Below are 287,392 nucleotides of genomic sequence, written 5' to 3' on the forward strand. Positions count from 1 at the left end.
TTCAAAACCTCATTCACCAAATGTCTTTAACCAAGAGCTTAGAAGTAACAGTTTTATTACTTATTTGACAGAGTCACATTTTCAGTAATAAATCAGATTGTTTTAATCACTCTCTCCATCTCATTGAGTCACACTACAGAGCATGTTCTGTCAGAGTGACCTTAAGGCAAGCGTGTACACTCGAGGGCAAAATAGACAGAGGCAATCAGATCTGCTCTGGGGAAAGAACACTATGATATTAGACAGTGTAAAAAAAGTGTTGTTCAGTGTTGTTCCAAACACGTATTACTTTCTTTCTTCATTGGAACTCAAAACGAGATGTTTAGCAGAATGTTAATATCAGTCACCATTCACGTTCATATTTTTTCCATACAATGGAAGTTAATGGTGACAGAGGCTGTCAGTTTGTAACATCTTCTTTTATGGAAAATGATGAATACATTTTCATTTTTGGGTGAATTTCTGCCGTACTATTTTCTGGTCAATTCTTGTGGCAAATCCCTTAAAATCAGATGATAAATCCCGCCAGTTTTCAGTTGCTGTCTGAGACAGTTGTGCTTGTTGAATGATAATATCACTGACTGAATTTTGAACATTATCTAATGAAGACCCTCAATGAGGGTCAAAGATATGACGTTGCATACTCTGAGCTTCTGATGCCCTCTACAGGTAGAAGTTATCTCAGAAAAATGATGAACCTGGCATGATGACTTGCACTATTCACGCTAAACCCTTTGCTAATACTGTTGGTTGAGAGTTGGTTTCCTTTGAAGGGAAAACTGAATCTCGAACGGGGGCTTAGAGAGCTAAATTGAGACCCAATTCAACTTCAGCTACTTTTTTTCTTTGGCTCACGAGACATTTGTCTTTTAAAAAAAATCAAACTGTTAATACATGAATACATATAACCTAAACCCATCTACAATTCTAAAAAAGCAAATAGAAATCCACATAAGAGATTTAGAACATTTTAAAATGATAAAAAAATATCCTTTATTTTGCAACCAAGGGCGTACTCTTTACAACGGTGATTTTTGTCCCCCGCACTTTTCCAAGCTAAACCCATACCGAGTCCAAATGGTGGACAGTATTACAGTATTCTTTGCGTTTTGTTACTTTGGGCTGATTGAGTGACCATCCAGCCAATCACAGGTGAGTTTCATGAGTCGAAACAACCCTTACGTAACAGACACTTCAGTCTACAGTCTAATCAACACGGCTCTGTTCATTTCTACAAAGTTGCTTTCAACAATGCTCATTTATCCATGTTTTGTATTGGCACTGATGTTGATCTAAATTAATAATCTAGAGACGAGGAACATACAAATGAGAGTTATTTATCGGCATATCATTCTTGATTGGCAGCATTATGTGAAATGCACTGCAGAAAAAAATAAACAAAGGACAATCCTTCTTTTAAGCCCACATTGTAAGTGGAGTTTATATCAGCACATGAGTCTTCATTAAGTTATGCTTTTTACATTATGTTTGAGACGTAATAGTTTGATCGGTTGTTTTTGCCAATTTAAGCAGATTACTAGATCTGTGTTAAATATGTAAAGCTATTTTTAATATCAGCTCCTGTTTTTTACCTCTATGTTGGTGTGCAGTCGACAAACTGTAGGAAAAAAAGATAGATCTGCTGTGTTCTTAAAATACTTTTACTGAAGTAAAGAGATATGAAGAAACACTTTTTTCATACATGAATATGTACAGATATTATTGAAACTCATAATTATTATAAGACTATTATTGTTGTCTTTTGATAAAAATCATGCTCATCAGCTCACAAACTGTAGGGAAATGATAGATTTGTTTTGTTCTTATAATACTTTTAAACCTCTACTAAAGTCTCTTTGTTGGTCTGCAGACATACAAATTTTAAAGGATTAAAATTTTCTTTTGATTGTTGATTCAGTGACTAACTAATTTCACACAAGACACTCATTTGTCACCTTCCGGCATCACCAGAAATGGTCACTGAATTATTAAATGGATCTGAACAAATTTTGGTGAACGTAGTCAAAACACTCGAGCCACTTGAATACATTTAAATCCCACAATGCACAAGCACAGAGTAAAAATGAAATCACAATTGTCATTGTTATAATTGATTAAATAATTTATTCAGGACCAACTTGTGCTCCATATTTTATTGTCATGTGTGAAACAGAAGCAAGTGCTCCACAAGATGCCCTTTATTTTTGCAGCTAATTTAGCAATTTTTTGAAATTAATCTTTAAAATACTACAAATATTAAAAGTAAATAATACTTATATATTAATATAATATTTATATCATACTTCTATATTAATATACACCGATCAGCCAATACATTAAAACCACCTGCCTAATATCGTGTAGGTCCCCCTCGTGCCGCCAAAACAGCTCTGACCCATCGAGGCATGGACTCCACAAGACCTCTGAAGGTGTCCTGTGGTATCTGGCACCAAGACATTAGCAGCAGGTCCTTTAAATCCTGTAAGTTGCGAGGTGGGGCCTCCATGGATTGGACTTGTTGGTCCAGCACATCCCATAGATGCTCAATCGTATTGAGATCTGGGGAATTTGGAGGCCAAGTCAACGCCTTGAATTCTTTGTCATGATCCTCAAACCATTCCTGAACAATTTCTGCAGTGTGGCAGGGTGCATTATCCTGCTGAAAGAGGCCACTGCCATCAGGGAATACTGTTGCCATGAAGGGGTGTGTGTGGTCTGCAACAATCTTTAGGTAGGTGGTACTTGTCAAAGTAACATCCACATGAATGCCAGGACCCACACTGCCTCCGCTGGCCTGCCTTCTTCCCATAGTGCATCCTGCTGCCATCTCTTCCCCAGGTAAACGACGCACACGCACACAGTCGTCCACATGATCTAAAAGAAAACATGATTCATCAGACCAGGTCACCTTCTTCCATTGCTCCATGGTTCAGTTCTAACGGTCATGTGCCCATTGTAGGTGCTTTCGGCGATGGACAGGGGTCAGCATGGGCACTCTGACAGGTCTGCGGCTACACAGCCCCATACGCAGCAAGCTGCGATGCACTGTGTGTTCTGACACCTTTCTATCATGGCTGGCATTATGTTTTTCAGCAATTTATGCTACAGTAGCTCTTCTGTGGGATCGGACCAGACGGGCTAGCCTTTGCTCCTCACATGCATCAATGAGCCTTGGGCGCCCATGACCCTTTCGCCGGTTCACCGGTTGTCCTTCCTTGGACCACTTTTGGTAGGTACTAACCACTGCATACCGGGAACCCCCCATAAGATCTGCCATTTTGGAGATGCTCTAACTCAGTCGTCTAGCCATCAAAATTTGGCCCTTGTCAAAGTCGCTCAGATCCTTACGCTTGCCCATTTTTCCTGCTACTAATACATGAAATTCAAGAACTGACTGTTCATTTGCTGCCTAATATATCTCACCCCTTGACAGGTGCCATTGTAATGAGATAATAAATGTTATTCACTTCACCTGTCAGTGGTTTTAATGTTGTGGCTGATCAGTGTATACTGTAATATATTAATACTGCACTGTAAGAGTTGGGTCTGTGCGAGCCACCTACTGACAGCTGTGTCCCAACCCCCTCCCCCCCACACACACTTTTAAAATGACTGCTACGCCCCTGTTTGCAATCACAAACAATGTGACTAGTCTATACTTATCCATGCAAAGAGCAACAAATTATTCTATGCCTTATGCCTGGCCAAGTGTGCTAGATGATATAGACTTACAAAACGGCAGTGAGCAAACTATATTAAAATCAGTGAATTGAAAATACAAAGGGAGAATTTAAAATAGTTGAATACATATGTAGATTTTTTGCAAAGGAGCTTTAGACAGCTGAAGCTTGTAGTCTTATATTGCATTGTTAATATTTATGAAAGACAGGCTGACGGACAGATGGATGGACAGACAGACAGATAGATACATAGATAGACAGATAACCAGATAGCACTACCTATTTTCACCACAAGAGAGCACTCACACCTTAAACCTAACCCATCTCACATACATCTATGTGTTCTGCAGCACTTTCAGCTATTTCTATGTATCTAAGTGGCATAAAAGTACAGCTCCTTTCTACTTGAATGGGGAAAGACCGAAATTTCCAAAACAGTTGGTCAAGATTAGGATCAAAGAACATATTTCAAATCAGCAGTAAAATCTGACAATAATGTGTAAAAATAAAGTATCAATTATGTTTATTTCAGATCTTCCAAAAAAAAGAAAAAAAGAAAAAGAAAATGCTATTTTTAAGGCTGGTCCTGCTATTGCTTATACACATTCTCGAGCTGACTGTCAGGCAATGTCTGTATCTAAAATGTAATTGTATCTTTTACCTGTAAGGTGGGACTTCCTTTTCTACATCTGCCATATTGGGCGTTCCAATTTCTCCCATTTATTTAATACAAGTGCTCTGTCTTGAGCTAAATAGTCTCAATAGCTAAATAGCTAAAACTCAGTACTGTATGTGTGGGCATGTGTATAGAGGTCTGCTCAGTAAGGAATACTAAAATCTCAATATGATGTAGACTAGGTCATGCCTGAGTCTGAGCATGCTCACTAAACCACCTGCAGGCACTATATTTAGCACATATTAGACGCAAGCACTGAAAGAGGTAGACATGATTAACCAAGGACTTTTACCACATTGCTACAGGGACATAAAAAAACCATTGGCTTAAAATAAATCAGCTATCAAATCATGAATGATGTACCCTATATACTGTATTTCAAGAAGATGTTAACCAACATCCTATCATCCATTAACCGTTAGAATGCTTAATAATCAATGTAAATCCTCAGCCTGCTCTCATTAATATATGTAGCTATTTGTAAGTTAATATTTAAGTAACATTTAAACATACATGTTTTTACGTTTGAATAGACACTAAAACATGGATGTTTGAAAGCATCTAAAACGTACAATTTTTTACGTATTTACAGCTTTAGAAGTGTAAAATATTGACGGATCCATGACAACTATATTTTAATACACAAATCGATTATAAATTTGTACATTTTTACTGTTTTATAGATATTTTAGATCCCTTAACCCTACTCCAACCTCTATACATAATCACATTTCAACAATATAAAAACATTTAACAAGTAGACTAATGTACAGTAGGAATCATTTTTGTTACAATATATTAATTTATATATATTTTACAGCCGCTTATCCCACACATGCTCCTAAACCTAACCATAACCATTTATAAGCATATAAAACACGTAACAGGCAGATAAATTTAATCACAATAATTTATTCAGAAAAATGGAAACATTCAGTACAAAAGTAGCCCAAAGGGCGATGCTCTGCATCTGATGTGCTCCCTGACGGCATACAATAGCTTTGTGTGAGGTGGAGAGTAGAATTTATATTATCAATCACTGTAAATCTTCTCCTGATGCACTCCATAACGGCGCTGTCATTTCTCATTCAAACATATACATCGCAGCATATGGCATGTCGCAAATGGTCACTTGAGAGCCAATGAGCATTCAACATCACCGCCGTAAAACCACTGGTCATAATGTTTGTGGCGGCAATTTTTAAATTATGAAAACAAAACCAATACGGGTTGACAGTTACAGCGGGTGTGACGGCGCCGCTGCAGATGGAGATGGACATTGTTCAATAAAAGGCTTGAATTTGGGTCTGTTCTTCACAGAAAGCAGTCTGAAGATTGGGATTATAGCTAACAAATGTATGGATTAATTTTATTTTTGTTTTAAGGTGATTTTTGTGGATTATTTTGTTTTTTGGCATATTCTGAAAACTCCTTTTGTGTCTCATGGAAAACAAAAATAAAATAAAATGCTTAATAAATGATTAAACGGGGGCCTGGGTAGCTCAGTGAGTATTGACGCTGACTAACACCCCTGGAGTCGTGAGTTCGAATCCAGGGTGTGCCGAGTCCAGCCAGGTCTCCTAAGCAACCAAATTGGCCCGGTTGCTAGGGAGGGTAGAGTCATATGGGGTAACCTCCTCGTGGTCGCGATTAGGGGTTCTCGCTCTCAATGGGGCGCGTGGTAAATTGTGCGTGGATCGTGGAGAGTAGCATGAGCCTCCACATGCTGTGAGTCTCCGCGGTGTCATGCACAACGAGCCACGTGATAAAATGCGCGGATTGACTATCTCAGAAGCAGAGGCAACTGAGACTTGTAGTAACCGTGCCACCACAAGGACCAAGTGAGCAGTGGGAAATGGGCATGCCATATTGGGGAGAAAATTATTTTTTTTAAATGATTAAACGAATACAGAGTTTTTATTAATTTTAACATTTTAAAGGTTAATCTTGGTTAAAGTGATATAATCCTTTAAAACGTTGTATAGGGCAGCAGAAATCACACAGAACTGAATTAAACCATTTAAATGTCATATTATAATGTCAACTGCATTAAATAAATGTAATAGCATTTAACTAATCTCATTTATTATAAGTTAAATGTAATTAACTGATTAACTCTATGAATTATTCAATATTAATAAATTCAAATAGTACACATAAACATTTGTAAATTTCTATAGGTGTTAATACGTAAAATGATGTTTAGATGCTGTCAATACGGCAATATTGTACATTTATGCAAACGTAAGAGAATGTACGTTTGCTAGAACCAAACTTTACATAAGAGTACATAAGAATTCTCATGAGATCATGTTGGAATACTCCTGATATGCTTCCAAGGACAGTACAGGAAGATACAGAACATTAAATGTGCAGAGTAACTTTCCAAATAACAATGTACATAGCAAACAACTTCTCTGAAATTGATTTATTCCAAGCAAATAAAATCAGTCCATTCATCCACCTTATTCTCAGATTGTGTGAGCGCCACACACACACATACGTTGGTGCGGCTATCCTTATGATGACTCTCCATAGACATAATTATTTTATACTGTACGAACTATAGATTCTATCCCCTGACCCTACCCCTAAACCTAACCCTCACAAAAAATAGTGGGGACACTAGATATGTCCTCATAAATCACATTTATAGCATAATACCCTTGTAATTACCAGTTTGTAACCTAAAAAAACTTCCTCGTAAACAACCCAATCCCGCCCACACACACACACACATACTAAATTTCATCAAAGCACAGATTTAACATATTCATATCCTTCAGTATAATAAACTATTATACTATTTTTTTAAATAACATCTTTGATTTCAAAATATGAAGGTTGAACTTTATACCCCAAAATACATCACGCCACCTGTTAGCACTGTTAGCACAGGCAAACCTCTGATGATTTTTCCACTAATGAAATATTTGTAGGATAAAGCTCAGTCTTACCTGACAGTCAAAGTCTTGAAAATTCTGAGAGTTCTGTAGGAGAAAGAGATGACATTTTCTTATTATATATTTACTGATTTACAAAAAAGAAAGAAACAAAAGAAAAAAGTCTAACAATCTTAAATATATCAATGTTTCCTCTCCCCAGCTTCTGCTGCTCTTTATGTTGGTACCACTAGATGGAGTGCGAGGTCAATGAGTCTCTTTTCTTCAATCATTTATGTTCAGTATTCATGTACAGTAGAATCAAGTCCAAAGAAGCAGCTGATTTCTGCACAGCGCTAATGAATCTTATGACATTTATGAGTCTATTTGTAGTGTTTTTGCCTTGGATGCTGTGTGGCAAAGATGATGGGCTTTTTCTATTCCTACCCTTCCCATTTTCCTGCTTTCCTTTTTTTTTTTTTCTTGTTCAAACCATTTTAGCAATATTCCACCCCATTATCCCCTCTCCACTTGTTTTCTCTTGCGACAGTAACTCCTGCATGAATTATTCAGTTTGATGAAGTGAGGACTGGCAAAGTGGCAGAGAGGTGCCCTGCTTCAGATACAAGGAATCACAGATATCTCTTACACAAGAAAGCATGCAGGGAAACAGTGTGAGAGAGTATTTTCATGTGGAATGGATGTGTAATATGTCAGTAGTGTGACTTGGCATGTGCACGTGAGCAACACTGTGCATTATGCTGCCTTCATGTGCTATCGGAATTATTGTAAATACGAGTTTCCTACTCGGAAGTTGCACATTAAGACCCATCAAATTGCCTTGTTAGCACTTGCCGTTTCGGTCAAAAACATCTACTTATATCAGTAACCATTCGATGCATATTATACATTTTCACACAGAGAAATTAGCATGTATTTGACCAAAATTCCATTATCGTCAGCAAGCTGACAGACTAACATGTATTACAGTATCAAAATAAGAGCTCCCCAAGAAACATGCAAGAATGAACCCGGCATCCTCAATGTTTTCTACTCTTTCCAACAACAAAGCTCTTGACTAGTAATTACGACTTCAGAAGTGGGAAGTAGGATCGTTTTGATAGCATGTAAAGGCAGCATTACTTGTCTTAGATCTTGCTCCGGGTGCAGGTATACATATATGTAAAAAGAGGACTGCACATATGTGCGTGTTAGAGAAAAAGATTGTGTGCTTGTCATGCAAAGTTGACCCAAATGTTAGTAATAGCAGAAATTAGCAATGGTGTTTGTCATCTTGTTAGTAAGCTGCTTGTCTATTGTGTACAGTGGGGTCCAAAAGTCTGAGGAAACTAGTGAAAATTAGTGAAAAAACAAATATATATATATTTCAAAAAGAAAAATGGACATGAATTTTTGAGAATTTGTTAGTATTTGGTATGTCCCATTTATGACAGTAGGCACTCAAACTGGTTTTGCAAAACCTGATGATCCATGTAAAGGCCTTTTCACACCAAAGGCAACGTGATTATGAGAGGCGAATCGCCGATGAATGGCCCTTGCACATCGAAAGCGACGCGAATGACCGCCGTTATCTCATTCAAGCGTTTACAATAGGTGGCGCTAATCAACAAGCAATTTTACCCCGGTACGGTAGGTGGCGTTAAGCACCTTTCAGCTGGCAGTATTATCATGTTTATACAGAACGAGGGTTATTAAAAAAATAGAGTGTGAAAAATATTAACGGTTAAAACATGTTAGAATTTGAATTAAGAGTGATTATATGCCACTGCCACACATGTATGTTAAGTAAAAAATTTGAATCACTGTGTAATGCACACATATAATGACTGCTGTAACAGATGTTGTCAATTTGAACTATACTGACTGTATCTAATTGCATGTGTATCTAAATTTGCTCAGAACATTTTGCTAACTAAACGTGACTGCATTTAAATGCTCAAAGAGTCTGTACAATGCAAGAAATACAGCACCTCACCCAAACCATCATCAGTCTGACCCATTATTAGATACTTTAATACCTGCTAACTACAGCTGTTAACGACAATTAACAATTGCACAGAAATAACGATTTTGAGGAGACACTACCACAATTTTTATTATACAAAGGCATTTTAAAGTCATACAATGCACTGCAAGTCACAGCATTCATTTTATCAATATTTGGCGAATAAAAACACTTAATATCCGTACAGTTGTTTATTAATAAAGGTGATACAAAGGCCGCGATATATGTTATACAGTGTTGGGTGTAATGCATTACTAATTAATTACTGTAAATTACTTTTTCATTGAAAAAGTAAAGTAAGGGATTACTCTTAATTATTCAGTAATTTAATTACAGTTACTTCTGATGTAATTTTGTTAAATACTGTATAGACTATAGAACAATTCTATATAAAACAATAGTGAATTTAAAATCGAAATTTAACGTCTAATGTTAAAATTTATTTTTTCTAACTTAATGCAGCCCCCTTAAATTCTTTGGCCAGTTCATGAATAATTTAGTTGATTTTATATGATTTATTTGAAAGAATTAAAAGAACATTTTCATGTCTATCATTGTATTTTTCATCTGGTTGAGGTTGATAAGGATTTTAGAAAGTAATTAGTAATAAGTAATGCAATTACTTTTCAGACAGAGTAATTAGTACAGTAATCTAATTACACTGTAGATGATGTAATTAGTAGTTAGTAATTAATTACTTTTTTAGAGTAACTTACCCAAAACTGATGCTATACATTAAGATTAAATGCCAAGGAATACATTATGAAGACAATGCATGTAAGATCAGAGTTTTTTAAAGGGGATGCAAGGCAATGATGCTGCAATATAATTTACGTTAAGAGAACACATAGGAGATTTTTTTTTCTTCTGCTTTTAAGGCATTTGATGCAATTTAAATACACGTCCTCACAGCTGGTTCAGGATTTCCTCAGGAGTTCCTTTAGCGTTTAATGTTGGTGGTCAAAAATAGCTTTCTGTGCTTTAGCGCCACCTGTTCCCTGGTTTTGGGAACTGCAGCAGCTCCTGACGTGATTCACATCTCAAATTTTATTGGTCAGAGTGCTTCTTCGCCAGGCGAAGACATTTTTTTTTTACACACTCACCATAAAAAAAGCTTCGCTTTGTTGGCACGCGATTCGGTGCAAATGTCCGTTCCAGGTGTTAAGGGCTTGTTAGGAATCCATTGTTTCCGTAACAAATGTTAATCGTGGCGAGAAATCGCGGCGAAGGTTTGCGTTTGGTGTGAAAAGGCCTTTATCTAGCATGTTTTGAGAATGTTTCAAAGAGCATCTTGTGTGCTTCAGTGGAAGAAAGAAAATCTGACCTTTTGTACAAAGCAGTTAACACGGTCAATGTAACAAATTTGCTTACATTTGATTAATGACCTAGAAAATGTGCAGAATCTTAAGTCGTTCTTTTTCTTTTTACGTCAACTTTTATGTCAACATTCTTTCAAAATTCTAAAACTTTCTGTTTATTTCCGAGTTAAAATAATATATTTTTTTAAATGGTCTCAAAATTTTGGACCCCACTGTAGGATATCTGTATGCAAACTTGCAAGTGTGAATGTCTGTTTTTGTGTCTGTGTGTGTCCGAGTGGGATGTTTATGATAGTGTTTATCGCACTTTATAGGTCAGCAGAGGTTTGATCTCGGTCAGCTGAACGTCTTGAAGGTCATCCATCACTGTGATTGTCTGCACTGCAAAGAGGAACAGCGAAATAAGCACATTCATGAAACACACACCACATGATCAACACTATTTCAGTAATGTTTTACAATAAGGTTTTATTAGTTAACACAATAGTTAACATGAACTAACAATGAACAATACTTTTATAGCATTTACTAATCTTGGTCAAGTCAATTTTATTTCTATACTGCTTTTCACAATATATATTGTTTCAAAGGAGCTTTACAGAAAATCATGACTTGATGTTTTTTAGTCCCCAGTGAGCAAGCCAAGTTCTACATACTGGTATACTAATATTTAAATTTTTTCCATTATATGTTAACTGTTATAACTTGTATTTGTTAACATTATTTAATACATTATGAACTGACATGAACTAACAGTGAACATTAGTATTGGCCTTTTTATAATAAACATGAACCAAATTTTTTTTTGTTTTCATTGTTAGTTCATGATAACTAATGCATTAAAGGTGCTGTAAGCTATTTTTTTCATCGAAAAGTATGCAAAAAATGCTAATATATATATACATACATACATACATACATATATATATATATATATATATATATATCAGAATCAGAATGAGCTTTATTGCCAAGTATGCTTACACATACACGGAATTTGTCTTGGTGACAGGAGATTCCAGTGTACAACAATACAAAAACAGCAGCAAGACATAGATAATAATAAAAAATAAAAAATAATTATACACATACGTACATACACACACAGACACACTCATACATACATACATACACATATTATGTGCAAATCTAATACAAATCTGTTATCTGTTATGTACAGTGCAACATACAAATCTGTTATGTACAGTGCAAATTTTTTTTGTTTGTTTTTTTTTAGAGGAATGAAATGGCAGAAGAGGTTGGATGTGTTGGATAAATATAAAAAAGACTAAACTGTGTATTGCACATAATTATTGCTCAATGGGGCAATTTAACTGTTCATGAGATGGATAGCCTGAGGGAAAAAAACTGTTCCTGTGCCTGACAGTTCTGGTGCTCAGTGCTCTGAAGCGTCGGCCAGAAGGCAACAGTTCAAAAAGGTAATGGGCCAGTGAGTGGGGTCCAGAGTGATTTTTCCAGTTTTTTTCCTCACTCTGGAAGTGTATAGTTCTTGAAGGGGGTCAGGGGGCAACCAATAATCCTCTCAGCAGTCCGAACTGTCCTTTGGAGTCTTCTGATGTCTGATTTCATAGCTGAACCAAACCAGACAGTTATTGAAGTGCAGAGGACAGACTCAATGACTGCTGAGTAGAACCGTATCAGCAGCGCCTGTGGCAGGTTGAACTTCCTCAGCTGGCGAAGGAAGTACAACCTCTGCTGGGCCTTTTCCCACAATGGAGTCAATGTGTGTCTCCCACTTCAGGTCCTGTGAGATGGTAGTGCCCAGGAACCTGAATGACTCCACTGCTGCCACAGTGCTGTTTAGAATGGTGAGGGGGGACAGTGTTGGGGTGTTCCTCCTAAAGTCCACAGTCATCTCCACCGTTTTGAGCGTGTTCAGCTCTAGGTTGTTTTGACTGCACCAGACAGCCAGCTGTTCAACCTCCCTTCTGTATGCAGACTCATCGTCATCTCATCTCTGTAAAGACCAGCGAGTCTATCTGTGCGAGTCCACCGAGCAAGGACACCGACAAGGCGCCACTCACCATAGCACTTAAGTATCTTTTAATTTTATCTCTTGTCTTATTTTCTTTCTATATACTAACATGTCTACTTCACGAATAACACATGCCTTCAAGCACATCCCTGTTATCTGTTACAGACCGTTTACACGATATCGATGCAAGACCAAACGCAACCCACACAACCTACAACCACTTTGCACTTCAGCACCTGCTCCGTTCTCTGTCTCAGTGGAACTCTGGAACTGCCAGTCAGCTGTGAACAAAGCTTACTTCATTCCAGCCTTTGCCACACAGTCCACCCTCAGCATCCTCGCACTGACAGAAACATGGATACGTCCAGAGGATACAGCAAAACCTGCTGCTCTCTCCAACAACTTTTCCTTCTCTCACACCCCTCGACACACCGGTAGGGGTGGGGGAACAGGTTTGCTCATTCATAACAATTAGACTTTTTCACCACACTCTTCACTATGTAACAATACTAGTTTTGAATTCCATGCTATTACTACAATGCAACCCACAAAAATACATGTTGTTGTCATCTTTCGCCCTCCAGGTCAGCTGACAAACTTTCTTGAGGAGTTGGATGTCCTACTGTCCTCCTTGCCGGAGGATGGTAGGCCACTTGTGGTTCTTGGTGATTTCAACATACACCAAGACAAGCCCCAGGCCACAGAAATGAATACTCTTCTGGCCTCATTTGAATTGGAAAGACTACACACCACAGCAACTCATAGATCGGGCAACCAGCTGGACCTCATTTTTACACGTAACTGTACCAACTCAAATATTCTTGTTACTCCTCTACATGTGTCTGATCACTACTTTGTTCAATTCAACATGACTCTCCCATCTACATTAAAACAGACTCCACCTTTGGTTTCCTTTCGCTGTAACCTCTGTTCTCTTTCACCCTCACGCCTTTCCACTGTTGTCTCTACCTCTCTTCCCACACTAAATGTATTTTCCACGCTTGATGTAAACACTGCCACAGACACACTAAGCTCTACTTTAACAACCTTTCTAGACAACATCTTTCCTATCTCCTCTAGGCCAGCACGTACTACACCACCCAGCCCCTGGCTGTCTGATGTCCTTCGTGAACATCGGACTGACCTCAGGGCAGCTGAGAGGAAATGGTGGAAATCTAAAGATCCAGCAGATCTAGGTAAATATCAGTCTCTGCTTGCAACTTTTTCAGATAATAGGCAAAAACCTCCTATTGCCAGAACAAGATCAACAGCACCACAGACACTCGCAGCATTCAACACACTTCTCTGCCCTCTCCCTCCACCACCTGACACACCACCTGATACATTCTCGGCACCACACCCTGTCAAACACCTGTCCTCTGTATGCAACTCTTCTGTCTCTATGTTCTCTCCTCTGACTGATACTGAGGTCTCTAAACTCCTCCTCTCCAACCACCCCACCACCAGTTCCCTTGACCCCATTCCTTCTCACCTTCTCCAGGCCATCTCTCCGTCCATCCTACCTGCACTCACAAACATAATTAACACATCTCTACTTACAGGCACTTTTCCCACTACATTTAAGCAGGCTCAAGTAACCCCGGTGCTGAAGAAACCCGCACTTAACCCCACACAAATAGAACACTACAGACCAGTCTCTCTCATCCCATTCATGGCAAACACACTTGAAAGAGCAGTTTTCAATCAAATCTCTGCCTATCTCTCACAGAACAAGCTGCTAGATGACAATCAGTCAGGCTTCAAAAGTGGACACTCCACTGAGACTGCCCTGCTGTCTGTCACTGAGTCGCTGAGACAGGCGAAAGCTGAATCGAGATCATCCTTCCTGATTCTGCTGGACCTTTCTTCAGCCTTTGACACAGTCAACCATCAGATCTTACTCTCTACCCTCTCCTCGCTGGGCATCACAGGAACTGTGCTTGACTGGTTTAATTCCTATCTCTCAGGTAGGTCCTTCAAGGTAGCCTGGAGAGGTGAGGTATCCAAGCCACATCAGCTACTTACTGGGGTACCTCAGGGATCAGTGCTTGGGCCACTTCTCTTCTCTATATACACAACATCACTGGGGCCCATCATTCAGGCACATGGTTTCTCTTACCACTGCTATGCTGATGACATGCAACTCTACTTGTCTTTCCAGCCCAACGACACCACAGTGACTGCTCGAATCTCTGCCTGCCTGGCAGACATCTCGGCCTGGATGAAGGAACACCACCTGCAACTCAACCCAGCCAAGACTGAACTCCTTGTCTTTCCAGCCAACCCTGCTGTTGAACACAACATCACTGTGCAGCTGGGTGCAACTACAGTAACGCCTTCTAAAACGGTCAGAAATCTACCCATCGACAACAGACTAAATTTCACAGACCACATCTCAAAGACCGCAAGATCATGTAGATTTACACTCTACAATATCTGGAAGATAAGACCCTTCCTCTCTGAACATGCCACACATCTGCTTGTCCAGTCATAACTAGACTGGACTACTGTAACGCTCTCACTGCAGGCCTCCCTGCATGTGCAATTAGACCCCTGCAAATGATCCAGAATGCAGCTGCACATCTGGTCTTTAATGAACCAAAGAGTGCGCATGTTACACCACTCCTTGTCTCTCTCCACTGGCTGCCGGTTGATGCACGTATCAAATTCAAGGCTCTGATGCTGGCATACAGAACTGTCACTGGGTCTGCTCCAGCATAACTAGAATAATTTATGCAGAGCCCACTAGAAGCCTGCAGTCGGCTAAGGAATGTTGCCTTGTTGTACCAACACAAAGAGGCACCAAAACACTTTCCGGGACTTTCAGGTTCATCATACCACGATGGTGGAATGACCTTCCCAACTCCATCCATGAAGCTGACTCACTCTCTGTCTTCAAAAAACAACTAAAAACACATATTTTCCATGAGCACTTAACCAGTCATTAATAAAAATATTTAAAAAATAATAATACTATAAATACTATTCTGATGCTAGTGAAACTTTGTAGTATGGCACTTTTCATACCACTGTCTCCTTAAGATGATTCACTTTTGTTTTCCTCTTTTGTAAGTCGCTTTGGATAAAAGCGTCTGCCAAATGAATAAATGTAAACGTAAATGTACAGTCCTTACTACTGGCTTGGTCGATTTTAATTTCTGCCTGTAGGTTGGAAGAAGATGAACCAGACAGTGATCAGAGAGTCCCAAAGCTGATCTAGGGACAGAGCAATATGCATCCTTTATTGTTGTGTAACAATGATCCAGTAAGTTCCTGTCTCTGGTGGTGCATGTAATGTGCTGTTTGTATTTGGGCAGTTCACGTGTGAGATTTTCTTTGTTAAAATCCCCAAGAATAATAATAACTGAGTCCGGGTATTGTTGTTCTGTGTCTGTGATTTGATCAGTCAGCTGTTGCAGTGCTGCGTTCACACACGCGTTTCACGCAATATACACACTCACCAAAATAAATGAGGAAAACTCCCCAGTGGCGAGTAGAACGGCTTACAGTTAATAAAGAGCGCTTCCTAATTAGGACAGCACATCCTCTTTAATGTTGTTACATCTGTACACCAACTTTCATTGATGTAAAAGCATGTTCCACCGCCTCTCGTTTTCCCCGTTAACTCTGCGATGCGATCTGCTCTGAACAGCTGAAAGCCCGGCAGATGTAACGCGCTGTCCGGAATGGCTTCACTCAGCCAGGTTTCTGTGAAGCACAAGGCAGCAGAGTTTGAAAAGTCCTTGTTTGTACGGGTGAGGAGATGTAGTTCGTCCGTTTTGTTAGTAAGAGAGCGGAGATTTGCTAGATGAATGCTCGGCAGCATTGTTCGAAAGCCGCACCAACGGAGCTTGACCAGCGCACCTGCTTGTCTCTCTCGCCTGCATCTCATAGTGCGTTTAAACAACAAAGCTACGCCTCTGACTAAAATGTCCAGCAAAACGTCTGAATATTCAAAAACCGGGAAAAGGTTGTCTGGTATATGCTGCCGAATGTTCAGCAGTTCGTCCCTGGTAAAACTGACTGGAAAAATATTACTAAACACAGGACAAACAAACAAAAACAACAAAAGAACTGAAGAGCTACACACTGAGGCGCCATCTTGATGATCTATCTATCTATCTATCTATATATATATATATTATATATACACTATATGGCCAAAAGTTTGTGGACACCACATGTGCTTGATGAACATTTGATTTCAAAACCTTAGGCATCAATTTCCCCCTTTGCTGTAATAACAGCTTCCACTCTTTTGGGAAGGCTTTCCACTCTACTGTATGTAGTAACATTGCTGCAGGAATTTGCACTCATTCAGACACAAGGCTATCAGTGAGGTCAGGAACTGATGTTGGTCGATGGGGCCTGACTTACAGTTGCTGTTCCAGTTCACCCCAAAAGTGATCAGTGGGGTTCAGGTCTGGGCTTTGTGCTGGCCAGTCAATTTCTTCCACGCCAGACACAGTAAACCATTTCTTTATGGACCTCACTTTGTTCACAGGGGTATTGTCATGCTGGAACAGAAAAGGGCTATCCCCAAACAACTGGTGCAAATTTGGAAGCACACAAAGCCCAAGCCATTACATAAAGAAACATTAAGGTTTTTCTTTACTGGATTTAATGGAGTAACTAAATTCGTTAATTAGAAGGGGGTGTCCACAAACTTTTGGCCATATAGTGTATATATATTTATATATGAGATCAAACTTTTGACACTTAGGACACTTGAGGGATTTGTACACAACTATTACACAAGGTGGATACATTTATTGATGCTCAAGAAGACAACACACTACTATATGCATACTATATGTAATTATCTGTAATGTAGATTCTGAAGAGCAGTACTAAATAAAAAAAATAAAAATCTTTTATCTCTTATATTTGTATAAATTATGGAAGGGGTGTGAACATTTTTTAGACAACAGGGAATGCAAACTTATCTTCTCAACTATATATACTGTTTATTAAACCTTCGATTAATGGGTTATCAGCTGTATATTTTGTTTCTGAACAGCAATCTAAATCGAGCAATTCTGTGATTTGGTGACTAAAAACAGCCATTTGGCTCCTTAATGTTTCAGTTTAGGAGCCAATGGCACCTAAGTAATTTTTTTTGTCTGGAGCCCTGATAAATGTGTCATAATGTGTAATACATACAGAAAATATCTGTCATCACATTTAAGTCAATACAGAGCCCCTGTGTAGGAACATTTGCTAAAACGAGGCTTGTTTTAAGCTATTAAAGTCTATGGCCTATGATGACGTGCTTGAAAATGTTCTAATCATTTCCTGCCTCGTAATCAAGCATTAGTGCAGTCTTTGTTTTTAATTAACCTGGCAACCTGAGATTGGACATCAGCACAGAACAGCCTTTAGTTCAACACTCTCAGTAAACAGTAATAAAGGGAATGTCTCTACAATTGAATCTGCTGTTTTTCTGTTGCCTTGGGAACAGCAGTGTTTTGATGAAAGGGTTCAGTCTACTGGCTTATTCATAAATGTTGCATGTTTCTGGTCTCCTTTTGCTGACGGTATGGCGATTAACATTCTGAAGGTTGAGTGGTAAACAAACGTACAGAATGTGTTTAGAGGATCAGTTATTTTTTTAATTTTTCCAGTTAGATCACTTCCCTTTGGGCATTCCCTGTATTCATAGGAAAGGCTGAAGCAGGAATGATAATGCAAATTATACCTTGTTTGCCCAGACTGCTAATAAGAGACTATGCAAATTAAGCCCCGCCTTACGAATCCTTCAATGTCTACCCAAGGTGAGACTAACAGAAAACATTTATTTATTTAGTCAGATTATTGTCTTACAGGGATAGTTCACCCAAAAATGAAAATGATGATCATTTACTCAGCCTCATGTTGTTGTAAACCCATATGTCTTTCTCTAACATTAATTTTCATTGCATCTTTTTCCATACGGTGAAAATAAATAGTGACTGCGGCTAACATTCTGCCTAACATATTTTGTGTTCTACTAAGAACAGAAAGTAAGTACAGGTTTGGAACAACATGAGTGTGAGTAAATGATGACAGAAGTTTCATTTTTGGGTGAACTATCCCTTTAAAGCTTTAATGCATTGATCGAGTGTTTAGTGACCGGGGACCTCATTCCACCCCCTGTACTTCCATTTTTTGGAGTTATGCCCACACCTCTTTAGTATTCCTCAAGTTTTCTTGTCTGAATAGTGTAACAAAAAAATGACAAAATTGCAAACAATGTATTTTTATAACTGCTTGATTACCAAAAGTGTATAGGGTCATTAAAAGACCGAGATACGTCATAGTGTCATTTGTGAGTGTGTGTGTGTGTGTGTGTGTGTGTGTGCTTCCATAAATCATGTTTCTGATTATTTCATATCTATATAAGTTTACCATCACAGGATATTTATTTCTTTGTTTATTACAAGACAAACGAGTACTATAGTCATACAAAATGTCATGTTGATTTTCTGTGTGACAATGGTGAATTATCAATATTCCATATGCATGTACAAATACATATTATACATGCTATTTCTTACTCAAGGTGGCACTGTTGTATCAGTGGTTGGCTTGATTTATATTTGAAATTGCTATTTGATGAAGAAACAACATGGAAGTAAACTATAGCAAGTGTAACACGTGAACAGTATGACTTGGCTTTTGTCATTTGGGTGTACTACTGAAATTATGTAAGTTGTGCATCTATCTAGACTCAGAAAGTGCCTGGGAAAATACATATGTGTAGCTCAATATGTGTTTGACAGCTAGTTGCATCTCATGAAATTTTAGAAAGTAATGAATCCTGTTCTATATTTGTTGCATCATCACTTTGATATAAGAAAAATAAAACATCAAAATATATCAGAATATATTCTATTGTATTATTTTCTAATTGTCTTAAATTTGAAAAATTTGACACTATCTGGGCATTTTGTTGATCCATTTGTGATAGATATAAGTGCCGGGTCGCTAAAGAACCGAGTTTGTAATAATGTTTGGTGAAATACCCATGCATATAAGGGTTAAACAGGACTGGTCTCATTACTGATGTGTCAAAATGCAGAATACTGTGATTCTTTGATGTTCCCTATAAATGAGGGCTCTACAGAGATCTGCTGAGCTAATGCTGTAAAGTGGAATGACATGCTGACAAGGTTTAACCCAATCCCACCAGCCTCATCTGTCAACTGTCACAGTCATTCTAACCTGACCTTGGGATCATGGGCCCAAACGTGATTGGATGCTTTGATTGTGACATACATTCAATGAACCAATCTGTGAGAACCACCATCGCTAGAGCCAGATGTGACCTGATGACATGAAACTTACAAGGTTCCTAAACTTCCCACACGATTTGACTAATGAATTTTCATGATTTTTCCGTCATTCATGAATATTGAATTTCTAAGGATTTTAGTGAATACTAAGGATTAAAAAAAATATATTTTTATAGAAATTGCACTTAAAAAGAGCACTTAAACAATCTCTATCAGGTTAAATATTTTAGAGCACAGGAGAACTAGGGAAATGTATATTCACTATAGAAATTTACATGACTTTTTAAGATTTTTCTAATTTTTTTAGCCCTGGAAATCCGAATTTCATGATAATGGGAACCCTAAATTTAGGGTTCCCATGATTAAGGTCAATGAAATACAATGGCAGCAAAACAAATGTTCAAAGATGTTTAAAAAGGGCAAAGATCAAACTGTAATCATGGCCTCTGACTGTAATCCCAACACAAATCTGAAGGGGTCAGGCTAGAATTATCAAGCAGATTCACATGTTTTTGAACACGCTGCTCCGCCAAGATCAATCTCAAGATTTGATATTTGCACAATTAGACTTGCTTCACTAACCTAAGTTAACATCCTATCCAAGCTATCATTTGCAATCAATGTCATATTCAGTCTCTGCCCACTCTAGTTATACATTCAGTGGAGTGTGAAACTGTTGCCATGGAGACTAAAAGGGCTGATGTTTATTTTCAGAGAGGGATCCCAAAGGGACAAGCAGAAGTAATGTAGACTCAGAACAATCGTCTGAAAATAAAGCTGAGACAACATCTAACTTTCAGTCACCAGAGTTCTACATATATTCTATTCCTCACATTACATCAACACCTTCTCTGATGATAGATTTGAGATCTTGTTAAAATCCAGGGCAAAAGTCCTGATTCATCATCTTCCCATGTGTATTGTATAACTATGCTTTCAGAAGAAATGTGACTCACAAAAACACATCCTGGGGCTCCTTTATCCTATTTCACATTTTCGTGAAATGTCCATATACTCCACTACTTAGAGAGAAAAGCACACAACAGAAAAATTATAAGAGCTTGGATTGACCATGCTTTTTAAAAAATAATTGAATAAAGTGTATGGATAAATTGTTTACGGGAGAAAAGCTCAGAAAATCTAAGAGTAATCATGACATGGACTCTTGTTCATTGGTCTTCTAATCTTTACATATCCTGTAAATTATTCACATATGTAAAGGAGGTCCAATAGGATCCTTTAGCACACACACACACATTTGTTTATAAAAAAAAAAAATTATAAAATGTTGTCCATCAGGAATTGGTTAGAAAATGAACAGTGGTTGGGGAGGTCATCTAGGAGGTCGTGCTGTGAAAAGTCTTGCGAGATTCACGTGACATTCATGCACTGCTTATTTGGATTGCCGTAGCAACCTGACCCCTGACCCTACCCCTGGAAGCAGCAAATAATCTTGCAAGGGTTTAGCACACTGAAAACATAACCTAAACAATTTGCTTTATGTGGTAACATCTAAATTTACTGGTTTTAATCAAGTCAAAAAATATTATTTAACACCACTGATTAAACCTGAATATATAAGGTTACACCAACAAAACAAATTTTGAAGGTTATATCAGGTAGAAATAGCTCTTTAAGGTCACAAATATTATTGCAAATATTATATTGTTGTTTTATTATTGGTTAGGTTTAGGCTTAGTGGTAGGGTAAGGTGCAACATGACCATATGGAAAGTCAACAAGTTTTACATCTGTTCAAGTGTGTTTACCTTCCCCTGTGGTGCACCTAGACAACATGATCATACGGCAGGTCGGCATGTTGTTTCGATAGTTCCAGTACACTAGGATCGGCAACATTATGCTGACTCATGGACCGCCATCATCTTCTGTCAGATATATTTTAATCGGCTCAAGTTTGACTGCTTAACCTTGTGGCGCACCCAGAAGCAAGTTGCATCCAGAAGCATATTGCATCAGCAGCAGGAGAGACCAGGGTTTGGATCCCACGTGGAGACCAGAGAGTATTCACGATTGCATAATCAGTGATGAGCAGGATGGTTAGGGTTAGGCATAGGTTTGGGTTGGGTTGGGTAGTAGACTTTATAAAACAGGCATTTTTCTTCACTGTATTAATGTCTGTCCAGCTGAAAATAACTCTCTTCACGTCTTGCTTTCGGCACACCTACGTGGACATTACACCCGGAAAATGGAGCTCACACGTGCCCATACGCCAAACAACACTTACCTCTTTGGCCACGGGGTGGGGGGGGGCAATGCTAAAAATGTCGGCAAGTATTCACACCGATTTTAGCTAAAGAAAAGTCGACCTACTCTTTCTGATTTCACTGTGAGATCAGTCTGTACGAGAAGTGCATTGCGTCAGCAGCGTGGGAGAAATGGGTTTGAATTCTGGGCTGACACCAGGAAGTAATCACGTTTGCATAATCAGCGATGAACGCAATTTGGAGGTTGCATTTTTCTCTCTAACAGTACATTTTCACTCTACTGATGGTTTAGGTTTGGGGTTTGGTTTGGGGTATACAGTTTATAAAATATGCATTCCTCTTCACTGTATTACAGTCTGTACATCTGAAAATAACTCCCCCTATAACTCACTTTTGGCACCCCTCCGTGGACATTTCACATTGAAAATGGAGCTCACACATGCCCATACTCCCAACAACACTTACTGCTTTGGCCACTGGGGGCAGTGTTTTGCATTTCAGTAAGCACAGATTGTTTTTAGCTAAATAAAAGTCAACCTACTGTTTCCGATTTCACTGTGAGGTCAGTCTGTTAGCTGTTCAAAAATATCTTATAGTCAGGGTTTTTCCTGCATTGAAAATTTTTTGCCGGCTGCCGAAGCAAAATTTCGGGCTGCCAAAGCAAATATTATGATATTCATGTTGCTTTTGGTGCTTTATAAGTGCTAAATATGCTTCTCATGTGGTACCCAGATGTGCGCAGGGTGATTGTAGACTGGTATCAAGGATGTGTCGTGCGCGTGCTGAGTGATTCCAGCCAGGTCTCCTAAGCAACCAAATTGGCCCAGTTGCTAGGGAGGGTAGAGTCAAATGGGGTAACCTCCTCGTGGTCGCTATAATGTGGTTCTCGTTGGGGCGCGTGGTGAGTTGAGCACGGATGCCGCAGTGGATGGCGTGATGCCTCCACACGTGCTATGTCTCCGTGGCAACGCGCTCAACAAGCCACGTGATAAGATGCGCGGGTTGATGGTCTCAGACGCGGAGGCAACTGGGATTCATCCTCCGCCACCCGGATTGAGGCGAATCACTATGCGACCACAAGGACTTAAAAGTGCACTGGGAATTGGGCATTCCAAATTGGGGAGAAAAAAAAAAAAACTACCTACTACTGTATACTGGAGCACGCATGTACGCGCGCATCCGCGAGTCAACCGGGAAGTTTTTCACAGTACACTTTAATAGATTTTTTCATTACATATCTGTGGCAGATGTATTAAAAAAGTTATCATTTTAAATGTGTTTAGGCTATTATTTTTTTTAAAACAGTTTATTTTTTAAGAAAGACTACCTAACTAACCACTGAGGAGCCAACTATGGTAAACACAAGGGCAAGTAGGCTACAATGTAGAATAAAAGTCTGGACCTTTATAAATCAGAATCAGAATGAGCTTTATTGCCAATTATGCTTACACATACGAGGAACTGTCTTGGTGACAGGAGCTTCCAGTGTACAACAATATAAAAACAATACAAAAACAGCAGCAAGACGTAGATGATAATAAAACAATTATTATACACATACGTACATACACACACAGACACACACACATATATACATACATACACACACACATACACATACGTAGTGCAATATAATACAAATCTGTTATCTGTTATGTACAGTGCAAATACAAATCTGTTATGTAGAGTGCAAATGTTTATTTTATTTTTTTCAGAGGAATGAAATAGCAGAGGAGGTTGGATGTGTTGGATAAATATAAGAAAGACTAAATTGTGTATTGCACATAGTTATTGCTCAATGGGGCAATTTAACTGTTCATGAGATGGATAGCCTGAGGGAAAAAACTGTTCCTGTCCTTGACGGTTCTGGTGCTCAGAGCTCTGAAGCATTGGCCAGAAGGCAACAGTTCATAAAGGTAATGGGTGAGGTCCACTCAACTGTGATGTAAAATGTTTCCTGTTCTAATGATGTTTGATGTTAGGAAACAAACTGGCCTGGCTTGGCTTCAGATATTCCTAGAATCACAATGATTCCTAAATCATTAAGAGTCTGATAAAAGAAAAGCAATATCTGTTATGGAGAAGGAAACAAACATATTTACTATAGAAGCACAGTAAAATCAGTAAAGTGGTTAACTCATAAATATTATAACTAGCTAGTTAGTTTGATTTCCTACAGCACATTGAAGTACAAAAGACTGTTGAATTCAAAAGTTTCTAGATGCTCAGATGATCAAAAAGTAAATAATATTCATTACAAACACGAAATGCAACAACATATCTTAAAAATAAATTGCAATTATGTAAAAAAAAAAAAATGTATAGTGTAATGTAAATAAAATTATTGTGTTACATGTTTTATAATGTTATAAGTGATAGGTTTAGGAATGGGGTTGGGTTAGGGAATCTAAAATATCAATATGATAGTATAATGTAAATTAACTTATATTCATAAGTAGGATGAAACACATTGCGGTTAAACTTGTGCACTAAAAAGATTGCAGAGTCTGTAACGGAACTGTCTGAACTGAGGTGAGAGCAGCATGACAATGTTTCGACGATGCAGGCAAAAAGTCGCTATGGTGACATCTATGTCATGAGACTGCCCTGTGTGAGAACATTTTCAGATATTTGCCCCCACAAGTTCAGAAAATCACACAAACCCACAAACCCACAATGAGTGACATAAAAAAGGGAATCTGCCACTAATGCTGACAACAAACAGCTAAATGATCAGTGGCCATCACTAAACACCCACACTCATCTCCTCTGCTCTCTCCAACCATCTCTCTCTCACTCTTTCTCTCTCTCTCTCTCTCATCTTAAAGCTATAAACAGCACATGAGTCAACACACACAACAGTCAGGGGCAAGCACAGATGTGGACAGCTGGTCTGTGCTCTCTGCTCTGCAAAGTTGACTGGAGTTTGGTCCAGTTTGTGTCACACTACTGATTTTAATAGGCTTCCTCAATTCCTCAAAATGAAACTCTAGTGAAATATTTATGATTTAAGGTATGTATATTGAGGGACATCAAATATTTGGTAGAGACCCCCCCCCCCCAGTCCTTGCTTAAAGTCAATATTTCATTTCAGTAACATATTTCAAATCAGCAATAAAATCTGTCATTTTAAATATTGCTTCTGTAGCTCAAATCACACTTAAAAATTGCATTTTTCAGGTTGGTCCAGCTATTACATATGGACATTATTGAGTAAATAAACTACAGCTGCCTCTATCAAAAAGGTGATTGGCTCTTTTAACTGAAAGGGGGGACTTCCATTCCAACAGTCGCCGTATTGAGTGTTTTTCTTGTGTATTTATCCCATCAGCGCATGTGCACTTGTTCCAAAGAGCTAATCACAATAGTTTGATGTTCCAGTGGCAGCACCACTAAAATTAAATGTAAAAAATGTAAGTAATGTTTTACCTCATTAGCATATCGCTACATTTAGATTGTCTAGCTCCTGCTTGCTTCAATTCTGTTTAAGGCAGGGTTTCTCAACCACTGGGTCGTGACCCAAAAGTGGGTTGCGGATCATTGTCTGCTGGGTAGTGAGATCTTTTCTGTCATGAGTACAAATGACCAATTAGAAGGACAGAACTGTACATTTGCAATGTTTGGGACAACAGTGACCTCTATTGAAAATTGTGTGAATATCTCCAGGTTTACGTAAACCACCATAAGTAAGAGGCTGCATTTCTCTGATGTTAATTATTAGCTGTCCAATCACAATAATGCATCAATGCTACAAATCGATCTTTTTGGACAAGGTCTCTTTACGTAGCATTGCATGGCATGCACTAGCTCCACGCATTACTGTGCTAGTCTGAATGCAATCCAATCTCTAGACATCATCATTTCAGAGCGGCAGTCCCAAGTAGGGTTGCCACCCATCCCCTAATATACGGAATCATCCTGTATTTAAAGATGAAATGATTTGTCCCATGTTTAAGCTGGTCTGATGGCGTCACCACGAAATCGTACAAGATCATTCATTTAACCTTGATATACGTTGAAAATTGTGCTACGGTGGGTAAGGGACTGTCTGAAAAGTCCTACCATTGTGCTAAAACTCACTAAAACTGTGGAGGATGTGGTAAGGGACCATCTGAAAATGCACCAAAGTGGGTCCCCATGGGTCATGGATGACTGGCATTCAAAAAAAGTGGGTCGCAATGGGCAAAAGTTTGAGAAACCCTGGTTTAAGGCACTGTGACAGGCTCAGTTCCAGAGTATATTCCTTATGCTGTAAACCCTGGCAATTTGGTAAGACAATTACAGAGAAAATCTCTCCATTTTATGTTTTTCCTCCATTAACCCTCTGGGGTCGACGGACACGCCAGCGCAGCCTGCTGGATTTTTTCCTCATAGCAGCGGAAACAACTTAAAATATTCCTTCATTTTTGGGCATACAGAAAAGTGTAAGACATCATTAGAGACTATAAAGGGTCTACTTTTATTTGTGTACACTCACAATAACAACAAAACCTTGTGCTTTTGTAAAATAAAGAAAATAAACAGGGCGCATTTTCAGCCGTCTGTCTCCGCGAGCATCTTTCTGAAAATGAACTGAAACTCCATGAATACTTATCACACAAACATGAAACATATGTCTAAAGAAAGCTTAAAATGTCTACTTTTAAATAAAACAATTCAAATTTAAAACAAATATTCTCCTGCAATCTAATCTGTATGAAACAAAGCGATGTACAGTTTCTCCTGGCTCAGCTAATTATCACTAATTTGATCACACCCACCAGCAGAGCACATTATTCATACGGTAATGTGCAGAGGCGATCAATGCAAATGGTAAACGCCCCCAACAGTGCCTTAAAAAGCATCAAGTTCATTCACTTTCCTGCGCGTTTGGAAGATGGCATGCTACACAGGTGAGGAAGCACCTGGATAGTGACGAAGTGTTCACATTTTCCTCAGAAGAAGAGTGGAAATCCAACGATGAACCTTTGAAGAGCGAATTGATCCAGCCGAGGGTACAATTTCGGATGAGTAAGTCATTTTGTTTTACTTACATATTAGTTGACCTGCTATTTTATATAAACATGTACATATTTTACTAGTTGGACTATTTCCAGACTTGCCAGCCAGGATTCAGAGTATTGACATTTGAAATATGTCCTAATAGGCAAGTTTTAGTTACATTTAAATGTTGTTTAGACTAAAGCACATATTTAAATTGTATGCTGTATGATATAAATATGATATGTAATATAAAAATAATATGAATGTTTAGATTATATTTTAACTAGTGTTTATGCTGCCTCATTATCATCAATGAAGCTTGTGCTTGTAAATATCTGTTTGGGTGTAAATGTGTAAAATGTGCTGTAAATATGCCCATATTAGAAAATCAGCATATTAGAATGATTTCTGAAGGATCATGTGACACTGAAGACTGCAGTAATGATACTGAAAATTCAGCTTTGATCACAGGAATAAATTGCATTTTATAATATATTCAAATAGAAATCAGTATTTTAAATTGTAAAAATATTTCACAATATCACTGTTTTTGCTGTATTTTGGATCAAACAATTGCAGCCTTGGTGAGCAGAAGAGACTTCTTTTAAAAACATTTAAAAATCTTACAGATCTATAACTTTTAAGCAGTAGTGTAGGTCTAAAGTTTTTAAGTAAAGTCTTTATGTAAAGAAAATGTATAGTCAGATTACTTCTTTTAACTTAAACTTGATTTTGTGAATAAGCTACAAACAATACATTCAATCATTAAGTCTCCTCACATACATTCTCTCTCAGGGGAGGGGTCTTTGTCTCCTCAGGTGTGAATCACATCATTATTCATGATCATCCACGCCTCCTCGCATATGGCCTTTCTAACACTAAAAGTGTCTAACAAAAGTTAAATGACTATATTGTTTTGTATGAATGAGTGATCAGGATGGGTTTCACATCATTTCTGTAGCAAAAACTTTAGGCTACAAGATCCAGTTCTCAAAAGTCTTGTGAACAAATGTTTAGTATGTGTTATATGGCCTTATTTCAGTGACTTAAAATTTGTGTTTTTTCAAAAACCACGCATAAACGTTATTTTCTAAAAAAAATACAAACATGTACATACATGTTGTTCATATATTATTGTAGCACAGTTTGTGCTGAATACAGTGTTATCAGACTTTAGCCATTAATATGTTTTTAAGCAACTGAAAAAAGCACAAATGTCAAGGCATGTCAAAACTTCTCCAGGGCCCAAAACACCCTCAGACTCCAGAGGGTTAAAAGAAAGGGGAAAAAATATTGTTTAATACCTTAAACCAACCCCATACCTATGGACAGGCCAAGTAAGAGTGGCAGATCTTTCTGAGTGAGGATCAAATGGTGAGGCATGCTTATAATGGGAATGAGTTTTCTCGAAGATTAAACTGAAACTTTAATCCACCATAAATTCAAAGTAAAGGAGAGCTGTGTCCTCATTCTGGCATTTCAGCTTTATTAATAGTGGATTAATGCTTTATGTTGAGCTCCATACAAACACCTGCTGTTTATAACAGAGCTTTACTCATGCAGTAACATTAGTGGTTCACATGAAACATCAACATGCTCGGTAAATCAGTCACTATTCAACCTCTGTTTACGTGGAAGGTCATTCCTGTTCTCAGAGCACTTAACATGCATGCTCATGTGTTGAATATAAACCAGGCCAATCATTTTCTCTCAGTCCCCACCCCCTTTACAGGGAGAGTAGGAATGGCTGCCCAAGAAGCTGAGGGACATGACCTTAGTGCCTATGTCTGTGTTCAAATTGGAATATACTAGTGTACTGCTTACTGTACAATACATACTGTATACTGCTTTGTATTGCCTTTTTAATAATGTGAAACAGTTTGCAATATGCAATGATAAACATCATGTTGCATGTTTAATTCAGCTAGTGGCATTGCGTTATCATTTTGGTAATAAATTAAACCAATAAGCGACAAGAGACCCTGAGGGATTCTACCATGGGTAAGGGGTGTTCTAAAGCACGACATGAAGCATAAGTTTACAAAAATTATTTTACGTGGTTGATTACACGTATTGCGGCAGTTCTGAGATAAAATGTCCACTGTGTGGCGCTAAAAGCGAGTTAAATGTTCTCCCAAACAGACAAGGTTTTTAAAGTTAATGCTCTTTTGAGTTTTAAATCAACAAAACCAACCCACCAACACCAAACCTTAAACCTAAACCTAAAAGATTGTGGCATAAAAAAGCAAATGTTTTTTTTTTAGTCAAGTACTCCAACCCACAAAAAACTCGATTACAAGTATGACACATACGTGAAATTAATATTTTGTTTTATTCACAAACATTACCAAGAACGGTTTCAAAATAAGATAACTCCAACAAACTATGATTTTCTTTTGGGGAAAAAATTAGGGCATTAGGGTAGCGCACAGATATAATCTCTGAGTCTACATAAAGCTACCACATTTTTATCATTTCACATGTTATTATTCATAAAAACAAGTGGTGAAAGTTGGCTTATAAAATGCACTCTGTTGGTGTTTACAAATTTAATGCATACACACATAGTCTAATAAGCTTCAGAGTTCCTCATATCTTTCCTCCATTAAAGCAGATCCTTGTATGCTGGTTTGCATGATCCAACAAGAACCATCAACAAATAGAGTAGAATTCAATAAGAATCAAAATATTACAAGTATTGTGTATTGTCACCTTTTGCTTTGTTTTCAAAAGCACAGATGCCTCATCCATTTTCTCTCATCCAACACCACGACGACACACATCCGCAGCGTCCCCCAGTGGATTCCATTTTAACTGCATGATTTGGTGAGAGATTCAGAGGGAAACTACAGTGTAATTCAGCGCTGCTCATGGCAGGCAAACGAGGAAAGGAAAATTAGTTTGCGATACTCGAGTACTATTTTTAATACTAGAATATCTGGTGCAGAACGAGTACTTGATTACTCGATTACTCGTGCCCATCCCTACCTTAAACCTAAACAATAGTGTCACAAAAGCTAATGTGAAATTAAAAACGGTGTTGCTAAAGCAACCACACCATTTTGTGGTGCTTCTATGACGCTTTTGACTCATGTGTCAACTCGCATGTTCTTCTGAACACGTAACCGGTCCTTTACATTGCAAGTGCAAAGCTTAATCAGTTGAGCTCTGCACAATTTGACCGTGCATGAATAAGGTTGTAAATGTAGTTGGATATTAAATATAAACTTTAAAATGTACAACATAGTCTCAAGAGAATTCGTCACAATCAGTGGCTTATACATCAACCAATCATATACGCTTTACGAACACGCATTCGGAATCCAGGTGGGGCACTTTCTTTCATATTACACATCAGGGATTTTAACATTAATTTCATGGTTATGTTTAAGCTCTGAGTTGGGTAAGATGTTATACAATATGGTTAGGTTTAGGGATGGGGTTTTGGTTAGGGGTTAAAGTTACAAAAACACAGTTTTGGATAATCGCGGAACAAACGGCGCATCGGCAACTACAAGGACATGAGGGAGGGGCCTGGGTAGCTCAGTGGTAAAAGACGCTGGCTACTACCCCTGGAGTTCGCTAGTTCGAATCCCAGGGCTTGCTGAGTGACTCCAGCCAGGTCTCCTAAGCAACCAAATTGGCCCGGTTGCTAGGGAGGGTAGAGTCACATGGGGTAACCTCCTCGTGGTCACTATAATGTGGTTCGTTCTCAGTGGGGCGCGTGGTGAGTTGAGCGCAGATGCCGCAGTGGATGACGTGAAGCCTCCACATGTCTCCGTGTCTCCGTGGCAACGCGCTCAACAAGCCACGTGATAAGATGCGCGGGTTGATGGTCTCAGACATGGAGGCAACTGAGGCAAATCACTACGCGACCACGAGGACTTAAAAGCGCACTGGGAACTGGGCATTCCAAATTGGGTGAAAAAAAAAAGGACACGAGGGAAGCGTCTCTCATTGGAGGTTCTATAACTCTAATGAAAATGTATCACCAGGCTGAAATCTAAGCTCAGGTCAAGTCCATTGAATTGTGGAATACAATACTGCACTCAGTATATTCTGTAACATTCTGTACATTTTGGCACATGTTATAGGTCATCTAGATATTCCAAAAATATGCATACTGCAGAAATATTACAAGCAGAGTGGCAGCATGCTATTCCGAACATGTCTCTCTTTCTTTCTGCTTTTATCCAACTCTGTGGCTCCCTCCATCACTGAATGAATAAAGGGAAACCCCTTGTCGAAGCAGTTATATACATGACACAGCGATGCACACACTTCATTAGTAAAACACTTTGGTCACACGCTGCAGCCAATGCACTAAAAAGTGCCAAAACAGTACTCCCATCTCTCTCTCTGAATCTGTTTTCATACAGTAGGTCTGAAGGACATCCTGCATGCTGACGCAAACTCTCACAGTATCCTAGCATCAGATCCATCACACTGTGCCATTTGACTTTCCTTTCCACCATCTCTGAAGAGCTGAGGACTCACTTACTTACAAGAGTATATAGTGTATGAGAATTCTTGTTTGGCTGAGTCTTTTGAAAGTATTCTTACAAATTTCTCTCTCTTTCCCCCTCCTACAAGTAAATATTATTTATAAATAAATAGCATTAAAGCAGAGCAATAATCAGAAACTAGAAAAATAAATAGAAAAATAAGATCTCTCTCTTTCTCACACACACACACATACACATACATAAACTCAATTATTTTTGTATATTAAATTATATATAGAGCAGACTACGGCAAAACACTTCTTAGAATACCCATAATGTTTTCAATGGAGTGCATTACTCCTTATTTAACCTCATGAGATCCAGAAGCCACTCACTGTATTGATTCGAGGCTATTATTTGTTGGCATCATCAGTAAAAGCATCATTGCACCTGACATCCTTGCAAACACACACACACTTTAAGAAATCAAATCTTCTATGAAATGGAATCCATGATGTTTGCTGGCTAATTCTTACAGTATTTAAGCTGTATGACAGCATGTATGCCCAGAGCGCAACTTTTTCAGCCGTCTGGGATCCCGAAGTATTTTTCCCATTTAATTCTTCCACAGACTTTTCATAAAATCCTTCATAAAAGAGTTCTAAGCCATGAACCAAACCAACCAGCTCCGAGGTGAATCACAAAATTACAAAAAAAAATTCAAATGAAAAAGTATTTGAAAATCGGACAAAAAGACAAAAGTACAAGACTGTGTACTTACCGTCTTTCACAAGGGCATGAACTACAATCCCATGAAGCATTGCTAATGGCGTAATTGAATTTAAAACGATGGAAATATATACAACTATTGATTTTAGGTTGTTGATTTTAAGTATACTGTAAAAACGATATAGTTTAAGTTTACTGCACAGTATGTCATGGAAGTGCGCAGTTGCTTCCAGGCTTGTTTGGCGGGCTTTCTTGGCTGCAAGTCTCTGATTGGTGGATCTTTCTCTGTTGGACCATGGGTAGTGTAGTTTAACAGTAAATCCGCTATTAAACACGATTTTTAAACAATGAAGTTGAAATAATGTGGACTGATGGCTTCAATAGAAGCATTTATCATAGCTAAACAACCTTGGCATTCAAGGTAGGTCTGCCTTTAAATGTTTTTAAGTTATCGGTAAAAATCAATTTGTCCATGGAAAAAATGAATGGGATTTTTACTTTCGAAACCCGACTGTTACGCTCTATACTCTCGAACGGCAGTCCATTCACTGTCAGTCTAAAGCATATTGTGCACAAAACTGGAAAGTACTGACTAGTAGGGTTGCACGGTTTACCAGTACTAACGAAGTATTGCGATACCAAATAAATGTAAACGGTCTGATATCATGTTGTTGCTGACTTCAGTACAATATTACAGTATGCTGCCATTAGCAAAGTGATATAAGATGTGACAGTTTTACGAAGAAATCAATGACAATTTGAAAATAAAATAAAAAACGGCCAAGTGTGATCATTAAACAGCAGAAGGATGTCATTTTATTAAATAATATACAGTCGCATGCGCTGCACGCTACAGAATGAACAAGAGGTGCCGCTCTGCTCTGACATCTGCTTCACACACACACACACACACACACACACACACACACACACACAAAACACTACTGGTGCTTAATTTTCATGCAGTGTGCTTAGAGTATAAACGCTGTTAACACTTAAATGAACTCATCCGGTGCAGCTCGGAGATTTTAGCTCCAGAGTCGTAACGGAATTATCCCAGCATTAAAGGGAAGTTTGATATAACTAACCCGTCGAAAACAGGAAGAACTCAAAGGTCTGTCAAAATAAAAGTCCTGCTAAAATGAACGCTCTATTCAACTGGATGCATGAAATTGAAGACAGAAAAATATAACTACTGTATGAAAATGTAATATTCAAAAAGTAGCAATAATACTTATAATAATAATTATATATTAAATGGTTGTATTATTATTATTATTATTATCTGTAACAATATAACAAATACAAGTGTTTTATCAGCATGTTGTGATTCAGCCATAGCAGCCTTGTGCCACAGGTAATCAGATTTATTTTTCATTAATACTGTGAAGCTCTGTTGTGCAGTATTTTATTTTACCAAAAATAAAATACTTTTTTGGTAAAATAATGTTTTGTAAAAAACAAAATAAAAAATGATTATATTTGTATTTGATTAAAGCTGTATCAATTTGATTAAACACCATTTACATTTAATTAAAACATTTAACATGGAATCCAGAAAAAATGAAAATGAAAACGTATAATTTGTATCTGAGACTTTAAGCAGTTCTTTTAATCAAGTAATTGTCTGTGTAATTTCATCAAAAATCTGAGGCTTTTTATATGTTGATTATAGTATCGATTTAGTATCGATACCAAGGTACTAGGGCTGGTATAGTACCGAAGCAAACATTTTGGTATCAGAGCAAACCTACTGTCTAGGCCTGCAAGCTCTAATCTGATTGGCTGACTTTTCGCAACTTGCAGGAGTAACGGCACACAGTCTGCATGAAAACAAACGGTGCATTTCATCTCACTTCCAAGTTTCCTATGCTGTGAACATGAATTCAGGAACTAACAAAGGTACTGATCCAGTAAACCTTGAGACACTGGCGACTCAATTACCTGCGACACAATTACGATGTCACGCATTACAATGCAGCTGTATAAAAGACACTATCATGCATTGTCGTTGTAGATGATGCAAAACTCAGTGCTATTATGAAAGGGAACATACATAAATGAACAAATACAAATACAAACGGGTGTCTTTTTAATTTTCTTCTAACAACTGTAATCCTTTTTGCAGGATTATTTCCCTTTCATGCACATTATGGATGGAAGATAATTACAAACAAAATCACTTTTCAAGTTGATAGAGGCATCGCTTCAATTATTTTTTTACAAGGACATCATTAGTGACATCAAAAACAATTTAGAAACAATTCTATCACAGAATGGATCTGTTTCTGCAGATGTTCACATATACTGTTCGTCATGTAACAGGGCTGGCATGATGCTGCATATATTTACAGAGGCTTACAGAGTGATTGAATTCTTGCAAACAGTGGCTTCTGTGTCACACGGTTGTATGTTTTTGTTCATGTTTTCAGGTTTTGATTTCATATCTTTTATTTTGAAAGTTTAGATCCTCTTCCTTGTTCCTGTTCCTTGTATGTCATATGATTTTTCTGTTTGTCATGTGACCCTCATGTTCCACCATGTTTATTAGTCTTGTCTTTTGATTGCCCTCCGCCCTGGTCTTCGGGACCTCTGCGGACCCCGCCCTGGTCTCCTAGTCCACCCTGGTCTGCGGGCCCTCCACCCTGGTCTCCTGGTCCGCCCCGGTCTCCGGGCCCTCCGCCGGCTCTGCCCTGGTCCGCTCTGGTCTCCGGGCCCTCCGCCGGCTCTTCCCTGGTCCGCTCTGGTCTCCGGGCCCTCCGCCGGCTCTGCCCTGGTCTCCTGGTCCACCCTGGTCTCTGGGCCCTCCGCTGGCTCCGCCCTGGTCTCAGAGTCCTCCGCCGGCTCCGCCCTGGTCTCTGGGCCCTCCGCCGGCTCCGCCCTGGTCTCTGGGCCCTCCGCCGGCACCGCCCTGATCGCTGGGCCCTCCACTGGCTCCGCCCTGGTCTCAGAGTCCTCCGCCGGCTCCGCCCTGGTCTCTGGGCCCTCCGCCGGCTCCGCCCTGGTCTCTGGGCCCTCCGCCGGCACTGCCCTGATCTCTGGGCCCTCCGCCTGCTCCGCCCTGGTCTCCAGGTCCGCCACCAGCTCCACCCTGGTCGCTTAGACCGCCGCGGACACCAGCCCTTCTGATTCCCCCGTGGTCTCCCGTGCCTTCTAGTACCCCCCCCCCCCCCCCTTCCTTGTTCCTGTTCCTTGTTTGTCATGTGATTTTCCTGTTTGTCATGTGACCCTCATGTTCCACCATGTTTATTAGTTGTGTCTTTTGATTGGTTCTTGTTTATAGTCTTGTTATCTGTTCATTAGTTGTTTTGTCATTGTTATCTTGTTATCAGTTCAGTCTTGTCATTGGTGGTTTTATGTTGTTACCCCTTAGTCTGTGTATTTAAGCCTTCATGTTTCCCATTGTCCTTTGTAGAATATTGTTATTGTGATGCTGTAATCTAGTCCAGTCTGTATTATTTTCTAGTCTAGTCTTTTTGTTTTCACTTTGGATTCAATTAAATAACTGCACTTGGGTTCTCAAGCATCATCGTCTCGTCCTTGCTTGTTCCTGTCTGCCTGTCCTGTCTGCCTACACGTTACACTGTTTGTGTACTAAAAATATGTGGATTTAAAGTAGGTTAAACTACTGTGTGAGGCAACAGTGATTGTTTTTTTCTGGGGTTTTTTTTATTTTATTTTTTTATTTAAGGTAAAAAATAGAAATCTAGATACATAAATCTAAGGTATTAGCAATGTTTGCTTCTTGTGCAAGTACATACTTTACTTGGAGAGTATGAGTGGCTGCCTGGAAAGATGAGGGACTTAGTGTCTATGGCTGTGTTAATAATACCAGCGTAATGCTTAGTGGATATTGTGCAGTACATAATACTAACTTGAAAGGTACGCAATACTGCAACCACTGACACTTTAAAAAGTAGTATGCTTTATTGTTGTCACTTGACCTCATCATGTTGCAAGTTTAAGCGACTTCCAGTTATCATCTCGGAATGAATACGGCTATTTTGCGTTTTGTCTAAAAAAAATCTAAAATCTAGATACAGACATCTAAGGCATCAGCAATGATTGCTTCAAGCACATACTCGTTCATTTACATTCATCTGTCTCATTAATGCTCAAAGGCGATGAATTTTGATCATCGTGAAGTTCACACAACATGAACCGTGATGTGTATCAATAGATATTCAATAATCTACAACCTAATCGCACTGCACATCCTTTGTGCAATAAACTCGTACCTTGTTTATAAAAAAAAAAGAAAAGAAAAATCATGTTTACAGTATGGCACCTACAATGGAAGTAAATCGGGCCAGTCCACAAATGTTAAAATAGACCGTTTCAAAAGTATAGCCACAAGGCATAAACTTTAAGCTATTCGTGTTAAAGATCAGGGATTTACCACCATTACAGTGTTTCCCAGATTACGGGGTTTAACCGGCGTTATGTTGTCATAACAACAAAGTTGTAATATTGGATTTAACTTTATACAGTTAGATCAGTAAGCGATTTTATCACATCATAGTCATATTTACATGTATAATGTTTACATTTTATGGCTATTCTTTTGAAACGGTGTGTATGTTACTGTTTATGAACTGGCCCCTTCACCTCCATTGTAAGTGCCTTACTGAAGTGGTTTTCAACTTATTTTGGTCACGCACCCCTGTGAAACAAGAAAAACTCCCCCACTTCATAATCTGATCGAAAAAATGTGCACTTTTTTTTATAAAAAAAGATAAATGATTAAAAACAAAAAAAAATGTATTAAATTTTGAAAGATTAACTTAATGTCACAAATGTCACATTTTCAGTTTTCAAATTTTTTACCTGAATTGTTCATGTTTTATACCCAATGTAACATTTTTTTATGGAAGATGTTTGATGCATATTTATTTTTTATAATCAGTTCTTATAATAAGAATAGGAAAAGTCAAGAAGTATTATCTTAAGCGTAAATGGTAAGTATTGTTTTTTAGCTGTTAAAACAGCCTCAGGGTCTCTAAGACCCCCAACAAAACATAAGGGGTTAACCTAAACTAATGAAATGAAATCTTTCAATGAAGCAATCTGTGTATGTCTCATGCTACTAATAGACACATTAACAGTGTCTAAATACATCATCTTCAGTTTTAGAATATACTGTATATTTTATATTGTCAGAGTTTAATACTAAAAAATGTTTCAGGGAAAGAATGAAGAGCTAATAACACTAAACTGTATCATTAACATGTAAATAAAAGTTGTAAAAGCATTTTTTCTTTAAGTATTGTTTTTGTTTTAGTTTTCATTTTATAGTATTTTTCTAGCATAGTATTGTTCTGCTTATAAAAGGATTGTTATCCGTTTTGCTTAGGGATCCAGTACAAACTAACACTTGGGATTAAAATGAAAGAGGAACACTGAGTAAAGACTTAACCAATAAGTTAGAACATGTCATTTAAAACAAATAAGTACTGTAAATAAGAGCCTAATGTGATCTAAAAATGTGCCAGAGCAGTGTGAAATCTGATGATCTTTTTTGAGGGAATTGACTGAGACATCTCAGCAGGCCGGCCTGATATTGAGCCATCAGGCAGAACCACAGCTGTCAAGGTGAAAATGGGAGAGTGGAATGATAGGAGAAAAAAGCATGGCACAAAACCAAAGACACAGGTTTTGGTGTCCAAGTGGGTTGTCCAAGATAACCACATGAAACCCACATTGTGCGACAGGCTAGCACGAATGAACTTTAATACTAATAAGATGAAGTTCGACATGGTGGCATTGATTAAAGCAGTTCAGGGTTCCAGCATAGGGCTGACTCGTTTATTTTGGTCATATATTAGTTGGGTGTGGACTGATTAACCAACATAATCATATGTTGTCGGCATGTTGTTTTTGAGAGTTCCGGTACCCTAGGATCGGCCACATTATGCAGACTCACCGACAAGTGCCATCTCCTATTAGACATTTTTGCATTGGCTCCAGTGTGTTTACCTTCCCCTGTGGCACGACTGGAAGCACGGCGTGTAAGCAGCTTTGGAGATCCAGGATTAGATCCCGGGTTATGCAAGGAAGTAATCGTGCTGCATAATCAGTAAAGAGTGTAATTCAGAGGTTTAACATTACATTTTTACTTACTAATGGTTAGGTTTAGGTTTGGGGTTTGGGTCGGGGGGTTCAGTTTATAAAATATACATTCTTCTTCACTGTATTACAGCCGTAGCTGTACAGTACAGCTGAAAATAACTTGCTTCAAAACTCGCTTTTGGCGCCCCTCCGTGAACATTTCACCTGGAAAATGGAATTCACATGTGCCCATACGCCCAAAAACACTTACTGCTTTGGCCACTGTGGGCAGTGTTTCGCGTTTCGGTAAGAACAGGCGATTTTAGTTAAAGCAAAATCAACCTACTGTTTCTGATTTCACTGTGAGATCAGTCTGGATTAACAAGGTCCACATGTAAAAATCTAGTTATACCATGTTAATGAACATGATACCATGGTAGTACAATAGAGAACTATGTAAATACTACAGATACCCATCACAGTACTTTTTGTGAGGGTTTAGAGAGTTTTCCTAAAAAGGGGACTTTAATATGGGATATTTAAGAAATATGCTGTATGTTATAAAATAATAATAATAGAAAACTGCTATTACAATGTAAAACATACATTTAAAGTTTTGGTGAAGCCAGATTATGGTTTTATATTGTGAATTATATAATTATATATATATATATATATATATATATATATATATATATATATATATATATATATATACACAGTTGTGCTCAAAAGTTTGCATGCCCTGGCAGAAATTGTGAAATTTTGGCATTGATTTTAAAAATATGACTGATCATGCAAAAAAAAAAATTTATTTAAGGATAGTGATCATATGAAGCCATTTATTATAATGTAGTCCCAGGGCATGCTGAGTGACTCCAGCCAGGTCTCCTAAGCAACCAAATTGGCCCGGTTGCTAGGGAGGGTAGAGTCACATGGGGTAAACTCCTCGTGGTCGCTATAATGTGGTTCGTTCTCGGTGGGGCGCGTGGTGATTTGAGCGTGGTTGCCGCGGTGGATGCCGTGAAGCCTCCACACGTACTATGTCTCCGTGGCAATGCGCTCAACAAGCCACGTGATAAGATGCGCGGGTTGACGGTCTCAGGCGCGGAGGCAACTGGGATTCGTCCTCCGTCACCTGGACTGAGGCGAATCACTACGCGACCACGAGGACTTAAAAGCACATTGGGAATTGGGCATTCCAAATTGGGAGAAAAAAAAAAAAGGCGCTTGGCTCTGCATGTCATTATCATGTTCACAAAGAAGAGCCGATGCACAGATCACAGAGATGAAGCGGGCTCAATGTAAACAATGTTGGAGCGTTTCTCTATAAATTAACATTAATCTTTTCTGCACATACCATGATAGTGTGTTAAAGTACAACATGAAAACAAGCACTGTTGTTCTCCTTGTTTCATCCCAACTTACAATTATGTCAGCGGTCAGCGATCGCCGGCAAAGCACGAAGATACATTCAGCTGTTATGTACTGCGTTTACACAGCGTGTTATGGGTTGCCCTAATTTCTAATAAAAAATAAGTCCAAAGATCCGAAATATCCAACGATCCACAACGTGAATTTTTAATTAACTCAAATATGTATACAAATTATATATCATTAGTATCTTAAGATAGAAGTTATTTTAAATATTATTTAATATTTATTTAAATACACTGAGCTAAGAATATTTAAGAGGAAAATGCCAATACTTGCATTTCTTAAGTGTATTAATTTAAATTATATTTAAACAGTATGCTACATGCACATATTATTTAGAGTCCTCCACATGCGTTTTGCTATATTAACGATTAATCGATTAATTGATCGTTAATTTCCACGACGATCAATTATGAAAATGTCTAAAAATTGACATCCCTACTCCGGAGGCTGCTCAAATTTCTGTCGCGCCACTGAGTGCAACTCACATATTTTCCATTAAATTCGACCCAAATCATTATCAAAGGACATATATTATTTACTCTTCATTCTTGTAGTAGGGAAAACGCTAGGTAACTTTTGTGTATACTGTCTGCCACCTGAACCTCATCGACGTGCCCTGTGTTTGATACCTGTGTCGTGTCTTAGCCGCGATGCGGCATTGCGCTCCTCGTCAGGTGTGTGACTGCCTTAAGTCTCCGCAGTGACAAATCCTCTGGAAAACCATTTTGGAATCTGTCCACATCACACAATCAACAACCCGACACCTGTGCTTTTCTCCACCTGCTGCTGGCGCTCTTAAAGGAGGTGCTATAAGGACTGCAGAGGCAGGTTAGAGATGTACTGCTCAGTTCAATCATGCTACTGTTCACACTCACTAATACATGTCTCATCTCACTCTATCTAACACACACACACACACACTAAAATATGATAATTAAACACTCAAGATCTATGACACATTCAGAACGTTCAGTTTAACACGAAGTGTCTTCTCTTATCTCTGTATAACACTATGGGCTATACCCGCTGGCCCTTGCGCTGTTCCACAGTCCAGATAAGCAGAGTTATTGAGATTGCGAGCACACTCAATTGAACTGAAGCAGCTTAATTAAAGCTCACTACTCCCAAGCGTCACAGGATTCCCTGACATCTCCGCTCGGCAAACTGCTGGAGCAGACAATCTCTCCCTCTACATATAAGCGTGCATTTCACTTTAGGGATGTTTTAGAGATTTAGGGGCCAGAAAATAATTGAGACTGAAAGGAATAGTCACCCAAAAATGAAAATTCTCTCATCATTTACTCAACCTCATGCCATCCCAGATGTCCCTGTTGCTCACACCTATCATATCTCTTCTGAAGACAAGAGTTTAACCACTGGAGTCATATGGATTACTTTTATGCTGCCTTTATATGCTTTTTGGAGCTTCAAAGTTCAGGACACCATTTACTTGCATTGTATGGACCTACAGAGCGGAGATTTCCTTCTAAAAATCTTCATTTGTGCTCTGCAGAAGCAAGAAAGCATTACACATCTGAGATGGCATGAGGGTGAGTAAATGATGAGAGAATTTTCATTTTTGGGTGAACTATTCCTTTAAGTGTAAAATTATTATTAATAACAAAAGTAAACTGATTGAACGAATACAAATAAAAAAATAAAAATAAGATTTTGCCATTGCCAAACAATTCATTATAAAGTCAGACATTAGAATAATTAAAATATATATAAATATATTTCACTGATTCTCAAATTTGTTTGTGTGGTTGACTCAAAAAGTTTTTTATCTTTATTTTGTAACATGTTATCTTAACAAGGGGTTAGCTCATTAACTAACCTTCCATAGATAACAAAAAATATGTCTTATGCAAAGCAAAGTTTCATTGGGTTTCCTAGTCACACAACAACTGCTGATCTCAAACAATAACATACAAATCTGAGTATTTAACGTTTGAAACACTGAGTTTGTAAACAACCCGCGTAAATACACACAGAGTACTACAATAAAGTCACCTATAACAACAACGTTTTATTTGGGTAAGACAAACATATTTAAGCAAAAACACTCTGATGAAAGTCTTAGAGGCCCTGTGTTGATAAAACAACAGGTTAGAGTTTTTTGTTTGTTGTGTCAACAGTGTATGGTGAAGTGCCACATTGTCTAAGTATGCCAAACAGCACACCTGCGACCACATGGATATCACATCATCAGCAGTGCGACCTTCTCATGAGCAGGTGACCGAGGGCAATGTCATTTCTGTCATGCCGGAAGTTGTGACATTTATGATCGAAACTAACCAAAATTCCATACGTGCAAAGTATCGAATATACAGTACATATATATATATATATATATATATATATATATATATATATATATATATAAGCATATATTTGATATACGATACGTATGGAATTTGGTTAGTTTCGATCATATATAAATATATGAGATAAAGATTATATATATATATATATATATATATATATATATATATATATATATATATATATATATATATCACACACACACACACACATATATATATATATATATATATATATATATATATATATATATATATATATATATATATATATATATAATCTTTATCTCATATATTTATCTATATAAGATATTAGCCAGCTATGAAAACTATGAAATATCTGCAGTAAAGAATATGGGCTCACAATGCATTGAATCCAAACCCATCATGTCTAATGAGATACAAAGTTTCTATTTTTGGCGACAACATCCAACATCCTCAGTTGCCGATGTGTGAGGAAAAAAATCGATCTCTAACAAATCTTAGTACGTCTTTTTTTTTTTTTTTTTTTTTTTTATAGCGGCAGTCGTGGTTATTTTGGCTCCTGACAGCTTAAAAACACGAAGACATTTTAAATGGAAATAACACTAACCAGCATCTTTCATAATTATGTCACATTGTTTCCATCAGTTCTGTTCATCTTCCATAAAAAACTGTACAGGTGCAGTTGTATTATGATGGATTTAACTCACCAAGCAGTCTTGAGGTACAATATGTGGGTCCGAGCCGAGGAAAATCCCCGACGAAAAGGTTCAAATAAACGGAGACTGATGGAACGGATCGTCGTTGCACGTTTTCTCTGTTAGCAGTAGCGTCACTCTGTGGGCGGGGCTATTTAGACTAAACACACACTGAACGCGTTTGGAAGACCCCCATTAAGGGGCCGTTCACACCGTTTGTTTTTGTGTCCGAAAGTCTTTGACCGTTGCGACGCGTCCAGCTGTGTTTTCGACGTCTCGCGCAGGAGCGCCGCGTGTTTAGACGTCGTGTCAGATTAAAAATGAAGGTAGACTTTAAAAGCGCGTCTCGAGACACCTGCGTTTTGTTATCTGCGTTGCGATCTTTTTTTAAGCGCAAGAACGTTTTCGTCGTGATGGCCCCTTACACACAATTCATCGCCCCCGTGAGGTTATCTGACATAAAGTTCCGTCTCTAAATATGTTTTTATTGCTTCCCTCGTTTCTCAGTATTTTTGTGTCTCGTCACACTTCTCGAGAAACTAATCACAACAGACCTGGCATACTAATCTCAGCAAAAAAAGAAACGTCCTCTCAATTGCAACTGCTTTTATTTTCAGCAAATTTAACATGTGTAAATATTTGTATGAACATAAAAAGATTCAACAACTAAGACATAAACTGAACAAGTTTCACAGACATGTGATTAACAGAAATGGAATAATGTGTCCCTGAACAAAGGGGGGGGGGGGGGGGGCAAAATCAAAATTAACAGTCAGTATCTGGTGTGGCCACCAGCTGCATTAAGTACTGCAGTGCATCTCCTCCTCATGGACTGCACCAGATTAGCCAGTTCTTGCTGTGTGATGTTACCCCACACTTCCACCAAGGCACTTGCAAGTCCCCGGACATTTCTGGGGGGAATGGCCCTAACCCTCACCCTCCGATCCAATAGGTCCCAGACATACTTAATGGGATTGAGATCCGGGCTCTTCACTGGCCATGGCAGAACACTGACATTCCTGTCTTGCAGGAAATCACGCACAGAACGAGCAGTATGGCTGGTGGCATTGTCATGCTGGAGGGTCATGACAGGATGAACCTGCAGGAAGGGTACCACATGAGGAAGGAGGATGTCTTCCCTGGAACGCACAGCGTTGAGATTGCCTGCAATGACAGCAAGCTCAGTCCGATGATGCTGTGACACACCACCCCAGACCATGATGGACCCTCCACCTCCAAACCCATCCCGCTCCAGAGTACAGGCCTCGGTGTAACGCTCATTCCTTCGACGATAAACTCGAGTCCGACCATCACCCCTGGTGAGACAAAACCGTGACTCATCAGTGAAGAGCACTCTTTGCCAGTCCTGTCTGGTCCAGCGAAGGTGGGTTTGTGCCCATAGGTGAAGTTGTTGCTGGTGATGTCTGGTACGGACCTGCCTTACAACAGGCCTACAAGCCCTCAGTCCAGCCTCTCTCAGCCTATTGCGGACAGTCTGAGCACTGATGGAGGGATTGTGCGTTCCTGGTGTAACTCGGGCAGTTGTTGCTGCCATCCTGTACCTGTCCCGCAGGTGTGATATTCGGATGCGCAGATTCTGTGCAGGTGTTCTGCAAGGTAGCGAGGTCTGCCTGTAGCGCTGTCTTAGGCGTCTCACAGTACGGACATTGCAATTTATTGCCCTGGCCACATCTGCAGTCATCATGCCTCCATGAAGCATGCCTAAGGCACGTTCACGCAGATGAGCAGGGACCCTGGGCATGGTGTTTTTCAGAGTCAGTGGAAAGGTCTCTTTAGTGTCCTAAGTTTTTATAACTGTAACCTTAATCGCCTACCATCTGTAAGCTGTTAGTGTCTTAACGACCGTTCCACAGGTGCATGTTCATTAATTGTTTATGTTTCATTGAACAAGCATGGATAACATTGTTTAAACCCTTTACAATAAAGATCTGTAAAGTTATTTGGATTTGTACAAAATTATCTTTAGAATACAGTGTCCTGAAAAAGGGATGTTTCTTTTTTTGCAGAGTTTATGTGCTTTTATTGTCTGGTTTCTAATTTCAGTGGGTTGACAGCATGCTGAAAATTGTAGTCAAGTTTCATAATAATGTAATAAAAAAGGGAACTGTTTTCAAAAGCAATATATTTATCCATTTCAGCTTGAGCGCAGCAGTTATGGGAAATACTAAAAGTTAAGTAAATAACAATACAGTATATATGTCAGGAAAGGTGAAAGGGCAAAGAGATTGTACTCATCAAAATTATGCAAAGACTAGAGCCAATATGCAAATACTTTTTATTTAAGAACTGGAATTGATTCAAAATGCAGAGTTCTGTATCAGCCCTTTTTTAACAATCTCTACTTTAAAGGGATAGTTCACCCAAAAATTCTCTCATTATTTACTCACCCTCATGATTTTTAGAAGAATATCTCTGCTCTGTAGGTCCATACAATGCAAATGAATGGTGACCAAAACTTTGAAGCTCCAAAAAGCACATAAAGGCAGCGTAAAATAATCTATACGACTCCAGTGGTTAATCCATGTCTTCTTAAGTGATATGAATATTTAAGTAATTTTTTACTGTAAATATTCACTTTCACATTCAGGCACCTACTGGTTGGGGCTGGTCAAAGGTGGAGATTGATAGTAAAAAGGACTTATATATTGATCTGTTTCTCACCCACACCTATCATATTGCTTCTGAAGACATGGATTTAACCACTGGAGTCTTATGGATGAATTTTTATGTGCTTTTTGGACCTTCTGGAGGTCAGTTCACTTGTTTTGAATAGACCAACAGAGCTGATATATTCTTCTAAAAATCTTAATTTGTGTTCAGCAGAATAAAGAATGTCATACACATCTGAGATAGCAGGAGGGTGAGTAAATGATGAGAGAATTTTCATTTTTGGGTCAACTATCCCTTTAAGACAAAAAAGCCAGGTTTTCAGTCTTTGTTAATTCACAGACCAGTATGAAAAAGATTTGATGGTTAAACTATAATGGACTGCTGAAGTGAAAGAAATTGTAGACTACAGGAGGAGGATAATAGATATTGTATAAAACTGAATTCACAGTTGTTCATGAGTAAATAAGTAATAAATATGATAGTATTAAAAAAACAGCACTTGTACATTCTAAGCATAAGATCCTATAATTACAATGGCACACAGAATTAATAGCTTTAATGTGTACATTTTACAGTTCAATGCAGTTCAATGGAGGGCAAGGGTCAGTAGACTTTTAAAGAGACCGATCCTTATTAAAGTCATGGATTATACAATTGGAATCGTATGGATTACTTTTATGCTGCCTTTGTGATCTGTCTACCTTCAAAGTTTTGTGTCACAATTCACTTGCATTGTATGGACCTACAGAGCTGAGATATCCGTCTAAAAAATCTTTGTTTGTGTTCAGTAGATGAAAGTCATACACATCTGGGATGGTAAGAAGGTGAGTAAACGATGAGATAATTTTCATTTTTTTGTGAACTATTCCTTTAAACAAAAGGTCAAAAGGATTGGATCACATTTGTTATAAACAGGAAAGGTGAGGTGATCATGCCTCCTTAAAATTCAGAGACTTTATTCCACATTAATCAGAATCACATACCCTGAAACAAATAGCAAATTCAGTTTAACATGGTTTACACTGTTCTGTCTGCTCTTATTGGTCTTTGGTTTGTGACCTGGATTCGGAATGTCTCGAGTAGTCCTGTGATAATCATAAAAAGCTGTCTGGCGCCCTCATGTGGCACAAGCCAGAGCAATCTGCTGCACTTTGCCCAGTTTGATGCTGTGCTTGAGTTCAGGCAGATGGTCCAGCCAGTTTTCAAGCACTGAAACAGGAAAAAATGTTTCTGAATCGAAACAGTATTAATTTATTATCTTAAATGTACATAAAACCTATTAATCTACTGCAAGACATCAATCATGCCCCCTCGGTGTTTCTGAAACCATTTGCCACACCATCAAGCTCCCTTTCTCCATTATAGTGTTGTCTATTCTTCAACAGTCTCTCAGTGTTGTGCAAACTGTCTTCAAGCTCTGGGCCACCTCATGTCTTCAGTACCAGCTTTGGCTCAAGAACCTTGTGCAATGCAAGTGGCTTTTGGTAACAGTGCTCACTGCTTATGTAGTCCTGGAAGGATTTTGGTTTGGTCTGGTTTCGGAATGTCTCGAGTAGTCCTGTGATAATCATAAATAATCATGATAATGCTTTACGTAAAGGGCTCTTTACGTAAAGCAGCTTCTGAGGATAATAATGAAGAAAATGCGTTTGCGTCTAAGAGAGCAGTGCTTTTCATCCTGGATTTCTCAGCTAGTTTCCAAGGCTGGCGCCACAATCTGAGGTCTGTATGAGCCTCCCTCCTGTATAATATTAACCAAAAGTGTAAAAAAACAAAACAAAAAAAAACATTAACCAATTTTACCAAATTCACCAACAAACTGACCAAAAGGTGCTTTGGATAACATTCTGTGAAAAGCATAAATCAGGGTTCCCACCCTTTTTGACTGCTGAAATTCCATGATTTCTCCATGCGTTTGTGATAAGGCTAATGGATACAGATTTTTAATAATAATTTTGATTCAAATGATTCGCTAATATATCACTCAGATTGATTTGTGAGCCGTTTTGATCCATCATTGACCCAAAAATCATTTTATCACATTACTATGGACCTTAGGTTTTAAGGGCTGATCACACCGAATGTGTTTTTCTATTAGTCTGCAGCTCTTTTCAGTTATTTATCTATCTAAACATTAAACGTTATGCTGCATTTTTAGACACTGTAAAATGAGACCAATACAGTTAGTCCACTGTATGTGTGAAATGTGAGCTTTTAAACTTGGGAGTGAAAAACTGCAGGCAGCAGCCACAAAATGCATTTAGAGATACCTTCATTCTGCTTTATTCGTTGAACTGTGTCTACATTTTTAACACATTCAGTGTGAACGGCCCCTTACTCTTCACAAGAGCAGTATCTAGCTGATGAGATATTTTTAGAGCAAAGGAAAACTAGAAAAATCTACAATCTGTATAGAAATTGCCATGGCTTTTCCAGGTCTGAAAATCAGAATTTTTAAATTTCCTGAGATTTCCAGGTTTTCCATGATGGTGGGAACTCTGAGTGTACATTTTTAAGAAAGAGCAGACTTTTAGATGTCCTTCAGCAAACATAGACATTTCCACTTTTGTGTTGCTTTTCAAACAACATATTTAATGTGTCTTACAGAGTCAAACAGATATAAAGGCACATCACTCATTTAGGACACTGATTTTGAGCTGTAGTCCATTGAGCACTTCCACCACACGCTGAACGTCCCCTAATAGCTGATGAGTGACCGCGATCTTCTTGCCGTTCTGATGAGAGTAGTTCTTCAGGAAAGAGAGGTCATACATATGACCACTGCTGAGCCAGTCCCTGTCATACCAGTACCGCAGATTTGACCTCTGACCTCTGATCTATCCTGGATACACAGAAACGCACAAGTGAGCTGAAATTAACTGCATTAAAAGAATATTCCGGATTCAAAATAATTTAAGCTCAGTTAACATTTGTGGCACAATATTAATTACCACAAAATTTACTTTCGACTTGTCCCTCCTTTTCATTAAAAATAAGCAAAAATCTGGGTTACAGTGAGGCGCTTACAATGGAAGTGAATGGGGCCAATCCGTAACCGTTATAATACTCACTGTTCCAAAAGTATAGCCACAAGATGTAAACAATCTGTGTTAACATGATTTTAGTGTGATAAAATCGCTTACTAATCTTTTCTGTGTAAAGTTATAGCCAATATTACAACTTAGTTGCCATGACAATGTAGTCAAACCCTAAAACAACTGTAGAAATGAGATTTAAACAACTTTATATCTGAAATAATACATGAGTTTTGACAGAAGAATGAGTGTAAGTGCTTTTATAACAGTATAAGCTTCACATTTTTGCCTTTAAACCCTCCAAAAATTGGCCCCATTCATTTCCATTGTAAGTGCCTCACTGTAACCTACATTTTTGCTTTTTTAAAGAAAAGGAGGGGCAAGTCAAAATTAATTTTAGAGGTAATCAACATTATGCCACAAATGCTGTCAATTGAGCTTAACTTGTATTAAACCCGGAATATTCCTTTAACTGCAATTAACGTTCCTGAAGTAAAACTATTCAAAGTGCTAATCTCCAATAGGCATTCAATATAGCTTTGGGTTCCATAGAGAAATCAACATTGGAGCTAGTGTTCAAAACATGCATCATTTCCAACCTGGAGAATCGCGGCAAAGAAATCAAGCATATCTTTCTGGAATGTTCTCTTCAAGGAGGCCCATACAGTTTCCATGTTGCCAGTACTGACACTCTTCACACTGTGGTGCAAAAGAAATAGTTATTATACACCTGCTATTATACATGATTTTTTTTTGTGTGTAATTTCTTCAATGGTACAATTTTTTTTCTCCCATTCCAGCTTATTATGTAGAGTCAACAAGTAAGCTGTTTGTAAGCTGATTTCACCTAAAAGTGTAACACCGGTGCTATCAAAACATTTCTCTGTTTGTTTGAGCGCCAGCATTGGCTCAACCAATGGTGTGAGTTTTGGCCGGGGCTATGTGTTTGTACAACCAATGCAATACAGGGAGAGTTTTCTGAAATCTATTTGAAAACAGTCATGATTTTTCCAATTACATTTCCGAAATTTCAAGCTTCACCAATAAGATCCTCAACGGACAGACAGATGTTTCACGCTTGCTTATGAGTACATTTTACTCTACACAAGTACTCACAAAGAGCAATATCTAGGCCAGGGCTATTCAACTTCATCGACAAGTGGGCCAGATGAAAAAAAATCTTTGGGGCATGTGGGCCAAGCCAGAATATTTTATAAATGATAAACATCTATCTACCGATATCGTGTTATAGTAAGACTATAATATGTGTTCACTATATAAATAAAACATCTATGTTTATAGCTTTCTTTCTTTTTATCATGAGAAATATTTTCACCAAGCAGGAAATTAAAATAACACAGGTTATTTTCTTGAGACAAAAAAATAAAAAAATAAATCATTACAAAAATTGCAGACTACAAAGTGATTTCAAAATTGGTCCATAACAGAGAGAGTAAAAATTATATTGAACAATAACAATTATATTGAACAATTATAGATGAAACTTTTCTGTTTCTCCAAACTCACGCTTGTCAGTCATCCATGATTGCAGAACTCTTCCCATTCCATCAAAATGATGGACAATGATTATTTGTAGCACAACCTCTAAAAGCGCCTAAAAAAAGAGGCGCTTCTGCACAACACTGTAAATACACCGAGGCGTGACATGACGTCCGTCAAGCGCAAGTTTACATAGAAAAACAATTGACGAAAGTTTAAACAGACACAAAATGTGTTCAGTATGAACAGCCCCTTAGACATCTGACAACCTCATGCAGGCCACAGAAAATTTCAAACGGGCCTGATTTGGCCCACGGGCCGCCAGTTGAATAGGCCTGATCAAGGCAGTTAATATATTTTCTAGCAGAGTAAAAAAATAATTATAATAATAATTTTATTCACTATAGAAATTTCCATCACTTTTCCAAACCTTTGACAATTTTATAGTTCCCTATTTCCAGGTTTGTCATGACTATCTGTCTATAAATAGGTCTTTGTGAGCATTCATGTGATTTACAGAAGGGGGTAGAATCTCACCTGTTGGCTTGGAGGTTTCTGATTGGTGTTGAGCCTTGGGCATTATTGTGCCATTGGACGGTTGTGTCAGAAGTCACAGGCTCTGTTACTTTTCTTTGAGGTCTTTGATTAGTTAGTGCAGGCGTGGGCTTGGAATCATTATGAAAACCTTTATCTGGAGGAAAGAGATGAGCACATGTGTTGCGTACCACTATAGCACCTTTTCTGAATAAAAACAAAGAATATAGTCACACCTGAGTTTGAATCAGTTTTCTTCCTCCTTCATGCCATTGAAAGTCTTCTCTTCCCTAGAGAAGATAAAGTTATATTTTCCAGCTATCCTGCCAAACACTCATTGCATGTCCAAGTCATAACATTTATTTAAAACTTTCAGTAATTTTTCTGTAGATTACAGGTGCATCTCAATAAATTAGAATGTCGTGGAAAAGTTCATTTATTTCAGTAATTCAACTCAAATTGTGAAACTCATGTATTAAATAAATTCAGTGCACACAGACTGAAGTAGTTTAAGTCTTTGGTTCTTTTAATTGTGATGATTTTGGCTCACATTTAACAAAAACCCACCAATTCACTATCTCAAAAAATTAGAATACATCATAAGACCAATAAAAAAAACATTTTTAGTGAATTGTTGGCCTTCTGGAAAGTATGTTCATTTACTGTATATGTACTCAATACTTGGTAGGGGCTCCTTTTGCTTTAATTACTGCCTCAATTCGGCGTGGCATGGAGGTGATCAGTTTGTGGCACTGCTGAGGTGGTATGGAAGCCCAGGTTTCTTTGACAGTGGCCTTCAGCTCATCTGCATTTTTTGGTCTCTTGTTTCTCATTGTCCTCTTGACAATACCCCATAGATTCTCTATGGGGTTCAGGTCTGGTAAGTTTGCTGGCCAGTCAAGCACACCAACACCATGGTCATTTAACCAACTTTTGGTGCTTTTGGCAGTGTGGGCAGGTGCCAAATCCTGCTGGAAAATGAAATCAGCATCTTTAAAAAGCTGGTCAGCAGAAGGAAGCATGAAGTGCTCCAAAATTTCTTGGTAAACGAGTGCAGTGACTTTGGTTTTCAAAGAACACAATGGACCAACACCAGCAGATGATATTGCACCCCAAATCATCACAGACTGTGGAAACTTAACACTGGACTTCAAGCAACTTGGGCTATGAGCTTCTCCACCCTTCCTCCAGACTCTAGGACCTTGGTTTCCAAATGAAATACAAAACTTGCTCTCATCTGAAAAGAGGACTTTGGACCACTGGGCAACAGTCCAGTTCTTCTTCTCCTTAGCCCAGGTAAGACGCCTCTGACGTTGTCTGTGGTTCCTGAGTGGCTTAACAAGAGGAATACGACAACTGTAGCCAAATTCCTTGACATGTCTGTGTGTGGTGGCTCTTGATGCCTTGACCTCAGCCTCAGTCCATTCCTTGTGAAGTTCACCCAAATTCTTGAATCGATTTTGCTTGACAATCCTCATAAGGCTGCGGTTCTCTCGGTTGGTTGTGCATCTTTTTCTTCCACATTTTTTCCTTCCACTCAACTTTCTGTTAACATGCTTGGATACAGCACTCTGTGAACAGCCAGCTTCTTTGGCAATGAATGTTTGTGGCTTACCCTCCTTGTGAAGGGTGTCAATGATTGTCTTCTGGACAACTGTCAGATCAGCAGTCTTCCCCATGATTGTGTAGCCTAGTGAACCAAACTGAGAGACCATTTTGAAGGCTCAGGAAACCTTTGCAGGTGTTTTGAGTTGATTAGCTGATTGGCATGTCACCATATTCTAATTTTTTGAAATAGTGAATTGGTGGGTTTTTGTTAAATGTGAGCCAAAATCATCACAATTAAAAGAACAAAAGACTTAAACTACTTCAGTCTGTGTGCATTGAATTTATTTAATACACGAGTTTCACAATTTCAGTTGAATTACTGAAATAAATGAACTTTTCCACGACATTCTAATTTATTGAGATGCACTTGTATGTCTTGATCTTTAATTGGTTGGTGTTAGTATGTGCACAGAAATTAACCAAGTTAATATATATATATATATAGTATTTTTTAAACGTTGTATGTACCTCTTATCCGCTGCCTCTGTGACTTTCTGTCACGAGGAAAAACTTGTCCTTTGGTTTCCTCCACCTTTTGTTCTGCTTGAACCTCTGCTTCCTCTGTCTCATTTCCCTTTACCACCCCCTCATTATAATTCACGTGCGAATCAATCATCATAGAGCTGGCCTCCATCTTCACCATGGCCTCCTCATACCCTGAGTCCTTCCGAAATAACTCAACTGTAGTTGTGCTGCCCTAGTTGCTCTATCCCTCCTCATTTTCCTCCTTTACACTCACATTTTCCACTTCACTGAATAAACACGTGTTGATGTAATGCAAAACAGCAATTTTAGAAAGTAACTAAAGGAGCCGCAGTAAAACATCACAGTTGTTTTGTGATCTGTTATAATCAGAGCAATGACAACAGCACTGACGCAGCATCACTTTCACATCACAGTAGGGTCAGAAATGAATAGGCTTGGGGCAAACTGAAAGAGAAAAAAAGAATGTCCCCAAAATTCAAAATGAAGGGGCCAAAAATGCCCCCATTATGAATACCCTCTTTTTTATCTGATATATTCTCTAATATTTTATTCTTAGTCTGATAACTATTATCACAAAATATGAGCTTATGCTGATTTAGATTTATAGGTAACAGCCTTACTGAATTAATTTGGAATTTGTAGTAATTCATCAATTAAATTCAAGTATTTTATATAAAAGGGCAACACACAATGGTTTTTATACCCTTATAAATTGCAGATCCAGGGGGCAAATATTGTCGCATAATAAAAAAAAAGTTATAGGTTTATATGTACATACTGAGCCTGATCCTAGATTAGCTTTCATATGCTGGGATTTTTAAGGAGCACAATCCGTGACTCACAGGCCCTCTCCACTGGTCTCAGACAGGGACTGGTCCAGTCTAACCACTCATGATAGTGATGGCTCCACTGGTGATAGTGGATGAGAACCTTCTCATCCTCACAGTCAATCTTCACAATGTTGGCAGTGTACCTGGGAGCAAAAATCATACATCGATAGATACACTGGAAAAGAACAGCAAGTGATGGAAAGGCCAATAAATAGGAAAAACATTTAAAATAAAAAGGCACTTGCCAAGTCTTTAGACTGTCCTGTGCTTCAAGAGCAGCGCCCACCTCAAATGTAATCCCTCGTCTGTTAGGAGGTGTTTTGTTCATAATGTCAGCTACTACCTCCTACAAAAGAGGAATTTCAAAATTTCATTAACTGGCCAGTAGCAATTATATTTGTAATTATTTATCATTTTCAGTGCTGTTACCCACAGACAACAGGTTTAAAGGCATACATACTCGTCACCAAAAATGAGTGAAAGAGATATTAAAGGAATAGTTTACCCAAAAATGAAAATTCTCTCATCATTTACTCACCCTCATGCCATCCCAGAGGTGAATGACTTTCATTCTTCTGCAGAGCGCAAACAAAGATGTTTCGAAAAATATCTTAGCTCTGTTAGTCTTCACAATGCAATTGAATGGTGAACAAAACTTTGAAGCTTCAAAAAGCACATAAAAGTAGCATAAAAATAATCCATACAACTCCAGAGGTTGAATCCATGTCTTCTGAAGCAATCCCACCGGTTTTGGGTGAGAACAGACCAAAATGTAATTCCTTTTTCACTATAAATCTTGACATCTGCAGTTTACTTGTGGTGGTGGCGTAGTGGGCTAAAGCACATAACTGGTAATCAGAAGGTTGCTGGTTCAATCCCCACAGCCATCACCATTATGTCCTTGAGCAAGGCACTTAACTCCAGGTTGCTCCAGGGGGATTGTCCCTGTAATACGTGTACTGTAAGTCGCTTTGGATAAAAGCATCTGCCAAATGCGTAAATGTAATGTCTTCTTGGCGATCATTATTTCAAGCTCAATTACACTAGCACAATCTAGTGCTCTGCGTCAAGTGTCAAGCACTAGAAAGTGTAATCAAGCTTGAAATCATGATCGTGACTAGAGACTGCAATGGCAAGATGTAGAATGAACAGGGAGTGACATTTCGGTCTGTTCTCTCTTAAAATCGATAAGATTGCGTCAGAAGACATTGATTAAACCACTGGAGCCTTATGGGTTACTTTTATGCAGCCTTTATGTGCTTTTTGGAGCTTCAAGGTTTTACTCACCATTCACTTGTATTTGACCTACAGAGCTGAGATATTCTTCCAAAAGTCTTCATTTGTGTTCTGCAAAAGAAAGTCACACACATTTGAGATGGCATGAGGGTTAATGAGGAGAGAATTTACATTTTTGGGTGAACTATCCCTTTAATAGTATCTTGGTCTTTTAAAGATCTTTAACTTTCTAGCTTTGGTTAAAAATCATGACAGATTTTGTTTTAGATTCACTGTAAACCCACAGTAAACATTTCTATTTTACATGTTTTGGGCCTTTGGACATTTCACTTTAAGAAATGCAGTAGGTGCAAAGAATCCAGATCATGAATTTGGCATCATGCCACAAATGCACTGCGTTAAACAGACTGAACTCAATTAATAATAACCTACTTAACTAAGCCTCTTACTATAAGATAACCTTAATGTTTACGTTTAGATTTAACATTCAGTTTAGACTGATGACGTGTTTAAAACACCCCAGGAGGAATTAGAAACTATCTCAATAAAACACCGATTTCTTTACCAGCTTGTAGCAGCTTTTGCAATAACAGATTCAATGATATAGAATAGGAAAAATTCAGGCTACTTAGGTTTTTTATTTTTTTTACTACAAAGTAGTCTCTCTTAAAGTTATTCATATTAGTAAATTATAGATTAGCCAAGTTAATGATGGTCATTCAACCAACTGCTCTTTTTGTCATCACTATGAAGAAACAGTTGACCATCTGTTTTGGGATTGTGTCAATTGTAAAATGTTGTGGATTGACTTTTCAAACTTTGTAAAAAAAAAAAAAGAAAATGTACCCTACCTTCTGTATTAGTCAAAAGCTTTTTTTTTTTTTTTAATCTTTGAATTTAGACACTTTTTATGTTGATTTTACAGTTAATTAAGTTCCAAAAGCATGTCCGAGAAGACCTTGTTCATCTTAGGCCTGCCAATAATATCCCTAGGATATTTAAGCGGCTGCTTGCCTCGCACTGGTGACGATTCTTCCAACATCCCTCCACGTCCCCATCTCCAACTTTATTTTTTATAATACCTATACCAATTATTATTTCAAAATTATTTTTCTATTTCTTGCTTTAGTCAGATAGTCCAGGGGATATCAGAGCTCAAGCACAATCCTGTCCTCCATTACATCACAACAAATATACCTTAATTCGCTCCAGGACTCTATGAACCAGTGAACTTGTGAATTACGATCCTTTTAAAGTGAAAACCTGTTTTTTATTTTTATAAGATGTTGAGTCATGTTTAGATGGCCTACTCTTAAAGGGGTAGTTCATCCAAAAATGTTAATTCTTTCATCATTTACTCACCCTCATGCCATCCCAGACGTGAATGACTTTACTTCTTCTGCTGAACACAAACAAATAGTTTTAGCAGAATATTTCAGCTCTGTAGTTCCATTTAATGCAAGTGAATTGTGGCCGGAACTTTGCAGCTCCAAAAAGCATATAAAGACAGCATAAAAGTAATCCATATGACTCCAGTGGTTAAATCCAGATCTTCAGAAGCTATTTGATAGGTGTGGGTGAGAAACAGATCAATATTTAAGTTCTTTTTTACTATAAATTCTCCTCCCTGCCCAGTAGGTGGTGATATGCACAAAGAATGTGAATCACCAAAAACACAAGAAGAAGAATGTGAAAGTGGAGATTTACAGTAAAAAAAAAAAAAAAAAAAAGACTTAAATATTGATGTTTCTCACCCATAATATCACTTCTGAAGATAAGGATTTAACCACTGGAGTCATTTGGATTACTTTTATGCTACTTTTATATGCTTTTGGTGCTTCAAAGTTTGGCACTTCAAGGCCTCCATTCACTTGCATTGTATGGAGCTACAGAGCTGAGATATTCTTCTAAAAATCTTTGTTTGTGTTCTGCAGAATAAAGTAAGCCATACACATCTAGGATGGCAGGAGAGAATTTTCATTTTTGGGTGAACTATTCTTTTAAAATCTCCAAACATCTGATAGCAATATGCTCTTATGGTGTGCTGTCTATAAGATAGTATAAGGCATTTTATTCCTCTTGGAATGTGTAGTTATTTTATTTATTTTTTTTGTAAATTATTTGGATTGTTTTGTATTTTTGATTATAATTAATAAGGACACTACCTCTAGGTTCAATCTAGATTTATCAAAATAAATCTTTGAAATTACATTAAAGAAATATACATTACAAAACACTGTTTACCAATTTTATGACCTTTTATTAAAAGATAATAGTACCAATTACCTTTCATTAAACTCATTATGAGCAGTCACGGGAGTGATAAATGCGTGATATCAGAGACAACCAAGTTCCTGTCAATAACAATAGAAACAATGGATATATTTTCCAATATTACACTAAATGGCTTTGTATTACTCTTAGTTCACAGATTTGTTTTCTGTCTGAAAACTCTATAGCCAAACGCTGCCAGACTCAGACAATTTGAAATAGTACAGGATTATTATCCCAAAAACATGCATCGGTCTCATGTCATATAGACACTTAGATACTGCAAGCCACCATATTTATATCTGGCCCTTATTAGCTGTAATACAGCACTGAGATACTGAGATATATTAGTTAGGCACAGACTATAAAGAAACCCCTCATGTTTCACTTTAACTTCCTGATCCACACCCTCCAAGAGAATAATATCAAGGATAGTAGTAGTAAACAAGTAAATTGCCACTCCCACAAATACAATATATAAATCAAAAATTGCAAGCTACTAATGCATGATAAAACATTTAAAACCCATAAAAAAATAAAATAAAATAAAAATATGCAAATACAGGTTAAATGGGTTGTTTAGCATCTTTTTTTAAATCTATTTTTTAATCCCCTTTTCTCCCCAATTTGGAATGCCCAATTCCCACTACTTAGTAGGTCCTCGTGGTGGCGTGGTTACTCGCCTCAATCTGGGTGGTGGAGGTCAAAACTCAGTTGCCTCCGCTTCTGAGACCGTCAATCCACGCATCTGATCACGTGGTTCGTTGTGCGTGACACCGCGGAGACTCACAGCATGTGGAGGCTCATGCTACTCTCTGCAATCCATACGCAACTTACCACGCACTCCACTGAGAGCAAGCACCACTCATTGCGACCACGAGGAGGTTACCCCATGTAACTCTACCCTCCCTAGCAACCGGGCCAATTTGGTTGCTCAGGAGACCTGGCTGGAGTCACTCAACACACCCTGGATTTGAACTCGCAACTTCAGGGGTGGTAGTCAGTGTCAATACTCTCTGAGCTCTAACACAGCATCTTTAAACTTTCGGTCCTCAACAAAGTCTGACCAAACCAGTATTTTAAAATACTATAGATACCAGTTATCTTTCAAATGATTTCCTCCTCTTTAACTATAAAAGCACGTCATGCATGTTAAAACGTCTTTTATTGTAACCAAGTTGTGCACGAGATGCGTAAGACATACTTACTATATATTTGTGTTCAATATAGATAACGCCCGAACAACTCTGCAACTGCGCATGCGTCGCTGGGTTCACGTGTATATAAAGACATACATCTAGTTGTAGCTTCATTGTGAGGTACAGGCCTAAAGGGACAAAAACCATTTTGGTAAATATGAATAATAAATCTTAATAAAATGTAATAGGAATATATGATAAAGGTATAAAGTATAGTGCTCTCTCAAAGCTTATTTTGAATTTAAAAAAACAGATGAAACAAATAGCTGTTACACCAAATACATTTCTGTGAATTTTTATTATTTTACTTATTCCTCGATATCCATTTCACACAAAATACATACACAATCCAATGGTTGTATAGAATATTCTGATCATACATAATTAGCATATAGGACATGAATACTAAATACAAAATGTTTAGCATTTATCTATTTGTCAGTAAAATAAGCAGCACTATTTACAAGCTTTATTTACATACAAAAAGACACAATGAACTTTAGAATTAGAAATGATCATGAACAGACTAATTAAACAGTCTACATAGAAATGGGTACCTGTGTCTTTTTAGACAAAGGCAGTGATTGATTTTATTTATCTTTCCCCCACAGATTTTTAATTCTACTTCTATTTTACAGGCATCATCGAATGGCATATATTTTTATTATCATATATATTTGATTCAGTTACAAACTTAAAGTAGTATATCCAAATGTTAATGGATTTACTAAGCTCTCTAATTCCAACGGGAGCTGCAAATGTACCATATAATGTCTTTGGCCAAGTTAGCATAAATCACCTTCCTGATTATCAGGGTGTATTAGTTACTCATACCTTTTATCAATTTAAAGTTTTCAAGAAATTAATAAAATAATAAAATAGAAAACCTTCACTGCTTAAAATACTGTATATTACTTTATATTAAGAGTGCGCAATGTCAAGAAAGCAAATTTAGCAAATCTAATTTCTATGGTTAAAGCTTTCACATCATTAGTAATCAGATCATAACCAAACCAAGAAAAAAGACATCTTTTTTTATATTTGTCCTGTACATAACAGATCATCTTTTTTTTAAATTCTAGATACACACATAAACACTCTTTACTGACAGAACAAACAAACAATTAATGATTTCTTACAACTGTCACTGTTACTTACTATTACAAAACAGGCAAATTGTGTTTGTGTGCTCAAAAAGCAATGCATCCATGCAAGTTACATTTAACTGCATTGTAAACTATTACCATTTCATGTTTATCGTAACATTTCTCGAACATGCAAAGGACTTAACATGACTCACAGAATGAAGGGCTTAGAATTTGGCCATGTTCCTTTCAATACATTTTCACTTCAAAAGTCTTTATGTCACTGAGGTGGACAGAACACACAGTTAACTTTTTAATTAAACAACTGACACAAAAACAGATTTCCCACATAGAATCATTCTTAACAGGGTCCTTATGTCCTAGACTTTAATTAGTTTTCTTTTTTCCACGATGTCACATATACTGGTAACTCTCAGTTTTTCGGAAGGTTGGTTGAGTATCACTGATTCATGTACTGCCAGTGAGAAGAACTGAGAAGTTAAGAAACTTTAAACAATGCCCTCTACACAGCTTGTGTCCAGATGTACAATGAGCATGCGCAGGAAAGACATCTCCTTGCGGGTGTTCTCAAATATGACACGGGGGTCGTCCGACTGGCACCGAAGGCAGTTGGGAGCCATTACCATAGCAAGGTTGTTCACATCCATTTTTGTGACTGCAACATTTGTAGGCTGAGCAAATACCTGGGAATAGTTAGGATATACATCAGAGCATTGTAAGGAGTTTTAAAATCTGCTAGCACACTTTATAGCTGAAGTATGTAATTTCGGCAACACTAACACCACCGAACGGAATTGCAAAAATATATATATATTTATTTTTTCAAAACAGCTTTCCGAATATGCCCCTCGTCTGCTGTTGTTCGAACCATCAGATAGTCCCAGTGGGTTTCTCTAAACAAACACTGGAATTTTATAGTGCCACAGAGACAAAGCATTTACAGTTTTTGAGAAAATGAACCTCTGAATGACTTACTTGTAGTTGTCTCTGCATATTAAGATGGGACAGAAGGAAGTATTTTAACACTGAAAAAGTTCAGCTTTAAAAAAAGTATATGAGAGGCACAGGACATTTTGCATTTTGAAGCAGTTTTGTGTTATTGCCACTACCTGTAGGAAGTGGATGAAGTAGCACAGCACCAGTCGGTTGAGCTCAGGCAAAGACTGCACTACACTGATGGCGGCCACAGGGTCATCATAGTTGCTGACACACTGCATGTAGAAACTCATTGGGATAAGAGGCTCCTCTAGCTCACGGTACCAAAGCTTCATCAGAGAGGCTGTGGGAAACATTAGTACAGAGTAGTTAAAACTGATATTTTCTGGCATTATATTTGAGTGTCAGTCAATATTTGCTTTGGGTATGTAATATAAATGCACAAGTAGACATTAAAGAAATAGTTACTCACCAGGAACATTGGGATCTGACAAATTTTCAGGGATTCTCCACTGGTCCACCTGTAGCTTCAGGGCATTAACTTCATCAATATCACCAGGTACCCTGAATGAGGAAATTGTATTGTTACACTCAAGGACCACCAGAGGGAGACAGCACATTATAAGTATGCATGCACTGTGACTTGCAGCAACACAGGACGTCCCACAAGATCTCACAGCAGCTGCATCCGAAAGCTGGGAAATGCTGCCTAAGGAGGCTGTATACGGAGTTAGGAAGAAACCTGTTTCTTAAAACAGCCCCTTCATACAAAAACACTGTTAAGCCTTTAACTGATTAAGTAGCAAGTCAGCTGCCTTGAGCCGGATGGTGGAGGACAAGTCTCAGTTGCCGCGCATCTTATCACGTGGCTCGCTGTGCATGACACCGCGGAGACTCCGCATGTGGAGGCTCATGCTACTCTCCGCGATCCACACACAACTAACCACGCGCCCCTTTGAGGGCGAGAACCACTAATCGTGACCACGAGGAGGTTACCCCAAGTGACTCTACCCTCCCTAGCAACCGGGCCAATTTGGTTGCTCAGGAGACCTGGCTGGAGTCACTCAGCACACCCTGGATTCGAACTCGTGACTCTAGGGGTGGTAGTAAGCGTCAATACTCGCTGAGCTACCCATCCCTCCTTTTCTTTAAAAAAACTCAGGCACTTACAATGGAAGTGAATGTGGCCAATTTTTTGAGGGTTTAAAGGCAGAAATATGAAGCTTATAATTTTATAAAAGCACTTACATTCATTCTTCTGTTAAAAATCATGTATTATTTGTGCTGTAAAGTTGTTTAAATTGTCATTTTTACAGTCATTTTAGGGTTTGTTGACATTACATCATCATGGCAACGAAGTTGCGAAATTGGCTATAATACCTTTACACAGAAAGGGTTAGTAATTGATTTTATCACACAAAAATCATGTTTATACGCATTTTGTTTATGTCTTGTGGCTATACTTTTGAAAAAGTGAGAATTTTAACATTCAAAAATTGGCCCCCGTTCACTTCCATTGTAAGTGCCTCACTTTTACCCAGATTTTTGCTTTTTTTAAAGAAAAGGAGGGACAAGTCAAAAGTAATTTTTGTGGTAATCAATATTATGCCACAAATGCTGTCGATTGAACTTAACTTGTATTGAACATGGAATATTCCTTTAAAGGTTTTTAAAGTCTTTAAGGAATAGTTTACCCAAAAAGGAAAATTCTCTCAAATATCATTTAGTCACCCTCATGCCATCCCAGATGTGTGACTTTCTTTCATCTATTGAACTTAAATTAAGATTTTTAGAAGAATTTCTCAACTCTTTTAGTCCATCCAGTGCAAGTCAACAGGTGTCAAATTTTTAAGCTCCAAAAATCACATAAGTCAGCATAAAAGTAATCCATAAAACTCCAGAGGTTAAATCCATGTCTTCAGAAGCGATATGATAGGTGTGGGTGAGAAACAGATTATTTTCACATTCTTCTTCTGTTTTTGGTGATTCACATTCTTCATGCATATCGCCCCCTACTGGGCAGGGAGAAGAATTTCTAGCCAAAAAGGACTTAAATATTGATCTGTTTCTCACCCACACCTATCATATCACTTCTGAAGATATGGATTAAAGCACTGGATTACTTTTACGATGCCTTTATGTGCTTTTTGGAGCGTCAAAATTTTGTTACCCATTCACTCATGAGGACCTACAGAGTTGAAATATTGTTCTAAAAATCATAATTCATGTTCTGCAGAATAAAGAATGTCATACACATCTGGGATGGCATGAGGGTGAGTAAATGATGAGAAAATGTTCATTTTTGGGTGAACTACTCCTTTAAGTCTTCAAGATTAACTTTTGTTCCCTACAACCCATTTTGCATCCACAGTTTTTAACTTCCTTCCTAAGAGACAAATATAGTACAATATAGTCTACTCCTCTGTTCTACATAATCAGCAGGAAGCTGAGCTGGTCTCACCTGAATATCCCCTCAGTTTGTGCTCCACCCAAAGCTAGCACATACTGAGACAGCTGCACTTGCACCCACGGCAACTTCCTGTCTGGGAAGAGCTCATTTTGCCGCTCCATTACTTCCTCTAGAGAGCTGCCGAACAGAGACGGGGTAATGATAGCACGCCGACTGTGGTCTACCTCCTCCAAGGTGGGTTTACGGAGACCCTATATAGGAAACGGAGACAAATCTCTTACAGTCTTATCGCTTACCCCACGTCTCCTTTCCAAACTACAGTAAATGGGTTTTGTTCTCAGCAAGAGTTTTACACCCTTCCCAGCTTTAATCTTTATCCTTATCCATACAACCTTATTGAAACTCACCTTTTTCCCGCCAGTGACCGCCACTTTTTGGAGCTTTCGGTAGCAGTATTTAGCATATGTGCTGATGGGGACAGCTACAAACAAAAAGACGAGGCATGAGTGATTTTTATTAGATGTGGCAAATGCCAGACACATTCTTAGTTTCCTCAGACACAGGGCCTGCACAGCCTAATCAGTGACAGTTTTATGACTAAAGCATTAAAACCTGTTTTACAAGAACGGCTTTATATAGAGTAAGAACTTAGTCATTACTAATCAGTCAGTTCCAAAATTGTCTATTCTTCAGGAATGTGGGTAATTGGTTCCATGGTAGTTCAGCGGCATCGCTGATCATGACATCACAGTGTACAGTATAGCAATTAAAGAAGTGTAAGAATATGTCAATGATGCAGGAAGCATATAAGAATCAGTTCAGTCAAACAAAAGTGTGAGGAGGAAATGCAGCCAACACATTCAGCTGATAGTGACCCACCAGCTTAACATTTGAACTTAAACATGGAAAGGAAAAAGACAGAGGGTTTTTCTACAATGTTGCATTTTATGAATGCACTGTCCTATCCTTGTGTTATGTAGGAGCCATGGACATGTCTATGAAGCAGACATCCATGTACTTGGAATTAATTTCATATTAATGTCAGATTCTGAAACAAACTCCAGGCTTGTAGAGTCACTTCAATGTGTTTCACTGTACATTCAGCAAATTTAATTTACAGCACCCTTTGCTCAGTGTTGTAGAGAAAATCACACTCCTTCTCTACAGGATTCCTCTGCTTTCACTCAGAAAACTGAGCACAGGAGAGCTTCATAACTCTAAAGTTCAATCCATAATGGGGCATTTTCAATCCGCTCTGTGAAACTCTGTGAACCTTAATGTCAAAAACTTATGATGCCAAAAACAAAAAACAAAACTAAACAAAAAAGGAATCTTTTCTGGAATGCACCCCCAAACACGGCACCCTTCAGTTTCATGGCCAACAGGTGACACACACGCGTGTTGATACAGCCTCTTGTTAATCTAACAGACTGCAATTACGCCTAATTAGAGACATTGTAGCATACTTTAAATTAGCCCTTGACCCATGTTTTTTGAAGTTCCTCATCTTAAACAGCTAATTTACTGGGTAAACACACTAATTCTGCTGCATTCATACACAGATTTAATTCTGATATTTCAGATCTTCAAGTGCTGGTGGTCCAGCTCTGAAGCAACAGCTTGGTCCCATTTAAATTAAAGACAACATTAAAGGGAAAGGAAGCCAGAAGAACAACAATAGTTTCAGAGAAAAGGAAGACCACAAATGAGACCACACAAATCTTCTGGTGACTCCCTATGTCAGAGAAAAGAGTAAAATCCTGTTTTACAGCAGTCCCATCATCAGAGCATCCAATTTAACATCCCCATAAACTCTTTAGCAAAAGCTCCACAAAGCCTTTCCTATGTTCAGACCGGACCTAGCCCTGAGAATCCCTCACTGTGACTCACACCCCACTGCTTACAGCTGCAGCAGTATCTGTGAGGTCAAACCACACTTCTGGACATCTACCCTACTAATCTAACTTAACTGAATGACTCACAACTGATTCACAAAACAATGCAGGTCAGGCAGACATGTGAGCCATTTCCTTCTCCTTCAAGTGGCCAGTGCTTCTCTGTGAGTGCACAACGGTTGCGAGACGGTCTGCAGAAGTGAATGTTAGTCACTGGCATGCCATGCCTGCAGGCCCAATGCAAGATATCCTTATTGTGGTTATTGCTAGGGCAACATGTAGGCAGAAATCTGATGAGAGCATTGTGGTAACAGCTGCAAGGTCAAAGTACCACAACGTGGAGTCACTGTCATTTACTGATAAGGGAAACGTGATATGTATTGCCATAAGGGCTAATTAACACTGGGTTTATTGACTTTGGCAAGTTATCGAGCTCACTAATGCAGTGGGATGCACCCATTAATGAACAGCACTGAATACATTTTTCCATGGTCCTGCATACCAACATCTGATTTTCCTTCAAAACTGACCGTGTAATTCACACAGTGGTGAATTTTCAGGACCAGCAAAGCCTTTTCTGCTTTCCTAACATGCCAAATAAATAAATATTTTTCATCCTTTCATACTCAATCACCTTTTTGCTGTGTATTTTTAATCGCTTTCCACTCTTAATTAATCTACAAACAAATAGAGAAAAATGAAAAGTTTATCCAGTCAGAATTTACTCCTTAATGCTTACAAGCAAATTGTGACAACTGTTTCACAAATCGCATGCCCGAAGCAGCGCGTGAGTTTGAGCTCCATCCCGTCAGGCCTTCAGAATTTCCACAGAATCCCTCAACAGTGCAAATGAATGGGCAACTAAAGTCAGACTGTCAGATTCATCAGCCAATCAGACTGATTTATTTGTTCTTGGTGGGTGTGATCTTTAGGATATGTCTCGGTCGAGGCCTTCTAGCTGGCCTTGAGTGACGCAATCACGCTTTAAGTGATGTACGTAATTTGAAAGCAAAGAGCGCGAGATCTTGCTGACGAGTCGGCTGGCACTGCCACATCACCACTGAGAAAGAGATCCTTATGGATTTAAAAACACGAGATGTTCTGTATGACTGTGTGACTGTGAGAAAGGAGGACTGATTTTCACTTCAAGTAAATTGGTAAGTGCTTTCTGCATTGTTATTGCGACATCAGGAGTTTTCTAAATGTAAATTAGGCTGCTTGAGAATTCAGTGTCGGATCAAGTTTTGAAAATTACTGCTGCGTTCCATTCAACACGGAAAGTCGGATTTTCCAACTTCCTAATAGGAAAAGTGCAATGGAATGCATCTTGAAGTCAGAATTACAACTTGTAGGCTCGTGCAGAAATTCTCAACCTCTGTCACACAAACATGTTGACACTCAGGGAAATATACAAAGTAAGTGATAAACATTCACTTTATTAAGTAATATCGATAAATGAGTTCATTTCCACATTACATGATATTAAAGCTTAACAAATGCCTGCAGAAACAGGTGTATAAAACATTATAATCCCTTTTGATAATCGTACACCTGAAGCATAAATGCTAGCACTGCAGCACTGTTTATCAGTTGGGTTGCTAGGAGACATCTCTAATCAAACCCCTGCTAAGCTAACGGGAGCGTTGCAGTTTTGTTTCCTTAAACATCATCTTCCGAATATCGGGGAATGGAATGCATTTATGGTTGGAGGTTTCAAGTTGGAATATCCCACATCCAACTTGAATGGAACGCAGCATAACCGTGTACCCTGACGAAACTAAATGTAACGCAAGCAATATTTAAATCGCAAATATTATTAGACAGATTTTTCCAGGTATTATAAACCTCCTTGGTAGATTCATATGAAAATGAATGTATGTTCGGGAGATGTTCATTTCACAAAACAGTCATGCTGCAGTTAAAATTAGGCTTGCTTGAGCATTAAGTGTCGTTTCAAGTTCTGGCTTTCGTTCATGGACGTGTTTTTAAAATGTCAATTGGTATTATTAGTTAGCTGCGACATAATGTATGATGCCCAAAGGCATAGGGTGTCTCATTCATTGTGAAACTGTGTTTTCTTAATGGCATGAATCACACTGAAGGTCTAGACTTTAAATGCACGGCCCGCCACTGAATTCACAGCGGTAGAGTAAATCTCTGATGGATCCATAATACATGCCGGTTTATTTGTAGAAGTCTCTGTTTAATGTGTATGAAAGACATCTCCCAATGAATGAAGTGACTTTTTCTAACATCAAAGAGTTAAAACTGGAGATACATCAACATTTAAAGGAATATTCGGGGTTCAATACAAGTTAAGCTCAATCGACAGCATTTGTGGCATATGTTAATTACCACAAAAATGTATTTCGATTCGTCCCTCCATTTCTTAAAAAAAAAAACAATAAATAAATCGAGGTTACTGTGAGGCACTTACAATGGAAGTGAATGGGGCCAATGTTTGAAGGATTTAAAAACAGAAATTTGAAGCTTATAATTTTATAAAAGCACTTACATTAATTCTTCTGTTAAAACTTGTGTATTATTTGAGCTGTAAAGTTGTTTAAATTGTCATTTTTACAATCATTTGAGGGTTTTAAGGGTTGTTGATATTACACTGTCATGGCAACGAAGTTGTAAAATTGACTATAACTTTACACAGAAAAGGTGCACTTTGGCCCTCATTCACTTCCATTGTAAGTGCCTGAAATTTTGGAACCCAGAATGTTTGCTTTTTTTAAAGAAAAAAAACTAAATTAATTTTTGTGGTATTCGACAGCATTTGTGGCGTAATATTGATTACCACAAACATTTATTTTGACTTGCCCCTCTTTAAAAAAAGCAAAATGTTGTGAATGTTGGCCAATTGTGGAACGTTAAAATACAAGACAAACAATATCTCTGTAAACATGATTTTAGTGTGAAAAAATCACTTACTAACCTTTTCTGTGTAAAGTATAAAATACATATATTTGTACTGAACCCAGAATATTTCTTTAAACATGGGTTATAAAAGAAAGAAGAAGAGCAAATCTGGGGGCCTGGGTAGCTCAGCAGAGTAAAGACGCTGACTACCACCCCTGGAGTCACAAGTTTGAATCCAGGGCGTGCTGAGTGACTCCAGCCAGGTCTCCTAAGCAACCAATTTGGCCCAGTTGCTAGGGAGTGTAGAGTCACATGTGTTAACCTCCTCATGGTCACTATAATGTGGTTCTTGCTCTCGGTGGGGCACATGGTGAGTTGTGCGTGTATGCCGTGAAGAATAGCGTGAAGCCTCCACACATGCTAGGTCTCAGCGGTAACGCGCTCAACATGCCACGTGATAAGATGCACAGATTGACGGGTCTCAGACGCGGAGGCAACTGAGATTCGTCCTCCGCCACCCAGATTGAGGTGAGTCACTACACCACCACGAGGACTTAGAGCGCATTGGGAATTGGGCATTCCAAATTGGGGAGAAAAGGGAAGAAAAAAAAAAGAAGAGCAAAACTACCATCTGCCTCCTCTGTGTTCTGCTTCCTCTTCTTCCTGGACTTTGAGTTCTTTTTCTTAATATCCTGCTGATCTAGTATGAACTGGGTTACTGCAATAGAGACAAAAAACATGAATAAATCTATTTATGAATTATTTTATTATAAAATATTGTATAACATTCTAAATGTTAAAAGGGCTGTCAATTTAACATGTTAATTTTGTGCGATTATGAAAAATAACACATTAAAAAACACAATCATGCTCCAACCTGTACATACAAAATAAATTAGTGCAGATGAAAGTAGGCCAATAATAGGGTTATGTTCAATGATTAGGAAATAAAACAAAAAACATTTTGACTAAAAAAAGACACTTTTTTTATGTCTAAATGCATTACTTATCTGCTGCCGCAATATACTGTATGTATATGACGTAATATATTTGTCATATATTATCTGAGTTATAATATTTTTAATATATTTATAATTATTTAAATAATTATATACTAAAGTATCTTTATTTGGGGGTCTTTCCCAGTAAATATTGATATATGCGATTAATTTGATTAATTACTCAACACATCATGTAAAAAAATAATTAAAAATTTTAATCGATTGACAGCCCCATTCAAAAGATTAATGTATTCAAATATAGCATGTTGTATATTTAAAAAAAAACTTTATTTCTCACAATAAAGGTTTATTTGTTTTTATCAGTCAATATTGTTCTGCTTAAAAAGTTAGGGTGGAGTTAAAATGAATTGCGCCGGGTAAAAGCGGCAGCTATTTGAAAGCACTGTCTGCGCAGGTTTAGTGGCTGATTCACTAATGCAGATCAGGCAGTGGCACAATTTGCCCATGTAAATTCGATCTTGCGGGCCGATCTTGAGCACTATACAGTATAGCGGAAGACGCAGCAGACCACCGCAATTTGACACACTCTGTCGAGACTGAACAGCATTACTCCACTACTGAGATCTAGACAGTTGAATCATCTCTTTAACATGCTGAAAGTACGCTTGACTACACAGGCATCTGGATATATGGCAGGTTATGAGGCTCTCTCCATCATTTGATCATTATTTGATGAATTACTGCTGACATAATCAATAGAATTGTACACCAATATCTTTTTTAAATATGTTGTAAATGAAAATTGCATCTACAATTTTTGTGAATGAATCGCAATCTATAATGAGCCTAATTTACATAGAAAGGAGATGTGTTTGCTCGGTAAAGCAATTACAATGACTTAATTTACATACTGAAGACGCAGTGCAATTTCAGCACTGATTGCTTCTGCTCAAACTAGATTACAGGTGGTTAGTGAAAAAGATGCAGGTTTATGCACTAAAATACCATGCGCAAAAGTGGGGCAACTGTTTAGTGAATTCTTTCAACAGAGACTTTTTTTTGGAATAAGCTCAGTCAGTACAGAGAGAGAGAGAGAGAGAGAGAGAGAGCAGAGAGAGAGAGAAAGAGAGAGAGAGAGAGAGAGACAGGTCACCCACCCACCCAGCAATGTAATGTCAAACTCACTTTTCTTGTCATTAGTTGGCTCTATGTGGCGCTGAATGTAGCCTTCCAGGTAGCAGCAGAACTTGGGTGAAGGAGCGAAAAAGGCAAGGCACACCGCCATGAGCTCCCAGCCTGCTGCCAGGCTGCGTGGGCTGGTGTTGCCAGTGGTCTGCCTCACAAGCTGGACGTAGAGCTCATCTCTCAGGCCCTGCATGCCCCAGCACTTAGTAACAACGAGGAGAGCGGCATGGCGTGGGTCCAGCCGTGAAGGCCGGTCTCCCATGTATGCCTGGACGAGTTTAAAGATCTCGCAGGCTTCTTTGCGCACAGTGCGGTCGTTGGTCATCAGCATGGGCTTCTTGATAGAGCCGCGATTCCACGACAGCATGTTGGAGATGGAGACTCGCCGGCGGAACAGACCCTGAGTGTGCATGTTCAGGTGTTTGCTGGCCCAGTCTGCCATGCTGGTGTCTGGGGGTGGGGGTTGACGGAGAGTGGCGTAGGAAAGCTGGTAACCCCCACTGTCACCTCCTTGCAGATTGATATCGCTGACAGCGTGGCGATGAGGCCCAAGTGAGCCTGTTCGGCTATCTACCATACCTTTCTTCCTGCTATCCAACGGAATATTAGGTTCCGGCGTTCCCGTCTAGAGGAAAAACAATGTGCGAACAGACAGAGTGAAAAAGACAAATAACGAATGAATTCATAAAGCAGTTATTTCTCCACAGATGCAGAGTGTGCCTGACAGCCTTTGACCGAACTTGAATGTCTGTCCCTCTCCTTTTTTCTGCAGGGGAGAAATATTGCAGGATCAGCACACTGAAATTACAAAACCCTTGAAGAAATGCGTCTACTAGTCTTTCAAGCAACCCACCAACTTGTACATTTAAAAAATAATATGTAGTTTTGCACATCACTAACAATTGACCAATCTAAAAAGTCGTTCTACCAACATACAGCCAAGACTTTCTCCTTCCATCTCTCTAAAAAAAATCCAGCAATGGCCTCATTTTCATCCCTAGAGGAATATTGTCCTGTAAGAAGGTCCTTAATGCAGTCATTGCCTCTCTCGCTGTACTGAAAGCTGCATTCCTGCTACAAATGTTTTTGGGACACTTTGGGTCAAAATTACAAAATTCACAGAGGACATTCAACAAAACAGTTACAGTTCAGGTTTATAGGAACAATATTTATGAAACCATATGATCACATATGTTCATATATAAGTAAAAAAAATCCATCTTTATATCTGTTATCAATTGTTTTGGGGAAGTAGCGCTCTAAAATGCTACTGTGGTGAAATGGCTCATACACCAGGGAACGAGGTGACCTATGATGTCATCAGTTTACGGAACAATCCCCAGCAGGCTCCAAACCCCTTTCGGCTACACCGTAGACATACAATTGGCTGGTGCAGTGACCACACCAGTCCAGGAACCAACTGCCCCATCTGTGTCAGAGATGGTACCATATGGGCCACAGTAGCCATCCTTCCTGCTCAATAGGCGTCATGTTTTGCTGCTCTGCTAGTTTCTGGCATTTCACTCACTACCCTAGCAGACCACTGCTGGATGCATCTCAAAGGACTGCGGGAGGGGAAAGGTGGGTGAAACAGAAGCAGCTTAGATTTGAGTTTTTTTTTATTAGATATAATCCCCTCTTTTAATAAGAAAACATTTGCAATGATCAGCACCTGAAATTTTCAAAGCCAGAAAATAGTCCTTTTGTGTCTTAAGAGCTGATTCTGATCGAAAACCAAGTAGTGAATTCTTGTGCAATTTTCGAAGTATGGTTCTCTGTGCATCTGGCTGTTGAACAATGCAGATAGAATTCATCACCCAGGGAGGACAGATTACAGCTTTGTTATGGGTCAGAGCAGCAAAGCAGCAGTTAGTGTTCCTTTGAGTGAAATCATTGCCCTTAACAAGAATCATGTGCAGCCCGGGAATTGGCTTGAAGTAAAAAAATACCCAAGAGAAGGATGTTGTTACATTATACTGCCTGTTGCCTCATTCTGATTTAAATTTAAGACTGACGTAACAACAAGACTTTTGATATTTTACATCACTATTGGTGAGGTGTATTATGAGGTGCTGGGTATAAACAATAATCTGGTTCCACTCAAGACCATGGAAAAAAAAAATCAGGCAGACATGAAAAACCTCAAACAAAACAAATCACTCTCCCAACAGTCCCCCATGAAGATTAAACAAATACAATGTCTGGTTTTTAATGATGCTGAAACTCAAGATCTGTGGAAAACATTCTATGCCAGAAGTTCATACACATATTTTATATGAGACTGCAAATCTCTATAAAATAACAAGCTACTCCAATGGAGCACCAGTGAATGCTAAGCTCATTATAAGTCATGTAGTTTACCATTAAGTCAGAATACAATTGAAGACTTCTCTGCAGTACCTGTGAGGGGGGTCCAGTTGTCTCAGGAGAGGACAAAGCAACACTCTTCTCTAACGTGTCCACCTTTTCATATGTCCGCTTCTGCCGTCCTGGAATCTCCAGTGGTGTGAAGGCCTCATTTGTGTGGTTACCTGTCCTGCTTAGTGACCTGCTTGAAGATGCAAGATCTTCCCTGGATGAGCACTGTCCCACACTGAGTGTGCGCTGTGTGGAAAAGCCATCCGACATCTCAGAGTCCAGACTAGCTTTGGTCTCTCGCATGGTGTTTGAACGACTAACCACCTCCCTCATCTCTTCCATCAGACGCTCATTTAGGGCAGTGAGTTCCCCAGTGCTACCTACAGACCCGGGTCGGCCTTGGGCCCCGGAACCCATCCTCCTCCTGCTTTTCCTTTGCAAGCTGGGAGACGGACCGGTTGAGTAACCTGAGTCTTGGTAACTAACAGCAGGAGGTGGTGGTGTGGAATAGTCCTGAGATCCTTGGCTGCCCTGCCTGCTGTGGTGCACTTCCATAGCTCTTAGCACACTTGCTTCTAGAATCCTCCACGACTGTTTATTTTCCAGGCTGGTTGGTCCCCTCATTTGGAGAAGCAGGGACTCAGGTGCAGAAGTTGGAGAGGGGCTAGGAGAGGGGACTGGTGAAGCAGACAGGAGCCCCTGTTTGGGGTCTACATTCACCATGTGTTTGATACACTCCAGGCCTGCAGGACTGTAGTCAGAGGAAGAAGGGTTCCTCTTGTGTCTGGAGCCAGTATGAGATTGAGCTGAGTGCTGGAAAAGTTTCATTTTCTGCAGGCTGTGATTGTGTCTTGATGGGCCGTTCTGTAGGTGAGCACCTTCTACCTCCATATCTACTGGAGGGTCATCATAAATGTGACAGTCAGTTGATGGATCGTCATAGAGGCATGCTGTTGCTCCATATTGGGGAGATACTGGCCTAGGTGAGTTGGACTGTGGCCGTAGAGATGCTGGGTGTGGTAAAGAGTCCCCAGGAGTCACCAGGCAAAAGCTGCCATTGCTTGCCTTCCTCAAGTGGTGGGCCTGCCTGGTGTCTGGTGCTATTTTTCCACCCGGTGTGGTTTTGTAAGCCTGTGGTAACAGCATGTAGCCTGAAAGAGATTTGACCCTACCAGGATTGGGTGTGCATGCACTTTGGCCATTGGCTTTGCTCTGTGGGTTGTGCTGTGGGAGATGAAGGGAAGCTGATCCACTGGTTCCTCTTGTCTGGCTTCTGCCAATGCTGCTGACCTTTACCAACATGGCTGCTTTGGATCCAGGAGGGGGCTGCCACCGCTGAGATGTGTCCCTTTGCTCTTCACTGTTGTAAAAAAATAAGAGAAATGCACAATAAGTTTTTACCATAAAGACAAGAAAGACCAGACAAGGACATGTGCGGTTTAAAAAAAAACAAAACAAACACCAAAAATCGAAAAGAGAATGTTCTGAAAAACAAAATAAAAAAACAATTAAGACAAGGCAAAGGTATATACACTTTGTTAAAAAGTTAACAAAGAAGCTAAGCCAAGAAGCCAAAACCAATCATCTTTTTGATGCTTTGAACAAGTCCAAAAATATTTATGGTAGTGTTTAACATGTAGACAGTCAGTCAGAATTCTCAGTGAAATTTTCAGCAATTTAGGGAAACTATACTTCTGAGGAATATAAAATGTCTAATTAAACTTCTCTAATGCAGTTTTTAGGTAAACAAACACATGATTTTTTTTAACTGAAAAAGATTTTAAAACTACACTGTATGAGTTTAAAACTGTTTTGTGGTGAAAATAAATCCAGTTCCTCAAATTGTTCTTGTTCGAGAGTTAGCCAACAACATGTTAGTCACTACAAAGATCTGCAGATAACTGTAAAACCAACAACTCCAAGAGCTTCCTTTCTACTCCAAAATATCTGTTCAAATGGAGGACAAACTAAAAGATTTGATTTGTTAACAGTATCAGCAACATCCAATAGAATACCACTCAAGCACAAATCTCCTAACAATATTCTAACATTTCACACTCTTGACTTGGCCTCAAATTCCTCCACACTGCTTTCTTTACTCATTCACCTCTAAAATTAAAGCATATATTTATAGTAATTTCTTGTCATAATTTTAGAAAGAAATGCAGAGAATGAAAAATCACCAAAAAGAATGTAGTAAACACTTCATTTACCATTATGTGAGGAGATTAAATTCTATGTCCTGTACTGGAAAACTTTTGAGAGGAATATGCTTTGCCTTAGCTTTTATGTGTCCAACAAGCTACCACAAAAAGCGTGCCAAAAAAACAAAACAAAAAAAAACCTAGATCTTCTCTGATAAAAAGGAAAGTAAGCTGGAATGCTCAGGCCACCTCCTGCAGGGGATTTCTAATGAGTCACTTCTCAAATTTATCTAATGGAATGGACGAGAATGGTAAGCACTTCCTCTTCCATTCGTTGAGTTATTCTATTCCATTAGATTCTTCTCTGTTCTTCTCAAGGCATCATTGCTCACACATTTGAACATAAACAACCCTTTAAAATGCTGGACAGATATAGCAACTAGGAAGACTGGAAGTCAGCCATCTGGCAGAGCCCCAAGGCCATTGTAAAGAATGTCATCGTGACAACACAACAATCAACAATTTCAAAGTCTGTCACACTGATAGAGAGACTTGACACTTGAAGCACAGTGTGTGAATGTTTAGATGGTGTTGGTTTTCTCAGGGTGGTGACAGAGGGACACTGCTCTGTAGGTGTTACCCACAAAGAAGAGACTGTAAACAAGTAGCTGCTCTTTTCCTTTGAAATTAAGCAGTTGTCTGTGTCTAGCATGACACATTAAATTAACATAACCCACAAATTCTTTCCTATATTTACTCTAAAAGCATGGCGCAGTAATCAGTATGACTCAAAATTGGAAAATTAAAAACAATCAGCAATGTAGATAACGGTTTCAAACACTACGCCGAATATCTAGGAGATGCGCTTATGTAAGGATTACAGATGCAACGTGCTGAGAGATCAGTGCTGTTGTTTTATGAGTTCTGGCCATGTGAGCAAGCAAGGAGCTCAATTTCCTGTTATGAGGAATAACCGTTAAAGATTTCAAAAGGGCAGTTTACAGTACTAATACGACTTACAGGAAATTACTTAAATATAACTTAAAGTATATTCAAAAGGAAAATATATTTTTTTGTTTGTGTGTTTTAATTTTTAACACACTGCCTGGTGAGCAGAAATCAATAATAACTGTAATATATTTCGTAAGGAGTCTGCTAATGGCAGTAACAAGTCCTCAAAAAAATATATTGTGTTAAACTTTCACAACTGAAAAAGTACTGACTGAACAACTACAACATTTAATTTGCATTAACGCCTTAAATAAAGACGTAACGAATATGCATGCTGCCCCTCAACATCAGTATCATTTAGCTTACACCGACATGGACAAAGACATACACAATGCAAAAACTCACCAAGTCAGTATGTTATGGTAAACCAGTTCGTGCATGTCCCCAAAACAACAGTTAGCTTATACATTGCCTTGAAACCTTTGGGTGAAACTAGACACATTTTTGTACCACCCTTTGATATTTACCTGACATCCACCACATATACAGGTGAATTAAATCACATATACGTACCCCCGTGTGAAAGACAGCAAATATATGATGGTGAAAGAGCTGGAGAATATTAAAATGAGAGTGAGAATGAGAAAAGAGAAAGAGTGAGATTAGTCATAGGAGGCTGGTTTGGTTGGCATTAGAAAAAACGTTCCAGTGGCATTCCTTCCATTGATCACTCATAGGCGCCGGGATTGTTTAAATAAGGGGACAATGCATGGTAGTGCAAGCGTCATGGCGATGGTTTTCTTACTATAATGTTCCATAATAAGATCCTTGGGGAGAGGGAGTCTGGTTGCTATCAATTAGACTATTAAACATCAAGGCAATCTATTATAAATGTATCACAAAAAAAAAAGAGACTAACCTTAGTCTTAACATACTGTATGTTCTAAGCTAATTTCCATTCTTCTTTTGCCTTTATTAGGTACATTTATTTATTAACTAAATAACGTGTGCACATTATGACTATTCTGAGAAAAATTCATGCAAGCAAGCCAGTTAAAATCCTTTGGAGCCTCTCTGGATAATTTAATTTGCTAGTGAGGAAAATAAGGTTAACTGGTCAGGGAGGTTCAATTTGTCCTAGGCAGTCCAGTGGCTAATAGCAGAGTGAGACATGAGTTTTTTGGGGGAAACATGTAAATATACATTATTTACAGAACTTATTGCCCTTTTCATGAATATTAGAAAACATATCAGGTCTCTTTCCCCAAGCAAAGAGGAAAACTGAGATAATGGGTTATTTTCATCCTTTGGACAGGAAAAGGATTTTAGCAAAGCCTGAAACATACTGCAGCTCAGAGATAACAATAATTTTCTAAACAGATGAGGAAAAACTTAGTGACGAAAACATACATTTAAACACATGAACTGACAAATAAAAAAATACTCCAAACCACAAGTAATCATTCCTCAACAATACATTAAGTCAGCGAGCACGTGTGTTTACATGCACACCAATACGCCTATAAATACTAAAAATCAGCTTATTGAAATGACCTCATTTACAGTTTTACATGCAAACCAATAAAACGGCAAGGCAAGAAAAACACATTTACATGACACTTGAAATTGTCAGGTAATTCTCTGCTTTTGACGTCAAAACGTAAACAGGCATGCGCACGACACCATGCGCACATTGGATAAGCCAGTATGAATGCCGATAAAGGTGTTTGGGCATAAAATATACATACAGTTTATTCTCAAGCCGTTTATGACCTTACTCTGATAAAGGAATGCCTTTAATATGACCACAGCCTGCATGTACAGTAAATGCGCTCAGTGATAACTTGTAACTTGCTTGTAAAGGTTTTCAAACTTTGCTTAGTGATGCAAACCTGAGGTCTCCTTAAGTACAGAGGACTCAGCTGTTTGCAGACAGCTGAGAACTTCTCACCACTGAGCCAGTGAGTCTGGGTTCTTCACATACCTCACAAGTGACCGGCCCATCCTCTCCCTCCACACTCTGTTGCAGTTCTGACCAGTGGCATCATTCGCTTACAAGAAACACCAGATCAACTTATTGACCAGACAGGCCTATTTCTAGTTATAAGTATAATAAAGCCTGATAACAAAAGGGGTGGGTATCACAAAGTCTCCTACGATATATGACAATATGGAGGTCAATTCTTACGTTTTGCAATACATCCAGTAATATTAAGTTTGTGAAACACTATGGTTAATTGTTATTTTCTTTGTTTGACTGTTGCAGGATTTTCCAACTTTGCACGTTACATTTAAAGCTTATGGTCTACATGTACATTCTGTTCTCTATAGTCCTGGAAAAGGGAGTCAGACGGGGGCCACTTTGGCATATAGACAATGAGATGCCTCTGAAATCTCAGCACTAATCTACATCTGTTGATATGAAATCAGATAGCATGAGAACGCATGACTCTGGTTACAGCTGTGGAAACCTCCTCTTTACTCGGAAACAGTGCACACACTGTACAGAGAACACATACACACTATACAGAGCATTAGGCTCACAAGAGTGTGACCAAAAGATGTGAAAATGCTTTATTCTTTTTTTTTCATGAGAGATGATTGTAGTTGTGAATGAGAGGTTAAAACAACTAGAGTACTTGTATTAAGTATTGGTCAACCAAAGGGGGCCTGGGTAGCTCAGTGGTAAAATACGATGGCTACCACCCCTGGAGTTCGCTAGTTCGCTAGTTTGAATCCCGGGGCATGCTGAGTGACTCCAGCCAGGTCTCCTAATCAACCAAATTGGCCCGGTTGCTAGGGAGGGTAGTCACATGGGGTAAACTCCTCATGGTCGCTATAATGTGGTCCGTTCTTGCCGTGGTGAGTTGAGCGTGGTTCCCGTGGTGGATGGCATGAAGCCTCCACACGTGCTATGTCTCCGTGGCAACACGCTCAACAAGCCACGTGATAAGATGCGCAAGTTGACGGTCTCAGATGTGGAGGCAACTGGGATTTGTCCTTCACCAACTGGACTGAGGCACAACTACCAGGACTTAAAAAGCACATTGGGAATTGGGCATTCCAAATTGGGTGGGAAAAAAAAGTATCGGTCAACCAGACAAATTGTTGTCCATAAATAGTCAGCATTCACTTGTAATTTTGGCAAACACCAATATGTCTAAAGATAATTTGGATTGTAATAAACACTAGCCCTGAACCAGGCAGCATTTCACAGCTCTCTATATTGAAAGGGGAGCTAGTATATCAAGACAGCAGTCTGTTCTAAGTGTATTTTAAGCAACACCAAAGGCATGACTAAAATAAAACAAAAGACAGTTGAAATTGCTCTACTTTCATAACAATCTGTGTTAGGCCACAAATCTAGTTTTCTTAGTAATGGACTGAGGTAACACAGAAAATAAAAAGACTGAGTAGCTTCTAGGAGTTATAGAATCTTTAAGGAATCTTTTTAAAGGTTAATGTTTATGACCATTTAAGGTAAAAAAAATCAATAAAAGCCACATTACTTTGTTTTTTTTTTCTTTTTCTTTCTCCCCAATTAGGAATGCCCAATTCCCAATGCGCTCTAAGTCCTCGTGGTGGCGTAGTGACTCGTCTCAATCCGGGTGGCGGAGGACGAATCTTAGTTGCCTCTGTGTCTGAGATTGTCAACCTGCGCATCTTATCATGTGGCTTGTTGTGCGCATTACCACAGAGACATAGCGTGTGTGGAGGCTTCATGCTATTCTCCGCGGCATCTACACACAACTCACCACGCACCCCACCGAGAGCGAATCACATTATAGTGACCAGAAGGAGGTTACCCCATGTGACTCTACCCTCCCTAGCAATTGGGCCAATTTGGTTTCCTAGGAGACCTGGCTGGAGTCACTCAGCACACCCTGGATTTGAACTCGCTACTCTAGGGGTGGTAGTCAGTGTCTTTACTCGCTGAGCTACCCAGGCCCCTTAAAAGCCACATGATTTCTGAAATATGGCATGCCCCTTTAAAGGAATATTCTGTGTTCAATAAAAGTAAATCTCAATCGACATCATTTGTGGCATAATATTGATTACCATAATAATGTATTTCAACCTTCTCCACCTTTTCTTTAAAAAAAAGAAAAAAAGCAAAAATCTGGGTCAGGGTTAAGAAGTGAATGGGGCCCATCTGTAAATGTTAAAATACTCAGTTTCAAAAGAATAGCCACAAGTGACAAAACATTTACAGTATGTGTTTACCTGAATTTAGTGTGATAAAATCGCTTACTAACCTTTTATGTGTGAAGTTATATACAATTTTACACGTTTGTTGCCATGACGACGTATTGTCGTAAACGCTATAATCATGTAAATTTAGTAGTTGGCCACAAAAACTATGATTTAAACAACTTTACAGCTCAAAAAATACATGAGTTTTAACAGAAGAATTAATGTAAGTGCTTTTATAAAATTATAAGCTTCACATTCCTACCTTTAAACCCTCCAAAAATTGGCTCCATTCACTTATATTGTCAGTGCCTCACTATAACCTCAAATTTGGCTTTTTTAAAGAAAAGTAGGGAAGAGTCAAATTATTTTTGTGGTAACAGTCTGCCACAAATGCTGTCGATTAAGCTTAATGGTGTCATGAATTGGATTTTTATTTTATTTTATAATGTTCCTTGAGGTCCACTTATAATGTTAGTTTTTCATTAAAAGTAGACATCATTTAGGAATAATTGGTCATTTTCTATCCAGTTTTTGTGCCTCTGATTCAAATGCTCCATTTTTTGGGGGGTGCGTTCTTGAAGACTTCAGTGTAACATCTTTGCATGTGGATAAGTGTAAACGCCCCCATCATTACGCGCATGTGGGGTTGTTTTGAAAACTTTGGATGATTAAAAAAATGACAACCGGAAGAATTCATACATGTTTGAACCAGAGTCTGATCCTGAATTTGAAGAAAATGAACCCCCTCCACAAACACCACGGACAGTCTGTTACAGTAATCACTGTAATTTACTTGTCTATTTGTGTAATAGGTATTAATTTTATTGTTTTTTAAACCAAGACGCGACACAACGGTGTGTATCTTGTTACATAGCATTTTCCAATGGTGAAACATTTCTGTGTTTTACAAATGCTGAGTAACGCATGACAGTACCAAATAAATACATGGTGCTATCACATTTATAACTGTGAAAGGATACATTTACTGTGCAACATGTAAATGTATACAGGATACATTCACCTGTGTTTGTTGCACTGTCATTTGTCATATAATCATCTTTCATCATATATTCAGTGTAGTGACAAACGCATACGTTGTTCATTACAATGAGTCATGTTTCATTAAAAAGGAAAGAGATTGTCTAAATATATTGATATCAATACTCTTTAGGTGCATCTGTGGCAATCGTGCCATCATGCCAACTGAACAAGAAAATATAAGATGCTTAGAGATCCCTGTGCATTAAAACTAATACACGAGGGTCTAAAATCACAAATAAAATACTCAGTACACATCTAACAGTCTGTAACATACGAAGCAAAACAATTAACATGGATACTCACACTTGTTTGTTGCGATATCACTGTTGGGACCAATATAGTTAGCAATGCATCAGCTTTTAAATCTAAGTCTCTCTGCAAAGCCTGCTTCGAACTGTATCTTGTTTGTGAAAGAATCATCGGTAAAATGAAGCGAGCAAACAAACACGTTCTTACCGACGCGATCCAGGACTTCATTAAAAATAAACGTCAGCCACTATTTCTTATTGTTGGGATCCTTGCGAAGCAAATGCAAGAAATCTAGTTTCCCACAACCTGGCACTGCACAACATCTTGACATCTTCGTGGCCATCGTGACACCTCCTGTTTCTCCAAAAATAATCTCACCGCTCTACTCTAACTGCAAGACTGGTGGGCGGACCTAAGCAATGTCGACGATGAAGTAGGCATTGATCTGTTTATGCAGAGGCTGGCCTGTGCTGATGTAATACCTCACTATTATGTGTTAGCGAGGAGGAAGTAGAGAACAAGTCATTTTGGCACCTTGGTTTCAATAAAGCCTTATATAGCTATACTAACGAAGAAGATTTCGGTTATGAAATTTACAGTATGTTTTTATAGTGCTATGAACTCTTATATGTCAAGATATCATAGTAAGTTTGATTTTCCAATTCATGACCCCTTTAACATGTAATGAACCCGGGATATTCCTTTAATGATACTCTCTGCGATAGCTATAAAAGTATATAAAAGTATTACCTCTCTTTTATAGTGTTCTCTTTTGGTTTCCAAGCCCTTACACAGCGGTTTTCAAGCCCATCTGAGAAATCCTCCAAAATACTGATACCATCAGGATGACAACTGTTATCTATGCAAGTAGGATGTGCAAAATAGCTGTAGCTTATATTCATTCAATCACCAAATTATTTCACACACACACACACACACATAAAAATACAATTAAGAGATTTCAGGCATCTGTCTTTCACTTAACCTAAATATCACTTTCCACTATCAGAATCAGACTCAACTCGTTCAATGGAAAGTGTGTTAAATCATTTTTCCACAAAGAGAAGGTTGTGTTGTTAATTTATTGTCTTTGATCCAGCACCAATTCATACTATGGGAAACCCTAACAGTTGGTCCTCAGGGATTTGTGTGCTTAACTAAACCCTTGTCATCCTATAGCAGCCACTCAGCCTGGGGTCTGCCTGCAGGACAAAAGAATTTAGTGACCCCTTCACAACTTCCCCAGGTCATTCCTGGGTTACATTACACCACTGCATCACATGGCAAGGAAGCCACCCATCCATTATTCAAACAGAATCTGATTCTGTATGTGTGTGCCTGTGTGTTAGTGTTTGTTTATGGAGACTGGTGTGCAGTTTAAGGTATTTCTTCTGACTAGGGTCAAGCCCCACTACCCTGTACCAGAGTTGTGCTCAGGAGGGGCGGGTGTGATGAATACCAGATTTAGCACTTTGTTCATCAATCAGAGGAAGCTGCTTGTACCAAACACACCATATGATAACACAGATGGTGCTGTTTGGATCATTGTCAGGCTGATATTTTATGATCACTCCCTAACTTTTATTTTTAGATGGACAAACAAAGGAAACTTCCAAGTATGAAACAATAACAATTAGACTACTGTTTTGCAATACATCAATAATAATTACACAATAATTGTGCAAAATTACTTCTCTTTATTTTGGTGTATACAAACGTGGCACAGCAGGAGTCAAAATAGCTTCTCTCAATGTGTGGAATACCTGAATAAACTGACAGGTGGTTTTCCTTAGAGAAAATCTTCTAATTTTCTAATCCTTACTAGCCAAAATTACAAGCTTATTAGGACTGGGAAAAAATATTGATTTTTTCAATGTATCACATTCTGCAGTTAATCCAGGATGGACGTCAAAGACATTAGTCATTAATCTTAAAGGTCATAAAAAAATCCTTTCTTTTTATTTTTAAAACACTTGACCTTAATGCTTACTTAATTTAACCAGTTTACAAATTTAAAACCATGACCTGCACTGCAAACAAATAACTAATATTGGCATTATCTTCATGTTGTTTAGCCAAAGGGGAACTGGCCCCCACAGTGAGTATGGTTTCTCCCAAGATTATTTTTCTCCATTAACCAACATCTTATGGAGTTTTGTGTTCCTTGCCACAGTCACCTTTAGCTTGCTCACAGGGGTTCTAAAAACAATTATTATTGAATTATTTAATTTCTATACACATTTTACAATCATATTTAATCAAACTACACAATGATCACTGTAAGACATTATAGATATTACAGTTTCATTTAAATTTTTTTTTTAATGCATGATTTCCTGTAAAGCTGCTTTGAAATGATGTGTGTTGTGAAAAGCGTTATACAAATAAAAATGACTTGACTTGACAATCTCAATTTGAACAATTCAGATATCGATATTTATCTTTTACTCTATGTGGCAACCCTTTACAATAAGAGTAAATCACTCGCATATGCAAACAAATTTAGTGCTATGCAACTAAAAATGTCTATGATTAGCTGCTGGTCGTTTTGGATAAAAGCATCTGCAAAATGACTAAATGTAATAGTAAATGACTTGCACAGCTTCATTCATTATAACGGGAGCGATCTATAGTCACTATAGTTACAGCTCTACCTATCAAACTTACAATTAGTTGCCATACATTTCGTTCACCTAACAGAGATAAGATCTGTGCTGCTACATATGCTACAGTTGTTAATGCACATATCCAGCCATCTCGCTTCACTGCTGTGGTTCATGCATTCATTTGTGGTTGCTTTTTCGGAGATCTAAACACTTTCATTTCCATAAGTTCCAGGCATCCAGAGAGCATCCAGCCACCAAACAACATGGTCCACATTTTAATAATGGCATTTTATGACAATCGTGTTAACGTTAATCATATTAAAGTCACTATGAATGAAGTGCCTTTTGAATGAGTTAGAACTAGCAGGAAATGTTAAAAGAACAAAGACGTAACCTTCTTAAACCGACGAATAGTCCTTGAAATGGTCTGTATTGCAGAAGAAGTTCAGCACTGAGATCCTTTCACTGAAAGTTTGGTTTGACTCATTCAGTGTTTAATAATGTAACATCCTTTCCATTCTTTATAGTAAGTTGTTGATCAAAAACAACAAAAATAAACATTTAATTCTAATCACGTATAGCATGGATTCAGTTTAGAAGCCACTCGACACTCCCTCTCTTTAATATGCTTCAGTGAGACGATTGCTAATATATATAATATATATATATATATATATATATATATATATATATATATATATATATATATATATATATATATATATATATATATATATATATATATATATATATATATATATATATATATACAGTTGAAGTCAGAAGTTTACATACACCTTAGCCAAATACATTTAAACTCAGTTTTTCACAATTCCTGACATTTAATCATAGAAAACATTCCCGGTCAGTTAGGATCACTACTTTATTTTAAGAATGTGAAATGTCAGAATAATAGTAGAGAGAATTATTTATTTCAGCTTTTATTTCTTTCATCACATTCCCAGTGGGTCAGAAGTTTACATACACTTTGTTAGTATTTGGTAGCATTGCCTTTAAATTGTTTAACTTGGGTCAAACATTTTGGGTAGCTTTCCACAAGCTTCTCACAGAAAGTTGCTGGAATTTTGGCCCATTCCTCCAGACAGAACTGGTGTAACTGAGTCAGGTTTGTAGGCCTCCTTGCTCGCACACGCTTTTTCAGTTCTGCCCACAAATTTTCTATCAGATTGAGGTCAGGGCTTTGTGATGGCCACTACAATACCTTGACTTTGTTGTCCTTAAGCCATTTTGCCACAAATTTGGAGGTATGCTTGGTGTCATTGTCCATTTGGAAGACCCATTTGCAACCGAGCTTTAACTTCCTGGCTGATGTCTTGAGATGTTGCTTCAGTATATCCACATAATTTTCCTTCCTCATGATGCCATCTATTTTGTGAAGTGCACCACTCCCTCCTGCAGCAAAGCATGATGCTGCCACCCCCATGCTTCATGGTTGGGATGGTGTTCTTCAGCTTGCAAGCCTCACCATTTTTCCTCCAAACAAACAATGGTCATTATGGTCAAACAATTCAATTTTTATTTAAACAGACCAGAGGACATTTCTCCAAAAGTAAGATCTTTGTCCCCATGTGCACTTGCAAACTGTAGACTGGTTTTTTTATGCCAGTTTTGGAGTAGTGGCTTCTTCCTTGCTGATCAGCCTTTCAGTTTATGTCGATATAGGACTCATTTTACTGTGGATATAGATACTTGTCTATCTGTTGCCTCCAGCATCTTCACAAGGTCCTTTGCTGTTGTTCTGGGATTGATTTGCACTTTTCACATCAAACTATGTTCATCTCTAGGAGACAGAATGCGTCAGAAGAAGCGGTATGATGGCTGTGTGGTCCCATGGTGTTTATACTTGCATACTATAGTTTGTACAGATGAACGTGGTACCTTCAGGCGTTTGGAAATTGCTCCCAAGGATGAACCAGACTTGTGGAGGTCCACAATTTTTTTTTTTTCTGAGGTCTTGGCTGATTTCTTTTGATTTTCCCATGATGTCAAGCAAAGAGGCACTGAGTTTGAAGGTAGGCCTTAAAATACATCCACAGGTACACCTCCAATTCAGTACACTTCCTATCAGAAGGCAATTGTCTAAAGGCTTGACATTGTTTTCTGGAATTTTCCAAGCTGCTTAAAGGCACAGTTAACTTAGTGTATGTAGACTTCTGTGTTATTTTCTATGGTTTTGCAACTTGCAGCCCTTAAAAATGGTTTGAAATTAACTAAAATCCTATATGCATTCAGCAGCGGTGCACTGCCATTGCTAAATTATGAGTGCAACTGCTGAGATTTCACATGGTTCATTAATATACTTTACACAATGTAATGCTCGCTAGACCCAGTCAGCTGTGCGCTTTTTACACTGCACGCTGTTGAATGGGGCTGGTGCTATGAAATGAAAGGGAGCCCACCACACACAAATACACGCACGTAATCACGGTGACATCACCGTATAGCAGTCCAGCGTGAGTGTGTCCTGCAACGGAGAAGCAGGATACCCACATGGTCTGAACATCAGCACGGGATTGCAGGTATTGCGCACAAATGTAATCATTCCCGCATGTTTGATGTTTAGAATGCGGGGAATTACCGCACAGTTTTATTCACTTTAACGTGTAGCTACTAATTGGTAAACCAATCCATACAGATGAACAAATCAATAATCTTGTGCTTGTATCAAACTGTAATTCAAGAATCTGCGCGAGTAAATTAGCTCTTCCGCATCCCTCTCTCCCTCTCTCGTGCACCTCACTGAACGCTTGTTGAGTTTCATGAAAGCGCTCGCAGAGAGAAAGTCACAAGTAAGTTTGTCGCATATTTACTGCACTTAAGACGTGCAAATGGTGTTGTACCACATCTCTGTAAGCGAGCGACATGATAAAACTATCGCTCCTGTTTATAATCAACAAAGAAAAGCTGTCAACTAGGGTTGCCACAGTGTACAGTGTTACCGTTTTACTCGGTACAAGGGACAGCACTAGTGTGAAATTTTATACCAGTGGAAACATTATGAATGGAACTTCCAATATCAATACAATAGCCTAACGAATAGAACAGCCTTAAATAAAGAATAGTTGCCTAATGAAGAGTTTGCGACACATGATAAATTAACCTAAATAACACAATAAAAGCCAGATGTTCTTTACCAACATATCAAATTACACAGGCAGCAAAGTACACCCACTGACAGAAGACGTTTAATTGCAGGTAGTGAATATAATGCGCATGGTGGGTAACTGTAAGATGTCTCGGATTCGGAATGACACAAGAAATGGTGTAAGACACACAGACACATGCTTGAAGAAACACATTTTATTATATTCATAATTACAGATGACAGAAAAGCCATCTATGTGTATATCTGACGTGCTGTTTTTTGGGAGGCGTGCAGTCTCTTGGAACACACGTATGTAAAAGGTTCTCACGCTTTCTTTGTTTTAGTCTTCTGAAATTTTTTTGCAAGAATAGTATCGTCTATAAGAATGATGTAAATGACCTCAGACATCTCCGCTCAGGAGGTGCTTCGAGTTCATTTCACTTTTATTTCCACAGAGCAGTTTGTTGTGAGTGCAACTCTGCAGGGTCACTTTATTTATTGCCTATACATCTTGTGATTAAATCACAAAAACACATTCACCTCGAACCGTGATTTATATTTCAGCGATTATTATAATCATTATAATTATTATGTTTACATTTAGAATTGTTTTTTGATCTTAATAAATATTAGTAATTTTCCACCTTTGCCATAGATGGATACTTGCCTGACGGTAAATGGAAAGATGGTTATATGTATTTTTACCACTTCGTTATTTTAATTGCTTTTTCATTTCTTTTGAAGTGCAAGTTTTTTAAATAAATGTTTAATTTTAATTTAAAATTTAATTTTCAATGCAAAATCACTAAAGCAAGAATATTCACCGATCCATCAGCCGGGGGTTGATGATGTAATTGGATATATATGTATATATATATACAGGTGCATCTCAATAAATTAGAATGTCGTGGAAAAGTTCATTTATTTCAGTAATTCAACTCAAATTGTGAAACTCGTGTATTAAATAAATTCAGTGCACACAGACTGAAGTAGTTTAAGTCTTTGGTTCTTTTAATTGTGATGATTTTGCCTCACATTTAACAAAAACCCACCAATTCACTATCTCAAAAAATTAGAATATTTTGACATGCCAATCAGCTAATCAACTCAAAACACCTGCAAAGGTTTCCTGAGCCTTCAAAATGGTCTCTCAGTTTGGTTCACTAGGCTACACAATCATGGGGAAGACTGCTGATCTGACAGTTGTCCAGAAGACAATCATTGACACCCTTCACAAGGAGGGTAAGCCACAAACATTCATTGCCAAAGAAGCTGGCTGTTCACAGAGTGCTGTATCCAAGCATGTTAACAGAAAGTTGAGTGGAAGGAAAAAGTGTTGAAGAAAAAGATGCACAACCAACCGAGAGAACCGCAGCCTTATGATTGTCCAGCAAAATCGATTCAAGAATTTGGGTGAACTTCACAAGGAATGGACTGAGGCTGGGGTCAAGGCATCAAGAGCCACCACACACAGACATGTCAAGGAATTTGGCTACAGCTGTTGTATTCCTCTTGTTAAGCCACTCCTGAACCACAGACAACGTCAGAGGCGTCTTACCTGGGCTAAGGAGAAGAAGAACTGGAATGTTGCCCAGTGTTCCAAAGTCCTCTTTTCAGATGAGAGCAAGTTTTGTATTTTATTTGGAAACCAAGGTCCTAGAGTCTGGAGGAAGGGTGGAGAAGCTCATAGCCCAAGTTGCTTGAAGTCCAGTGTTAAGTTTCCACAGTCTGTGATGATTTGGGGTGCAATGTCATCTGCTGGTTTTGGTCCATTGTGTTTTTTGAAAAGCAAAGTCACTGCACCCGTTTACCAAGAAATTTTGGAGCACTTCATGCTTCCTTCTGCTGACCAGCTTTTTAAAGATGCTGATTTCATTTTCCAGCAGGATTTGGCACCTGCCCACACTGCCAAAAGCACCAAAAGTTGGTCAAATGACCATGGTGTTGGTGTGCTTGACTGGCCAGCAAACTCACCAGACCTGAACCCCGTAGAGAATCTGTGGGGTATTGTCCAGAGGAAAATGAGAAACAAGAGACCAAAAAATGCAGATGAGCTGAAGGCCACTGTCAAAGAAACCTGGGCTTCCATACCACCACAGCAGTGCCACAAACTGATCACCTCCATGCCACGCCGAATTGAGGCAGTAATTAAAGGAAAAGGAGCCCCTACCAAGTATTGAGTACATATACAGTAAATGAACATACTTTCCAGAAGGCCAACAATTCACTAAAAATGTTTTTTTTTATTGGTCTTATGATGTATTCTAATTTGTTGAGATAGTGAATTGGTGGGTTTTTGTTAAATGTGAGCCAAAATCATCACAATTAAAAGAACCAAAGACTTAAACTACTTCAGTCTGTGTGCACTGAATTTATTTAATACACGAGTTTCACAATTTGAGTTGAATTACTGAAATAAATGAACTTTTCCACGACATTCTAATTTATTGAGATGCACCTGTATATTTTTTTTTTTTTTTTTTTATAAAAATATCGTGAACATATTTCTTGCATATCGCCCAGCCCTAAAAGGAAACAAAACAAATTTATTCACACATTCAAAGTAATTACTATTCTGAAGCAGCTAAACTGGGTCCTGGGATGAAAGGTAATAATACACCAACATTAAACCCGCAACAACCCACAATAAGTGATGTATTTGCCACAGGTACAAAGAAATACCTGACCAGTAGCCCATGATGGGGAGAATGCACAGATGAAGTAGGTTCTTTGCCAAAGAGATGTTGCCCTTCACAACTGTTGAAAAGCGATCTTTCAAAAAGTTGAAAGATGTACTTTCATTTTTAGTTAAAATAAATAAATAAAAAAGTTCAAAGTTTGAAATCAAGCTGCCTTGCGTTATTGTGTAGGCTATTGCTTAACGAAAATTACCCCATAGTACCACCTAGCGTCCAACCAGTGGTAATACTGGTGTTAGTCGGTTTGAACGTGAACACCGCACCGGTGTGAAAATGATGATAATGATGATAAGTCTACTGTCAACATTGCGAGTGCGCAAAGTTGGAGCGATCTAGTTTTTCCACCTTTCATATCTCTACATTTTCATATCACTCCCTCAAATCATATTACAGAACCTTTGACAAGAAAGGTAGACACAGAAAAAATGCTTTGTGTAAACTGCTACCAGACTATTCTGGGTGAAGAGAACCTACTGAAGGAAGAAGAGAAACAATTAAACACCTGTTCCATCTGTCATCTCCATCTATCTGGAGTGCCATCTGACCTTTACAGGTATTTTCTCTGCCCTGAGAATCAGTCGATTTTAAATAGTATGTAAAAATATGCATGAATAATAATAATATAGTAATATAAATACTATAATATTAATAATATACATAATATACCTAACATCTCCTTTTGTGTTCCACAGAAGAGAGAAATTCATTCAGGCTTGGGAGTGAGTAATGACAGAAATGTCATTTTGGGGTGAACTGCCCTTTAACTACCTGTTATAGTCTCTGATAAAGGTATCTGCCAAGAAGAACAACATGTAATTCGGCACATGATTGCATCACGTCTTGCTGAGAAACAAGTAAATGAAACAGAGGACCATAATTAGGCTATATACATTAAAATCATTCTATCTGAATTAAACTAGAGGTAAGAATTGTAACCCCCTGTGAGATATAGGTAAGATTGTTGTAAATGTTCAGATGTTTTAGTAAATTTTACCCCCAGAGCCATCCAGAGTCCTTCAAAAGCCCCCAGTAAACACACAGGACAAGGCGAAAATGAATAACCCATCTATAATGATTCTAAGGTCTTTTATGCTATTTCTCCACCGACGTGTGTAAATATGGGTCCAGCATTACAGGCTCGTGGATATATGCACAACAGCACCGCTGCTTAAAAAAATCCTAGGGGAAACACTGAAAATATTAGCATACTGCTAAATTAGGCACAATGCACTCATGGAGCTGTAGCTTTAGGCTCTGAATGTCACACACACTGATATCCATTATTTTTAAGGTCAAAAATGTTGACAGCAGTCATGTGTGTCTGAACCTAAGACAGAGGATAGTTCAAGACACTACAAAAATCCTAGAGGGCCCATGCCACAAGTAGCCACAATATTTCAAAATCCTCCCAAGCCGCAGTGGGATCCTGCTGTTATGATTTTGGACTCCATAAACTCTTTTTCCATGGAGGATATAAAAGAACGAGAGCCATGTTTAACATTACTCTGAAATAGAAAGAACCGCTGTATATGCTGGATAATGTATACCGTGGATTCAAGAGCTCTTTTCTTTGCGGGAAAAAGGGAAAGTCCAGTCACATTTGAACCACAATGGTTTGGCTCTTTCTGGGCCCCGACCCCTACAGCTTTCATCTGGTGGGGCCCAGAGGTTGTTTTAGGAAAGAATGAATGACCAAAGGATTGTACATAGTTGGGTAAAGCATAAGGCACTGAAAAAACAAAGACATGGCCCAGTGCCAGGTGAAATAAAGCTGGCATGACTGAAATCTGGATATGAAGGAGAAAGGTGGTTTTGATGGGTCTGGCAAAAAACAAGCAAACTGTTTTAAAACACTCCACAATGAGAAAATGTCAACTTTTTTCACATTTGGCAGTGATTTATCTAAATGACTGCAGTATGAGCACATCGTAAACTCAAGGGGTGCAGCAGCAAAGTTAAAATCGGGAAAAATCAGAGTGATATTCCAGCAGTCTGAGATCATTGCTCTCTGGTTAAGGTCAATTATTTCTGAGGAACCGTCATGGCGAGTTCTCTACAACTACAATAAAGATAACGTCAGTAGAAAGCACAGATGCCTACCTGAGTGTGTCTTTCCTGCAGTCTGTGCTGTGAATGTCTGGCTTATGTCTGTTCTCCATTTCTTGCTCTTTGGGCTCTTTGCCTGCACATTCAGGCTCTTTACTGTAGGGCTCAATAGGTGGCAGGGGAGTGCGTCTGTCTTGACTCCCTGTAGAATGATTCCCATGTGGCCTTTCCTTAGTGCCCCCATCAGTCCTGCGCTCAGACTCTGTGCTTCGTTTCATGGCCTGAAGCTGAGACAGAGGGACAATGTCTGCACCCTGCGGCCTGTGCCACACGGTCATGCGGCCAGCAGAGTTGTAGTAGTAGAACCTGCCACTGAGGGGGTCAAAGAGCTCCCACCACTGGTTGCCATCAGCCTGGCGGATGGGTGCACTGATGGGCGGCTCCCAGCTGCACTCTCCTGTGGACAGATTCACATACATGCGCTCGTTTGAACGAGGCTCCAGGATTTCCACCCAATCAGAGCTGAGAAGGAGAGAGAAAAAAAGAGCTTCTTAGAAATTATCACCATGTAAATCGGATTTTATTTTGTGTATAGAAGCTAGGCTACCATCAGAAAAAACATTTATTGTTGTAATATTAAGCCATATTGTTTTTCAAACAAAGACTGGTATGTTCAAATCATAGTTAATCAATTTCACTAAACAAATCGACACAGATGTACTAACATATAATTGTTATTCACTGTAATCTGATGGATGTGTTATCAAGGGCATTAGGCCAAAGCCCCTGAGAGATTCACCATGTGTGTGCTTGTGAGGCTACAGTACAGGCTCAAAAATGATGGCTCAGCATACCCATAATCCTATCAGCAGATACGAGGGAACAGACAGAGCGGTGGCAGTTCACACTGTGAGCTGGAAAGTGTTCACATACATTCCCACACACACACTCTGCCTAACTCACACACACACAAACACATGCACACAGGGTATCAGGAGACAATTCAGGTCTCCCAGCGAGCACCATCTGGTCACAGAAGCGTCTGTCGTGGGCAATGGAGTGCTCTAAGTCATCTTAGTGTGTCATGTGACAAATAAAATATTTACAAGTGACAGGATTGTAAAGAAAGGGTGGAACTAAAGACTATGTAATCTTTTTTCAATCACATGCACAGACACTGAGGTGTGGAAAGTTTAAAAACATGTTTCCCCAGACAGCTGAAATTACAGTAAAACTTGAGCAAAACTTCGCTAATCAAGGTGCTTAGAGATGACAGTGACCTGTTGATTTATTAAGTTTCTTTTAAGATATTTTCAGTTACATGGTGACTAGCAAGAGAAAGTTCAAAAAATGACAAGATATTTCCCTCAAACATTCTGCCTCTGTATTTGACACTACATGGGTAAGGGAGATCTGATAGAAACCTAAACACACGAGAAAACTCTAATGAAGCTAATTTGGGTCATGTTACAACTCTGAAAACCTATTATGTTTCTTTTGATCTAGTTTCCTAATACAGAGGAACCCTAAGTGTGCTAATTTCTGCCATGTGGGAGCTCAGACTATCTGGTCCAGACAGTACGAATGCTTCATTTAGCCACATATACTAGCGAGGTGCTCTGAAATCACTATGACTCATTCTGACAGAGTCAAAATACTGATATTTATATGGTGTGGTATGTGCCATAGTCAAATAAACAAACACTGGGGGCATTTAATTAACTACTAGAACATAATCTAAGATCGTCTGAACACACAAGTGTCTAGACAACTAGACACAGCTACTATAAATTATCCTTTCAAATCATCATCTGTTTAGCATGGTCTAGCATGGTCAACGTTTGCCTAGATCTTCAAAAACCACTAGAGCTACAACAAGTGTGCCCCTTCCCCTCTTGCCATGTGCCCGCTATGTTCCCTGGGCTCCAACACAAGCTGTGGCACAGGATCAGAAATAGTCACCCCACCGGTCAAAAAGTACTTGAAATGTATAGCAAGTAGTCAAACTGTCTTCATTTCTTTGTCACAAGTTAAGAAAAATCAACAAGTGTCAAATCTGTTGATATGGATCATTGCATGTTCACAAAAAAACGATGCCGAGCCCAGGAAAGCAAAAAACATACAGCTGGAGCCAGGTAAAGCTCAGAAACGCAAACCAAATCAACATACCTGAGTCTCAGCAGTGGCGTGCTGGGACACAATCTGTCTCTGGCACACCAATCAGCTCATTTTACCTTCATTAACACCACTAAACATTCTAGCCTTGCCTTGAGAGAAACAGCTACTGACCTCAGGAAATGCACTGATTTTAGGCTGATGCATTAATCCTGTGTGTCTGTGTGCAAATTTGACTGTTGTTTTAATATGAGACAAAGGCTGAATCATGGGTAAGGTTTGCAAAGCTACCGATCACAAAGAATCCTGCCCTGCAAAAACTAGACTCAGTGAAGAGGTCTTTCTCACTACTAGATCAAGAGCTTTATGGGTGGGGACATGTAATTGAAGAGCAGTTAAACTGGAGGCCTTTGTGTCCTGAACTCCACCCACCTTTTTTCTCACTCTTTCTCGCCGTCTCAAGAGAGGCATTCAATTTCAGAAACAGAATCCTTCAAACCCAATTCCTCATCATAAAACTCAAATGTTTTGCGTTGTATTATCAAGATTGCAATTTGGTGCAATAATGTAGCAGATGTCATGTAATTAAATATTAAAGAGCAAATTCACTAAACAGTTGTGCAACTAGTCCAGCGCACTTTCGGCATGTGAGGGAATATTTTAAAGAGATGATTTAGGTGTCTGTATCACAGTAGTCTGTGATGATGTTCAGTCCTGCCAAAGTGGTCTGCTGCATCCTCCGCTATACAGCGGTGACAATCGGCCTGCATGATCGGAACTGCGTGTGCAATTTGTATTCAGCACAATTTTGTGGGTGCATAATTCAGGCATGTGATCAGCTAAACAAAAAAGCATACTGACGTTTTTAGACGGAACGTGTATTGGTCCGACGAGCCCGATCCAAATCCGATACTGTGTGATAGTCATGTTCGTTACTGTCAATCTCCAAATATGACATAAAAGAACCATAAAAGCACCATTAAAGTAGTTCATATAGTTCACTCGTGCATTTTATTCAAAGCCACTTGAAGACATGCAATAGCTCTGTGAATCACAAAAGGCTGTGTTTAATAATGTAATATGCACACGCAGCGCCAGCGCATTAGTGAATGGTGCTGCTCTGTTGACACACACACACTCGCGTCTATTTTTAGCCTTCACACGATGCGCAATATTTGAGCGTTACTCATGAACAACATCTCAGATATAGATGCTCAATAGTTCGGTTCACTTATAATATCCATTTAGAATGGCACCGGAGGTGCATTTTACCAGAATTTGAATAAGAAGTGAATTAAACTACTGTGAACTTGCCTACAAACAGACACATACAGGACTTCCTGGAGAGATCGGAATGTCAAAATAAAAGCTTGAGGGGTTTAAAGTTAAAAGTGCACGATTTAGAAATATTACTGTTGTATTTATCATTCTAAAAGTCAATAATAATAGTAATAAATTATTATTATTAGTTAATAAATTATAACAAATTTAGGTTGAATGGGTTCAAATAATTACTGTGAATGAAAAGTGAACTAAATTGAGCAAAAAATAGATCTGAATCTTTTAAAATCAAGATGCAAAATTGAAAAAAATGTTGCCAAAAAACAAAACAAAAAACTGCCTTCCTTTCTACTGAACACTCAGACTGGAATTACTGTTCATTTTGCTGCTACACTATCCAGGAGACTAGTTAACAATACATTTTTTCTTAATAAGCTATGCATTTATATTGAAATAATGTATAGAGGTTTGTATGTCTTTACATATAAAAAAAAAAAATTCCCCAATTAGTTCCACACAATAATATAAAGATATTCTAAACTGATTATGCAAAAAAACAACATTGGTATCGGATCAGCCGATCTGAGATTTCAGATATCGGAATTGCATAAGTAGAGAAAAAGTGGTATAGGTGCATCCCTAGAGCAAAGTGCGGGACAGCAACCCCCCACCCCTATCATCATCATCATTTATCAACATTGTTATTAAAATTATCAACACTGTATCAACACTGTTATAAAAGTTATTAACATGAACTAGCAATTAAAACTTTGTGTTATATTACCCTAGAATTAGTTTTAAAAAATGTGTTACCACAGTTGTGAGGGGGTTTCTTATACAGCGGCTAAGAGAATGACAGTACATTTTCTCTCATCTGACTGTCGTAATCTATTTTTTTCCTCCTCTGGAAAGTCATTGAAAATAGTGGATTTTTTTCACTTGCTTTTGGAGCAAATGGGTAAGTGAAAATAATATTTGCTGTGGTCTCCCATTCACTGCTGTCGAAGTTTACCCTGCAATCTTTTACACCCAAACAGAGTGCAGAAGTTATGAAATCTATTGCCAACATTTAGGAAGGGATCATTTTGATAAGCTTGGCAATTGAATGGTAATATGATAAACATGGGATTATCTCATATGATGCAGTGTTTTCCCACATACAGCCACTAGATGGCGCCACTAGCTAATCATGCAAGGCCATATTGCGATTTCAATCTTAATTCAATCAATAATGCTCCATTAACGAATATCATACCTATGTCTCAGAGGTCAACGTTTGCAGATTTTAAAGAGATTTCCCTCAACATGTACTTACTGTAAGTGCTGCTTTTACAATGGTCCCACTGATTTTTCCACATTAAAATGACAATGAATACAAATGTAATATTACATGTTCTTAGGAGTGCAGATCCCTCTTCATCGTGTGGCTAGTATTACTTCTGGATTGTGCATTTAAATTATAGAAAGTGGTCTCCCAAAAACTCATGTCCATTTTTATTACATCCGTGACCCAAGTTTATTAAAAGGGGGGGGGTAACGCTGGAATTGCAGCTAGCAATTTTTAACCTGTCAGCAATAGTGGCAACGGTTCAAACCCATTTTATATCCAACCATTATATTCTCTTGATGAATTAAAATAAACCTGTCTTACTTCAATGAAGTCCTGACGGTGAAAAAATCAGGACCCTCCGTCTCACGTGTTCTTAACAAAGTGTGTGCGTGATGCAGAAGCAGCAGTGAAGTTTGAGTGAATTAAGTTATTCCGAGCGAAGTTTGAATGACACTTGTTTGGGTGAAAAACGCTTATCGAGAATGCACCAGACAGGACATTGTCGATTACATATTAACCCCCCATTAAATATGAACCCCCCCCCACCACCTTTATTTTTTTTATGGATTTACACAATTCACATGGGTCACATTTTTAGATTGGATAAAACAGAATTCCAGACACAGCCAACTCTTCTTCTAGGACACGCTGTGTCTTTGTTGCTGCCTGGTTCTGCAACGGCATAGGCTATTTTCTGTCACAAGGTATTCTTGGGAGCTTGAAATATATCAGTTAGAATCATACCACCCAAAACAGGCAGCACACAACAGGGTACGATAAAGAAATATTCTTAGAAAATGTCTAACACTAGGCAAAATGTCAAATCATTTCCCTACCAGGAATGCAATTCATTTTTGTTTTATTCTTCAAGTTTATTCAAGGAATCTGCACCATTGTTTAAAAAAATAGCAGTAAAATGGCTGGTCTCCAAGGACTTTATAACTGGACTGAATCCATTGTTCCAAAATAAGGCCAAATGCTTTTATTTTAATTCACTGTTTTTGAGGAGAGCAATTCTGAAATTCCACCTTTGCTATTTCTGATTTAGATTACCCCTTCCACTTTGAGAGTAAGGAAAAATGCTCAATAGCAACAAAACTAACAAGAGAACATAAAGCCTCTCAGCTGCAATTTACTCCTCATAAAGCTGTAAGCCAGGCCAAAAACAACAGACTACTCTGAGTTTGACACTTAAGTGTTGGCCATGAAAAGCCATGTGTTTAAACATGGCTACACAAGCCATGTGTTTAAAAACAGAAACTGCCTTTGACTTAGCAAACTTTCACACCTTTGGCAAGCTGCAACTCCCAAAAACAGTCACTTCCTTTCAAAATAAACTATGTTCCTTGTGAGGGATTATTTACGAAAAAAATTAAGAATCATATCCTTACTGTGTTCTTGTCTGAACAGGTAAAAGGGGGTTGGGGATAGGTTGTGACATAATGTCATTTAATATGGTTGAACAGTATGGAAATATTGGGACAGGCAAGGTTACGTAATTACCTGAGTCAAGGTGTGGCAAACAATAATGTACTCACTTGGATTTACTAAAAATTTTGTCTTGTTCTAACCTTAAATGTAAACAGATCTAAATTAGCTTTTGCTTCTCAAACTATTTCTAACATATGGTTTACTACTAATTTACCCTATTAGTAAAATTAGCATATTTGTTGCACTTAAGTACAGAAATGCAGAGAGTCAGCTGTGTACACATATGCAAACAATAGGTGCAATTCCACAAACAGAACACATATGGAAGTTAGCACGCACTGCCCTGCCTCTGAAATAAAGAGGAGTGCACACTCATTCATTTTTATTTATTTATTTATTATTAAAGAGAGTACATCAATCCAAATGTACACACATTTGTATTGATATTTTACACTCATTCATTCATTAAAAAAAAAAAAACTGCTGCACCTGTCAGAGAAAACCTATCATGCTCTGAAATAGGGCTGCAACTAACGATTATTTTGATAATCGACTAATCTAACGATTATTAGAACGATTATTCGACTATTCGGGCGATTATTGCAACGATTAATCATTAGCTCTTAACCGACTATTCAGCTTGTACCCCGACTTAAAGGGTTGTATTAAACGTGCTTGCTAACAATAAAGGACAAAAATCATCTTTTAAAAATATCTCTAAATGACACTCACTGAATTAAAGGGAAAAATACTTTTTATTATGTTTAATTCAGTAAAAATTTCACTACAAAAAAATCCTATTTTTATCAAGTGTATTTGTCTTTTTTTCCATTTAAAATTGTCTAAAAATCCTTAAAACAAGATGCATTTACTTGAGAAGTAATATATAATACATTTAGACTTGCTTTAAGAGAATGTATCTTAAATATAAGTGTATTTTGTATATGTGTATTTTTTCACTTGGTTATACTTCTGCCATGTGCAGTAAAGACAAAATATACTCATATTCAAGATGTATCCTCTAAAAGCAAGTCTAAACATCTTATATGCTGCTTCTCAGGTGAATGCATCTTTTTTTTAAAAGGAGTTTTATATATTTATATTGGAAAACAAGCCAAAACAAAAACTTTTGTTTCAGTGTATAATGGGGTGAAGACTACCTCTCTCACCTTTTTGTTCACTTCAATCCATCTTTAATTCACAAAAAAACAAACTCTCTCTTGTTAATAAAGCTGCGTATTGCCAATTTTCTTCACGATAAGAAATGCACAGTGACATACATTACAATTCAATAAGTTGCCATCATGTTATGATCTAGCTGCATTAAGCGCAAGCACTCGAGGGATGAGCATCCCAGCGACAGAGTGTACCTCAGCCGGGTGCAGTTTCAATCTCTCCCCCTTAGATCGGGACACTTCGCACAACTCATAGAAGAGGCGCTGACCACACAGAGAAATGCCAGTTTCCTTATTATTTTAACTTTAATAAAGCTATAATGTATTAAATAGAACTGCATTAAAGATGTAACGCCGGGGTGTTTCCTTGCTTGCTTAAGCTGAGCGTCAGCTCTGGCTCTGCTTATTCCACAACAAGAGTGCTTCTGTATTTACTTATTTTGTATTTTTGCATTATAATTCCCTCATACTTTGCGATCTACATCACCTGAAGCTGTTTGGAAAGTTTAGAGTGCATCTGGACTGTGAGATGTGTTTTCTTCCTCTCCTCAGTCAGGCGCGAGCTGCAGTGCTGCTCTTGTGTGCAATCATTATAGTTTCATATGATCTTATGTTAGGTTAAGATCAAACGACTATTCAACAACGAAAATTTTTGTCGACAATTTTTTATTGTCGACGTTGTCGTTAACGTCGACTTATCATTTCAGCCCTACTGTGAAATGAGGTCTCTCATCCCAGTGGTACACGTTGTGTTCATATACGTTTTAATTTGTGTGCAGACTTTTTTTTTTTTCACCCAATTTGGAATGCCCAATTCCCAATGTGCTTTTAAGTCCTCATGGTTGTGTAGTGATTTGCCTCAATCCGGGTGGCGGAGGATGAATCCCAGTTGCCTCCGCGTCTGAGACCATCAACCCATGCATCTTATCACGTGGCTTGTTGAGCGCGTTGCCACAGAGACATAGCGCATGTGGAGGCTTCACATCATCCACCGCGGCATCCGCGCTCAACTCACCACACGCCCCACCGAGAACGAACCACATTATAGCGACCACGAGGAGGTTACCCCATGTGACTCTACCCTCCCTAGCAACCGGGCCAATTTGGTTGCTTAGGAGACCTGGCTGGAGTCACTCAGCACACCCTGGGATTCGAACTAGCAAACTCCAGGGGTAGTAGCCAGCGTCTTTTACCACTGAGCTACCCAGGCCCCCTTGTATGCAGACTTTTATGCTTGAAAGAATCTATACTGAATATTCTGAATTTATTACCCGTTTTTACTTAGGAAACAGTTCTCTGTTTGTGCTCTGTTTTCAAAATGTTTCTCTACATATGTTTTCAATGCCAAAGGTAACTGAAAATACATACTATTCTTCCGATTTCTTCCAGTGTTACATGCAAACATTAATACGCCGAGGACAAGGGATATATGTTAGGAATGTAGAGAGTTAAGTTCCTGGCCCCTGGGGTTGCAGGTATAGTAAACAACTGCCTGCTAGTACTAGTGAAAGGTGGTGCAAGTTTATCTCTAAAATTGAAGAGGGCAAATGACTTGCAGCGGATTAATAACAGGCCTCTATCCCAGCTCACCTCACAGCCTCGGCAGAGGTCAGGGTACAGCTGCTCCTGTCCATTCACTTATATTCTCCTCAGGCTGTATGGAATAACACTGGCTTCATTTATCTTTGGGGATATCATGTCAGGACTGATATAGCTGGCCTTGTGTTAACATATTGGTTACAGGAAGGGAACTGTTAAATGGCTGAACACCAGCAAAATAAGAGGAAGAGAATAATGTTAAATAGACAGTGGTAGTACACACAGAACAGGAAAGGCCAGAATCAGCTGTTTTAGTACAATCAGGGTCTTCTCCATTTTTTTCTTAGGAAAACTGCTAACACTAAACAGGTTCAATTTCTGGACCCAGTTGCAAGAAACCCCTTAACAGAATAGTACCCTCAGGCCATCTCAAACTCGTATGACTTTCTTTCTTCTGCGGAGCACAAATTAAGAAATTGTCAAAGATGTATGATGCAAGTGAATGGGGTCCAAAACTTCCAAGTTCTATAACGGCAGCATAAAAGTAATTCAAACAACTCAAGTGGTGTAATCCATGTCTACTGAAGCAATACAATATCGTGCACATGTGTAGAGTGTTTCTATCAAGATTCAAATCATGATCTATCCAAGGACACTGGATTTATAGTGTTTGAGATTTGTTTTGACTCAAAATTTCCAGTGAAAGTTACATTTTGACCTGTTCTCCCCAAAACCAATTGTTTCGTTAAGAGTGAGTAAATGATAGAATTATCATTTTTGGGTGAACTATTGCTTTAAGTTAAGAAAGCAGACAGTTATAGTTGGAAGTGTATTGTCACTTAGGCTTTGTTTCCGCCTGGTATTAGGATGCATTTCGGGTGATCCAATCCCATGTGGTCAGGTAAGACACATGGCCGCTTACACCTGGTCGCTTAAATGCGTCTCCTGTGACCACTTGTGATCGGATTTGGAGGGGAGTGTCAATGTTTCATGACGACATACATCAATCACTGTCCGTGTGTTACTGCATGATATTAAAGCACAACAAAGTCAGAAAAGACAAAAAAAGCGTGAAAAAACTGTGCTATTTGTCCCAGATGCAGCTGAAATTATTGATTTTTTTTTTGGATTTTCTCCCCTTTTCTCCCCAATTTGGCATGCCCAATTCCCAATGCGCTCTAAGTCCTCGTGGTGGCGTAGTGACTCACCTCAATCAGCGTGACGGAGGATGAATCTCAGTGGCCTCCACGTCTGAGACCGTCAATCCGCACATCTTACCATGTGGCTTGTTGAGAGCGTTACCACGGAGACCTAGCGCATGTGGAGACTCATGCTATTCATCTACGCACAACTCACCACGCGCCCCACCGAGAGCGAGAACCACATTATAGCAACCACGAGGAGGTTAACCCAATGTGACTCTACCCACCCTAGCAACCAGGCCAATTGGTTGCTTAGGAAGCCTGACTGGAGTCACTCAGGACGCTCTGGATTCGAACTTGCGACTCCAGGTGTGGTAGTCAGCAACCTTACTCGCTGAGCTACCCAGGCCCCCAATGCAGCTGAAATTTTATCTAAGCACACATGCAACATTTCTATCAGAATTGTCTGCTATTTTTGTGGATTACCTGTATTAACCTAAGCAGCAGATGTTCGTGCTTCTCTGTCTCGCTGCATGTTGATATCAGACACACTGAAGATTCGTGAAGTTCTCATACTTGTGTTTGTATTTGATTTATTTATTTTTTTTCTATCAGATGGTTAATTCCTTTTAAACCACTCATAACTGGCAAAGTTTAAACTCTGGTTTTAGCACAGCTGTTAATTGCCAGGCAAGGGGAGGCGCTTTGCTGCTGCCAGTACGCATTCAGGACCTCAAATGCGATGTGGTCACATGTGTTTTTGACCACATTCGTATGTGGTTTTTGTGACCTGATCACAAAATGTTTTAGACCCCTTTTAGACCTGTATTTAGCGCTAACCACATGTGATTGGATCACCCGAAACACATCTTAATACCAGGTGGAAACGGTGTCTTAGGGTTTTCTTAACTTCAGGGGTCTTTGCAACAGGCAGCTGGCAACCATGTTTATTGTTTACAGCCACGAGGCGCCAAAATGTTGCTATGGTTATCAACCATTGCAATTTTTGGAGCAACTCCTGTATTCTGTACACACATGAAATTGATGATTTAGAGAATTCACTCCCGCATTAAAATGTGTCTGTCACTCCTGAAAAAAATGCAGTGTGTACAAGGCGAATGTTTCTTGCCTTTCCTGAAAAGAAGACAGCTATAGCAGTAAGTACTGAAGTACTGAGCATTGTGCGAACCATGTCTAGCAAAATTGTGGTAAGACACTATCATATGCATGACAATATGCGAGAATTCCAACCATTAGGCCTACAAACGGATAATGGGGACATGACAATGGAGAGCATTGTTAGCTCAACCATCAGGCTCTATTCATTTGGAAGAACCCCCTTTACAATTAAAGCTTTCACAGCATTGGTGACCAATCAGAACGTGAGCCATGGCTCAGCAGGGGGGTGGGGGTGGGGGGGGCTTTGGGGTAAGGATAAGGGGTCTGAGATGCTGAAATGCTGAACAACAACTCCCCTTTCGGGAGTTCTTTCTATATAAAGCAAGTAGAGTTGACCTCATTGGGATGATGCACTGCCCTTATGTACAATACTATATGGCTTTTTTTGTCTGCACTGCTGCTGATCTGTTTCCTGTCTTAGTGAGACTGCAGTGGACATTGATGCCGGAAACTTCCAGGCGGGAAGTCACATAGCTGGTCTGTAACAGCTGTAACAGACTAAGCAGAAGACGTGAATGAACAAGTGTGCGGGGGAGAGAATAGACTTAAGGTAGCAGCAGAGACAACATGGATGTGTGCTTAAATACAGATCCCCTTGTCTACTACACCAGCTGTCAAGTGTCAATATCAATACTTCTTTCCAATGAACAACTAATTTTGAAAAACAGAGACAACTGAGAAAAGTTTAGTTAGATAAAAGAGATATTGTTCCCTGTATTCCTTGACCTCTAAATGCCTACCATCTTTTATGTTTAAAAGATTAAAATTCAAAATATCTTCTCATTCATCTTTCATTTCAAGTGAATTTGTTCTCAGGGTTGACGATCAGGCTCAATGTTTGGGAAAGGGGCTGTTTTACTGGGTAGGAGCAGGGTCAGAGGTCACCTCATCGCCTCAAAGGAGGATGTTGTCAAAGCGAGCTCATAGGAGATGGGGCACAGCCCTGAGTGCCCAACTGATTGAGCTGATAACGTTTGCATCAAGGCTTAAAAGGGAGGTCTGAGTAATAACAGATTAAAATAATGCTTTCTGCCTGGGGGCCCGAAGTTTTGGAGAAGATTTGCATAATAATGTAATGGTGCAAACTGTCAGGGTGGGGGCAACAGTGGCATTTTAATTTGATGTGTCCCATTCGGAATAAACAAGACACAAGTAATAAAATTAATAGTACTATGGTTAAGCATGAGGTTAAAGGCAGTGATCAAATTAAAGTAATGGCCAACTGCAATATACATGTCACCCACAGCAGGGAACATGCAAACAATTTTCATTCCATTTTGCTGTCAAAATTGATGCATTATAGAAGTTGGTGATAAACAGAAAACCCCAGAGGTCTGTCCATAGGTAGCTGACATTAAATACTTTTGGGGAGTTGCCATGTCCTGCAGTGTGACATGCTTTACTCCATCTCAAACTACTTCAAACAGCATTTTGCTATTCTTTTATCATTATTATGCATGCAGCTTTTATGAGCTCATATTAATTGAGAGACTATCTTCATAGAATATTTGTACTTTTAAATATTCATGTTACAATGCAAAAAGGTGATTCAAATTGTGAAAACTTGAAATGGCAGCCAGTCACAGCAATTAAAAAGTACGCATTTCTTATACATTCATATGAATTTTATAGTGGTCGACCAATATGGGCTTTTCAATGGCCTATGCCAATACCGATATCTAGAGAGCAAGATGGCCGATATAAATGCTGATAAACATAATAAATTTTAACAACAGCAATCATATGTAAACAAAATTTCTAAAGTTAAACAAACACTTATTTTATGCAATATGTACTCAAATTAACTTTAAAAGAAAAAACCTTGAAAACAGAAATTGTTGACTATCCATTGACAAATCTATTGGTAGAGTTCGAAACTGACACAAGGGAAAGTTAACATTCTTGTTAATTGGCCAAGTGAACATGGTAATCAGCCAATGGCGATAATCGCAAATGGCCAAATATCAGCTGACTAATCGGCCTTGCCGATATATTAGTCTATCACTAGAATATTAACCTAAGATGCTGATAAAGTCTGTTGTAGGGGTGTAACGATCCATCGATATGGATCGATGCATTGATCAAATCACCAACGATACAATGTCATCGATTCGACATGTAAACATCAATGTATATATTTTTTTAAGATACACATTTATTTTAAAATTCTCATGTCAGCCACGTGCGTACGCATTTCTTACAGGCGATGCAGCAACCTTATGATATTCATCTCACATTTAAGTGATAAATATGCTTGTGGGATACGGATGTGCACAGAGTGAAGCCTGAAGTTGCACTGTACTCTACCCGTGCTCGCCCATCAACAGGGCTGCGAGCTCCGGTAACAGGATAGCACAGAGCGGATCTCCTGTCATGGGTATGTAAGTATTCTGGATTGAAAGGCTTCTTTGATTGTTGTAGAGATGACAAACTGTCATTGGTTATGTTTACATGCACTAATTTTTGTCAATCCGAATAATTTCAATCCGATTGCAGATTCTGAATGTACTGTTTATATGTCCCCTAAACTTTGCAATCCGATACAAACATTCATTTACATATGCATTGCATGTACGTATTGCCAACCAAACTTCTGCGCATGCGAAGAGCATCAATCGTTGCGTTCTGAAGAAGTGGAGAAAGGCTGAGAAAGTGAGAATGGCACCAAAACTGTAATTGCCATTTTTGCTTTGTTGCGATATCTAAAAAAACCTATTTGCCAGAAAAGCTTTCTTCTTATGTTACTCACTCTATTCAGAAAATGAAGAATTAAAAGCAGCGTCTAATACCCTTTCTGACTTAACTATGTATTTGCCTCATGCCCATTCCTCCTCCAATCTAACCGCAGGCATCTCTGGATGCAAGTACTAAGAAAAGAGAGGTGGGTGAGCGTTATCCTTAAAGGAGTTTACAGATGTGGAATGGAAACAAAATAATAGGGACTTTAAGCAACAGCTGCAGATGGGACACATTTGTTTGATAATAAATGTTATTGATTGTCTAAAACAGGCACATAATATCGCAATATCGATCGCATGCCCCTAAATCGAATTGAAATCGCATCGCAGCAGACTCTGAGGTATCGTTAAACATCAGATCGCTGGCTAAGAGAATCGATATACAGTTGTGCTCAAAAGTTTGTATACCCTGGCAGAAATTGTGAAATTTTGGCATTGATTTTAAAAATATGACTGATCATGCAAAAAAAAAAAAAACTGTCTTTTATTTAAGGATAGTGATCATATGAAGCCATTTATTATCACATAATTGTTTGGCTCCTTTTTAAATCATAATGATAACAGAAATCACCCAAATGGCCCTGAGCAAATGTTTACATACCCTTGAATGTTTGGCCTTGTTACAGACACACAAGGTGACAGACACAGGTTTAAATGGCAATTAAAGGTTAATTTCCCACATAATATATATATTGTGTATAAATAATCAATGAGTTTGTTAGCTCTCACGGATGGAAAAGGATTTAAAAAGATATCCAAAGCCTTGAAAATGCCAGTCAGTACTGTTCAATCACTTAATAAGAAGTGGAAAATTCGGGGATCTCTTGATACCAAGCCAAGGTCAGGTAGACCAAGAAAGATTTCAGCCACAACTGCCAGAAGAATTGTTCAGGATACAAAGAAAAACCCACAGGTAACCTCAGGAGAAATACAGGCTGCTCTGGAAAAAGATGGTGTGGTTGTTCCAAAAGGTTAATTACTTTACTCAAAAGCATCCTATTTATACATGAGATTAATCCCAACATCCACAACATATACATAATATAACAGCTTAATATTACAATGTGTAAACTTGACCTAAGTTATGTGCCAGTCAGAATGCGTAACTTGCACTTTGAATACACTGTTTCTGCAAAAACAAGCTACATACAATACAGTATCCTAAACTGCCTAAAACACAGAACATTAATAACAGTTTCTAAAGCATGAAGAAATCAGAGTACAGCAACTTCTAAAAAGTATGAATACTTCAGTATATTCATTATATGCTATTATTTTAGGAGCTCAGGTTTTCACATGGACAGTTGTATTTTGTTGTATATTTTATATGCTTGATAGCCTACATGTTTAAATTGATGTTTATATATTTTCCTAAATGTTTGGTTAAATATTTGGTTGAAGTTTGGTCTGTTACAATTTGGCTCACACTTTTTTTTAATTTTGCACATTATAATCAAAATATGTTATTTTTGTTGACTAAAATTACATGGCATTTTTTTTTTTTCAGAGTAAAACTGACTAACATTAATGAATTTGACAAGGCAAATGTTGACTTCATTTAAAAGACATTTTCGACAAATGACTAAAACTATTACTAAAACCAAGAAAGGTCAGAGAACTAGTGGTGACGCACAGATTCACACAATACCTAAAGTATTTAGCCTACACTATAGAGCTGTTTATTCAAAAGAACAGCATCATCACCAATAACAAAATGTAAGCAAACAAACAAAACAGGAGAGGAAAGCGTCATGGGCCTTTGCAGTATGTAACGTCCTCAGGCAGAGCACTAGAGACTGACTATTGAGTGTTTGAGCTCAAAGGTCTTGTTAAAACGTTGGTGCTAAACTGCTGCCACAATGCTACGTCCTCCTTTTGTCTGCAAACTATTGTGTACCACATATGCAAACGGGAAAAACATCCTATTGTGAGTCATTCTGGATCAAATATAAACTCTAGCTTGTCAAAACATAATTTAAATTTACACTCAAAAGCTAAATCTAGAATGTTTTGCCCATTACAGGACATACTATAGCAAAGTACCATAAGAAAAGGTCGCCCTCGTTAAGTTTCAGTCATTTCTCTCTTATCATATTCAACTTCTAAAGTGCTTTCAATTTACATTCACTTGTCTACAGTGTCAATGCACAAAACCAACAACAGTGCTACACTGTTTAAAGCATTTTAAACAAGCTCCTGATGTCAGCTGTACAGGGAAGTGACACCATTAAAGGGATAGTTCACCCAAAAATGAAAATTCTCTCATCATTTACCCTCATGACATCTCAGATGTGTATGACTTTCTTCCTTCTGCTAAACAAAAACAAAGATTTGTCGGCGATATGCACATTGAAAGCGAATCACCAAAATAACAAAAGAAGAACTCGGTCCTCTCGTGAACACGCATAGGTGGGCTAGTTGAAAGCTGTGATTTATTGTAAAAAAAAAAAAGACTTAAATATTGATCTGTTTCTCACCCACATCTATCCTATTTATTCTTAAGACATGGATTTAACCACTGGAGTCTTATGGATTACTTTTATGCTGCCTTATGAGCTTCAAAGTTTTGGTCACCATTCACTTGCATTGAAAGGACAAGCAGCTGAGATGTTTTTCTACAAATCTTCATTTGTGTTCAGCAGAAGAAAGAAAGTCATACACAAGTGGGATGGCACAAGGGTGAGGACGCCTAAATGATAAGAGATTTTTATTCTTTGGGGTGAACTATTCCCTTAAAAGCAACAAGTGTCCAGTGTTCTTCAGTTTTAGAACGGGAAACTCAGAGAGAGAAAGAGAGGAACACAGAGATACTACAATACTACAGCTGATCAAAGCTCCGTGTGTTTCATCAAACAGTGAAATCTGACGGAGATCTTTTAACCACCTCTTTTCATCTATTTACACTTCAGCATCTGTCATAATCAAGCACTGGGTGGAAAAAGAAGGTTAGGGTACATTTTCATGTAATTAATTTAATTAATTCGTACATCTGTAACCCTGCACTAAACAGATGTTCTGTGTTTTTTCTGACAGTATGTATAGCACCACAGATGAACACCAAACGGAACATGTGTCCCCAGTTCATTACTTGACTTCAGTGCTTTAACCACAATAAAAGCGACAGGAGGTTTCGTGGGATATCAAAGAGGGTTGTAGTGGTTGCCTGTAACCACAAGATGAAATTAAACTGCTTTGAATACAACACATCTCCTGAACATACAGTACTGTGCAAAAGTCTTAGGCACTTGTGAAAAATGTTGCATAGTGAGGATGTCTTCAAAAGTAATCCCATAAATAGTTTTCACTTATCAATTAATGTCATGCAAAGTCCAGTAATCATAAAAAAATAGCTAAATCAATATTTGAAGTGGCCACCTTTGCCTTCAAAACAGCCCCAATTCTCCTAGGGACACCTGAACACAGTTTTCCTTGGTTGTTGGCAGATAGCATGTTCCAAGCTTCTTGGAGAATTCGCCACAGTACTTCAATCTATTTAGGCTGTCTCAATTGCGTCTGTCTCTTTATGTAATCCCAGACTGACTTGATGTTCAGTGGGGGTCTCTGTGGGGCCATGACATCTGTTGCAGGGCTCCCTGTTCTTCTGTTCTAATCTTTTCTATTTGCAAAAGTAATGTTTGGGAGTCTAAAATGTATATTTCCTATTGACACACTAAAGCTGAAGATATAAATAACCATCTTAAGATAAATGTTTTTGTGAAACATCTTATGTGCCTAAGAGTTTTGCACAGTACTGTACAACTGTAGTTTAATTTATTATTTTCATTTACCAGCTTTTGATCCGATTGTGTACAATAAAATATTGATGAATACTGATTGAAAGAGACATTACTAGTTGAGTTTCTGTAGCCTAACAGAGCTATTTTAAAGCTGTCAAATTAAAATATATGTGGTCGAAACAGTTCGACTAATCACATAATGTAATGTAATGCAAATAATCGACCACTGTAAACAACAACAGAAAGAAAACGTCCACATATGATTGCCCCCCTAGGAAAAATCACTACTTCATTTAATCTCCCATTTCTCCCTCCCTCGGACTTATCAGTGACTTCCCTAACAAATCATGTTGTATCTGCAGTTTTATATTAAGTCATAAAGTTCAGACTAGTTGAACGGCTAACATTTGTTCTCACGAGAGACACTGCGCCAACCCCGTCGCGACAAAAAGTACTTTATTTTATCTCTGTCAAAACTTGTGTCATTTTCCTATAGAGATTATCTCTTACCTTGTCCCTGCCATTTCTCCTCACATTGTACGGTCAAACCACAAAACAAGTATAAAACGTTAGGGTTAAGACGGTAAAACTTTTTCTCCTCAGTGTACGTCGGACGTCCTGCGCTCGCGCGAGGATTTCGTGATGTGTGAGCTCGCGCGCCTGAGCTGCTGCGTGTGCGTGAGTACGGATGGCGGGGTGTCTCGTGGGCACCCCTCTCTCCACCCCCTACATACACTCACAGATACTGCTACTGCCACTCCTGTTTGCCAAACACTGATTAGATATGACTCTCAAAAATTATTTTGTGAAATAAACTACGAAGCTTTGATGTTGCTTTATACTACACGACAGGTGCACCAGAAGTTTGTTTGTAATGTTAGATTATATAATGCCTGAAGGGATATTTGCTGGATTGATTATTCAGAAAGCGCCACCTGCTGGCAAATCATTTAAATTTGACCCATGACATCAATTCTCAAATAAAAGATTGTTGAAGTGTTGTAATGCCCGACAACTACATTTGAGCACCTGCCCGTCCCTTTTCGACTTCCCTTGTCACAGACACCACAGTTAACGCACGCAAATCGAGCGCCACTAATAAAACATATCAATACAGCCAGCAAACTTAGGCAATAGCCCTCCATTAAGCTTCACAACAAGCAAGCTAATCTGGCGTTGGTGTAAAATAGCGTCGTGACGCCGTCGTCAATGAAAAACTAGTGAATTCCGGTAGGCTAGTTCCTTTGTCAGGCAAATGAAACAAATAAATATGCATTACGTGGTTAATAGTCAATCATAATTGGATATCAGAAACGTTAGCCGACCTGTCACCCAACACAAGAAAATGTGCAAATATTATGATCCGTCCACTGTTTACAGGCTCATACTGATCAGCAAAAGCTTTAAGATAAAGCCTAGTAAATGACTGATTCTTACTCTGTGACACCAAAGTTACTGGTAATTGTAGGCAAGCCAACTGCTTGTCATTTCAATACAATAGTCCAGGGCCTTTACAAGCTCAGAATTGAAAGTTTAAATGTTCATCTAATTGTATTGCATAACAGTTTATTTTAACTACACAAAGTGGTTTGGCGATTCTAAATCAGACGTGAAGCTACTGAATATTAGTATTTTGTCAGCATTACAGTTGAACTAACCTCATGGCAGCCAAAAGTTTGGAATAATGTACAGATTTTGCTGTTTGGGAAGGAAATTGGTACTTTAATTAACCAAAGTGGAATTCAGCTGATCACAAAGTATAGTAAGGACATTACTGATGTAAAAAACAGCACCATCACTATTTGAAAAAAGTCATTTTTAATCAAATCTAGACAGGCCCCATTTCCAGCAGCCATCACTCCAACACCTTATCCTTGAGTAATCATGCTCAATTGCTAATTTAGTACTAGAAAATGATGTGCTATTATATCAAACACAGTTGAAAGCTATTTGGTTCATTAAATGAAGCTTAACATTGTCTTTGTGTTTGTTTTTGAGCTGCCACAGTATGCAATAGACTGGCATGTCTTAAGGTCAATATTAGGTCAAAAATGGCAAAAAAAGAAACAGCTTTCTCTAGAAAGTTGTTTTGAGGATTGAAGGTTATACAATGTTTGAAATTGCTAAAAAAAAAACTGAAGTTTTCATACAAAGGTGTACACTACAGTCTTCAAAGACAAAGGATAACTGGCTCTAACAAGGACAGAAAGAGATGTGGAAGGCCCAGATGTACAACTAAACAAGAGGATAAGTACATCAGAGTCTCTAGTTTGAGAAATAGACGCCTCACATGTCCTCAGTTGACATTGAATTCTACCCGCTCAACACCAGTTTCATGTACAACAGTAAAGAGAAGACTCGGGTGCAGGCCTTATGGGAAGAATTGCAAAGAAAAAGCCACTTTTGAAACAGAAAAACAAAAAGAAAAGGTTAGAGTGGGCAAAGAAACACAGATATTGGACAACAGATAACTGGAAAAGAGTGTTATGGATCTTAACCCCATTGTGCTTTTGTGGGATCAGCTAGACTGTAAGGTGCGTGAGAAGTGCCCAACAAGACAGTCACATCTATGGCAAGTGCTACAGGAAGCGTGTGGTGAAATGTCACCTGGACAAACTGACAGCTAGAATAACAAGGATCTGCAAAGCTGTCATTGCTGCACGTGGAGGATTTTTTTGATGAGAACTCTTTGAAGTAGTTCTTTTAATAGTAATAAAAAACTTTAATAGTAATTTTCACATTATTAATGTCCTGACTATACATTGCGATCAGTTGAATGCCACTTTGGTGAATAAAAGTACCAATTTCTTTCCATAAGGGCAAAATTTGTACATTATTCCAAACTTTTGGCCGCCAGTGTAAGTTAGGTCTACATTACAACACTTACAGTAATCTATATCATGTAGTTACCTTAAATATTATTAAAACATTGCCAAATGACAAATAGCCCATTCAAATTTGTCTGCAGAAAAAGTAGCTATGTGGTAGGGTACTTGAAGTTGGGCCACTGACAGTTACAGTCTGGTGAGGCTTACTGTTGAATGCATCGACCAAGCAGTCCTAGCCAAATAAACATCATATCCTACATTTGCCCCCCAAAATGTCTGTGCACTGCCCTGTCAGCCCACATGCATACTTTGTACAAGTAGCACAAACTTTAACCATCATTTACTCACCCTCATGCCATCCCAGATGTGTTTAACTTTCTTTCTTCTGCAGAACACAAATGAAGATTTTTAGGAGAATATCTCAGTTCTGTAGGTCCTTACAATGCAAGTGGATGGTGTCCAAAACTTTGAAGCTCCAAAAAACACATAAAGACAGCATAACAGTTATCCATACGACTCCAGTTGTTTAATCCTTGTCAAATCCTGCGATCTAATAGGGTTTGGGTGAGAACACACCAAAATGCAATTCCTTTTTCAATGTACATCTTGCCATTAATAAGAAATGATAAACATACTATTTTTAAATTTGTAAGCATGTAATTCTGGTTCTGTTCACTCTATCTCACTTTGAAAATTTCTTATTTCATTCAACTAGATGGCAGCAAGCACTAGAATAATGTAAAGTTTTCTCTACAACATTCTATCACAATATACAGATCTGAAATGTAGGTGGCGCTATAAAACATTTTAGCCCTCACAGATGTGCTTGTCCATAGACATTCAGTCTGATTTTCAGTTTATGCACCACCCTCATTGTTTCACTAAATATCTTGGCTTCTGAGTGGACTAGAAGCTTAAACTTGGTGTCATTAGAAAGCTGAGATCCTCATCTATGTGATGATAAATAAGATATTTTATCTTCAATTGTCAAAAACATATTTTTATGGATGGCTTATAACATTGTATTATTCAGCCAAGCAAGCTCACAGACAAGTGAAAAATTGCTCATTTTTAGACAACTGCCTGAGTTAAAAGCAGATAGAAAGTATTTAGCTATCTAGGGCTTACAGCAGCAATAATCATGCAGAAATGATACGTATGTATTCAGAAGCGGTTTTAACCACCATGCCCTGGTAGGAAAGCTCCGCAAAAAAACGCTTGAGGGGTGATATGTTGTTCTGGGTACACACACGAATACGCTGTTGTTAGTGCTCTAAGTGCGGTTCATGTTAGAGGTCCGCTGGTTCGGGTCAGTTTTTCAAGTAGGACTTTGGGTTTGGGTTTGTAATTTATGGAAAAATATACAGGCCTTCCGAACTTGTTTCGCCCATGTGCTCTCACTCACAGATACGCACAAACGGATGAGGGGTCGTTCACACCAAACATGTGTTTGTGTGCATCTGCTCTGTTTTTCCATTGTTTTCCTATGTAAACACATGCTGGATGAACATCCATACCTACATAAGATAAAATGATGGATGGATGGATACAGACAGACAGACAGACAGACAGACAGACAGATAGGGACACTTATCCATATGCCAAAATGAACAGGGAACTCCTGGTTACCACATCCCGTGTTCCTGCCTTTACATGCTACTAATAGGCAGTTTTTCATTCTGTGACCCCGCTCCATTAAAACCTGGATCGGATCTACCCGTTTATGACATTTCATCTGTAATTACTGGTTTCAGATTTCTGATTTCACGATGCATCGTAATTGTTAGGTAGAGAATCATAATCGAATTGAATCATTGTCAGAGGGAATCGTCACACCCCTAGTCTGTAGCATTATTGCAAGAATATTATTTAGACTGGAAAAAATAGTGAGAGACTTGCACAAACAGAATACTGTTTAAGTAAAAACAGGTCATAAATTCAGAATAGTCATACTGATCCATTAAAACTCATAATAAATCACAAATTCAAACCTTGAGTGTGTTTGTCCAGCTTTCTATATATTCAAGTGACAACTAAATGAGTAGCTATACATGGGTATTTAACACTTTATTCACCAACTACTACACCTTCATTGTTTTCCAAATGTCAAGCCAAAGCACAACAGAAAAAAAGGAATTGGCTTGTGATGGCAACTATACAGATGTTTTCCAACACTGTAAATCCAAACATTTTTAGTATGTTATTCATAAGTACATTTAAATGAACGTAAACTTTGTGGACAGTCAGGAAGAGAAACAACCATATGTTCAATCCCATAAAAAATATTATAATATTTACATTAATTGCACATACATTCAAAGACATTACTATGCAGCATTCAGTTCAAAATGTTAACTTACAGTAGCACCATGTTTAAAATAAAAAGCAACATTTACATGAACAGAATCACAGGTTGCAGGTGATATTAACATTATATAGTACAAAATGTAAAGTATCATGAGTTCCAAACTTCTGATGGGTCCTTGGGATTTTCACTTTGAAAAGTACTATTACAATACTATCACAGCAGCAGAGAAGTCAGAGCACTCCAGCCCTGCTTATAAAACAGCATCATAGTCCCACATCACAGAATCTTACAGGAACGAAAATGTATGTTTATTGAACACTTCAAAAAGACCATGTTGTGACAGATTCCAAGTGCTTTTATTCCAATGATGAGCCATGTGAGTTTTCTCGTCTTTTGAGAGCAATGGAGGGGATGTGTCTTAGTCTTAGCCACAAAATGTTATGTGTTCAGCTGGCTAAAAGTGGCTCATAAAAAAAAAGTGTCCATTCTGCTAAAAAAGTTTCCATGATGGATCTCAAAGTCTTTCAAAAAATTCACAAAAATGTAGAGGATGAAAACACATGTTTTGAATATAAATTTTAAGACAACTGCATTGAGAGAGAGAGAGAGAGAGAGAGAGAAAGAGAGAGAGAGAGAGAGAGAGCGAGAGAGAGAGAGAGAGAGAGAGAGCACATTAGATGACCACAATGATAGAGTCTCTCTAATTCCACACTTCACTAGAGTTGGACATTTACTCGCTGTCCTCAGGTCAGGAGTTCATCAGTTCACATTCCTCACCTCTGTGCATCCTTTACGTGGAGAGTAGGGATGGGTCTAACCTAACCATCCTTCCCAAATTTGGCCCCTGTATAAACAGACAATGAGAGACATTGGTTCTGATAACAGAACCCCAAGTTATCCTACACAAAGGATGAACAGGGCAAAGAAAAATCAGGAAAGTGAGAAATTATGGCAGTGGGACACTTTAAACTACTCTGTACTCTGTTAGCACACTTTAAATAGGAATAAAGGACTCTTGTCATCAAAATATGTCACATGTGCTTCTAAAGGAATGTCAAGAGAATTGTAAAGCTGCTCATGTGAAGAGTGAAAGCATACACATACACTATGACAGAGGGAGTTGGCCTCTCCAGGATTAGTGGCGGTCACTGGCTGGCTGAATTATATTAAGCAGATGGTGTGTACAACAAACTCACATTGATTTGGAGGACGGTTTCTTCACTTTTGGCCTCTTTCGACGATGAAGAGGCCTGAATCATGTGGAGCGCACACAGACACGTGAGCCATTTCATGCCAGAATACATTCACAAACACACATATAACAAATATAAAAAGTTATTTTGGTAACACTTTAGAAAGTTCCATTCGTTAATATTAGTTAACTACTTAAGTTAAAGCATTTATTCATCTTGGCTAATGTTAATTATAACATATACTGTACTAATACATTTTAAAAATCAGAAGTTGTAAATGCTAACGTTAGTTAATGCACTATAAACTAACAATGAACAATTGTATTTTTATAAATTAACATTAAAGGGATAGTTCACCCCAAAATGAAAATTCTCTCATCATTTACTCATAACATAAATTAAGATTTTAAAAATATATCTCAGCTCTGTAGGTCCATACAATGCAAGTGTAACCCATCCTGCTCGATCCGCTTCGAGCGGGATTCGAGCCGGCGTCTCTGGCATGGGAGGCAGGTGCGCTAACGAGGAAGCTAAAGGCTACAGCCCCTAGCGTCAGTCGCTAGTGCGCCTCTTGAGGCTAGGTGAGTAAGGTTTACACACTGCACAACTATCTCGTATAGCTGGCTCCCGTTACACTCACCCTCCTAAACCTCACTCCCATCCGGGTCACGGCACGTCTGTAACTGGTCCTACCTGACCCACTCGGAGCGGAATTCGAACTGGCGTCAGCCGGCATAGGAGGTGGTTGCTTTAACAAAGAGGCTAAAGGCTACAGCCCCTAGCGTCAGTCACTAGTGTGCCTCTTGAGGCCAGGGGAGTGAGGTTTACACATAACGCACAGCTATCACATACCAGCTGGCTCCCGTCACACAAGTGAATGGTGATCAGACCTTTGTAGTGCCAAAAATCACATAAAGAAAAAACATAAAAGTAATCCATATGACTCCAGTGTTTAAATCCATATCTTCAGAAGCAATATAATAGGTGTGGGTGAGAAACAGAACAATATTTAAGTCCTTTACACTCTAAATCTCCACTTTAACTTTAACTTTCAGATGTGAAATTGAAACTAAACAGGCACCTCATGTGACTTTCAGATGTAAAGTGAAAGTGAAAGTGGAGATTTATGGTAAAAAAGGACTTACATTTTAATATGTTTCTCACTCACACCTATTATATCACTTCTGAATATATGGATTTAACCACTGGAGTCATATGGAATACTTCTATGTTTCCTTTAATGTGATTTTTGGAGCAATAAAGGTTTGATCACCATTCACCTCCATTGTATGGACCTACAGAGCTGAAAATTTCTTCTAAAAATCTTCATTTGTGTTCTGCAGAAGAAAGTCATACACATCTGGGATGACATGAGGGTGAGTAAATGATGAGAGAATTTAAATTCTTGGGTGAACTATCCCTTTAACAAAGATGAATAAATGCTGTAAAAAAATATATTCTTCATTGTTAGTTAATTAACTAACCTAATTAACAGATTAATGAATTAACTAATTAACTAATGTTAATTAATGGAACACTATTCATCCAAATCGATAAAGCCTTTAAAACATGTTTAACTACAGAGCTGTTATCCCTCATGTACTACTGAAAGGTTATATTTGCATTTATGGTTCTTTCAATGACCATATTCTCATAAAGATCCTTTTTTATTTAGTATTTCTTTCACCATCAGAGACAAGAGCAAAAAATAGGAATGAAGCCATACCTGTAATCATAAAAAGAGTTCCTTTCTTTACCACCTTTAAGAGACAAAATGTGTCATGGGGTTGTATATTGTATGTTTATATGTATTGTGAGGAAATGCAACCTCCATGCAAAGACATTCAACAAATAGGTGCCAGGTGACTCACCTGTCTCCGGATTGCACTCTTTGTGACCTTTGCAGCTGCGAAGTTCCATGAGCTGCTGGTGCATGTGATTCACTGCATCACGATCAAGCGTGCTCACTGCATTTATCAGCTGCACAGAGCAAAATATCATCAGTAGAATGATGGTGGTCCTGTGATTGTAAAAAGCTTGTAAAAAAAAGTACCTGGTAGGGGTCTGTGTTGAGATCAAAATACTCCAGGAAGCCAGTGGCAAACTCGCAAAACAGGAAGTTGTGTGTCTCATTGATGGTCCTCAGACACCAGTAAGTGTTATTGTTTGCACTTGTGCAAGCACAGAATGGCCCCACTGACAGGAAGCAAAAGAGAAGACACAACAAAAAGGTAAAACAGGTTACATCTTAAAATGTTAAGTATTAGGAGAATTTTGTCTTCGTTTCAGTTTCATCAAACTCTTGATCACTGGGTTGAAGAACTAGTTCACCCAAAATGAAAATTCTCTCATCATTTACTCACCCTCATGCCATCCCAGATGTGTGAATTTTTTTCTTCTGCAGAACACAAAGATTTTTAGAAAAACATCGCAACTCTATAGGCCCATACAATGCAAGTTGATGGTGGCCAGAACTTTGAACCTTCAAAAAAGCACATGAAGTCAGCATAAAAGTAATCCATAGGACTCCATGGTTAAATCCATGTCTTCAGAAGTGATATGATAGGTGTGGGTGAGAAACAGATCAATATTTAATTCATGTTTAAATATCAATGTCCACTTTCACTTCCACATTCTTCTCCTTTTGTTTTTGGCGATTTACATTCTGCGTACATATCGCAACATGCTCGGTAGGAAGGAGAATTTATAGAAACAATACTATAGTATAGGACTTAAATATTGATCTGTTTCTCACCCACACCTATAATATTGCTTCTGAAGACATGGATTAAACCACTGGAGTTGTATGGATTACTTTTATGCTGCCTTGATTTGCTTTTATGGAAGCAAATTTTGGTCACCATTTACTTGCATTGAAAGAACAAACAGAGCTGAGATATTTTTCTAAAAGTCTTCATTTGTGTTCAGCAGAAGAAAGAAAGTCGTACACATCTGGGATGGCTTGAGGGAGTAAATGAGATAATTTTCATTTCTGGGTGAACTAAGGCCTTCTTTTAGTGTGATATACAAAACAACTGGTGTGCAATACTTGTCCAGAAGGGGGCAGTCTGCCAGTGATGGTTGTCGTGGGTAAAGCAGGTGAGGCCAGGCATGCTGCATGTGTCATTATTACGGAGACGCTTGAGGAACTTCCTCAGCTTCTTCCTGCGCTTTTGCTCTTTCATCAGCCACTGTTTCTTAACTTTGGATGCCATTCTGCTTAGATAATTAAAAGCAGATATCTTCAATAACAACTGTATGTTAGATTACATCTTAAGTTATGTGCTTTTCCTCAGTGTATGAAATATGATGACCTACTTGAGAGAATGTACACTGGCTGATTTGGACTTGAAAATAGCTCTGGTCTGGTACTGGTACCTGAAAAGGAAATATTGAATAATTATGTGAATACAAATGGACGAGCCAGCACTTGAATTATAAAGCTACATACAAGCTAAAGTAAGAATGGATACTTACTCATTTTGGTTACATTCACACTCTTTCGGTCGAACCTGCTTTAGATGCCCTTTGACCTCTCTAAGGTTCTTTATTTTTGTTTGCAATGTCTCAATCTGTTCAAAGAGCAAAAGTGGTCAAAAAGAAACTAATGTAGCATTTTTCATGTTAAACTTGGTGTTAAATCTGGTTTGTCTTCATTTAAGTTGTCAAGTAACAACTTACAGCAGTGATGATCTTACCTCATGTTCAATGTGTAGTTTGTGATCTTTCCATGCTTGTAGAGATTTGTATAGTCCACCATCACATCTTACTGTATCATTCATTAGTATTGAGCATCTGAAAAAAAAAAAAGACAATTTTTTAGTTCCTTACATCAGTTTCTCTATTTACATCATAGAAACCCCAGGTTGATGCTCCCTGGTATTACATGTAAACCAGGATAACACCTACACAACCAGTCAAAAGTTTGGACACACCTACTCATTCTTTATTACTATTATTTAGTCATTAAAACTACGACGTAATACAAATGGAAGTTTGGGATTTATGTAGTGTCCAAAAATAATAGACAAAGCAAAACTATCTTACATTTGTATAAATATATTTATAAAATATAAAAGCATATACTGATATTCATCTTTATTCATCATTGCATTCATCTTCAATTATATATTTATAATTAACCGGGTAATTTTGTACCTAAATCTTTTTTCTAAAAATGGTTTCTCTAATCTGAGTGTACAAGGCTTGGTGACTTTTCCTAAACTTGTCACCTGAACACACTAGATTCGATGAGTCTAAGTGTTTTTATCAAACAGTCCCCCGTTGGTACTGTTCGTGTCAAATTTGACCCACCATAGGAAATGAATGGGTGAGACTTTAACACAGAGCAATTTTTTTTCTTTGTCAAAATAAAAATCAATAAATCAGACACAAACATAAGCACACAGTGTTTCCCATTAATTACCTAGCCTGTGGCAGCTCACCACAGTCTAATTTGTCCTGACACAGTTTGTATTAAAATGTCGGACTTGTAAGTATAAATGTAAGCTAATAGACTTGCTGCTGTATAGTGTATCATTATAATAATCAAACAACCATAACAAGAAACGAGAAAACACTCACTACTCTTGACTGAAAAACTTTAATAGCTTTAAAAAGTATTAATGTATTACAGTGAAGACCTGTCAGGTTTTGTGGAGGAAATGGCAGGACTCAAACGCAGAGTAGCGAACAAACTGGCACAAGACAAAAAACACTATGGGGTTAAATAGGGAAGAAAACAAGGAGGGCAAGTGAAAACAATCAACTAATAATCAGACAGATAACAAGGCAAACAAGAGGGCAGGGTTATCACTGAAGACAGACACGAATGCACAAGGGAATGAGAAAACACAAACCCAAGTGCAACAGCCTGGGTGGAGGCTTGAGGACAGGGATGAGGTCAGGCAGGGCGGCAGTGGGCACTGGGAACTGGACAGGCTCATTGACAGCCACAGGAAACTGGACAGGATTATCAACAGTCTCAGGGGACGGGACAGGCTCAGGGAACGGGACAGGCTTAGGGAACGGGATGGACTTGTCGACGGACACAGAGAACTGAACAGGATCGTCGACAGCCACAGGGAACTGAACAGGCTCGTCGACGGCCGCAGGGAACTGAACAGGCGGCTCCAGGACAGGAGCGAGAACAGAAGCTCTAGGACGGGAGCGAGGACAGACGGCTCCAGGACGGGAGCGAGGACAGACGGCTCCAGGATGGGAGCGGAATCAAATAGGGAAACGACCTCCATGGCCATGAGCACTGGCAGTGACTGAGTAACGACCTCCGTGGCCGTGAGTACAGGCAGAGACTGGGGAATGGGCGGCAGGGGAATGGCCTCCATGGCCATGGACACTGGCAGAGGCAGGGGAACGGCCTCTGTGGCAGTGAACGCTGGCAGCGACTGAAGAGTAGGAGCACTTCTCATCCTCCTTTTGCGGGTGGCGAGAAGCACTGCTGCAGTCCTGACAGAGGGAACAAAGCTGGCGAGCCGGGCTGAAAACTCTCTGAAATGGACCCATGGTGGGGGGGGGGGTGGGGTCCCATTGGTACTGCTGATTCCAAAAACGGCCAGTTCATTCTGTCATGTTTTGTGGAGGAAATGGCAGGACTCAAATGCAGAGAAGCGATATGGGCTTTTATTAATACAACATTTATAACAAAAAGAAACAAAAACTGCCCCGAAGGGGAAAAACACAGTCCAGGGCGACAAACCAGATGAGGGGCTGGGCTGGAGCAGGATTGGAATAAGACAAACAGGACAGGAACCGACTGACAGACACCTAACCGGGAAACATCAAGAACAAACTGGCACAAGTTTGTTAAATAGGGAAGGAAACAAGGAGAAAACAATCAACTAATAACCAGACAGATAACAAGGCAAACGAGAGGGCAGGGTAATCACTGAAGACAGACACGAATGCACAAGGGAATGAGAAAACACAAACCCAGGTGCATTCACACAGCACGAGACAAAACACAAGTGCCTGGATTCAGCCACAGAGTAAATAAATCAAACCAACTGAAGTGGCTGAATCCAGACACAAGACATATAACAGACATAGAACACGTACATGTCAGGGCTCTGCCACAAAGGGGAAAAAAATATAAAACTAAGGACCGAACCCTGACAAGACTTCTTCATGTACTTTAAGTACCAATGTTACAGTGGTGTTAGAAGCTATACTGCCATCTTTCGACGTGGATCAGCATGATCGTCTCTGCTGCCCCAGCCAGCTCTGGAATATAATTTGCATCTGGTAAATGTCAGAGTCAGAGTTTGAGGTAATTTCTAAAGTTATTTATTACTCCTATAATATAATTGCTTTGCCTAAAAACAAACGTCAGAAATCAAGTGAACATGCTTCTACTGTTAAGTATATATTATTATTGTCCCTCATATTAATAATCTTTGGAGACTGTCTACGTTTCACAAAATTTCTAAAGAGTTATTACCTTTATTAGAGAACTGCTTAGCGTAAAATAAACCTCAAATATCTAGCAATACAGAATGTTATGGTAAAGGAAAGATTAGAATTTTTTATGATCAAATTTAGCATGTTCATGAATACTGTATTTGAAGAACTAATTTTATTCCAAGCAACCAGCGTCATGGTTTATACAAAATCCACAACAATCGCTGTGCCAAGCTACTTTGCACTAAACAAATGAAGACGTAGATGCCCCACCATTACCGATGTTTAATCTAGTTTTTTGCCTTTACCAGTCTTTCTGCCTTCTTGCTTGAAGCAAGTTGCTTCAGACCTTTTTTTGCTTCTTTGGCAGTACAGATACTGGATCTCCTGTTGTCTCCGCTGCTAAGGCATGATAAATAAGTTTATTCCATTGTGTTCTGTCACCATGACATATTCCTTGTGTGTGTAAGCATACTTGGCAATAAAGCTCATTCTGATTCTTTTTGCACTTCGCATCACCAAACAACAGTGTTCTAAGCATAGCCAAGCGTATCTGTCTACACAGGTGGCAGCCAATGAGCACGAGGATTCTCTTCTTCAACGTTTAGTGAAACACTGTGGGTCATGTGATTTCAACATGGTGATAGACATTGAAGGGGGTGACCCGCACCAGGTAGAATAAAACACTTTTTTCGAATATTATTATGAGTACAGTCTTCATCTCATGTTAGTGATACCATTCGGATCAATTTGTTAATGTGTAAAACTTTTTAAATTGTCTCCAAACTACTGAATGCACCTTTAAGCCACCTACAGGCCATAGTTGTCATTTCATGTAATTGTTATTTTTATTCCAGCAGTTGTCACCAGAAACCCCAATGCCTGACATATTTTGATGTTTTGACAATCTTTGAATTTACTGAAAAGAAGGTTTTTATTTAAAATAAAATAAAATGTGCTTGTTTTATATAAACATGAATGGGGTAATTGAGTAATTTACTGGTAAATAAATTTACAGTAAATAGTGTTATTACATTTCTTTAAAAAAATAAAACAAAAATTAGGGGGTTCCACATATATGTTTTGATTGAACAGGGATCTTCTCTATTGATACTGTAAGTGTAAAAGGGTTGAAATATAGCAACAACATATATAATTTATAATTTAAAATGTATAATATATATTTAAAATTATATATAATATACAATATATTTTTATAAATGATTAATAAATTATTACAATTTTATTTTTGCATAGAAATACAGAGGCACATTTATATATATATATATATATATATATATATATATATATATATATATATATATATATATATATATATATATATATATATATATATTGTCTACAAAACAAATTTCAAACATTTAAGCATAAGATTTTAGCTCAAACATTTTGGTTGAAAAGAAACGTTGAAACTTTTGACCGGTACTGTGTTTGTAAATTATGTTACTGCTTTTCATTGACATTGTGTCTAGCTGTGTTAGTGTTTGTCACAATAACTGACTGTTCAAGTGTGATTGCTATCTGTCTTGTACCTGTAGGTGACTTTAAGAGCAGCAGGTGGCGCAAGACTGTTGAAGTTGATGTCTGTGGGTCCCATTCCACTATATTCTTCATTTTCTCCATACACAGCCTGCTTTCTGCCTAGTAAGAGGCTGGTGTTTAGGTTAAGAGGCTGGTAACCCTTCTCCAGGTCCAGAGTGTAAACATCTGAGTCCAGGTGATGTGGCACAGAGCGGGCCCAACGATTCCGTGGCAAACTTTTCTTGGATTTCAGCTCTATAATTAAACATGAGATTGGAATTGGTCTCTAAATTAAGTGGTACATAGGATTGTGTATGGAAGGTTGTTATAAGTAAGCTACTCTAAACTTATTGCTAAAAATATAACTCCCTTTTCACAGTATATCTTGCCATTGTAGTCTCTAGGCACAATCATGATTTCAAGCTCGATCACACTTTCGCTAGATGACGCAAGGAAGTGTAATCGAGCTTAAAATAATGATCGCCAAGGAGACTGCTGATGTCAAGATTTATAGAGAAAAAAATAGTTATATTTTGTTTTTTCCTCACCCAAAATCAATGGGATCGATTAAACCACTGGAGTCATATGGATTACTTTTATGCTGCCTTTATGTCCTTTTTGGAGCTTGGAAATGTTGTCACCATTACTTACATTGTATGGACAAACAGACATCATATCTTCATTAAAATATCTTTGTTTGTGTTCAACGGAAGAAAGAAAGTCATTTGAGTTTGAGATGACAAAGGTAAGAAATTGATGAGAAACATATAATTTTTGGGTCAACTATTTCTTTAACAAACTTTTAAAACTATTTTTTTTTTTTATGTTGACTGGAATGTTTTTGAATCAAATAATTCCAATTATCGAAAAGTAAAATTACAACTGGTATTCCCCAATATACAAAAACAGATGCAAACTTAAAAACAAACCATCGACCAAGCAAAGACACCATGAGTCCTTTAGGAGAAAATGTTAGGAACTATGCTGTGACTCACTCTTTTTGGTGAGAGCCTTCTTCCTCTCAAGTGGTACAATAGGTTCACAATCACAGTGGTCGGATGGGGAACGAGGTCCATAGATCTGTGCCCTGTTAGCAGCCATCAGGCCCAGAGCACGAGGTGCATAGAGACCTGCCATCCCTTTACACTTATACAGTCTCGGCATGCCAGTGGTATCCTCAATACACTGCCACTTCTGCATAATAAAATAGGAGGGGTTACAGGAACAGACAGAAACCACTAGACAGGCAGGCAAAACAAAAATGAGGGATGCACCAATACAAAATATGTGTGCCGATACTTCTATCCAGCTGCTTTTTACGCTATCATGTTTCAAATCACTGCAGACAATTGCTTTTATCAGCCAGTACATCAGTGTATCTCTAATGAAAATAATCTAGGGAATAGGCAATGGTAATTAATGGTGAGTATTTACCTGCCCTGGTTGCTCACAGGGTGTTTGGTACTCAGCTCTTTGACACAGGTCTCTGACCCGCTGATATTTTGGCAGAATATTCTGTTCCACCTCTTTGTCATCTTCTAGCTTATGCAGAGGCTTCCTGTACATCAAGAAAGAGATTACATCAGATTTCCACCCAAAAACAGCAAAGCATCAGATACAGCACTATCAGAAACACACAGATGTGTCCGATGTCAGGGAGCCATCTGGTGCCTCTCTAATGGAGCCACGTCTAATCAATTTCTGGGGTTAAAAAATCTGTAAGAGTTTGAGAACTAATATAGAGTTCAATAAAAAAATACATGGGTTCATCTGGCCTGATCAAATGCACTCACCCCCTCTCTACCAGGAAAGAATCCCGCCACACTTTCCCCTTCTTGTGGGAATGAAACCTAGTAAAACTTATATATATGAGAAAATAAAAATAAAATACATTTCTTAGGCAATAGGAAATTATGTGGTGAAATCACATAATAAGCACAAGTTGAAGTGTGTATTTATACTCTCGCCATCTGCCATTGGTCAAACAAGCATATAGTCTCGCCCTAAACTCACGCCATTAGTTGAACCGGTGTTGCTGTGTCGGCTGGTCGGGATGCTCAAACAGAACAAATTTTTGATAGCGCCACAAAGCCACAGTAATACTTTTTTAAGGCTTACTTACAGTATAATTGACTCTTCATATTAAGTTGGGTAACATAAAAAATTTACACACTTCACCTTTAAATGAAGCAACATTTTTGTGTTGTAAATTGTAACTGTATTGCCATACCTGTTGACTGGTTTTTCTGTGTCCAACAGCTTGAGAATAGACTTGCCGTCCATGTCTAAGGGAATATCCACTCCAGCCATGTCTAGCAAGGTTGGTGCTAAGTCGATGTTCAGGACCATGTGAGGATTACTGCCGGAGATTACAAACTCATAGTCAACAATGTGTCATTTTTTATTTATTTTGTGAGCTCAACATCTTCATCTCAGGGACTTACATGGCACCTGCTTCCACATTAGGGCCTCTCAAATAGAAGGGGATTCGGATGTCAAATTCGTAAGGCATAGACTTGCCCTTGACTAGTCCAAACTGGCCAATGTGATAGCCATGGTCCGACATATAGATGATGTAGGTGTTATCCAGCTCCCCAGTTTCTACCAACATGTTGTAGACCTGTGTGAAAAAAAGGGAATCGGCACATTTAAACTAGAATATTGGTGCCTGCACCAGGTTTCTTAACTAGCTTAAAGGAATAGTTCACCCAAAAAGGAAACTTCTCTCATCATTTACTCACCTTCATGCCATCCCAGATGTGTATGACTTTATTTCTTCTGCAGAACACAAACAAAGGTTTTTATAAGAATATCTCAGCTTTGTAGGTCCATACAATGCAAGTGAATGGTGACCAAAATTTTGAAGCTCCAAAAAGCACATAAAGGCAGCATAAAAGTAATCTATGAGACTCCAGTGGTTTAATTAATGTTTTCTGAAGCGATCCAGTTGGTTCTGGACAAGAGCATACAAAAAATAACTCAAGATTTTCAACATTAATCTTGACACCAGCAGTCTCCTTGGCGATCATGATTTCAAGCTTGATTACACTTCCTAGTGGCATCTAGCACTCTGTGCATTCACCAAGCACTAGGAAGTGTAATCGAGCATTAAATCAATATTGTGCCTATAATAACAGGAGTTATATTTTGGTCTGTTCTCACCCAAAATCAGTTGGATCGCTTCATAAAACATGGATTAAACCAATAGAGTCGTACGAATTACTTTTGTGCTGCCTTTATGGGATTTTTGGAGCTTCAAAGTTTTGGACACCATTCACTTGCATTGTATGGACCTACAGAGCTGAGATATTCTTATAAAAATGTTTATTTGTGTCATACACATCTGGGATGGCATGAGGGTGAGTAAACGATGAGATCATTTTTGCATGAACTATTCCTTTAACCAGCAAGCTCAACAAGTATGACCAGCACCAAACCAACCTCCAACAACCTGGACCAACTTGGGAATTCAGAGTCATGCTAATTCAAATACAAGCAGTAACATTTATTTTGCCTAAAGTTCTCTAGTTTGTCTTCCAAACACATAGCTATTGAGACTTTGTTTGAGCATGTAACCTTTTCGACACTGTCATCCACTGAGAGCAGGGTCTGCAGCCTCCTTCTCTGCAACATATTGGTGAATTGCATGTGCACAGGCTTCATGGGTCCTGTGTAACGCAGGATCCAGTGCTTGTCTGGGTTTGGGGCATAGTTGTAGCTTGGGGTTCTGTGTGGGACATTCAGCATTTACAGAATTGTTAAAGACCTGTTCTGTGCCATTGGAGGAAATGTAAGAAAATAGTACAGTTTACAGTCAAAAACATTGTTGCCAATCGAGAAATTCGTTTCACAGTCCAGCTTTTTGTGGGTGTGCAACTTCAGGGTACAAATGCCTGTGCAATGACAGATTTAGTGAATGGAGAAGCTTTGTAGTTAATGCATTGTGTTTTGCTTCATGGTACTGAATGTGCTGAATAACATTGCAGAGAAATTTCTTTGTGTTGCAGATTGAAAATGTCATTGTTGTAGAGAATTGTGAATTGTACTGAAGTCCTATTTCATATTGTAATAAGCCACAGCATTGTCATCTCATGGTGTTCTGCGTTGTTTGTAAAGCCTAAGGCTCCATTTCCATTATGTTGAATTGCATATATCAATCATCTTCAAATTAAAAATAATTATAAAATCAAGGTACCTAAACAAACAATAAAATTAGCAACTGAAATAATAACATTATCAATAAAATAACATTGAACTTGTTATTAGAGATGTTTGTGATACACAAGTAAGCCACTTTAATTATAACAGAACCAAATAGATTACAGAGTAATCAAATGCAAACCACAAAGCAAACAAAAATAACAGTCAGATCCTGCCAATGGGCTTTATGCCTCTAATGGGGCCTATGACTGAAGAATGATGGTGACAGATAAATCTTGATGTTATAATAACAGCACTATCTGTCTCTCTTGAGCCTACTGTATAAACGTATTTGCCAGAGGCACTAGAGAAACAATTACTCTATTCCTGCAATAAACCAAGAGCAAAATAAAGTCATAAGAGTTAGTTCATTTAAAGTAGCTAGTCTGTAATGAGAAAAGTGGCAATTGTGCTATACAGTCAGCATTATTTATCAGGCTGTCATAACTAGGATGGCATGACACAAAGCTGAACACTGAAAAATGTATACTGAATGGGACTTATGAGACCACATGAAGTTGTGAATATAAACTGGCTGTGTATTTTGACATGTATTCTTTTAAGAGAAAGTGAGAGAGAGAGACTTGCATGTGTTGAGATGCATTGGTAAAGGCACTGCTGTACTGAGGTGCTGCATCCTCCGGGCCATGGGGGGCAGCATGACTCAGAACCATCATCACAGGCCTCTGCGGGTAAATTCTCTTTGACATACGGAAGTAGTTGATGCTGTCTCTTGTGATTATGTCAGTAAGATAGTCCTGTTAAACAAATGAAATGAAAAAGGGTATAAAGTACTTGTGTGCTGTTCAGAGAATTTCCTTGATGGATTCTCACAAAAGTGTTTTAATTGCATTGTCCAGAGAGATGTGCTAAGTTCCAAATGGCGTAATACCATACAACTCTTACTATTTCTGCTGTACGTATTTACTACCATAAAACTGCCACGTATGGTAGTGTGCCATTCCGAAATCAGCTATGGACCCGACAGAAGCCTGCCGCCCACCCCCACCCCCCCCACACACACTTACAGAAGCACATTCACTTTCATTGTCGCCATTCACTTCAATTGTAAGTGCCTCACTGTAACCTCGATTTTAGGTTTTTTGTTTTAAGAAAAGTAGAGGTGAATATGTTTGTGAAATATTGCAAATAAGCAGACCAGAGTTGTACATTTTAGTCTATGAAGGAAATACAGATCAATTTCATCATACTATGCTTAGTGATGCTCTTTGAAAAGAGACGTTACACAACCTTTGGATACTCTGTGCCATGCTTTTCTCGGATACCATTGCGGCACAGAGTGTAGTTGTAGAACCGTGAGTTCTTCACCAGTGCGACCCATTCCCTCCAGCCAGGAGGCACATAAGAGCCATTGTACTCATTCAGATACTTCCCAAAGAAGGCTGTAACAACAAGCAATTATTTCAAAGTCAGAAAATGACATAAAACATAAGCGCATCTTCAAGAAATATCAGCCTTCCCCAAACGAAATTGCTAAAATAATAAAATAATTTAAAAAAATATTCCAGAAATTTCCTTCCAGTGGTTGTACAAACAGATATTTCCACCCCAAACTCACACCATTGGTCAAGCCAATGTTGCTGTGTTGGGCTGGTCAGGATGCTCAAACAAACAGAGCAATGTTTTGATAGCACCACAGAGCCACATTGTTTTAACATAAAAAAAATTACACACATCAGCTTTAAAGGTGCACTCAGTATTTTTTTTACGTATGGCAACTTGGACTTACACTGACACCTAGTGCCGTGGATGTAGCATCATCCAAATAGCAATGGTTTTCAGATACAGATCTCTTTGTAGAAATTCACTATTCACTGTCAGGCATGATTAATTTATTCCAAGAGTGAAAGTGTCCAATAACAGGCCGGTTACTGAGATTAAGCAAGTAGTATATGGCTGGTCATGTGATCCAAACATGGCAGCCCCTATGAGGGGACTGTCTCCTTGTAGAAAAAACAGCTTTTATCTCATGTGAGTGGTCATGATTTTATACATATGTTTCAAAATTAGTATTCATTTCTTTAGGGGTCAAAGTGCACCTTTAAAGTTACTAGTGTTGCAGAGTGCATACTGTGTACTAACCAGTTCTGTAACCAGAATTGTTGAGGTGGACAGCAAAGGTATGTGGTTCATGGTGGGCCTGCCAGGATGGTGAGGAGCAGTTCTCATTGTTGGTGTAGGTGTGATGGTTGTGGACATATTTTCCAGTCAATATAGAGGACCGAGAAGGACAGCACATAGGGGTGGTGGCAAATGCATTGGAGAAGTGGGTGCCACCTTGCATCATTATACGCTTTGTTTTGTTCATGGCCTGCATGGAGCCTTTAGGGAAAAAAGAGATATATGTGGTTTTGAAAAAGATGGCGTGAAAGGGAGATAGCGAAAAGACATCCTGATTGTTTTATGCAACAGATGCTTGACCATATATTTCCTCCCTAAAAGAGTTTGAATGAAAGGGCTGAACAAAGACCATGCAGCGAGGCCATTATGTTGCTACTTCAGTGATTAAAGTGCCAAAAAACAAGTTGAAAAACAGCAAATTTGGCACCATGGACCCCGGCAGTTGGTCCATACTGCTGCTCTTATTGAGTGCTTTTCTATAGAGAATCAAATAAAATCATTTTGATAATGTTCAGCTATTCATAATGTTCTGTACATACTCATACATAAGTCTACACTATCCACAAGCATACACGATATACACCAACACACACCAAACAGGAAACTTTCCAAAATCTTTGGCTAACATTATACAGTTACAATCGAAATTATTCAACCCCCCCAAGACAGTAAGGATTTACAAAGTTAAGCTTTTCTGATGACCCAGAAATTCTATATCAGTTGAGTGACACATTCAAAGTCATAGTGTGAATATATAACCTAATATTTCTAAATAGCAGGATTTTTAAAAAATACAGCCATGTCATAATTATTCGACCCTTATTGCATGTAAGGCTACACAAGTAATTGTTTTAAAACAAAATTAAAATTAAAGTTTAGCGTTGTAAGCAAAAATGTATTTCTATGCAAAAAATGCAATTAAAAATAAGCTGACTCAAAAGCTAATAGAGGAGATTATTTCATTACACAAGAAAGGTCATGGCTAAAAGTACATTTCCAAGGCACTTCAATTTCCAATAGACAGAGTTGGCAGCACCATTCATAAATTTTTTAAATATGGTACAACAGAAACCTTCTTGGGGTGTGGAAGAAAGCAAAGGGGAATGTTGACTCCAGTTGACTGAATATTCAAGAAGTAATTAGGAAAGACCTGTGGAGTCCTGGAAGAAGGTTTTATAGATGTATGACACTAAACTGAAAATGAGTTTTAGACCCATGGGTCAGCAGTACGTCTGGAGTAATATGACAAGGTGATGACAAGAACGACACCATCCCCACAGTCAAGCATGGAGGTGGGTCAGTCCTGTTATGGGGGTGTTTTGCAGCTGCAGGAAAAGGCTATCCTGACTAGGTGACTGACACCATGGATTCTTTCAAGTATCAAGCCATTTTGGCATGAAAAATGTGATGCCTTCAGTGTGTAAATTGAAGCTCGGTGATCACTAGACTTTCCAGCAAGACAATAACACCAAGGACACATCCAAGTTGTCCAAAATCTGGTTCAGGGATAGGTCGTGGAATGTCCTTAAATGGCCCTTTCAGTCCATCATTAAAATTCCATTGCAAACCTTTGTTGGGATTTCAAGGAAGCAGTGGCAGCACAGAAACCAAAGAATGTCAATGAGCTGGAAGCTTTTGCTCGTGAGAAATGTGTAAAAATTCTAAATGAGAGGTGTCCGAAGCCTGAGAACACTCACCTGAAACATTTATTTGCTGTTATTAAGGGTAAAGGATGCTCCACAAATGATTGACTTTGGGGGTTGAATATTTTTGACATCACCTTTACTGAGGTTTTAGTTGATGTGTTTTAATTCACATCACCAGAATGTACTGCTGGTCAGGGGGGTTGAATAATTTTGATTGCAACTGTATAAAGCCAAGGACTGGAACAAATGTTAAAAAGACATTAATGAAACATCCCTATTACGTTTTCCAAATTAAGTTTTTAGGAATTTTTACATTTTCAGGAATGTCATGTTATAACATTTAAATAACATTCTGACTTTTTCATGTTGCCACTACCACAATGAAATTGTTTGGAAAACTTTTTAATAACAAAAATTTGTTAGCTGGGCAGCGCACCAAGTTCAATGTCCTGGTCATCGGTAAGAATGAGTATGATGTTTGGATGAACATTCCGTCGATCCCTCTGAAGACGAGACCTCAGCCTCTGACCAGAGTGGTACATTGTTCCATCCGAGAGGTAGAGGAGGAACGTTAGGATGAAGATAAGGAGAAGGGTGGCTGGTCTCCACCCAACTGCCATGCTTTAATCTGTCTTTCACCTCCAACGCTAGTTATGTGACAGTGTCTTCCCAACCTATAAATGGAGAACAAAACAGGAATTTAGTTTTTGTACTCAAACTGAAATATAACCATGTTTAAAGGTGCTCCATGTGATTTTTTGGGAATATCACATATAAATCATCCCTACTAGCTGAAAGATATCCCTGAAATTTGCCCTGAGTACTCTCACCTGTCTTTGTGACAGCCCTAGTCTCTGTAAACTGTAAAAAATAGTCAGGGGAGCGTCCCATACTTTTTTAGCCAATCACAAACCAGATCAGAAGTCAGATCCTTAACAAATCAGAAAGGTTATTTGCTTGTGAAAAATGTTGCATGTTCTGGTTTGCTGATACTGAGTTTACAAACATAGCATCGAGATGGAAAAATCATAAGATATCCTACAACTTGGCTCATATGAAAAGATACAACATTTAGACAAACCAACAAATTGATACAATACAGGCATAACATTTTAGCTAACCTTCTATCTAAAATTCCCTCGTCATGTTCCAAACCCTGATGTTTTTCTCTTCAGTGGTACACAACAGTCATTTTCCTAAAAAAAATTATGGTTAGGTTTAGGGTTTGGGTAAGGGGTTAAACTTAGGAAAATGTATAATAACATCGTCCAATGGTGCGTTAGTTTTGCTCAATGGGAGGAAAAGTCATACGTTTTTGTACGAGCCAACTCATACGATTTTGTCATCTTGTACTATTATTATGACCTGTCATGAGACTGGATTGAGTTTACTGACATATCTTTGGAGGGACGAGTTTTGGAAAGCAGTATGGTGAATGTTAGCAAAATGGCTGAAATCGAGCAAGTAAAATAATTCATTCAGTTTAAATAACTTCTCCATCAGTTTTATAAACTAATAACAGTGGATAATGAACATCTAGAGCATTTCTCAGGACAGTATTTTTCCAAAGAGCGTTAACTCAAATTGGCATTTATTGACAGTGGCATTATATGATCATAAACACACAAACTCTCCCAGTCACCCCTGTCTCAAATTACCCTCCAGTTCTCTCCTTTGGGTTTTTGATTACCACAGTCAGTAACTGAAGAGCTCTTCCATACAAATGATCATATTTATGATGCTCAGCATTAATTAATCATTAATGATGCTCAGAGACTGGCAAGCCAGTGCTGATGTGCAACGATCGTCTCGGTGGAACATACGGCAGCTGGTGTGGATGCTAATGACAGTGGGCTATGAGCCAAAAGAAATCAGAGAGAGGGTAAATGACACAGGCCAAAGGTTAGCGGAGGACGGGGTCATTATTAGAGAAGACAGTTGAGCGTTAATGTATTGGAAGGAGGAGGGTGTGAGATGTCTGATACAAATCTGTTATGGAAATGTGTAGATTCGTGTTTATACTGATCTTACAGCTTGGGTTGGGGTAGTATTTTGACCCTTATCTCAGTAGAAATTGCTAAATGGAGTAGGGGAGACTGGGGGCTAGTTGTCACTGTTTTACTCAGCCTAAACTCATGAACGTCAGCATGCGTGCTTGGCTGGGCTCATACTACGGACTTCAGAGTCCAAAGTCCACAGTCTATCCAGTGAGCTACTGTTCCAGCTAATAACATTGGAATAACTGTGTAAATGTAGGTGAGTCTGTAATACAAGTGTTAAAATGTATCGCTTTTCAAATGTGAGTAATAGTGTGGAAATAAAGTGATAATAAGTGGTTGTTTGATTTGTGTGAAAGTGAATAAAACGCACAGTTCTTGTAGTGTCTCTAGTGTTAATTTCACCAGCAAACTGTGACGAAATGCAGAACATGGCATGTAAAAGTTTGCAAAAATGTAGTTATAGTAACGTTCATTCTATGAGGTTGATTTTACTCCAGTGATTTTTTTTCTCAGGTTTATTTTTGAAAGTTAATTTCTTTATAGGCAAATACTATAAAATCTTGGCTACAAAAAGTTGAATATTTTTGTTGTATTGTTGAATTGAATATTTCAACCATCTTTTCCCCAGTAAAAAGTACAGTTCATTGTACACGCATTGATTTTTTATCGTTGACCCAATAGCGAGTAATGTTGTCACACTATATGGGTAAGTTGTCACAATGGCCATTAAACAGCCTGTTAAACCAGCCATTACAGTCTTTTTTTGGCTTTTCCGCTACATTTAAACAGTAACACAATTATGAAACACAAAACAAACTGCAACTCTGAAACTGCAAACAGTGTAAAAACTATTTGTGTAATTGGACTTTTGACTCTTAACCTTTAAGTTACTGAGATATAGCCCTTGTGACATCTTCCCCTTGTGAGATTATGCATTTTAGGTATAAAAATGCAACAAGCAACAAGTGTAATTGTAAAAAAGTATAATAACAGATAGTCAAATACAATACAAGGATTTTGTAGCTTCTTAACACAGCATTAACCCAGCACACCACCAACTGTGAGCATTGAGGAGGAAACATATGCCAAGACACGAATTAGAGTTCTTTTTGGAGACCCCATCCATCTCCCACAGTGTTGTCCCATGAAACACAAACCAAAATGGACGCCACAGCATCCCTTTTAAGTATTAAAGGGATAAATGATCCAAAAACGAAAATTCTGTCATAATTTACTCACCCTCGTGTTGTTCTAAATAACTTTTTTTTTCTTCAGTGGAATGCAAAAGCAGAAATTAGGCAGAAAGCTAGCCTCAGTCACCATTCAGTTCTATTGGAAAAAAGATGCAATAAAAGAACTTGATCTAACTCTTAAATTTAATTTAGTTGGTGTAACCTAATTTGATTTAGTCATGTTAAATAAAATTTTTTGACTTTGAGATATAGCACATGGAGCATATTTTAGGTTACCTTAAGTTAGTGTACACTGCAAAAATGTTAACCTAAAAATTTGCTTCATGTGGTAACATCTAAATTAACTGGTTTTATTAAACATCAATGAATCAACCTGAATACATAGGGTTACACCAACAAATTCATTTTAAGGGTTAGGTCAGGTAGAAATAGCTCCTTAAGGTTACAACTGCATGTTACCACTTTTTCTAGTGTATCCTCTTGAGTCTCATAATCTTACCTTATAGAGTTAAAGTGGTCAAGGCCAGAAGTGCAGTAGATCTCGGCACACCGCAGTCCTCAGGGCAGAGGTGAAAACACAAAGGTCACCCTCCCGCAGGACAAACTAACAACCAAAACTTTTTCCAAGAGATACTCTGAAGGTCTCCCACTGTTCATCTCTGGACCCTCTCATCTGAACAAATTGTCTAAGGGTATTTTAAATCATATCTGTCAGAGCCTTCTACCCGGCATCACTTTTCTGTGTTTTCTCTGCCACTCAACCTCTCTCTTTTTCAGTTTCTCCCACTATCTCCGTCTCTCTCACCCTCACAAACACTCACACACAGCTGCATTCAGTCCATGTTAATTCCAGCTCTCTCCTCAGTCATTGTTCTCTCTCAGGGGAATGGATGAGGTCTGACCTTGTGCATCTCCTGTTTTAAATTCTCTTGGCTGCTCTGTTCACCCCGGCCCCCCTCCATTTCCCTCTTCAGGACTCGTTGCTGGCAATTGATAAAAACAACAGCTTGAGAAAATCTTAAACGGCTTTAGCTAGACAAATAGGAGATGTTTTTGTCCAGACAAGGAATGCAAACATTGTTACCAATTGCTACAAATTCTTCAGCAGAGATCTTGAATTTTAAGCAATCCCGTGTGATTTTAGGGACTCATCATAACCACCAAACCAGTGAGAATAATTTATGACAAGAAGGCTTGCTGTAAAATGGCATGCTATAGCAGATACTCCATATCAAATCTACTGTGTTGCCAGCCTGTTCTTTTGCGTTGTGCTGTTGTCAGCATTTTGAGCAAATTGCATTGTAAATTGGGGTGACATGATTTTGGTGTGGCAAACCAAGGTTAAGATTAATTTGGACTTCAGTAAACCAGTTTTAAACAACACATTGGATATTTTGCCAATGCATTCAGAAACAATGCAATTGCATTTATACATTTTGAGCTAGAATGAAAGGCAGAGTAATTTTTTAATCAACCCTGCATAATCAAAATAGTGAGTGTACAAATACCAATACGCTGCTAACTACCAAAAATCAGCTTATGACAATGTAAGAGAACATACATCGGTTGCTCTCTGCTTTTGATGTCAAAACATAAACAGGCATTGGCACACCAGGGACTAAAAGCTAAATGTTTATCATTTTGGTTCATTCTGAGCAGAAACAGAATTTTTCCGCTCCGGGTCCAGCGTTCACCAGCGTTCATCTTTTTTAAATGGAAACCTATTAAAACTAAATAAAAGAATGGTTATTAACGTTCTTTTTAAAACAACAGTACTCTGTGCTAAGAGTGGGTGTTATACCAGTTGCAGTGTTACCAGATCTCTGAAGAGAAACAAGGCACCTGTTTTGGAAAAATAAGCTCAAAATAAGGGACTTGCCTCACTTAAAATAAGCAATAATTTAAAAAGAATTAAATTATAAAGTAATGTCTTTTCAATAAATGTATTCTTACTATTAAATATATCCCAAAAAATATTTAAATATTAAATATTCATTTGGGCCTGGGTAGCTCAGTGGTAAAAGACGCTGGCTACCACCCCTGGAGTTTGCTAGTTCGCTAGTTCAAATCCCAGGGTGTGCTGAGTGACTCCAGCCAGGTCTCCTAAGCAACCAAATTGGCCCAGTTGCTAGGGAGGGTAGAGTCACATGGGGTAACCTCCTCGTGGTCGCTATAATGTGGTTCGTTCTCGGTGGGGCGCGTGGTGAGTTGAGCGTGGTTGCTGCAGTGGATGGCGTGAAGCCTCCACACGTGCCATGTCTCCGTGGCAACGCGCTCAACAAGCCATGTGATATGATGTGCGGGTTGATGGTCTCAGACGTGGAGGCAACTGGGATTCGTCCTCTGCCACCCGGATAGAGCCTAATCACTACGTGACCACGAGGACTTAAAAGTGCACTGGGAATTGAGAATTCCACAATTGGGTGAAAATAATATATATATTCATTTGGCCACCTAAAATGTATTAATAGCGTGGCCGTGACTGGACTAAACGACACTTTATGTGGGCAGAATGATTGTTTTATTTGTTGTTTTTTATTGGTTTTTAAACTAGCAGTTTCCTTCAGAAACAAAGTTCATGCTTGTGTTGTACTAAAAAGGGAGAAGCCTTATTCTTTCAGGCAAAATGAAATGGTGTAATTTCAAGAATTTACTATGATAAACCCTTTAGTTCTTGGTTTAATGAAAAACATTTTTGCAACAAAATTAACTGGTTATTAACCAGTTACCAGCATTTAAAATAATGTTTTCACTCTGGAACAATTGAAAGGGATTTTGTTCAAAAAAATTTTGAAAAATGGTTTTTGTTTCATTCCTTGAACCATTTTAAGTCCCTGTACACAACACTGCACACATTGGCTAAGATGGTAAGAATGGCGAAATCGGTGCTATGTGTGTCGATCGTTTTTGCTTAAATAATTTATGACCTTACAGGGATAAAAAAAAAAAAGCTATTTAAGGTGTTTAAATGACCATACACATGTTGTCGGCTTGTTGAGCATAATCGGTGTAAGATCCTGTATGTAAACATATTCAGTTATCTCATTTAGGCCTATATGCAAACCAATACGCTGCATTTGGATGAGATGAGATTTTTTTTTTAAATCGACAAAACGTAAACAGACATGAACACTTGCACACATTGGATAAGCCGGTAATGGATTATGTAACAAATCTCACACAAAATCAGACAACAGAAAACTTGCCCAAAGTATAAAATGCAGAAATATAGAAATAGTGCATTTAATATTATATTAAATGCAACATCTTAAAGCTTTTGCTCTGGGTGATTTTCATGCGTGTCCAACAACAATAACCACTAAGAGCCAACAAATACACATGAAATAAGGCTCACTTGAACTGTTAAAGTGTCTGACTCTCGTGCCCTTGGCTTCACAGTTACCAACATCACCGTCTACTTTCTGAACTCATAACTATGCTGGCATGGTTTGGGGATTGTGCATCCACCCTCTGCTTCAGTATGCAAACTTTCCAAAGTCTCCTTGAATTTGCCAACAGCCGTTGGCATTCAGATGCAAATGGTGTGACAAGCCTCTTTCACAGAGAAGACCTTTATCTGCCAGCAAATTTAAAGTGGGCTGGGGGTGGGTATGTGGATTCTCCAGTTGAATACTGTACATCGGGCCCTTTTGTGATAAAATGTGGCCAAAGGGGCTTGCGTCGGATTTGGTCAACCTCAGGATCCATCATTCCCGATTTGTTCCCAACATTACGGAGTGGAACATATGTGCCATGGCAACTACAAAAATTGATTTGAGAGTTTTAATGATGCCGGGAGCAGTTGCAGAGGGGCATTTTACTCGGGCAAATATTGAACGTACAATTATTGAGAGCAACTGGAGGTGTTTTCTGCCTGGATCAGCAGTATGATAAACAGCACACTTGAACCGAAACGATGCATGTCAGCATTGTTTGAACACCAAGGGCATTTAAATCATACATTTAAGCTAATTTGGTTGGTCTGTGTCAACACCACATGCCTGTAATCACCACTAAAATATTACCCTCAGAGACACATCACACAACCATGCTGACAGCAACAGAGAACAATTTTGAGACATAAAGCTTTCTTATATGCAAGCACTGACACTTTTTCTAGCTGATGCAGAGCTCACATAAGAAATGTTCTATATTCTTTTCATTCCAAGCATGTATCTGTGGATATATGAAAGTGCCTTTTTTAAAAAAAAAAATTTTTTTTATTATTATTATTATTTTATTTTTATTTTTTCAAATTTACCACTTGTAAATCCAGCAAACACGAGTTTCTTTTAACTGATGTCAGAGTGAGTTTATGACAAGCTCTTTCTGTTTCTTCTTCAAACTACACCAAAGAAAGGTCAGAATAGTGATTGGCTAATAACGAACAGATGAAAGCCATGTTTTGTAGCTCTCGCTGAAGAATTATTTACACTAACAGAATTATCAAACATGAACAAAGGGAGGAGATAGGAGCAGACATCAAATGAATCTAGCACAAAGATAAGGCAACAAAAAATTATTATTTTTAGCAAAGGATCTTATTTAAAAAAAAAAATAATAATATCGGAAATGGGTTTGATTTGAGGGGAAATAATTTTTATTTTGAGACTGAAAATTATTATTACCATCATTATCGCAAAATAAATCCTGACAGGATGATCATGCTGATGAGGTTTATTTTGAGATAATGACCGCCTGACAGTACATTATCCTATTACACAGCTACTAACCAAATCCAAAACAGAGTGTCTATTTACACTAAGTGCAAATAGCCCATCTTGTTGGCAGAGGCTATTTACACTAACTCCGCCCACCACTGCTCAATAATTTCAATAATTACAGGCCAATATCAAATCTGCCCTTCTTATCAAAAATCTTAGAAAGAGTAGTGGCCACTCACCTGCATTCTTATTTACATTCTAATAATCTTTATGAACCTTACCAGTCTTGTTTCCGCACATCACACAGCACTGAGACGGCTCTTCTCCGGGTAGTTAATGACATCCTCTTGTCTGTGGATTCTGGGTCTACAAATATTTTTATTCTTCTTGATTTAAACTCAGCTTTTGACACTGTGTGCCATGATATCCTTATCTCTCGTCTCTGTGAAACTGGCATCACTGGTTCAGTTCTTACTTGGCTTACTTACCTCCCTGACAGAAAATATTTCATTACTATACAGAAGTATAAATCTACCACTGCTCTTATCACACAAGGTGTTCCACAAGGTTCAGTCCTTGGACCATTACTGTTTATTATCTATATACTCCCACTTGGTCACATAATCTGTAAACATGGCCTAAACTTTCACTGCTACGCTGATGACATTCAAATTTACCTGACTCACCTTCTCCTCCTGCTTCACACATTGCATGTATTAGTGACATTAAACAATGAATGTTCATGAATTTCCTCAAACTAAATACAAATAAATCTGAAATACTGATAATTGGAACTAATGTGCAAGTAAAAAGGTTGGACCTGTATCGACAATGATGGGGTTCATATCAAGCCCTCCCACACTGTCCGTAATCTTGGCATCCTATTTGAATTAACTCTTTCTTTTGATTCTCACATTTCCATTGTCGTTAAAAATGCTTTTTTCCATCTACGGAATATTGCACGCCTCCGATCTTCTCTCACCTTGGCTGATGCTGAAACCCAAGTGCATGCATCGATCACATCACACCTGGATCATTGCAATACCCTGCTTGGCTTAACCAAAAAAAGCATTGCTAGGCTACAATATGTTAAAAATGCTGCAGCAAGAGTCCTCACCTTCACTAAGCGTTCTAATCACATTACACCTCTTCTGCATGATCTCCACTGGCTGCCTGTTGCATCTCGCATTAAATACAAAGTACTCTTTCTCACATTTAAGGCTTTAAATGGTCTTTCCCCAACTTATTTATCTGATTTACTTCACCCATATCTCCCACTTTGGCCTCTCAGATCCTCTGAACTTGGTCTTTTGTCAATTCCTAGATTTAAACTGGCCACAGTGGGCGGTAGGTCATTCTGTGTTGTTGCTTCTAAACTGTGAACTCACTACCTCTTAATCTTCGCAATATCTCCTCTTTAACTGCTTTCAAGTATCAACTGAAAACATATTTTTTTCTACACATTTTGACTTACCATCTCAGATTTAACAGATACCTGATATTGATGTCTTTATATATATATGTATATATATATATATATATATATATATATATTTATGTGTGTGTTTGTATCAATCTAATTGTTTCAATGAAATATCAAATTGTAAAGTGACCTTGAGCTTGGGAAAGGCGCTATATAAAATAAACTTCTTCTTCTTCTTCTTCTTCTTCTTCTTCACTGCTCAGACCAAACTCAAGACAGCCATGACAGATTTATTTGGGGTCAACTGCTGATCAAATGAAAGCGGGCATATTTGAATTTTTCGCAATGGGGCAGAGACATTAAACTGGTTAATGGGTTAGACATTTAGTAGATTAAGAGATTGGATAAGTAACTGACTATTTGTGCTCCAACAGTCTGGTGGAAACAAAGGATTTTATGACAAACTGCACCCCCATGTGCAACTGTAGTAGCTCTGGGTGTAACAACGGTATGTGAATGTGTTGTCATGCTGGAGATTTGGGTTCGAATCCCACCCCTTAACATACTTTGTCCCATGTCTCTACTCTTAATATTTCCTATAGTACTACTTATAGTAATAAATAAAAGAGATTCCTCACAGTGATTTGGTCACAGTGAAGGTCGGGGAGTTGAGAGAAGGATTTGATCTGGATAAAATTAACCATGGTTTTACTGTAGTAATGTTGTAGTAACCAACATGTAGAAACTATATACACGATCAGCCACAACATTAAAACCACCTGTCTAATTGTCACGTTTTCGTGTGTTTTTGTTCATGTCTTTTATTTTGAAAACGAAGTTCTTTGTTCCTGCCATGTTTTCATGTGTTTTGTTCTTATTGGTTCCATGTCATGTTACTGTCATGTGACCCTTTTGTTCCACTATTTTTATTAGTCCTGTCTCTTCATTAGTCTATGTTTAATAGTCTTGTTATCAGTTCTGTTTTATCATTGGTTCTTGTTTCATTGCCTTGTTTTCATGTTTATTAGTTTAGTCTTGTCATTGGTTGTCTCTGTCTTGTAGTTACCTGTGTTCATGTATTTAAGCCCTCATGTTTACCGTTGTCATTTGTCAAGTATTGTGTTATTGTAACATTGTGTCAAGTCAAGTCAAGTCAAGTCGTTTATGTTTGTTTTGGATTCATGTTTTTGGATATCACTCATGTAAATAAACTGCACTTGGGTTCTCACACTTCATCGTCTTTGTCTGCTCCTGTGTCTTCAGCCTGCCTACACGTTACACTATTACTGTGTAGGTCCCCCTCGTGCAGCCAAAACAGCGCCAACCCGTATCTCAGAATAGCATTCTGAGATGCTCTTCTTCTCAGCACAATTGTAAAGTGCAGTTATCTGAGTTACCGTAGACTTTGTCAGTTCGAACCAGTCTGGCCACTCTTATCAAAAAGGCATTTCTATCCACAGAACTGCCACTCACTGGATGTTTTTTTGTATTTGGCACCATTTGGAGTCAATTTTAGAAACTGTTGCGCATGAAAATCGCAGGAGATCAGCCGTTACAGAAATATTCAAACCAGCTTGTCTGGCACAAACAATCATGCCACAGTCCAAATCACTGAGATCTAATTTTTCCCCATTGTGATGGTTGATGTGAACATTAACTGAAGCTCCTGACCCGTATCTGCATGATTTTATGCACTGCACTGCTGCCACACGATTGGCTGATTAAATAATGGTATGGGTGATTGTTGGTGCCAGATGGGCTGGTTTGAGTATTTCTGTAACTGCTGATCTCCTGCGATTTTCATGCGCAACAGTTTCTAAAATTGATTCCAAATGGTGCCAAATACAAAAAAACATCCAGTGAGTGGCAGTTCTGTGGATAGAAATGCCTTTTTGATAAGAGTGGCCAGACTGGTTCGAACTGACAAAGTCTACAGTAACTCAGATAACTGCTCTGTACAATTGTGGTGAGAAGAATATCATCTCAGAATGCTATTCTGAGATGCGGGTTGGCGCTGTTTTGGCAGCATGGGGGGGACCTACACAATATTAGGCAGGTGGTTTTAATGTTTAATTTTAATCCATGGTATTACTACAGTAACATGTTTTTAATAGTAGTTAAGATTAACCATTTTTAATTTTGTGGTTACTATGATTTTACTAGAAAATTACCATGGTGATATTATGGTTAGTGTAGTAAAACCATTGTTAACTTTTGTGGGGTAGTGGTAGGGGTTGGTGTAGGGTGTCTGTGGGACTCCAAATAAACCCAATAAAAATGCTACAGTGATACCACTATACCATATGTTAGTATTTAAACAGGGGTGTAAGAGTATTTGCCACTATTTGCACTAGAGCGCAAATAGCATCTAACGCTATTTGCACTTAGTGCAAAGAAGTTTTTTTGTTGCTTTTTACACTTAGTGAAAATAGCATCTGTCTCTATTTGCACTAAGTGCAAATAGCCTCTGCCAATAAGAAATAAATGGACTTGAAAAATTGAAATAATTTTATCAAGTGAAAACAAAGAGATCACAGAGTGCTATGAGAAAGAAACCAGCAAAGTGTATGTGATTAGTTGCCAGGGACAACGTTCAATTAGACAGTTTAGCACTCATTCTACAAAATATTGGCTGCAGAATGCAGATATTGACCAATCAGAACAAAGCGTTGTAGAGAGCTATGCAGTAGGTACTGATAACTGCTGCCCTTACTAATTGCAGCGTGTAACCAGTGACTGATTAACAACTGGTATGTGTGGCACTTTTGCCATTAGGAGCAGAGGAATCCAGTTTCTCTCCTCCGTTGCAATCGGTAACCATATGACATGCACTATGCAAACATGGTGGTCCTAAGAGTGGGGGTTACCCTGATCTGGTAAGGCCACTTTACCTCGCTCCTTCTGTCCTGTGACAGAGGGACCACATACAAATTATCAACAGCGCTGTGATTTTGCCTCCATAGGGTTTCTTTCAGACCCTGGATATCTGGCTCTTAAAAGAAGCAGCTGGAGGTGAAAATGGCCCAATTCTGGCTAAATGTTTAAACCTCTGTGTTTTTCCTCTGGTAAAGGCCAGAAAAATCCTTGAAAATTAGTCTATCTTAGAGCGCAGGCTGCACTCATCCTATTCTAACATGAGAAGGAGATGGAGTAAGAAAAAAATAGAAAGAAAAAGTGAGGGGAGAGTAACTGGCTACTTCATTTACATATTCTAATGCAGCAAGAGCCGTATTTTTTCTGTGTTAAAATGTTTTCTTCTATCCTAGTCAGCTATAAGTATACGTCATTAGTAGGTTGATTCTTTGGCGCTACCAAAATATTGCTGTTTATTTGAGCATCTCATCTGCCTGGAAACCTTTTTGAAAACATTATTTTTCATTATATAATAATAATTTTTTCATCCTGAGCTCATGAAAACTATGTGACAGTGGCGATATTTTTGCAAAATTATATTATGTAGTTACGGCAGTTCCGAGGTAAAATGTCCACAGAGCGGCGCTAAAAGCAAGTTAAATTTTCATTGTTTAAATCAACAAAATCAACCTCACTACCCTAAGCCTTAAACGAATAGTTCACCCAAAAATGAAAATTTGCTGATAATTTACTCACCCTCATGCCATCCAAGATGTATCTAAAAAGATGCAATGAAAGGAGGAGGCCTGAAATGAAATCCTAAAAATCTTAAATTCTGTTTTTGATGAAGAAAGGAACTCAGATGCATCTTGGATGACCTGAGGGTGAGTAAATTATCAGCAAATTTTCATTTTTGCGTGAACTATTCCTTTAAACCTAAACCTAACCAATAGTGTCATAAAAAGTAAATGTGAGATGTAAAATGCAATTGCTGAAGCAAACATGTAGTTTTGTGGTGCTTTTATAATACTTTCGGCTTACGTGACAACAAGCATGCTCTTCAGGACCTGTACCCAACACTACTTGATAAAGTGTTTTGTGTGTCGTCATAGGCTAATGGATCAATTTGTGGTGCTGTACAGTTTGAAAATACTGTCATCATTTACTCACCCTCATCATGTTACTAACCTCATTCACAATTCACTTTCATTGCATCTTTTTCCCACACAATGAAAGTGAATGGTTAACATTTATTTTTGTGTTCCACGGAAAAAATACATGAGGGTGAGTAAATGATAACAGAACTCTCCATTTAAAGTTAACTATTGCTTTAAAAGCTGACAACTAAAACTAAAAAGAACTAAAACGGAAATAAAAACTAAAATAAAACTAGGCATTTTCCAAAGATAAAAAAGAAATTAAAAATATAAAGGCTTTCAATTTATTGCATTATTTCAGTATGATTATGTCAACAAATTATGTGTTAAAAAATTAACACAATTAATCAAGCCACCGTATTAGGAATTTTTCAATATCAATTTTTATAATTAATTAAAAATATGAATTATTTATTTTATAAGCAGTTTTTATAATTATACTTTTAACTATTAATTTTCATAATTATTTTGATTATTATACATTGATTTATCTTTATTTGGGGGCTTTTTTAAGCGAATATTGAAATATATGATTAATTCAATAAATTAATCTGCATTTCATGTAATTAATTTGGTTAAAAACTTTAATGGATTGACAGCCCAGAAATGTATTATAAACTTATTTTGATTATTATATATTGTATTATCTTTATTAGGCGACTTTTTCAGCAAATACTGATATTTGTGATTATTTCTGATTGATTTGATTAATCGGCATACCATGTAATTAATTCAATACAAATTTGTAACTGACTGATAGCCCTAAAAATATTTATAAACAAATTAAATTAACTAAAACTAAACCGAACGTTAAAAAAAAAAAAAAAAAAAAAAAACAGAGACATCTTCAATGTTCCACCCACAAAGGAGCAGCTCTCAGCAGAAAGTGTACTTATCCCATCCAACACCTCTGAACCCTGCGGATTGCAGCACATGAACATTAGAAATAGTTTATTTGGGCTTCCCACTGTCAGTGTGGCCATTGTGGGGATTTTCTAATCTTCATCGGAGATGGTCCATGGGGATGTGGAGCTGGTTGGTATTTTCCTTTTTTGACTTTCCTCATCCTAATCCTCTTCTCATTCTCCCTTCCTTCTCTTTGTGGTTAGATTAGAAGGCTTAGTGGTAGCCCCTCCAAAATCTATACATGTTGCAACCCTCATCGCCAAAAACACACAAGGGCTTCAAGGACAGCAGGGATGGATGGGAGCTTAAAAAGAGGAATTAGGTAAGGTCCGATGCCCAGCACACATGAGTCTCAGCTAATCAGATATAAAGTTTTTTGATTGTCTAGGGATACTTTATAGGCATGAAACACATCATGAAACGTGGAACAGTTTTGAAATATAGACCTTGGAATGTTTCAGATACTGTAGAGAGCATAAATAAACTAATTTTGTTCTCTTATAAGCAAAAGAACAGTCAAAACAATGTTGAAAAGTGGACTTACATATGCTCCTAAGAACCCAAAGTGAAATGCAATGAATTTAAAAAGACAGTCATGGGGTTTCCATCTACGACTTCTTGAATTACACTTGCAGTGTGCCTCAGTGTTTGCTCCTATAACAAAAAGCCCAGCTTCTTAATCTTAATCGCTTTTTGGCACATCTGAGTCATTGCTCGGTCACTCTCTCTCTTTGATTATTTCTCCATTCCTGTGTTGGAAATAGTTGATTTAGTATGACATTACAGCTTCAGATTAACAAAGTATTATGGATGGATTCCCTGGACAGTTCTTATCACTATCATTTATTCTCCCTGCAGAGTTTGGATTTAATGTGTAATCCATTTTGAAAGAGCTTTCTCACACTCATATTACCAAAACATACATATTTCATGGAAATAAATCACCTAATCTCTCTCACACACAAGTGCAAAATTTATAAAACATCTGGTGAAAATCATTAATTGTCATTCTTCTGGGCATATGGATATTTCCATTGCTTTGTATGTTTAACATAACACTAATATATTCAATCACATTACCAACAACCCATGACTTAACAACCATGACAAACCCATTCTGGATAGAGTAAGAGCCAGCTTCTCTAGAAATTCCAGTAATTCAAACAGCACTGTTTTTTTCAACAAGTTAAGCCACAGATTAGACATGAGAGTTTTATGAACTCAACAAATGGAGTACGATAAATATAATGTCAAGGTTAGCCAACAATGTAACAGTAAAGCATGCTGTCATGTGTTGTTTAAATTACCATGTTGATGTCACCATGCCTTTGATATTAATAGAGTGCCACAGTCTGATTCCGGAAGTAGAAATACTATTAATTTTATCCATAGGGAAACAGTTTTTAACGAAAATGTATAAACCTTTAAAAACAGCCATACCGTGAGCTCCGAGGTTGTTAATCGATGGTATATGCTTCCCATGAAGCCATCAGTCTGTGTTATTTCAACGTAGTTTAAAAAAAAAATCTAATTTAATAGCAGAATTCCTGTTAAAGAATTACACTACCCATGATCATGGTGGGAAAATCCACCAATCGTGGCAAACAAACCGCACCAAAAGAGCTCATAATTGATGCAATCGAGTTGGTCTCCCTACTCTCTCAAACTACTTATTTGTATATATATGAATATTTTGCAATAAACGTAAACTATATTGATTCTATACTTTAAATCAATGATTTTATGTTTTTCCATCATCTTATATTCGATTATGTCATTCCCAATTTTTCATGGCAGTTGTTCTTGCCCTTGTGAAAAATGTTAAATTCACAGTCTTGTAGTTCTGCACAGTTCCCACATACTGTATATACATTTAGCTAATACTGTACCTAATCATTACATGGTATTTGGTTTACAATAGTCTCCCCATTTAGTCACCAACCATTAGGAGCCATGGCACTAAAGCCCATTTTGTTAATGATGCTATTGTCGGTGCTCTGTGTGTGTGTGTGTCTTTTACCCTGTAGCAAAACTGGACCCTCTAAACTGCAGCTTTGATGATCGTAATCTGTAACCTGTAAAAAAGACTATTACCATTCCCACAATTTCCATTGCCTTTTCCCTTCATTTACTTTTCTCCCGACCACAGTGGTCATTACATTCACAAATAGGCCAGCGCAGGTGGTTGCCACCACTAATGGAGAGGTTTGGGAGGAATGGGAGATCATCTGGGAGATGTGAGGAGGAAAGAGCTACTCAAAGCTAAAGGTACTTGATGAGAGGCCAAGTCTGACCCAACCTCTATAAAACAGGCCATAAATTGTGACAGTGAATGACTCTAGACATTAGAGTGAGTGAATAGATGGACTGGTTTTAAAGCTTAGGCTATTAAGTTAATGACCCTGAACACTCTCATCCTGATATTAATCTTTGGTCCTATTCCCAATATGGATGATGGCAAATGTACAACAGATTTAAAGGAATAGTTCACCCAAAAATGAAAATTCTCTCATTATTCACTCACCCTGATGCCATCCCAGATGTGTATGACTGTCTTTCTTCAGCAGAACACAAATGAAGATTTTTAGAAGAAGATAGAGCTCTGTCAGGTCCTTATTATGCAAGTAAACATCACATTTAAGCAGCATAAAAGTAATCCACACGACTCCAGTCGATCAGTGAATGTCTTCTGAAGCGAATCAGTAGGTTTATGTAAAAAACAAGCTGATAATTAAAACGTTTTTAACTTTAAATTGGCGCTTCGGTCCAGGGTTTTGATGCTATTTGAAATGGCTGAACTCTCACCAATTCAAACTGAATCAGAGCATGGATGGAAGCGTCAATTTAAAGTTAAAAAGTTTTATATTTTAAGTTAAAACGTTTTGCACAGCTACTTGATGCGTCAACTGCTGGCAGGAAGCACTTTTTAAAGTTAATAAAGTTTTAATTATCGATTTAATTTTTACACAAACATATCAATTTACTCCAGAAGACATTAATTGATCGACTGGAGTTTTGTGGATTACTTTTATGCTGCCTAAATGTGACTTTTGGACCGTCAAAGTGCTGGCACCCATTTGCTTTATTATAAGAACCTGACAGAGCTCTATCTTCTTTTAAAAACCTAATTTATGTTCTGCTGAAGAAAGACACTCATACACATCTGGGATGGCATCAGGGTGAGTGAATAATGAGAATTTTCATTTTTGGGTCAACTGTTCCTTTAAGGCATCAGGATGCTTTAACTAGCTTGAAATGTACTCAAATATTGTAACATGAGCATACAAATAGTTTACAGAAAATATTAATGTAAAGTTGACATGTCCTACAGTGGGACATGCTATAGTCCATCTAAAACTAAATTTAGCTAATTCTTTGATCCACGTTACTCATGCAGAGTTCATATTAACTGGAAAATTTGAGGTATCTGTCACACCACAAGTCCATTTAAGGGTCACTGTTAAATAAGGTTGTCCGAGATTATAAAATTGTTAAATATTATAAAAATTAATAGTTTATAACATATTTGTCCAGTTAGTAGAAAGTAATCTCTGTGTGTTGATTTCATAAATTAAAAAAATAAAACACTGATTAAAAATGTATTTAATAACTTTAAAAATGTAAATTGAAATGATATTATGATCTTTTTAAAAACTTAAACACAAAGGCATGATAGTCTAAAGGGATCCTCTCTGTTTTATTTTATTTTATTTTGTCACATGACAATAGAATGGTTACCAATTGTTACATCACCTGACTTTGATTTAGTTTTTCTTTGATGTTTTTTAAATATGAATAACATTTTAAAACAAAATTGCTTCACTGCTTATCTTTTTAAAGAAATAATAATAAAAGAATATTCCAAATGACTTATGCTAACATTTTATTTATTTATTTTTTTAAAAAGCTTTTAATGAGACTTATACTAATTTATTTATTTTACTGTCTCCAGAGAGTTACACCACTTGGACATTTTTACTTAAAGCCCCTTTGACCCTTAAAATGAACAAGTGATAGGAAAACGGTGTTTAGAACTATGATAAACTTTTACAAGAACTAATATATTCACTGTCCCAAATACATTCATATATTTTTTAACCTAAAATATTCATGTTGATGAAAAGAAAGTAGTGGATACTTTACGTGACAACAAGCCAATTCAGCCAAATATAGTGAACAATTAATTGCACAATCCACAAAAAATAAAAAAGGTAAGAAGGATTATTCTCACATCATATGTTCCACAAGTTTCCAGTCTGTTGTTAATCTCTATTTAAACTCTCAAATTTCACAAGCTTCTAGTCTGTTTTTAACCTCTATTTTAATCTATTAAAGTAATTAGCAAACCAGCGGGAGAGTTGTCCATTTTGATAACTCCTGAAGGAAGAGGGTAATTATCAGATTTTGAGCATTTTCTCCTGGGGACGAGAGAGAAAGACAGAGAAGTTTCCTTAGATGGTGCCGAAAAGTGCTATGATTCCCCACTGACCCGCCAAGCTAACCAACTCACAAAAACAGGAGGTTATTCAGTTGTCCCCATACACACTGTGATGCATGTGGTGCACCTTTGTGTGTGGGCTGTCTGTTGGCACAATGTGTGTGCAGCTTCACTGGGGCACCTTTTTTCAAAGCGGGCACTTAGCCCAGTGTTGACAAAACAGGGTATCTCCTGCTGTCTGCTTGTTTTGTGTGTACTGAGTGGAAAGAATCAATTATCCCACCACACAGTACACCATTTTAACATCTGACTCCTTATTAGACTGCGGTGGAATATCCCTGCTGTATGCATAAGTATATATATATATATATATATATATATATATATATATATATATATATATATATTTGTGAATTTTAAAACCGACCCCAATAAGAGAAATCATAATCCCACTAGCAGCAAGAGATCTACTTTAAAAGTCATAGCATAGATTATTTAGCCCGAGACGGACCACTGGTGTTAAAATGAACGGGAGAAATTGGAACGGCCAACAGATATAAAAAGGAAGTCCCGCCTTCCTTAAGGGCCAGTCATCTTTTAGATACAGACATCGTCTGTCAGTCAACTCGAAAACATGCATGCGCAATGGCTGAACCAGCCTTAAGAAATAGCGCTTTTTAACATGATCTGAGCTAAAGAAGCACAATTTATGATACCATTATTCTCAGATTTTACTGTTGATTTAAAATTTGTTCTTTGATCGTAATCTTGATCAACCGTTTGGAGATTTCATTCTTTCCCCATTCAAGTAGATAGAAGCTGTACTTTTATGCCACTTCTTTACATAGAAACTGGCCAACCTAGTCTCATAGAATGAACGTTACTGTAACTACATTTTTGCAAACTAACTTTTACGTGCCGAATTCTAAGTTTGGTCGCAGTTTCCTGGTGAAATTAACAAATGAGGTGCAACAACAAATGTGCTTTTTTCACTTTCACACAAATTACGACTGATTCTGACTTTATAAACACATATTTTTTCAGTCTATTACTCACTGCTATGTTATGATATTGAAACTTTACTACAACGCATCTTTTGAAAAACTATACATTTTAACTCTTGTATTACAGACTTACCTACATTTATACACTTATTCCAATTTAATTAGCTTCTGTGGAAGTTCACCTGATAGACTGTTGAACTTCGTATTCTGAAGTGCGTGGTTCAAGACAAGTCAAGCACTCAAGCTGACACATGAGACAAGACTGTCAAAGAAACAACACAAGTGGATTGATTTTCGATCAATATTGGTTAGGTTTTGGTTAAAGTTTTAGGTTAGGATTTACTTAATAAAACCTTGTCTGATAACGACATAATTTCACTCGCGTTTGGTGCCCCCCGCTGGACATTTCACTGGGAAAACAGCAGCAAAATGTGTAATAAGGCATGTCATTTCACTTTGCAAAAATGTTGCCATGGTCATGTAACGTTCATGAGACCAGGCTGAAAATAGCTGCCCAGGAGCGTTCCAAAGATGAACTGACTTACCTTGAAAGGTACTTTAGTTATAGTTAACCAATGCTAACTCTGTTTAAAAAAAAAGAAAATGCACTTGTACAATCTTGTACACATGCAAGTGTACAAGCAGCAATCTAAGCCTCGAATCCAAACAGGGAAATACTACATATTTAATATGTTGACGGACAGCTGCTTCCATTCTAAGAATTCATAAACATTACGCTGAATCTCAAGGGTGTGATCTGTCCACCTCAAGATCAATACCACAGACAATGATGTAATTACATTACAGAACTGAGAAATGCATTAGTCCTTGGTTTGGGCTTGATATGATTATGTCTGGAGGGTAGGTCTCTCATGAAATATTTTATAACTCACATACTCAAGGTGCCTCGCAATATGACACAAGAGATGACAGGATCTGGATCTCTGATTTTGAACTACTGATTTTCCTTGTCTTCCATTATCAAGGTGTCTACCCTGCTGAAAAGACCAGCTTAAACTGCCATGACTTTTGCCATTACTTTTTACATCAGGTAAATTCGTTAAGCTAGTTAAGAAGCCTGGTGGGGATACCAGTATCCCATGATACCAGCATCCAAAACACAACAAACACTTGTGACCAACAAGGTCTTCTCGATAGTGATGCTAGCAGCTATTTGACATACTGGTAAATAAGGTGTCAAATTTATTTAATGGGCAAAGATAGTCTTGAATGTCGATTCTTATGAGGGTTGTTCCTTGTTAGTAAGAACAGCACAGCTAACAATGTAATAGGTAGTTTGTTCGGTTCACAGCAGTATACATTGCAAGATAAAACTAATAGGCCCTGTACTATTTCTGTTCCGTTGCTGTGCAGAAACTAGGCAATAATCCAGTGCTAAATCAGGCTTAATGCCGCCACCCTCAACCAATTGTGAGAGTAAGACCCGTTTACGCATGGTATTAAGATGCATTTTTGGTGATACAATCACATGTGGTCAGATGAGACACATCGCAGTTTACACCTGGTCGCTTAAATGCATCTCCTGTTACCACTTGTGATCAGATTTCGAGGGGTGGGACTCTGTTTCATGACGACATTCATCAATCACTATGTCAGTGTGTTACTGCATGATATTAAAGTGCAGCAAAGTCAGAAAAGACAAAGAAAGTGTGGAAAAAAACTATGCATTATTTCTCCCAGATGCATCTGAAATTTTATCTAAGTACAAATGCAAAATTTTGAGCAGAATTGTCTGTTATTTTAGTGGTTTACCTATATTAACCTGAGCTGCTGATGTCTGTGCTTCTGCTCTGTGTCCCTGCATGCTGATATCAGACACACTGAAGAAGATCCGTGAAGTTCTCCTGCTTGTGTATATCCGCTTTTTTTAATTTTCCGATCAGACGATTATTTCCTTTTAAACCACTCGTAATGGCAAAGTTCAAATTCTTGTTTTAGTGCAGCAGTTCATTGACAGGTGAGGGGTGGTGCTTCGCTGCTGCCGGGACGCATTCGGGACAGATAAGTGTTTACACCTCAAATGCAATGTGGTCACATGCATGTTTGACCACATTCGTGTGCAGTTTTTGTGATCCGATCACAAAACATTTTAGACCCCGTTTAGATCTGTATTAAGTGCTGACCACATGTGATTTGATCACCAAAAACACATCTTAATACTAGGTGGAAATGGGGTCTAACTGTTAAGGAGACAAGCATTAGGCAGGATGTAGCTCTAAATAATCAAACTTACCAACACCAGAGGTTTAAATGATAGTTGTGAAGAAATCAATAATGTAGGTAATTTAACTCAGACATTCACAGTGCATTCTGTATACTTAAGCCTTTTGTCAAATTTATGTTCCCAAACAACTGGCCTGATGAACTTAGATTAATTTAAGTGATTTATCTGTGTTAATTTAAATGTTATGATCTGTGCCTGGGAGAGGCTAGTACTTAGATAACACCTGGCATGGCTGTGAGTCTTTCTCATCAATACTGTAAGTAAATGCCCCACCCTCAAATGTGAATCGTTCTCTCCACAGATGCCATGATTCACATTTAACAGATGACACTCACAGTTGTCACATAACAAATGTGCTATGATGACATTACAATAAGGCCAATTCAATTCAAAGCTCTCTCTCTCTCTCTCTCTCTCTCTCTCTCTCTCTCTCTCTCTCTCTCTCTCTCTCTCTCTATATATATATATATATATATATATATAAACTAAATCAATATTTCTGTGGCCACCTTTGCCTTTAAAACAGCCCCAATTCTCCTAGGGACACCTGGACACAGTTTTACCTGATTGTTGGCAGATAGGATGTACCAAGCTTCTTGGAGAATTTGCCACAGTACTTCAATCTATTTAGGCTGTCTCAATTGCTTCTGTCTCTTTATGTAATCTCAGACTGACACGATGTTCAGTGGGGGGCACTGTGGGGGCAATGCCATCTCTTGCAGAGCGCCCTGTTCTTCTATTCTAATCTTTTCTATTTGCAAAAGTAATGTTTGGGAGTCTAAAATGTATTTTTTTCTATTGACACACTAAAATAAATTGACATATATAAATAATCATCTTATGACAAATGTTTTTGAGAAACATCTTAAGTGCCTAAAACTTTTGCACAGTACAGTATATATATATATATATATATATATATATATATATATATATATATATATATATATATATATATATATATATACATATATATAAAAATACAATACCGGTCAATAATTTTGAAACACTTGACTGAAATGTTTCTCATGATCTTAAAAATCTTTTGATCTGAAGTGTATGCTTAAATGTTTGAAATCAGTTTTGTAGACAAAAATATAATTGTGCCACCATATTAATTTATTTCATTATAAAACTAAAATTTAATAAAAAATAAAAAAAAATTTTTTTAAAATTGATGACTTGGACCAAAGGTTGACTACTTTAAAGATGCTAAAATATAACACAGTTTTGATTTATTTTGGATTTTGAACATAATTCCCATAGTTCCATTTATGTTATTCCATAGTTGTGATGACTTTACTATTATTCTAAAATGTGAAAAAAAAATTATAATAATAAAGAATGAGTAAGTGTTTCAAAACTTTTGACCAGTAGTGTATATATTGTTGGGAGGGTTACTTTTGAAATGTATTCCACTACAGATTACAGAATTCATGCTATAAAATTTAATTTGTAATGTATTCTCGTTAGATTACTCAAGGTCAGTAACGTATTCTAAATACTTTGGATTACTTCTTCAGCACTGGTAGATTTTTTCACTTGTTTTGAATAAAATAAAAACTCTTGCCAGTACAGTAAGACAAAATACATATGTTAAAAATACATTCTCTGAAAAACCTATATATCTTATGCAGTGTTGTTTCTAAAACAAGATAAATCAGATCTTGTTTTAAGGATTTTTAGATATTTTTACAGGAAAACAATACAAAAAATATTATAAGAATACGATTTTTGCCCTAATATCAAAGATCTTACTAGAAAAAAGAAATTAAGAACTAACGTGAATTTTCTTGATAAAAAATATGATCATGCCTGGTAACGTGCATGTAAAATGGCTAGAAATAGCATTTTAGTTTAGTGTAAAGCTGATAATTTACACAAGGTTTATTTCTATTTCTTCTGCTCCAAACTTACTTCAAACTTACTTCTCTGTCTGCTCGTATGAATGTAACACATCATAAGAAAGTGTTTCACCGCTGTTCAAATGCACTTTGGATCGCATCATTTATATGTATAAATGTTTTCCATCTGAAAGGACTAAATATTAAATGAAACAAATGATAATAAAATGCAAAGTTATCTCTTCAGTAATCAAAATATTTTTTGAATGTAACTGTATTCTAATTACCAATGATTTAAAATGTAACTGTAGTGGAATACAGTTACTTATCTTTTGTATTTTAAATACGTATTCCCATTACATGTATTCCTGTGTGTATATATATATATGAATATACTGTAGGCATAACTATAAAATCTTAATTTTTTTATAAATAATTATTTGAGCCCAATAAATATGAGATCTTAAAGAAATTTAGCAATTTATATGCCAGTGTAATCAAACACTTGCTTAAATTCAAAAATATTAATTAACATGTCATGTCTGAATCAACCTGAATACATTAGGTCACACCAACAAAAAGGATTTTCAAGGGTTAGATCGAGTATAAATAGATCCTTGCGTTAACAGGTTACCACTTTTTTACAGTGTAATCTGGGGAAAAGGACCAAGATAAAGTTCAATATCAACTTTATATTTTTAATGTCTGAATTTCACGAACATGCACATATCCAACACATTACTTCTAATTTATGAGGAGTTAGTAGCCTATGTGTCTCATATGCATAAAGCGCAAAGCTTCCTATCTTTCCACTCTGCTCTCACATCAGTTCTGGTGCAGACTGGCCCTCAGGCCATGTTTGTTTGATTCCATCTGGCCCAAATCTCTTTCAATCAATTCCAAGAGCTTCTCATTTACCCAATTAAAATCTTGCCATGTGCCCGCAAGGGAGCTCCTTGGAGTTTGCTCAGTGCCCCCTGACTTCTTATGGTTTTTGTAAAGCTATTTAGTATTTTTCTTATCATTAGGCTAACTATTAAAATATGCTTAATGTCCTTTAATATATGTGAACTTTCATTTTCAGCTAAATATTTTCAGCTAAACTAAGGCTCCAAGGCTGGAGTGTGATTTGATTCTGCAGAAAAAAAAGAAAAACATTTTTTTGGGAAAGAGACAGATAAACCTGCCATGCAAACTAATGGGCCACATTGAAATAAATACATTAGTTGAGTTTCAGGCCACAAGAACTCTAGTGTGTGCAAAAGTAGCCAGCTAATTTATTTAAGTTTAAGCTATTTTCCTGATGTGCAGTTCCTCATTAGTTCCAATGATTGTCACAAGGGCGTCTGAAACCAAAACTCCTACATCCATATCCAGTATAGGCTTCTCATTACATCAGTGCAACAATAGGCCACTTACTGTTGCTGTAATCAGAAATGTATTCACTTTTACCTTTATTCAGCAAATGCTTTTATCTAAAGTGAATGCCATATGAGACGGGATGGATTAATTCCACTATTGAATGTTAAAGGAACAGATTACCCTAAAATGAAAATTCTTTCATTATTTCCTCACCTTAATGTAACACCAAACCAGTTTGAATTTCTTACTTCTGTGGAACACAAAAGGGATTTTAAAAAAAAGTCTTTACAGGGTTTAATTGCCATACAAAGATCTCCAAAAAGGGCAAAAAACACCATGAAGCTACAGTAAAAGTAATCTGTATGATTCATGCACTATATTCCAAGTTATTCCAAATTTAAGGCAAGATTCACTCTCAAATCTAATTATTTATAAAGCACTGAAATCAAATATGGCCTCATATACTTCAGAAACCAGGGCTGCATCCGAATCTGCACACTTTTCTACTATGCAGTATGCCAAAACTGTATTCCAGTGGAGTAGGGTGTCTGGATGCTCAGTATTCATAAAAGAGTAAGCGAGAAACACTGGATGATCTACTACATCCAGCGGAATTCTGAAGTGTGCATCCACTAAACACTGTACTATGCCATAATGTCACCGGAGCTGAGGAAGTCACATTCAAAATGCTGATTAAAGAAAAAAAACCCCAGTGGAGATCCGCAACTCAGGTGGCTCTTATCAACTTAAGTGCTGTATATACCAAGAAAGGTGTTCCATGTGCTAAAGTTGTGCTTGTTTAAGAAAACCAGAGTAGATTATTTTTGCGGTTGTTGTTACTATGTCATTTATTCGGGTCAAAGGACAATGCCCACATGCCCGGAATGTATTCATACTACTCACCTGCATACCTAATGAACATTCTTTTTACCAGCAAATAAGTGCGTCCTTCATCAAATGCAGTACATACTCTGACAGTGCACGATTTCTGATGCAAGGCAGGTGAAAACATTCACCATTTATCTGATTAGTTTGGGCGAAAATACATTTGAAACCACTAAAACATTTTGATTAAAAATTCTGTTTCTGATTTCAAATTGATGCTCTCCGTGTACTTTGCTGGATGTAATTACAGATCTCTACTGGATACCTGCAGTATCATCATGGCACAGCATTTGTAATTATGCATTCAGATCACTCTCTGCCTCATAGGGCATCGCCAGAGGTGCTGTGCTTCAAATCACCCATCAAAGCCTACCAGTTACCCATTAACATTTAAGATGGTGGGCACCAGGCTCTTCATATTATACTTTAGATTCATATCAGGCCTTGCTTTGCTCTCAGCAACTCATGAAAATGAGATCTTGTTTTTCAGAGAGAACTGCTGAGGGCAGGATTTGACTAGTGTCCAGACTCTTTGATTTAATGACTCGGATGTTTTGGGGTGGGGTGAGAATGATGTTGAGAAATTATAAGTGAGGATGACATAGACAGAGAGATGAAGATAAAGAGAGAATACTCTCTTTCCGCCATGCTGGAAAATCCATCTTAAATGGATAGTTCACCCAAAGATTTTAATTCTGTCATCATTTACTCTCATGTTGTTACAAACCCAAATTACTTTTTGTCTTCTTCTGTGGAACACAGAAGTAGATGTTTGACAGAATGTTAGCCTCAGTCACCATTCACTTTCATTGTATGGGAAAAAGATGCAGTGAAACTCAATGGTGACTGAAGCTGTCAGTCCCTAACATTCTGCCTAACATCTTCTTTTGTATTTCATGGAAGAAAGAAAGTCATATGGGTTTGGAACAAAATGAGGGTGAGTAAATGATTGCCTTAAAGATGGTAGCTTATCACTATCCTGTTCACTGCTTATAAAAAATCATGTTTATTGAACACTCCTGAGACTACTGTAATTTCGTTTAAATCTTCCACTTTTTGGTCTACCAATCTCATTTGACCAATACATTGAAAACAGTTCAAACTCTGTTTTCGGTTAAGTATCAAACCTTGTATGTCCTCTAATAAAATGCTTGTACCAGTCAAATGACTTTAGAGTTACTCTTTTTTTAAAGGGTGCCAATCAAACGTACCTTTTCTGAAATTGGATGATTATGGATAAAGGTCTAATCTGCTAATTTCAAGATGATACTTTGCACAGAATCTGTGAAACTACAACATGCATTTACCAGCATGGAAATTCTTCAGCCTGATCTCACAGTGAATTCAGAAACAGGATAGGCTGACATTTTTTTTAGCTTAAAGGGATAGATCTCCCACAAATGAAAATTCTCTCATCTATTCATCCTCATGCCATCCAAGATATGTATGACTTTCTTTCTTCTGCAGAAGGCAAATGAAGATTTTTAGGAGAAAATATCAGCTCTGTAGGTCCATATAATAAAAGTGAATGGTGGCCAGAACTCTGTAGTAAAAAGTAAATTGTAAAGCTGGTTGTTTTTAGCTGTCAGTGAGCATTTACATGTACATTCTTACACCGATTATGCTTAATAAGCTGACAATGTGTGTGTTCATGTAAACACAATTAACTGGCCTTTATCGGTGTAAGGTTATAAAGGCTTAAGAATAAACCAATCAACATGGGTAGAATTTTGCCCATTACCCTGATTTTGCGTTGCATGTAAACACCTTTATCAGAGTTCTTATCAGCCTAATAACATGTGTTGTGCACATGCCTCTTCATAGTTTGACGTCAAGAGCAGATAATAAGTTGATTATTTCAAACCTCATGAAAGATCAGAATTTTTAAATGAGCTGTTTTTGAGTTATCAGCATATCGTGTGCATGTAAATGGACTCCCCAACCCCAACCCTAAACCTAACCTTCTGTGGAGTAAAACTGTAATGTTAGATGGAAAATAGAACCTCCGATTCACAGGAGATGGTAAACACACTTGAACCAATGCAAAAATGTCTGATGGAAGATGGTGCTTGTCAGTGCACTGCATAATTGGGCTGGTGTCAGGGTACTGGAACATTTGGAAACAACATGCAGACTTCCCATGTGATCGTGTTGAATTTCTGCTGGTCTAAGATTGTCTTCTCAGCAGAGAAATCTGATTTTTTTTTTTTTTTTTTTTTTTTTTGGTGATTCTCTCTAAAGCTCCTACACCACAGTACTTAGACTTTTATCTGTAGACAAAGAACCCCTTTAAATGTGTTCTCTAGCCTATTAATTAGATTAAATCATCACAGGATTTAAGAACCCTATTGAGTCACAGACATTTGTATGCAAATTAACCCTAAATAGCTCCCACTCAGGAATTAGGAAATTGAGATTAAATTCCGCTGTCAGAAGGAGGTCCCAGATGACCAAATTCACTTAGCTCCAAAGTTACAGCTGAACTACTTTAAGAAATCCTTGAAAATAAGAGAGAATGTATTGGCAGCCTCTATGAACATATTAATGTGCACAGACATATTGCAGAAACTACAGGGCTGATGTCTGTGTGTAACTGTCTCAGGACCCTAAGCAGCAAGCCATTAATTTGCCTATGTATGTACTAAATGTTGTAGGACTTGCTCCACAGTTCTGGTTCAGACAGCAGCAAAGAGAAATGAGGCCAACTGATGTGGGACTGAGCGGAGACAGAGTGCACATTAAATAATGAATGACTGGGGCACAGATCTCTCAGCCCCCATCACCTTTGTCATTACATCATTGCTTCACAGGCAAATACAAGACCATGCTCACTGATGATTATTTTACCCTGTAGATCTCTGGACCATGTCTCCAAACATTACTTACTTTCAACAACGTATTTGACCCAAAGAGAAGCTTTTGACCAACAAAAATGCAGAATGACTCATGCAACATTTTACCGTGGTGACGACTGAAGATTACACTCTTATTCAAGTCCTTTAATGGTCAAAAACCATGCACATGCACAGCACGGATGTGGTATGGACCAATTCAGTCTGACTGCAGTTGAACACAAGTGTGAGGCGCAAGGCCTATGGTGAGAGCAGCATGAAGAGTCGGAAAAGACTATGTTGAAGACTATGATGATTTGATGATCCGTGTGAATCATAACAGACAACTTTCTGTGGATCTATCATGGCAAAGATTTGGGCTTTACACAAGTTATCAATGATGCTCTTTATAATGATTCTACACTGTAAAAAAAGTTGTCAAATAACCTATAATGTGCTTCATGTGGTAACATCTAAATTAACTGTTTTTATGACTGAAAACATCAGGTTACACCAATTAAAGGGATAGTACCCAAAAATGTAAATTCTTTCAACATTTACTCACCCTCATGCATCCCAGATGTGTATGACTTTCTTTATTCTGCAGAACACAAATGAAGATTTTTAGAAGAATATCTCAGCTCTGTTGGTCCATACAATGCAAGTGAATGGTGACCAGAACTCAGAAGGGCTAAAAAGGACATAAAAGCAGTATAAAAGTAATCCACACAATTCCAGTGGTTAAATCCATGTCTTCATGAGCGATATGGTAGGTGTGGATGAGAAACAGATCAACACTGTAAAAAAAATTCCAGGATTTTACAAGGTTTAACAGTAAATTCTTACAGTAAAATACTGTTTTCAGTATTTTACTGTAAAATCAACGCTGGCTAGATCATTTTCTGTCACAACACAACAAATTAGTATAATCACACTGCCATATGGGAAAATGTTTCATCTAAAGTCATCATTAGGGTGTTTAGTGTTCCCTTTGAATGGGACCTTGTCTTATTTATTTCTAATTAATTTTCTCCAGTTGGTGCAAGTGTGTTTAAGAATACAAGTTATTGTACTGTGATGAATGGAGAAAATTTGTCAGTTTAGTGGATGACTTTATGTCAGACCCTGATTTATTGTCTACACTATATGATGCATATGAAAGTATAGGAAAAGTATCATATTAAATGAACAATGAGTCCAATGCTGATGTTTATGATATGATTGGTTTTATATCTCATAAATGTTTATTTAAAAAAAATCTGTCAGCCAGACACACACAGATGTCAACACTCAGCATACAAAACTCAACTATGGTGACAATTAACAAACAATGTAGATAAGAAAAAATACAGATGATCATTGTGAGTTTACAATACAGCACTACTAAATTACATCTTGGTCCTGTTCACTGTAAAGTCGCAGTATACGGTTGTGTTAAATTGTAGAAATACTACTGTAAAATATACTGTGAAAGTCGTGCAACCAGTAGCCAGGAACTTACTGTAAACTCACACACATTTTTTTTACAGGGAATATTTTAGTCATTTTTTACAGTTAATCTACACTTTCACTTTCACATTCGGCCACCTACTGGTCGGCAGTATTGGGTAAGTTACTTTTACAAAAAAAGTAATCCACTACTTATTACTAATTACTTTTGTAAAAATTTTAATTAGATTACTAATTACTTCATCTGGAAAGATACTTTCTAAAACCAATCAAACCTGTGGGAAAAAAAAACAAATGTGACACTAATAGATCTTTTAGTACTTTAATATTGACTGAAATATTAACCAAATTACAGCAATATAACAAAGACAGCAACTTGGCTAACAAGATCCAATGCATTTCTAAAAATGCAACTTTCTTATCTCAAATATGCTGTAATAATATCTTCAGGTATGTGTGTGTGTGTGTGTGTGTGTGTGTGTGTGTGTGTGTGTGTGTCCGTCCGCTATCTACAACCTTCTTAGCTGTGTGTGGCATGTATGTGTACAATAAGCATGTTTGCCTGTGTTTGTGTTGGTGTGAAAGACAGAAAAAGAATCCTAATGAACTGAAAACATTTCTGAAAACCCATTTGCAGACAGCTTTGACAGTAAAACCATTGTGTATTTGAATGCTTGTTGTTTCTTTTCGGTGTGTATATACAGGTTTGTTTGTGTGTTGCATCATGCATGTCTGTGTGCATGTATGTCTGTTTGTGTGTGTGCATGTGCAGCACGTGTGTTTACACAACTTTACAGCAAGTGGATTGTTTCTACCTCCCTGCTTGTGCTCAGATGAATTGAGTTTCACTTGTGCATCTGTACAGTACAGAAAGAACATAAAAGTGCCGTTTGCTTAGCAACGTCTTTTCTGCATATGTTACCACCTTGTGAGCGATACACACCCAGGGTTGGGGAGTAACGAAATACATGTAACGGGATTACATATTTAAAATACAAAATATAAGTAACTGTATTCCACTACAGTTACAATTTAAATAATTGATATTTAGAATACAGTTACATTCAAAAAGTATTTTGATTACTGAAGAGATTACTTTGCATTTTATTGTCATTTGTTTCATTTAATATTTAATTCTTTCAGATGGAAAACATTTATACATATAAATGATGCGATCCAAAGTGCATTTGAACAGTGGTGAAACACTTTCTTATGATGTGTTACATTCATACGAGCAGACAGAGAAGTAAGTTTGAAGTAAGTTTGGAGCAGAAGAAATAGAAATAAACCTTGTGTAAATTGTCATCTTAACGCTAAGCTAAAATGCCATTTTACATGCACGTTACCAGGCACGATCATATATATATATATATATATATATTAATCAAGAAAATTCAGGTTGGATCATAATTTCATTTTTCTAGTAAGATCTTTGATATTAGGGCAAAAATCATATTTTTGATAATAATTTTTGTATTGTTTTCCTGTAAAAATATCTAAAAATCCTTAAAACAAGATCTGATTTATCTTAACACTGCATAAGATATTTAGGTTTTTCAGAGAATGTATTTTTAACGTGTATTTTGTCTTACTGTACTGGCAGAGTTTTTATAGTCAAAACAAGTGAACAAATCTACCAGTGCTGAAGAAGTAATCCAAAGTATTTAGAATACGTTACTGACCTTGAGTAATCTAACAGAATACATTACAAATGACATTTTACAGCATAATCTGTTGTGGAATATACACTATATTGCCAAAAGTATTCGCTCATCTGCCTTTAGACACATATGAACTTAAGTGACATCCCATTCTTAATCCATAGGGTTTAATATGACGTCGGCCCACCCTTTGCAGCTATAACAGCTTCAACTCTTCTGGGAAGGCTTTCCACAAGGTTTAGGAGTGTGTTTATGGGAATTTTTGACCATTCTTCCAGAAGCGCATTTGTGAGGTCAGACACTGATGTTGGACGAGAAGGCCTGGCTCGCAGTCTTCGCTCTAATTCATCCCAAAGGTGCTCTGTCGGGTTGAGGTCAGGACTCTGTGCAGGCCAGTCAAGTTCTTCCACACCAAACTCGCTCATCCATGTCTTTATGGACCTTGCTTTGTGCACTGGTGCGCAGTCATGTTGGAACAGGAAGGGGCCATCCCCAAACTGTTCCCACAAAGTTGGGAGCATGGAATTGTCCAAAATCTCTTGGTATGCTGAAGCATTCAGAGTTCCTTTCACTGGAACTAAGGGGCCAAGCCCAGCTCCTGAAAAACAACCCCACACCATAATCCCCCCTCCACCAAACTTCACAGTTGGCACAATGCAGTCAGATAAGTACCGTTCTCCTGGCAACCACCAAACCCAGACTCGTCCAGCAGATTGCCAGATGGAGAAGCGTGATTTGTCACTCCAGAGAACGCGTCTCCACTGCTCTAGAGTCCAGTGGCGGCGTGCTTTACATCACTGCATCCGACGCTTTGCATTGCACTTGGTGATGTATGGCTTGGATGCAGCTGCTCGGCCATGGAAACCCATTCCATGAAGCTCTCTACGCACTGTTCTTGAGCTAATCTGAAGGCCACATGAACTTTAGAGGTCTGTAGCGATTGACTCTGCAGAAAGTTGGCGACCTCTACGCACTATGCGCCTCAGCATCCGCTGACCCCGCTCTGTCATTTTACATGTCCTGTCATTGCTGTCATTCCCAATCACTTCCACTTTGTTATAATACCACTGATAGTTGACTGTGGAATATTTAGTAGCGAGGAAATTTCACGACTGGACTTGTTGCACAGGTGGCATCCTATCACAGTACCACGCTGGAATTCACTGAGCTCCTGAGAGCGGCCCATTCTTTCACAAATGTTTGTAGAAGCAGTCTGCATGCCTAGGTGCTTCATTTTATACACCTGTGGCCATGGAAGTGATTGGAACACCTGAATTCAATTATTTGGATGGGTGAGCGAATACTTTTGGCAATATAGTGTATTTCAAAAGTAACCCTCCCAACCCTGTATATACCTCTGTCAGATGGGAACGAGTGCTGTTTTCCATATACACATGAAACCGATCCCCTCTCTTCCCACGGCAGCTGCAGAGGGACACCCGAGGGAGACACGCGAGGATGGGGTGGAGTGCGGATATTTAAGGAGGATTTGTCGGCGGCCCAGCCTTGTGTGCCTCAGCCAGGGCTGGGAGCATGCTGACACAGAGCTTGCTGAGATTGATTGTGAGCACATGAAAACTTTAAACGCTTCACTTTAGTTTTCAATTCGAATAAACAACTACACTCCGCTGCGTCCATAGTAACGCCACTCACTCATCTGTCGTCGCCTTGATACGTGTCCTCTATGCCATGGTGGTTTGTTAGAGTGCATGCTCATTAGCTAACAAAGCAACACACATAAAAGTACCAACACAGGAACGTACTTCATTAATATTATTGTTTTAGCAATAAATGTGTAATCCAAGTAACTTTTATTCGTGTCTGTAACTGTAATCAGATTACAGACACGTTGCATTACTGCGTTACGGCAAAATGTAATCAGATTACAGCAACACGTTACATTGTAACACGTTACACACAACACTGCTGGTCGGGCTGGTCAAAGGTGGAGATTTATAGTAAAAAACACCCTCACATATCATATCGCTTGTGAAGACATGGATTTAACCACTGGAGTCATGTGGATTACTTTTATGCTGCCTTTATATCATTTTTGGACCTTCTGAGTTCTGGTCACCATTCACTTGCATTGTGAGGACCAACAGAGCTGAAATATTCTTCTTAAAATCTTCGTTTGTGTACAGAAGAAGAGAGAAAGTCATACACATCTGGGATGGCAAGAGGGTGAGTAAATGATCACCATTTTTGGGTGAACTATCCCTTTAAACAAATTTTTATGGGTTAGGTTGAGGTAGAGGAAGCTCCTTAAAGCAATATTCCAGTTTCAATACAAGTTAAGCTCAATCGACAGCATTTGTGGTATAATGTTGATAACTGCAAAAAATAGATTTTCACTCGTTCCTCGGTTTAAAAAAAGAAGCTAAAATCGAGGTTCCAGTGAGGCACTTACACTGGAAATGAATGGGGCCAATTTTCTAGGGGGTTTAAATGCAGAAACGCAAAGCTTATAGTTTTATAAAAGCGCTTACATTAATGCTTCTGATAAAACTTGTGTATTATATCAGAGCCGTTGCCTTGTGGGTAAGTGCTCTGACACATGGTGCTGAAGCATCCCGGGCAACCCGAATTCGAGTCCAGAATCGAGGTCCTTTCCCGATCCTGATCCACCTCTTCTCCCCAGTCATTTGCTGTCTCTCTCCACTATACTATCCAATAAAAGGTGAAAAAGCCAAAAATATATATATATATATATACAGTACCTTATAAAAAAAAAAGTTTGTATTATTTTAATTGTAAAGTTGTTTAAATCATTGTTTTTACATTGTTTTAGGGTTCTAGGGTTAACAGCCGTATGTTAACGTCATCATTGCAACAGAGTTATACATTGGATATAACACAGTTATATTTATTCTGTGTTCTATTTACACAGAAAAGGTTAGTAAGCAATTTTATCACACTAAAAACATGTTAACACGCATAATTATGTACGTCTTGTGGTTATACTTTTAAAACAGCGAGTATTGTAACGTTTACAGGTTGGCCCCAATCACTTTCATTGTAAGTGCCTCACTGTAACCCAGATTTGAGCTTTTTTTCTTTTTTTCTCCCCTTTTCTCACCAATTTGGAATGTCCAATTCCCAATGTGCTCTAAGTCCTCATGGTGGTGTAGTGACTCGCCTCAATCCAGGTGGTGGAGGACGAATCTCAGTTGCCTCCATGTCTGAGACCGTCAATCTGCGCATCTTATCATGTGGTTTGTTGAGCGCGTTACCGCAGAGACGTAGCGCGTTTCTCCGCCACATCCACTAACAACTCACCACGCGCCCCACCGAGAGCGAGAACCACACATTATAGCGACCACGAGGAGGTTACCCCATGTGACTCTACCCTCCTTAGCAACTGGGCCAATTTGGTTGCTTAGGAGACCTGGCTGGAGTCACTCAGCACGCCCTGGATTCGAACTCGTGACTCCAGGGGTGGTAGTCAGCGTTAATACTCGCTGAGCTACCCAGGCCCCCGATTTTAGCTTTTTTTAAAGAAAGGTGGGATAAGTCTAAATTAATTTTGTGGTAATTAATTAAGTAAAAACTTTATGCCACAAATGCTGAACCGAACAGAATTTCACAAATAAACCTTGTTTTCAGATAGCTTTCCAAATCTGCATTTGATTAAACAGACAGTCCCACCCAAACTCACGTCATTAGCTGAGCCAATGTTGTTTTGGGCTGGACGGGCCGCTTAAAACAATCAGAGGAATTTTTTTAGCTTCACAGTGACACAGTGTTTACAGTTTTCAAGAAAATAAACCTATGAATGACTTAATTATATATGACTTATATTATAAATTTTTATATATATATACAAATTTACACCAAAGAAGTCACACACTTCAGCTTTAAGCATTTTATGAATATTCAAGAAATATTACTACAAAACATCAATGAAGTCACTGTCCAAAATCAAGGTAATTGAGATTACTGCACACAGAATTGTGCTCCTTACACTGAAAAAAGTCAAGCTAAAAAATGTGCTTCATGTGGTAACATCTTAATTAACTAGTTTGATTCAAAGCAAAAATAGTCTATTATTTAACATCACTGAATCAACCTGAACACATAGGTACACCAGCAACACTCATTTTAAGGGTTAGATTAGGTAGAAATAGATCCTTAAAGTAAGAATTGCAGTTTACCCTAGTGAACAATCTGGAGAGCATGATGACTGAACATACCTCATCAACAATGGAGGAATATACTGTACCTGTGCATCCCTTCCATTACAAGCTGCATTCAATGTGAATCTCATGAGGTGGTGGTACCAAGCAATAATTAGGGACAAAAGCACATACCTCACTGATGCCCACCTCTGTCGCCACACAGGAGTCTTCTCAGGAAAAAAACTCAGGGGTATGATGATCTGTCACCTGTTTGGTCCACAGCAGACCACCTCTGACCGGGCTTCCTCTCTACCAGCCCTGTGAGTGGGCTCTCTCATAGCGGGTCCCCTGATATAGACACACTGAGAGGTGAAAGGAAGGAGGCGTGGTTCTGTAGCAGATAAATAAAAGTGGGCAGAAGAGAAAGAAGTCCCTCAATCTACAATTCAATATCGTCCACTCCCCTCTCTCATTGTCTCTCACTTTCACTCATGCATATTAACACGTCCCTGTTTTCCCATATTCTCCCACACACACGGGGGAAACTCTATTACTCTCTCTCTCTATTGCTCTCCTCAAAATCAGTTTTTTCCACTCTTTCGGGCTCTCTGAGCTGGTATTCATTCGGCAACTGTGTGACTGAATCAGGGCAGTTCTGGCCATCTGTTAGAGCTTCCAGAGCTTCACCTATTCACATGGCTTCTAAAGCTGCAGGACTGGCTGTGAGGAGAGAAAGGAAGGGGTGGGGATAAGGGATCAATCTTGGAGCTGGAGGGCAGGGACTGGGTATAGAGACAGTATTTATTGGGCTGGCAACTATCAGAAGCACTGGAGAGCACATGGCTGTTAACGAGCGACAAAGTCGAGAGCTCTAAGAAAAAAACAACAAAAAAGTATAGGACACAACTAAGCACACACAATCAGATGTATAGCCTACCGATGAATGGAGGGAAGGGACAAATGGATTAAATAAAACGCTGTAACAGCCTTTCTGGGATATAGGAAGGATGAAGCAGAGTCAACTTCAGCGAACCATGTGAGTTTATTTACACTGAACTTATTAAAACCAAAAATTGCACTTTTCAGCATCTTATGAAACTGCTGCTTTTCAGTCTAGCAGTGACGCTCCCAACACACACACTGCATTCTATATGCCTCCTCTCCTCTGGCTCCCTCTTATACCTCTCGAGTTCTCACTGCAAAATAGGAAACAGCTGTTAGACATAATTCCCTCCAGGTGAAAATCCTTACCGCTCTCATCTTCCGAAATCACTCTCCATTCACAAACCGGCGCTCGACCACGCCCCAACACACAATAAATAAATTATATATAATATTATACTGTATGTAAGGGAGACTGGGGCTAATTGTCACACTTTTAACTCCAGTTAATATTTCTCAAGGTAGGTTTATTTTTTAAAGTCAATTTCTGCATAGCAACAAACCTTAAAGTCTTGGCTACAAGAAAAATATTGAGCATTTCCAATGTTATTGCCCAGGAAAAAAGTGAACACACGATGACCTTCTGCTGACAAGTTGTTACACTATAGGAGGTAAGTGCCATTAAACCAGTGGTGTGGGTTGAGGGGACACGTTCCCCCGTCAGCTCCCCATTACAACCACCACAACAAAATGTATGCGTCTCCTTAAAGGGATAGTTCACCTAAAAATGAAAATTCTCTCATTTACTCACCCTCATGCCATCCCAGATGTGTATGACTTTCTTTCTTCTGCTGAACACAAAGATTTTTAGAAAAGTATATCAGCTCTGTAGGCCCATAAAATGCAAGTGAATGGCGACAAAACTTTTGAAGCTCCAAAAGAGACATAAAGGCAGCACAAAAGTAATCCAGTGGTTAAATCTATGTCTTCAGAAGTGATATTATAGCTGTGGGTAAGAAACAAATCAATACACAAGACTTTTTTTACTTTAAATTCTCCTCCCTGACCAGTAGGTGGCGATATGAAGAATGTGAATCAGCAAAAAAAAAAGAAAAAAGTGAACATTTACAGTTAAAAGAACTTAAATATTGATCTGTTTATCATCATACCACTATCATATCACTTCTGAAGACATTAATTTTACCACTGGAGTTGTATGGATTACTTTTGTGCTGCCTTTGTGCTTTTTGGAGCTTCAAAGTTTTGGTCACCATTCACTTGCTTTGTACAGTGCATCCGGAAAGTATTCACAGTGCTTCACTTTTTCCACATTTTGTTATGTTACAGCCTTATTCCAAAATGGATTAAATTCATTATTTTCCTCAATTCTACAAACAATACCCCATAATGACAACGTGAAAGAAGTTTGTTTGAAATCTTTGCAAATTTATTAAAAAGAAAAAAACAGAAAAAAACCACACACATGTACATGAGTATTCACAGCCTTTGCTCAATACTTTGTTGAAGCACCTTTGGCACCAATTACAGCCTCAAGTCTTTTTGAGTATGATGTTACAAGCTTGGCACACCTATTTTTGGGCAGTTTCTCCCATTCTTCTTTGCAGGACCTCTCAAGCTCCATCAGGTCGGATGGGGACCGTCAGTGCACAACCATTTTCAGATCTCTCCAGAGATGTTCAATCGGGTTCAAGTCTGGGCTCTGGCTGGGCCACTCAAGGACATTCACAGAGTTGTCCCGGAGCCACTCCTTTGTTATCTTGGCTTTGCGCTTAGGGTTGTTGTCCTGTTGGAAGATGAACCGTCGCCCCAGTCTGAGGTCCAGAGCAGGTTTTCATCAAGGATGTCTCTGTACATTGCTACATTCATCTTTCCCTCGATCCTGACTAGTCTACCAATTCGTGCCGCTGAAACACATCCCCACAGCATTATGCTGCCACCACCACGCTTCATTGTAGGGATGGTATTGGCCAGGTGATGAGCGGTGCCTGGTTTCCTCCAGGCATGATGTTTGCCATTCAGGCCAAAGAGTTCGATCTTTGTTTCTCATGGTCTGAGAGTCCTTCAGGTGCCTTTTGGCAAACTCCATGCGGGCTGTCATGTGCCTTTTACTGAGGAGTGGCTTCCGTCTGGCCACTCTACCATACAGGCCTGATTGGTGGAGTGCTGCAGAAATGGTTGTTCTTCTGGAAGTTTCTCCTCTCTCCACAGAGAAATGCTAGAGCTCTGTCAGAGTGACCATCGGGTTCTTGGTCACCTCCCTGACTAAGGCCCTTCTCCACTGATCGCTCAGTTTGGCCAGGCAGTCAGCTCTAGGAAGAGTCCTGGTGGTTCCAAACTTCTTCCATTTACGGATGATGGAGGCCACTGTGCTCATTGGGACCTTCAATGCTGCAGAAATTTTTCTGTACCCTTCCCCAGATCTGTGCCTCGATACGATCCTGTCTCGGAGGTCTACAGACAATTCCTTGGACTTCATGGCTTGGTTTGTGCTCTGACATGCACTGTTAACTGTGGGACCTTATATAGACAGGTGTGTGCCTTTCCAAATCATCTCCAATCAACTGAATTTACCACAGGTGGACTCCAATCAAGTTGTAGAAACATCTCAAGGATGATCAGTGGAAACAGGATGCACCTGAGCTCAATTTTGAGTGTCATGGCAAAGGCTGTGAATACTTATGTACACGTGATTTTTTTATTTTTTTTATTTTTAATACATTTGCAAAGATTTCAAACAAACTTCTTTCACGTTGTCATTATGGGGTATTGTTTGTAGATGAATGAATTTAATCCATTTTGGAATAAGGCTATAACATAACAAAATGTGGAAAAAGTGAAGTGCTGTGAATACTTTCCGGATGCACTGTATGTACCTACAGAGCTGATATATTCTTCTAAAAATTTTCACTTGTGTTCAGCTGAAGAAAGAAAGTCATACACATCTGGGATGGAATGAGGGTGAGTAAATGAGAAAAATTAATTTTCATTTTTGTGTGAACTATCCCTTTAAATCTATGCATACATAAAACAAATATAGGCTTTGCAGCAAAATATAAAAAGTAAAACAATTAGGCCTATAGAGCACAAAACGATTCCTGAATGAACAAAAATGAAAAAGGTAGCGTACAAAAATATTTAAAAAAAAATGTGTTAATTATAATATTGAAATTAAACAGTTATGTTCATTAATGGCATTTAAAATGCATGTTACAACCTGCCCTGATAAAAATATGACAACATGCCCCAACCTGACCTTAATGAAAAATACTGTTGTCCTAAGAACACATTTAAGCCTTTTGGTAAAAAAAAATAAAAAATCTGCTTTCATAATATAGTTGAACATTGTCTTAATCTATGCCAGTGTGGTTTGATTACGTTTGCTTCTTTACCCAAAAGCTGATCAAATGAGTCCAAGAAGCTGAATAAAAAGTATTCTAATTTAAGAAGTTTTTGAAGTAGGTGTTTGAAACAAAAATACAAAACCTCTGCTAGAGAAAACACACATTTGTGTAATTGGATTGGTTACTTCAAATCTTGTTGAAAAACTTCCCTGTGTGACAACTAGCCCCATTCTCCCCAATATACAGTATGCCAAATTTGATCAAGTTACATAATATGTAATACAGACAGACAGACAGTCAGATAGATAGATAGATAGATAACAAAACACCTTACCCATCCAGTGTGTTTGTCTCTGCACATCTCAGTAATAATGTCATCTAGTGTGTATTGGTTCTGAGGCAGCTGGCATCTCTCACAATAAAAGTGCCAGTGTCACGTATCTGTCTCCCTCTGGAGCTTCGCATGGAAATCAGTCACTATCTCTGGGACGCACACATGATGGATGTCTCTGTTTATTTTCGTTTGCAGGTTATTTATTTGCACAGAGGCACAAACGATCAGAGGAAGAGGACATCTAATCACTCATCTGCCCCCTCAGATGCACACTGTATATCTCAGAGGCTGCAGGCAGGATCTCTAATGAAAATCAAACTATTGGGTTGCACAGACAAACTTGCAAACTATTTTGCTGGTAAAATTCACATCAGACTGACTAAATCACATTTGCTTCACGACATTTAACGAGTTCATTATGTCTGGCATTGTCGTCAAGTGGTAATTGCTCCTCAATCTCTCTCTTATAGAATTACTTTTACATTTATTTATGTCACAGATGCTTCTGTCCAATGTGACTTGCAAATGAGGAAAACTACAACAAAAGCAATTCATCTAAAAGGAAGAGTAACATGAGAAGTTTCAGAACTGCTTAGAAATGTACAAAAGTACAACCTAGTACAGAGACTGACATTTTAATAGAACAGAAAGAGAACATAGTGAGGTATTTTTTAAAGAGTAAGAAAGATTAAGTGCATTTACATTAAGTTACAGAGAGATTCAGCCAACAGGTCAATAAAATGCTTGCTATGGCCCTGCCGTACATGAGACAGACATGTTTTTACTAAAGAGGAGATAAAATGCTCATCCGCACTCATCATCACAGAATGGAAAGATATGATTTATTCATGCATGTTCTCCCATGAGGAATGAGAGGTATGCTCTCGTAATGAAATCCACGGTTTCTTTTCTTTTTTTTTTTTTTTTTTACATCTGATATAGTTCTTAATATTCTATTCTAGGCTTATGCATTTTATCTCTTGTTAATGTTAATGAACTGGTTACATTATTTATATGTAGTATTAGTATTTAACTTAAAAGGATGACATACAGTATTTTTTATATTTTAAGTTAGAACAAAAATGCCCTCATAAAGGTAGAAAATGCCCCTGAGAATCAAATGCAGGGGGGAAATATTGCCCCTTAATTGCAAACTTATTTCCATACAATGGTCAGTTGAATACATCTAATTCTTGTGCTTAGATGCTAGACAAAAATAAACTGTCTATGTACTCATTTCTAAACAAAACTATTTTTATGGGGGAGTTGGACTGGATAGTGAAGGAAAAGAAGTCAACAAGTGTCCAGCATACATGGGAACTCCTTCAAAACTGTTTAAAGGAATAGTTCACCCAAAAATGAAAATACTCTCATGATTTAATTACCTTAAGCCATCCCAGATGTGTATGACTTTCCTTCTTCAGCAGAATTGAAGTGAACATTTTTATAAGCAGATTTCAGCTCAGTTTGTCCATACAATGCATGCAAATGGGTGCCATCAGTCTGCTGGCATGTCTGATGGTCCAAAAGTCACATTTAGGCAGCATAGAAAATAATCCACAAGACTCCAGTCGATCAACGAATGTCTTCTTAAGCAATTCGATAGGTTGGAGTAAAAAACAAATTGATAATTAAAACTTTGTTAACTTAAAAAAAAAATAGCTTCCTGCCAGCAGTCAACGCATCATTTATGCAGAAATGCGCCATTGCGTGAAAGTCATTGCGCGCTTTGTATATATAAGAGGAACGAACGTCACGCGAGAGTTAGTTCATTTCAAACAGAAATACAGCACTGGGTTTTTAATGATCAATTTGTTTCTTACACCAACTTAGAAGACATTAATTGATCGACTGGAGTTGTGTGTATTATTTTTATGCTGCTTAAATATGCCCTTTGGACCATCAAACGGCCAGCAGCCTGATGGCACCCATTTACATGCATTGTATGGACAAACAGCGCTGAAATGTGCTTATAAAAATCTTCATATACATCTAGGATGGCTTAAAGGTAAGTAAATCATGAGAGAATTTTCATTTTTGGGTGAGCTAACCCTTTAAAAAGCATCCCAGGTGGTATTTCATGCAGTTGGTAGTTTATAAAGAATTACTAAAGTTTGCAGAGCTGTAATCTGTAGCAAAAGAGTAGCCACTTTGAAGAAGCTAAAATATAAAATTGTTTTAATTTGTTTTTTTTGTTTTTTTTTTTGGTGACTACTTTGCAATTTGTGTCATTTTATAGTTTGATGACTTTACTATCATTCTAAAATATGGAAAATAGTAATAAAAATGAGGAATGAATTAGTGTGTCCAAACTTTCGACTGGTAGCATAAGAATTACTGAACAGAGAAAGACTTGATGCCTGAACTTTATGCCTGAAAGCCATGGGTAAAAACTGTTTTGCCTACATTTTGAGCATCCGTTGGCCTTGATCTAAAAGCCATGTTTTGTTTCCGCAAGCATGGTTGTTTGCTCTGCAAATAAATAAGGCTGAATAATGTTTACTCTGATTCTCCAAAAAGACGACTATGTTTCGTCCTGCTGGGCCATTGTCCTTGGCAAGGACTCCACACTGAAATGAATGTGTTTCTCTCCATGCAGTGTGTTCCTCTCTGATAAAAACATCTGCTGTCAGCTTGGGTTTGAGAGGGAAAGGACTTTGTGCAAATTAGACTGACCCCTCACTCTATCACTGAAAGCAGTCCATTTTCTATGGGCATTTTATTTTGTTCAGGCCACAATCCCTCCTCTATCACCCCACATTGCCTCTTCAAACCTGCTCCTCTTTTATTTCAAACAGCTCAAAGAGCGTCTCTATCCATCAGTTGATGCCCTCATGATCACCATGGCTACCTAAGGGAAGGAGTTGCCCATTATAATGGAACTGAATGGTGGTGTCTTAAATATTGAGTGACAACAGGAAGGTTTGAGTGGCATGCAGATTCCTCCTATAGCTTGATACTGGCCTTTGCAAGACCATACTGCTAGCTGGGCAAATGTATATAGTCATTTAAGAAATAGCAATGACTTGAACTGATCTTAATTTAAAGTGTAAATTTAAGCTGAAGTAATTTAAAGACATTGTTGACACTAAAGTGAATGCACTCACTTCCAAAAGTCCTCTGCTGTGGAAGCTTTGAAGAGCGCACTGCATACCAAGACCTCATTAAATGCACAGCATTCCACCAAACATCTGAGGGTCATTATCACCAACAGTGATAATGTCTATTGTACATCATGCTGTCATGTCTAATGTATTCTCTCTTATTTATTTGTTCCGCTTGCCACTGTTCATTTGACAGGCTCTGATTATTCACATAAATTGTTAATTTGACGTTTATGAACCGACGATTATTCTGTGCAATTGCCTGCAAGCCCAACAGTATGATTAAATTTCAGTCATGAATACTCAACATCTGCAAAAATTAGCTGTAATTCGACCTGGCAGAATTGAAGGACAGGCCAGGAGAGTTACAAAAACAGAGATAAGATTTAAAAGGGCAGATTTATTGCATTTGTTGGTTGAAAAAGGACAAAAATGCATTAGCTGAGTCAGTTTTGCAATGTGAAAGTGAAAATAAGAAGATTCCTATGACACTACCCACTTAAAGGAATATTCAGGGTTCAATACAAGTTGAGCTCAACAGACAGCATTAGTGGCATAATGTTGATTACTACAAAATTAATTTCAAGAAAAATAGTACAAATCTGGGTTACAGTGAGGCACTTAAAAAGGAAGTGAATGGGGCCAATCCGTAAACGTCAAAATATTTACTGTTTTAAAACCCTCCAAAAATTGGCCCGATTCATTGTCATTGTAAGTGACTCACTTTAACCCCGATGACTTATATATATAATATATATCATCTTTAACCCAGAAATGCTGTTAATTACTAAATACTAAGTGATGTTTATATATTCATCTTCTGTCACTTTAAAACATTGATACCATGCAAAGTAAGGAATAACAAGTGTTAGTGTGCATCTGGTGGTAAGCCTCCTGGAGCTGCATATGCTACCAGACAAAAAAGCAGCGGGCCTCTGAGTCTCCAAGGGGAAAACATGTTTAGAGTAGCGTCTAATTAAAAGTCTCTTTGATAGCCTGTTACTTTGCTGTGATGCTCATCCTACATACTAAGCAGTGTATCGTATCCAATTCTCATTTACAGGGCAACTGGTGTTATCTCCACATATACACTGATTTCATTTGCTTTAAACTAACAAAGTAATGAACTAGATAGATCAATGATAGATTGACGATAGATAGATAGACAGACAGACAGACTGACACACACGCGCGCACACACACACACACACACACACACACACAAACAAACGCCACAAAACGTCTTGACAGCAGAGTAAATTAGTAATGCGATGTGTAGTTCATTGCATTATTAATTATTAGAATGGCAAATACACTCGCTCTTCCTCATTCGAGACATAGCACAACTCCAGCACCATTGAAAGATTAGGAGTCTTTCACCAAAGATCTTGAGTGCATAGCCAGAGCTAGTTCAATGCTCTTGTATACAACCAAGACATCTTCGCTCCCACAGTGGCTTCAAAAGCCCTGAATTACAAATCGCAGTGCTTTTTAGGACCTATGTAGATCAGCAACCAGTCATGTTTGCTGCCTTAAATTATTAATGAGTTGTTTGCACCATGACTTGACCTTCCTCCTGGTGCTGTCACCAAACAAACTTGCATGCAAGAAGGTGATGCAGTGGGCTAAAGTGTCAGGGCCTTTTAAAGGATACATGCCTTTACTGAATGACAAGGATTGGAGTGAAAATACAATGCAATTGTAGAAGTCAAGCCAAACCAATTGAATCTTTAAATGCAGGGTTAAAAGGTCAAAGAAAATGCATAGTTTGTAAAGGGACATCTATAGGCAAGGCTGTAAGGACACACCAAAGCACACTACCAAATGACAATGAAGAACCAAATGAATGAAAACAGCAAGGTATACAGCGAGTTATCAAAAGGGAAACACATTTATCTGTTTGAATACATTTTGACTGTATGAGTATGATGCTAAATTTAAAAACACTGTGGCAGCTGACTTCAGCACATTTGTAGGATACCATTAGAAAAACACAACTGCAGAGTTCTGGTCTGAAAGCACCATTAAGAGAGAAAAAAAGAAAATAACATTTAATCTTTTCCGATAACATCTTGGTCATTATCATGGTCCAGCATCATTTATGCAAATCTTTAAATAAAAATGTTCAACTAATTATAGTTGCTCAGCAATTGCTGACATAATAAACACTCAGCATTAAAGGAATATTGTTTGTGGCATAATGTTGATTACCACAACAAAAATTAAAAAAAAATAAAAATAAACTCATTTGACTTGTCCCTCCTTTTCTTTAAAAAAAATAAATAAAAAAAATAAATAAAATCGAGGTTACAGTGAGGCACTCACAATGGCAATGAATCGGGCCAATTTTTGGAGGGTTTAAAGGCAAAAATGTGAAGCTTATAATTTTATAAAAGCATTTACAGTAATTTTTTTTTGTTAAAACTTGTGTATTATTTGAGCTGTGAAGTTGTTGTTTATTTATTTTATTTATCCCCTTTTGTCCCCAATTTGGAATGCCCAATTCCCACTACTTAGTAGGTCCTCATAGTGGCGCAGTTATTCACCTCAATCCGGGTGGCAGAGGACAAGTCTCAGTTGCCTCCGCTTCTGAGACAGTCAGTCCGCGCATCTTATCACGTGGCTCGTTGTGCATGACACTGCGGAGACTCACAGCATGTGGAGGCTCATGCTACTCTCCACGAGCCACGCACAACTTACCACGTGCCCCACTGAGAGTGAGAACAACTAATCGTGACCACGTGGAGGTTACCCCATGTGACTCTACCCTCCCTAGCAACCGGGCCAATTTGGTTGCTTAGGAGACCTGGCTGGATTCACGCTGTGAAGTTGTTGAAATATTGGTTTATATGGTCGTTTTAGGGTTTATGCCGTTATGTCGTCATGGCAACAAAGTTGGATATAACTCTACACTGAAAAGAGGTTTTATCACAATAAATCATGTTAACATGATAACATGTTTGAAACAGAGAGTATTTTAACAATTACGTATTGGCCCTATTAACTTCCTTTGTAAGTCTCACTGCAACCCAGAGTTTTTCTCTTTTTTTAAAGAAAAAGGACAAGTTGAAAAAAAATTTTTTGTAGTAATCAACATTATGCCACAAATGCTGTCGGTTGAGTTTAACTTGCATTGAACCCAGAATATTCCTTTAATGCTTATGTAACTTTAATGTATGTAACTTTTTTGGTTAAAATACTTTCTCCTATTCCAGTTTAAGCCATTAGTAAGACATTCATAGGTTAATTTTCTCGAAAACTGCAAGCTCTTTGTTTCTGTGACGCTATGAAAATAGCTATTTTTGTTTTGAGCGACCCGCCCCACAAACGTTACTCAACCAATGGCGTGAGCTGGGGGCGGGACTATCTGTTAGATTGACCAATGGCAGACGGGGGGCGTATATTCAGACCTGTTTTGAAGTTTATTCTTGCAGTTCCGTTTGGTTGCGCTAGTGGCGCGGAAATTATATACTTCAGCTGTAAGTTATGATCATGCTGTAATTAGGCTTTGCCCTTGCAGAACACAGGCTATCAATTAAACGGAAATTCATTTATTTTCAAAATAAATCTATTTGCAACATGTTTGCATTATTCTCACTGCCTATAAAGGGTCATATAATACTTTTTAAAATTTCAGTTCATTCCATCTACAGTGTTAGTGAAGAGTTTTTTTTTTACGCCAAAACGGTCATAAATTGTTTTGTAATGGCCATTTTCCACGTTAAATTCAGCGCTACATCAAAATTACAAACTGAGAAGTTTTGTACGCTCCTGTAAGTGTATACTTCCCTCTAGTGGACATTATTACTATCATAATTTAACTCAGTCATGGCAACGAAGTTGGATATAACCAAGGACGCTTTTAAGGCAAGTCAGTCCACTCGACGGCCTTCTTTGAAACGCTTTCGTGCAAGCTAGGCAGCTATTTTTCTATGTAAACAAGCGGCATATAAGTACAGCTCCTATCGACTTGAATGGGGAAAGACCAAAATCTCCAAACCGTTTTTTCAAGATTACGATCAAAGAACATATTTCAAGTCAGCAGTAAAATCTGACAACACTGGTATCATACATTGTGCTTCTTTACCCCAGAGTCTAATATCTGATATTTTTGATAACAAACTCCGCAGCTCATTATTCACGCTAGCGCCATCTTTGATTTTTAATGGGAATGACAACGAGGCTGTGAGACTCCTAGATCACATCTGATTTCCCACAACTCATGTTGTCTGGAGATTTTTGTATACTAAATGTCCTTGGACATATATTGTATAAATGTTTTGTCCGCGGAATGATAAAAAAATAAAAAATAAAACCTACTTTAAACTGCAGTACAGGCCATTGAAGAGACTGTAAGTCTATCCCTTCCAGCCTCGTTGTCATTCCCATGAAAAACAAAGATGGCGCTAGAGTATACAGTGGGTGGAGCCGTAAAGTGACACCTATCTGTCGCAAAATAACTGCGTCTTCCCTTATAAAACATCAATTTATCGTAGTAAACTCCACACATAGTTCATTCCAAAAGGACTGTTTATTGTAAAACATGTTGAAGATTAGCGGACATGCAGTCAATTCATTAACGGATGAGTTGTGTCCTCACAAAAGCAGTTTATTCAGCACAATGAAGCATCTACTCGATAGACATCAATTCAAAAAGAACTGCCTCTTGTCTCCTCCCCAGTGTACCGCCCATAGAATGTGTACGCCGCGTTAGGCTATTTTAGGCTAAGCTTGTAGGCTCCCCTAGAACAGCTCTGTTAATATATTATATTTTCCAGCAATGGGAGAAAAGTGTCATACGTTGTTCCTGTCGGGCTCCATATGGTTAAGATTAGGGTGGGGGCGGGGTTAGGGCATTTGCTGCCTGCCAGGAACAAATTGAGGCCTCTTTGTACAATGGGCATATTGTCCCGGTTTATCTAGCTAAAGCGAACGCGCGTTCTCGAGTTGATTGACAGGTGATGTCTATATCTAAAAGGTGATTAGCACTTTTATCTATTTTACCTGTAAGGAGGGACTTCCTTTTCTAAACCCGTTGGCCGTTCCAATTTCTCCCATTCATTTGAATAGAAGTGGTCCGTCTCAACAAAATAGTCTCTGATATAATTTTACTACGAAAAAATAAGTGGTTTGATCACACTAACGTTTTGTGGCTATACTTAAATTTTGACACAGTATTTTAACGTTTACGGACTGGCCCCATTCATTTCTATTGCAAGTGCATCACTGTAACAGATTTTTGCAAAAAAAAATTTTTTTACTCTAATTTGTAATCAACAGAATGCCACAAATGCTGTCTGTTGTCAGCTCAACTTGTACTGAACCTGGAATATTCCTTTAAGTGGGTAGTGTCATAGGAATCTTATTTTCACTTTCACATTGCTGAACTGACTCAGCTACATCTAAATAAATCTGCCCTTTTAAATATCCCTGTTTTTGTAACTCTCCTGGCCTGCCCTTCAATCAACATTATTACACAATTTGTCAATTGAGCTTAACTTGAACCTGGATCATTCCTTCAAAAACAACATTTTCTGGACAACAGGCCTCAGAAGCATAACTGTAGTTTATTTGCAATGCTTCTCAGCCCAATTTGGCTCACACAGCCAACAGAAGAGATGCTCGATTCGGTCCATTCATCTGCCTTCCTCTAACGCATCCTTTGCTGACAATCCTCCTATATTAACTGGAGAACAATTTCAAAAACAATACGCTCTCTTGAAACAAACAAGTTCTTTCTTCCTAGAAAATAAATAGCTACCCCCAAAAGTACATTTTCACAGAATAAGCTCTACAAGTGAAGGGTTAGCAAGGTACAATTGGTTAAAAACTCCACTATGAATATAAGATCTTGTTGAAGCCCAGGAGAAAGTTCACATTAATTTCAAACATTCAGTTCATAGGCATATAATAAACTCTTCTGCACACGCACACAGTGGTTATAACCCATTCACACACACATTTTATACAGCCAACTGAAAGGGGCTCAACTTGAATAACCTAGCATGACCTAAACAGAATACCAACTGCTTATGTTATCAAATATTTCTTTTTTTGTCAGCATCAAAATAAGGTCACACAGAATAATCGTAGAAAAAAAAAATGAGGACACATTGATTAAAACACAAATCTGGGTTTGTTTTCCTTTAAATCCGGTGACCCCGAGGTGAATGACAAGGCTGAGAATAGCAAAAGGCATACTGGAGACAAATGCACTGACAGGAGTATTCTCTCGTCACAGTCATTCACGGTTGGTGGCATTTGTGCATGCTCTGATGATGAATGAGTCAGACAGGTCCTCACTGTAACTTTTAACTTGATGAGTTCATGGAATAAGAAAAGGCCTTGAGTTTCAAAATTTGAAACTTTCATCATTGATACTGTCTATAGTCTCCAAATGAAGACGCGGGCATGGAAGCGGGCTCCTCTGCAAACTGTGGGCCTGTAGAGAAAACATGACGACGATTTAAAAAACGTCCTTGTGTTTGCATTTTATACATTTTTAAGTCTGTCTGTGTATGTTATCCATCTTGGTCAGTATGACAAACCAAATGGATATCTTGGCACACTTACCAGTTGGGAATTGTGATGAGGCAAACCTTGTGAGCAGAATTCCTGCACCTTCTATTAATGCAAGCAGTATACCTCCCATTGCTGCAGAACCAACCATGGCCACAGGCCCATCTGCGATGAAACAGAGTTGATTAATACCACAAACACAGTACAAATCAAACACAGGCCATCCTTAATAAAAAAAAAAACTCAGGGTTCCCACTCTTTTTGACAGATTAATTTCCATGCCACAGAGATTATGCTCAAAGGTTGCAATTTTTAGCTGATGAAATAGGGAAAAAATATATTCAAAACAGGAATTTCCATAACTTTTAATGATTTTATAATATCCATGGCCAATTCATTTCCAGGCCTGGCAATCACAGTTTTAAATTCCCTTATGTTTCCAGGTTTTCCATGACCGTGGATGCACTTTGAATCCTCATAAAATGGTACTGCATTTGCACCTAACTCAACTGATGCATAAACTACTCACACTGCATCTGTGACCATATCGTTATCCACTCATCTTTGGAACTTACTTCTTGCTGCTAAAATGGCTCCTGTCATGGCTCCACTTGTGATTGAGTTCCAGGGATCCTCTTTGCCCCTCACCTTCACCAGCCCACAGTCAATCATGGAGAAGAGCCCACCCCACACAGCAAAACTTCCTAATCACACACAAAAGTTTGTTGTTTTTAAGTATTGTAAAGCAAATGCATATATGCATGGATTATAAGCAAGCAGCCAAGAGACGTGATGTTGGCTTGTGGTCAACCATTTTTTTCTTTTTCTTTAATGGCTGACATTAATATCTTAAGAGCAGAGTGGCTGCTGGCTGATGCTGATACATACAACTTAATAATAGCAAATAATACAAAAAATTGCTAAATTCAAAAGGAACAATTCACCCAAAAATGAAAATTCTCTCATTTACACACTCTCATGCCATCCTAGATGTGTATAACTTATTTTTCGACTGCTGAACACAAGCGATGATTTTTAGGAGAATATCTCAGCTCTGTAGGTCCATACAATGCAAGTGAATGGTGACCAAAACTTTGAAGCTACAAAAAGCACATAAAGGCAGCATAAATGTAATGCATAGGACTCCATGTCATCTGAAGCAATCCAATCGATTTTGGGTGAGAACAGACCAAAAAAATAACTCCTTTTTCACTAGAAATCTTCTGCAGTCTACTTGACGATCATGGTTTAAAGCTCGATTACACTCCCTTGCGTCATCTAGCAAAAGTGTGATCAAGCTTGAAATTATGATTGTGCCTAGAGACTGCAATGGTAAGAGTACTGGTACAGTGAAGAGTAATAATTTGGTCTGTTCTCACCCAAAACCAATTAGAAGACATGGATTAAACCACTAGAGTCATACGGATTACTTTTATGCTGCCTTTAAGTGCTTTATGGAGCTTCAAAGTTTTGGTCACCATTCACTTGCATCGTATGGACCTACGGAGCTGAGATATTCTCCTTAAAAACGTAATTTGTCTTCTGCAGAAGAAAGTAAGTCACACATCTGGGATGGCATGAGGTTAAGTAAAAAGAATTTACATTTTTGGGTGAAGTATTCCTTTAAATACTTAGTGCTTATTTTACACAATATTTACTTAAATTCACCAAAAAAAATTTATTGAAAATGTGCACTATCCATTGAATGGGATGTTGGTGGATTTTGGAACTGACATTAGGTGAAATTACCACTTATGTTAATCAACCTATCAGGCACAGTTGTTAATCTCAAAATAACTCTTATATACGTAGCTTTACTGAGTGAATTCTATTCATAAAGTTTATTGTCCTCAACTACCTTTTGTTTTTAATTTGCCTTTGTTCCTTTATGCACAATTACACTCAACATCTCTTCTCATGTCTTTTGTGGCAAATCATCTTTGAATTTTGTAATGTACCTCCAAGTTGTGGAGCCCTGGTCCTTATGGCTGTCAAACTTCCCCTAAGTCTGTGATTTATTCCCTAAAGAGACAAAAAAACATTTAATTATGTCTCTGCACTGGTACACACACACACACACACACACACAAACAAACAAACTCTCCATACACTTCCATGCATTTTATGGATTTTATACAGATCTAACGATAATTTCTATCCCCTAAACCTAACCCTCACAGAAACCTTTTTGCATTTTTACATTTTCAAAAAGCATTGTTTAGAATGATAAGCCATTTCCCTCTTGGGGACCACTTGCTGGGCCCCACAGTGTAGGTGACCTCAGGTTTTACTATCCTTGTGGGGATATTTGGTCCCCACAATGTAGCATGAACATGTATACACAACCCCCCCCCCCCCAATGGAATCTGTACTACAGGCAGTTAAATGGTAAGTTACATTAAGACTGCTAGAAGAGTTGCATTACTCACAACAGGAGAGTTTCTAAAGCCTTTGACGGCCTGAAAGATCCCTCCACCAATGGCCCCCATAGTGAAGGCGCCCCCACAGTCGTCCACTATCCTCCAGGGGCTGCAAAATAAAAGTACTGGTCATCATGATGATGATAACAACACTAATAGTACATGCTGTTCAACTCTACTACTAATGATACGACCCTTACCAAAAGTTACTGCAGTGATACCATGATACAGTGTAGAGGTGGGAAAAAGTATCGTGATATTTTTCCTCGTGATATTGTATTGATATTTGCACGTCAAATAACAATATTATTATTTACATTTTTCCACATTAATATTGTGGTGATTGTGGAAAATTCTCTTTGCCAAATTGATCTAGGAATTCAACAAGAGTCCCTTAGAAGCTGCGGTTATCATGCTTTACACAATCACCCTCCCTAACTAAAATATACCACGATTTTACAGTAGTAACATTAACTGAGGTATTTTGACAAAAATGTTAGTATAATATAAAACAGGCTAACCTTTTAGGTGAAATAAATTACATTTTTGTGTATTGAAACTGTGTTGTAATAAATAATGTTTTTAAAGTGTTTAGGCTACTGTTGTATTCATAAATAATTTATTTTTAGAAAGACTAGCTACATTGACCTAACCACATAAATAAGGAGCCAATATGGTCTTATATTCTTATGGCTTTGCATTGTACATAGATATTAGGAAATAAACTGGCTTTGTTTTGTAAACTGGCACTTTTATATTAATTTAACAATGCATTTGGTGGAGGGCCTGGGTAGCTCATTGAGTATTGACGCTGACTACCACCCCTGGAGTCGCGAGTTCGAATCCAGGGTGGGCTGAGTGACTCCAGCCAGGTCTCCTAAGCAACCAAATTGGCCCGGTTGCTAAGGAGGTACCTCCGTGGATCGTGGAGAGTAGCATGAGCCTCCACGTGCTGTGAGTCTCCACGGTGTCATGCACAACGATAAGATGTGATAAGGTGCATGGTCTCAGAAGCGGAGGCAACTGAGACTTGTCCTCCGCCACCCGGATTGAGGTGAGTAACCGTGCCACCACGAGGACCTACTAAGTAATGGGAATTCCAAATTGGAAGAAAACGGGATAAAAAAAACAAACAATGCATTTGGTGATTTGGAAACAATTCTCTTAAGTCCAATGAAGACGAATGAGAAAACACTGAGTGAAATATCGCAATATCGTTTTGAATCGCACTACTTAAAAAATAAAGAATCGCAATAATATCGTATTGTAACCTAAATATCGATATTATATTGCAATCGCCAGTTACCTTGAGATTCCCACCCCTAGTACATTGATGCCATCACATTAATATCATTGTACCTTAATAGGGTACTACCACGGGGCTAAAAGGCACATTTGATGCGATTTTCTCCCAAAACATTAATTAGCAACAAAAAATTACCACAGCACTTTCCCAAACATCTGTTTGGAAATCCTGATCCATGAGATCATTGTGTGTATGTCTAAAGGTTGATTTTGAGGCAATCTGATATAATATTTAATACTTTTTTTAAATGTTGCTAATTTATGTAGCTAATGAAAATCCCTGAAATTATTAAATTGCATTTATTTTGAGACAAATACTTATGTTATTTTCAGTTTTGCTCAAGTAATAAAAAATAAATAAATGGAACAATAGTGTTTGAGGTAAAAACTAAAAAAACCATGTTGCATTGACTTGAGACCTCCATTAAACACATTATTTTTCTTAAGTGTGGGGGGAATGCCAAATGTTTTTGCAGTTAACAGAAAATGGTGATTTTGAACAAGCATTATCTTAATTTGTTACTCAAAAAAGCATCTTGAAGTCTCAAAATGATTTGCATTAGTTGGCAAATTTTGCCCTATTACTCCAACTCCAATATCTACATTACATCACTATAACCCCCTTGGCACCTTTTCTTATAAACACCTAATTTTTATCAAAACAACCTTCTGTTATTATGTATTTTCACATAAATTATTATGTTGCTCTATCAATATTCAATAAAAAGACATCTATTTTTTTTTTTTAGATCTTGATACATATTGTGACCAGAAAAAAGCGAATTTTTCTTAAGGAGTGCCTTTAGCCCCGTTATAGCCTTTATAACATAATATAAACTGAATTATTACCATAGTTATGTACTAAGATATATATATATATATATATATATATATATATATATATATATATATACATACAGCTGTGCTCATAACTTTGCATACCCTGGCAGAAATTGTGAAATTTTGGCATTAATTTTGAAAATATGACTGATCATTTTAGGATAGTGATCATATGAAGCCATTTATTATCACATAGTTGTTTGGCTCCTTTTTAAATCATAATGATAACAGAAATCACCCAAATGGCCCTGATCAAAAGTTTACATACCCTTGAATGTTTGGCCTTGTTACAGACACATAAGGTGACACACACAGGTTTAAATGGCAATTAAAGGTTAATTTCCCACACCTGTGACTTTTTAAATTGCAATTAGTATCTGTGTATAAATAGTCAATGAGTTTGTTAGCTCTCACGTGGATGCACTGAGCAGGCTAGATACTGAGCCATGGGGAGCAGAAAAGAACTGTCAAAAGACCTGCGCAACAAGGTAATGGAACTTTATAAAGACGGAAAAGGATATAAAAAGATATCCAAAGCCTTGAAAATGCCAGTCAGTACTGTTCAATCACTTATTAAGAAGTGGAAAATTCGGGGATCTCTTGATACCAAGCCACGGTCAGGTAGACCAAGAAAGATTTCAGCCACAACTGCCAGAATTGTTCGGGATACAAAGAAAAACCCACAGGTAACCTCAGGAGAAATACAGGCTGCTCTGGAAAAAGACAGCGTGGTTGTTTCAAGCAGCACAATACGACGATACTTGAACAAAAATGAGCTGCATTGTCGAGTTGCCAGAAAGAAGCCAATGCCACAAAAAAGCCCGGTTACAATATGCCCGACAACACCTTGACATGCCTCACAGCTTCTGGAACACTGTAATTTGGAGTGACGAGACCAAAATAGAGCTTTATGGTCACAACCATAAGCGCTATGTTTGGAGAGGGGTCAACAAGGCCTATAGTGAAAAGAATACCATCACCACTGTGAAGCATGGGAGGGAGCTCTAAAGGCACGGGGAATCTTGTGAAAATTGATGGCAAGATGAATGCAGCATGTTATCAGAAAATATCATCGAGCCGCTCTGGGGAGATCTCAAACGTGTGGTTCATGCAAGACGACCAAAGACTTTGCATGACCTGGAGGCATTTTGCCAAGACGAATGGGCAGCTATACCACCTGCAAGAATTTGAGGCCTCATAGACAACTATTACAAAAGACCGCACGCTGTCATTGATGCTAAAGGGGGCAATACACAATATTAAGAACTAAGGGTATGCAAACTTTTGTACACGGGGTCATTTCATTTTTTTCTTTGTTGCCATGTTTTGTTTTATGATTGTGCCATTCTGTTATAACCTACAGTTGAATATGAATCCCATAAGAAATAAAAGAAATGTGTTTTGCCTGCTCACTCATATTTTCTTTAAAAATGGTATATATTACCAATTCTCCAAGAGTATGCAAACTTTTGAGCACAACTGAGATATATATATATATATATATATATATATATATATATATATATCACACACACACACACACACAGAGTTCTGGAAAAAAATTAAGAGACCACTACAAAATGATCAGTTTCTCTGGATTTACCATTTATAGGTATGTGTTTGAGTAAAATGAACATATTTGTTTTATTCTATAAAGTACTGACAACATTTCTCCCAAATTCCAAATAAATATATTGTCATTTATGAACATATGTGAAAAAAAGAATTTCACTGTATATGTTCAAATGTATAATGTGTGATAAATAAATATAATTATAATTATAATTATTATTTAGAGCATTTATTTGCAGAAAAGGACAACTGGTCAAAATGACAAAAAAGATGCTGTGTTTTCAGACCTCGAATAATGCAAAGAAAACAACGGTTCATATTCATTTTTAAACAACACAATACTAATGTTTTAACTTAGGAAGAGTTCAGAAATCAATATTTGGTGGAATAACCCTGATTTTCAATCACAGCTTTCATGCGTCTTGGCATGCTCTCTACCAGTCTTTCACATCGCTGTTGGGTGACTTTATGCCACTCCTGGTGCAAAAATTCAAGCAGCTCGGCTTTGTTTGATGGCTTGTGACCATCTATCTACTTCTTGATCACATTCCAGAGGTTTTCAATGGGGTTCAGGTCTGATCCTCCACCTGGTCATCTAATGGTTAGACGGAGACCCGGAGAGGCCTACAAGCCACAGTGTCTCGCATCCACCGTGAAATTTGGTGGAGGATCGGTGATGATCTGGGGGTGCTTCAGCAAGGCTGGAATCGGGCAGATTCATCTTTGTGAAGGACGCATGAATCAAACCACATACAAGGTTATCCTGGAAGAAAACTTGCTTCCTTCTGCTCTGACAATGTTCCCCAACTCTGATGATTGTTTTTTCCAGCAGGACAATGCTCCATGCCACATAGCCAGGTAAATCAAGGTGTGGATGGAGGACCACCGGATCAAGACACTGTCATGGCCAGCCCAATCTCCAGACCTGAACCCCATTGAAAACCTCTGGAATGTGATCAAGAGGAAGATGAATGGCCACAAGCCATCAAACAAAGCCGAGCTGCTTGAATTTTTGAGCCAGGAGTGGCATAAAGTGGTGATTGTATGGCGCCTTGGGCGAAACCCGCTTCAACACACCCCCAATGTTGTTGGCTGGGGGGGGGTCTATGTGGATGCTTCGTGCCGCACCTACCCCCCCCCGCAAGATGCTGCCCTGGGCTACTGCCCATGTCGCCCACGCCTAAATGCGCCACTGGGAGGAACAGCGTCAAGTGGGAGCCACTGGACCCCCAGAAGGTGCTGATGCCTCTACTGCACATCAAATTGGGCCTTATGAACCAATTTGTCAGAGCTCTAGATAAGGAATCATCAGCCTTCAAGTACCTTCAAGACTTCTTCCCTAAGCTGTCTGAGGCAAAGGTCAAAGCCGGTGTCTTCATCGGACCACAGATAAAGAAGTTTTTTGGATTCATATGTTGTTTTTTTCTGACTTTATGTGAACCAAAAGACACAAATTCGCCTGTTTTCTCATTGAAAATAGGTACATTTCAAAATATCACTGTCCTGGTCACAAAAGCAAAGTTTGTGGGGAATAATAGCCATTTTCTATGCTTTTGAGGCATAAGCAATTAGGAAATAACACTTACTACCCAAGAACCTAAATTGTGTTACATAGTGTAATTAGTAAATCCAGAGAAACTAATAATTTTGCAGTGGTCTCAATTTTTTCCAGAGCCACACACACACACACACATTACATGTACATACATGGTAATACTATGGTATGTAAACAGTTATATAAACGAATGAGGTGTATAAGCATATCTAAGCATTTCTCTAGCGGTGAATTTGTTCTCACTAATTGCTGTGTTTACTAACCATACTAATCACATTTTCATAAATAAAATAATTAATTAGAATTAATTAGTTCTAGTCATTGAAGCATTACAAATGTACAATAAACACAGCATAAAACACAAAACCAACAGATCACGAGTGCCGACAGAACAAGGTCATGTGTGGTGTGACAGCATGAAGCCTCCACTGAAGGACATCGTGTTGGTAAGCATGCATCAAACCAAATATTTGGCAATAATTTGGGCGTCAAACACTTTGACAACGACTCTGATCGCATGAATAAATAAAGGAAATTATAAACATTTTGTCAGCTTGGAAAAAAAAATACATGTTAAGAATGTAAGAAAAAAAAATCAGTTCTTTTAAGCTGGCTGCTTACCACGGCTCCCTCGCGTACTCCTCCATTTTGTTCTTTTCCTGTTCCCGGTGACGTAATCAGAACGTGTTGCTTCTGCGCATGACGTCAAGAAGTTCGTGTGCTCTTTTGAGTGTAGAAGTTCCTCTACTGGCAGAACAGTTGATTATTGCACAGAACTGTGAAATGTAAAGCTCTACCCATCAACAACAGGGGTGTAAAAAGTAGTGAGAAATCAAAGCCTACTTTAGGTAAAGTATGGGTATTTATTGGATCAGCATTTTACTCAATTAAAAATATTAAAAGTAAAGCTTAGCTTTTGAAATAGACTGATGAGAAAATATCATGTTGCTTCATTTCATCAAAGTAACTTGAAAACACAAACTGTCAAACGCAACAAGATTAATCATTAATACATTAATTAATGTAAATGTCTAGGACACACAAGGTGTTAAACTAAAACAAATGTCCTGACGCTTAGTCTATTTATATTTATCCAACTCTTCTGCCATACATTCCCTTGCATCTGTATATAACAGATTTGTATTTGTATATTGTACATATATATATATATATATATATATATATATATATATATATATATATATATTAGTCTTATTGTGTATTTCTATATAAACTTATATTTTCTATTCACTTTTTATTTTTATTCTATTATTATTATTATTATTATTATTATCTCTGTCTTGTTGCTGTATTGTTTGTGCACTGGAAACTTCTGTCACCAAGACAAATTCCTTGTATGTGTAAACATACTTGGCAATAAATCTCATTCTGATCCTGATTCTTCTATTACCTGAAACTGTTAAACGTTGACACTGTATTATAGTTGTTTAAAAGTAGCTACAATGTAAACACTAATGATTAACTTAAATAAAATCTAAATTGTTGACTCAACTTAAGATTTTTTTTTTTTACTATTCTTACTACTAGTTTTAATAAAGTTACTGTTACTCTCTAAACCCTAAAGTTGTCATTACTAAAAAACAATCAAGTGGTCCTAAATAAACAGGACTTGAAATGTTACACATGGAATCAATTATATAGCCTATGTTTGGTCAAGTCAAAGGAACTTATGGAGAAATATTATAATTGTTATAAAAATGTATATAGTTTGAATTCTTATGTCTATTGTTGTTGTTTTGTTGTAGTTAGCTGATAATGTGTCTCCATTTTTCTGTACTCAACTGTTCTTACCAAAACTGCTAATTTATGTGCACTCAGAAGTACTGAGAATCCAATGTGCTATATGTATAAGACGTGCTATAACTCAATTTAAATAATTACATTAAAATAATTATACTTTAACCACATGAGTTAAAGGTGCACTCGGTAACTTTTTCTCGTGTCATTTTGGACTTACAGTGACACCTAGTGGTGTGGAAGCAGCATCATTCAAAATCAATAGTTTTCAGTTACAGATGCCATTGTAGAAATTCACTATTCACAATCAGCCATGAGTAATTTAATCCAAGAGTGATAGTGTCCAATGACAAGACGGTTACTGAGATTAAGCGAGTAGTATTCAGCTGGTCATGTGATTCTAAAATGGCAGCCCCCATGAGGGCGCCCCTCCCCCATGTAGAATAAAACAGCTTTTATAAGGTTACTGGTATGACTAGAGTCCTCATCTCATGTGAGCGGTCATGATTTTTTACATATTTGAAAATTACAATTTATTTCTTTAGGAGTAAAACTTTTTTAATGGGGAAAAAATTGCTGAGTGTATCTTTAAGTTTACTTGTTAACTGAACTTAAGTTTATTGTACTTGAGCCAAATAAGTATGTTAACTTAGAAAAAGCATGCAAACCGATTGCCTTAAAAATCTTATGTCAACTAATTTGATTTTACAGTGTACTTTACACATCGTCTAATCAATAATGAGATCTACATCCTAGTGAACCTAGGTTCTACATACATTACATAAGCTGTTGCTTAAAACACATAAAATGTCTGTCTTTCTCTCTCTCTCTCTCTCTCTCTCCTGCCTTATGTTCGCTAGAGCCATTGCTCTAAGTCAGACAGCCTGTTGGCTATGTTCCCATTATTAGAAAGGGGGAAAGAATGAGCCTGCATCGAGAAATGACCAAATATAGAAATTTCACGAGTGCAGATGGTTAGTCAGAGGCAATCAAAATATAAACAAACTACAAACTTGCTTTGATTCCAATCAACTTTCAGACTCCGAAGGAGAAGTCCATTTCAAAAGGACTCAGACCGTTGAGCAACTGGCTCTAGTGAAGCATGGTGCTTATATCCAACTAGTAATCTAAGAGTTTGCAATACAAGCATCTGCCACTTATCAGAAGATTATACTTGGGGCCAGGCGTCAAAACACAATCAAGTACAACCTGTTGCCCACCCTAAAGATCAAGATGCCCCCCGTTTACATTTTGCTTGATACTGCTTATTTTCATTAAGCATAATAGTCTGTTGAAAGTTTCACTAGCTGTGAAAAAAAAAAGAGATTGTATTTATACAAGCATGAAAATTTACTGAATTGTCTTCGAAGAATGTGAGGTGCATTAAACTATTGGTGCAGAGATTACTTCTGTTCTCAGTCAAAGGTAAAACTTAATTACATAAAAATATTGTTGTTGAAAATGTTTAAAGGAAAACTTTTTTTCAAGATTAAAGTTTAAAATAAATATTGTATGTTTATGCACGAACATCCAGCCCTTTCCCCTAAGTACTATAATTCGTAAACATCCTGTTCTCTTTCATAAAGACACACCCTTTCAAGATATAAGGAATAAAATAATCTCTGCTTTACAATACTTTTATTTATATAATTTGGGGTTTTTTAAATTAGAATTCCCTCTTTATTCCCTGATCAGCAAATGCTTTCGATATAGAGATTCCCAAACCCAAAATAACAAGATAAAATCCAGGAGATTGTTTTTTTTCTCACATTAGTAAATGCAGTCAGCAGTGAGAAGATCCAATTCAGCTGCAGAAACAAAGCAAACAAACATCTTCTCCACATTTAAACTGTTCCAAACACACACACACACACACACACACACACACACACAAATCTATCATTTGAAATGATTCATTTAGTGCAAATGACGAGCAAGGAATCAACTCTGCAGTACCACAGGCCATTTAAGCCTCTGAGCATCCTTGACTGCACCATGCTTCCATTCTTTTCTACAGTCCAGTGTATTTTGTACAAAGACTCCTGGGCAGAAGCTGCGCATTCAATGGAAGATCACCATATACGAGTCCTTGCCCGTCTTTCATACAATAGGGCAGCAGTAAGACTCTGTCTGGAAGATTCTGAGCGTTGATCTTCTCAAGGTCTGTGAGATGTCTGTCCTTTAATTCCTGTCCTTTTCCTTCAGCCACATTAATCTCTCTCTGCACTGCCTGCTTATTGCAAAAGCTTAGGTACTGCAACCTGTACAAAAAAAAAAAAAAAAAAAAAAAGATCATGCCAGTTACTCATAACATTCTCTCAGGATAGGAGGATTTTATTTAAACATCTGTGTATAAAGAATATACAGTATGCATTTGGCAAAACTGAAAAAAATAAATACAAATAAATTATCAATTGAAACTGTTATTACCTTTTTGAGCTGTTTGATATTGCTGCCCCGAATGGATGCTAGAAGTTGATCCCTTGAGTTTTGCATTCCTCCTCTTCCTCCAGTCCTATCTTCAAGCTTCCTCTTTGATATAGGTGTCAGTGAGTTCTTCAAGAATTCTCCATCTAGCATTGGAGGTGGAGGTGGTGGGGGACCTCCTGGTGGTGGTGGGGGAGGTGGTCCACCACCAGTTCCACTGCCCCATTTCTTATGTGTCAACTTAGGGGATGGGGCAGGTGATGGTTGAGGAGATGGCTTGGGAGAGGCTCTGGGAGAGCCTTTACCAAAGCCAGTTTTTGGAACTTCTAATGAATATTTCTTGTCTCCAGTGCCTTGGGCTTGAGCCTGCTTCTGTTCCTGCAGCCGCTTTTGCCGTTGGCGGTCCATGTTGCGACTGAGAATATTGGTCATGGTCATACGAGGGCCAGCTAGCTCAAAATGGTAGCCTAGTTTCAGAAGAGTAGTGTTCTCTTTCAAAACTTTGGTCATCTCCATCTCAGACTTACCTCCACAGATGTGCCGCTGGTTGTGGAAGCGTAGCTCAGTAAGAGTGGAGTTGTGCTGGAGGGCGTAGATTAGAGCCATGATGCCTTTGCTAGTAAGAAGATTGGAGTCCATATTGATGCTTGTGATGCTTTTGTTACTGCGTAAGGTCTCGGCAATGGCATAAGCCACATGGTCATCGGCACGGCAGTTAGCCAAAGAAAACGTTTTGATGTATGTGTTATTTTTCAAGGCCTCAGCAAACTGAACTAGCGTTTTGGTTTTTATGACCTCAGAGTTGTTTAAATTAAGTTCAGTCATCTCCGGATCATTGCGGCAAACTCTCTCCAATTCTTCATCGAACATGCTTGCTGACTCTTCCTCCTCTTCGCTCTTACTTTTTGAAACGCTGTCTGATATGCAGTTTCCAATCTTCTCCTCGATGGATTCATGAACCTCATTTGCGACCTCATTGTGTTCCTGAACATCCCCTCCTCCCTTCATCTTCATGTTTTCTCCACTCCTTTGTGCCTTTTCCTGCTCTGTGCCCTCTTTCCCCCTTTCATTTGACTTTATTACTTGTTTTACATCCTCATCCTCCTTCTCTTCTTTCAACTTATTGTCCTCTGTCTTGTTTTCTACAGCCTGATTTTGCTTTTCCTCTAACCTGGAAGTATAGCTTTTTGTCTTGTTCTCCTCTCTCTTCCTAATCTCTTCCTTTCTCTCCCTGTCCTTCTCCTCTTTCTCCCATATCCTAGAGATCATCTCCTTTGTTCTGCTTTCTCCAGACTGACTTTTCCGACTGTCTTCTTTTCTGTTTTTCTCTTTACTATCCTCCTTTTTATCTTGAAGCTTGGATATTAATTCTTTGGTTTTGCTGCTGCTGCTACTTTTCCTTGCCTCTTTTCTATCCTTGAGTTTACTCCAATCATTTTGTTCTTTTTCCTGCACCTCTCCTTTCCTCTCACTCTCCTCGTCCTTTTTTGAAAAGGGAGATGGGCCGACTTTGCCATCTTTAGATCCCTCTGTGAGCGTGCGGTTCCTGTCTTCCATTCTGCTGTCACTTTTCGGGCAGGAAGAGGAGGTGGTAATGCTGCTTTGTCTCTGAAGTCCTCCATCTCTGCTGTCAGACCAGGAGATATTTTTCTCTTGGCTTAGGCCCATTTTACGCAGGTACTCTTGTTTCCGACTCTCCTTCTTGGGCTCTCCCTGAGGATAAGACATATCCGACGGACTTACTCATGGACAAACTCATAACTCACACATGCAATGGCCTGCTTCCCTATGAATTGCAATTTTTAGGGTCATATATGAAAGTTATATATGGGGGTGGAAGAACTACATATCAACACTAAAATGTTCAATTCTCAGTCAGTCACCACTTTGACACAGACTGTTTTACAAAAGTTGTATGTAGTGCATGCACAATGAATGTTTACATTATGCATTCTAGAGCCAGTTGTTTCACAGTGGAGATGTAAACTTGCACAGTGGCTAAGTGTTTGATTTGTGAGCCACACCGTTTTGCAGTGGAAAGCTCCAGCCTTGGCTGACTTATCCTTAAAAGGCAGGGAGCAAAGGAGCAATCAACCAAGGATTTCCAACAGAGCCATTTAACATCTGCAGAGACTCTATGGATGCATAGAGTAATTTTTGCTCCTTATCTTTGAATAGAAAAATATATAATCCAAAACTGCCCCCACAGAAAAGGCCACAGAACATTTGTCTATATCTAATGCCACTCTGGAAGTTTCTACGTCAATGGAAATATACATTGGCATAGCCATCCATCACCCCTCCCACTGCCTCATTTGTAGCCTAAAAGTTGTGTATTAAGTAAAAAAAAACAAAAAAAAAAAAACTGGTTAAACCCGTTAACCTGTTAATAACCCAGGACTAGGATTTATATATATAATTAAACAATTATTACATTATTAAACAATATTAAACACATTAAATATTTTTCATACCTCGGTGGACAGGTTTCTCTGAAAGCAGCTTCTGAAATCATCAGCCTGGCTGCCCAAATGAGAATCCTTTTTAACAGGTGCGGTTGGTTTTAAATCTGTTTGGTCTACAGTGACTATTTCACTCGGATCTGGGTCTGGAACGACCGAAACCTCTTTCTGCAACTCCTCCATTTCTTCGGGCGACAGGTTCGACAGTAAATTGTCAAGGTCCGGGTCTTCACTCACCTGGCGCCCGGTTTTAGTGAGCCCCCTCACCTTCCTTCTGGACATAGTTGCGTTACACAAATTATCCTTGAGTTTGACTCAGACTTCTGTTCAATTTGCTGAAGATATCTGTATGTTTTCACACTTCTTTCACCTTTGGAAAAAATCCATTAAATAACTGAGCTGTCAGGAGAGGATGGAGTAAAAAAGTCAAAATGAACTCCTGGATGTGAAAGAAACTTGAAAGCAGCGGCGTGAGACGAGATGGACTATCAGCCCAAGTTTGTGGTGCTTGGACATTCCTTGAAATCCACTGTGAAAGCATGCCCATATTTAGATGGGGATACATAGTCCTTTAAAGGCAATTGGGAAGGCTACGGTTTACTGAAACTCAAAAGCATCCCAGAAACAAACTGTTACTTACTATTTGTCACCAAGGAAATCAGGGTTCTTAGAACACTGATAGTTTGTCTTCTGTGATAGAGTGTTATACTCTAATAGAAGTAGGTTAAAAAAAACTATAACTAGAATAAATAGTTTCTGGGTAAATCAGTAAGAGTTAATTTTTTTAAATTGGTTTATTAGAGTTTTTCTCAATCGATTTGGCACATTTACTGAAACAAACTTACAATTGTCAAAACTCTAAGTACAATCCTCACATCACATGGTACATTCAGCACACCACTCTGTGACCTGCAAAAGGTGACTATTCAAGAATGAACTCATGTTTCAAATGCAAATAAATCCATCAATGAATAAATCATTGTCATCAAAACAAAAGGTTCCTTTATCATTGCTTAGACCAAGACAGTCAAAATGCAAAGATATCTTGTCAAATGACAGTGTACTCTGAAAGTGTGATAGTTACCCACTATGTAATATTGTCCAATTGCTAACATTGTATATGTAGGCAGCTGAATAGTATTGATGTCAAAAAGTCATGGCACACACTATACTTTCAACAAAACGTTTATTCAAACATTTCTCATCATTGTATGTACACACTTTACAGCCAACCGAAAATATGTAAAGAAAATAACTCCTCAATGGGATTTAGGAATGGGGAGTATGGTGGGAGAAACTAAATCAGAAAACGTGGGTGGGCAACAAACCAACCCGACTGTATTTGAACGATGGAAACTTGCGTTGTCCCAAACTATAACATACGTTGGCAAGTCATTTCTTACCAACCCCCTCTCATTCTCAGGAATGAGATCCCTGTAAAGAGTTTCCAGGAAACTGAGGAGACGTTGTGTGTTATAGGGCCCAACGATGGGTGGCTGAGCACACCATTCCCACATATGTCAGCACACATTTTAATGTTCCCTCCACGCTGGGCTGGCACATCAACAGTGGCTCGGTGACCAATAATATTACGGCCACGTCTCCTGACTTTGGTCAAGTTGAATCCTGCCTCATCAACATACACAAAAATGTGTTGGGATTCATCAGCCTACAGCTCCATCACTCTATAAAAGACAGTCAAGCAATTTAGGAAATAATTTACAGTAGATATTGTAAATCATACAGTTACACTTATCCCACATTGTGTAACATTCTGCATATACAGATTGTACTTGTCAATACTGAAAGACAAGGGAATTACAGCACTGTGTAATGTACAATGAAGAATTCTTATCTGTACATACTGGTACCTCATCTCCTTCACTCTCTCACAATTCCTCTCAAAAGTTACCTTGTAGAGTTGCTTCATTGCAATCTGATTTCTCTTCAGCACTCTATCAGTTGTGGAGAGGCTGATGGTGTTGACATTTTGAAAGATGCCGTCATCTTGTATGACTGCACTTTTAATATTTTTAGTCTAATAGCATAGTTTGCTATGACCATATTACAAATTTCAAGTTCTTGTTGAGCAGTGAAAACTGATCTTCTGCCACCACCATGGGGCAGACACTCAATACTAGACAGAAAATACAGCGCAGTAAAGTCATTGTATTCTACATACAGTTGTGCTCAAAAGTTTGCATACCTGGGGGCCTGGGTAGCTCAGTGGTAAAATACGCTGGCTACCACCCCTGCAGTTCGCTAGCTCACTAGTTCAGATCCCAGGGTGTGCTGAGTGACTCCAGCCAGGTCTCCTAAGCAATTGGCCTGGTTGCTAGGGAGGGTAGAGTCACATGGGGTAAACTCCTCATGGTCGCTATAATGTGGTTCGTTCTCGATAGGGCGCGTGCCGAGTTGAGCATGGTTGCCGTGGTGGATGAACTCATGAACTCCACAAGCGATATGTCTCCGTGGCAACGCGCTCAACAAGCCATGTGATAAGATCCGTGGGTTGACGGTCTCAGACACAGAGGCAACTGGGATTCGTCCTCCACCACCCGGACTGAGGCAAATCACTACGTGACCACAAGGACTTAAAAGCACATTGGGCATTTCAAATAAAAAAGTTTGCATACCCTGGCAGAAATTGTGAGATTTTGCCATTGATTTTGAAAATATGACTGATCATGCAAAAAAAACTGTATTTTATTTAAGGATAGTGATCATATGAAGCCAATCACATAGTTGTTGGCTCCTTTTTAAAATCATAATGATAACAGAAATCACCCAAATGGCCCTGATCAAAAGTTTACATACTCTTGAATGTTTGGCCTTGTTACAGACACACAAGGTGAAAAAACATTTCACAATTTCTGCCAGGGTATGCAAACTTTTGAGCACAACTGTAAATTATATTGCAGTACAATATTTGATTTCACACCTGTTTTCTCTCCTGAATGTCTGGACTATTGATGACACCGTGGACTGGCCCAGATTAAGCTGCACTCTCCGACCAGCCTCTGTCATACTTAGGCCATGGTAGATGACATGGTCTATAATTGTTGCCCATATCTCATTTGAGATTTCTCTGTGCCTTTGCCTTTCTGTGCCCCACTCTCACTCTCCCTCTTCCTCTCACCATACACTCCGCACTCTAATGCCCCTTCCTCTTGCACGAGCAGGCTCCATATTCCACAGCTTTGAAATTCAGTCTTACCCTTGCAGTATAAATGTGTTTGAGAACTGATAGGTTATGAGTTTTACCTGTCAGCTAAATTGGGCAGCATTTGCATTTGGATGCTCTAATTTGTGTGGAAATTGAATTGTTCCCCATCTAGCCTAAGTCTATCCATCTGACAACTATTACAACAATACCACATAACTATTATGTATCTAATATATGTGTGACAGGTTATTGTGATTGTTGGTTGTTCTATTTAGTATGTAAGGATTTACGCAATGAACATGTCTATAATTGCATTTGAGAGTAATAGCAAATTAATGCAAACGATTTTGATCTGCAAGGCTTACTCAATGCATTTAGTGCCAAAGCAATTATAAATGACAATAGTCATGTGAACAAATGACCTAATGTTCATATAGTTAGTTATATATTTTGACGAAGTTTAATAGTCATTCGACGATTGTGCCAAAGCAATTGAGGAAAAGCTGTAATGTATGATAAAGGACTAGTTCACCAAAAAAATCATTTACTCTTTACCCTCATGCCATCCCAGATGTGTATGACTCCTTATCTTCTGCAGATCACAAAGATTATTAGAAGAATATCTCAGCTCTGTAGGTGAATGGTGAGCAAAACTTTGAAGCTCTAAAAAGCACATAAAGGCAATATAAAAGTAATCAGCAGTCTCCTTGGTGATCATGATTTTAAAGGGGTCATGAAATGCTCTTTTTTTTTTTTTTTTTATAGTTTTATTCTCTTCCCTGAGGTCCACTGATAATGTTGGTGAAAAAAATTTTCTCCATCAAAACAGTCACGTGAGAGTACGCTGTGCACGTTTGGCTGCTGCTTCTCACTGGCGTTCCTGAGTTGTTGTTTTTTTATCCCCTTTTCTCCCAATTTGGAATGCCCAATTCCCACTACTTAGTAGGTCCTCGTGATGGTGCGGTTATTCGGCTCAATCGGGTGGCGGAGGTCAAGTCTCAGTTGCCTCCGCTTCTGAGACAGTCAATCCACGCATCTTATCATGTGGCTCGTTGTGCGTGACACCGCAGAGACTCCGCATGTGGAGGCTCATGCTACTCTCCGAGATCCATGTGCAACTTACCATGCGCCCCATTGAGAGCGAGAACCACTAATCATGACCACGAGGAGGTTAACCCATGTGACTCCACCCTCCCTAGCAACCGGGCCAATTGGGTTGCTTAGGAGGCCTGGCTGGAGTCACTCAGCACACCCTGGATTTGAACTTGCGACTCCGGGGGTGGTAGTCAGCATCAATACTCCCTGAACTACCAAGGCCCCCTCCTGTGTTGTTCTTGTGTTTTGATTTTGTTTGTTGTTTTGATTATTATACTGTTATCTATGCCTTCAACTGATCAACTTTATTGAATTCTGCTCTCATTTGGATTCTACGCTGTCGCGGATTTACTTGCTGGACTACACTGAACTTTTTGATCACTGTTGACTGTATTTTGAACTTTGCTCTCTTGGAGTCTTCACTGTTGCTAACTTGCTTTCTGGACTTTATTGAACTATTTGTGCGCTGTTGACCATATTTGGACTGCACCGGATCACTCTGGAATATATCTCTACCTCGAACTCCCCACATACCCTGGACCCTTTACCACATGCACTGCCTCAAACACCGTCGGCGAACTCGCTGACCACTGTTTATCCCTGCTGGTTTAGCCGGTGAATAAGTCTCCACTCTCTCATTGAGCTGTGTCTGGGTGTTATTCCCTGGGAGTTCAGCTAATGAGATAGTCTGCACTCTCTCCTTGGTTGTGTTTGGGTGTTTTCTGCTTGTCTGGCCATGGCTAACATGGTACGACTCATTGTAGGGGTGTAAATTGGACATTACAATCTTGAATCGATTCTCTGGGCCTGCGATCTGATATTTGCCGATATTATGTGTATGATTTTACACAACCAATTACATGTTTTTTTTTTTTGCCCTCAAATGCAACTAAAATATAATTGTATTATTTTATTCAGCTCTCTGTATACACATTGGGACATCCACAACAAAATAAGGTACTTCAGATGTTGGAAAAAATTATACAGATTAATAATATAAAGTCACACACAAGTGATCATCACTCTAATTTTTCAGTTTAGTCCAGTTCAAAATACCCATCTTGGCTACAACTTCCACAGTTGTAATGAAACATTCTGTTACAGTTAACTGGGATAAATGTTAGTAAGTGTGTTGATGTGTAGATGTGTAAAGTGTTATAACTGATGCTGGAGCTGAGCAGGTGTTTCTCTTTCCCTCGTTAGTGCTGTTCAGAATGTCTGCGTTGTCAAGATATTTCACATGGTTGAACTTCTCCATGGTACTTTAAAATAGCAAATTGTCATGTAAAATTCAAATGGGTCGCATGTGCAACGATATTGATGGAAGCTCGAATTAATCGTGCATGTGAGCCGCTCTGCGTTTGTCACGAGAGCTCGCATTTTAAGGAGTGTCCGGTTGATGCGCTCGCACGGATATGGCAAGCCAAAGGGCTCAGAATACGCTGTAGCCTAATCGCGTTTTCATCCAAAACGCCGTATTTAACGTCGTTTTAAAGGACCTTGGCGCCGTAAAATACGCCGTAGTGATTGCAAACGGCGTAAAAACCGCGCGAAAAACGTTAAACCGCCGTATTTCACGCCGTTTTCCTGTGTGTGCAAAGCGCCTCTTTAAACGCCGTTTGGATTGCCACACGACGCCGTTTAAAACGGCGTTTTAGTTGCACAAATACGCGCGTTATTTGCGTTGTTTTACTTATAGTATAATAAGTCCCGCCCGCTGATTTCCACAGCAAGTTTGAACTTTTCTCACCCAAACAATGAACTGAGTCAGACCAGACAAGTTCATCGCTGCCAAACAAATGTGCCTGTGTGAAGTAACTTTGATATAGCCTATGCACTTCTACTAACATGAAAAATATTGTTAGTCTGCTTTCCAAATGAAATGCTTGCTCCTCTTTGTCAGGGACGATTCTAGGATTTCAGTCTTAGGAAGTTCAGCCCCCAATGAGGGTATATGATGAAATATTTAATATCCATTGCAGTATTCCACTAAAATGCATAGATGGGTAATCACTTGTGAGCAGAGGTGATTTTATGGCTTCACCTTAGATGCGATAAGACTTTATAGACATGCAGTCTAAAAGCAGAATATGTAGCTTAGAGGTTTAGTCCTATGCCGTCAGTGTGAAACTGTGAAAGAGTGCAGGTTTGAATCTTGCTTGACTTATTTTTTATTATTATTAATAAATTACAGTATTAAAAAAATGTCTATCGATATTTACACGTTGTATCGATAACATTGGATTGTTGGTCATTGGATCGATGCATCAATTAAGTAGGTTGTGTCTTTGTGTAGTTGGTTCTTGTTCTCCGCTGATCTCCGCCATGCCTTATGTATAACAGTGAGCTTTATTGGCCCTCTGCTAGCCATACTAGTATATGTCACTGTGGATATGGCGCATGAATATACCTCATCGCAGCTATGTGGTCTTAACTGCTATTCCCGATAAGACTCTGTTGTTTATGATTATTGTATACGGCTTGGGATTACTAGATGTCGACGCTATGTTCACTGTTCTGTGAAACGTCATTGGAATTTACATTACTCTTCTCCTACTTTGACTCTGTCTATCTGGTCATCCTGCTCTAACCTCAGATTGTCTTCATCATGCACTTATCGTGGAGTTAATGTTGGCTTGCTACTAACCCCAGTCAGACTTGAATCAGTCAGTAGGCCTGCTATGGACTACATGTCCCCATGTAGTACTGGTGCACTTTTAAATGTTCGCTCATTGACTGGCAAAGGCAATATGCTCAGAGATGTTATTATTGACAATAACTTGGACATACTCTTCTTAACTGAAGCTTGGCAAACAGCAAATGATTACATGTAACTCAACTTGATGACACTGGAGGGTTACACCTTCCTTGCTAAGCCCCGAATCCAAGGCAGGGGTGGTGGCTTTGCGGTCGTCCACCGACATAGTTTTAAATCGACTATTGCTGATTTTCATGACACCCTATCATTTGAATATCTCTGTATTTGACTGTTAAGGCATACCCCGTTGCTTGTAATTCTAATCTATAGACCACCTAATAGAAACCCAAGCTTTCTTTCTGACCTTTCGGTGAATTGATTACTCTAGCCTGTGCATCACATAAAACAGTGATAATGTTGGGAGATTTCAATATCCATGTTGACACTAACTCAACTGCTTCTCATGAGTTTATGTCTATACTTGATTGTTTCATTTTCCTACTCATTGTCATGGCCATACTTTGGATTTGGTATGTTCCTCTGGGCTTAATCTTTCTGTGTTGGGAACTTCGGATGGTTTTTCTGATCATAAGCTCATTAAGTTTAGTTTCAGCTGTTATCTTTTTAAGTCTTGTAGTAAAAAAACAGATATCCTATCATAATATAAAATCCATCAATCTGTCATCTTTCACTGATTCTATCTGCAATTCTGTACTCACATCTTCTATAAACCTTTCGTGCCATGATGAAATTATTTTTTTTATACAATGCAACAATTACCTCCATCTTAGATGACTATGCACCTGTCAAGTGTAGACTGGTTCCTTCCTCTTCCTCTCCTTGGTATACTCCTGAATTGCGGGCTATGAAAGCAAAGGGTCGACATCTGGAACGGCACGTCAAGAAAACTGGTTTGACTGTTTATTCTGTGGCTCTCTCTGATCATCTTGTCCAATACACGGCTTCTCTCTGCATGGGCAAAATATTTTTCTTCCGTTATCAATAACTCAAACTGTAAACCTAAAACTCTCTTTTCCACTGCTAAGAAACGTACACAGTCTCCACCTGCATTTGTTGAGCTATGTAAATCCTTTATCCAGCTTTTCATAAACAAAACTGACACAATCTGCAGCCACTTTAACCCTTCTGAGGCTACTGAGTATTTAGAATTTTTTTCATATCCACATGGTCACCAGACTTACTACTTTTTCCTATACCACCCTGTCTTATATTGCGGAGTTGATTAATAAATCACACTCTTCAGTGTGCCAGCTTGACCCTGCACCAACTTCTCTCCTTAAATGTTCTCTTCATGCTATCACTACTCCTATCTCACACCTGATTAATATATCACTTGCTTCTGGTATTGTTCCATTAGCTTTAAAAACAGCTGCTGTAGGCATCCCTGGCACTGCTTATTGTTGGTTCTCATCCTATTTACAAGATAGGCAGCAGTTTGTCTCAATACAGATTTACAAATCATCAATTGCTTCTGTTTAAAGAGTCCCACAAGGGTCAGTGCTGGGCCCACTTCTTTTTGTAAGTTATATCCTTCCACTTGGCCAAATTATAATGAAACATGGCCTTAGTTTACACTGTTATGCGGATGACACACAGATTTATGTTAGTTATAGCTCATCAACACCATTCCCACCACCCTCATTATCTGCGTGCCTCCATGATTTAAGACATTGTTTGGATGCTAACTTCTTGAGGCTCAAAGCAGAGAAGACTGAGATTTTGATAATGGGCCCCAAATAATTGGTATCATGCTGTTAGACTTACATTGGATGTGGATGGTACTACCATTAAAGAGCCCACATTATGCTAATTTACAGGTTCATAATTTTATATTGGGGGTCTATAGAATAGATTTACATGCTTTAATGTTCAAAAAAAACTTTTTTTTCATACTGTACATTGCTTTTCCCCTCTCTTCATACTCTGGCTCAAATGCACCGATTTACCTCCTGTCTCTTTAAAGCCCCCCTTTCTGAAAAGCCCAGTCTGCTCTGATTGGTCAGCTGGCCCAGTCTGTTGTGATTGGTCAACCGTGTGTCGGAAATGTAATGCCCTTATCATAACTGAGTTTCAGGCTTCCTTAACAGCTGTAAACACTATTGTAACTATGGTAACAGTGGCATCGGTTTTTGCTGTACCAGTTTGAGTCCGAGTCCAATAATGAAAGTTTGGAAGAACAAGCTGATCGACCCGAACCACCTTCACAAGCACGACTTGAGCAGGACGTTTCACAGTGATATGTTTTAATTTTGTTGCTTTCTTACAAGTACACTGTTGATTATTGTGAACCTAACAAAGCTTCAAGTAAAAGACACGTAGTGCATCTAAGTTAGTCATCTTTTGCTGGAATGGGTGTAGCCAAACTTTTTTAGCCAGAGCTATGAATGGAGAACAGAGGCTTACTCCCTGTTGGACATTACCGGGTGTTTAAGAGAGTTAGTAAGCAAGTTAGCCGGGGACTACCATGGATAGTGGCCGTAACATTACAGCTTGTAATTGTATAAGACTCTTAAGATCAACCATTTTGTTACACAATTTTAGGTAAAAGCTGGCCCACAGTTGAATAGTAAACCCTTACCAAAACAATAACGTTACATAGCAAGTTAGCTGAGCACTACCGTGGATTGCAGATGTAAAATGACTGTAAGAACCGAAAAGAAGAAGAAAAATCCAGTAAGAACGACAAACAATCTGCATAATTCTACACAACTGTAGGTAAAAGTGGGCCTGCAGCTGATTAGCAAAACTATTTAAACACAATAACATTAGCTAGCAGGTTAGCAGAGGCCTACAGCTGTGCACTGGGTGTATACCATAGCTACAACACAAAACTCCGCATTTGAACACTCGGTAGCAGATAAATCCACAAATAATCAAGCATACTTACAGGTTGTGATTCTGAAGCGCCAGATTGTCCCAACAAAGTGGGAACTCCAGCATCTTTAAGGAGTAACCGTCTTGAAAATCCAGCATTGGTTGTGGTTGTACTGCTGAAGAATAGTAATTAAAATAAATTTTAACCACTGATTCTTCAATTCGTCTGCCTTTGGAAGTCCAAACAAAGAGGTTTTGCTTTCGCAGTGAAGAAAACAGCGTCTTCTCGACATGGCGACGACACTAACCCAACTCATCCTGGCCTTGGCTATAACTACGTTTGTTTGAGGGCGGGCCAAAGTAGCCCTTAGGCAGGCATTATGCAAATGTGTTACATGGTGACGTAGATACTTTACGGAAGAAATGGCTGGACTACAATCCAGCCATTTCTTGTAGTTCTTGAGCAGTGTTGTCTGTGGGAGAGAATAACTCCCTTTTGTGTGGACTTTGTGCTTTGTAACTTTGCAGACATGCACAAACAGCTATATAACACACTAAAGGAAATGTAAAATCCCAAAAAGCATAATCGGTGAGCTTTAAGCCCTCTCTCACTGTTCGTAACCTTGGGGTGATTTTTGATACATCACTCACCTTCGAGGCTCAGGTTAATAACATTATAAAGAAGTCATTTATTAATTTACACAATATTGCCCGTCTCCGACCAGTAATCAATATGAACGATACAGAAACACTAGTCCATGCGTTCATCTCCTCTAGCTTGGATTATTGTAACTCACTCTTCTATGGTTTACCTACTAAGACCCTAAATCACCTACAATACATCCAAAATTCTGCAGCTAGATTTCTTACTTCTAGTAAAAAGTCAGCACACATCTCTCCCATTCTGCAACAGCTCCATTGGCTACCAATTACATATCGCATTCAATATAAGATATTGTTGATAACTTTCAAGGCTCTTCACACATTTGCTTCTCAGTACATCAGTGAGTTGCTTCGCCCTTATATTCCCACTCGCACTCTATGGTCTGCTGGTGCAAATTTCCTGTTTGTCCTGAAGTTCAGGTTGTCTTCAATGGGAGGCAGGTCATTTATGACTGTTGCTCCTCGGATTTGTAATGCTCTCCCACAACCCCTTCGGGAACTCACCACCTTCTCCTCCTCTAAATTACATCTAAAAACTCATCTCTTCACTCAGTGACATCTCTCAGCTCCTTGTTAGGGATTTATTTATTTATTTTAATGTGTGTTATCTGTCCATTTGCTGTATTTCATGTATTTGCTCTCATGTAAAGTGACCTTGGGTTCAAGAGAGGTGCTTTAAGGTGCTTTATAAAAGAAACATTATTATTATTATTATAATTTAGTAATATATGATCATTTTCCATTCTGTTTTTTTTGCTCTCTGTCTAAATGCTCGGTTTTGGCCTCAGCTCCTCCTTTAAACATCAATGTAAATGCCCACTGCTCTGATAGGCTAACATCGTGCTGTCCCTAAAATAGAGCCATATTTCAAATTCAATCGGAAGAGTATGAACAACCCCACAGTATTATAAAACTACATTTCAGGGTTTACACATAATGCACATCCAACACATTGCATCCGAATATATTAAACTGTTCATCTCAAGCACAACTGGACGCGAGAGTCACATCGCGTCAAAAGCAGTAGAACCCATTATAATCAATGATACTTTCTACCATGGAAGCGTCCGTTGCGGTAAACAGATCTCCCATTCTATTTTGTGCTGGCGCTACTATTGCCAACAACACAAATAAATGGTTTAGAAAGTTCGTGTCGACGTGTCCGGTGTAGACAGCCTCAAGCCGTTGCATCACGTCAATGGACGTGCCCGATGTAGACAATGTTTCAGCACCATAAACTATCAAACAGTCATGACATTTGAAATATTCAGGAATGGAACGGTTTACTTAGGTTTTTGATCGGGTCCAATAGTGTTTTTAACTGCCTTAACCTTCAATGTCAATTCTTTTGCAAAGCTTGAATCGTTTTATGACAAGTTCACAAGCAATCCACACTGAAATATGCTGAAGACACATTCACATGAAGCACATTGATAGTCCAAAGCACAACGAAGACGCACTCATCCAGTTTCCAGTATCATCATGGACTGAGGTGCACATCACCAGAAACGCAGCAAAATGGTTAAAGACGTCCACAATGTTAAAATACTCCAACAATTAAAAATAGCACAGATGGGCGAAAAAACAGTATGTTGAGCAGTTTGTGCACACAAAAACAATTGGCAGCAGCTGAATGTAACCAAATGGCTTAAAACGGAGTTGTAATTTGACACGCATCTTTTAAAAGCGACGCCAGATACATGACAACAGTCAAAGACGTCTGTGTAGTCCATGTTTATATACAAAAATAATTCTCTCTCTGTGCATTTACGAACTGAGCCCCAGGGCCAGTGGGTGGGGCCAAGGGTGCGATGATGTAAAGTAGGTGTTGATGTTGTTGCTGTAGAGGAATTCATGAATTGAGTAGCCCTAGTGACGTAGGGAAGTCGCGGAAGTAGAGAACGAGGTGTTTTGGCAGCTTGGTTTCATTAAATGCTTTTATTGCATTGGGGATTAAGTTTTGAGTTCTGAAATTTACAGTAGGTTTTTATAGTAGAAAGACCTCTTATATGTCAAAATAAAGGAAAATCTGATTCCTCATGACATGACCCTTTAAGCTTGATTACACTTCCTAGTGCCATCGATCACTTTGTGCATGCGTCAATCACTTAGAAATGTAGTCAAGCTTGAAATCGTGATCGTGCCTAGAGACTGCAATGGCAAGATGTACAGTGAAAAAGGAGTTACATTTTGGTCTGTCCTTACTAGATTAGATTAGATCGCTTCAAAAGACATGGATTAAACCACAGGACTTTTATGATCCCTTTGAGCTTCAAAGATTTGGTCATCATACACTTGCATTGTTTGGACCTACAGAGCCAAGATCTTCCTCTAAAAATCTTTGTGTTTTGCAGAAGAAATTCTGCATACACATCTGGGATTGCATGAGGGTGAGTAAATAAGAGAATTTTTGGGTGAACTATCCCTTTTAGTCATTGATAAAAGGCCTGATTTCAGGTACAGCAAAAATAGAGACGGCATCCAAAGTCAATTTTGTTTTTATTGTAAAAAGAGAATTATGCAATACTTTAATTTCCATTCTTTTCAGTTAGGATGATTAGTGCAAGTTCAAACATTAGTATTGTTTGTCTTTACTCAAAGTTTACAGTACCTGTTATTCCACATTGTAAAATAACATGTACTGTAAACTTGTTTGTACTTCACATTCCTAATTGACGAATAAATTAGCATCTGCTGCATATCACAAAACACTGTTAACCATACATTAACTTAAATAACTTATAAGAAAGTTATTTAAACAGTGGACAAGCCATCACAACTAATATTTCACATGTGAGATGAGGTGGTAGCAGAAAGAATTTCAAATCAAAACAAGTCTATCACATCTCAAATGCATCTGAAAAATTATTTTGTCATTTTAAGAACCCGTTAATAATTTCGATGAACTTTTTTCACTGAGGATGTGACAAAAATAAATGAATGTGAAAATGTATAGATCGAAAAGATTTAAACATAAGTGTACATACAGCTCAAGGAATGAAAATGTTACTGGGATGTCCTTAACAGCTGGTCTAGGTAGCATACCATACAAATAAAGACATGCAAATCTACGTGGCGTTAACATTACATCTCAAACCTCAAGCTAGATCTATAAACAAAATGAACCTCAACTGACAAACATGATCACACAAGAAGTCTGCATGTTTTTTCCCGAGAATGCAAATAAAATAGCAAATGGCACAGAAAGAATACAAACTTGCAACAACAAAGTTTTGGTTGGTTGTGAAGATGGGATGAAAAATTAAGTTCTTCCTTAATATCTTTATATTAGTATCTCTTATTTACATACTGCATGTTAACGGTGTACAGCAAGATTTGATATTAATGATGCACATGACATGCCTGAATTAGAAGTCAAATAAATACTGTACACATAAGCATGTCTATTGCAGAATAAAGTGCAATTGACACAGGCCTCTTCATATTTGGTTGAACAACAAAAAACATCCTGGATGAATCAAAACTGTCAACCGGTCTCTTCGGAGTTTGTCAGCAGAAAAGTCAAATTTAACTGTCCATTTCAGAGTTTGACAGAATGGCACATAAAACAATGCAACCCCAGTCAGTTTCTTTTAATGTCTTTTGAGTCTGTGAGTTGCTTAAGCGGGAGGAGTGTTACTGATTAGTGACACGTGAAAGCTGTACATCAAACAAGGAAACGCTCCAACGCAAGGCGATCCAAGGTCAGTTCATGCTGCACTCCACAAATTAATTGAGAAATAAATAAACACATTTCAAAAGTGCTTCTCATACAAGGGATTTCGAACCAGCATGGGCCGACTTCTCCGCCCATTGTATGCATTACCCTCTCCTGTTGAGGGACTCCAGCTCTCTCTCAGTGCCCTGGATACTGGGGAGGGGAGTATGGCGGAGGAGCTGAAAACACAACAAAAAAGCTCAAGGAGCGGTCTGTAATAACCACAACAAACCACTATTGTACAAGAAATAACGCCTTTGAACAATGCTTTCATTAATCCCTGCCGTTATTTTCTCACTGTGTTTTCAAACTGTAACTTGGGGGTTGGCAACCTTTGGTAAGCATATCAACATTGTCTTGCGGAAGGGTAGTCATGGACATGCCTAGAGAAGAATACTGAGTTTATTTACTTTAGCATATTTTTATTATACTGTAACTTCATATTTAATTTTAGAAAGATATATTAAAAGTCCTTTATTTCTGTGTGCAGCAATCGTTCCTCCTGGTCATGCAGTCTTAGTTACAAGTTGTACGGGAAGTCAAAAGTGGGAAGAAACTGCATTGAAGGCGACACGGAGACCAGTTTCCGCCAATTTGGACAACAGCGATAAGTTGGGGAGAGTGGGGTAAGATGAGCTGATTTGTTGTCTCTTATACTAGGAAAAATTAGACAGAGGTGAAATGAATAGATCTACCTTATTTCAAGGTGTCTGCTATCACTTGATATTATAAAAATGAAGCCTGTGACACAAGCCAACAAACATCCACTAGGTCCCATGTGCTTCACCTCTTCACTGCCAGATAGAAATGATGGATACTTCCGGATTACAAAGTCACGTGACTAAAAATATGTACAGTTGCCTAGATACACGGGGTGGGTCAACTTACCCACAGGCTAATCTTACCCCACTCTCCCCTAAACCACAAAACATTCCCAACTCATTTGAATATGACCCAAAAAAAAAAAAAAAAAAAAAAAAAAAAAATGGCTTTCCATTTTGTAGGTCATGTCTATATGCATCTCACACTTTCTGCTTTTTTGTTGGTTTTTGCGCTTTAAATAATACTTTGCAAATGAGAAAATGTTACTGCAAGCAGTAGCCTAATTGAGGTGAGGAGACTGTTCATAAAGTAATTAACAAGAACAATGTGATAAAAAGGTTGCTGACAATTGCCGTAATTTACTTTGAGTTCATTCTTAGGTATAAAAAAACACCTTTTTCACTAGTTAAGTACAGTATATTTTAGAATTATTTTCCAGTTGTGTTCAACTTAACGGACTCATCCACTCTTTATTTAACCTTACTCTTGGGAAAATGTATGTATTTCTTTTCAAGTAGTGTTAACAGTGACAGTTATTACATTATATTTCAATATTTTTGGACAAAATCTAGAGTGGATGCTATGTCATGAACACTTAGCATGACAATTGAAGTTTGCATGATTGTAAGTTTGTGCATTTACGATTCCTAATAAAGGTCACAAAATAAAGATTCTTTTTTTTATGCATAATCATGTCACAAATTAATAAATTTCTGTTGCTATATCATATCTATCACAAAACAGTGGCACAAATATGGAAACTTGAGACTCAGATCTTTCCAACGATATATAGTTTGTCAAGATTATAATAGGATTAGATTGTAAAATAGTGCAGTAAATGACAGTTAACAGGTAAAAATGAATAGTTCACATAAATGACAATGATAAATGACTTAAATTTCAGGTTGTTTCTGACCAAAATCTATCGTATACTTTCAGAAGACTTGGAATATGACACACCAAGTCGTATAGACTACTTTTATGATCCTTTTGAGTGCTTTTTCACTAACAAATGCAATTATATCAAGAAAAGGGACAGTGATATTCAATCAATCTTTTTTTCTTTTTGTGTTCCACATAAAAAAAAACCATACAGGTTTGAAAGAACAAGGGTGAGTTAATTATGACAGTATTTTCATTTTTAGGTGAACTATTCCTTTAAGCAGTGTTAAGATTCCCTCTGTCATTATATGCAAATTGGAAGGATTTTGTGTCACTTATACTATGTGATCTCAGAGGCCATTTGTCTACCTGCTTGACTGTATCCTGCATCAGGTGGATGAGGAGGATAAGGACCCTGGGGTATCATAGGATATTGGTGAGGGACACCAGGATACTGCGGCACCAATGGATATCCAGGGTACTCAGGGTATCCTATGGGCTTCCCATAAGCATCATACATGGGCTCTACCGGATAGCTGGCCATTGGAATGTGTTGGGCTGAAATTGAGATTTGTGTTTTTTTTTTTTTTTTTTCATCTTTTCCCATCATAGATGTAGTGTTGTTCATGCATGCATCTTTTATAGGCAAGTATTTTGAAAAACTAACCATGGCATTTTATTTCTCTCAAGAATAGTCAGTGAATCCCAATAAGAAGCTGTATGTTAAACAATGCAATAGTAATACATTTATTTGTATATTTAATTCATTCAAATGTATTTGTAAACATATTTAACCAAATGTAGTAAATGCCACATTCAGTAAATGCAGGATGAACTGGGAGGAAAAATACTGCTTGTTTGTTTACCTTCATAAGGAGTTCTACCGCGTTGCTGGTGGCGCTGGTACAGGTAACAACAGGAACACATGAAGCAACAGACCATGGTTGCTATAGCAGCCACGAAGAGGAAGATGGATGAAGCAATGCCAGCTATAGTGGAGGGGCTGAAAGAGGTAGGGCAGGAACCCACTGGTTTTGAACAATCTGAAATTCCTTCATAATGAAGAGGTTCACTTATTGAAAAATCTTTATGACAAGGTGGTGTGTAATCATATGTACCTTAGATGGAACAGCATGCAGCGTTTCTGTCCTGCCTCGGTGATCATCTTAAAGCCATCCAGGCAGCAGTACCGGCGATGACAGTTCCCACAGCAGAAGGTTATGAGTGGGCAGTCAAAACCATTGTGCCAGGTGCCATTTTTGTCCACATACCATAAGCAGTCCTCATTTGCACTCGCTGAATACAAAAGAAAAATAAACACTAATGCGTTTTTTACTTGTACTTTTTAAAAAAAATATATCTATTAGGAAAAAAAAAAAAGACTCTAAAAGTGTAGACGAATCCTACAAAATGATGCTGAAGGAAACATAGAAGTTAACATTTAAATAGGTGTTTTTCTGGCTCATAATAAAATATATGTGAACCCTCAAAAGAACCAATTCTGCCACTACAGTAATGTGAAAAATTACTTGCCCATTCCTGATTTCTTCTATTTTTTTGTATTTTTCATACTACATTGTTTTAGATCTTCAAACGAAATAACATAAAACAAAGGCATCCTGAGTAAACACAAAATAGTTTTCAAATATTAAAAAAAAAACAATAATTTTTATTGAAGTAAAAGTTACCGAACACCTATTTTGCCCATGTGAAAAACGAACTGCCCCCTTAAACTTAATAACTGGTTGTGCCACCTTTAGCAGCAACAACTGCAACCAAACGTTTCCGATAACTGGCGATCAGTCTTTCACAACGCTGTGCTGGAATTTTGGCCCACTCTTCTGTGCAGAACTGCTTTAGTTCAGCCACATTGGAGGGTTTGATCATGAACTGCCCGTTTAAGGTCCTGCCACAGCATCTCAATTGAGTTCAAGACAGGACTTTGACTAGGCCACTCCAAAACTTTAATTTAGCTTCTTTTGAGCCATTCAGAGGTGGACTTACTCCTATGCTTTAGATCATTGTCTTGCTGCATAATCCAGTTGCGCTTGAGCTTCACGGACTGATGACCGGACATTCTCCTTCAGGATTTTCAGGTAGAGAGCAGAATTCATGTTTCCCTCAATTATTGCAAGTCTCCCTGACCCTGAAGCAGCAAAGCATCCCCACACCATCACACTACCACCACCATGCTTGACCGTAGGTACGATGATCTTTTTGTGGAATTCTGTGTTTGATTTACGCCAGATGTAACGGCAGCCCTGTCTTCCAAACAGTTCCTCTTTCGACACATCAGTCCACAGAACATTCTCCCAAAAGGTTTGAGGATCATCAAGGTGTGTTTTGGCAAAATCTTCTGGGTTAGCAGTGGTTTTCGCCTCACCACTCTTCCATGGATGGCATTTTTGGTGTGTCTTTCTGAGAGTGGAGACATGAACAGTGACATTTATTGATGCGAGAGTCCTGCAGTTCCTTGGATGTCGTTCTTGGCTTTTTTGTGGCTTCCTGGATGATTCGTTGCTGTGCTCTTGGAGGAATTTTGGAAGGTTGGCCACTTCTGGGAAGGTTCACTACTGTGCCAAGTGTTCTCCATTTGGATATAATGGCTCTCACTGTGGTCCTTTGGAGTCCCAGAGCCTTTGAAATAGCTTTATAATCCTTCCCAGACCGATGTATTTCAATCACGTTTTTCATCGTCGTCATTTCTGGAATTTCTTTCAACCTTGGCATAGTGTGCAACTGGGTGAGACCTTTTAGCCAGCTTCATGCCGCTGAGAAAGTTCTATTTAGGTGTTGATTTGATTGAACAGGGCAGGCAGTAATCAGGCCTGGGTGTGTCTAGTCTAGCTGAACCCCATTATGAATGCAGTTTCATAGATTTAGTAACTAAGGGGGCAAATACTTTTTCACACAGGCCCAGTTGGTATTGGATAACTTTTTTACTTCAATAAATAACATTATTTTTTAAAAACTGTATTTTGTGTTTACTCAGATTGCCTTTGTTTAATGTTAGATTTTGTTTGAATTTGTGAAATAATTTATTATGAGATATACACAAAACAATAAATCAGGATGGGGGCAAATCATTTTTCACAGCACTGTATGTCCTGCTGAAGACCTCACAGAAACTTTTTGAACAGGCAAAAACTGTTGTGAATAGAATTTGTTAAAAGCTGTTTTCAAAACTTCTTTTGTAAGTACCTTAACTTTTATGTAACTTTTCCAGGTTCAATAAAGTTGCAAAATTGAGGGACTTGACATGACATATAATTAGTAATAAATAAAAACATAATTTGTTAGTACACAATAAACTGATAAATATATATTATTTAAAATATGAATAGGCTCTACTAAACACACATAAAATAGACAGGAGGTAGAATGAATGCACAAGTCTGTGTAAGTTGAGAATGAACACTAAACACTGACTTTACCACATAAATACTGTACTCAAGTGCCTCTAAGAAAGCCAAGAAATTTCTTACCTTAATTGAGAATAATATTATAAAACATCTCAAAATTCAGTTCAGAATAAATGGCACCTTTGCTTATATCTTTAATAGTTCAAATGTAGGTCAGTTAACCACCTGCTTCAAGGTCTCAATTCTTGGATGAGATTTCAGTTACTGGTTCTGCAGTGAATGACCTACCTGAACCTACACAGAATGCAGAAGACAACAAATGCAGCCTTATGTGAACTTCTGAGAGGTTTGAGAGCTGTTGCTAAAATCTAAGGGTTGTAGCCACAGCGTATATAAATTACATTAGAGAGACATTAAAGGAATATTCCAGGTTCAGCAGCTGACAGCACTTGTAGCATAATCTTGATTACAAATAATAATAATTTCGACCTGCCCCTTCTTCAAATAAATAATTAAATAAATAAATCGAGGTTTCAGTGAGGTACTTGCAATGGAAGTGAATGGGGCCAATTTTTTGAGCGTTTAAAAGGCAGAAATGTGAAGCTCCTAATTTTATAAAATCACTTACATTAATGATTCTGTTAAAACTTGTGTATTATTTGAGCTATAGGTTTTAAATCGTCGTTTTTACGGCCGTTTAATGTTTAACGACGTTATGTCTTCATGCAACGAAATTGTAAATTTGGATAACCTCATACAGGCATTGTTAGTAAGTGATTTTATCACACTAAAATCATGTTAACACATATTGTTTACGTCGTGCGGCTATACTTTTAAAACAGTCAGTGATTTATCACGTTTACGGATTGGCCCCATTCGCTTCCATTGTAAGTGTCTCACTGATTTTTCTGCCTTTTTTAAGGAGCAAGGTAATCAAAATGATGCCTCAAATGCTGTTATTATTGCAGAAATATTCCTGTTAATGACAGTACTTATAAACAGGCACATATGCAAAATAAAACATTGTAGGCAAATGTTTGCACTCATACTAATACAATATTATAGACATACGGCAATAAAATGAGCGAATCCCTTTCTCGTGTGCATTATTTCTCATGCCTCCTAACAAGGCCTATCGTGAAACTAGAGCAATATCGTCTTACCCTGCCAAGCCGAGAAAACAACATATAGGACCGGAATAATCACGGCGTAGAGGGACATCCTGCTTCCAGAACACTATCCGTTATGTCAGACGAAAAACGGTTACATTTGCATGGTCTTAAAATATAACTTTAAATGATCAGATCTGCCACGTCTCGCAGAGCACAGTAATCAAGCGGCTTCATGATCAACACGCCATCCGTGTCGAATAAACACATCGCTCGTGACGCTGCACGCCGGGAGGTCGCATGAGCTCGGACGCCAAATATTCAGTACTACCCTCCTCATGGAGTAAAATAAATTAGCCTAATTTCATTTCCCTAACATAAGCGTCCGCTTCATATGCTAAATTAGGCAGGGAAACTGAAGGTTTGCTATCCCTGCTGTAACTGAATGGAAGTATAAATCAAGCAGATGCTTTCGAGAGAAATTCCATCAGAAAGATTGAGCTTGTGGCAGTGCCTCTCATATCAATACATCCATTCACATTTTATAGAGCCTGAACAATATCATTTATGTAAAGAGCATGTTTAGATTACGTACAGCGAATGTGATTACCTCCTAATCTAGAAATGTGTCTAAATGTTGTGATAGTTACATTTTGGGTTTCCATGCTCTTTGCCCTGTTTTACTGAATGTTCCCCATCTTTGCCATTTCACCCTAATCCCATTTCAGTTTTGGTCATTTCTAAAATAAATAAATACATTTATAATGACTATTCTAATTCAGTGTTGGTCAGCTTTTAACCAAATGTTTTGCGGTGGTAACTCTGGATATATGAACTTTTCTTTAACAAACTACACAATTTTATCACCTTTGCTGTTGTTTGTAATGTTTATTGTGTATTCATAGTCAGTTCAATTCTGTAATCCTAACCACTTGGATTATAATGTTGGTGTTGTCCTCTAGTACAGGGGTTTTCACATGTTTGGAATCCAAGGACCCCCCCCCCCCAAATATACTGATCCTTTTGCAAGGGACCCTCTTCCTAAAATAAAAAAGGCTGCTGTCTATTTCACATATAAAGAAATGTATGTGTGAGAAAAATTGCAAGTGTGATAAGACAACATGCTTTGTGAAAAATTCAATTATTAGCTTTTATATTGTCATTATACTCAAATCATGAGAAATTATTAAAATATTATCTGGAAAATATTTAAAAGGATAGTTCACCCCAAAATGAAGATTTTCTCATTTACTCACCCTCATGTCATCCCATATGTGTATGATTTTCTTTCTTCTTCAGAACACAATTTAAGATATTTAGAATAATATCTCAGCTCTGTAGGTCCATACAATGGAAGTGAATGTTGATCAGACTCCAAAAATCACATAAAGTAAACAGAAATAATCCATATGACTCCAGTGGTTAAATCCATATCTTCACAAGCAATATAATCGGTGTGGGTGAGAAACAGAACAATATTTAAGTCATTTTCCCTCTCTCTAAATCTCCATGTTTTCTTTCTCATCTGAAAGTCACGTGTGGTGCCTGTTTAGTTTCGCTTTCACATCTGAAAGTTAAAGTCAAGATTTAGAGAAAATAAAGACTTTATTGTTGTTTCTCACCCACACCTATTACACTACTTCTGAAGATATGGATTTAAACACTGGAGTCATATGGATTACTTTTATATTTCCTTTATGTGATTTTTGGAGCTACAAAAGGTCTGATCAACATTCACTTGCATTGTATGGACCTACAGAGCTGAGATATTCTCCTAAAAATCTTCATTTGTGTTCTGCTGAAGAAAGTAAGTCATAGACCTCTGGGATGGCATGAGGGTAAATTATGAGAATTTTCATTTTTGGGTGAACTTTCCCTTTAATTTGTATCAAGTTAATGGTGCATCTTTTTTCTATCCAATATTAGACTAATGCTTGATGTATAAACCTAGTATTTAGAACACTGAGTAAAACAGTAAATGTCAATTTTGGGGGTCAGATTCCAGTTAGAAAACCCCTGATCTAGTCATCATAGACTGACCATTCAGCTCATATATCATGCTCACAGTAAACAAAATGATCAATATTAACTTTCAGATGTCTACAATGACACTTGATCCTAGATAATAAAATTAAAAATTAGACCTTAATAGGCCTTTTATTTTGAAATTTATTTATACTCCAATGGAGACAGTGTTGCTAACAGACTGTAGAATCACCATGGTAACAATGGATTCTTCATGCTTACCCACACAGTGTAGCTGTAAAGACCATGCTCATGAGACCACAATGACAAAACATGGATCATTTTAATAAGGCCGCCAACAGTTCCAACTTCATCTGTCAGAAGTCTTTTCCCTTCCTCTACAGAAAGATTTTGTAACCATTTAGATTTAGTAAAGTGAAAAAGGTACAAATGGACAAGTTGATACGTTTAAACCATTCCTATACTGTTATCAGTACCTTTGCGAAAAATAATTCATCAGTCCCCTTCATCACACCAGATGTTGATCAAAGCACAGTAGTGTTTTGATAACTGTGACATCCGATTGAAATGAGCCCACATAGTCCGGTTTGGGATGCTAACATGATGCTGCCCCTCACCCCACCCTGCACTCCGAACATCCCAGGGAATCAATGTCCATTCCTTCCCTTCATAAAACATAGGGAGAGGCATGTAAACCTTAATCAGACTAGTCCTCTTTTGGGTTGTGCATCAAGAGCGCCGTCCAAAAGGCATTCCAAGGCCACTCAAATTTTCAAGTTCGAAAAGAAGATGACTGTGTGGTAAAGAATGAAACAAGGACAAGGAGCTGATGTAGGGTAGCAGTATTGGTCATATTCCAATGGACTGCAAGGCTCTTCTCTCTACTTCATTCAAGTGGCTTGAAAACATGCTATAGCAAGGCTGCTGGGCAAACTGGGTTAGGAAATCTGTCAGATAAGCCTGCAGAGAAAAACAGGGAGAGAAAAGCTAGTAAAACCCCAAGCAACTTTATATTGAAGATAAACATATGAAATTGACTGAGCGAGTTAAATGGCTTACCTGAAGATCAATTTGAAAAATGGGATCTTTCAGGGCATCTGGATCTTCTTCATCATCATCCTCATAATAATCATCATCTATGGGGACATTACAGTAAATATTATAGTGATTGTTGCAGTCTGTTTGTAAAAAAGTGAGTTCAGAAAACAGCTTTCACACCACCAAACTCTATGAAATGGACTTGGGTCCAGGTTGAAATCTCAGGTGTGAATACGCCCTTAAATTACAAGCATTGGCAACTATACCAAAGATATTAGCAAGGACAAAGCGATTTTGGCAAGGTAGTAATTTAAGACTTCACCGTATTTGTTAGAGGCGATGAGATCTGAGAGAAGCTGTCCTGCCAGCCCTTCATCTTCTGCGTTATCATCATCATCATCATCATCCTCTGCCACATCGTCCCACATTCCCCCAGAATCTGCCAAGCAAACAATTTTTGGGGAAAATGAAAGCAATATTTAAAAGAATTTTACCCCTTAACTGTGGTAAAATCACTGTAACATACAGACTTTAGAGGTTTATTGCTTTTATAAAACGCTGATAACAACAGTATTTAACTGTAGAAATTTGCGATGGCCAAGCAATGTAGTAACCTGGTGCATTAATATAAAATGTGCGCTCACAGCTGTTCACTTACAACGAACATGGCGTGTCCAATCAGAATTCAAAATAAAAAAAATGTCCATTTAATGAAGCTAAAGGCCGATTTATACTTCTGCATCGAACCTACGCCAAAGGCAATGCGTTGTCTGACGTGTACCTCTCCAAAATTGTAATTAAGTGTTGCATCTATGCAGATCTCAACATTTGTGATTGCACTTTGTAACCAGAGACACTCCCCAAGGATGATAAAAAAAAACAAAAAGAAACCCTCTAAACTCTAAGATTAGACTATTTTAAGCTCCTAATGCTTTACGAAAGTGTCAAGAAGACACATTGGTTTACAATATATACTTGGTATCAATATTAGTGATAGACCGATATATTGGCCAGGCCGATTAATTGGACAATTTTTGCCTATTTTACGATAATCAGAATCGGCTGATAACCATGTACACTTGGCCAATAAAAAGTAGTAACTTTCCCTTGTGTCAGTTCCAAAATCTACCAATAGATTTGTCAATGGATCAATTCTTGTTTTCAAGGTAACAAATTTGGGCAAATATTGTAGAAAAAAACAAAAAATTGTTAGTGTCACTTTTGAACTTTTGTGAACTTCTGGTTTGCTGTCGCTCACCCCTGTGTTATAACCCCATTTGACTTTCTTATTCTTAACACAAAGGGAGAAATTGTGAAAAAATATTGTGCTCAGTGATTTCATACAATGGCATGTTTTATGTTTTATTTATGGTGACCACCTCTTCAAGCTTCAAAAGGAAACGAAAGTATAATTCAGAAGTCTAATAAATTATTCCATGAGACTCACGATTGTTATCAAAGCATACGATGAGGTTTGGTGAGAAACAAACCGAAATCGAATGTATTATTCAGTGAAACTGTAAACCGACCGTTGCTCTCCTCTGCGCATTCATGAAACTGCACAAGAGCAAATTCAAGCAGCCCCCGCTCACGAAATGTGGCGTTCAAGCAACAACTCGTTTTGTTTATCTAAAAACAGGTTTCTATCGCTGTAGCGGACAACTAAACAACACAGCTGCACACAAATCAGAGAGCCAAACTTATTAAATATACTAAATGAGTTTGTAGTTGGAGAATAGATGAATTTCTATACCCAACTGCATTTATTTGAAACAGAGTATTCAAATCACCCCGGAGTATTTAAACCCCATTTCGCGAGCGGGGGCTGCTTGAACTTGCTCTCGTGTGGTCTCATGAACGCGCAGAGGAGAGCAATGGTCGGCCAACACTTTCACTAAATAATACATTAGATTTCGGTTTGTTTCTCACCAAACCTTGTTGTATGCTTTCATAACAATCATGAGTCTCTTGGAATAATTTATTAGACTTCTGAATCATACTGTTTGTGTCCTTTTTAAGCTTGAAGAGGTGGTCACCATAAAATGCCATTGTATGAAATCACCGAGCAAACTTTTTTTCACAATTTCTCCCTTTGTGTTAAGAAAGTCATATGGAGTTAAAACAACACAAGGGTGAGTAAACAATGACTGAATTTTCTTTTTTCGGTGAACTCTCTCTTTAAAGGTGCACTCAGTAATTTTTTTCCACATTTAAAAAGTTTAACGCCTAAAGACATGAATTGTAATTTTGCAATATATGTAGGAAATCATGACCACTCACATTAAAATGAAGACTCCAGTCATATCAGTAACCTTATAAAAGCGGTTTTATTCTACATGGAGAGGGTCCGCACATGGGGGCTGCCATGTCAGAATCACATGACCAGCCAAATACTACTCGCTTAATCACAGTAACCGCCCTGATATTTGACACTTTCACTCGATTAAAGTAATCATGGCTGACTGTGAATACTAAATTTCAACAAAAGGCATCTGAAAACTATTTATTTTAAATTATACTGCATCCAAGCCACTAGGTGTCAGTGTAAGTCCAAGATGACACAACGACAAAAGTTACTGAGTGCACCTTTAAATTGTATTATGTATCGGCATTTACATCGGCCATCCTGCTTTCTAGATATTGGTATCAGCCATTGAAAAACCCATAATGTTCGACCACTAATCAACATATACTTGGTATGTGAGTGAAACAATATTTGTTGTATTCTATTCGAGAATATTTCCATTTGTATGATGTTTTGACCATGTTTGACAGTATAGTGTACAGTAAAATCATATTTTACAAGATATATATATAAAAAAACTAAAAGCAAATAAAAAAAAAAAAAAAGAATGTGTTAATAGTTTGTCATATTACCCATGTGCATTGTAAAGTCCAGCTTCTAGGTTTTAAAACAACACCTGTTTTGTGTTGTTCAAGCGAGTATTTATTTATTAATTTGACTATTTTACTTTTTTTTTAGCACGGAGCAAAATATGCCAATTAATTTTATATATATTTAAGCAACTCATGAGCAAGCATATAGCAGCAGTATACAGTATGGCTGATTTATTTTCTCTCTGCATGGCAGACAACATGTACAATAAATTATAAACTGTATATCCAAATCTTAACATGTTCACATCATTTGATGGAATAGTATTTAATGCTACAATAATTTTTAAATCCATAACATTGCTTTTGTTTATTTGTGAAATTTACAATTATTTAAGAAATGCAGGCATTTTCCCTCAATACACTAGCACTTGGCTGTGTACTTGAGGAACGACGCAGACACACCAATGCAGAACTATAAATGCAAGGTTCGACGCAGAAGTATAAACCTGCCTTTAATCAGTCTCGTAAGTTGTGCAAGTACATGTTAGGCTCTACCTTGGCTCCAGTCTGCTGGATTTGCTCTATTTGCATTAGCCTCCACTACAGAAGACAGTTCATTGACAATGAGTTTAAAGATCTTCACCAGCAAAGGAATGTTGGTCCACCGCTGTGGGTCTGTGGCCAGAGAAACAGACCAGTCAGATATATCTCAGACAATAAAAATGTATTAATTTGACATTTTAAGGTTTCAAATGTAAGCAAGCTTACCCTTGGCTGATTTGGAACGTGTGCAAATGCCCTCGTCTGGATTAAACATTTCATCTCCTTTGACGACTATATCTTGGAGTCGCTTGTCATTTGTATTGAGACCGTGTTGGAGTAGTTTACACAAGGCAACAGCACTGTGGGTGAAGCAAACAAATCCATAGTGTTATTTTAAAGGAAGCTGTACAATTCCTTCAAACACAGTGTTGTCAAGATTGGAAACCCTCACCTGACTTTGCCTTCATACTGGCCATAGAACAGATGCTGGCGACTCATCCACTCAGCCATGACAAACTCTAGCGCAGGTTTTCCTGTGGGACCTGGGAGACTGCAAAGGAATTCCAGCAGTGGCTCCAATTGGGAATGGACCAGGTGGGCGAAAACCATGATCAGAGACTGAAAAAGAGATAACATGATACCTCATTTGAGTTTCCAGCTGCAGCAAAATTCAGATGTCTTAGTATCTTTTCTGTCATACAAGAATATAAAAAATTAGGGCTGTTGATTTAACATGTTAATTTAGTGTGATTGATTATAAGAAAAATAAAGCATTAAAAAATGTTTACGCACTTCAACGTGTCCCCGAACCATATGTAAATTCCGTAATATGGAATGTTTCTTCCATCGGACTAATTTATTCTTGATGTATCACCATGATTTGGCTGTAGGGGGCAGTCAACTCCAGCTGTACAGGCAACACGCCTTGTCAACGAGAGTAACAGGCCGCATAGCCTTCAACAGATGCATTTTTGCGCTTAAAGACAGCTGGACGGAGCACAACAAAATGCAGAGATCTCAAGACGTGTTTTCTAATGTTTCAAACTACATTCAGTGTAGCACTTATGAAACACAGCACTTACGACTATAGACTCTGAAAACTAGTTAAACACGACACAACCAAAGTGAGACACTCCAAAAGCATCCATTTGACGCATGAGTACATAGACCAACAATTGAAAATTCTAAAAAAAAAACACAAAAAAAAACAACAACTCTAGAGATGGTTGTGTGTGAAAATCCCAGGAGATCAGCAGTTACAGGAATACTCAAACCAGCCCACCTGGCACCAACAATCATGCCATGCTCCAAATCACAGAGAATCGAGATCAAAATTGTTTCCCCATTCTAATGGTTGATGTGAATATTAACTGAAGCTTCTGACCCATATCTGAATAATTTTATGCATTGCACTGCTGCCTCACGACTGGCTGATTAGATAATTGCACGAATAAGTAGGTGTGCAGTTGTTCCTAAAAAAAGTGCTCTGCGAGTGTATGCGATTAATTCAATTAATTAATCGGCACATCATGTACTTAATTCAATTAAAACATTTTATTGATTGACAGCCCTGAAAACGCTGTGGTCTCAATGACAGTGACTTACATCGGCAACGTGACCACAAGTCATTCATTTTCATTGAGAATAGACGATTTGGCAATGCAATGTGGGTCTGTTCAACAACTTGATGTTATGCAAATAAGATATGCCGATTCATTTCTGCCCACATACAGGGATAAAAAAAAAGCGGAAAATTGTCAAACTGTCACTATTCTGAGTCTGATTCATGTATTGGTAATCATTTCTTTTTCTTAACATGATGCATTATGCAATGTAGCAGTTTATATACAAACATTTTCCCCTCTAAAATGTAAATTTTTAGCAGCAAAAGCTGATTCCTTCGTTAAAAAAGAATGACATTTTACTTTTACCCGCAATATATCTAAATTGTGATCATTTTGTCAAAAGCCATGGCCAGTTGTGCAGCCCACTGTAAAATTTGGGTATCCAGCAGCAGGAATGACCACTGGCAATCAGTACAGCATCCTGGCGACCTTCAGCAATAAAAATCAATGTTTGTCTGTGCCATTTCTGTATCTGTGCTAAATCAGCACTCGCCATACCTGCATCACACTGAGGGTCTCGGCCTGCTGCATTTTGCTAAGGATGGCACGCAGTATTTGGTCCAACTGGTCGGCTAACTGAGTGCCAGCCCGGGCGATGAGAGTGGACACCAGACGACCTACAAAAGCAGCAGTGAACTCAGATGTGCGGGGGTCCAGGAGTTGACTCACAACCTGCATGACATACCAGAGCCCACTATGGCCTTGATCATCCTGCCACTGGCCAATCTGCTCCAGTGCCACAGAAACGTAGGCCCTCAAGCATTCGCCACCATTCTGGGAAAACCAATGATAATACAAGTTAAATAACATTAAAGAAATACATTAAAATTAAATAAAATAAAAAACTGACAGATTGTCTTCAGATTTAGGTTTGTAGAAAATGATTTTTCCTATTTGAGCTTCGATATTTATTAAACTCTGCCATGCAAAAGTTTTCCCACTTTTCACTACACTGACTAAACAACACTGAACAGCAGCATATTGTTGTCAGCTAACGTACTATCCTAGCCTATCGTGATACATTTCTGGTAGTACAGGTATACCTGCACAACCCTTCCTCACCTGCATTTCGATCTTATCAATGACGTTCTGACAGAGTATTTTGGGAGACTGAGGTTACCTGCATTGTGGTGTTGTCGTCTGTACGTAGGGTGCACTGGGCCACTGCAGGAAAAGCTTGACACACAAGCATGTCAGACAGCGGGGGTTTGGTGTTACGAACAACTGTAGTTAGGATATCTATGGATGTCTGTTACAACAAAAAATAATGTGTTACAAACAGACCCCCAGAAAATAGAATTTAGAATTAAAGGAAAGAAACTGAGAGCAGTTTAACTTACAGCACAAAGGCCAGATGGGATTTTATCAGGTGGTGCCTGCATAATACTAACAAGAGTAGGAATGAGGCGCATTTGCATGGGTTCTTGGCATGCTTCGATCTGGGCAAGCTCCTTAAAGATGTCCTGTGCTAATGATGCTACGACAGGATCTAACAGAAATGGAAAAGAAAATGAGATAAACCTCTAAGTAATCTAATGTAGAATCAAGGTTCCCACACTTTTTGACCAATGAATTTCCATGATCTATCCAGTTGGTTGGAATTGCTGGAAAAATCATTTTGATTCGGACCGATCTGCTAATGAATCATTTAGACTAATTTCTGAACTGATTTGCCTAATTCATTTAAAAGAATGATTCGCACCCAAATCGGACATGACTATGGTTTGCAAGCCAGTTTTAATCTACATGAGAGCAATATCTAGCTGGTAAATTTTTTACAGCAGAGCATAACTAGAATAATGTACATTTGCTATAGATATTTCTATCTTTTCCAGGTCTGGAAACCCCAAATTTAAAGTTCCCTGATTTTTACAGCTTTTTCAGGATCGCTTGAAAGATGTAAAACGCAAGGGATACTGGCCGTTGACTACATAAATTGCCTTACCATTACTGTACTTAAGGAAGATGGCAATGGTGAGGGGGCAGATCTTGTTCTCAGCACTCGTAGTAAAAGCTGGATCCACTGTGCAAACAATACAGAGGGTCTCCATGACTAAAGTGAGAACTTCAGAGCTGAACTGAGCCGCAAGCTGCACCAGCCCTTCCAGGATACTTGGAAGGAAAGGCTGCAAGACGTGGGTACTCTCAGACAGCTTAAGTTGATCACAGTACCTGTAAAAGAGGTTAATGACTGTTGTCACATTTAAATTTTTTTAAACTAGAAATTGATTTTGATGAGTAAATGTTCTGAAAAACATGTACAGGGCAGTACTTTTTACACAAACATATAGTTACAGTATAAGCAACTGAAAATGTGAGAACCTACATTGGGACTGGAAAGAAAATAATTGTACCCCCAAATAGCTCTCACGGCAGAGATGCGAACAGAGGGTGGCTGGCTCTCATGCAGACCACTTACAGTGGCCTGCAGGAACTGCTGAATGAGCTCAGGGGACATTGCTGCAGTGAATCGACTGGCTGCCCATAAGGCCCGACCCAAAAGGAATGGCGAGGCTGCTAGGAAGACATAACACGTGGATCAATCTCTGTCATTACTCTCAATTTTCTTAAAATTACTGCAAAAGACTAGGCCATCTATATTACACCTTTCAAGTGTAAGACCAAATGATTAGAATAATTAATACTGAAAGTGCAGCATAGGGTTACCTGGCAAGTTGAGGTCAGCAAGGATGACATTGGCAAGGAAACCATGCATATCAAACTGCACACGACCGTTCTTTACATTCTCAGTGATAATGGTCTTGACCGAGCCCAGGGCTAGCATGCAAGCCTCATGAACCTTCCACCTGCATTCATGGAGAGACATCAATGTAAAGTAACACTGAAAAAACACCATAAAGGGTATAAAACAGGGCCTGAAAAATCTTCTTTTTTTTCTTCAACAAATGGAAGGAGGTGCCTAACCTTCTGTAAATCTTGAGTGTCAAGCTCAGGAGGTCAAACTAAATATTTAACAAGCCATTTTGTTTGTCATTCATTTTATATGGGGTTGCAATTTTTGCAACCCTGTTACAAAAATTTACTAAATACAAAAAACCAAAATTTCTACAATTTTGTAATTTTCTAGCAATAAACATTAAACAACAAAATTAAATACAATTTATATTAAAAAAAATTAAAAAAACTAAAATAAAAACACCACAATGGGTAATATGGTCACAAATAACAGGATTGCAAATTTAGCCTAAATTAAGCACAGTCAGTAGGCACTGACTAGTTTGGGACCAGATGTTGTTTTATAGTTATTGATAGACTTTTACATAAATGAAAGTATTTGTCTGATCATTTCTTCTTACAGTACCTTGGTTAACAAGGTTGAGCTTGACGAATGCAGTCAACACAACAATATTTGTAAATATGTATTATATACTTATAATCCAAATTAAGTTATTACCTCTGTCTCAGAATTTTTAGGAATGTTACACTGAAATTAGTGCAGTAACAGTGTTGCATGTTAAATACATTTGATGCGTTTAAAACTAGCTACTACTCATGCTAGGTTAAAAAATTATGTTAGATAGTAATTTATTTAAAATTAATAATGTTTTTGCAGCAAAAAACATAGGATTTGTACCTTTTAAAAAAATGTCATGGGACACAAAAGAATACGAAAGTATACTGCATTTGTGTAATGTGTAAAAGCTCAAGTAAAAACGCCTACAGGTGCATCTCAATAAATTAGAATGTCGTGGAAAAGTTAATTTATTTCAGTAATTCAACTCAAACTGTGAAACTTGTGTATTAAATAAATTCAATGCACACAGACTGAAGTAGTTTAAGTCTTTGGTTCTTTCAATTTTGATGATTTTGGCTCACATTTAACAAAAACCCACCAATTCACTATCTCAAAAAATTAGAATATGGTAACATGCCAGTCAGGTAATCAACTCAAAACACCTGCAAAAGTTTCCTGAGCCTTCAAAATGGTCTCTCAGTTTGGTTCACTAGGCTACACAATCATGGGGAAGACTGCTGATCTGACAGTTGTCCAGAAGACAATCATTGACACCCTTCACAAGGAGGGTAAGCCACAAACATTCATTGCCAAAGAAGCTGGCTGTTCACAGAGTGCTGTATCCAAGCATGTTAACAGAAAGTTGAGTGGAAGGAAAAAGTGTGGAAGAAAAGGATGCACAACGAACCGAGAGAACCGCAGCCTTATGAGAATTGTCAAGCAAAATCGATTCAAGAATTTGGGTGAACTTCACAAGGAATGGACTGAGGCTGGGGTCAAGGCATCAAGAGCCACCACACACAGACATGTCAAGGAATTTGGCTACAGTTGTCATATTCCTCTTGTTAAGCCACTCCTGAACCACAGACAACGTCAGAGGCGTCTTACCTGGGCTAAGGAGAAGAAGAACTGGACTGTTGCCCAATGGTCCAAAGTCCTCTTTACAGATGAGAGCAAGTTTTGTATTTCATTTGGAAACCAAGGTCCTAGAGTCTGGAGGAAGGGTGGAGAAGCTCATAGCCCAAGTTGCTTGAAGTCCAGTGTTAAGTTTCCACAGTCTGTGATGATTTGGGGTGCAATGTCATCTGCTGGTGTTGGTCCATTGTGTTTTTTGAAAACCAAAGTCACTGCACCAGTTTACCAAGAAATTTTGGAGCACTTCATGCTTCCTTCTGCTGACCAGCTTTTTAAAGATGCTGATTTCATTTTCCAGCAGGATTTGGCACCTGCCCACACTGCCAAAAGCACCAAAAGTTGGTTAAATGACCATGGTGTTGGTGTGCTTGACTGGCCAGCAAACTCACCAGACCTGAACCCCATAGAGAATCTATGGGGTATTGTCAAGAGGAAAATGAGAAACAAGAGACCAAAAAATGCAGATGAGCTGAAGGCCACTGTCAAAGAAACCTGGGCTTCCATACCACCTCAGCAGTGCCACAAACTGATCACCTCCATGCCACGCCGAATTGAGGCAGTAATTAAAGCAAAAGGAGCCCCTACCAAGTATTGAGTACATATACAGTAAATGAACATACTTTCCAGAAGGCCAACAATTCACTAAAAATGTTGTATTCTATGATGTATTCTAATTTGTTGAGATAGTGAATTGGTGGGTTTTTGTTAAATGTGAGCCAAAATCATCACAATTAAAAGAACCAAAGACTTAAACTACTTCAGTCTGTGTGCACTGAATTTATTTAATACACGAGTTTCACAATTTGAGTTGAATTACTGAAATAAATGAACTTTTCCACGACATTCTAATTTATTGAGATGCACCTGTATTGTCCTCTAATGGAGCTTGTTGTGATAGACTCCAATTACCAGTGTTCGCTGCCTGTGTTCTTAGCTTGCTCTGCCTCCTGGAGGTGCCGTGTTGCGGCCGCTGCTAAAGCCGCAGCGCTTTCGTTCTGAAACTCTGCGGCAACAGCCTGATGGATGAGAGAATGTATTTGAGAAATAGGAGGGCAAAAGTCAGGAAAAAAATTCAAACACCTGCAAAGAAACGCTCTGTGTTCCCACCAGTAGCAGATCCTGTGCTGATATCCGAACCGAATAAGAGAAAGTATCATCATCCTCATCCTCAACAAACTGCTGAGGATTGGCTGTCCATACTTTGATCTGTGAATAGAAAGATGACAAGGAGATGATGAGAAAAAGGCATAAAAGAACAATAGGATGAGAGTCATAAACCCACGGCCACCCACAAACCTGATCCTCTGTGATCTGCATGTAAAGGATGATATAATAAATAAGCTCTGGTAGAGCTTTCTTCACCGTGCTCTTGAACTTCTTGTTTTCCAGCAGTGTGTGGACAAACTCAAAGATGCTGAACACCAGGTTCTCAAAGCCAAGAACCTCACCTGTATATGAGAAAAGAACAATGGTTAACAAAGCTCAGTGCTCAATAAAGTAGAAAAAATATTGATAGCTGGGTTGGCATCCACTTATTTTTGTGTAAATTTGGGGATATTGCTTAAATATATGATAGAAACACCAAAATGCAAATAAAATTTTAAAACACAAACAAGTTTTTCACTCGCTTGAGGTGTGATATGCATCAAAAAAGTAATGTGATAAATGGTATGGAAACACTGTCTTCAATTCGTTTTTTTTTTTGGCGATATTCCGATTTTTCGCAAGTGTTTTATTTGCAACTTGTATGGAATCCTAATGATGATCATAGTGAGTTGCACAAAACCAAATAAAAATAAAGAAGTCATATACCATCAGAGTCAACTGGATCATCTACTTCTTCTGTGTAGTTGACTTCAGTTCTCACATAAGTACATGCTTAGTTAAGGATAAATTTTGACTAATTTTATAATTGCGACTTCAAAGTCCTCAGTCACTGATCAAATATAAATGACGATAGCACTAGAGTATTAAACAAATAGAGAAGGTTGCCCATGAATGGATATAAAGATGCGCTCTCGGTCAAAGTATTCCAAACAATAGGCAGAATCTGTTGCATAGAGGTCACCATGGGTTTGGGGAAGTTCTTCACCAGAGCCGTCACTGCCTATTAAGAGATACAAATACAATACCAAACAATTACTTATTTGCATAATAAGAAAAAAATAAAAATAAAAATGGATGGATTGATGGATGGAATGGAACAGGATGTCACCTTGAGCACTTCCATCTTCAGGCCACTATCCGAAGTGGGTCCATCTGGAATCTGCAGGGCCTGTATGAAGGCCTCGGTGAACTGTTGCACAACTGGGAAGATCAGAGTGTTGGCAGCACCCTAAAATCAAACAACGTGTCAGTTTTGATATTTGAGCACTATTCCACTAATAACTTTACTCTTTTTATGAATAGGGCTGTCAATCGATTACAAATTTTAATTGAATTAATGACATATGCCGATTAATTGATTGAACTAAACGCATTAAATCACATATATACAATTTTGCTGAGAAAGGTCCTCAAGTAACAATAACTCAATATATGATTGAATAATTATAAATTGTTACATTTAAATCATTATGAATAACAAATATACTGCATATATTACAAATATAACCACTGAGATCATTAAAATGCATTACATTTTTGTGGCAAATGTTTAAAGCATTGATAAGACAATACAAAAAGTGGCTTTAGTAGGCAATATACTGTTTATTCACATATTATTGAACATGAGCCTCTCATTGGCCTACAGTCCACAGCAATCTATTCTGCAGTTAAATTTGTTAAAGAGATCTATTATAAGGGCTTTCTAAAGATGCGTCAATGTCCACATTTTTCAGGTGGACACTTTTGGTCTTGCTTTGACTGCGTCATGTCATAAACAGCGTTTTTAGGTCACTGTCAAATTAAATGTAGTTTGAAACTTAACACGTCTCGGGATCCCTGCATTCGGAATTGCACTCTATCCAGCTGTGTTTGAACGCAGAAATGCATCCATCCTCATGTTGTGCTGTCGCTAGTGTCAAGCAAGCCTGAGTGTGGTTTGTTGTCTGTGCAGGTGCCTATACAACTGGAGTTTCACTTACTGCCCCCTGCTGAAAACAGGTGGTACTTCAAGCTTGAATTGCTCCGAGGAATATTCCTTATTACAGTCCGGGGACATAATTAATTGCATTACTTTTTTGAATGAAGGTAATTCGCTGAAACCTTACCTTTGCTACTTCATCAATAGCACAGATGAGATTGGCACAAGTGGTAAAGATCTCAATTGCTCTGGATCGGGTGCGAATGCTATAAACCTGGAACGGCAATTGATAAAAAAAAAAAAAACAACAGTGCTTTTTGTCAATACTTTTTCATCCAAGAATTCCAGAACATATAACTCTTTCAAGCAAAAAACTCGCAGTAAGATTAGTTGTGTATCATGGTCAAAACCAAACAGAATGAAGTACCTCTGCCATGGTAAAAATCTTGTACATTTGAGGCAAAATGACAGGTGCAACATCTGGCATCTGTACATCAGTCACCTCTCGGGTAAACTCTATGGTACACAAAGTCACATGTATTGCTTCATAACAGTACAGGAACGTGGCCACTTGTTGTGACTGTAAGCAATAAGTGTGGATGATTCCATCATTACCTGTAAGGACCCTCATAGCGCCATGTACAGCACTGACATCCCCACTGGCCAGCATGTCCATGAGGAGCTTGAAAAGCCCAGGCCAAGCCTCAGGCCAGTCCCAGTGTGCTATAGCAGACAAGGCATAGGCCACGCTAGAGCGCACCTTACTAATGGCCTCCCGCAGGCCACTTGGCAGAAGCTCACGAATCGCAGCTTTGGCCTGAACAGAAAGAGACCCAGGAAACAAGCGTCAAATACAAATGAACATAACGTTACATGCTCAGTGCTCTCATCTACAGGCGTAAATGTTGGGTAAATAAATACTTTACCCAATCAGTAGTCTCTGGGGGCCTGTATTTTTCAGATTGGGCACACCAGTGGGTCTCCACATACTGCTTCAGAATGACAGAGGCCAGCTATAAAAGCAAGAAATAACTAGATAATTAGTCTTTGGCAAACAGTTTTTCTGTTTATGTGGAAAATATCTAGAGATGTCAGCTCTTACTTGGCGTATAGCAAGTGCTCCATGTGGATCAACAGTAAGCTCCACAAGGTGAACTCCAAATTCTACAAAACATTTATTAAAATATTAGGTCATTTGGGGCCGATTAAAACCCTTGCAGATCAAATCCATAAAGTCATCTTTATACATATAAACATAATGGGCCTCATGAAACAAGCAGAATGACCAAGGTGTGTTTGCTAAATCAAAATATTGTTATTTGAATGCACTTCATTTTAAAACCATTTCATTACTGTTATGCATATCCCAGTTTGCATTTTCTTGTGCGTTTTCATGGGCGTGGATTATGATAATTGTGAATGAATTTACGAATGTTTGGAATTCACTAACATACATTTAACTAACAAATCTGGGGGGTACAAAGCATTTGTGAATTTGGAAGAAAGTTTATGTGAAGATCCATTTTACCTGCAAATTACTCAGAATTTACTCCTATATTTACGAAAGTTTCATGAATGAGGCCCAATTTATTTACAAGTACAAGACATGGGCCCCAGAATGCATTACTAATAAAGTTAGTAAAGTACAGTCAAAAATGCATTTCTAATGTATGCTTAAAGCACAATACAGCAGTGCCATCTTTCTTCATCCATGGATTTAGCTCAATGAGAGGCTGGCGGTCAAGAGACAATGTTACTGCTGACACCCAGCACACACAGCAGTACGTCGAGAGAGTCCACTTCTGCAGGGTTAAACTGTACACTCAACATGAGGAAAACTGGGGTCAACACTACTGACTAACACTCTCTAATTTTGTAGTCAAGTACTCTAACATTTAAAAAAAAGCGAGTAATCGACTTGAATCAACTTACAAATCAAATTTAAGTTAAACCTATGAATCTGTTTTTTCCCAATAAAAAAAATTAACACTATGCACAAACAACATCTAGATTCAAAAATGAAATAAATTAATAAAAAACATTACATTTGCACATAAAGACACAAAGACATTTCAAGTCTTCCAAAGTGATACAATAATTACAGAATTTCCATTTTGGGAGAACTACTTAGTTGGTACCAATATCAGTGAAATTTCACAGTTCTCAATACCAATTTCAATACCACAGCAAAAAATATGCTAATTTTGTAATGTGCTCCTGAACACACTCCTTTAGCCTATTTAAAGTTACATTTTAATATAAATATTAATTTAAAAGATGTGTTTCCATTGTGTTTTTAGGCAGGGCCCCATTTTATTTTTTTCACAAATTCCTTTTTTCCATTTTTTTTTAATTTTTTATTATTTATCCAGAATTCCTTGTTTTAAAGTTGAAAATGAATTTCATAAAATGGTTTCTTCCTAAAACTTTTAACAAGTAAAAAAGTGTTTAAAAAAAATAAAAAATTAACAAATATATCTCTTGCTTAATTTATATTATTCATTATTCATTATTATTCTTAATATTACTACAGTGAATATTACATTTTACTACACAGATGTAATATGTTTCTGTTGCAATTTCTTCAATTACAGGCACCTAGCTTTTATTTTATATAGCTTTAATTTTGACGTTTGATTTTGGCGGAAGCTTCATTTCTCCGGATAAGCAGTACGCTACATGGCCCAGTGTGATCGTTAAAGCGCAAATGCTGTGTTTTAATTACATAAATATATAGTCTACATGTGCTGTGCGCTTCACAGTGGATTAGTGCTTTACTCTGTCATCTCTCATACAAAGCGAAAGATTCTTATGTCTGTGTTTCCAGTGTTAGGTGAGAGAAGCATCTGCTTCACATTTATTTAAAGCATGCAGCTCATACAGACCAAGCCTGCAGCCTTTTACAGTTTAATAATCACACTATGACATATCACAATTTTAAAATGATTAATTGTGCATTTCAGTGCAAAAGGAGTAACAGAAAACACACTCAAATAAGCGTTTGAAAGCAGTCGTGTGTCAGTCAGTCAGCGTGCGGGTATCATATTAAGTCGGTGCAAGTTACTACCGGTACTGCAGAAACACTGGTATCATGACATTTTTTTATTTTAGTACCGACTTGGTACTGAAGTACCAGTACTTTTGACAATACTACAACTATTCCTTTAACAATGTCATGCTTCCACAGCGGCAACCAATGCATTGAGTTGTAACGGCAAGATTTAGGTGAGAGAAGCAGTTATATTGTTGACCACGGCAAGAAAAGGAACAAAGGAAAATCAAATTGCAATACTCGAGTAGTGGTTTTACTAGTCGAATATTAAAAGCTGAACAAGTACTTGATTAATCAATTACTCATGCACATCCCTACTCACAATCACTGAATTACTTTAAAGGTGCACTCGGTAATTTTTTTTCCTGATTAAAAAAGTTTAACTCCCAAAGACATGAATTGTAATTTTGCAATATATGTAGGAAATCATGACCACTCACATTAAAATGAAGACTCCAGTAATATCAGTAACCTTATAAAAGCGGTTTTATTCTACATGGAGAGGTCCGCACATGAGGGCTGCCATGTTAGAGTCACATGACCAGCCGAATACTACTCGCTTAATCTCAGTAACTGCCCTGATATTTGACTTTCACTCATTGATTATAGTAATCATGGCTGACTGTGAATACTAAATGGCATATGAAAACTATTGATTTTAAATGATGCTGCATCCAAGCCACTAGGTGTCAGTGTAAGAGCAAGATGACACAACGACAAAAGTTACAGAGTGCACCTTTAAGTCTAGAAACTGATACAGCTGAGCCGAACAAAGAGGATGCCGAAAACATTATGGAACTGTGATAAGTCCCTTAAAATGCACACTAAAGGAAATCAGTCCTAAAGTGACCAACTCTACCGTAGGATTTTTTTCCCTATAAAATTAAATGTTTAGTTTTACATTCTCTCACTAAGATGTAAATGTCTAAATGTTAACACTGAGAGTGTGGGGGCCTGGGTAGCTCAGCAAGTATTGACGCTGCCTACCACCCCTGGAATCGCAACCAAGCAACCAAATAGGCCCGGGTAGGGTCACATGAGGTAACCTCCTCATGGCCGCGATTAGTAGTTCTCGCTCTCAATGGGGCACGTGGTAAATTGTGCGTGGATCACGGAGATCATGAGCCTCCACATGCTGCGAGTCTCCGCAGTGTCATGCACAACGAGCCACGTGATCAGATGCGCGGATTGACGGTCTCAGAAGTGGAGGCAACCGAGACTTGACCTCCGCCACCCGGATTGAGGTGAGTAACCGCGCCACCACGAGGACCAACTAAGTAGTGGGAATTGGGCATTACAAATTTGGGAGAAAAGGGGATAAATATAATTAAAAAATAACACTGAGATGACATCACACACTGGAGGTGACATCAACCATTCAGCAAAGTCATGTTGGATATTTAAGTGTGCAACTTTTCTATTTTATTTACGTTTTCCTTTATTTTGTGATGTTAGCCATATGTGTGGACAGGCATAACAGTCCATTCTGTAATGGGAAAAGATATAGGCAAAGTTAATATAATTTTACATTTTCAATACATTTATGTTTACAAAGATAAAAATAATCAGCATAAATTCACAATTATGTTAGCAAGATTTCATTCACAGACCACGTAGTGGCTAATATTACACACTAAATGTCCACACTGACCCAGACCACTTAACAGGATTCAAGTCATTTAATTTCACCAGTATAACTACTAAAACCTATAATATGAATCCCTTTAATGATTAAACAAAAAGACACGTATAAAGTATGTTTTCAAAAGTTTCGACACCGCAGTCACAGAGTTGAACGAATGACCTAAATATTGATAAGCAAGACCAGGGAGTGAACTGCTCACTTATGATCCCTTCATAACAACGTGACTTTCCCATTTGTTGCCTTTTTTACTTGAACTCTACAAACGTGGGAACGTGCTAGATTTGGTTGCACATGGATTGCCAATATGTTCATATATTCAGCGTCGTTTCAAGTACTGGAATGATAATCCCGGTCAACAAGCATCATAAACTCGGCAAACGTACATTTGCAATGAATTTATCAAGGAAGGCCTATGTATAAAATCTGCAATTCACATGGTACCATTCATGTTGTGGAATGTGGAAGCAGCTAACGTCAGTTCTTACCCTCCGTCACTTCCAGCACTTTAATGCGCTCCTCCGCCGCAGCGCGCACTTCTTGCACCGGTGACAGGATGGCGTTCAACGCGTCTATTAGCGTCTCCTTCAGTCCTTTATCCACCTGGTCGAGAGTCGAAACCGGTCCGGGACCCGAGGCGCCCATACCCGCCATATTTTCGCCAGTCTTACCTAGGCTAACGGAGTGATGACCGGGGACCCGACGGAAGGATGCAGAGCGCGCCAATGCGCGTTTAGGACGGGACTATGAACCATAGAAATAAAGAGCAGTAGAATAACAGTTAGCATGAAACAAACTGTTCTGCCAGAGAGAGTTTAGCAAATACAGACCACTGGTATTAAAATAAATGGGAGAAATTGGAACGCCCAACGGATGTAGACGAAAAGTCCCGCCTCCCAGGTAAAAGAGCCAATTACCTTTTAGATATAGACATCGCCTGTCAGTCAACTCGAGAATGCGCATGCGCATTAGCTGCATCAGCCTGCAAAAAATAAAAATATTTTTTTTAAAGGGTGGTCTTACTGAAGGAGCTCAATTTATGATACCATTGTTGTCGATGTTACTGCTCATTTGAAATACTTTCTTTGATCGTAATCTTGCCCAACCGTTTTGGAGAATTCGATCTTTCCCCGCTTAAGTAGTTTGGAGCTGTACTTTTATGCCGCTTGTATCCATAGCTGCCGGGGAGCGTTCCACAAATGGCCGCCGAGTGGACTGACTTGCCTTGAAAGGAACTCTGGTTTTGCAGCAACGTCCAGGTCTGCGTTTCCCAATACGCCGTAGGCCTTGTGATTCTTTGGGAAACGCAGTCGCGGACGATTTTTCTGATTGATCAGTTACAATGACGCGTACATTCGTGTGTCAACGGCCGGAAAGAGCTGATTACTACATATTTTGTTTAACTGTATTATGAACTTTACGCTTATGTAATGTTGGTGTAATGCCTAATAAACGCGCTCAGCGCAAGGCCGCTGCTGAAACGAACCTTTACGAGAGTGTTGTCACGCGATTGACGTTACTTTTCTCAGCGCTGACAGCCATGGACCAATCAGAATCGTTCGGGATTACAGGATAAGGCGTTTTATTCTTGAGATTGCAAGTGAATCTCATGTACCAGTCTTTGGAATGATTAGAATTAAAAAGGCATATTTCTTCGTGTACAGGTGTTCCCAGTAAAACAATGAACATCTCCAAATTTGAATCCGGCCCAATGTAGGATTCGGCTTGTCTGGCCGGTGAACGCCGCCTAGAGGACGGCCAAATTGTTTCTCATAGGCGACAGTTATTAGCCGACAGCATTTTCCGCCCAATGATCAGCACCGATGAAATGTTTCTTTCCCTGTTGTTGTTGGCGCTTTCATGACCATAATGGCTCCGTCCACAGGAATGGAAGTTAAACAGTCACATTGCATACTTGGAGTAATTTATTCCACACATTGAGACTGTTGGCATACGGCCATGCATATTTAACGAACATTAAAGAATAATTCACCAAGAAATGAAAATTCTGTCAAAGGATTTTAGGATGCAAGTTAGTCTCACTTTCATTGCACCCCCCCCCCCAATTCAAAGGCTAATGATGACTGAAGCTAACATTAAAGCCTAACATATAAAATTTCAAAAAATCCTGCAAAATTACAACAGATCTGTATTTATAGGTGAGAACAAACCATTTTATTCCACAACTGAATTAACATCAGAAAGATCTGTTTTGAGTTTTTAAAGAAACTCACAGTATACGTCACAAAGTGTATTTCACACAGCTTCTTCTGCCTGCTACATTTCGTCGGACAACCTACATTAGGATTCTGTACAAACATTTCTAATGCATCAAGTAACAGATCAGAGCAGATCTCAAGCTACTGAAAATCAGGGTAACCAGCCGAGTTATTGCTGGGATAAATAAATAATATCTTATATTATTATTAGACACATGTACCAAAACAGTGGGTTCCAAAAATAATTTTAGACCATTTTGATTAGTCCAATTAATATCATTTGGTGTAAATAGCCCAGATTAATGAAATTTGATAAATTCATGTTAGAAATTCAAAATTGACTGGGGAAAAATAAATATAAACAAAAATACATTTGGGAAAGCAAAGTCCCCATTGTTTTGCATTTATGGGATGGAAACCCCTGAGGTACATCTATGCATCACGTTCTCTAAAGAAGAAAAATGTTATAGAAGGAAATCTTTAAAAAAAAAAAAAAAAAAAAAAAAAAAGTAGATTCATACAGATTTCTGTTAACAGTCCTATCAAGAAGGCAAAAGGAAGGGTTCAGTAATGGGGCTTCAAAAGGATGATATCAGGTGCATTCTTGGTGCTGTAACTTATGTGCAAAACGGGGAGCCTTTTGACCATCCTTCAAAAACATTTTTGGTCCTCATTCTGTCAAATCGTTTATTGCGCAGCTGACACAGATGTAGTCCTCATTCTCAGCCTGCTCAGCAGACACACCCACACAAATCTGGTGGAACCACTGATTACAGCTGCCATCACACTGGACCCAGTTGACCTATGAGACACAGGAGGAAGAGAGTATTAAACCTTCAAGCAGGCAAGAACATATGCAAATTTTCAGACTCAAAATAGGCTAATTATTAAAGAGCAAGAGAGATCCACTGGGTTAGAAAACAAAAACCATCATGAGTATTTCAATAGCTCACCTCGTTTCCTTCTGGCTGTTGACATCGTTTTGCCGAGCACACAGACCAATCCTCCTCGGAGTCTTCTGAATACGATGGATCGGAAAGAGAGTTGGAGGGGGAGATGGTTCTTTTCTCCTCTCTTCTCCTTTCTTTATTCATTTTAGGCTTCTTTTTCTTGGGCTTCTTTATCTTGTCTCGGTAATGCCCTTCCAAGTTCTCTTTCTCTAGACGCCGTTTGCTGTTCTTCTCGACCTTTTCCTTCTTGGTTTCTAGAACTCCGTCCTAGATGGAATGAGTTCAATCAAAATCAGTCAGAATTCTCATGAGATCGCCCTACGGTTCTGTTCCAAAACCTAGTGAGCTGCCTTGCTGTCTACCATCTTCATAGGCAGCTGCCTTCTTAAGGCCTAGGTATACTTAGATTTTCTGCGTTCTATAATGGATCAAGTCCTATCGGCAGCATTGCCTTTTGAAGTATATTATTTTGACTGGGAGCAAATACCAACGCGTTCGACGCATGTCGAGAAAATCTGGGCCGCAGGTGGACAGTCCGAGCAGACTGTGCTGATGAGGAAATTTGTGTCACGCATACTGTGAGCGGAGCGATCAGCAACGCGGACAACCGAAGTATACTTTGGCCTTAAGGCAGCATCCTAGCTGTAATGGAACCTCAGAAGTGACCGATTTGGAACACTCTACATAGACATTTAATTATTTGCAGTTTTACTTAGCTAATGCTATCGAAGCAAGGCATGTTCTCCCACCTGTCCTTTGCTGTGTGGCGGACTCCTGTGAGGTGGACTTCGGTCCTGGGCGATGTGGTACTGGTGATCGTGTTCGCTACTCTGCAGGGAGTGTTGGGATGGAGTAAACCTGTTGAGTAGGCTACTATAAAGGTGCTGGAGCTCAGGTAAATTCACCTGCAGGAGAAGACCTTCCACCAACAGCTCCTCCAACTCAGCACTGAGGTCTGAATCACATGCATTGAATTAAACAACATCCATTTTGAACCTCTTTCTGTTAGCATGTATAGAATCTTCAGGAGCTGTTGACTTACCACCAAGTGGTATACATGGCTGCAGCATGTAGTAGGAACCTTTGCTTCCTTCCAGTATCTGAGATGATGCAATTCCAGAAATGTGTCTAGCCTGTGGTTAAACATTTTATAATGCATAAAAAAAGAAAATAAAAAATGGATAAAAAGATCCATCCAAAAAAATTATGCTTTTCATTAAAGACCCCATGAAATAAGAGTTATGGCTTTTAGTCCATGTCTATTAGCGTTGAAGCCATCTCTAATCTAAAAAAAAAAATTTGACAAAATTAACATTTAGTAGATTCATCGATGCAGATTTCTGTCCAATCAAATGTTCTCTAGAATTAAAACATCCCTTCCCCTAATACCACCTACAACCGACTAGCAAGTAGGTTGATGATTGTGATATACTAAAGCCTATTGGCTAAATGTTAAGGGCCCTCACCCAACCTCCCATTTCTTTAACAAACACGTCAACACAAACCAAGCAAATTTATGGGGTCTTTAAGTTATAAATGATTTGTACTAAGGCTGGGCGATAGGACAATATAATCGGATTCTGACGATATCTGACAAATATCCCGATGCCAATTGTGATACTCATTGACAGATGATGATCGACCATATCGGAAAATGACAAAAATTAGGAGCCAAGTCGCCAATTAAATTAAAAAGAAGCCCAGGGTTTGAAATTAGCACCCGCCACAAGTGGGTATTTCATGCGCAGTGGTGGGTACTTTTGCTCATCTACCCACCACTATGGCAGGTGACCTGTAAGATGTCTCGGAGTGACACATGACAAGAAATGCTGTTAGACAAAGACATGTGCATGAAGAAAAACACTATTACATTATGAAGAACAGATAAAAGCTGTAGATGCGTGTGTCTAATTCGCTGTTTGTTCAGAGGTTCAATAGCGTGTACGGGTCTCGTGGAACATGTAGAGTTCTCACACTTTCTTTTGTGTTTCAGTCATCTGAAAGCAGTTTGCAAGAATAGCGTTGTATATGAGAATTCTGCAAATTACCTAAGATCATCTCAGGAGGTGCTCCGAGTTTAATTAGCTTTATTTCCCATGGAGCAGTTCACGCTTAACTTGCATTGTGAATGCAACTCTGCAGGTTCAGTTATCTTATATTTATAAATGTCTTCAGATCTTAATTTGCATTAGCAATTTTCCACCTGTTGTCATAGACTTGTGTGACAGCACATGAGGCCAGTGGAGGAAGTTGGAGATGTGTACATTTTTAGATTTGGGTTGGAATAATATCCGATTTTGTTTTTTACAATTATTTTAATGACTTTTTCGTTTCGTATGAAGTGCAATTTGAGTTTAGAAATAACTTTGGTATAAGTTTTTCATGTTTCAATGAATTAATTTAATTTTTAAAGTAAAAATAATCACTTATCCCTCAGAAGTTGGGGTTGACGATGTGATCGCTTATATATATATTTTTTATATTGTGCAAATATTTCTTGCATATCGTCCAGCCCTAATTTGCACTAAACATGTCAAACTTACTTTTCCATTAGGATGCTGTGTAGGAAGAGAAATCTGTTGCACGCTGTGCTGCCAACGCACTGTTCTCTCAATCACATATCGCAAGGCATCGCCCTCTGGAAGCCGTACCCGAATCCGCTGTAAGGACGCAAGAAGGGGCAGCACCTTGTCCAGAGGGGGTTTTTCTGACCGTTTGCAAAGTGGGCATAACCACGGTTGGCCTGCCTGGATGTCCTTGAACCCTGGCACACAGCCACTGTGGTAGGCGTCTCGACAGAGTTCACACTGAAGCATTGGGCCTGCTGGGACGGTGTGACACAAGCACACTGTGGGGGCCAAACAGCTGGGCAAAGACTGAAAATTTGCCTCATTTGAGGTCCTCAGGATGGACAAACTCTCCAATTCTTTTTGACGTACGTCAGCCAGAGTGGCCATCTGTTAGGAGAAGAACATACAAGGCTGAGCAGGAACACAGATGCTTTATAGTCTATTCGAGTCATGACAAAGGATGACCCAAGACCAGTCTGACAGTTTCAGGCCAGATAACAAAAACATCATTTGTCATATAGGGCCAGTGCTGCATTACATTCGTTAACATGTTTTATGCCTTGCAAACCTTTGAACATTTGGTTTTCTGTGATGCACTGAAGATTGTTGCAAAATCTACTGATTTGTATTCATCACCAAGGTAAAGTTATCTAAGCTGGCTCACAAAAAGTGTCAAATGTGTGACGATGTGTTGTGATAGTTGTGATAGCATCTGCTAGAATGGGTTGAAAATAATAAGCAATCACTGTATGTCATTGAGCCTGTTTATATGCACACCAATATGTTGATTACATCCATAAATTCACTTTTTTTTTTTTTTTAAATCACACAAAAGCAAGAAATCTTATTTACATGACATTTAAAATAATGGCCTCATTCTGTTTTTGACGTCAAACTGTGAAGAGACGTGCACAATTCTTCGCACATTGGATAAGCCGATAAGAATTCTGGTTAACGTGTTTACAAATCTACCCGTGTCAATTGGTTTCAAGCCGTTTATGACTGTACTCTGACAAATGAAAGCCGTTTAATGTGTTCACATATCCGCACACATTGTCGGCTTATAATGCATAACAGGTAAGAACATGCTTGTAAATGTGCTCAATGTTTTCAGCAAATGTGTTTATGAATTTGTAACCAAAGAGTTTTGTTATAGCTAGGTGATGCATTGTATCAGCATTAGAAATTAACTTTTACATTAAGGGGCAACATTTGTCTCTTTAGCTTTTTTTTTTTTTTTTTACCTTTATGAGGGCATATTTATTTCTAACCAATTAAAGCAATCTGTGTCTTATCCATCTATGTCAAAAACGTCAATTTAATCAACTTATTAATACATATTTTCAGAATTAAGAATTTATTGCCTCTTACCCAAGAATGAAATCAACATCTGCTTATTTGATGCCATATATAAAACTAGGACTATAACAGAATAATAAGAACTATCTCAGGTGTTACAAAATCAAAAACAAACAGAAGGTTTCAATACAAGGGCATTTTTTTGCCCCCACATTTTGAATTCCAGGGGCATTTTTGCCCCCCTTAATTTCTGACCCTGCATTGTATATCCATATGTATTTGGTCTAAAACTCCATCAAAAGCCAAAACGGGACATACTGCTGAAGCTGTATCTTTGCTGGTAGAAAGCACTCTTTCCACGTCAAAGAGGGAGTCCAGTTTTACATCAACTTTCTTGCAGGGTAATGAGACATCCTTGACTTTTTTCGACCTTGACTTCTGAGGCCCAGTTTCACATCTAGGACACAGAACCTTAAGGATACAAACACTCAAATTAATAACAGAAAAAATATATATTTTCTTCATGCAAATAATGTAGTTATTCAATCTGACTGAAAAAGTATTGCAGTTTCATCTACCTCAAGGAGAGAATGGGATGAGTTCCTTAACAGGAATGTTTTAGCTGCACTCTCCTTCCAGGCCTGGACCTCAGACACTAAACTTTCCAGTCGGGTCAAGGGCTCCAACATAACTGGAATACCTCTAGCTCTTGAAACAAGTTCAGATAGGGTAGAAAGAAAAGGGATACGCCCTCCAACCGCATCTGCCTCCTTTATCCACTCTTTGGCCCTATTGACGCAGTCTTTGAGCTGAACACAGTTGGGCAGAAAGGCCGGGATATTGTCCACTTCCTGTATGGCTGCCTCAAGGGTGTCAATGCTATGATGAGGTCTAAAAAGTGCAAAACCATAAATGACAGTCTAGATTTTAAAAGGTCCAAATTGTCTTGTAACAAACAACTATATCTAAATATGTCCTACAAAACTGCTGTATTGATTTTTTTGGCACACTGGGCAATGTAACAATAGATCCGGTTAATCTGCCAGGAAGCAGTGTTAAACCAAGATGCTAACCCTGACCATTTTTACTCCCCATCAGAGCTAGCTCGACCATTCGTTTGACTTTGAGCCATCAAACCGAAATTGGCAAAAAATTTGCAAGTATAATTTTGCCAGAACAGTTTGCAAATTATATTGTTGCACAATAAACTCGCTCATGAAACCTATACTGCTCAGAGTGACGTGTGAACCTGGTCAAACATGTTATATCGCATCTATTCTGACTATAAACTAATAAGCATAGTGCCACACAAGCAAACTTGAAGAGTGAAACATTTCTGTCTAAGTTAAAACTTGTGGTCGACCGATACATCAGGCGAAATTCAAATTTGTAATTATCGTCATTGGCCAATAAATTTTCCCATTTGGACGATTTTTCTTAAGGCCGCGAGGGTGCCAAGGATCGCCTGCCTCATTTAAACAGATGTATTTCACGAACCAAATGAAAATCCAGTGACAAGCGCTCATTTAATATCTTACTCTGAAACATCTATCAGCCAGGATCAAAATTCAGTTCCTCTGATTTACGAATGTTGCAAGACGGTCAAGTCCGTACAATCCAAACAGGCAATCCAGGCCATGTAAACTGTTTACTGCTTGTGGGATCTGCATGAGCATGTGAGAGGAATTTCAAAGTCAAAGTGCTTCACGTGCGCTATGAGTAAATGTCATATTCACTGTGCACTGTATGTAAAAAAAAATTTTACTTGGTATTTTGTGAGAAAATACAATTGCAAATGCACATGCTATCCGTGGTTACTAGACTACTGTATGCACAATTTATTTTAAATACATTGTGCAAATAAATTACTAAAATTGGGTGACTAAACAAATCAGAAAACTGCTATCTACCATTTAAAACTTTTTTACAAAGTTAAAATTTTGAGTAAATATAGTGCTAAATAAAGAGTTTATTTGTATTTTTTATTTGGATTTTCTCCCCAATTTGGAATGCCCAATTCCCAATGCGCTCTAAGTCCTAATGGTGGCGTAGTGACACGCCTCAATCTGGATGAATCTCAGTTGTCTCCGAGTCTTAGACCATCAATCCGTGCATCTTATAACGTGGCTTGTTGAGTGCGTTACCGTGGACACGTAGCGCATGTGGAGGCCCACGCTATTCTCCACGGCATCCACGCACAACTCACCACATGCCCCACCGAGAGAGAGAACCACACATTATAGTGACCACGAGGAGGTTACCCCATGTGACTCTACCCCCCCCAGCAACCGGGCCAATTTGGCTGCTTAGAAGACCTGGCTGGAGTCATTCTGCACGCCCTGGATTTAAACTCACGACTCCAGGGGTGGTTGTCAGCGTCAATACTCGCCGAGCTACCCAGGCCCCCAAATAGAGTTTATTATATGTATATGCAATTTTATGTATATGTTATTTACTATATTAAACTGAGATATATCAGCATTATACCGGCCTGTCGGCCACCCTGCTCTCTCTGGATATTGGTAATGGCCATTAAAAAACCCATATCGGTCGACTACTAGTTAAAAATACATCCTCCTCTTCTTATGACTTTATAAAGACTTATTTTTCTCACTATTACTCACACACTGCTATGTTAAGATAACAAAACACTTTTACTCTAACACATCATTTGAAAAACAATAAAGTTTAACACTTGTACTACAGAACCAGCTACATTTACACACTTATTCCAACATGATTAGCTTCCGTGGTAGCTCATCTGATTCAGCGCTGGTCTTTGAACTCCGAAGACCGCGCTTCGAGCCCAGCCAAACATGCAAGCTGACACATGAGACGCAAGTGTCAGAGGCAGCACGAAATGACGTGGTTGCTACAGAAAATGTTCTTATGTTGCATTTGCTTTTACAACACTATTGGTTAGGTTTAGGTAAAAGTTTAATGATTTACTCATTAAAACTTCCATCTAATATTCACCTCAAAACCCTAATATGATTACGACACCATTTCACTCGCTTTTGGCGCCACTGGACATCTGCAGCGAAACATGTAAAGAAGCACGTAATTTCGTTTAGAAAAATGTTGCCACTGTCACGTAATGTTCATGAGATAAGGTTGCAACTATAAGTAACTCATACATAACTTTAAGTAAGTGTATCTGTGGCGATATAAAAATATTGATCTGTTCGTTTGAGCATCCCAATTGCCTGACACAGAAACATTGACTCAACTAATGCAATAATGACTATGTTTGTTCAATCAACGGCAGACTGGGCCACTGGTTGAGCAGAAATCCCACACTTCATTTTAACCTAAAATGAGCTCACCTTGCAGTGAGCATGTTATGAGCTTTTTCTTCCCAATGTTCACAGACAGTGAGCAGCTCCTGCAGGCGGGCCATGGTTCTTTCCACACAGGCATGCGGCACCAGGCCCACCCCTTGATCTATGAGCCTCCTCATGCAGTCCAGACTGAGGCTGGCCGGCTGTTCACTGGCTTGCTGAACAGCCTCCACCCAGCGTGCCTGCTCCAGCCTCTGCCTCAACACTGCCAGCTGAGGCAACTCCACATCCAGGCTTGCACCTTCATCTAAGAGGCCTTGGATGGCAGAGGAACCAGGCATATCCTCTGCTAGGAGATCAGAGCTCTGCTGCTGGAACTGTTCAACACGGCTCAAAAGAGCCTGAGACAAGAAGAGAAAAAGTCAGACCAATATTATCTGGAATTGGTCTACTGATGAAATGGCATAGAGAATTTAGGTATTATGTACCTTTAGGAAAGGGGCCTGTCGGATGGTGCAAGGCAGTTCATACAGCTGATTGACAAACAACTTCAATTCCTCCACAGTGAGCTGATTTGGAGACTTTCCGCCTCCAGAGCGATACCTATAAACACAAATCAAGAAAAAATACAATACAAAGGCAACCCGGCAATAGCTCAATACAAGTTAAGCTCAATCAACAGCATTTGTGGCATTATGTTGATTACCACAAAACTTTATATTGACACACTCCTTTTCTTAAAAAAAAAAAAAAAAAAAAGGAGGGTTTTTGGAGGGTTTAAAGGCAGAAACGTAAAGCTTATAATTTTGGAAAAGCACGCATTAATTCTTCTGTTAAAATTCATGTATTATTTGAAGTTTAAATCATAATTTTTGTCATTTTAGGGTTTGTTGGCATTACATCATCATGGCAACAAAGTTGTAAAATTGGCTATAACTCTGCACAGAAAAGGATAGTAAGTGATGTCACACTAAAATCATGTTTACATGCATAATGTTTATGTCTTGAGGCTATACATTTGAAAAAGTCCGTTTTTTTTCACATTCAAAAATTGTCCCCCCCATTCACTTCCATTGCGAGTGCCTCACTGTAACCCAGATTTTTGCTTTTTGATTTTTAAAAAAGGCAAATCAAAATAAAGTTTTGTGGTAAATCAGTATAGTCACAAATGCTGCTGACTGAGTGCTGAACCCGGAACATTCCTTTAAAGCTGATGTGTGCAAATTGTTTGGGTGTTAAAAATCTCTCTCATATCCCATCTTAATACGTAGGGTCAACTAGAAGTAAGCCATTTGTAGGTTGATTTCTGCTGAGTGTATCTCTGTGGCACTTTTAAAACATTGCTCTGTTTGTTTGAGCGGCCTGTGCAGCCTGACACAGTTCAACCAATGGTGTGAGTTGGAGGCAGGCCTAACCGGTTCATACACCCAAAGGAAGACCAGGGCTGAGTTTATAAGAATCAGTTTGAAAATAGTGATTTTTTTTTCTGCAATTCCATTTAGTGAAGCTAGTGGTGCAGAATAGACACTTCAGCTTTATCTTTTTTTACAATAAATGTAATCAAGGTGGATTTGTAAATCCAAAGATAGGTATAAACATACCTTGTCTGTCTCTTGCCATTGAGGAGTTGTTGGGCCATTGAGGCGCTCCTCTCTGCATTCTGGATTATTTGACGCAGGTGATTTAACAAGTCAGTCTCGGGGTACATTTTCTTCTCTGCTTCCACTATCAGGGAGCGAAGCTCCTCCAAATCTAGAGTTGAGGAAAATTAAACCCATTATTTTAGACTGAAAAATAAAACTACATTTCAAGACAAATGAGCCCCACATTAAAAGATGTATTAAAAGTGTAAAAAACTAATTTATTGCAGTACTAACTTACCACTTTTGTTGTCTTGATTTGCTTTCAAAATTTCGTTAACTTTAGATGCCCAGTCATCGTAAGACTCTGCACGTGACGCCACAGCCTGGAACAATGGGTTCAGTTCGGAAAGGGTATATTTATAGCTGTGCAAGTAAAAAAAAAAACCAAAAAGGTTAATTTAGGAAAAACTGCAAAATGTTTCTTTTGTAATTGCTAATTTTGTTTCTAGTCTTAAAACCTTGAAATATTGTAACTACTACAGGTTAATGGATAGTGAATTTTGCTGATACCGATAACTAAAGTGGTGGAAAATGCAGATAACCGATTAATCAGCTGTTAGTTAAAAATAAAAAATTAAAAAAATACCAATAATCACCAGAAAAAACATTTGTTAACGCAGGACTTTCAATTCTAAACAAGCCCAAAATATACTAGGGAATTTTATTTTGAAATGTCTTTGCTTCCAGCTCACACAAACACAAAAGGGAAACAAAACATGCATTCTTACAATCATCTACAATGCATTACAATATAATCACTATAAAGTAAACTGTCATATGGGCTAATGAATACTGTATGAGCAGTAATTAATTAACAGATCATCAGTGATTGTTTTTTTTTATAACATTTCGCATCAACAATCATGAATTCGTCCATAAACAGTGATGGTGACAGAGTCTTGGCTCCATTACAATACTCATTAAATGAAGCTTTTTGTAGCCTAAATATTCACCAGATGAAGGGTTTGGCTACAGAAAAAAAAAACAAGTTTTGCTGATAACCAATAGTTTAAAAAAGCAACTATTGGCACAGATTAATCAGTAAAACCAAAATATCGGTCAACCTCTAGTAATGACCTATGGTTTGTCCCCGTCAAAACATCTTCGTTGCAATTCAAACACTTACTTGAGTGTGTAGCTGCTAACAGGGCAAGCACAAAGGTCCTGAATATGGTGAAGACAGACCAGCTGGTCAGGACTACAGGGACAGGTGATGGCAGACAGGTAACAGGTGGTCCGGCACTTAGCACACTGCCTTTCCTCATCTGGCAGCACATCATAGTCAACTTGCTGGGAGTGCCACAAGCCCTACAGAGAAGCACAGACACAACTGGATCAATTAAGAAAAGACAGACAGGCCATGCATGTACAGCAAACACAAATACAGTGAACAAGGCGTTTACTTACTGATACTGATATAGTTTTTGGTAGTTATCATGTACTAATTCGACCACTCCGTTAATGCACAGTTTATGACAGCTTAATGCACTAATTTTTCATTGAAAGAGTCACCTACCATCTTATAAGCTTGCTCACGGAGCTCCTTTTCCTCCTGAATCATGGTGCTCATGTCCTTCTGGACTGCAGAGGCCAGCTCCAGCTCTAGACTGTCTGCCTTGGCAGCAATGTTACAGGTCATCTCATCATGGGAGAAAACACAGTATCGGTTGAGAGATCGGTAGTGATCGATACACTGCCGGCCGAGAGGCATCTGAAAAGTAAGATAATATTTTAGTTCATTAAGTTTAAATACGTTTGCGAGGTATTATGATTATCCCATTTTAATCGTCTTTTACCCAGTCGGCTGTGCAGAAGTTGACTGCTTCCGCAAAGTTAAAGCCCTGGTTGAATCCACTGTGATAAGCCCTTGGGAAGGTAATGACAAACTCGCCAGCACACTGGTTTGTACGATAAATCTAAAGAGGATGAAAGTTAATAGAATAAAGAATTAAGATAAATACAGAAGTGGAAATTAGAAAGTTCATCAAGACAAAATACTGTAACTTTGAAAAGCTTAAAAAGGTTGTATAGGCGTTATGCAGGTTGAATATGTCATGATCAGCCAGACAGATAGATCTAGGAGGAATTAGTTAGAAATTTTCATTTTTGATCATCTACTAAACAAAAAGTAAAAGCAGACTGAGAGTGTGTGCCAAGCTTTGGTGGATGTAGCTTGAAAGCTCTAAGAGTTAAACAGAAATTTTGGTCTCTGGTTAGGGATTTTGGAAAAACACTAACCAAGGTTTGTTCAAGCCCAATTACGAAAATGTAGGGACAGTATGGAAAATGCTAATAAAAACAAAAAGGAGTGATTTGTAAATTCTATTCACCCTGTGCTATATTGAAAGCACAATTTTCCACCATTAATCCATTATGCGGGTCTTTATCTGCGCAATAGTACAGGGCTTTCGTTGCTGTATTTTGTTCTTCATAATGCGCATAATTTGGAGACAGGTCAGGATTGTAGGCTGGCCAATCTAATCCGGCCAGTATGTGGTTTGGAGTTGCCATGCTGGAAAGCATCTGGATGGCAGAATATGTTGCTCCAAAATTTTTACATATCTTTCTGCATTAATGGTGCCCTCATAGATGTGCAAGTTACTCATGCCATGGGCACTGTCACACCCCCATACCACGACAGACACTGGCTTTTGAACCCGATGCTGATAACAACTTGGATGGTCCTTTACCTTCTGCCCGGAGAAGGGAGCGGCTTTTAAATGAATACTCGTCTGTCCACAAAACATGATTCCACCATTACATTTACATTTACATTTATGCATTTGGCAGACGCTATTATCCAAAGCGACTTAGAGCACTTATTACAGGGACAATCCCCCTGGAACAACCTGGATTTAAGTGCCTTGCTCAAGGACACAATGGTGATGGCTGTGGGGATTGAACCAGCAACCTTCTGTTTTATGACCAGTTATGTGCTTTAGCCCACTACGCCACCACCACTCCACTGTTCTACTTTCCATCTCAGATGAGACCGAGGCCAGAGAAATCAGTATGGCTTCTGCTTTGCATAGTAAAGCCTTAACTTACATCTGTGGATGCAGCGGCAAATGGTGTTGACTGACAAAGTTTACCAAAGTATTCCCAGAGCCTATGCCATGATATCCTTTACAGACAAATGACAGTTTTTAAGACAATGATGTCCGAGTTATCAGAGATCACGCACATTCAAAAGTGGTTTTCCAGCAGGACAACGCCAAACCACATACTGCCCGGATTACAAGTGCATGGCTGTGTAAGCAGAGAGTGCAGGTGCTAGATTGGCCTGCCTGCAGTCCCGACCTGTTTCCAATTGAGAATGAGGCACACAATACGGCAATGCAGGCTCCGTACAACTGCGCAGACCTGCATAATGGATGATTGGGGGAAAATTCTGCTTGCTAAACTTACATTTGTGTCATCAGTGCCTAAACGCTTAAGTGTTATTAGAAGAAATGGTGGTTACACAGTGGTAAACACTCGAATGTCCCAACTTTTTTGGAGCGTGTTGCAATCACCTGATTTGAAATGAGTGAATATATAAAACATTTTTTTAAAAATTACATTCAAAAAAATTTAAATCAAAACATAAAACATCAAATAATGTGTTGTAGTGCTTGCAATATAGCACAGGGTGAACAAAATTTAGAAATCACTCCTTTTTGTTTTTATTAGCATTTTCCATACTGTCCCAACTTTTTCAGAATTGGGGTTGTACAATAACAGTATGTTGGGTTTGTCAGGCCAAGATAATAAAACGTTTTTGTATTTTTGGCTTTTATTTTTTTGTGCGTAAGTGTGATCACTCACTGGTAGTCCATGGTCCATGAGGACATTTGGGTTCATGATGGTGACCAGCTGGTGAAGCAGGTCTGGCTGAGACTCAAAGAGCTCAGGGGCAAGGTTCTTCATCACATTCTCCAACTGCTCAGCAGCATAGCCAGGAGCACCATACCACGTCTTTGGCTCTCCCCTACAAATCAAAACCACAAAATTGAGTGGAAAAACAACAACCTTGGAGCATGAATTATTTTCTATCTCAGTAAAAGATAATACAAAATAAAAATAAAAAAATATTAAGCCATGCAAAAGGTGACACTGTATATTAGGTTGTTAAAGAATAGATACAATCATTTCTAAACCACATAATTTGTTGTTTTTTTTTTTATGTGAAAAGAGAGAGTGAAATACCAGTGCAAATAGTTGATGGAATAGCTCCAGTGGTCCTCAATATGCCAGCAGAAGGACGAGAAGCACATGCCCACATACAGCCATGGTAGCTTCATCCCACAGATGTCTGCTGTGACATGAGTCAGTACCGATGCATCCAACACTGGCATGTTGTTGAGGTTCCATCCACTGCTCAGATAAGCCTAAACAAAAACGAAAGATGATTTTTAGAAAAACTTGTTTATTTAGATGTACACTGGCGGCCAAAAGTTTGGAATAATGTGCAGAGTTTGCTCTTATGGAAAGAAATTGGTACTTTTATTCACCAAAGTAGCATTTAATTGATCACAATGTATAGTCAGGACATTAATAACGTGAAAAATTACTATTACAATTTGAAAAAAATGTTCAGAACTTCTTAAACTACTTCAGAGTTCTCATCAAAAAATCCCCCACGTGCAGTAATGACAGCTTTGCAGATCCTTGGCATTCTAGCTGTCAGTTTGTCCAGATACTCAGGTGACATTTCACCCCACGCTTCCTGTAGCACTTGCCATAGATGTGGCTGTCTTGTCAGGCACTTCTCATGCACCTTACAGTCTAGCTGATCTCACAAAAGCCAATGGGGTTAAGATCCATAACAATCTTTTCCAGTTATCCGTTGTCCAGTGTCTGTGTTTCTTTGCCCACTGTAACCTTTTCTTTTTGTTTTTCTGTTTTAAAAGTGGCTTTTTCTTTGCAATTCTTCCCATAAGGCCTGCACTCCTGAGTGTGAGGCGTCTATTTCAATTTCAAGCATTGTATAGCCTTCATTCCTCAAAACAATGATTGACTGATGAGTTTCTAGAGAAAGCTGTTTCTTTTTTGCCATTTCTGACCTAATATTGACCTTAAGACATGCCAGTCTATTGCATACTGTGGCAACTCAAAAACAAACACAAAGACAAAGTTAAGCTTCATTTAAAGAACCAAATAGCTTTCAGCTGAGTTTGATATAATGGCAAGTACTTTTCTAGTACCAAATTAGCAATTTAGCATGATTACTCAAGAATAAGGTGTTGGAGTGATGGCTGCTGGAAATGGGACCTGTCTCTTTTTTCAAATAGTGATGGTGCCGTTTTTTTCCAAACTTTTGGCCGCCAGTGTAAACAGATACGGTGGCGGAGAAATCTCTGCAACATGACCAGCATTATTCTGGGCCTTCACTGTAAAGATTCCCAGAACCTTAGTGCACTTGAGGTTATTTCTGTACCTCCTCCTCCGGTGCGACTTTGAAGGTGCCATTCTTGACAGGGAAGCCACTTCCAAAGTCCTTTGAAGCAATATCAGCCCCATACTCCACAGTGACATCCTCCTCAATAGTGCTAACCAGTCGCCAGAACTCCTTCTCCACCAGCTCTGTGGGAACCATCTGCTGAACAATAAGGCCGGTCAATCTATATCCCAATCATGTGACTTTTTCCCCAACAGGCATTTGCATAGTGAACCCGAAAAATTTGCTTCTATCAAACATACGTGAACAGGCATGTTGAAGTAGTCGGACTTGAACGAGTCAGCCATATCCCCAAACGTGCGGAGGGTGTAGTCACGGGAGGCCTGCTCAAACCCAAACGCCACCTGTGGCTTCCCACACTCCTGTAGGGAGAATAAAACAAGCCAATGTTAATGATTACAAACATTACTCCTCAGCAAATCAAAATGCCTATTTAAAACAACTCCATTCCACCAGGAAACATCATCTTTATTACGTCTGACATTGGCAGAAAGGTAATAGGTAATGTATGGGCAGAGAGTGCAAAGAGCAGTTGTGAAAATAACTTTTACAAATAATTACACAGCTTTGTTTGTTTAAGCAAGGTTACGTCAGTGTCATATAAAGTAAAAAAACTACATCATGTGATGTTATCAGCTGGCAGATGTAGACAGCTGGGGTGTGGCTCACCTGAGCAAGGCACTTGGGGCATCTCCAGTCACCTTTGGGGACATCGTGAAGAGGTGGGATCAGACAGAACGTGTGATAGCTGTCATCACATCCATCGCAAAGCAATAGTCTATCTTCATCACCTCCACCCCCACATGCCAAGCACATGTACTGCTCCACCTGTGGGGAAAAACCCCATAACATTGGTGAAAAGGAATTCAGTGCGTGCTTTCTATTTTGTGAAATGCAAACTTATGACCTCCCTCACCTTTGATTTTTCCCCCTCAGCTGTTGGCTCAACGGGTTCTTGTTTCACCTGGACTGGAATTTCTTTCACTGCAAAGAATTATGAAGGGTAAATAAAATGAACACTGCCAGAACCCTTTAAAAAGACTTTTGGAAGAACTGTAGAGGTAAAAATATCAAGCATCTATACCTGGTTCTGTTTTTGCCACACATGAGCCCATTCTCCTCCTCAGGTTGGGCTTGTTTTCACACACCTCGCCCTGCTCTGATTTGAAACAGCGGCCCTATGAAGAGAAAGTCAATAACGTCAGAGATTAAGGTATTGTGATCTAGTTTGACCAAACTGGTCCAAACATGGATCAGAGAGAGCTGATGAAAACCGTAAGATTCCAACAAATCAGCACTACCTCGGTCCGTTTGGCTCTGCGAGCGATTGTGCAGGTTTCTGCTGGCTGCACTGACTGGCGTTGGGGCAGGTCATGGGATTTATACTCCTTGTCTTTGGTGTCATTAGTCAGAGTTGGCTTCTGAGAGTTCTGTTCGACAAAGATTTCATAATTGTTAACTCCATGCCTGACACACTGCCTATACAGTGCATCCGTGAAGTATTCACAGCGCTTCACTTTTTCCACATTTTGTGTATGTTACAGCCTTATTCCAAAATGTATTAAATTCATTATTTTCCTCAAAATTCTACAAACAATACCCCATAATGACAATGTGAAAGTAGTTTGTTTGAAATCTTTGCAAATTTATAAAAATAAAAAAAAAACGAAAAATCACATCTACATAAGTATTCACAGCCTTTGCCATGACACTCAAAATTGAGCTCAGGTGCATCCTGTTTCCACTGATCATCCTTGAGATGTTTCTACAACTTAATTGGAGTCCACCTGTGGTAAATTCAGTTGATTGGACATGATTTGGAAAGGCACACACCTGTCTATATAAGGTCCCACAGTTAATAGTGCATGTCAGAGCACAAACCAAGCCATGAAGTCTACAGGATTGTATCGAGACACAGATCTGGGGAAGGGTACAGAAAAATTTCTGCAGCATTGAAGGTCCCAATGAGCACAGTGGCCTCCATCATCCGTAAATGGAAGAAGTTTGGAACCACCAGGACTCTTCCTAGAGCTGACTGCCTGGCCAAACTGAGCGATCGGGGGAGAAGTGCCTTAGTCAGGGAGGTGACCAAGAACTCAATGGTCACTCTGACAGAGCTCCAGCATTTCTCAGTGGAGAGAGGAGAACCTTCCAGAAGAACAACCATCTCTGCAGCACTCCACCAATCAGGCCTGTATGGTAGAGTGGCCAGACAGAAGCCACTCCTCAGTAAAAGGCACATGACAGCCTGCCTGGAGTTTGCCCAAAGGCACCTGAAGGACTCTCCGACCATGAGAAACAAAGATTGAACTCTTTGGCCTGACTGGCAAGTGTCATGTCTGGAGGAAACCAGGCACCTGGCCAATACCATCCCAACAGTGAAGCATGGTGGTGGCAGCATCATGCTGTGGGGATGTTTTTCAGTGGCAGGAACTGGGAGACTAGTCAGGATCAAGGGAAAGATGAATGCAGCAATGTACAGAGACATCCTTGATTAAAACCTGCTCCAGAGCACTCTGGACCTCAGACTGGGGCGAAGGTTCATCTTCCAACAGGACAACGACCCTAAGCACACAGCCAAGATAACAAAGGAGTGGCTACGGGACAACTCTGTGAATGTCCTTGAGTGGCCCAGCCAGAGCCCAGACTTGAACCCGATTGAACATCTCTAAAGAGATCTGAAAATAGCTGTGCATCGACGCTCCCCATCCAACCTGATGGAGCTTGAGAGGTCCTGCAAAGAAGAATGGGAGAAACTGCCCAAAAATAGGTGTGCCGAGCTTGTAGCATCATACTCAAAAAGACTTGAGGCTGTAATTGGTGCCAAAGGTGCTTCAACTAAGTATTGAGCAAAGGCTGTGAATACTTATGTACATGTGATTTTTTTTTCGGTTTTTATTTTGCAAAGATTTCAAACAAACTACTTTCACGTTGTCATTATGGGGTATTGTTTGTAGAATTTTGAGGAAAATAATGAATTTAATCCATTTTGGAATAAGGCTGTAACATAACAAAATGTGGAAAAAGTGAAGCACTGTGAATACTTTCCGGATGCACTGTAAGTGACAAGCCTGTATACTTAATGAAAAAAGCACTTTGAATCTACATGAAAATTTTTATCTGATGAACACACATGCATGTAGATGCATTTAGGTAACCTCTATTTGAGCACATGTGCCTTCACTCTTATCTAATTAACCAGAAAGCCATTTGACAGCAGGGTGGACACCTTTAAGGCCAGTAAAAGAGAGAGGCAAAACAGATCATCCCTTGGGTATTAACTATGGGGTAAAAGCAGCAAGCAAGTGGGTCTAGAGCTTGGAGCTCATTCAATTAATTCACACCCCTTTAGGTATGGGGGGAGGGGACTGTGGGTACAGCGCTGAAAAAACATGCATGAAAGAAACATCTGTTAACCACTGAATCCACAGGAACACCATAACACAGACTAAGAGCAAGAAAAATAAAACTGTTGTTACCGTCACTCGAACTTCATAGTTGCATTTTTATATGAACAACTGTGCATGCTACCAAACTGATGTTTTTAAAGGAATAGTTCACCCAAAAATGAAAATTCTCTCACCATTTACTCACCCTCATGACATTCCATTTATGTATGACTTTCTTTGTTCTGTTGAACACAAATCAAGATATTTTTTAGAAGAAAACCTCAGTTCTGTAGGTCCATATTATGCAAGTGAAAGGTGACCAAAACTTTCAAGACCCCAGTGGTTTCATTCTATGTTTTCTGAAGCGATCCAATTGGTTTTGGGCAAGAATAGACCAAAAAAGTAACTCTTTCGATCATAATTTCAAGCTCGATTACACTTCCTAGCACCATCTAGTGCTCTGTGCATGCATTAAACACTATGAAGTGTAATCGAGCTTGAAATCATGATTGTGCCTAGAGACTGCAATGGCAAGATGTACACTGAAAAAGAAATTACATTTTGGGCTATTCTCATCCAAAACAGATAAGATCGCTTTAGAAGACATGGATTAAAACACTAATGGTCTTATGAATTAATTTGATGCTGCTTTAATGTGCTTTTTGGAGCTTCAAAGTTTTGGTCACCATTCACTTGCATTGTATAAACCTACAGAGCGGAGACATTTTTCAAATAAAATCTTTGTGTTTTGCAGAAGAAAGTCATGAGGGTGAGTAAATGATGAGAGAATTTTCATTTTTGGGTGAACTATCCCTTTAATAGTTAGCGAATTTGCACTGAATATATACACAGTGCAAAAAATAAACTAGGACTCAATGCTAAATCAACTAGGGGCACTCTTTGTGCTCTGATACAGTTGGAGTGATTGGGTTCTCTGCCAAAAAATAATAAATGGAAAAAGGCTATCAAAAATGTTGATTTTATAATATTCTACATGCAGGCAATGAATGCACCATAACAAAGAATATCAAGAAAAGGGCATGATAAGAGAGCAGAGGGAAAGGGGAAGTTATGCAATGGCCTTAGCGGGCTCACCATAAGATTAGCTCCGGCCTGGAACAGGTAGTAAGGGTAGAGAATCCTCTCATAATGAGCACGCAGGTGAGAGCCAACTGCTTTCCCTGGAGCAAAGCCCATCCTCAGTGCAATCTGAGTCCATCTCCGCTCTTTGCAGACCACATCAAAGCCTCCCTCCTCATTGACCAGCTAGACAGAGACAGGGAGAAGGGTCAAATACCAAAGCTTGAATGGCATGTTTGCATTCATATCCAACTATAAATGCAATACAGTTTAAGTCAGAAGTTTACATATAGAGTTGTGCTCAAAGTTTGCATACCCTGGCAGAAATTGTGAAATTCTGGCATTGATTTTGAAAATATGACTGATCATGCAACAAAACTGTCTTTTATAAAGGATAGTGATCAGATGAAACCATTTATTATCACATAGTTGTTTGGCTCCTTTTTAAATCATAATGATAACAGAAATCACCCAAATGGCCCTGATCAAAAGTTTACATACCCTTGAATGTTTGGCCTGGTTACAGACACACAAGGTGACACACACAGGTTTAAATGGCAATTAAAGGTTAATTTCCCACACCTGTGGCTTTTTAAATTGCAATTAGTGTCTGTGTATAAATAGTCAATGAGTTTGTCAGCTCTCACGTGGATGCACTGAGCATTCTAGATACTGTGCCATGGGAAGCAGAAAAGAACTGTCAAAAGACCTGTGTAACAAGGTAATGGAACTTTAAAAAGATGGAAAAGGATATAAAAAGTTATCCAAAGCCTTGAAAATGCCAGTCAGTACTGTTCAATCACTTATTAAGAAGTGGAAAATTCGGGGATCTCTTGAAAACAAGCCAAGATCAAGTAGACCAAGAAAGATTTCAGCCACAACTGCCAGAAGAATTGTTTGGGATAGAAAGAAAAACCCACAGGTAACCTCAGGAGAAGTACAGGCTGCTCTGGAAAAAGACGGTGTGGTTGTTTCAAGGAGCACAATATGACGATACTTGAACAAAAATGAGTTTCATGGTTGAGTTGCCAATGCCACAAAAAAGCCCGGTTACAATATGCCCGACAACACCTTGACATGCCTCACAGCTTCTGGCACACTGTAATTTGGAGTGACGAGAACAAAATAGAGCTTTATGGTCACAACCATAAGTGCTATGTTTGGAGATGGGTCAACAAGTATTGTGCTCCTTGAAACAACAACACTGTCTTTTTCCAGAGCAGCTTGTATTTCTCCTGAGGTTACCTGTGGGTTTTTCTTTGTATCCCGAACAATTCTTCTGGCAGTTGTGGCTGAAATCTTTCTTGGTCTACTTGATCTTGGCTTGTTATCAAGAGATCCCAGAATTTTCCACTTCTTAAGTGATTGAACAGTACTGACTGGCATTTTCAAGGCTTTGGATATCTTTTTATATTATTTTCCAGCTTTATAAAGTTCCATTACCTTGTTGCGCAGATCTTTTCTGCTCCCCATGGCTCAGCATCTAGCCTGCTCAGTGCATCCATGTGAGAGCTAACAAACTCATTGACTATATATACACAGATACTAATTGCAATTTAAAAAGCCACAGGTGTGGGAAATTAATCTTTAATTGCCATTTAAACCTGTGTGTGTCACTTGTGTGTCTGTAACCAGGCCAAACATTCAAGGGTATGTAAACTTTTGATCAGGGCCATTTGGGTGATTTCTGTTACCATTATGATTTAAAAAGGAACCAAACAACTATGTGATAATAAATGGCTTCATATGATCACTATCCTTAAAGACAGTTTTTTCTTTGCATGATCAGTCATATTTGCAAAATCAATGCCAAAATTTCACAATTTCTGCCAGGGTATGCAAACTTAACTGTACCTGAGCCAAATGCATTTAAACTCTTCACAATGCCTGATATTTAATCGTAGAAAACATTGCCTTTTTTAGGTCAGTTAGGATCACTATTTTAGGAATGTGAAATGTCAGAATAACAGTAGAGAGAATGATTTATTTCAGCTTTATTTCTTTCATCACATTCCCAGTGGGTCAGAAATGTACATACACTGTTAGTATTTGGCAGCATTGCCTTTCAATAGTTTAATTTGTGTCAAACAGTTTGGGTATCCTTCCACAAGCTTCTCACAATAAATTGCTGGAATTTTGGCCCATTCCTCCAGACAGAACTGGTGTAACTGAGTCACGTTTGTAGGCCTCCTTGCTTACACACACTTTTCAGTTCTGCCCACAAATTTTCTATTGGATTGAGGTCAGGTCTTTGTGATGACCACTCCAGTACCTTGACTTTGTTGTCCTTAAGCCATTTTGCCACAACTTTGGAGGTATGCTTGGGGTCACTGTCCATTTGGAAGACCCATTTGCGACTGAGCTTTAACTTCATGGCTGACATCTTGAGATGTTGCTTCAACAGATCCACTTAATTTTCCTAACTCATGATGCCATCTATTTTGTGAAATGCACCAGTCTCTCCTGCAGCAAAGCACCCCCACCACATGATGCTGCCAACCCATGCTTCACAGTTGGGATGGTGTTCCTTGGATTGCAAGCCTCACCCTTTTTCCTCCAAACATAACGATGGTCATTATGGCCAAGCAGTTCAAAGTTTCATCAGACCAGAGGACATTTCTCCAAAAAGTAAGATCTTTGTCCCCATGTGCACTTGCAAACTGTAGTCTGGCTTTTTTTATGGTGGTTTTGGAGCAGTGGCTTTTACCTTGCTGAGCAGCCTTTCAGGTTATGTTGATATAGGACTCATTTTACTGTGGATATAGATACTTGTCTACCTGTTTCCTCCAGCATCTTCACAAGGTCCTTTGCTGTTGTTCTGGGATTGATTTGCACTTTTTGCACCAAACTATGGTCATCTCTAGGAGACAGAATGCATCTCCTTCCTGAGCGGTATGATGGCTGCGTTGTCCCATGTTGTTTATACTTGCGTACTATTGTTTGTACAGATGAACGTGGTACCTTCAGGCGTTTGGAAATTGCTCCCAAGGATGAACCAGACTTGTGGATGTCCACAATTTTTTTTTCTGAGGCCTTGGCTGATTTCTTTAGATTTTCCCATTATGTCAAGCAAAGAGGCAGTGAGTTTGAATGTAGGCCTTAAAGTACATCCGCAGGTACACCTCCAATTGACTCCAATTAGCAGAAGATTATTGGCTAATTGCCTAAAGGCTTGACATCATTTTCTGGAATTTTCCAAACTGCTTAAAGGCACAGTTAACTTAGTGTATGTAAACTTCTGACCCACTGTAATTGTGATATAGTCTATTAGTCTAAACAATTATTGGAAAAATTACTCGTGTCAAGAACAAAGTAGATGTCCTAAACAACTTGTCAAAACTATAGCTTGCTAATATGAAATCTGTGGAGTGGTTAAAAAAATGAGTTTTATGTTCAGCCTAAGTGTAAGTAATCTTCTGACTTCAACTGCATGTATGAGAAAAGCTTGGATAACTAATGCTAAGTTACAAAGACACCTCTGAAGGTGACAACCTCAGCCCTACCTTATATAGCACATACAAGTCCAGGGTTTTGCGCTCGACATGAGGAATTTTCAGTGTGCAACCCTGCAGCTCCCAAAACTTTGCTATCTGGTCCAGGAAGTTGAGTTTCACTCTGGTTTGTGCCTGTGGAACAATGCATCAACAAGCAACCAAATCCATCACTATGACTGCTTGAGCAACTAGAAGAATTAGTTGCAACAATGAGGTCCACCAGTGACCTCGCTTTTTGTTCGTGACCTTTTAGCAGTGACACCAAACCAAAAGCTTTCAAGTCTGGCAGACCAAACAGAGGTCATGTTGGTTGCTTTAGCACTGTGGGGTTGAGGGTTAGGGTTAATAAGCACCCCAAAAGGAATATGTCTGCAAATACATAGTACCAAACAAGCCACAGACAGATAAAGGCCTCACCTCCAACTCATTAAGCCTCTGAATGCGTGGGGTGAAATGTAATCTGTCCACATCACAGGCAAATGGTGGCTGCCATCCCTGATATAAAACAAAAAGTGTTACGCTTTTGTTTACCATTTTGTTACAAGACAAGATCATTATGCTTAGAGATCCATGCAGGTTTGCAAAGGTTTTGCATGTCATCAAATTTATTGAACAGTGATTATTTCAGAAGATTTAATCAACATCAGGGTGACACACACACACACAGGTGGCCAAAAGTTTGGAATAATGTACAGATTTTGCTCTTATGGAAAGAAACTGGTACTTTTATTCACCAAAGTGGCATTCAACTGATCACAATGTATAGGCAGGACATTCATAATGTGAAAAATTACTTTTACAATTTGAAAAAAAAAAAAAAAATTCATAACTTCTTAAACTACTTCAAAGAGTTCTCATCAAAAAATCCTTCACATGCAGCAATGACAGCTTTGCAGATCCTTGGCATTCTAGCTGTCAGTTTGTCCAGATACTCAGGTGACATTTCACCACACGCTTCCTGTAGCACTTGCCATACATGTGGCTGTCTTGTCAGGCACTTCTCACGCACCTTACAGTCTAGCTGATCCCACAAATGCACAATGGGGGTAAGATCCATAACATTCTTTTCCAATTATCTGTTGTCCAATGTCTGTTTCTTTGGCCACTCTAACCTTTTCTTTTTGTTTTTCTGTTTCAAAAGTGGCTTTTTCTTTGCAATTCTTCCCATAAGGCCTGCACCCCTGAGTCTTCTCTTTACTGTTGTACATGAAAGTGGTGTTGAGTGGGTAGACTTCAATGTCAACTGAGGACATGTGAGGCGTCTATTTCTCAAACTAGAGACTCTGATGTACTTATCCTCTTGTTTAGTTGTACATCTGGCCTTCCACATCTCTTTCTGTCCTTGTTAGAGCCAGTTGTCCTTTGTCATTGAAGACTGTAGTGTACACCTTTGTATGAAATCTTTAGTTTTTTGGCAATTTCAAGCATTGTATAGGCTTCATTCCTCAAAACAATGATTGACTGATGAGTTTCTAGAGAAAGCTGTTTCTTTTTTGCCATTTTTGACCTAATAATGACCTTAAGAAATGCCAGTCTATTGCATACTGTGGCAACTCAAAAACAAACAAAGACAAGGTTAAGCTTCATTTAATAAACCAAATAGCTTTCAACTGTGTTTGATATAATGGCAAGTGATTGTCTAGTACCAAATTAGCAATTTAGCATGATTACTCAAGGATAAGGTGTTGGAGTGATGGATGCTGGAAATGGGGCCTGTCTAGATTTGATCAAAAATGACTTTTTTTAAAATAGTGATGGTGCTGTTTTTTACATCAGTAATGTCCTGACTATACAGTGTGATCAGCTGAATGCCACTTTGGTGAATTAAAGTACCAATTTCCTTCCAAAACAGCAAAATCTGTACATTATTCCAAACTTTTTGCCGCCAGTGTGTGTATGTATGTATAATATATATATATATATATATATATATACACACACACACACACACACACTAATATATATACAGTTAAATACACAATGCAATACAAAGATCGTCTAGAGTTCTTATGGTCCATTCACTGAATAATTTGAGACATCTGCGCGTCAATTCAAAAGTAGGTATGATACATACACACAACATATTAAATGTATGAAATAGTCAAAAAAGGACACTGACATCGTTTTGGAAACAATAACATTCTTTATGAATAGATATTTACTACAATATCAGCTCAAATACAGCAAAAATGTTTTTTGTTTTTTTTTATCATATTAGCATGGACACAGATACTGAGGATCCTGACGACAAAACAGCCCTTTATCTTTCGTGATAATTGTTTACAAGGCAAACGCCAAAATATATAACAAAGACACAAAATGTGCGCAACCTTGCAATGTAATGAACACATTTAAAACGCGACTTTTTTAAACGCGTTATTTACATCGAATTTCCGTTTCAACGGCCAAACGGCAAACCAAATGCAAATCTACAACTCGTTCAACATGGAGGACAACGGAGAAGACCAATAACGTCACTTGAAACTAACAACAACAGTACATCGAGTACAAAATTATGAATTTCTTTCATAAACGGCAGAAACACTGTGGCAAACGAGCGGGTTTTCCATTATTGGCATGCAAAAGTGGCCATTGTTAGTTCATGATATTATTTCAAACACTGTACAAAACAGTACAAAATACTTATCAGACTTCAGTCTGTTATATAAACGCTACAACGCCGAATGCCAACATTAGATATTAAAGATCGTGTTTTAATTTCAATGTTTGTTTAGGTGAAAAAAAATAAAAGGAAGTAGTTGCATGATAAAATGTGCACCAACAGTGTTCATCGCAAAATATTTAAACCTATTGTGAGAAAATGCCAGTGTTTGGTCGAAATTAAAATGGTCGAGGCAATGCTTGTTCTTGTTTGGGTGGATGACTGCTGGCCAACATTGATTTTGGAAGAGTCAGGAAGACAAAAACAATCACTACATTCTGTCCTCCAGCATTTTCCAAAATCGAATATTTTTTAAAAGTGTGTGCAAAAACTCAGTTATTGTCCTCAATAGCCAGAGAATAATAAAACTCTCTTCAAAATAAAGTAACTGCTGTTATTATGGTAAGTATATGAGTAATCGCACGCTCACACGCGCACGCACCGTTACGAACGTTCGCAATGGCTGGAGCCGCAATCCGCCATGTTGAAAAACCTGCCTTTAGAAAAAGTGTTTCAGGATTTAACCGAGGGCTGCGATCTACGAGTAAAAAAAGACGACCGAGATGTGCTTTACATTTGACAGTTCTGTTATACGTCGAAGAAACTTACCGGGGGCGGTCGGATCTTGCAGATGCCAGTATTTTCTGCAATTGGACGTATTTTGTTGATGAACCCGAAAGGGTCGGCAAATTCCTCCCAACTGGGCTCAAAGACAGGGCACTCCGGTGGTGGAATAAACTCGTTGGGTCGTGAATTGGTCATTCTGGGGAACTTGATCCCAATGATGACATGTAGAAACTGCAGTCAACTGTTTTAAGTAAATGTTTGAATTAGTCTCGAAAATATGCCATAGTAAGGAATGATTACACCTGAACTCCGACAATTAACATCCTCATCCACTTTAGGAAACATACACAGAGACTGAGTGTCGACGTTACAGTGCTTTGTCGACTTCCGCCTACAAAAGTAGAGACGCTGGATTCTCTCCATCCGACACATTCTGACCAATGTAGATTTATAGTTACTTATTTTATTTTTTAAAGTAAAAGATCTGCTTGAATTTCTCCATAAGTCATGGCAAGTGGGGAAAATGCACTAATCAATATCGAAGCATTTATGAGACCATACACACAAACAAAGCTTTTGGTTGGTAATACTAGTACGCAGTGGTCAACATGATTCACTAAAAATAAAAGGTTCTTTGTTTCAATCAATTTTATTACAGCATATTAATTGTATTAAATATCTGGCACACCTAAACGTCGCCCGGATATCGGTCTTACTTGTAAAGCTTAGTAAAATGCTTTAGCTTTTTTCTTAACGTAATCACCTTTACGCAAAGGCGTGAAATAAACAAATGAACAACCAATACTCTCACAGAACTCGTGGTAAAAAAAAAACGTAAGCTTTTATACACATAAATGGCATTCCAAAAAATCCACTTTCCATATATATATATATATATATATATATATATATATATATATATATATATATATATATATATATGCGATTGAACATTTCTCCTCCTAAAGTAGATTACATTTGAAAAGGGAAAAGTAGGCTGCCACAGAGAGCAGTGACTAGCGCGGATTGATTATATCTACCACAGCAAAGAGCTTCATTTTAACCGGAACTACTTCTTTAAATGGACTCTTTCAAGTTAACCACTCGGAAGTAACTGATGTTGTTCGGGGTAGCTGCATTTTGCCCGATTGACGTCTCAATTCACAATTAATATCAGGCACAGGGTGATTTGGTATACATTAAACAATCAAAACATTGAGTTTTGCACAAAACAAAAACAAAAAAACCATTTGGATATATAATCCGTGTGCATTTGCAACGTCACATGACCCGAATTCGCAACACAGAATCCTTCATCAGAAAATTAAAGACGGTGCCAAGGCAGAAATAATCTCACCGTACTGGCGTTGCCGCAATTTAGTGGTCGACTTTTGTCTTTACATATCTTTGCGCCGGGGGTCCATCAGCAGCCACCGGAGCGTTCCATGCGAGCAGTATCTATGAGCACGTACCGCACGTCAACTCCACATGTCGCCCCCTATAACAGGACAGCTATCCCCGCTTGTCTGATCCGCCTATCGGAGGAAACAGCTCCACTGAAACTACCGAGGCAGACTGGGGTGTGGCAGTGAAATACTGATATATAACCAATATTAAAGGCACTTAATGGAAGGAATTATATTAGTTGTTGTTTTAAAAGTACCACTCACTGCAGGACTTCAAATCTGCTTTTGAGCATTTCTGATTCAGCAGGGCTTTTTTTCCCTTTACAAAACTACAATAGACATCATATTAAAATACATCTATTTTTTACACTATATATTTCTTGGATCCATTAAATTACATTTTCTACAAAAAATAAAGACACTTTCAGAATAGTTTAGGCTTGTATATTATTTATGAAATTTTAATGTTGCAAGTCTCTCAACTGGTCAAGGATATTTTGTTACTCGACAAGCATTGTCCTTCTCCTCAGGCTCTCCATACAAAGTGGCTTCACGTGCTTTCAAAACTCAAGGACAGATGAGATGAATTGGAAAAGAGCCTTGTGTTAAGGAATGTTTAGAAGCATTGTCTCCATCTATGACATACGTAAAACTGTAATTAAAGGAATAGTTCCCACAAAAATTTAAATTCTCTCATCATTTACTCACCCTCATGCCATCCCAGATTTTAATGACTTTTTTCTTCTGCAGGACACAAAGATTTAAAAAAAGAAGTCTCAGCTCTGTTGGTCCAAACAATGCAAGTGAATGGTGACGAAAACTTTAAAGCTCCAAAAAGCACATAAAGGCAGCATGAAAGTAATTCATACGACTCCAGTGGTTTCATCCATGTTTTTTGAAACGATCCAATCGGGTTTGGGTGAGAACAGACCAAAATTAAACTTGTTTTTCACCCTATATTTTGCCATTGCAGTCTCTAGGCACGATTAGTGTAAAGTGTAATTAAGCTTGAAATCATGATTGCCAAGGAGACTGGGGATGTCAAGAATTATAGTGAAAAAGTAGGTATATTTTAGTCTGTTCTCATCCAAAACCAAAGAGGCAGGTGCAGTTGTACATATGTTAGTGTACAGTTTGGTGAGTATGAAATCATCTAGAAACACTAAATTTCAGCAAGAAGTGTAGAAACTGTACCTATGGATGTTTTTCTAATAAGAAAGCCATTGAGTTGTACTTTCAAATACCATATCATTTCACAGATAGTGACTCAGACATGTGCTCTATTCGTGGTTTACCCTGTCCAATGCCACATAGAAGCTTTTCCTGTCATCCAGGCAATGCCAGCCAATAGGTCCAATCTCGCAATCAGCACAAATTAGGTACTTCACTTTGCCAACATCTTTAGTGAAGCCCACATTCTCAAATGTGTACATGTCGTCAACCAGCCAGTGAGCTGTTAATGTGTTCTTTCCAAGGTCCCATCTGACTGTCCAATGGAGGCTTTCTTTCTCATTGAAGGCAGAAACAGCTGGTAAATGAGAATGGGCCATTTGCATGAAAGAAAAAAAAAAAAAAGAGAGCAAATATTGTATAACATCGTACACTTGTAATTTACATAACAAACAGACAAGGATTTTTTTATTTTATTTTTTTTTTCATTATCATGTGATATACGTTTTACACCAATCTCGTAAAGTTACCTCTTTTTCTGCAAACACTGCCATGCCTGGACAGAGCACTTTGGAACCACATCGTTGGCACAAAACTGCTTTCACATTTTTTCCATCCTGACACAAGAGAGGGGTCTACAGATCTTTTTGGACAGGAGGTCTGTTTACTGTCATTCATGTTAGTAAACAACTGTGTTCAAAATAAAAACAATAGATACTATTAATATATATATATATAAATGAGTTTGATTGTGAGTAGCCTGTCAATGCAAATGGCATTAATATAATTAGCTAACTGGCTAAATAAGTGACTAGTAATAAAGAATACTCGCCTCTGAGTATATGGACAACTGCTTCTGTCCAATATTAAACAATATTGTAGAAAATAAACTAGCGAACTCTGGTCGGAAACTGCTAACATTTGCGCAACTGTCAAACGAATCCGGCTGAAAGTAAAGGCCGGATTTTACGTTCCACCCAGAATCACACCGACTCCATTTTCAAACTCAGCAACACATGACATAATCGATGTATTCTTTAAAGGTGCAATATGTAATATATTTACTGTACTAAAACATAAAATTATCATAATATGTTATCAGAGATTTAGGAAACATGCTAAGTTGAAATACTAGCTTCTCCGAAAACAATGCTACAGCCAGTATATTCTACTTTGAAATGTCCTGGCCGGAATTTCTGTTTGTGTTTTGGCCTGTGTAATCCCGCCCATTGCCCATTTCCCAATGGTATTTTGACACCCCGTGTTGCCAGATTTGAAATAAATTTGCCGGCAAAAACAGCGCGCTGCAGCCATGGAAGCCAGCAATACATCTAGCTAACATTGACAGTTATATATATATATATATATATATATATATATATATATATATATATATATATATATATATATATATATATATAAATAAATAAAAAAAAATCCACATGAGCTGGTTTATAATTTCCAAACAATAAAAACATTGCAAACATATTAGCTGATCAACTTACAATGTAAGGCTCGTCGCTTGCCATTGCCAGTTTGCTCATTCCTGTTGCGTGTCCTCAACCTGCCAAACGATTTTTTACACTATAGATTTCTTGGATCCATTAAATGACATTTTTCTACAAAAAATAAAGACACTTTCAGAATAGTTTAGGCTTGTATATTATTTATCAAGTGTCCCTTCTCCCCAGGCTCTTCATACAAAGAAGTGGCTTCACATGCTTTCAAAACTCAAGGAGAGATTATTATTTATTTATTTATGTTAATATTTATTTATTAATCAAAGTCCAATTAATATTTATGATACATATATTATATATTTATAATTAAATTAATATTTTCAAACAAAATCCAGTTTCAGGGAGTAAGTTTTATGCAGTTGTCTAATAAGGATTGTACTTTTAAAAAATGTCAAGGGTTTCAAACTTTTTAAAGGAATATTCCGGGTTCAATACAAGTTAGGCACAGTCGACAGCATTTATGGCATAATGTTGATTACCTCAAAAAATATTTTACCTTATCTCTAAAAAAAAAAAAATGAAACATTTGGGTTACAGTGAGGCACTTACAATGGGGTCCATCCATAAACGTTAAAATACTCACTGTTTCGAAAATATAGCCACAAGATGTGAACAATATTCATGTAAGCATGATATTATAAAATTGCTTACTAACCTTTTCTGTGTAGAATGATATGCATTTGTACAACTATGTTGCCATGAAGATGTAACACCATGAACCCATAAATGACTTGAAAAATTATGATTTAAACAGCTTTACAGCTCAAATAACACAGGTTTTAAACAAAAAATTTAATGTATAGTGGGAAGAAAAAGTATGTGAACCCTTTGGAATTACCTGTGCTGCAATAATTATTCATAAAATGTGGTCCTAAGTTCGTATAATAGACAAGTACAATCTGTTTAAAGTGGAGGCAAACAAATGATTGCACTTGTTCTTGTCAATACCGAATATACCATTTAAACATTAACCATTCCAGTCAATGAGCTTAGATTGTTGGTATGGTCTTTAGAGGTGCCTTGCTGTATAAAACAGTACAGTCTGGGGACTGACAGAGTCTGAACTGAAGCCTGTGAACCATGCCCTGATGAAAGACAAATGTCAGAGGACCTTAGAAGAAGAATTGTAGGGATGTGAAGTTGGAAAAGGCTACAAAAAATATCTAAAGACCTGGATGTTCACCAATCCACAGTACAACAAACTGTCTACAAATGGAGGAAATACAGTATTGCTACATTCACTATAGTGGGTAACCCTGCAAAGGTCACCCCGAGAGCACAACGTGCAATGTTTAAGGATGTAAAGGAACCCAAGGGTAACCCCAAAATATATCCATCATGATGGCGCCGCGGATGGCCGCCTCGGTGTGGAGCGCTTCTATTGTTTTGTTGTTTTTGTTTGTTTGTCCTGTGTTTAGTAATCTTTTTTCAGTCAATTTTACCAGAGACAAACTGCTTAACATTCGACAGCATATACCAGTCAATATTTTCCCGGATTTTGAATATTTGGACGTTTTGTTGGACATTTTAGTCGGAGGTGTGGGTGTGTTGTTTAAACGCACTAGGAGATGCAGCCGAGGGAGACGAGCAGGCACACTGGTCAAGCTCCGTCGGTGCAGCTTTCGAACAACGCTGCATTCATCTAGCAAATCTCCGCTCTCTCCCTAACAAAACGGACGAACTACATCTCCTCACCCGCACAAACAAGGACTTTTCAAACTCTGCTGCCTTGTGCTTCACAGAAACCTGGCTGAGTGAAGCCATTCCGGACAGCGCGTTACATCTGCCGGGCTTTCAGCTGTTCAGAGCGGATCGCATCGCGGAGTTAATGGGGAAAACGAGAGGCGGTGGAACATGCTTTTACATCAATGAAAGTTAGTGTACAGATGTAACAACGTTAAAGAGGATGTGCTGTCCTAATTTGGAAGCGCTCTTTATTAACTGTAAGCCGTTCTACTCACCACGGGATTCTGGTGAGTGTGTATATCGCACCAAACGCATGTGTGAACGCAGCGCTGCAACAGCTGACTGATCAAATCACAGACATGGAACAACAATACCCGGACTCAGTTATTATTATTCTTGGGGATTTTAACAAAGCAAATCTCACATGTGAACTGCCCAAACACAAACAGCAGATCACATGCCCAACCAGAGACAGGAACTTACTGGATCATTGTTACACAACAATAAAGGATGCATATCGCTCTGTTCCTGGAGCCGCTTTGGGACTATCTGATCACTGTCTGGTTCATCTTCTTCCAACCTACAGACAGAAATTAAAATCTGCTAAGCATGTAGTAAGGACTGTTAAGTGATGGACCAACGAAGCAGAGCTGGAACTACAAGCCTGCTTTGACTGCACTGATTGGAGTGTTTTTGAGGCTGCAGACACCAATCTGGACGAGCTCACAGATACTGTTACATCATATATCAGTTTCTGTGAGGATATGTGCATTCCTATTAGGACTTATTTAACATTTAACAACGACAAACCGTGGTTTACAGCAGAGCTCAGGTAGCTTCGTCAGGCCAAAGAGGATGCTTACAGAGTTGGGGATAAAGTCTTGTACAATCAGGCCAGGAACACACTGAATAAGGGAATCAGAGTGGCTAAAAAAAGATAATCTGAGAAGCTGAAAAACAAGTTTTCAGCTAACGACCCTGCATTAGTGTGGAGTGGCATGAAACAACTTACGTATTACAGGACTCCTGCCCCCAACCCTGTGGTGGACCAACAACTGGCTGACAACCTGATTGTGTTCTACTGTAGATTTGAAAGGCCCAATCTCACACCCCACACCCACTCTGACCTTCACTTCACACAAACACCAACACCTCCTGCAACCTCCCTCCTCCCCCTTCCTGCTACTCAACCTGCACTTAAGATCTGTGAAGATGATGTGGTCCACGTCTTTCGACTACAAAGGATAAGGAAAGCACAGGGCCCAGATGGCGTTTCACCTGCATGTCTTAGATCCTGTGCTAACCAGCTGGCCCCCATCTTCACATAGACCTTCAATAGATCACTGGAGCAGTGTGAAGTCCCATGCTGCTTCAAACGTTCCACTATCATCCCCATCCCAAAGAAACAAAAAATCACAGGACTTAATGACTACAGACCTGTCACCCTGACATCTGTGGTCATGAAATCATTTGAGAGACTGGTGTTGGCCCACCTGAAGAACATCACTGGACCCTTTCTAGATCCCCTTCAATTTGCTTATCAAGCAAACAGGTCTGTGGATGATGCAGTCAACATGGGATTGCATCATATCCTGCAACATCTGGACAGACCAGGGACATATGCAAGAATCCTTTTTGTGGACTTCAGTTCGGCTTTCAACACCATCATCCCAGCTATACTCCAGAATAAATTACACCAACTCTCTGTTCCCTTGTCTATCTGTCAGTGGATTACCAGCTTTCTGACGGACAGGCAGCAGCTTGTGAGACAGGGGAAACTCACTTCCAGCACCTGTACAATCAGCACTGGTGCCACCCAGGGATGTGTGCTCTCCCCACTACACTTCTCCCTCTACACCAATGACTGCATCGCCAAGGACCCCTCTGTCAAGCTCCTGAAGTTTGCAGATGACACCACTGTCATCGGCCTCATCTGAGATAATGATGAGTCTACATACAGAAGGGAGGTTGAACAGCTGGCTGTCTGGTGCAGTCAAAACAACCTTGAGCTGAACACGCTCAAAACGGTGGAGATGACTGTGGACTTTAGGAGGAACCCCCCAACACTGACCCCCCTCACCATTCTAAACAGCACTGTGGCAGCAGAGTCATTTAGGTTCCTGGGCACTACCATCTCACAGGACCTGAAGTGGGAGACACACATTGACTCCACTGTGAAAAAGGCCCAGCAGAGGTTGTACTTCCTTCGCCAGCTGAGGAAGTTCAACCTGCCGCAGGCGCTGCTGATAGAGTTTTACTCAGCAGTCATTGAGTCTGTCCTCTGCACTTCAATAACTGTCTGGTTTGGTTCAGCTATGAAATCAGACATCAGAAGACTACAAAGGACAGTTCGGACTGCTGAGAGGATTATTGGTTGCCCCCTGACCCCCCTTCAAGAACTATACACTTCCAGAGTGAGGAAAAAGGCTGGAAAAATCACTCTGGACCCCACTCACCCTGCCCACTACCTTTTTGAACTGTTGCCTTCTGGCCGACGCTTCAGAGCACTGAGCACCAGAACCGTCAGGCACAGGAACAGTTTTTTCCCTCAGGCTATCCATCTCATGAACAGTTAAATTGCCCCATTGAGTAATAACAATGTGCAATACACAGTTTAGTCTTTCTTATATTTATCCAACACATCCAACCTACTCTGCCATTTCATTCCTCTGAAAATAAATAAATAAATAAATAAAAATAAAACATTTGCACTGTACATAACAGATTTGTGTTTACACTGTACATAACAGATTGTATTAGATTTGCACTACCCATGTGTATGTGTGTATGTATGTATGTGTGTCTGTACGTATGTGTATAATTAATTTTTAATTTTTATTATTATCTATGTCTTGCTGCTGTTTTTGTTTTGTATGGTTGTACACTGGAAGCTCCTGTCACCAAGACAAATTCCTTGTATGTGTAAGCATACTTGGCAATAAAGCTCATTCTGATTTTGAAAAGATCTGAAGAAAACTCTTGAACTTGCTAATGTCTCTGTTCATGTGTCAACTACAGGTGCATCTCAATAAATAGAATGTCGTGAAAAAGTTAATTTATTTCAGTAATTCAACTCAAATTGTGAAACTCGTGTATTAAATAAATTAAATGCACACAGACTGAAGTAGTTTAAGTCTTTGGTTCTTTTAATTGTGATGATTTTGGCTCATATTTAACAAAAACCCACCAATTCACTATCTCAAAAAATTAGAATATGGTGACATGCTAATCAGCTAATCAACTCAAAACACCTGCAAAGGTTTCCTGAGCCTTCAAAATGGTCTCTCAGTTTGGTTCACTAGGCTACACAATCATGGGGAAGACTGCTGATCTGACAGTTGTCCAGAAGACAATCACTGACACCCTTCACAAGGAGGGTAAGCCACAAACATTCATTGCCAAAGAAGCTGGCTGTTCACAGAGTGCTGTATCCAAGCATGTTAACAGAAAGTTGAGTGGAAGGAAAAAGTGTGGAAGAAAAAGATGCACAACCAACCGAGAGAACCGCAGCCTTATGATTGTCAAGCAAAATCGATTCAAGAATTTGGGTGAACTTCACAAGGAATGGACTGAGGCTGGGGTCAAGGCATCAAGAGCCACCACACACAGACATGTCAAGGAATTTGGCTACAGTTGTCGTATTCCTCTGGTTAAGCCACTCCTGAACCACAGACAACGTCAGAGGCGTCTTACCTGGGCTAAGGAGAAGAAGAACTGGACTGTTGCCCAGTGGTCCAAAGTCCTCTTTTCAGATGAGAGCAAGTTTTGTATTTCATTTGGAAACCAAGGTCCTAGAGTCTGGAGGAAGGGTGGAGAAGCTCATAGCCCAAGTTGCTTGAAGTCCAGTGTTAAGTTTCCACAGTCTGTGATGATTTGGGGTGCAATGTCATCTGCTGGTGTTGGTCCATTGTGTTTTTTGAAAAGCAAAGTCACTGCACCCGTTTACCAAGAAATTGTGGAGCACTTCATGCTTCCTTCTGCTGACCAGCTTTTTAAAGATGCTGATTTCATTTTCCAGCAGGATTTGGCACCTGCCCACACTGCCAAAAGCACCAAAAGTTGGTTAAATGACCATGGTGTTGGTGTGCTTGACTGGCCAGCAAACTCACCAGACCTGAACCCCGTAGAGAATCTATGGGGTATTGTCAAGAGGAAAATGAGCAACAAGAGACCAAAAAATGCAGATGAGCTGAAGGCCACTGTCAAAGAAACCTGGGCTTCCATACCACCTCAGCAGTGCCACAAACTGATCACCTCCATGCCACGCCGAATAATTAAAGTCCTTCCTGGACTCTCCATGCCACGGCAGTAATTAAAGCAAAAGGAGCCCCTACCAAGTATTGAGTACATATACAGTAAATGAACATACTTTCCAGAAGGCCAACAATTCAATAAAAATGTTTTTTTGATTGGTCTTATGATGTATTCTAATTTGTTGAGATAGTGAATTGGTGGGTTTTTGTTAAATGTGAGCCAAAATCATCGCAATTAAAAGAACCAAAGACTTAAACTACTTCAGTCTGTGTGCACTGAATTTATTTAATACACGAGTTTCACAATTTGAGTTGAATTACTGAAATAAATGAACTTTTCCACGACATTCTAATTTATTGAGATGCACCTGTATATGAAAAACACTGAACAAGAATGGTGTTCATGGGAGGACACCACGGAGGAAACCACTGCTCTCCAAACAAAACATTTCTTCACATCTCAAGTTTGAGAAAGTCAAGACCACCTTGATTCTCCACAAAGCTTCTGGGATAATGTTCTGTGGACAGATGGAACAAAATTGAACTTTGTGGCAGAAACACACAACATTCTATTTTTGAGGGGGAAAGGCCCTGCACATCATCACCAAAATCTAATCTCAGCCGTGAAGCATGGTGGAGGAAGCATCATGGTTTGTGGCTGCTTTGCTACATCAGGGCCTGGACAGCTTGCAGTCATTGAGGGAACAATGAATTCAAAAGTGCATCAAGGTATTTTACAGGAGAATGTCAGGGAAGTGGTCTGTCATCTAACGGTTGGGTGATTCAACAAAACAATGACCCAAAACACACAAGCAAATCAACAACAGAAATGGTTAAAGAGGAAGAAAATTCATGTTTTGGAATAGCCAAGTCAGAGTCCAGATCTTAACTCAATTGAAATGTGGCATGATCTGAATAGGGCTGTTCATGCAAGAAATCCCAGAAATATTAATAAAATGAAACAAATTTGTAGGGAGGAATGGTATAAAGTCCTTCCAAAGTTATATAAAAAGGCTTATGAACAGCTACAGGAAACATCTGGTGGAGGTTATTGCTGCAAAAGGGTTTTTAAATACAAGGGTTCACACTTATTCCATCATATGAAAACTGTGAATACGTAAAATTAAATGTCTTTCATAACTATAAGCAGATTGTGTTTGTCTATTATTAGGACTACTAGAAAATCAGACAACATTTTATGAGTAATTAATGTAGAAATGCATTTTATTTCAAAGGGTTCCCATACTTTTTCTTGCTGCTGTTAGCATATTTATAAAATAATAAACTTCACATACCTGCCTTTTAAACCCTCCATTATATGTGCCTCACTGTAACCTCTTTTTTTGCTTCTTTATTTTTAAGTTTAAATATTTTTTTGTGGTAATCAATATTACGCCACAAATGCTGTTAATTAAGCGGTACATGTATTGAACCCAAAATATTCCTTTAACATATAAAAACTAATAATAAGTCTATGTAATTTCACTTTATAAATCCCCTAAATAAATAAAGAGGCACTCAAAGTGTGGTCCATAAATATTTATTGAACATTTCACATTTCATTTAAATGTAAATGATTTACCACCTCTACATGTAACAAATGAATATATGGATTGTTTATTCTTTGTGGTAAAGCCACACAGTTAGCTTATTTAAAAAGGATAAAACACTACTTTTTACAAACAGCAGTCTGAGAAAGTTCACCAATAAAGGTCAAACATGTTATTTAGGTTTTTAACCTTTTTCATTTGAATGGATTGCTTGCAAAGAAAAATCACTAGCTATTTGCAACTTATGAAATTTACTACACTGTAGTATTGGCCCATCTATATAACCTATTTCCAGTGGCCTAAGGCACAGGAATACTTATTATAAAGGAAAGTTTATAGTTAATAGACTGTGCTGTAAGATGCATCAGTTGACCTGTTTACTTTTTCGTTTGACCTGGATGTAAAAAAAGTTGTGAATGTGTTCAAAGCAAGTAGATTTTGCCTGAAACCCTCAAACCCCTTATTTGCCCTTTGATCGTTTTCCAGTCAGTAAGAATAAAAACAATGACAGAGGGAGACATTGTTCTCTCAGTGAAATTCGGGCAATACTTTGTGCATTAAATGGTTTGATTGGGAAAAATTACATTTCGATGCATTATGTTATTACTCTTTTCTACAGCTCATTAAAAAGTGCTTTTCACTTCAAAAGAAACAAGTTAAACCCAAGAGATTGCGCTAAAATTAAAAGTTCAATGATGACAAAGGTCATGTTCCAGCCATAAGATACTTGTTTAACCACACACAAACACTTTCATCAAATAAAACATTCTTCCTGGACTCTTTGTAAAGAGAAAGGTTTTTGCTCATCCCCATCCTTACATCCATGCATTGCTCATAAGCTGTAACAGAATGAAAAAATATAAGGATTATTTTTATTAATTGAAATCCTAAATCAAACAGGGTAGGAGTGTGTGGGTCGGAGCACTCAGAGAAGAGTGTCATCAGTGCAGCCTCCCTCAAGGCCATAGCGGAACTCCTGCAGGTTGGAGACTCCGTAGAAATGAATAAAGGCTGCTGCCACCACCAGCACATGGAATATCTGGTGTGAGTGAAACTAAGAGCCAAGAGAGCAAATTAGGCAAATAAAAAGTTTGCAAATCATTGTCCTCAATATGAAATCAATCATACAAAGGCAATTTATGCATTAGCATTTTCTAGGATGAGTTTTGTGAAAGAAAAAAAGGAGGAGGAAGAAGAAGTGTTGCTCAATTCAAATCAAGTCACTATGGTACAGATCAAGTCAGGTAACACCTTAAAGGAATGGTTCACCCAAAAATTAAATTCTCTCATCATTTACTCACCCCCATGCCATCCCAGATGTATGCTTTTCTTTCCTCTGCAGAAGACAAAGATTTTTAGAAGAATATCTCAGCTCTGTTGGTCCATACAATGCAAGTGAAAATTTGAACCTCCAAAAAGCACATAAAGGCAGTATAAAAGTAATCTATACAACTCGTTGTTAAATCCATGTCCTCAGAAGTGATATGATAGATGAGTGAGAAACAGATACATTTTTAAGTCCTTTTTTACTATAAATCCCCACTTTTGACCAACCCTAATATGCGTGTTCACGAGAGGTCTTTTGTTGTTTGGCAATTCGAATTCATTGTGCATATCACCACCTATTGGGCTGTTGTGCAAATATGGTTAATTTATTCTTTTCCTTTCCCTTACCCCTCCCTTTTTTTTCTCTCCTTCCTGCCTAGTAGGTGGCGATATGCACGAAGAAAGCGAATCAGCAAAAAACTAAACAAAAGAAGAACTCAGTTGTCTTGTGAACGTGCACAGGAGGGCAGCTCAAAAGTGGAGATTTATAGTAAAGGACGAAAATATTGATCTGTTTCTCAACAACACCTAACATATCATTTCAGATGACATATTTACACTGGAGTCTTATAGATGACTTTTTTGCTGCCTTTATGTGCTTTTTGGGCCTTCAAAGTTTTGGTCACAATACATTTGCATTTTATGGACCAACAGAGCTGAGATATCTTTCTAAAAGTCTTCATCTGTGCTCTGCAGAAGAAAGTCATACACATCTGGTATGGCATGATGGTGAGTAAATGATGAGAGAATTTTTCTTTTTAAGTGAACTTTTCCATTAAAAGTACTGTTTTAAAACAGTAATTATTTTTGCAATTCCGATTTGTGAGACAGAAATGGCGCAGTAATTACAGCTAGAACTTACCCAAATATCACACTTGCCCGGGAAATAGCGCTCAGGGATCCGTGCAGCATACAGCCCAGCACCTGTGATGTACATGGCGCCCATTAAATAGAACCAGCCCATCTGTCCAACTGTAGTGGCCTTGACAAAACCCTCCTCTATGGTGAAGTGCATGGTGGGGACAATCCCACTCAGTCCGAGACCCATGAAAACGCCTTAAGAAATAGCAAAAAAAATAAATAAATAAAAATAAAATTGCTAGAATAAAATGTACTGTTAAACTTGTATTTTCCCTTCAAACTGTCATTATTTATTTGCCAATCCCATACGACCTTTGGTCATCACACAAAGTGATTGTATGCATTCAGAAGACTTGAATCGATTACTTTTACTCTGGTTTTATGGTGGGTGATTTTTCTCCTTTTTGGAGTTTGACAGCCCAGAGTTATTATTCACTTTCACTACATGGCAAAAACTGTGGGAAGACTTTTAAATCTTTAGATGTTTATCTTTTGCGCTCCACAGAAGACAAAGTCTTTTGTGTTTGGAACAACAGGAGGGTGAGTAAACAGTTCTCATTTTTGGGTGAATTATTCCTTAAAGCCTATTTTACTTAAATGTTCAGCATTTGCCATCCTTGTCCAAATACAGATAACCTCCACCTTTAGCATCAAAGACTGGACTTAAATGAGCCTGCATCAAACATGGGCAAGAATGGAAAATGTCTTTAGTCTGCACTGACACGTGATGGCAAACATGTCACTAGCACCTGCTCTGGTGGGCCTGTGGCGGGGCGCGGAGAAGCGGTCCCACTGGGCGACGACGATGGCTGCAATGCCCAGCACACAGACGATTGTGAGGTAGATGAGACGTGGCTGAGGAGAGCAGTAGAAGGAGTAGTAAAGCCAGGGCACAAAAGAGCCCATGATCAGCAGAGCAATACCAGAGTAGTCTAGTCTGAGAGAGAGAGAAAAAAAAAAAAACATAAGAAAAAGGAGAAAGATGAACTGTTTCAAGTCATTTTCAACTAGACCGTGAACTCACTTGGAGAAAGTGCGAGACACTTTCTCAGAATGGCAGTAGACGGTGTGGAAAAGCCAGGAGAAGCTGAGGCACAGCACTGCACCCAAGAAGAACATGCCAAACACCACCTTCTCCTGCAAGGGGGCCATGAAGTACATATTGGGCCTCAGCATGGTAAGTGTGCCCAGGCACAAGAATAAGATTAACCCTGTGCAAAAACAAATAAAACACAATGATGATATTCATTTTTATATAATACAACAATTAGTTACGATCCTATTATCTTATTGGACACGTTTAACAGCACTTGGATGCTTCACTATTTATGACCAATCTATGCCTTGCATAAATAGAGTTTGTAGCCAACACCAGTCCACTTTTTAATTTTTTTTTTTATTATTCCTGTGTTCCTCCTCCGGAGGATTCTACAGTTGGAACAGCTTGGTTCTACAGTAGAACAGCAGCCTCTAGAGGTGAAATAAAAACAAAAACTGACACCTTGTGGGGATTTGCTATTTCTAAATCTTTCCTCATTGATAATATTGGTCTATATTTTTATCCTCACTTCAGTGCATATCTGGTTGCTTTGATTAGATAAATCAAGTGTTTTAAATTTAAGCAGGCCAAACTTTTAATGAGAGCCACAATGAAAGATAAATAGAAGATAAACATAAAAAAAAAAAGATATGAAACTAAATACGATAACATGATGATTGATATGGAAAAAGGATATTTTGTGTTTTTAAAACGTTTTTGCACTTCTGTTTCTGCAGTTCAAAACAACAGAACTCACATTTTACACGTATGATTGAACATTACAAATTTATACATTGGGCAATTCCACCGAAATGTCAATCAAATCACGGTATAATAAAAAAAGTTTTAACCAAAGGTACAAAACCCCCTTTTAAATTCTGTATTATAGTGGTAAAATGGATAATGGTTGTTGCCATTCAGACTGCTAGAGGGCGCCGCTTGCTCACACATCTCTGACTGAAGCGCTGATGCAGCCTTTTAAGGTTTAGTAATAGCACAAGGCCATTTTGCGATTTGAATCTTAATTCAGTCAATCATGCAGCATTAATGAATATCATACAAATGTCTCAGAAGTCAAAGTCTGCTGGTTTCAAAGCAATTTGGATGGTTTCCCTAATCATGTAGCCTATAGGTAAGTGCCACTTGTCACGTCCATTTATGGCAGTTTTTCCGCAATAATGCGAGAACGAGAAAGAATAAAGATTAAATATAACACTTAGTAGGGCCAACCGTTTCTCATATTGCGGCTATTATTATTTCTATAGTTTTATAGAGTTTTTACAAAGTGTGTTATTAATTAATAAATAAACCATCGGTTTTTCATATTGGCATTTGAATGCTTATAACCGATATGCCGATGGTTTTAATTTGGTCAATAATTGGCCGATAAATATCGGCAGCCAATACATTGGTGCATCTGCAATAAAAAGCTTAATATGGTAAATACTGTATAGAGTACTGTAACAGAGCCACATCTCCATTTCAAATAAGAGGCCCGAACTAAGTTGTTATAAGGCTTGTTTATAGTTAATAGTCCCACATTTTGCACCAAATATTTTTTTTCTGGTTATTATTGGAATTTTGGTTGCACAATCAACTGCATTTGGGATTTTATTCATTTTAGTCTCTTGCTGCCTCTATGTCTGGGCCCGTCATTGTAAAGGCCTCGATATACTTCCATGGAAGTTCTTCTTCGTTCAGGGGTAAAAAGAAGTTCTAAACAGCCGAGCAATGTTATACTGTTTCCGAACATTCAGACACCCCCGACACCGATATGGGAGGCATTTAGAAGTATATTTAAATATGATGACGTTACATGTAAAACCTTAAAAATGTGTTATCAACGACTTTATGCCTCATTCTGAGTAGAATTCACATGAGGTCAGTAAAAGAAGCTGTTTTAACCACTCTATGATGATTTAAAGTAAAATATATGCAGTAGAATTTTTTTAATTTGTCTAGTTTATACTATGAATTCATGACGCTAATGCATTTACATGCAACACGTGGCCATTATATGCACCGGTTACACTCCGTTATTGTAATTTATTATGACACTGCTACCATTGCAAAGATGAGTGTATATAAGTGTTAATGTGCACCACAAAGATAAAACAATGATGATAGAGGCATAGCTTACTTTAGACAGATGTGTGAATGTTTTTTTGCTGCAGATAGCACATAAGTGAATGGGCACTTGAGAGTATGAGAGAAGATTTGATTCCTTCAGTAGACTAAAAAAAAAAAAATTCACATGAATTGGTCTTAGAAAATGTCTCAAAGCGAACGATCGTACAGATGTAGGTATATTTGCACCAGCTCGCTAATAACTCTGAACATCAATGTGTTCATGTTGAATGATTTTGACTCACTGAGCAACAAACAAAATAAGCTATCAGCCTTAAGCTAGGTGGAACTCCAGGTCATACCTACCGATGATGTGGACCAATGGCAGAAGGTGTTTAGCAGCCTAAGAATTTTTCCTAAAGGTTCACCCCAGTGAGCTGTTATGAACCACCAAAACGAATGCAAAAACACCTTCTTTTTGGCCAGATTTTGTTCTAATTGATGCCACACACGCTTGTTCTTCGATTTTGTAGAAAGTATATTGAGGCCTTTAGGAGACTAAGATTTTTTTTTACATTCTATAAATCGTTTTTAAAAACTATCTGCTGATTAATTGGTTATCGGCCTTTTCCACCACCTTTGGTATCGGTATTGGCAAATCCATTGTCGGTCAACCTCTAGTACTGAATATCAACAAAGCTGTGATAACCTGATTTGGCCGAATCATAACAAATGTGATTTAATAACATTGATATAATGCAATCATCTTCATGTCAAAATATTTACTACATTGCACTGTTCATAAAAGATATAATGTTTGTATTTCTGCATGTACAACTGATCTCCAATGCTCTCAATATGAGAGAGGTGTTTGTTCTCCAACCTTGTAATCGATCTGCTGCATACTTAATGCACTAAATAAATGCATGAGGTGTACAATTGCCTATTCTCAGCGACGGCTCAACACTGTAACCCCAACCTACCCAACAAATGAGTCCAGATATTCCCGGTCTCTGTGTGAATTCTAAAAATGCTCCCAAAGCAGGCACGGAAGGAGGGCATGGGAGGCCGATGACCATGCAGGAGGTAGTCATTGTCTTTTAGCCACTCTGGTAGGATGTGAAAGGGAATGACTCTCCAGCGACCCTCCCAGACCTGCAGAACAGAGAACAGCCATAAGATTCTGTATTATGTGCTCTTTTTGTCACATGATTTAAAGGGAAAGTTCACCCAAATAATGAAAATTCTTTTAGCATTTACTCACACTCATGTTGTACCAAACCTGTATGACTTTCTTTTTTCCCCACAGAACACAAAAGGAGATATTTATATATAACTTATTTTTATCTCCTTTTTCTCCCAATTTGGAATGCCCAATTCCCACTATTTAGTAGGTCCTCGTGGTGGCGCGGTTACTCACCTCAATCTGAGTGGCGGAGGACAAGTCTCAGTTGCCTCCGCTTCAGAGACAGTCAATCCGCGCATCTTATCACATGGCTCGTTGTGCATGACACTGCATGTGGAGGCTCATGCTACTCTCTGCGATCCACGCACAACTAACTACGCGCCCCATTGAGAGCGAGAATCACTAATTGCGACCACGAGGAGGTTACCCCATGTGACTCTACCCTCCCTAGCAACCGGGCCAATTTGGTTGGTTAGGAGACCTGGCTGGAGTCACTCAGCACACCCTTTATTCGAACTCGTGACTCCAGGGGTGGTAGTCAGCATCAATACTCGCTGAGCTACCCAGGCCCCCACAAAAGGAGATATTAAGCAGAATGTTAGCCTCGGTCACCATTCACTTTCACTGTACAGTACTGCATCTTTTTTTCATACAATGAAAGTGAATGACAACTGAGGCTAACATTCTACTTAACATCTCCTTTTGTGCTCCACTGAAGATTTAAAGTAATTTGGGGGGGAATCACCTACCAGTGGCTTACTTATTGTTGTTCCTACCCATGAAGCAGGATAGGAATTTTCTTTTTAACATAAATCCACACCTCAGTTTTAAAATGTCCCTGTTTGACCATCACACCTTGTGCACAAACTCCTCCATCTTCTCCATTGCATGGTGAGCCTGCAGTGGTAGGGTCAGAACATCTCCCACCTCTTCATCCTCATCTTCATCATCCGCAAGACCACTTGCTCCCTACGGACACAATCAGCACTCAAAATAAGTCTGGAACATTTTAAGATGGCACTGAATATGAGAAACTGGAGAGATTGTAATCTATTCCGATTAATAATTACGCTGCTTGCCTCTGACTGGATATCTGCGGCTCCAAGGGTGCCATCCTCCTCCAGCAGGGGACCCAGTTCCATCAGCTCCACGTCGGCTGGAACCTGGCATTCCTCTGTGACCCGACAGTCCGCATGACTGGCAGACCTGATCTGGCCTGACATTAGTAGACTGACCTGTGACCTGTCCCGAACCTCCTGAAGCCTTGCACTTCAGTTCACTGTGGGCCACTGTGCTTAACTTAAAGGAATAATTCAGGGATCAGTTTAACTTAAGCTCTCACGACAGCATTTGTGGCATAAAGTTGATTACCACAAAAAAAAAAAAAATTGTTGATTCGCCCCTCCTTTTATCCCCTTTTCTCCCAATATGGAATGCCCAATTCCCACTACTTAGTAGGTCCTCGTGGTGGTGCGGTTACTCACCTCAATCCGGGTGGCGGAGGACAAGTCTCAGGTGCCTCCGCTTCTGAGTCCGTCAATCCGCGCATCTTATCACGTGGCTCGTTGTGCATGACACCGCAGAGACTCCGCATGTGGAGGCTCATGCTACTCTCTGCGATCCATGCACAACTTACCACACGCCCCACTGAGAGCGAGAACCACTAAGGAGGTTACCCTATGTGACTCTACCCTCCCTAGCAACCGGTCCAATTTGGCTGCTTAGGAGACCTGGCTGGAGTCACTCAACACACCCTGGATTCAAACTCATGACTCCAGGGGTGGTAGTCAGCATCAATACTCGCTGAGCCCAATACCCAGGCCCCCTCGCCCCTCATTTTCTTAAAAAACAAACTTTGAGGCAGAAATGTGAAGCTTATACTTTTTAAAAAGCACTTACATTAATTGCTCTGTTGAAACTTGTGTACTCTATTGTTTGAGTTGTTTAAATTGCAGTTTTTACAGTTGTTTTAGGATTTACAGCATTACGTTGTCATGGCAAGTTGTTAAATGTTGGCCCCATTTGCTTCCTTTGTAAGTGACTCGGTGTAACCCAGATTATTTAATTTAAAAATTTTTTTTTTTAAGAAAACGATGGAAAAGTAGACATTCATTTTTGTGGTAATCAACATAATGCCACAAATGCTGTCGATAAAGCTGAACTTGTATTTAACCCGGAATATTCCTTTAAATCGCGGTTAAGGCACTTACAATGGAAGTGAATGAGGCCAGTGCATAAACATTAAAATACACACTATTTAGTTTACAAGACGTAAACATTGTACGTGTTAACATGATTTTAGTGTAAAAAAAAATACTAACCTTATTTGTGTAAAGTTACATCCAATATTACAATTTTGTTGTCATGACGACAACGCTGATAAACCTCGTAATCTATTAAATGCCGTAACGCTGGTGGTGAATCCCTGATTTTATCACGTTAAAATAATGTGAACATGTATACTGTTTATGTATAGCGGCTATACTTTTGAAACAATGTGTAATTTAATGTTTATAGACTGGCCCCATTCACGTTCACCGCGATTTTTTTTTTTTTTTTTATTTTTTTGCTTGTTTTAAATAGCCTAAACGAGGGATGAGTCGAAATGATTTGTTTGTGGTAATCACCATTATGTCATAAAAGCTGTTGATTGAGCAGAACTTGCATTGAACCTGGAACATGATATCTGTGAAATGCCTACGACTAACGGTAGCCTAATTAGCCTGTTGGCTAACAAGCTCATTTTGGGCTGTTTTCGGATCGTTTTAGAAGACGGACAGCCAAAGCACCGGGTACACGTCATGATATAACACTTACGACCAATACATGACGTATCTACAATTCTTTAAAGACAACTATGTTATTACAAATACAGTTACATTGATTAATTCATTAAGTAGGAACGAAAGCCAAAGCCAAATTATTACGAAGAGCCAAAGCTGTTACATTAAAGCAGGTTAGCATTGAGATACAGAAACCGCTGCGCAACGCTAAACTACTGTGTCTGTGTCTGGATGCGTTTACAACAGTAGAAACACAGTTTCGCCGTTATATTGAAATAATAATGCATTTTGTCGTACACACGTTTACCTGATGTCCAGATCTGCTGTTAAAGCAATGTGATATCTTCCGGATAGTCACCAAACACCAGTAGGATGGAGAAAGAAATAGAGCTGAAAGCTCCTGTACTGTATGTACGACAGCGAGTTTAAACTGGCTCTCTGTTGTTTTAGGAAAACAGCGCAGTGGCGCCACCTGCTGGATGAAAGCGATGCTCCCTCTTTATGAACACAAACCCAATTTTTTTAGTGGCTTTTATGAATGTTTCCAAATTTAGAGCAGTGATCTTCAGTATGTGATTTATCTTATTGTAAAAATCCAGGCAGTGACGAACTTGCAGCCGAGGACTACATACAAGATACAGCAAAGCTTTTAGATGGTGCAGTAGTTTAATTTGAACATTATCAGCGTGTTTCTGAGTGTGCATGGGGATTTAAAAAATGGTCTGGTCACATTTATCAAGCACGTGCTGGCAGGCTTTAAGAAGATAAAAACCCCACTCTATCAGCCATGTCTTTCAATATGGAGTATTTTTGGGTTAAACCAGCAGCTGGTATTAGTTCGCAATCTCCTTTAATCCCCAATCCTTATCCCGGACAGTTCATAATCAAATGCCAATGCAAATGTGAGCATCCCACAATCACAATCTATTTAAAAATCTGCACATTTTACCACTCAATTGTGCACAAAAAACCGGTAACACTTTAAAATAAGGTTGTTTCCAGTTTTAAAAGTATAGCCACAAGACGTAAACAATAAGCGTGCTAACATTATTTTAGAGATAAAATCGCTTACTAATCTTTTTTGTGTAAAGGTATATCTAATTTTTCAACTTTGTTGCAATGACGACGTAACGCAAACCCTAAAACGACGATATAAACAACTTTACAGCTCAAGCATTAATGGAAGTGCTTTACAAATGTATACATTTCACATTTCTGCCTTTAAACCCTCCAAAAAGTGGCCCCATTCACTTCCATTGTAAATGCCTCACTGAAACAGATTTTTGCTTATATATATATATATATATATATAAGAAAAGGAGGGATGACTCAAAAAAAAATAAAAAATAAATAAAATAAAAAAAAGTGATCAACATTATGCCCCAAACTCTGTCGATTGAGCTTAACTTGTAGTGAACCCTGGATATTCCTTTAAACATTCTTATCTTGATTAATGTTAATTTAGAAAAATAAATTTTTTATGGTTGGTTAATAAAGCCTTAACTTTGTTGTAGCCTATACTCATTGTAAAGTGTTACCCAAAAATCCAAACACAGAAAGATGCAGATGCAAACCAGTTTAATAAGCATTTCTTTGTTTTTCCTCTTTAGTGCATTTGGTATAAAACAAGTTCTTTGCATTTGAAATATCAAGATAAACATATGGAGTGCAGCATGCATACAAAAATACTACAGTGATGGCAAATGCATAACATTGTACACACACAAAAATTATTTATACCAGTCAAGTGACATAGGCACACCAATATAATATTCAGCAATAAATTCAGTAGCAGGTGTCTTAATACACACGTGCATTTAAGTGCATTAGATTGGGTCTATTTGTAGTATCAGCATCTTATTCTGAGCTTTTAGAGCAGCCAAACCCAAGCCACAATGGCGAATATCAAGCCTCAGGAGAGAGCACAGTCTCTGCATTGGATTAAGGACTTTTAATGTGATGGACCAATAACCTTTGGACAGGCTAGCACTTAAAGGAACAGTTCACTCAGAAATGAAAATTCTCTCATTATTCACTCACCCTGATGTCATTCCAGATGTGTTTGGCTGTCTTTCTTCAGCAGAACATAAATTAGATTTTTAGAAGATAGAGCTCTGTCAGGTTCTTATAATGCAAG

At 38.4% G+C, this 287,392-nt stretch overlaps 8 protein-coding genes and 2 pseudogenes across 16 annotated transcripts; all 10 read right to left on the reverse strand.

Annotated features, from left to right (window-relative positions):
- LOC127428216 (protein NDRG3-like) overlaps positions 1–42,758 on the reverse strand; it is a 74,900-nt pseudogene extending 32,142 nt beyond the window's left edge.
- A 3,716-nt stretch (positions 42,759–46,474) lies between these two features.
- LOC127427772 (PHD finger protein 20-like) lies at positions 46,475–49,136 on the reverse strand (annotated as a pseudogene).
- A 9,189-nt stretch (positions 49,137–58,325) lies between these two features.
- Positions 58,326–109,198, reverse strand: LOC127428207 (rho GTPase-activating protein 39-like). Of its 2 annotated transcripts, XM_051676394.1 has the most exons (10): positions 108,987–109,198; positions 90,864–91,331; positions 71,816–73,133; positions 69,416–70,040; positions 67,897–67,986; positions 62,916–62,989; positions 62,560–62,759; positions 60,571–60,662; positions 60,272–60,441; positions 58,326–59,845 (listed from the first exon to the last, which is right to left on the reverse strand). In XM_051676394.1, the coding sequence occupies exons 1-10, from the start codon at positions 108,998–109,000 to the stop codon at positions 59,651–59,653; spliced, it is 3,246 nt and encodes a 1,081-aa protein (XP_051532354.1). In that variant the 5' UTR covers positions 109,001–109,198; the 3' UTR covers positions 58,326–59,650. The 2 variants fall into 2 exon arrangements, with proteins under 2 accessions (XP_051532354.1, XP_051532355.1); XM_051676395.1 differs by lacking the exons at positions 90,864–91,331; positions 108,987–109,198 and adding an exon at positions 73,987–74,090.
- Positions 109,199–113,301: 4,103 nt separating this feature from the next.
- Positions 113,302–167,123, reverse strand: LOC127428209 (extracellular sulfatase Sulf-2-like). Of its 4 annotated transcripts, XM_051676401.1 has the most exons (22): positions 134,445–134,813; positions 131,189–131,426; positions 129,068–129,307; positions 128,216–128,367; positions 127,553–127,722; positions 126,341–126,491; positions 125,209–125,384; positions 124,995–125,123; positions 124,558–124,623; positions 124,199–124,322; positions 123,760–123,958; positions 122,776–123,019; positions 118,504–118,600; positions 118,283–118,377; positions 118,124–118,183; positions 117,855–118,024; positions 116,859–117,001; positions 116,677–116,785; positions 116,532–116,565; positions 114,809–114,862; positions 114,390–114,456; positions 113,302–114,199 (listed from the first exon to the last, which is right to left on the reverse strand). In XM_051676401.1, exons 2-21 carry the CDS (start codon positions 131,370–131,372, stop codon positions 114,426–114,428), a joined length of 2,628 nt encoding a protein of 875 aa, XP_051532361.1. In that variant the 5' UTR covers positions 131,373–131,426; positions 134,445–134,813; the 3' UTR covers positions 113,302–114,199; positions 114,390–114,425. The 4 variants fall into 4 exon arrangements, with proteins under 4 accessions (XP_051532361.1, XP_051532360.1, XP_051532362.1 ...); XM_051676400.1 differs by lacking the exon at positions 134,445–134,813 and adding an exon at positions 166,978–167,123 and having other exon boundaries at positions 113,302–114,456; XM_051676402.1 differs by having other exon boundaries at positions 113,302–114,456; positions 117,855–118,021.
- Positions 167,124–179,298: 12,175 nt separating this feature from the next.
- Positions 179,299–189,467, reverse strand: LOC127428223 (mitochondrial import inner membrane translocase subunit Tim17-A). Its single transcript, XM_051676422.1, has 6 exons — positions 189,300–189,467; positions 183,416–183,515; positions 182,945–183,008; positions 181,562–181,690; positions 181,041–181,151; positions 179,299–180,909 (listed from the first exon to the last, which is right to left on the reverse strand). The coding sequence occupies exons 1-6, from the start codon at positions 189,323–189,325 to the stop codon at positions 180,839–180,841; spliced, it is 501 nt and encodes a 166-aa protein (XP_051532382.1). The 5' UTR covers positions 189,326–189,467; the 3' UTR covers positions 179,299–180,838.
- Positions 189,468–189,820: 353 nt separating this feature from the next.
- Positions 189,821–195,835, reverse strand: LOC127428211 (leiomodin-1-like). The gene is made up of 3 exons (XM_051676404.1): positions 195,338–195,835; positions 192,867–194,576; positions 189,821–192,697 (listed from the first exon to the last, which is right to left on the reverse strand). Exons 1-3 carry the CDS (start codon positions 195,605–195,607, stop codon positions 192,671–192,673), a joined length of 2,007 nt encoding a protein of 668 aa, XP_051532364.1. The 5' UTR covers positions 195,608–195,835; the 3' UTR covers positions 189,821–192,670.
- A 12,429-nt stretch (positions 195,836–208,264) lies between these two features.
- On the reverse strand, positions 208,265–216,232 carry LOC127428222 (protein shisa-4-like). The gene is made up of 5 exons (XM_051676421.1): positions 215,730–216,232; positions 212,323–212,500; positions 212,071–212,207; positions 211,574–211,762; positions 208,265–209,679 (listed from the first exon to the last, which is right to left on the reverse strand). Exons 1-5 carry the CDS (start codon positions 215,785–215,787, stop codon positions 209,639–209,641), a joined length of 603 nt encoding a protein of 200 aa, XP_051532381.1. The 5' UTR covers positions 215,788–216,232; the 3' UTR covers positions 208,265–209,638.
- Positions 216,233–217,801: 1,569 nt separating this feature from the next.
- Positions 217,802–236,700, reverse strand: LOC127428208 (importin-9-like). 2 transcript variants are annotated; one of them, XM_051676398.1, is made up of 24 exons: positions 236,303–236,700; positions 232,223–232,284; positions 232,047–232,133; positions 231,736–231,937; positions 231,548–231,636; positions 231,308–231,394; positions 230,311–230,430; positions 230,102–230,202; positions 229,908–229,966; positions 229,392–229,543; positions 229,203–229,301; positions 229,005–229,111; positions 226,373–226,512; positions 226,060–226,219; positions 225,651–225,877; positions 225,046–225,194; positions 224,826–224,954; positions 224,204–224,479; positions 222,532–222,698; positions 222,306–222,439; positions 222,093–222,212; positions 219,022–219,138; positions 218,721–218,797; positions 217,802–218,621 (listed from the first exon to the last, which is right to left on the reverse strand). In XM_051676398.1, exons 1-24 carry the CDS (start codon positions 236,466–236,468, stop codon positions 218,511–218,513), a joined length of 3,138 nt encoding a protein of 1,045 aa, XP_051532358.1. In that variant the 5' UTR covers positions 236,469–236,700; the 3' UTR covers positions 217,802–218,510. The 2 variants fall into 2 exon arrangements, with proteins under 2 accessions (XP_051532358.1, XP_051532356.1); XM_051676396.1 differs by having other exon boundaries at positions 226,060–226,222.
- Positions 236,701–237,966: 1,266 nt separating this feature from the next.
- On the reverse strand, positions 237,967–265,954 carry LOC127428205 (lysine-specific demethylase 5B-like). Of its 3 annotated transcripts, none has more exons than XM_051676389.1 (27): positions 265,766–265,954; positions 264,451–264,649; positions 261,597–261,674; positions 261,189–261,311; positions 257,701–257,871; positions 254,515–254,646; positions 254,301–254,394; positions 254,133–254,200; positions 253,886–254,044; positions 253,459–253,578; positions 253,196–253,354; positions 251,965–252,146; positions 251,584–251,746; positions 249,573–249,692; positions 249,293–249,487; positions 248,903–249,084; positions 248,015–248,139; positions 247,735–247,885; positions 246,622–246,736; positions 246,179–246,534; positions 243,431–243,743; positions 243,171–243,323; positions 241,527–241,940; positions 240,026–240,116; positions 239,733–239,938; positions 238,987–239,250; positions 237,967–238,835 (listed from the first exon to the last, which is right to left on the reverse strand). In XM_051676389.1, exons 2-27 carry the CDS (start codon positions 264,601–264,603, stop codon positions 238,704–238,706), a joined length of 4,419 nt encoding a protein of 1,472 aa, XP_051532349.1. In that variant the 5' UTR covers positions 264,604–264,649; positions 265,766–265,954; the 3' UTR covers positions 237,967–238,703. The 3 variants fall into 3 exon arrangements, with proteins under 3 accessions (XP_051532349.1, XP_051532350.1, XP_051532351.1); XM_051676390.1 differs by having other exon boundaries at positions 254,518–254,646; positions 265,766–265,953; XM_051676391.1 differs by lacking the exon at positions 264,451–264,649 and having other exon boundaries at positions 265,766–265,953.
- A 10,013-nt stretch (positions 265,955–275,967) lies between these two features.
- Positions 275,968–285,727, reverse strand: LOC127428219 (adiponectin receptor protein 1-like). 2 transcript variants are annotated; one of them, XM_051676417.1, is made up of 8 exons: positions 285,563–285,727; positions 283,552–283,771; positions 283,328–283,441; positions 282,270–282,441; positions 279,205–279,391; positions 278,930–279,117; positions 278,182–278,375; positions 275,968–277,047 (listed from the first exon to the last, which is right to left on the reverse strand). In XM_051676417.1, exons 2-8 carry the CDS (start codon positions 283,693–283,695, stop codon positions 276,919–276,921), a joined length of 1,128 nt encoding a protein of 375 aa, XP_051532377.1. In that variant the 5' UTR covers positions 283,696–283,771; positions 285,563–285,727; the 3' UTR covers positions 275,968–276,918. The 2 variants fall into 2 exon arrangements, with proteins under 2 accessions (XP_051532377.1, XP_051532378.1); XM_051676418.1 differs by having other exon boundaries at positions 285,557–285,706.
- Between the last annotated feature and the right edge of the window lie 1,665 nt (positions 285,728–287,392).

Source organism: Myxocyprinus asiaticus, chromosome 37, assembly GCF_019703515.2.
Source record: "Myxocyprinus asiaticus isolate MX2 ecotype Aquarium Trade chromosome 37, UBuf_Myxa_2, whole genome shotgun sequence".
In the NCBI taxonomy this organism is placed as follows: domain Eukaryota; kingdom Metazoa; phylum Chordata; class Actinopteri; order Cypriniformes; family Catostomidae; genus Myxocyprinus; species Myxocyprinus asiaticus.

Coding starts and splice junctions, on each gene's coding strand:
- LOC127428208 (XM_051676396.1), bottom strand. CDS start 236,468: ATGGCGGGTATGGGCGCCTCGGGTCCCGGACCGGTTTCGACTCTCGAC. Junction 232,134..232,222: donor GAGCACTTGCTATACGCCAA/GTAAGAGCTGAC, acceptor TTGCTTTTATAG/CTGGCCTCTGTCATTCTGAA. Junction 231,637..231,735: donor CGCTATGAGGGTCCTTACAG/GTAATGATGGAA, acceptor TGTGTACCATAG/AGTTTACCCGAGAGGTGACT.
- LOC127428222 (XM_051676421.1), bottom strand. CDS start 215,787: ATGTCCCTCTACGCCGTGATTATTCCGGTCCTATATGTTGTTTTCTCG. Junction 211,763..212,070: donor CGGTAGAACTCCTTATGAAG/GTAAACAAACAA, acceptor TCTCAATTTCAG/CCCAACACATTCCAATGGCC. Junction 209,680..211,573: donor TGCAGGATACAGTCAAGCAG/GTAGACAAATGG, acceptor TTGTGTTTTCAG/CTCCTCCGCCATACTCCCCT.
- LOC127428207 (XM_051676394.1), bottom strand. Junction 67,987..69,415: donor GCCAACTAATGACAAGAAAA/GTGAGTTTGACA, acceptor TCTCTATTGCAG/TAACCCAGTTCATACTAGAT. Junction 59,846..60,271: donor ACTTCATCCACTTCCTACAG/GTAGTGGCAATA, acceptor AACTATTCCCAG/GTATTTGCTCAGCCTACAAA.
- LOC127428223 (XM_051676422.1), bottom strand. CDS start 189,325: ATGGAGGAGTACGCGAGGGAGCCGTG. Junction 183,009..183,415: donor GCTTTAGAAACTCTCCTGTT/GTGAGTAATGCA, acceptor TTGTCTCTTTAG/GGAATAAATCACAGACTTAG. Junction 181,691..182,944: donor CAGGGCTCCACAACTTGGAG/GTACATTACAAA, acceptor GTGTGTGATTAG/GAAGTTTTGCTGTGTGGGGT.
- LOC127428219 (XM_051676417.1), bottom strand. CDS start 283,695: ATGTCAGGCCAGATCAGGTCTGCCAGTCATGCGGACTGTCGGGTCACA. Junction 282,442..283,327: donor TGGAGGAGTTTGTGCACAAG/GTGTGATGGTCA, acceptor TCTGTTCTGCAG/GTCTGGGAGGGTCGCTGGAG. Junction 279,392..282,269: donor TATCTGGACTCATTTGTTGG/GTAGGTTGGGGT, acceptor GTTTTTGCACAG/GGTTAATCTTATTCTTGTGC.
- LOC127428209 (XM_051676400.1), bottom strand. CDS start 131,372: ATGGCAGTTGGGTGGAGACCAGCCACCCTTCTCCTTATCTTCATCCTA. Junction 118,601..122,775: donor GCTCTTAAAGTCACCTACAG/GTACAAGACAGA, acceptor TTTTTTTTTCAG/ATGCTCAATACTAATGAATG. Junction 118,378..118,503: donor AACTACACATTGAACATGAG/GTAAGATCATCA, acceptor CTCTTTGAACAG/ATTGAGACATTGCAAACAAA.
- LOC127428211 (XM_051676404.1), bottom strand. CDS start 195,607: ATGTCCAGAAGGAAGGTGAGGGGGCTCACTAAAACCGGGCGCCAGGTG. Junction 194,577..195,337: donor AGAGAAACCTGTCCACCGAG/GTATGAAAAATA, acceptor TCTTATCCTCAG/GGAGAGCCCAAGAAGGAGAG. Junction 192,698..192,866: donor ATATCAAACAGCTCAAAAAG/GTAATAACAGTT, acceptor TTTTTTGTACAG/GTTGCAGTACCTAAGCTTTT.
- LOC127428205 (XM_051676389.1), bottom strand. CDS start 264,603: ATGACCAATTCACGACCCAACGAGTTTATTCCACCACCGGAGTGCCCT. Junction 248,140..248,902: donor GTTAGCAGCTACACACTCAA/GTAAGTGTTTGA, acceptor TTACTTGCACAG/CTATAAATATACCCTTTCCG. Junction 238,836..238,986: donor AACAGCCAGAAGGAAACGAG/GTGAGCTATTGA, acceptor TGTGTCTCATAG/GTCAACTGGGTCCAGTGTGA.